Consider the following 288,358-nt stretch of genomic DNA (forward strand, 5'->3'; position numbering starts at 1 on the left):
CTCCCATTTACTGGTGTAATATGGATATGCCAGAGAACCAGTTCATGGTACACAGTAGCCTCCCATTTACTGGTGTAATATGGATATGCCAGAGAACCAGTTCATGGTACACAGTAGCCTCCCATTTACTGGTGTAATATGGATGTGCCAGAGAACCAGTTCATGGTACACAGTAGCCTCCCATTTACTGGTGTAATATGGATATGCCAGAGAACCAGTTCATGGTACACAGTAGCCTGCCAGAGAACCAGTTCATGGTACACAGTAGCCTCCCATTTACTGGTGTAATATGGATATGCCAGAGAACCAGTTCATGGTACACAGTAGCCTCCCATTTACTGGTGTAATATGGATATGCCAGAGAACCAGTTCATGGTACACAGTAGCCTCCCATTTACTGGTGTAATATGGATATGCCAGAGAACCAGTTCATGGTACACAGTAGCCTCCCATTTACTGGTGTAATATGGATATGCCAGAGAACCAGTTCATGGTACACAGTAGCCTCCCATTTACTGGTGTAATATGGATATGCCAGAGAACAAGTTCATGGTACACAGTAGCCTCCCATTTACTGGTGTAATATGGATATGCCAGAGAACCAGTTCATGGTACACAGTAGCCTCCCATTTACTGGTGTAATATGGATATGCCAGAGAACCAGTTCATGGTACACAGTAGCCTCCCATTTACTGGTGTAATATGGATATGCCAGAGAACCAGTTCATGGTACAAAGTAGCCTCCCATTTACTGGTGTAATATGGATGTGCCAGAGAACCAGTTCATGGTACACAGTAGCCTCCCATTTACTGGTGTAATATGGATATGCCAGAGAACCAGTTCATGGTACACAGTAGCCTCCCATTTACTGGTGTAATATGGATATGCCAGAGAACCAGTTCATGGTACACAGTAGCCTCCCATTTACTGGTGTAATATGGATATGCCAGAGAACCAGTTCATGGTACACAGTAGCCTCCCATTTACTGGTGTAATATGGATATGCCAGAGAACCAGTTCATGGTACAAAGTAGCCTCCCATTTACTGGTGTAATATGGATATGCCAGAGAACCAGTTCATGGTACACAGTAGCCTCCCATTTACTGGTGTAATATGGATATGCCAGAGAACCAGTTCATGGTACACAGTAGCCTCCCATTTACTGGTGTAATATGGATATGCCAGAGAACCAGTTCATGGTACACAGTAGCCTCCCATTTACTGGTGTAATATGGATGTGCCAGAGAACCAGTTCATGGTACACAGTAGCCTCCCATTTACTGGTGTAATATGGATGTGCCAGAGAACCAGTTCATGGTACACAGTAGCCTCCCATTTACTGGTGTAATATGGATATGCCAGAGAACCAGTTCATGGTACACAGTAGCCTGCCAGAGAACCAGTTCATGGTACACAGTAGCCTCCCATTTACTGGTGTAATTAGGATATGCCAGAGAACCAGTTCATGGTACACAGTAGCCTCCCATTTACTGGTGTAATATGGATATGCCAGAGAACCAGTTCATGGTACACAGTAGCCTCCCATTTACTGGTGTAATATGGATGTGCCAGAGAACCAGTTCATGGTACACAGTAGCCTCCCATTTACTGGTGTAATATGGATATGCCAGAGAACCAGTTCATGGTACACAGTAGCCTCCCATTTACAGGTGTAATATGGATATGCCAGAGAACCAGTTCATGGTACACAGTAGCCTCATTCTAGTATTTAGAAATGTGAACCAAAATCAATGAAAGTTCCTTCACTGTAATTGCAAAATACAACAAGTGTTAGTTTAAGCAACAAAAAAATCATTCATAGTCTTTTTTAAGGATTTAACATATTCCAAGAGAAAGTCTCTTGTTTTCATGATATAATGCATGATACAAACTGTATTTCAGAACTCGAGAACAACTGGACTGTTTTTCTTAATCAGACGAAGTAGTGGCCCAAGGCAAGGACTGAACTCTAAAAGATGCTGTGGCAGTCACAGCACACAGAGCCAGAGAGACCCACACTCATAGACTTTTTATTCAACTGTTTCCCTCATATGAAATGACTTTACAATCTGCCATGTACAGCTTTCACTGCTCCACCGGGGTGATTCGAAAATAATTGTGGTCGCAGGTTCAATATCTAGGACTTGGACTTGGTGATTTTTGATGTTTTGGTAATTATAATTTCCGATGTGGGTAAGAATAAAAATATATATATTTATGGTCCATGTGATTTTTCTGGTACATAACTAAGCAATTGTTTATGAGACACATGCCAGAATGTTATTATGTCTACTCCATCAAAAGCTTGATTTCTTATCATGTTTTAGATTGCTTAAACAAACAATAAAACCTCATTAAAGCCATAATGAAGGCAATAAATTTGAGACATAGAAAGGCATTTCTGGTTTCACTTTAACAGTATGTATGTAACCATATCAAGTAACTTACTTTTACATACAACATGTCATGACTGTATAGATGATACATGGTGTAAACTGAATATGAAATGTCAAGATTTGTCAAGAGACAAAAACGGCAACATTACTTTATCTCTTTATCAAAAGCTTGTAAAAAAAAATTGCTCGTAAAAATCTGCGTTGGTAACAGGCACATACAATCAGAATTCCCTTGGCACTATACAGCATATACGAACTTATCACACCGTCCTTTTGGCACCAAAACAGAAATGCTCTGATCAAGGCTTTGGGACCAATCACAGACAGTCATGTGATGAGGGAGCTTTGAGTGGAGGGCAAAAGAGAAAAGGAGGGCCATCAAGCCTTTTGAAGCCCAGCGCTAGCCTCTCTCCCCTGGACTCCATATCCCGTCCACGTCCCCTCCATTTGTCATGCTCTCTGGCTTGTGCCCCTTCCTAGGAATCCTCGGACAGGCTGCCATGAAGGGCCGCAAAGTCTCCTCATGGCCGGAACTCAACCTCGCACCCACCCACCAGCCATGCAAAATAATGTGTGGCCCTTGTCTTGTGATGCACTGTGGCTTTGATTCATCAAGAGGATCTGCTATTACTGATTGTGATCTTATCGATGCCGCGGCTTGAAAGAGGAGAGAAGGAGAGAAGCACATGCTGGGTTAGAGGGCAAATAAAAAATGTTATGCCTGTTTGTGTCCATCTGAAAGTCTGTCTGAAAGTCTCTGTCTGAAAGTCAGAAATCTTCCCCTCCTTCTCTCTTTCTCTGTATGATTCTCTATCTGACTGTCTGTCCAGCTGTTTCAGGAGGTTTCAACACAACATATTCCACACAAATCCCTGGGATGTTAGCTGAGATGCACTCCAAGAATCTGCTGAATAACCTAGTCCACTTCTACTTGTTTGATCATCTTGTTTCTTTCCTCACACTCAGTCTCCCAAAGCTCAAACCACAGATAAAATACTCTCTCATAATGATTCATCATGTCTTAGAACAAAACATAATTTCCCCTCCTCAATAATGTGGCTATTTCAGCTTGGCAATCCAAATTATTTCGAGATGATTCCACTCTGCTAACATTCTCCTCAGTGCTCCCTTCAAACGATCCAGTTCTGTCTTTGAGTGACAAATATATAAACATACCAAAGTGATATGAGCTGACAAACCCGTTATGCAGTAGTTCATAATCACATGTCACAGCCCATCTTGTTGTGATCACAACATGACAAAGTCCGGTCTGGTCGGGAGCAAGACGGAGGTTGAAGAACATACCCCAATCTGTCTCTTGGCAGTAGACGCTCAGGCAGTCAAGTGAAGCGATTTCTAGATGAGGCGCTCATGACTTAGTCCTAATTGCTTGAATTGGTGGCTTACGTTCCCTTTATTAAGCTCGAGAGACGGTCCCTGTTCATTGAAAATGATAATTTTATACCTGACGAGAGCGAGAGAGAGAGAGAGAGAGAGAGAGAGAGAGAGAGGCGAGGAAAGACAGAGAGAGAGATTGTGTCGACAGAGAAAGTCTGCTAAATGAGTGACGTTGCTTGATTTAAAATCAAATATGCTGATTTGCTTTGTTAGCGTTTCATTTGAATTTTTATCACATTGCTTCGGTTGTGAGCTCACACAGATGGATTTTCCAAAGCTCTCGGAATGATGATGTGGATGTCGAAATGCAACGGACAGAGACATGAGGATTACAAGGTAGGCCCTGAAAGGAAACATTAAATAATGTCTGAAAGTATTCATAAGAATACGAATACAGTGAGAGGTTAGAGGTCAACTTGTTAAACAAAAGTGAACATGTCAACAAGCATCGATAGCAATAGCTTGATTCCATCGCTTTTTTCTCTCTCTCACTCTCTTTTTTTCTCTCCCTCGTAACGTACTTGCACTTGTGTATTATTTTTTACTTTGTTCAGCTGTAAAGCATTCTGGGAAACATTACGCTTCCTATATTCAATGCTGGACTAGCTGGAGGTCCTCGGCTGATCATTAAAATAAAGAACGGAAAAACTGATGGGGGGGCTGGTCCTCGTCTCTGTGTCTTCATAGTGTGGGCGTTGAGCCAGTCACACTCTCATGCTAAATCTCAGCTGCCTCAATTCTCTCTCTTTATCTCTCTCTCTATTTTCCTCACACTCTCACACTCTCACACTCTGACTCCCTTGTCTTTCTTGCTCTCTCTTTCTCGTTTCCTCTCTCTCCCTATCTCTCTGACACCCCCCTCTTTCTCACTCTCTCTTGCCCCCCTTCACTGACTCCCCTTTCGTTCTATCTTCCTCTCTCACTATCTCTCTCTCCTCCCCCACTCTCTCTCTAGCAGACCTGCAAAGGGCCAATAAAAATGATTTATGCTGCTGAAGGATATGAACGTGTGGATTCATATGGTGTGCGCTAGGATAGATAGCATCTGGTGCACTATAGAGAAGAAGTAGGTATATGGATTAAGGTTGTGGGATCACGTCCCCACTGTGAGCCGGTTGAGATAAATCGTAGCCAGAGTTATTTAGTCAGTGTATCAAGGTGTCTGACACCAATGATGTTGTCACATAGAATTTTAGTTAAAAAAAACTAAAAAACACAGTATCTGTATACCAGTTGAGGCTACTGAGGGGAGGACGGCTCATGATAATGGCTAGAACGGAGTAAATGGAATGGCATCAAACACGTGGAAACCATGTGTTTGATGTATATGGTACCATTCTACTCATTCCGCTCCAGTCATTACCACGAGCCCCAATTAAGGTGCCACCAACCTCCTGTGCTGTATACAGATACAAAATGTTCACCTGAAACAAATTCCATGTGAAAACAATAAAAGCAACACACACAGGGGCAAGGCAGGCTGTTATCAGCCCCACCTATTAAGCATCCTTCCGTCTTTGAAGTTGAATTTAAGTACAAAAAGCCCTAACCTTGGAGAGGACAAAAAGCCCGAAGACATTCAAACAGCACAACTGGTGTAGAGACCTACATGAAGGTGTTTATGGCCTGCTGCCCCCTTAGATATGTAGGAATGTGCTGACATTTTTGGGAAACTCTGTAACAACCTCTTTTTAGTGCTTTAGAGATGCTCACAAACATGACAAAAACCCACTCCTACATGTCAGAGAGAGAGAGAGAGACAGAGAGAGAGGGAGAGAGAGAAAGAGAGACAGAGAGAGAGAGAGAGGGAGAGAGAGAGAGAGAGAGAGACAGAGAGAGAGAGAGAGAGAGAGAGAGAGAGAGAGAGAGAGGGAGAGAGAGAGAGAGAGAGAGAGAGAGAGAGAGAGAGAGAGACAGAGAGAGAGAGAGAGAGAGAGAGGGAGAGAGAGAGAGAGACAGAGAGAGAGAGAGAGAGAGAGAGAGAGAGAGAGAGACAGAGACAGAGAGAGAGAGAGCCCAGAGCACCAGGGCAGCAACACAATTAGAGCTAACCAAATAATGAGAAAACAAAATGAGGTGGAAACTGAGCTAAACTCCTGCCAAATGTATGACCATATTAGAGACACATAGTTCCCTCAGATTACACAGACCCACAAAGAATTGGAAAACAAATCCAATTTTGATAAACTCCCACATCTATTAGGTGAAATATCACAGTGTGCCATCTCTGTAAATACAACCCTTATTTATGTTTATTTATTTTCTCTTTGTACTTCAACTATTTGCACCTTGTTAAAACACTGTACATAGCCATAATATAACATTTGAAATGTCTATATTCTTTTGCAACTTTTGTGAGAAATGTTCACTGTTTATTTATGTTTGTTTATTTCACATTTGTTGCTTTAGGCAATATAGACATACATTATGCCTCCCATTCAGAGAGAGAGAGAGAGAGAGAGAGAGAGAGAGAGAGAGAGAGAGAGAGAGAGAGAGAGAGAGAGAGAGAGAGAATGCCCTCACAAGCTCATCTCATTTCAGAGTTTGATAGATAATAGCCTCCTCTCTTGTGCTTTTTAAGCCAGACCCAGATCTACTGTATTGGGGCAGCCTGGTCTCATAGGCTAAATGTAACATAGTAAATGTAAATTCGGGACAAATAAGTCTGATATGTTACGTTTGGTATGGTTATATAAGGAGGATGGTTACTTAAGGCAAAAAGTATAGTGGTTGGTACCCAAAATCACTAATTCCTACAAATTACTGTGTTAAATAACACTAATTTGTGAGAATCATATTTTTTGGTTGTTATAATAAGGTTGGTAGCAATATGGGAAAATCGTTGTGGAAAACTGTTGCAGCTCAAGTCACCAACAAAACCCACAACCGAATGCTCTTTTATGGGCTGGATGGCTAGCTAGCTAACTAGCAAACGTAGCTACACACAATAATAACAAAATCAATATCAGCATGTGAATTAGCCAGTTAGCTCTAAAATCACCTAAACCAACTGCAGTATCAATGTAGTAGTCTACAATCTCACCATGTTCAACCTGCAGATCTATGTGCCTCGCAGAGTGGATTCTGACATTCTCAACGGCACCATACAAGGCACCCTGGACTGAAAAGCCAGACAAATAGGAGAAATGTGCTAGACCCTCTGTTAAATTACACATTTCTCGAGGTAGGAACATTGCAAAAATATGATGAATGGCTAATTCGTGAGAAGGCAATCTTTGGCGTTATGGCATTGGCCAGTATTGAAATCTGACATGTGTGACAGACGTTTTCGCAACCTATTAACTTCCAGTGTAGTGAGAGCGGCTTTATGGCAATGCTACGTCATACCGGCCGAATCTCTGCCTGCTTGAATGGCAATAGCTCAGATACACATGGAAACATGAAACTACCAACATAATCAATAGAACATCGATCAGAGATGCACAAAAACAATAATGGGTGAATCTTTACCTTAACAACTGATTTATTACACTCAGGGGCAACCCGTCATTCAGGGCAAGTGGGCAGAGCATTTTTTAGCAAAAAATTATAATAATTTAAAAAAATATGTATATCATAATATTTTTTTTTTGGGGGGGGGATCTTGCCTGTTTTGCATGTTATTTTGGCATTAATACGTGTCACATATCAGTTTACAAACAGTGTAAAAAAATATATAATTTAGTTAATAAAGCTGCATACGCACATTGTTTTCTTGAGTAAGGCAGCTCCAAAATGCAGGTGTTTCAGCCTACGCAATGCTTTCTGTGGTGGTGGGGCGAGCCAGCAGAAAATAGGAGCATTGCACCGTGATTGGCTCAGTGTTCTGTCACTCATGGGGACAGTACGTCATCGCCAAGTTTAAGTCCTTAGTAATGGTAGACAGCCAAAATTCCAGCCCTAGGTGCTGCCGTAGAGTTATATTGCAAGTGCGCATCCAAGAAAGCTCAATGTCATTGGCCACAGCTAAAAAAACATCCAATTACATTAGATTTATTTATTTCACCTTTATTTCCCAGGTAGGCTAGTTGAGAACAAGTTCTCATTTACAACTGCGACCTGGCCAAGATAAAGCAAAGCAGTGCGACACAAACAACAAGACAGAGTTACACAATGAATAAACAAACATACCGTCAATAATACAATAGAAAAAAGTCTATATACAGTGTGTGCAAATTAAGTAAGATTAGGGAGGTAAGGCACTAAATAGGCCATAGTGGCGAAATAATTACAATGTAGCAATTAAACACTAGAGTGATAAGATGTGCCGAAGATGACTGTGCAAGTAGAGATAATGGGGTGCAAAGGAGCAAAATAAATAACAGTATGGGGATGAAGTAGTTAGATGGGCTGTTTACAGATGGGTTCTGTACAGGTGCAGTGATCTGTGAGCTGCTCTGACAGCTGGTGCTTGAAGCTAGTGAGGGAGATATGAGTTTCCAGCTTCAGCAATTTTTGAAGTTCGTTCCAGTCATTGACAGCAGAGAACTGGAAGGAAAGGTGGCCAAAACAGGAATTGGCTTTGGGTGTGACCAGTGAAATATACCTTCTGGAGCGCGTGCTACGGGTGGGTGCTGCTATGGTGACCAGTGAGCTGAGATAAGTCGGGGCTTTACCTAGTAAAGACTTATAGATGACCTGGAGCCAGTGGGTTTGGCGACGAATATGAAGCGAGGGCCAGCCAACGAGAGCATACAGGTCGCAGTGGTGGGTAGTATATGAGGCTTTGGTGACAAAACGGGTGGCACTGTGATAGACTGCATCCAATTTGCTGAGTAGAGTGTTGGAGGCTATTTTATAAATGACATCGCCGAAGTCAAGGATCGGTAGGATAGTCAGTTTTACGAGGGTATGTTTGGCAGCATGGGTGAAGGATGCATTGTTGCAAAATAGGAAGCCGATTCTAGATTTAATTTTGAATTGGAGATGCTTAACCTGAGTCTGGAAGGAGAGTTTACAGTCTAACCAGGCACCTAGGTATTTGTAGTTGTCCACATACTCTAAGTCAGAACCGTCCAGAGTAGTGATGCTGGACGGGCGGGCAGGTGTTTGCAGCAATCGGTTGAAGAGCATGCATTTAGTTTTACTTGTATTTAAGAGCAATTGGAGGCCACGGAAGGAGAGTTGTATGGCATTGAAGCTCATTTGGAGGTTAACACAGTGTCCAAAGAAGGGCCAGAAGTATACAGAATGGTGTCGTCTGCGTAGAGGTGGATCAGAGAGTCACCAGCAGCAAGAGCGACATCATTGATGTATACAGAGAAAAGAGTCGGCCCGAGAATTGAACCCTGTGACACCCCCATAGACTGCCAGAGGTCCGGACAACAGGCCCTCTGATTTGACACACTGATCTCTATCTGAGAAGTAGTTGGTGAACCAGGCGAGGCAGTCATTCGAGAAACCAAGTCTGTTGAGTCTGCCGATAAGAATGTGGTGATTGACAGAGTCGAAAGCCTTGGACAGATCGATGAATACTGCTACACAGTATTGTCTCTTATCGATGGCGGTTATGATATAATTCAGGGCATTGAGCGTGGCTGAGGTGCACCAATGACCAGCTCGGAAACCAGATTGCATAGCGGAGAAGGTACGGTGGTATTCGAAATGGTCGGTGATCTGTTTGTTAACTTGGCTTTCGAAGACCTAAGAAAGGTAGGGTAGGATAGATATAGGTCTGTAGCAGTTTGGGTCTAGAGTGTCTCCCCCTTTGAAGAGGGCGATGACCGCAGCAGCTTTCCAATCCTTGGGGATCTCAGACGACACGAAAGAGAAGTTGAACAGGCTAGTAATAGGGGTTGCAACAATTTTGGCTGATAATTTTAGGAAGAGAGGGTCCAGATTGTCGAGCCCGGCTGATTTGTAGGGGTCCAGATTTTGCAGCTCTTTCAGAACATCAGCTATCTGGATTTGGGTGAAGGAGAAATGGGGAGGCTTGTGCAAGTTGCTGTGGGGGGTGCAGGGCTGTTGACCGGGGTAGGGGTAGCCAGGTGGAAAGCATGGCCAGCAGTAGAAAAATGCTTATTCAAATTCTCATTATAGTGGATTTATCGGTGGTGACAGTGTTTCCTAGCCTCATTGCAGTGGGCAGCTGGGAGGAAGTGCTATTTTTCTCCATGGACTTTACAGTGTCCCAAGACATTTTGGAGTTTGTGCTACAGGATGCAAATTTCTGTTTGAAAAAGTTAGTCTATACACACTGCCTGTGTATATCAGTTCCTAACTTCCCTGAAAAGTTGCATATCGCGGGGGCTATTCGATGCTAATGCAGTACGCCACAGGATGTTTTTGTGCTGGTCAAGGGCAGTCAGGTCTGGAATGAACCAAGGGCTGTATCTGTTCCTGGCTCTACATTTTTTGAATGGGACCTGCTTATTTAAGATGGTGAGGAAAGCACTTTCAAAGAATAACCAGGCATACTCTACTGACGGAATGAGATCAATATCCTTCCAGGATACCCGTGCCAGGTTGATTAGAAAGGCTTGCTTGCTATAGTGTTTCAGGGAGCGTTTGACAGTGATGAGGGGTAGTCGTTTGACCGCAGACCCATTACGGACACAGGCAATGAGGAAGTGATTGCTGAGATCCTGGTTAAAGACAGCAGAGGTGTATTTGGAGGGCAAGTTGGTTAGGATGATATCTTTGAGGGTGCCCGTGTTGACGGATTTGGGGTTGTACCTGGTAGGTTCATTGATAAATTTGTGTGAGATTGAGGGCATCAAGCTTAGATTGTAGGATGGCCGGGGTGTTAAGCAAGTCCCAGTTTAGGTCATCTAACAGCACGAGCTTTGAAGATAGATGGGGGGCAATCAATTCACATATGGTGTCCATGGCACAGATGGGGGCAGAAGGTGGTTTATAGCAAGCGGCAACCTTGTGCCGTGGTGTCGCGGTGATCTTCGTGGGCTATACTCGGCCGTTTCTCAGGATGGTAAGTAGGTGGTTGAAAAAAATCCCTCTAGTGGTGTTGGGTCTGTGCTTAAGGCAAAGTTTGGCCCTGTCCGGGGATATCGTCGGACGAGGCCACAGTGTCTCCTGACCCCTCCTGTCTCAGCCTCCAGTATTTATGCTGCAGTAGTTTATGTGTCGGGGGGCTAGGGTCAGTCTGTTATATCTGGAGTATTTCTCCTGTCTTATCCGGTGTTCTGTGTGAATTTAAGTATGCTCTCTCTAATTCTCTCTTTCTTTCTTTCTCTCGGAGGACCTGAGCCCTAGGACCATACCTCAGGACCACCTGGCCTGATGACTCCTTGCTGTCCCCAGTCCACCTGGCCATGCTGCTGCTCCAGTTTCAACTGTTCTGCCTGCGGCTATGGAACTCTGACCTGTTCACCGGATGTGCTACCTGTCCCAGACCTGCTGTTTTCAACTCTCTAGAGACAGCAGGAGCGGTAGAGATACTCAATGATCGGCTATGAAAAGTCAACTAACATTTACTCCTGAGGTGCTGACTTGCTGCACCCTCGACAACTACTGTGATTGTTATTTGACCCTGCTGGTCATTTATGAACATTTGATCATCTTGGCCATGTTCCGTTATAATCTCCACCCGGCACAGCCAGAACAGGACTGGCCACCCCTCATAGCCTTGTTCCTCTCTAGATTTCTTCCTAAGTTCAGGCCTTTCTAGGGAGTTTTTCCTAGCCACTGTGCTTCTACACCTGCATTGCTTGCTGTTTGGGGTTTTAGGCTGGGTTTCTGTACAGCACTTTGTGACATCAGCTGATGTAAGAAGGGCTTTATAAATACATTTGATTGATTGTAATGAAGTGAAATAAGGAAGAGAAATTATAGATAAAACGTATCGGTGCTCATCGGCCATTGGACATAAAGATTACAACAAGTTGGAAATCGGAAATTCAACAATGAGTCGTTTGGAAGGAATCAGTGACTAACTGCAAGCATTGCAAAGTAACCACTAACATTAGCCTGCTATTCAATGGAGTGGATGAGTCTTTTTTTCTCTGAGTTCCCACCATAAATCCAGAGAATGCCAGACTTTGATGACAAAATTTGCCCACAAAGGACCGCCGCGCCACTTTCACAAAGAGAGTCCAAGAATACCCTAGCTAAAAAAGTAATACTAAGTGTATGTTGTGTAGTAAACTGTTAGTAGCCCATGTGCCTCACCCTAATAATTTGGTCTATTTTCACCAACAAGGTATTTGTACAGCTTTGACAGTGCTGCTGATAGTAGTGGTGGCGCTTGTCTTGCACGTGCAAATTCAGCACACACAACATTCTATAATAGAATTGTGTTATTTGACTTGTTAAATGAAAAGCTTTTTTAACGCATCAAATAGTGTTATATGAAGTGTATCTTTTTTGACACACAAAGACCCTAACGGCATTCAATGTGCCTCACCCTTTCACCTCATAATTTCGCCTACTGCTCTAACTTGGTGGTGCACATGTAGCCTATAACCTGTTTTAGAGAAATTCAATTATTGAAGATTGTAAGAGCTTTCAATGTCTGTTTATATTCCCCCTTTATTTATCCTATGGTTCTGACGTGGTGTATAGGGAGAACACTGTAAGAACGGCCCATGTTCTGAATTCTGTCACTGTACATTTCAAAAGTGCTGAACAAATAGTTATTTTCAGTTGAAGTCGGAAGTTTACATACACTTAGGTTGGAGTCATTAAAACTTGTTTTTCAACCACTCCATAAATGTCTTGTTAACAAACTATTATTTTGGCAAGTCGGTTAGGACATCTACTTTGTGCATGAAAGTAATTTTTCCAACAATTGTTTACAGACAGATTATTTAACTTATAATTCACTGTATCACAATTCCTGTGGGTCAGAAGTTTACATACACTAAGTTGACTGTGCCTTTAAACAGCTTGGAAAAGTCCAGAAAATTATGTCATGGCTTTAGAAGCTTCTGATAGGCTAATTGACATAATTTGAGTCAATTGAAGGTGTACTTGTGAATGTATTTCAAGGCCTAGCTTCAAACTCAGTGCCTCTTTGCTTGACATCATGGGAAAAAAATCTAAAGAAATCAAAAGTCTGATTCATCCTTGGGAGAAATTTACAAACGCCTGAAGGTGCCACGTTCATCTGTACAAACAATTGTACGCAAGTATAAACACCATGGGAACACGCAGCCGTCATACCGCTCAGGAAGGAGATGTGTTCTGTCTCTTCGAGATGAATGTAGTTTGTTGCAAAAAGTGCAAATCAATCCCAGAACAACAGCAAAGGACCTTGTGAAGATGCTGGAGGAAACCGGTACAAACGTATCTATATCGACAGTAAAACAAGTCCGATATCGACATAACCTGAAAGGCCGCTCAGCAAGGAAGAAGCCACTGCTCCAAAACCGCCATTAAAAAATGCCAGACTACGGATTGCAACTGCTGTCGTGGCAGAATCAGAATTATTTAGGTAACATTTATAAATAAATTGTTTTATTTATTTTATTTCATGCTTATGTGAGATGTCATTAGAATGTCTATTTTTGGATAATACTGTTGGCCGGTTGCAGTTCTGTTCTCTGTCAGGGTTCAGTTACTTGGGCCGCAGAGAGGGGAGAGGTCAAGCTTGTCTTCATATGTAAACATATCTTTTAAACCATGTGAATGGATCGATTGAGGGGGAACCAATTATCTCTTGGCTCCACAATGTCTGTGTGCCAATCACTGTGTCTCTGTGAGCTTGTCCAGAATGGGAGTGTCAAAAATGACAATTGATATATATCCTAATGTCTTGGTACTGTGTTGTACCAAGAACAAGTAGTAGAACCTCGTTTTAGGAGAGCAAACTGAACGATAATTTATAGCTAATGCTGTCTGGCTATGGAATGCTCCTCTCTCAAGTAAAGTCTTCCTTTGTAATGTTCCTAAGATCTGCTATTTGTCATGTGAGTTGAGATGGGTGTGTCTTGGCTATAAATTATACTAAGAACTGTTTTGTAAGGACTCTCAGAGAATTCATTTATAGACACTGAATTGATCTGAGAGTCACAGGGTTGTGATGGAGCTCATATAATTAAAGATGGACTTTATGATAACTCTGACTTGTGTGTGGTATGCTCTCATGATTTGGTAAATACAGGAATTTTCCACTACACTGCACATGGGGACAAAGATCATACTTTTTTCTGGTCTGATGAAACAAAAATCGACCTGTTTGGCCATAATGACCATCGTTATTTATTGTTGGTTAAAGGGGGAGGCTTGCAAGCCGAATAACACCATCCCAACCGTGAAGCACGGGCTGGCAGCATCATGTTGTGGGGGTGCTTTGCTGCAGGAGGGACTGGTGCACTTCACAAAATAGATGGCATCATGAGTAGGGACAATTATGCGGATATATTGAAGCAACATCTCAAGACATCATTCAGGAAGTTAAAGCTTGGTCGCAAATGGGTCTTCCAAATGGACAATGACCCCAAGCATACTTCCAAAGTTGTGGTAAAATGGCTTAAGGACAACAAAGTCAAGGTATTGGAGTGGCCATCACAAAGCCCTGACCTCAATCCCATAGAACATTTGTGGGCAGAAATGAAAAAGCGTGTTCGAGCAAGGAGGCCTACAAACCTGACTCAGTTACACCAGCTTTGTCAGGAGGAATGGGCTACCTGAAACGTTCGACGCAGGTTAAACAATTTAAAGGCAATGCTATCAAATACTAATTGACTGTATGTAAACTTCTGACCCACTGGGAATGTGATAAAAGAAATAAAAGCTGAACTAAATAATTATCTCTAATATTCTGACATTTCACATTCTTAAAATAAAGTGGTGAACCTAACTGACCTAAGACAGGGCATTTTTTTACAAGGATTAAATATCAGTAATTGTGAAACTGAGTTGAAATGTATTTGGCTACGGTGTATGTAAACTTCCGACTTCAACTGTAACGTTGCTCTCTCACTAATGTCTTAATCAAAATTATGGATTGCCTCTTACCTGCTTGTTGTCCCCTTATGCCATAGTTTTGTACATCTCAATTATCAGTAGAAACCACATTTGTTTAAGCAAGTCAGCAATATCAGCTGTGTTTTAAAAAAAAAGGTAAATGAGGCTGAATGTACTGTTTCAATGCCAGACAAGGCTCTGCTGAAAGCCAGGTGTAGCAGTGGTTGGGTGTTGGGATGACTGTTGGAACAGCTTTATGTAGGTCCTAACAGTTTGTGGGCACCGTTTGTCACCGTTATAGTATTGTTTAGTGTTGTGTAGTGGCTTTGCTGGCATGTATCCCATATTTTTGTTGTTGCCCCACCAAGATTTACATGCTAAAATCGCCACTGATTACACTGTCATTTGACCATGACATCTGATCTTTAGGACCTATTTTAGTGGCATATAGTACCTTACCTAACCTTGCTTTAAGAGAAAGGAATCTCTGCACAGCCAGACTATGCACAGCCAGTTTTGTCTGAAATCTTTCAGCTGGTTGAAATGAATGTTTCAGACATCCAAGAGACACAGAGACTCAATACATTCGAAATAATCTTGTGTGGGCCTGGGAAAATGCAGGCTTCCTCACAACATTGTGCAGAATTCCGTGCCAAACTATGTTCAGATCAGTGCTGTAATTTATCACCCGGTAAACACGTGGGAATACTATTTCAGCCCATAAAATAAGCAACTCTACTCCGCGCACATCTCGCGATAGGACGATGCTCCCTCCATGCTTGTCTATGGTGAGAGTTTTCCAGGTATCGCGTGATGTCTAAAGTTTCCCACGCCTGTTGTTGTGGCGTCTGCCCTTTTCTCTCACTCTCTCTAGCAACCTGCCGCCTCCCCCTCTTTTCTGTACTCCTCTCCCGCCCCGTTTCTCTCCGTCTCCCTGGTCCCTACATCGCCAGTCTGCTTCTGTTGTCTCGGCGGATTGTTGGTCTGGGGAGAAAGGATATCGCGAGTGTTGGAGTTTTGGTGAGAGTTTGTGGAAGATGGCGCCTGTTGTGACAGGGTAAGTCTGAGATTCAGGGCTGGTGGTTGTAGCTATTGGAGTTAAAGTGAATTTAAGTTTTTTTGAAAGATAATTGGTCGCTTCTGTTCGAGCATATATAGCCGAGCAAATGTGGATGTTTGTGGCCATTTGTTTTCAGTCTGGGATAGCATTTTCTTTGTCTGAATGTATTGTGTGTTTTCCTTTGACTACTTCACTGTACTGACTGTTGCTGCACTGCCGTGCAGTGTTCTGGGGGTCGAGCTAGCTCGCTACTGCTAGCTTTCAGAGGTCCTTTTTCAACACCAGACAACGATACGAGTACAATCAGTATGGGCTGGGAAAAAATTAAACTGTCGTTTTTTGTTGTTGTCTATGTTTAGGTCATATTATGCAACTATATATCCCACGATATGTATGTGTTCGCCTTATAACCATGTTGCAATGTAATCTACAGTTCCACAGTCTGAAACACGTTGTGGCTTCGCCTTTGTCAAGCAAGGCATCGTTCGATTACGTTCGACTCGTCTCTGTGGTGTTAGCTGGCTAACGTTAACTGACTGGATATTTCTCGATCGATTGTTGGTTAATACACTTGCAGACGTCTGAGAACTGTAAGCATATGTTTTGCCATGCGTAAATGTACTCATATAAAGTGGTGTTGACGAAACAGCCCCGAGCTTCTCCGTCCGTGTTGCAGACACATTATACTAAGGACATGTAATTTATCTAATTCTACCTGCTATAACCCTCTAAAAACGAACTCAAAGTTGTAAAAAAAAGCATGACGTTGTGATGATTTGTATACATGTCATTTTTGCTCTCTTTTATGTCTAAGCGTCAGATAAACGTCAGATAGCCAGCGCGAGCCACTGAAATCCAAAACGCTACAAAAATATACGTGAAATGATATGCCTCTGTCCATGGTTGATAAGCTACTTGATTAAATAGAGATGTTTAGCAAGTTACTATTGATAATTCACTAGGTTGAAGCTACTCACATTAATGAAAGGTAATCCTAAAAAAGGCAGCCAACTAATCTGTTTAAATACCCTTTATTTTGCTGCTGGAGGCAACGAGCTAAATTATCCCTCAGACTTTCTATCTTCCTAAATATTCGTCAGTTCCATGGGCTTAGCCCAATTTCTTTGATTGTAGCTAATTGTGCAATTGGGAGATAAGAGACTTGTGGTAATTATTTGAAGAAGAGAAATATAGGCTAAATGAAGCCCATTTCATTTATCTGTCACTAGACTTTAGAATTGCCTGGGAAGTAGTAACGTCATCAAAGCTTGCCTAATGTCTACTATTCTATAGCCACATTTTCCAAGTTTTCAATGCTCTTATGATGCAGTAAGTAGTATTGTTACTTGTATGTATTGTAAACTAGTAGCAGCATAGCATTTGCATTATCTATCCTGTCTATGGATATTTCTCCAATTCCCAAAACAGTCCTATAATTTCGATGGTGTGCGTGCACATTAGCCAAACACACGTTTTTTGGGGGGTAATCTGGAGTCAGTAGTCCCCACAGATAGCTCAGTGGGGGACAGACATTAGCTGGGCTTTTTGGAGGAGAAGTGCGTGTGGAGGGAGGGAGGGTGGGTGTCGAGGGTAGGTAATGTGTGTGCTCATTTGGGGCTTTCCAGCAGACCTGAGCTGATTTCTGTTTGGAGAGAGAGAGAGGGCAGGTGGGTCGGGTCTGGGTGGCTGGCCACCTGTCCAGATGATATCTACCCGAGCTGTGTGCTTTTTCTTCTGCCAGGATAGAGGGAGGAGGGGGAGTGAGACTAGCGGTTTAAACAGAATTAGAGTGCCATAAGGGATCTTTATTAGCATGTGGCCGGGCACGACCGAGTCAATGGCTGGAGGCTAGGGAGGGAGAAAGATAAAGAGAGGGAGAGAGGGAGCCCACATCCCAGCCGGCCTGTCCACAGCCCAGTGCCCCCACAACCCCACTCAGGGTCAGGTCTGACAGCCATGGCCCCCTCTGAGAGTTGGCTGGGAGTTGTGGTTGAGGCAGGGCGCACTGGTGCAGAGCTGAGAGGGCAGTACTCTGAACTCGGTAGTAGGGCACACCGTAGCATAACGTTTTGCAATGGGAAAGAAAAATCTGTGTTCCTATAGGAGAAATTCAAGCAATATCTGTTTGAGTTGGTGAGCAATTATAAATGTGTAAAACATGAGCACATTCTAGAGGTTTGCTGAAAATGCTTGATAAGATTGACCGTCTGTCTCTGGCTTAAGTATGTTAAGATGGTTTGTATGTCTGAGCTCTTTCTTGCCCTTTCAGCTTAGTTTAGCCTAAATAGTGTCATGTGGCATTTTACGCGATCTCTTGTTTTTGTAAGAGAAATAGTGGAGCATTTAGTCAATGGGTGTCTCTTCAGTGCAAAAAAAAAATCCCAAGGAAAAGGACCATAGTTTTGTCTAACATAATAAATATAAAAAACAACAGGAATACATATTTGAGCTGTGTCACAGAGCAGTGATAAGACTAGACAACCTGCAGCCTACCATATCTCCTCAACACAGCTCTCTGAATGTTAGAAAAACAGGAATGAGATAGTGTTGCTGTATAATCTTTCTTTCCCCCTCAGAAAGTGTGCCTGATACCAGTGAGCCTAGCAGCCCTAGCTGAAAGAAAACTACTGTTCACGGGTAGACAATCTGGGCATCACCTGGGATGATAAAAGCATGAATCACTTATTTCAACACAATGCTGCCTCTACATGGCCCCTGGGTAAAGCTATTGGATATAACAAAAAAAAGAAAAAGATGTTATGCCCTCCCACTTTTACCCAAAGGTGTACAGCGGGACGACTCAGTCGAGACAGAGCCGGGCCTCTTTTCGTCCGTGTAATTACACCATTAAGCCTGCTTGTGAGGGACAGAGGCGTGTGAGCCACTGTGTGTGTGTGTACCCTTGAGCACTTAACCATAATTGCGCCTGTAAGTTGCTCTGGATAAGAGTGTCTTCCAAATGCACGTACATTTACATTTGAGTCATTTGGTGTGTGTGAGTTCCCTGGAAACAGGAGTGTGTCAGGGCCAGGACGATACCAGTTTGGCGATACTCATTAGTATCGTGGCAAGGAAACAAAACATGAAGCGGATTTAACTTCTTTAGGACAATAGCCTTAATGTTGGAAACAAACATGTTTTTAGTGCTGCATGATTAACCGAAATGTTGGTTATTTTTTAACCGACATCGGTTCAATTATTTGAAGTGCATTTTGTTTGTTTTTCTTCTTCTGTGAATGCAGTTTCGGTAGAGATAAATCAGATCAAGCCTGAACTGTGTGATGTCGTAGGGAGTTGTAGTTTCCAACAGGTGCAGAAAATGTGTTAATTAACTACAATGACCATAATCCATTTTGCACCTGTTTAAACTTGTGTGGAGCAAACACGGAGACTGAGAGATGAGAGAATGCATGATCGAGAGGGATAGAAAGCAGTTGCTTCGCGAGCCTGAAAATACATGAGCTAAGTGATTTGATGGTTGATATTCAGCAGTTGTAAAAGTATGCCTTTTTTTTTTTTTTTTTTTTTTTTTTTTACTTTTGAAGAACTACTAAAATTGTGATTTTGTCAGACAACATAGGCAGCAGCTCTATAGAGATGAGCTGATGGCTTGGAATGAAATAATAGTCATCAAATAAAACATATTTTTTAAAGTAATGTGAATAAATGATAAGCTGTAATGGGCACACACTACCATCATTAGACTTGATTTTATTCTGTGTTACAGAGTTCAACCCCGCGTAGTGCATTTAATGTATAAAAAACGTATCTAAGAAAAAAAAACATTTTTTTATCTAACTGAAACCAAACCGACCTCAAATTTGTATTAGTCACATGCGCTGAATACAACAGGTGTAGTAGACCTTACAGTGAAATGCTTTTTTACAAGCCCCTAACTGACAGTGCAGTTTTGCTCAGCACTATTATGTTATCATTCAACCCAGAGTCACATGCATTTATTTTCCAAGCTATAGCACACAATATTTTACATACAGCAGGTTTTTAAAGGACCAAATAGTTTGGTCTGCTTTGAATTTTCATTTTTGCCATGATACCGATACCACAATATTTTTTTCCATCACAGCCCTAGAGTTTGTGTGTTTTCTGTGTGTAGAGGGGAAGCGGTCCCCAGGGTCCTCTTCTCCCTTCCCCCATTATGAGAGCGAGAGGAGCAGATGTGGAAGCAGTGACCTTTTTGGTGGCAGAGGGCTGGGGTAAAGTTAAAAGGGTCTGCCGATTTCATTCCCCCCGACACACACACACACACACACTCCCCGCCTCACCTCCTCCTTGTACCTGAGCCGGGGCATTGACAAATAGGTTAATGAGGGAGGAGATACAAGCTCGTAAAACCCAGATCTGTGTGTCACCTCAGGACCTGAGAGCTATTGTGTTACTGAAGAGACGTGCCCCACATTCAGACACAGTAAAACATCTTCAAAGTCGGGGTAAGATTATTGAATATGGAAGCCAATGTAGAACGTGCAGTTAGCTTCACTTGTAGGGTTCACACCGTCAAAGTTGATAGGTTGATTTGAAAAGGGGCTGTGACTTAATTTCAGTGCGATGTTCCCTGAAGCCACCATTCCATTTGCCACCATGGACCAGTCAGGTTGTACTCAACTTGTTGGATGGCGTTGTGACATGCTTCCCTACTACGCTACCTATTTAAAAAAATTCTTTATCTGACTGTCTCAACCGCTCTCCCGCTCTCAACCTCGCTCTCTGAACTACAGTGGATGAAAAGGCTTTTTTTTTTTGTAATTTGGCTTGGCACTCCCCAGACTTGGTCCTCCGCCACATGCTAGTGGAAGAGGAAAGCCACGGAATATCACAATTTTACATAAGGGGTTTTCTTTATTGGTCATGTATTTTAATAAACTTTTCTAGTTGGCGGTGCATTTCCTAATTCCCAAATGCCTGAGGGGGCCAGAGTTACAATGTTATTCCCTCACCGTCACCAGGCAATGATTGGATTCTTTATACGAAAGAGCCCCGTCTCTAAACCCAAGTGAGAACGCATTATTTGCTTCATGAGCTTGGAATGTATTCCAAATAACCTTTCACTTTATCTCTAGGGCTAAAACGTGTTATTATTGTTTCAAGAAGGATGAGACAGAAGAATTCTCGATGCCAGTGTGGTTTTGAAAACACCATCACATCGAAGCCCAAGTTCCCTGTGTTGTCGTTGGCCTTGGCATTCAACTTTTCTTCTGGATCAGAAAAAGGGCTTAGGTGGTGAGCGTGGCAAGGGACGTGGTAATTGGCACGGTCGGCCCGTCACCACGGCTGAATTTTTAGAGACATTTTAAGAGGCCCCCATCTGGGTGGTGTAGAGACATTAAAAAATATATTTAAGCAAAGTTTTAAATAAAAATTCCTGCAATTCTACACATTTTGACATTTCCTGCGATACTACATATTCTGCCATGGAGTTGAGAGAACATTTTGCCGTTTTAAAGTACATTTCCTGCAATTCTATGCTTTTTTTTTTTTGACATCGCTAATGCTGTGCTCTTTTGCTCAAACATAATAACAAAGTCAATACTGCTAAATTCATTGGGTCCATCTTGCGAACATAAGCAACCATTTATATTTAAACAGGTTCTCCGGCACAAAATGCATGTCAGCCAACTTCCACATGCCAGAACTCTAAATTGTAGTTTGTCCCATCAGATAACATGGCATACGTTAGCCCCATGCTAACCTCAACAGGTGGCACTGATTATATTCTGGCACATTCTTCCACAGCCTATCAAATATCTTAGACTATATATCCACCAACAATTGGCATTTCTAATGTTAGATAACATTTTCATGTTTTTGTCATATATGCAATCTATTTTTTTGTTGATCTGTTTTACACACATCCATATGCTTTTATAGAAAAAAAATAAGAACTTCTAGTTTATTGTACGTCATAAAAAAATAAAATAAATGGATTTGTCAAACAGCAGTCAGGTAGGCTATCATTGCTTCAAGGTGGCACACACTGCTGAAGCGGTTGACTCGAAATTGATGGTGCACTTTAACCGTGGGTTCGAGCCCCCCTCCGCATCAAGCTTTTTTGTTGAGAAAAAAACAGTTCATTGCCTGTCCTTGATACTTGATTCAAAACGCATGTCACGAAGTGGATGATTATAATAATGCATAGCCTATTAAACGTTGTAAGCCTGCATGTAAGTGTAGGCCTACATAAGAACATACTAATAGAGTACCACAGTATGAGTCATTCATATCCGTAAAACCTAGCGGTCAAAAAGGGAAATTAATTTTTAATGGTTAATCCAAACCTCATTCCAGGGTAAGCCTAAACGAAACACAGCCCTTATCTTAAAATCCCCTATGGGAGAAATTAATGGTGGAAAAACGATTGGAACCATTTCCCTGTTTGACCACTAGGTTTTATGGGTATTATGACACCCACCGTGGAGCTCTGTGACAGCCAAGTGTCTTCCTACAATACGACTGTCAATTCCAGTCCTCCATACTTGCAATTAAACTTCTTTAAAATAACTGCAATACTGTCATCTGTAGGGTGATAACGAGAGTGCAAACTATAATCCTACTCTACACTTTAATGCTCGTCCTCCTCAAGTAAAATAAAGGGAAAAGGGGATACCTTGTCAGTTGTACAACTGAATGCCTTCAACTGAAATGTGTCTTCCGCATTTAACCCAATCCCTCTGAATCAGAGAGGTGTGGGGGCTGCCTTAATCGGCATCCAAGTCATCGGTGAACAGTGGAAATAACACGCATGACTAAGCAGATGGTTATAAAAAAAATCTTAACTCTGTAGGCCTATGTTTATGTGTACACGTCTATGTAATATAGCCTATGCAATATGATCAATAGGCAATAGCAGTGAGTTTTGTTTGCAAGGCTGAAGAAAGTGGTAACTCCTTATTCATTTAATTCATAATCTTCCTTTTCAAGATGTCGGCTGAAGGCGTCCCTTTTCAACACACTAACACAATACATGTAATTTCACTTTTCAAAGGGGGGACTCTTGAGATTCGAACCCTTGCCACAATCTGCGACAATTATGTGCACAAGGCATTTGCACAGAGCGCAATTTGACCAGTCAGTGAAATACATGTAATTGGCTGATATGCATTTTGTGTAGGAGAACCTGTTTTTAAATTTAAATGGTTGCTTATGTTTGCAAGTATGGACCAACTGTCTAGCTTTTATTTTGGTGATATGTTAGTTCTCAAAGATGATATTATAAAAAGATAGGTACAGTTGAAGTCGGAAGTTTACATACACTTAGGTTGGAGTCATTAAACTCGTTTTTCAACCACTCCACAAATTTCTTGTTAACAAACTATAATTTTTGCAAGTCGATTACTACATATACTTTGTGCATGACACAAGTCATTTTCCAACAATTGTTTACAGACAGATTATTTATCTTATTATTCACTGTATCACAATTCCAGTAGGTCAAAAGTTTACATACATTAAGTTGACTTGCTTTAAACAGCTTGTAAAATTGCAGAAAAGTATGTCATGGCTTTAGAAGCTTCTGATAGGCTAATTGACATCATTTGAGTCAATTAAAGGTGTACCTGTGGATGTATTTCAAGGCCTACCTTCAAACTCAGTACCTCTTTGCTTGACATCATGGGAAAATCAAAAGAAATCAGCCAAGACCTCAGAAAAAAAATTATAGACCTCCACAAGTCTGGTTCATCCTTGGGAGCAATTTCCAAATGCCTGAAGGTACCACGTTCATCTGTACGCAAGTATAAACACCATGAGACCACGCAGCCGTCATACCGCTCAGGAAGGAGATGTTTTTTGTCTTCTAGAGATGAACGTACTTTGGTGCAAAAAGTGCAAAACAATCCCAGAATAACAGCAAAGGACCTTGTGAAGATGCTGGAGGAAACAGGTACAAACGTATGAGGAGGGAAATTTATGTGGATATATTGAAGCAACATCTCAAGACATCAGTCAGGAAGTTAAAGCTTGGTTGCGAATGGGTCTTCCAAATGGACAATGACCCCAAGCATGCTTCCAAAGTTGTGGCAAAATGGCTTGAGGACAACAAAGTCAAGGTATTGGAGTGGCCATCACAAAGCCCTGACCTCAATCCTATAGGAAATGTGTGGGCAGAACTGAAAAAGCGTGTGTGAGCAAGGAGGCCTACAAACCTGACTCAGTTACACCAGCTCTGTCAAGAGGGGAATTTTGGCAAATTCCTAACTTATTGTGGGAATCTTGTGGAAGGCTACCTGAAACGTTTGACCCAAGTTAATCAATTTAAAGGCAATGCTACTAAATACTAATTGAGTGTATGTAAACTTCTGCCACTGGGATTGTGATGAAAGAAATCAGTCTCTACTATTATTCTGACATTTCACATTCTTAAAATAGTGGTGATCCTAACTGACCTAAGACAGGGAATTTTTACTAGGATTAAATGTCCGGAATTGTGAAAAACAGAGTTTAAATGTACTTGGCTAAGGTGTATGTAAACTTCTGACTTCAACTGTAGGTCAATTCTTTTCTTCATACTTTTTTTGTCTGGTTTTAGTCGTTTTTAAGTTTACACTGAACGCATTTTTACAACCCCAAAAATGGCCTACCAAGGAGTTCAATGGCAGACAAATCCCTTGCATTGATAATCTACTCTCCAAGAGCGAGGGAAAGGGAGAGCACAGAAAGTACTGTTTTGCAGTGCCCTCTCTCTCTCCTCTTAGCCTAGTGAGTTTCCTCCACCCTCCCCTCCTGGTCCTGTTGCTGTTGGTAGCAATTACAGCATTGCCAAGGGAACCAGACGTGTTTCTACCGGCGTCAGCGTTTTCCGACCCACCGTCACGTTTCAGGATGTTTCATTCAGAAAACACGTAGTGATCCCCTGTCTGTCTGCATGCTTGGTTTAATTTAACCTCTTCTCCAACCATCCCAGAATCATGCCATGTTTTGCAATCTTTTACAGCACATACCGAGAGAAAAACCAGGTTGAATTCAACGTGAATGATATTGACTGTTTTTTAAGTTTAAAAAAAAATCTTTGCTCCAGTGTGTTTCTTGTGAAAAGAGTGGGGGCAGGAATCCCCAGGATGAGAAAAGTGGATTTGTTTTTTGGACAAATATTATTTTAATAGGGGGAAAATAGTTCTGCCATGTGCTGGTTTATGAGACATTGATAATTGCTTGAAGCTACCAAGAGACCCTAGCAGGAGAGTGTCTGTTTAGAAAGAAATGCTTCGTTCTCTGATGCTTTTGGCCCCAGATAAAAGGCTTCTTGTTTTTGTTTGTATGTGTTCTTTTTGGACCTCAATGGATTTTAGATTGTGATTGATAGTTTACTAACCACCAGTTTGTCAAAAGTCTGCGTCTTCTCGGACTGGTGTTTTTGAATCTGAAGAGAAGGCATCTTTTATCCTTTGGGAGTTGGTTTCCTTTCCTAGGTGTTAGAGTTCACATTAGGGTTGGTTGGGATAGGAGTGTTGTATGCCAGCAGCATACCAGCCTGCATCCCACTGCTGGCTTGCGTCTGAAGCTAAGCAGGGTTGGTCATGGTCGGTCCCTCGATGGGAGACCAGATGCTGCTAGAATTGGTTTTGGAGCGCCAGTAGGAGGCACTCTTTCCTCTGGTCTAATTATAATTTATTTTGAATGCCCCAGGGCAGTGAATGGGACAATTTCCCTGTGTAGGGTGACGTCTTTCGGATGGGAAGTTAAACGGGTTTCCTGACTCTGTGGTCACTAAAAAGGGGGAAAGCCCCATCACCGTCATCATCCCCAACTGCCATGCTCGCCCATCTGAAGAACAAGGAGTGGCAATTGGCAAGAAACCACCTCCTAGTGACAGATGAACCATATCAGAGACACATTGGTATAGGCTACACCATGACATCATTATACAAACCATGATATGATGCTAGTACTGCCACAAAATTAGCAAGACAATTTTGATGTCTGCAACACAACCGTGGCTAGGAGGAGATTGAGAACCTGCTACTACAGCCATCTAGTTAACGATTCTCTTTCACTAGTCCTGCTTTTCACATTCACTGCTCCCTCTGTCATCCTTTTCTGTCTGAGAAGCTAATATTAGACTGTGGCATCATGGCGAGTGGCAAGGGCCAGACGCACGCACAGACAGACTCACACACACATTGTGTTACCCCAAGGGCTCGTGTGTGTGTGTGTGAGAGAGAGAGAGTGTGTGAGAGAGAGGTGGAGAGCGGGTGAGAGAGAGAGGTGGAGAGCGGGTGAGAGAGAGAGGTGGAGAGCGGGTGAGAGAGAGAGGGTGGAGAGCGGGTGAGAGAGAGAGAGGTGGAGAGCGGGTGAGAGAGAGAGGTGGAGAGCGGGTGAGAGAGAGAGGGGAGAGCGGGTGAGAGGGGAGGTGGAGAGAGGGGGAGAGGGGGAGAGCGAGAGAGAGAGGGTGTGAGAGAGAGAGGGTGTGAGAGAGGGTGTGAGAGAGAGAGGGTGTGAGAGAGAGAGGGTGTGAGAGAGAGGGTGTGAGAGAGAGAGGGTGTGAGAGAGGGGTGGATTAGTTGAAGCCCCTTGGAGTCAGAGATGGCACCAGCAACATACAGAGTTGATCTTTAGAAAGCAGGGTCCCTCACCTTATTTTCCAGTTAACAACACCACATCAGTCCAGACTAAAGAGGAAAGACAGAGACTTGATAAAGGGGAACTGGGTAGCAAGAACGAAACCTTATTATTTTTCCTCCTACCATGACAATAACAACAATGAAACCAGACAGTGGGCCGGAGGTGACAAACTCAGTGCCAAGCGCCGCATCGCTAACATACACACAGCAGCCTGCAGATAAACACACATGTGGGCTAAAGGTTGCTAAGGTTTCTCATAATTTCTGACTTCTCTCTCTTGTACTTCTGTTTCTGTCACACAGACACACACACAGACTTGTACAGCTAACCTCGTGGGGGAACAGAATTCAGTGCCATTCAAAATCCTATTTTTCCTATCCCCTAACCTGTACTTTAACCCTAACCTTAACCCAAGAACCTAACCCTACCTCTTAATGTAATTCTAACCTTAACCCTAAACCCCCTAGAAATAGCATTTGACCTCGTGGGGACTAATAAAATGTCCCCAGTTGGTAAAATGTTTGTTTAATATTCTTGTGGGGACTTCTGGTCGTACTCATTCTAGGGGTTTTGATGATAGCTTTGTACACTCTTGGCATTCTCTCAACCAGCTAAATGAGGTAGTGCCCTGGAATTCATTTAAATTAACAGGTGTGTCTTTTTAAAAGTTCATTTGGAATTTCTTTCCTTCTTATTGTGTTTTAGCCAATCAGTTGTGTTGTGACAAGGTAGTGGTGCTACACAGAAGATGGCCCTATTTGGTAGAATACCAAGTCCATATTATGGCAAGAACAGCTCAAATAAGCAAAGAGACTTTGGCTTCTGGGTTAAGCGGGCAGTGTGGCATGGCTGTTTCGTGGGGACACACGGCTCTCGACCTTCTCCTCTCCCGAGTCCTTACGGGAGTTGCAGTGACGGGGCAAGACTGTAACTACCAATTGGATAGCATGAAATTGGGGAGAAAAAGGGGTAAAAAAATAAATCTATTTTGATTTATATATATATATGAGTTACCATCCTCAGAAATTGCAGCCCAAATAAAGGCTTCACAGAGTTCAAGTGACAGACACATCTCAACATCAACTGTTCAGAGGAGACTGCGTAAATCAGGCCTTCATGGTCAAATTGCTGCAAAGAAACCACTACCAAAGGACAACAATAATAAGAAGCGACTTGCTTGGGCCAAGAAACACGAGCAATCGGCATTAGACCGGTTGAACTCTGGTCTGATGAGTCAAAACTTGAGATGTCTTGTTCCATCCGGCGTGTCTTTGTGAGTCGCTGAGTAGGTGAACAGATGATCACCGCATATGTGGTTCCCACCGTGAAGTATGGAGGAGGAGGTGTGATGGTGTGGGGTTGTTTTGCTGGTGACACGGTCTGGGATTTATTTAGAATGGGAACTCTAAGACTGTTGGAAAAGCATTCCAGGTGACGCTGGTTGAGAGAATGCCAAGAGTGTGCAAAGCTGTCAATCAAGGCAAAGGGTGGCTACTTTGAGGAATCTACAATCTATTTTGACTTGTTTAACATTTTCTTTGGTTACTACATGACTCCATATGTGTTATTTCATAGTTTACAATGTAGAAAATAGTAAGAATAAAGACCTTTGAATGAGTAGGTGTGTCCAAACCTTTGACTTGTACTGTACACATATTTCACAGATGTTATTGCAGGTGTAGCGAAATGTTTGTGTTCCTTCTCCAACAGTGCAGTAATATTTAACAAGACACATACCTCTCAAAGTAAAATAATGGAATTAAGAAAAATATAAACATTAGGATGAGCAATGTCAGAGTGGTATTGACTAGAATACAGTATATACATATGAAATGAGTAAAACCGTATGGAAAACTAAATGTTTTCAACTGAAATGTGTCTTCCGCATTTAACCCAACCCCTCTGAATCAGAGAGGTGCTTGGGGGCTGCCTTAATCAACATCCACGTCTTTGGCGCCCGGTAACCTTCCGGTTACTGCCCAACGCTCTAACCACTAGGCACCTGCCGCCCACTGTAAACATTATTAAAGTGACCAGTGTTCCATTATTAAAGTGACTTGTGATTCCATGTCTATGTACATAGGGCAGCAGCCTCTAAGGTGCAGGGTTGTGTAACCGGATGGTAGCCTGCTAGTGACTAAGTTCAATGGTGCATCTGTACAAATTTGTGAGGGTCTCCTGAGGTTGAAGAGACGCTGTTGCGCATTCTTCACCACAATGTCTGAGTGGGTGGACTATTTCAGATTGGCAGTGATGTGTACGCCGATGTGGATTGGGGCGTGCTCCCTCTGCTGTCTCCTGAAGTCCACGATCAGCAGTGGTTAGTTGAGGTTATTAATGACCAGAGGGTTGCTCTTTGCTGGTCTGGTTCAGACCATAGCTTTCAATTGGTTCACTGAATACTTGACTATCTTTTACATAGGAACATAACTGATTTAATTATGATGATTCACATCAGTCCCACAATCTAAAACAGTCACAGCCAGGGTCCTAAAGGGGTTGGTTGGGATTGGAGTGTTGTTCTATACACTCTGACCCCTGTTTCCCTTTTATCCCCCCTTTTCTCTCCTTTTGTCATTGAGTCATCAGAGAAGGGGAGAGATGGAGAGCAAAAGAGAGGGGAATGGCGATAGAAAGAGAGAAGGTCATTGAGATTGCAGGGAAAAGCAGAACATCAACTATTTGTTCTATGGATGGCCCCACGCTCTCTTTCTCTCTTCCTGACAGCTACCACTGAGCAGAGCACTTCTGTCACACAACCCAAACTGTTAAAGAGGCCCATTTTAGTTGTGTGTATGTGTGTGCGCGGGTTGAGTTTGTCATTGCACGTACGTCCCAGAAAGGGAAGTGACTCAAGTGAAGGCGGTGGACAATGATGGTAGACAATGATGAGTGAGTGAGATGGCGAGAGAGAGAAATAGTCTCTCTTTGAGAAATGACATGCGTACTCTGTTTATTGTAGCCCTGTAACCTACATTTGTATACATTTCACAAGGACAACTTCCAAGTATTCTGTGGTTCTCATCCTACTAGCTGGTAGGCCCTAGTATTCTGTGGTTCTTATCATACTAGCTGGTAGGCCCTAGTATTCTGTGGTTCTTATCATACTAGCTGGTAGGCCCTAGTATTCTGTGGTTCTCATCATACTAGCTAGTTGGACCTATTATTGTTTAGGGTAGTGCACAGCTACTAGAGCTAGTTGAAGTGGTAGAATATAAACCCTGTGAGGAGTCCACTCATGAGGATGAGTCACACATGGCCTTAACACAAATGCACAGGCCGCAGCACTGATTCAGACCAGTGGCCGACATATGGGACAGAAAACATATGGGAAAAATCCTCTCTCCATTTTCCTAACCAAGAGTCCCCATAGTCCACCCATGGACACTGACTTGGCGGCAGAAAAAACTGCAGTGCAGGATAAAATATTATCAGTGAATCCTCCTCAGAGACCTTGCCACTTCACTCTGAATAGATTGTCTAAACTTTCCTACTTTATACTCTCAGACATCAGTCTCCAGCCCACTCTGTCTGGGAGGTTGTCTGCAAGGATGATGCATTTTATAAAAATAAAGAATATAAAAAGGGGAGAATCAAAGCGATGTGATTCAGAGATGGGACCCCAGTAGAGTAGGGAGCATCGCAGCGTGGTGAGGCTGTGCTTGCAGCTCAAGCGTGACTGAGAGTGTCTCCACTTCCAGAGAAACACACATGCAGAGATTCAGACATGTACACAACAGGGTTTCCGTTAAGAAAATGTGGCGTCGGACGGCAGCGTTTTAATAACAAATTTCCGGACCCATGTGCATTGGGTGCGTAACCTGATTAGGGCTTCCACCCAGGGTGCTCAGAATGACAGAAATCACATTTTAGATTATGGTAATTCATGTTAACAGAACAATGCAGTGGCGTGTGTCCTTCTTACCGAATTCTTATGCGCACTTTGAAGATGTTAAAATAACCGTCTACATATACTTTTCCTCAGCTGACAAGACGAGTAACAAACAGCAAAATCACTCGACCGTGTCAGTCAACTTTCCCCCATAGTAGAAAGGTTCTATTGGTTAGCTTGTCGTTCTGTGCGAGAAATAAATAGCCTATTCCGAACAGACTCTGTGACAGTTGTGGGAAGATGGATCTCTAATTCATATAACCAGTAGGGCTACATCAAAATATCCTTTAAAAAGCATTGAGATAAGAATGTTTGGCTTAAAATGTTGAAAAACGATTATTTCTTCATTTATAAGCGCAAAAATGCACACACGGCAATACTATGCGCAAATGTTCCATCCATAATTCAATTAGCGGGGAAAAACTGTTGTCAAAAGTGCACAGTGCATGGGAGTGGTTTCATGTGACAGAAATGAAAATATCCATTGGATATTTTGAAAGATCTGAGATTTAAACATGCATGGGTTACTAATATGATTAGGATTGTTCCTTTCACTACTGGACAACAACAGGTTTTCAAATAAACTTTTTGAACATGAAAGAAATGGGCTACATGTGTCAATGGCATATGGAAGTCTTTATAAAATATTTGCCTCCATGTTGATAGAAATGGATGTTTGTTTCACACAATTAAGTGTATGTTTTCAAAGTGCATACTGCCTCCAGCTCACATTGCAAAATGGTATGTGTGATGCACTGAAGCCTGCTTACCGTTACCGTGGCACATGAATGGCGAATGGGAAGCGCGCTTCAATTACCAGTTGAGAAATAAAAATATACTGAACTAAAATATAAACGCAACATGTAAAGTGTTGGTCCCATGTTTCATGAGCTGAAATAAAAGATACCAGAATTTATCCATATATACAAAAAGCTTATTCATCTCAATTTTTTTTGCACACATTTGTTTACTTCCCTGTTAGTGAACATTTTCTCTTTTGCTAAAATAATCCACCCACCTGACAGCTGTGGCATAGCAAGAAGCGGAATAAACAGAGTGATCCATACACACGTGCACCTTGTGCTTGGGACAATAAAAGACCACTCTAAAATGTGCAGTTTTGTCACACAACACAATGCCACAGATGTCTCAAGTTTTGAGGGAGCGTGCAATTGGCATGCTGACTGCAGGAATGTCCACCAGAGCTGTTGTTAGACAATGTAATGTTAATTTCTCTATCATAAGCTGCCCCCAACACCATTTTACAGAGTTTGGCAGTACGTCTAACCGGCCTCACAACCGCAGACCACGTGTAACCACGCCAGCCCAGGACCTCCACATCCAGCTTCTTCAGTTGTGGGATCATCTGAAAACAGCCATCCGGACAGCTGATAAAACTGAAGAGTATTTCTGTCTGTAATAAAGCCCTTCTGTGGGGAAAAAACTCATTCTGATTGGCTGGGCCTGGCTCTCCAGTGGGTGGACCTGACTCCCAAGTGGGTGGGCATATGCTCTCTCAGGCCCACCCATGGTTGCGCCCCTGCCCAGTCAAGTGAAGTCCATAGATTAGGGCCTCATTTATTTATTTTGATTGACTGATTTCCCTATATGAACTGTAAATCAGTAAAATTGTTGAAATTGCTGCATTCATATTTTTGTTCTGTATAGTAGGTCTTTTTAAACGTGGCCATCAAATGTTTTTAACACGTGATTGCGTTCATAATTGTTGCGCAATGATTGGGCTTATAAACGCAATACCCCATAATGTCAAAGTGAAACTGTGTTTTTCATTTTTTCTTCTTCGACTTAATTAAAAATGAAAAGCTGAAATTCGACCCCTTTTGTTATGGCAAGCCTAAATAAGTTCAGGAGTAAAAATGTCACAAAAGTGGCCTGATTTTTGAATGACTACCTCATCTCTGTGCCCGACACATGCAATTATCTGTAAAGATCGGGGGGGGCTTAGATCAGGATGTAGATGCGGCGAATTTTAGAGAGAATTTCTCAAATGTAGTCATGAATCTGCAAGAAAGTCTAGCAGTTTTTAACCTCCCTCTCTAGGGACGCTAACGTCCCACCTGACCAACATCCAGTGAAATTGCAGGGCGCCAAATTCAAAACAGAAATCTCATAATTAAAATTCCTCAAACATACATGTATTATACACCATTTTAAAGATAAACTTGTTTATCCCACCACAGTGTCCGATTTCAAAAAAGCTTTACGACGAAAGCACACCATGCGATTATGTTAGGTCAGTACAAAGTCACAAAAAAACAGCCATTTTCCAGCCAAAGAGAGGAGTCGCAGAAATAGAGAGAAAATGAATCACTAACCTTTTGATGATCTTCTTCAGATGGCACTCATAGGACTTCATGTTACACAATACATGTATGTTTTGTTCGATAAAGTTCAAAAACACGCCAATGTAAACAAAGATTATCTTTTGCCTCCAAAACATCTGGTGAAAGTGCAGAGCGCTATGTCAATTTACAGAAATACTCATCATAAATGTTGATGAAAAGACAATGGTTATGCATGGAATTAAAGATATACTTCTCCTTACCTTCTCTAGGGTAGGGGGCAGCATTTGGAATTTTGGATGAAAAGCATGCCCAAATTAAACGGCCTGCTACTCGGGCCCAGAAGATATGATATGCATAGAACTGGTAGATTTGGATAGAAAACACTCTAAAGTTTCCAAAACTGTTAAAATAGTGTCTGCAAATATAACAGAGGTGAAAACCTGAGGAAAATCCATTCAGGAAGTAGTTTTTTTGTTTTGTAATTATCCATTCAATGCCATTACAGTATCCATTGACTTAGGACTCAATTTGCAGTTCCTATGCCTTCCACTAGATGTCAACAGTCTTTAGAAATGGTTTCAGGCTTGTATTCTGATAAATGAGGGAGTAAGTGCAGTCTGAATGAGTGGACCCTGATGTGTCACAGAGCTTTTTCATGTGCAATCCCGAGAGTGCATTTCTTGTTTACCTTTTATATTGACGACGTTATTGTCCGGTTTAAATATTATAGATAATTTAGGCTAAAAACAACCTGAGGATTGATTATAATCATCGTTTGACATGTTTCTATGAACTTTACGGATACAATTAGGATTTTTTGTCTGCCTGATTTGACTGCGTTTGAGCCTGTGGATTCCTGAAGAAAACGTGTCAACAAAACTGAGGTTTTTGGATATAAAGAGACTTTATCGAACAACAGGAACATTTATTGAGTAAATGAATGTCTTCTGAGTGCACCCATATGAAGATCATCAAAGGTAAGGGATTAATTTTACCTCTATTTCTGAGTTTTGTAACTCTTCTGCTTGGCTGGTTACTGTTTGTAATGATTTGTCTGCTGGGCTATGTTCTCAAATAATCGTGAGGTATGCTTTCGCCTTAAAGCGTTAAAAAATCTGACACCGTGGTTGGATTCACAAGAAGTTCATCTTTAAGCCTATACAAATTATGTTTTGTTTTCAGAATTTTTACAATGAGTATTTCTTATAATGAGTATTTCTGTATTTCAATTTGGCGCTCTGCAATCTCACTGGATGTTGGCCAGCTAGTGTCCCACATACCCGAGAGAGGTTAATGCAACCGCTTTTGTCAGATTTCAAAAAAGCTTTACCGAAAAAGCACACCATGGAATAATCTGAGTACAGAATTCAGAGACCAAAACAAGGAATACAGATACCCTCCATGTTATGTTGTCAACAATAGTCAGAAATAGCATTATAAATATTCACTTACCTTTGATGATCTTCATCAGAATGCACTCCCAGGAATCCCAGTTCCACAATAAATGTTAGTTTTGTTCGATAAAGTCCATCATTTATGTCCAAATACCTCCTTTTTGTTCGCGCATTTAGTACAGTAATCCAAATTCGCAGGCACTAGGTCCAGACAGTCAAAGTTATATTGCAGTTCATAGAAACATGTCAAACAATGTATATAATCAATCTTTAGGATGTTTTTGTCATAAATCTTCAATGTTTCAACCGGAGAATTCATTTTGTCTTTAGAAATTAAAGGGAACGGAGCTAACTCTCACGGACGCGCGCCTGACTGAGGACATGGCCTTCTGGCAGACCCATGACTCAATCAGCTCTCATTCTCTTCTCCTCTGAAAATGCCGCCCCCTACCACAAAGAAGTTAAAGCCGCAATCAGCAGGTGAAACCATAACAAAGCATCTCTGGTTTGATAAAAGGCTGAGAGATGGGCCGGAGAAATGCAACCACTCTCAAATTCATAGACCGACCTATGGATGCAAGGACTGACCATCCATGATATAAACATTATAGTTTTAACCATGTTTTGATGTTATAGTATATGGTGTTTGTTTACATTTTCTTTGTTTACAAGTGTTGGAGTAAAACAAAGTTATATTTTGGTTTCTGATGGGTTTGAACAGTTGATCTAAGCTCATGAGGCATTTCTAAGTTATATTCTTAAAGAATCAACGGGTACATATCATTAATTTTTAAGTCCCCAAAATTATATAGAAACTGTTGATTGCCCGTCCCTGATTGTCTAGCTTTTGTTTTTGTGATTGTTAATTCTCAAAGATTATACAGTGCTCAAAAAAATAAAGGGAACACTGAAACAACACAATGTAACTCCAAGTCAATCACACTTCTGTGAAATCAAACTGTCCACTTAGGAAGCAACACTGACTGACAATAAATTTCACATGCTGTTGTGCAAATGGAATAGACAACAGGTGGAAATTATAGGCAATTAGCAAGACACCCCCAATAAAGGAGTGGTTCTGCAGGTGGTGACCACAGAAAACTTCTCAGTTCCTATGCTTCCTGGCTGATGTTTTGGTCACTTTTGAATGCTGGCGGTGCTTTCACTCTAGTGGTAGCATGAGACGGAGTCTACAACCCACACAAGTGGCTCAGGTAGTGCAGCTCATCCAGGATGGCACATCAATGCGGGCTGTGGCTTGAAGGTTTGCTGTCTCTGTCAGTGTAGTGTCCAGAGCATGGAGGCGCTACCAGGAGACAGGCCAGTACATCAGGAGACGTGGAGGAGGCCGTAGGAGGGCAACAACCCAGCAGCAGGACCGCTACCTCCGCCTTTGTGCAAGGAGGAGCAGGAAGAGCACTGCCAGAGCCCTGCAAAATTACCTCCAGCAGGCCACAAATGTGCATGTGTCTGCTCAAACGGTCAGAAACAGACTCCATGAGGGTGGTATGAGGGCCCGACGTCCACAGGTGGGGGTTGTACTTACAGCCCAACACCGTGCAGGACGTTTGGCATTTGCCAGAGAACACCAAATTTGGCAAATTCGCCACTGGCGCCCTGTGCTCTTCACAGATGAAAGCAGGTTCACACCGAGCACATGTGACAGACGTGACAGAGTCTGGAGACGCCGTGGAGAACGTTCTGCTGCCTGCAACATCCTCCGGCATGACCGGTTTGGCGGTGGGTCAGTCATGGTGTGGGGTGGCATTTCTTTGGGGGGCTGCACAGCCCTCCATGTGCTCGCCAGAGGTAGCCTGACTGCCATTAGGTATCGAGATGAGATCCTCAGACCCCTTGTGAGACCATATGCTGGTGCGGTTGGCCCTGGGTTCCTCCTAATGCAAGACCATGCTAGACCTCATGTGGCTGGATTGTGTCAGCAGTTCCTGCAAGAGGAAGGCATTGATGCTATGGACTGGCCCGCCCGTTCCCCAGACCTGAATCCAATTGAGCACATCTGGGACATCATGTCTCGCTCCATCCACCAACGCCACGTTGCACCACAGACTGTCCAGGACTTGGCGGATGCTTTAGTCCAGGTCTGGGAGGAGATCCCTCAGGAGACCATCCGCCACCTCATTAGGAGCATGTCCAGGCGTTGTAGGGAGGTCATACAGGCACGTGGAGGCCACACACACTACTGAGCCTCATTTTGACTTGTTTTAAGGACATTACATCAAAGTTGGATTAGCCTGTAGTGTGGTTTTCCACTTTTAATTATGAGTGTGACTCCAAATCCAGACCTCAATGGGTTGATAAATTTGATATCCATTGATAATTTTTGTGTGATTTTGTTGTCAGCACATTCAACTATGTAAAGAAAAAAGTATTTAATAAAAATATTTCATTCATTCAGATCTAGGATGTGTTATTTTTTTGTGTTCCCTTTATTTTTTTTGAGCGGTGTATTATTCAAAAATATGTCCATTATCTTTTCTGCATACTTTGTCTTGTCTTAGTCTTGTTTAATCTGGAAGCGTTTTTTCCATCCCGATTTTTATTATTTTCATTAAAAAATATATATATACAGTTTGGCCTTTCAGCGACCCCAAAAAACGCTTAGGTGACCCGCCCAAGGATTTCATTGGCTGAAAAATCCCTGAAGTCCCTCAGTCGAGCAGTGCATTTCAAACACAGATTCAACCACAAAGACCCTCAAGATTTTCCAATGCCTCACAGAGAAGGGAACCTATTGGTATATGAGTAAAAATTAAAAGCAGACATTGACTATCTCTTTGAACATGGTTAAGTTATTAAATACACTTTGGATGGTGTATCAATACACCAAGAAATTTACTTTTTGTTCTGAATACAAAGTGTTACTGAGTACTACGCTACATATTTTCAAGCATAGTGGTAGCTGCATCATGTAATGGGTATGCTTGTAATCGTTAAGGACTGGGGAGTTTTCAGGTTAACAATAATAAATGGAATGGAGTTTAAGCACAGACAAAATCCTAGAGGAAAACCTGGTTCAGTCTGCTTTCCAACAGACACTGGGAGATGAGTTGCTTTCCAAGAAGACAGTGAATGTTCCTGAGTGGACGAGTTACAGTTTTGACTTAAATCTGCTTGAAAATCTATTACAAGACTTGAAAATGGTTCTCTAGCAATGATCATCAACCAATTTGATAGAACTTGTTGTACAATTCATGTGTGCAAAGCTCTTAGAGACTTACCCAGAAAGACTGACAGCTGTAATCGCTGCTGAAGGTGATTCTAGCGTGTATTGAACATATTATATTTTCAATACGTTTGCAACAATGTCAAAAACATGTTAATCACTTTATTATGAGGTATTGTGTGTGGAATATGGCTGAGAGAGAACCTCCTATTTTAATCCATTTTGAATTCAGGATGTGACACAACAAAGTGTGGAAGAATTCGAGCGGTATAAATACTTTCTGAAGGCAGTTTACACACCACTTCACTGGTGGTGGAGGAATGCTCTTCTGTACTTTCTGTTTGGGGAGATGGTTCTTTTCAAAGCTGCTCTGTAGACTGTGCTGCTTTGAACTGCTGCTTTTTTTTTACCGCATGGATTTGAACTGGCTTCTTGGTTTTAGGCAGTGTGTGTGTGCGCTTGCCTGAGTGTGTGTCTCTGTGTGCTTGTGTGTACGTCAGTGTGCTTTCAGTGACCGTGTGTGTGCATGTCTGTGTGTGTTTTGGCTGATTATTCTGGCATGAGGCCAACAGTTAAAGGTCTCTCGAGAGCTCCACATGGAGCAGTGACGGCCCTGCTTGATGTTTGAAGCGGTCAGAGTGGAAGAGAGGGAACGAAATAAAGAGAGAGAAGTAAAGAGCAAGGGGGAGAGCGAGTGATGGAGCCTTTTTTTTTCTCATGTTTCCTCTCTCTGTCATTAAACTCTCCCATGTCAAAGACTGATCTGGTGCTGTCTGGACCCAGCCAGAGCCGACCGTGTGTGTGTGTGTGTGTGTGTGTGTGTGTGTGTTCGCAGTGCCTCTTCTCATGGTACCCAACTGAGCCCAACCAGAACCACACACACCTCTCTGCCTAACCCTGCTGCCTGTTATACCTAGAGGGGCAGCCACCAGCCATCTGGGCCCAGTCAGACAGTGGGGACCAAGTTCAACTCTCCTACCCTGCCTCTTTTAAGCAAAAGGCAAAAGTTCCCCCCTCTTTTGTTCTAACCTCATCCCCAGGTTAATGTGCATTTGGGCACAAGATTGATTTTCAGGCTTGTCTGCACAATAGTAATCTCCCTTTCTCTCTCTTTCTACCTCTTTCTACCAATCAACCAAGTAACATATTTGTATTTAACAAGAAATACAATTGTATTTTGTATAGTGCTTTAGGGGATTCCTCACAAAGCACACCAACATTTTTTATTTTTCGTTGCCTCCTTTGCCTCCTTCTCTTTATCCTCCTTTCCTCAGTCTCTCTCTCCCCTGTGGTAGTGTTTAATCCAGATTTCCTTAGGGATTGTGGCTAACAGGAAAGGTTTCGGGAATGTTTGTGTTGAGTCTGCCCTGAGCTTGCTCCTCGGGCTGTGAGGTGATGGTTGGCGTGCTGGGTGGCACATGCCCATGCTGATGCCAAGCACTGAGAGAAGGGCTGCCCTAGAGCTGTGTGCCCAGGGCAGCCTGAGGAAATGGGTTTCAGTTTAACTTCACACACAGTTTTCTCAATGATTAAATGTGTGTTAGAAAGATGAGTTCATATATTACCCTGAGCCCAGATGACACACTTGCATCAAGTTGTTGATTTTGTGATAGGGGTGTGTGTATATGCACGCACACTCATGTTTGAGTTCGGTGTGAAATCAGGATGCTGGTATTTCTCAATAGGCTGCAGGGGTATATGTAGCCATTGCGGTCAGCTTCTTCTAAATCTCTGCTCTCTCCCCCCCGCTGCCTTTGTGGGCAACACACGCACACAAGCTGCACACACATACTTGTGGTTACTCATGCTTACTCATACACTTGCTCAATTAGACAAATTACTAGCACTCAAAGATTTTCCATCTCTCCCTCTCTTATGCATGACATGACGAACCACTCACACAAGAAGCATTGTTATCCAGAGCGACTTTACAATTAAGTGCATTATACATCTTAAAATGATAAAATAACCTCGTTATACAACCATCCTTTAGGAAAACCTAGTTTCCTAGAAGTCCCTAAGCTGTCTCTCACAAGAGTCCATAATAGGTCTAGCTGTAGATTTCCCCTACCACCCTGGCCTACACAAAGGTTTGAGTGAGAGCTATGAGTGAGCGTTAGGGTAATTACAGGGTTGTATGTCGAGAGGGACAGAGCAAGAAAGATCTGTGATATCTCCTATCAGCCCTCAGGCATTGAAATCAGACACCTTCTCTAATCCCCCTCTGTGGTTCTCCCCTGTACCACCCCTCCAGGCCTCACCCACCCACACCCACACAAACACACAGAGGGGCCCCGGAGAGAGCAAGGTGTCCCACCCTGATGTGTAACACAGTGCCACAGTGAGTTCATGGAAAAATAAGAATTGGCCATCTCTGCTCTGCACTGGGGCCCAGGTTAACCCCTCTGCCCTACACTACATTCATCTCTCTGCTTTGTCAAATGTCATTGTGTGTGTGCATATTCAGTAGAGCAAGATGTCTTTCAGCCAGCTGTCAAAGTCATGCATATCATTGTATGATGATCAGTCATCTTCTAGCTTCAATTTCAGCTATACACAAGCTGTTCGCCCCTATCACGCACACTTAAGTTGACATCAGAGGTCACACTTTGACTCTTGACCCTGAGCATATGAATTACCATGTCAGACTCAGTCCTCTGTGGATTTGGTATTGTTCGTCTAAGCGGGAGAGGGCCTTTGGGGAACAGAGAACAGAGCGTGTAAGCAGACGTGTGTGTATTTAATGTGCGGATGGCGTGTGTATGAAGGGGTGGTTGGGGGGGGTTGCGTCGTCATCTTGGGGTGTGTATTAGGGACAGGACTGACCCCATTTAGTCGACTGGTCGATAGGCGGTTGGTTTCTTGTACAAATAGCCTACAGCTTTCTCTGTCCCAAGCTCGTAATCGTATCTGTAAATTGACAATTGATAGTCAGATCGGACGATACTCACGATCAGGAAAAAAGTTGTTTTAATATGCTTAGGTAGATGACAAAATACTTCCGTGCACGTTAGGAGCAGTGCACAGAGGGGTGTGTGTCTCTGTGTCAACTTGCAGCGGGCAGCCAAGTTTGCTTTCACTCAGTCAGATTGGCATCAGCGTTTTCATTTCAATTTTTCTACTCTACTCCCTTTTGTTAGATACATGTATTATCCACATTGATAGCTTGATAGCAAACGTCCTCTCCGTATGATTTATCATAGTATCAGGCAGCAGCAATCTAAATGTTTAGACTGAAAACATGCGACGGAAAACTGATGTGGTGAAATTATGAAGCGATTGGGCGGGGAAATGCAGCTTCACTCTATCCAATCAGAGCAGCAGGATCAACTTACAGCCTGCCATTCTCTTTACGGACAACCAGTTGAGTTATTTAGACCATGTAGAAGCTCTCATATGACTGACTGACATGAGAAAGATGCGTGCTGGCACCTGGAAATGTCATTTTTTTCCCCCGATCACGGATAATTACAAAAAATACTCTGATCATAATCGGATCCAGAAAATTGCTCATACCTGTTACCATACTTGTTTTGTCCGACTACTCGGCACACTCCTACTCTGAGGGCCCAGAGTATTTTACCAGGTTGCAAGTTTGCTAGCGTGAGCTTCGAGCCTGACATAGTTGGTTGATGCAATGTTTCAAGTTTGTTGTGGACAGGCCATGCATATCCAATGTGATTTATAGGATACTTATTTTTATCAGGATATTTTTTGCATGCAGGCTGCAATGTGTTTATTTGTTGGCTTTATGTAGGCAATTTTTTACTTGCATGGCAATATAAGTTACTTTAATATTTGTATAATTTTAATTTAGAATTAGATTAACCAGATGACAGTGTTTTTGAGATACAAAGACTATTATAAATTAAATTAAACTGGCAACTATAAATTAAATTAAACCGGCAACTTCAGGAGCATAATGGTAGAACCTGCAAAGGCCATCCGCAGTGGGAGGAGGAGGGTCGGAAACAGTTTTTTCCCTTCTGATTAGACTATCTTGATCTCTGGCTCCCTCTTGAGTCATTTGTATGTGTTAATTATTTAATCAAACAGTGTGCTTAAAGCATCGGCCGAGCAGTACATATAGTAGATTTGATTAAAACACAGTGTGTGACTATGTATGGGAAAATACAATCAATCGATTGGTCCAAGGTTTTTTTTTTTGTCGGGGATAGCCCTAGGGATGTTAATCGGTTAGCCGGCAAATATACTTTTAACCTGTCATACTCATTGGTCTATAGGTACATTTTTATAGTTTATTGGAATTAAATTCACATGTTAGTTGTCATGTATCTTCTTTATCACATGCGCACAATTTACAGAGCCTAGTTTGAGGAGCGGAATGGCCTATCACCTGTCAGGCAGCGTGAGAGCAGCTTCTCAAAAATCTGGTACTGGAGTGATATGTGCTTTTATTAAGCCCAGTCATTTCGCAAAAAAAATAACAATTCTAAATGCAATCGCGTGTTAAATTGTTTTGACAATTTAAAAATCTTATTTTTTTTCTTTCTCAATCTCAACTCGTAATTAAAGCACTCCTCCCGTTCGGTAGCATAGGCTGTAGTTTATGTTAGACAGGTTATTAGTGCGTCACCCACCACTTTCCAGTGTGAGCTTGAGGCACTATAATTGTTTGAAACCTGACAATTTTACTTCACTTCAGATAATGAGGAATGTCTAAAAGTAGCCTAGCCAAAATCCAACCATAGAACTGCGGAGGAATTGTATTTTTTTTATAACGATTTCCTCATGCCATTAACCAGCATTTCTCTCCTGTTCTATTTGTTTTTATATCAACTTTCTTTCGTTGTCCAGAAGCCAAAGGCACAATCCTAGTCATATTAGCAGCCCATCCCAGTTGTTGCTATTAGATTCCCCCTCTTTATAAGTTTCTAACAGTTATTTTCATCTCTGTCACATGTGGACCCGCTCGCGTTAGGTGCAATGAACAGTGTTTTCCCGCGAATTGCATTTTGGCAAATGTTTTTACACTTACGTTTTATTAGCTGCTTCATGACAGCAGTTACATGTTCAATATTAGACTATAGCCTTTTGACTGTACAATAGGCTTGCTGTTGTTGCATGTTTTCATTAAGCTCTTAATTGAAAAATGTTTGTCCCTTGTATGCACGCATATTATTTTTCTTTTGGTCTTGTCATTTTACTGTTTGGGAAAAATGTAACCGTTTGTTGACCGGTTAATGAGGGTAGGTTAGTCAGCACCAAAATGTATCTTAATTAGCATCTTGGTGTGTATTCTGGTCTCTCTTGAACCCCTAACTGTTTTTTTTTTCAGTTTGGCTGTTAGAGCCGTCTGTCAGAGCTGTCAAACACGCCCTGGTATGAATGGCAGGCTGGGTTCACACTAACTCATCTCCATCTGTCTGTCTGCCTTGCCAGCCTGTGTGGTTTTCAGTTACTGCTGCTCTATACATAAACGCTGGCTGTGTCGAAAAAGGTACCCTTATGCGCTACTTTTGAGCAGGGCCCTTTGAGTGAATAGGGTGCCATTTTGGACTCAGCCACTGTCACCTCTCTCATCGACCACCAATACATTATATGTCATATCACCTTTCAAACACCGTGCCTAAAGTTTCCCCTAGTTATTAGTGTGACAAGGCAGGCCTCTTAGTTGAGGCATTTGGCTTCAGTGGGTTTCAATTGAACACCTATGTGATCCTACCGCTGCCACCAAATGTAGCAAACAGTTGCTTTGGGAGGCTTTTCTGTGCAACATATGAAATTGGTAGACAGCGACCCTCCCCAGCCGTCACAACCCCTGGCTGGCTGACAGACTTCACCTCTGACCCTGGGGGGCCTGGCTGGTCTATATGAAGCCCTTGTCTATCACCAGAGGTACAGAGTCTACCACAACCTCACGCACCCTGGCGGTTTGGGGGTATGTCTGGGGGTGTGTGAGGGTTGAGGAGAAGGGGGTGCGGAGGAGAGGACGTCAGGGTCGCTGACGAGGTGAGAGGCCAGGGCTCGGCTGTTTTTAACGATGAGACGGCTACACAATTAGGACGACCTTTGATTGGGAGTTTTAGACCGAGTCCTTGGGATGTAGACTCTGTAAACTGGTATTTAATCTGATGTGTTATACAATACAATACCAGCAGTAGTAATCCATTTGGCGTGTACATGTGTTGGAAATAACTGAGGGAGTGTTTATTTTTTATTTTTTTCAACATTGATTATTTTCCTAAGAGATTGGCGGGTACTGTCATCAGAGCTGGTTAGGACTTGGATAGAGTAGAGGCTTCATTGTCACATATATAAAGCAATGTTGTCGAATGATATTTTTACTCTTATGGGCACCCCACCATTCTACCAGTCACAGAAAATAGCCTATTCCTGTCTCAGCTAGATACCTGCTGGAGATGGGACTTGATGTTCAATCATCTGGACAAAGTGTTGCTCTGAAGAGGCCTTAAGCAGGATTCCATACAGTGTGTGTGTACACTTCTCTCAACTTTCTTCTACTGTGTGTGTGTGTGTGTGTGTGTGTGTGTGTGTGTGTGTGTGTGTGTGTGTGTGTGTGTCTGTGGTGTCTGTTTTTAATGAGGACCTTAGCTTCTTTTCAGTGTCTGTCTGCTCCCTATTCAACCCCTAAAAGCATGAGGAAGTTCTCATACTAAACCCAGTGTTGACCTTGTGTGTGAGCATTTCATGTGCGTGCCTGCGGGTGGTTTTTCAGAAGAAATGTGTATTTATTTTGTGTGCATGTATGGTTTATCAGGTGCATGCCTGGCTGCCAGTGTTTATGCATACAGTCGTATGAAAAGGTTTGGGTACCCCTCTGAGGCTGCATAATAATTTAATCTGTCGTCAACAGAAAATGATCACAGTGGCATGCCATTCATTTTCTAATAAAAGCTGAGTACTGGGGTATTGTCCAGACAAAGATTTTTAGTGTAGCAATATTAAGTTGTATGAAATTAAATCAGATGTGAAAAATAGGCTATGCAAAAAATGTGGGCACCCTTGTCATTCTGTTGATTTGAATACCTGTAACTACTTAGCACTGATTAATTGGAACACACAATTGGTTTGGTGAGCTCATTAAGACTTGAACTTCATAGACAAGTGCATCCAATCATGAGAAGGTATTTAAGGTGGCCAATTGCAAGTTGTTGTTCTCTTTGACTCTGAAGATTGGCAACATGGGGGCCTCAAAACAACTCTCAAAGGACCTGAAAACAAAGATTGTTCAACGTTATGGTTTATAAGAAGGCTACAAAAAGCTATCGCAGAGATTTCGCAGAGATTTAAGCTGTCAGTGTCCACTGTGAGGAACATAGTGAGGAAATGGAAGACCACAGGCACAGTTCTTGTTGAGGCCAGAAGTGGCAGGCCAAGTAAAATATCGGAGAGGCAAAGGATGGTGAGAACGGTCAAAAACAGCCCACAGACCACCTCCAAAGACCTACAACATCATCTTGCTGCAGATGGTGTCACTGTGCATCCTTCAACAATTCAGCGCACTTTGCACAAGGGGAAGCTGTATGGGAGAGTGATGCGGAAGAAGCCTTTTCTGCACACACGCCACAAACAGAGTCGCGTGAGGCATGCAAACGCACATTTGGACAAGCCAGCTTAATTTTGGAATAAGGTGCTGTGTACTGATGAAACAAAGATTGAGTTATTTGGTCATAACAAGGGACGTTATGCATGGCGGCAAAAGAGCACAGCTTTCCAAGAAAAACACTTTCTACCCGCAGTAGAATTGGGTGGGGATTCCATCATGCTGTGTGGCCAGTGCTGGTACTGGGAATCTTGTTAAAGTTGAGGGTCGCATGGATTCCACTCAATATCAGCAGATTCTTGGGAATAATGTTGAAGAATCAGTCACAAAGTTGACGTTACGCCGGGGCTGTATATTTCAACAAGACGACAACCCAAAACCCTGCTCAAAATCTACCTGGGCATTTATGCAGAGGAACAAGTACAATGTTCTGGAATGGCCATCCCAGTCCCCAGACCTGAATATCATTGAGAATCTGTGGGATGATTTGAAGCGGGCTGTCCATGCTCGGCAACCATCAAACCTAACTGAACTGGAGATGTTTTTTGAATTGTCCAAAATACCCCCATCCAGAATCCAGGCACTCATTAGAGGCTATGGGAAGCATCTAGAGGCTGTTATTTTAGCAAAAGGAGGCTCTACTAAATATTGATGTGATTTTTCTATTGGGGTGCCCAAATTTATGCACCTGTCTAATTTTGTTTTGACGCATATTGAACATTTTCTGTTAATCCAATAAACCTCATTTCACTACTGAAATATTACTGTGTCCATCAGTTATTTGATAGATCAAAATGAAATTGCTGATCCAAACACCCAATTATTTATAAATGGAAATTATGGAAATTGTCAGGGGTGCCCAAACCTTTTCATACGACTGTATGTGTTTTTTCATTCAGCCTGTCATGCACTCTTAGAGGGGGGTGAAGTACAGCCAGACCAGTCATAACACAGTGACACTAGTGACTTATTGACCTTCTTTACATAAATAACTGTCATCTTCCTCATCCGGCAACCTTAGGGCTGCTTGGCGGACAGAAAAGATCATCCATACACTTCCTAGTACAGTAGAAAGCAATATTCATTAATATCCTTACTAGGTCCAGGTGGAGTTTTGGCCGGCAAAACGGTGGTGACTTCACTCTCACTTCCCGTAGGAGGAGAAAGTCAGGATTTCCTCTTATAGGCCTAAATATTTTTATATGGAACTACTGTTTGACTTGGGTAGTAGTTTTAAAATGGCAGCATATAGCCCTAGTGACCACAATGGGCTGAGTCTATTGGTGGTCCACTCACTCAATGCCATTACATTTACAGATATATAAAGCATGAAATACACAGAGAATCTCACTGTCGATAGACTGCCGAAAGGGACTTATCACAGTGGGAGGCCGTTCCTTCTTTTTAATTTTTGTTTTAACCTTTTACCTTTATTTAACTAGGCTAATCAGTAAAGCACAAATTCTTATTTTCAATGACAGCCTCAGCACATGTACAAGACAAATGTATTACATACTGCTGGTGGTATTGTATTGTATAACACATCAGATACCAGTTCACAGAGCAAACTGTAAACTGGTATCTCAAGGACTCGGTCTAACTAGGCTAACTGCCTTTTTCAGGGGCAGAATGACAGATTTTTACCTTGTCAGCTCTGGGATTTGAGCTAGCTAGCTAGCGAATATGCTAAAATTAGCTAGCAAACATTTGACTATGGGCTGGCACTGGCAGTATGGGATTATGGAGAGTGGATTCACTAGTTTTTTTTTCCATCTTGCTAGGTAGTTATCTAGCTGTGGCCACCTGGCTAGTGTAAACAATGTCTTTCAACAAAATAGCAACATTAGCGCAGCTAGCTAGCTAACATTGGAATCTAGACCATAAACTAATGCTAAGCAACACACACATTGACCTGCATTGCCAAGCAACGCTACTGCCACCTTCCGGTTTGGAGTATTTTAACAAGGCTGAGTGGCTGATGACATTAAGATCTTTGTTGTTTGAAAACAAAAGATATTGACTGCCGACAATCTGTTCAGAGGTGCTAGCTAATTTCCCCCCAACATTGGACACCCACTCGTTAGCTAACATTTTTACGACACCAATAATCATAAAGCATTGATGTCTTGATCAGACACTCTAGCGTTTGGAGGATTAAATCACCTCGAGCTCAACATTTAAATGTCCTGGAAAATAACAGTACGTTTTGCAACTAAAGACACCCTTCTAGCTAGCTGACCACCGATTTTCATTGCGGTTTATTTAAGCTAAGTTAGGTTTTGAGAGTTTTCAAAAAAGTTATACATATACACATTTTGTGGGACACGCTGTGTTTTGTAAAATTCGAATGAGCGACAAACCACGTCATGTAATATCACATTTTTACCTAAATTATTCAAACTAATTTATATGTTAGTATTAAACCATTATTCTTTTGTTTTTGAGAAAGTAGATAATCTTTAAATTAAATAATGAGACATTATTTGGTTACGACACTGAAGATGTTGGTGAAGAATCATTTCTAAGAGTCTACAGGAGGGTGCACTGGGCTACGCAATGAAAAGTTGACAGGCAATTCATTTTTTTACTGGAAGGCTAGCCAACTTTCTAGTAAACACTTTGGGTACAAGGTTGGTGTCTCTTTTTTGAACAAAATAGAAGTTTGCCAATAACTGGGGGCCGTATGCCGATAATATTGGCCGTATTTTTTTGCTAAACCGCTTATCAAAAAGCTGATAGCATGTTTGACATTTCAGTGGAAATACTACTAATTGCTAACCCTTTAGCTAACATTTTTACAACACCAATAATCATAAAACATTAATGGCTTGATCACAAGATAACACTGTTGAAGGTAATATATTTCTTAAACGCTGTTGAACATGCTGATTCAATACAGGGTGCTACGGTAAGTACTGTCGACCCAAGCAAATGCTTGACAATCATACCTGTAGGGCTGGGCGGCATGGACAAAATTAAATGTTTCACATTTTTGGCGGAATGACAGTATTTTATGTTTTTGAATAATAAAGGTTCTAAATATGCTTTCTGAGTATTCATGACCCTAGGGTGTCAACACGTACAGTTGAAGTTGGAAGTTTACATACACTTAGGTGAGTGTCATTAAATCCCGTTTTTCAACCACTCCACAAATTTCTTGTTAACAAACTACAATTTTGGCTAGTCGGTTAGGACATCTACTTTGTGCATGACAAGTAATATTTCCAACAATTGTTTACTGACACATTATTTCACTTATAATTCACTGTATCACAATTCCAGTGGGTCAGATGTTTACATACACTAAGTTGACTGTGCCTTTTTAAACAGCTTGGAAAATTCCAGAAAATTATGTCACGGCTTTAGAAGCTTCTGATTGACTTACATGATGTCAATTAGCCTATTGGAGGTGTACCTGTGGATGCATTTCAAGGCCTACCTTCAAACTCGGTGCCTGTTTGCTTGAAATCATGGGAAAATCAAAAGAAATCAGCCAAGACCTCAGAAAATAAATTGTAGACCTCCACAAGTCTGGTTCATCCTTGGGAGCAATTTCCAAATGCCTGAAGGTACAGTGTTAATCTGTACAAACAATAATACGCAAGTATAAACACCATGGGACCACGCAGCCATCATAACGCTCAGGAAGGAGATGCGTTCTGTCTCCTAGAGATGATCGTACTTTGGTGCGAAAAGTGCAATCAATCCCAGAACAACAGCAAAGGGCCTTGTGAAGATGCTGGAGGAAACAGGTATGAAGTATTTATATCCACAGTAAAACGTGTCCTATATCGACATAACCTGAAAGGCCGCTCAGCAAGGAAGAAGCCACTGCACCAAAACCTCCATTAAAAAAAGCCAGACTATGGTATGCAACTGCACATGGGGACAAAGATTGTACTTTTTGGAGAATTTCCTCTGGTCTGATGAAACAAAAATAGAACTGTTTGGCCATAATGACCATCGTTATGTTTGGAGGAAAAAGGGGGAGGCTTGCAAGCCGAAGAACACCACCCCAACCGTGAAGCACGGGTATGCATCATGATGTGGGGGTGCTTTGCTGCAGGAGGGACTGGTGCACTTCACAAAATAAATGGTATCATGAGAGAGGAAAATTATGTGGATATATTGAAGAAACATCTCAAGACATCAGTCAGGAAGTTAATGCTTGGTCGCAAATGGGTCTTCCAAATTGACAATGACCCCAAGCGTGCTTCCAAAGTTATGGCAAAATGGCTTAAAGACAACGAAGTCAAGGTATTGGAGTGGCCATCACAAATCCCTGCCCTCAATCCTATAGGAAATGTGTGGGTAGAACTGAAAAAGCGTGTGCGAGCAAGGAGGCCTACAAACCTGACTCCGTTACACCAGCTCTGTCAGGAGGAATGGGTCAAAATTCACCCAACTTATTGTGTGAAGCTTGTGGATGGCTACCCGGAATGTTTGACCCAAGTTAAACAATTTAAGGCAATGCTTCCAAATACTAATTGACTGTATGTAAACTTCTGACCCACTGGGAATGTGATGAATGAAATAAAAGCTGAAATATATAATTCTCTCTACTATTATTCTGATATTTCACATTGTTAAAATAAAGTGGTGATCCAAACTGACCTAAGACACAGTATTTTTACTAGGATTAAATTTCAGGAATTGTGAAAAACTGAGTTTAAATGTATTTGGTTAAGGTGTATGTAAACTTCAGACTTCAACTGTAAATTACAAGCGATTTCAATGGACCTTTTCCATTTATACGGTTCAATCCAACTCCAAACTCATTGTGTTCATCTATTCCTGCACTTTTATTTTAATTTCCACTAGGAATGCACAATATATCAGTAAGCATATGGGAATCGGCCGATATTGGCTAAAATTCCAACATCGTCATCGGCCAGATGTCTAGTTTAACGTCTGTGCAAAACTGATGTCAAAGCTGATGTGCATACCTATATAATGTGCAACACAGCATTCCTCATCTAGCCCACATTGTCTGCTGTGTGGAGTTTCATAGGAAGATAACAGAAAGGCCATATGCAATGTTTGTGCTGCTATTATTTCCCGAGGAGGGGAGAAAGTGAAATCTTTCAATACCACAAACCTAACGACTCATTTGAAAGTGCATCACCATTCACCATCATCATTCAGCGACTACTTAGAACAAAAGCAGAGAAAAAAACTAAGCTCACACTTCCAACAAGTTCAAGTAGAGCAGTCATTTGAAAGAGTAAGAACATTTCAGCGAGACAACTCAAAGGTGAAATCCATTAATTCCAACATAAAGGAATTCATTGCCTTTGACAATCAACCATTCTCTATCTTGGATGATGTTGGCTTTCGCCGACTGGTCGAGCACCTCGAGCCCTGGTACACACCAAGTAAGCGCTATTTTTCAGATCTGGCCCTACCGGAGTTGCACAGTATTGTTGAAACGCACATCCATGAGCTACTTGCTATGGGCATCACTGCTATTGGCGGCATTCTTTCTGAGCCTCTTTACTGTGCTGCCACCATGCTCGATGCTAGGTACAAGGACCGCAACTTCGATGCAGACAAGAAATGGGGTTTACGTGAAATGTTGACACAAGTGGATAAGATGGAAAAGGACACAGTGACAGTGTGCACTGATGAAGAGGACCCACGACAGAAGAGGCCACGGACAGACAGCTGAAACGTCACTGCTTGCTATGTATGATGAAATCCTGGTTGAGAATGAAATGATTGAACAAATTAACAGCGAAACAGCATAGTAAGTAAGTTAAAGAAATATGTTTTGATTATGGTTTACTGGTAATGGGGATATATGTAAATGCCAACAAAATACATTTTTGTTCTGTGTGTGTGTTTCAACTATTTACCTGTACTAGAATGCTTAAAAGGCCCGCAAAAATGTTTCATATAGTTATCGGCATCGGGTTTTTTGGCAAGGAAAATATTGGTGTCGTCCAAAAATGTCATATCGGTGCATCCCTAATATCCGCATGATTTGGACAAAAAAAATCTAGGCCTAGTTAATTAAACTGCTGGAATCATGGAAATAAAATGATTTTATAGTCAGAATATGGTGTATAGCACCTTGAGTACATTGTTTATCTTGTCAACAAATTCACAAGCCGGTGAAGAGTTATTGACAGGGTAGGAACCACAGTTTTACTCAGTGTTTCCAGACCCTAATTAGATATTGCATTATATTTTTTACTTCATGTAAAATACTTCATTTTTACTTCATGTAGCTAGCTAGCTATCCAACATATTCATGCTTTGCCAATTCCTCTTTAATAAGACACCATTGCACAAACATGCTTACCTAGGCCTACACCAGCACTGGTACATGCGGAATTAGCTAACTAGCTACATTTGCTCAGCCTCTTAGTACATTTAGCAAGCTAACTAACGATTAGCATTAGCGGCAAACACAAATAGTTTTAGTAATAACTTGCTAAGAAAAGACAAACTAGCAGACAGTAAGATACATAAATAAGTAAATAATAAATAAGTAATTATATAACACTTGTGGAAAGAAGTATGTTACCAGCATTGTTGCATCCATCTGACCATGCGGAGTGAAGGTCAAGAAAGTGCTCGTGACTCTGGACGAGCAACTGCTCTCTCCTTGAGTGACACGGAGATTGCTTGGAGTGGTTAGCAGCATTTAGGAAAAAGAGAAAGATGACTCAAGGAGCAAACTATAAAAACTGACATACGCGCCGGAGTTGAGTATCACATTTAATAAACCAAACATTGAAATACCGTTACAGCGGTTAAGTAAAAACTCAAACCGGTCCGTACATCAATACCAGTGTATATAGTAAAATACGGTATACTGCCCAGTCCTATATGCCAGTGTGTCCGAGCTTTAACACACTCACTAGGGCTTTGAATTGCCAGGGACCCCACAATACAATAGTATCGTGATACTTAAGTGCTGATACGCTATCACAATTCTATATATATTGCGATTCGATACTGCAAATTTATTGCGATTTGATGTTCCAAACATATTGCTCACTATGTCTGCTGCAGAGAGATGCAAGAGAAGATGCAAGAGAAAATGCAAGAGCATGAAAAATTTTGTTTTTATCAGTCATTAAAACATGTTGGCTCACTATTTAAAAAGATGACCGAACAATATATTATTTTGTAATAATTTTTTATCAATACTTGGAGTCAAAGTATTGATATAATATTGTCCTAAATAATATTGCCATATGTAACTATCTTAAAAAAATTATATTTTATTTTTATTTCTCCTTGCTGACACATACACGCACACAGTCAGAATCTTTTGGTTCTTCTATGAGAAGTTACATTGATTGCTGCATCCCCAGCGACGACCATATACTTTATACTGCTGGATATATGCATTGTCTCGAGCTGTATATATTGTAACACTTCAGTGTTGTATTTCTCTGTCTTAATTAACTCTAGCTGTTGTCTAGACTAAAGAACATCAACACTGTCTAGCTGTGCATTATCGGTGTAAATTAACTCTCAAAAGCAGAATGTACTGCAGACTGAACCAGTTGTAGTGATACTGCAGAGGAGGAGGAAGAGTAGGAGGGAGGAAGGAAGTGAGAGTTGGAGCGAGAAACAGATTAAACCCCAGTTCTGGCAGAGCTTCCTCTTTAGAGAGGAGGCCAATAGAGGAAGAGGGGGAAATGTCACCAACAGACCAAACATATTTTCTCCCTCGCTTCCTGTCTTCCCTCTCTTTTCCTCCCTCCATTCAGCATCCGGGATTAGCCCATTTTGCTGCCCTCATCCAGACAGAAAAAATAAATGACATTTTATGTCTGTCTGGACATGTAGTAGCTAGTGAATGGTTTCCACTAGTTATCAAAGCCACAAAGTAAAAATTGGCTATCGTAAAAATGAATGAGAACTTTTATTTGAGTCTTATTTTAAGGTTAGTGTTGGGCATAAGGTTAGCAGTGTGGTTAGGGTTAAAATCAGATTTTAAGAAAATAAATTGTAGAAATAGGTGGAGTTTATGACTTTGTAGATGTGGTAACAGCTGGCTGAAGGAAGGAAGGAAGAACAGACAGACGTTGCTCTCTTTGTGAATGAGAAATGAATTCGGCCTAAAGGCATCAGCATGCTTCAGTTTGGCTGGCGCCTAGCTTGGCGAACTGAACGAGTATGCTCGCATACTACCTACTACCTTAAAAGACCTTCGCTTGAAAAGCAAGAAAAAAGTGGCAGTAGTATTGTTTGTCCATTTTGAGACTGTAGCCAGTATAAACTTCCTCAAAATAGTCACAATTAATTTAAGTAACTCAAAAAATCTGTCATTAATTTTGACAAGGACGTTTTAGTCGCTCAATTTTACATCTAAAGTAAGATGTTTGGTTTAGTATTTCTCAATGGAAAAATGTCCATGATAACGAGTTGAATGACAGACTTTATTGAAGAAGCCCTACTCAAATAAAATAACATTTTATTGGTGCGTATACATATTTATCAGATGTTATTGCGGGTGTAGCGAAATGCTTGTGTTCCTAGATCCAACAGTAGTATCTAACAATTCACAACAATACATACATCTAAAGAATGGAATTAAGAAATATAGACCTATTAGGATGAGCAATGTCAGAGTGGCATTGCCTAGACTACAGTCTGAACATATGAAATTAGTAAAATGGTATGTAAACATTATGAAAGTGACCAGTGATAGCATGTCTACGTACATAGAGCAGCATCCTCTACTGTTGACCCTTCACCAACAAAGGGGCTACTGACTTCGGCTACCGACTTTGGCTTGCCTCCAGAAAAAAAGTTATGTGCCCGAACAGCTGAAAAACCCCTCAAACAAACAACAGAATGTCGTCATAATATATGCACACACTCTTCCGAACTGTTTCGGCTGGGAAGCATGTGGACCCCTTAATGCAGTGGTATTCAACGTCTAGTTCAGGACCCCCAATAGGGTCACGGGGAACTGCAGTGGGGTTATTGTATTATACAATATACAAACATTTTTTGAGACATTTTCTTGATTACATTTTCTTGATTAAATGTAGTTATCGGTTTCTTTTCATCTCTCTTCAAAATGATGATGCAATGAATTCAGTGTTATTTGTTGATGTAAAAAAAAATAAGGTTGTGCCATTAGATTTTGGGTGGGGGTTCACGAGAAATTCCCAGAAATTATAGTGGGAAAAATGGGGTACCCGCTGAAAGAGAATTAATACCACTGGTCCAAACGACTGTCAGAAGAGAGAGGGAATGATACCTCTGCTCCACTGGCCTAAATTGGGTTTGGACCCCTCATTTGCAGATGGTGTGGTCCCTTTCCTTGTTCTATCGCTTCCTTGGCTTGTGTTTGCTGAGATTCACTCGGCATATGTGAAGATTAAGACAAAAAATACAACAACAAGCGTTGTCGGACTATGTGTGTGCCAGACCTGGGATAACTATAGTTTTAACTATGTTTTGTGGAAAGCAACTCTTTTTTTCCCCCCCAGGGGAACAAATAGTTACTTTGGAGGTGACTTCAACTATTTGAATACAGATCCAAAAAATGGCTACTTTTCAAATCTATTTGAATACAGATCTCTGGAAGTGACTACTTTTCTGAAACTATTGGATTGGCTACCTTCAACTAATGGCAGGGCTGTATCTGGAACTAGATGTGGAAGATAGATATGAATAGAGCACATATCCAACCAAATATATTTTACCAACAAATTCCAAGAATCCTTAAATAATATAAAGTCAACTTGGAAAATGATCAATCAACTGTTGAATAAGAAAAATATATCTACAACTATTCCATTGCAATTTATTGTTGGAAATAAGACCTGTAGTGATCCTGATGTGAATTTAATAACTTTTTTGTGAATGTGGGTTCCCCTCTGTCAAAGAAAATGTAGAAAACTGATGGAAATCCCTTGGATTACATGAAGGGACATTTCCCTTCTCTGCTTCAGTTGCCTCTTTGGTGAAATCAGTGTAGTGTCTTCCTTGATTACTGAGCCTCTAATGTATATCTCAACCAAATCTAACTGGTAAATCTGTGGATCCAAGATATTTCACAAATTATTGCCCAATATCTCTACTACCATGTTTTTCTAAAATCCTAGAAAAAAAAAGTATATAAAAGAATGTTGGAACATTTTAAATCAACACAGTATTCTATATGATGACCAATATGGTTTTTGTAAAACCTACTTCTCAGATGGCTCTTTTGCATCTTGTAGATAAAATCTTTACAGCCCATAACAACAATGAATACGCTCTTGGCGTCTTTTTAGATTTACCCAAAGCGTTTGACACAGTTTATCATTAAATATTACTTTCTAAATTGCATTATCACAGTTTTCATAATCATACCTATAGTTGGTTATATAGTTATGTTGATGATAGAGAATAATTTCTTTATGCAAACGGCTGTGCATCTACCAGGGCCAAGATATCTTGTGGTGTGCCACAGGGTTTGATAATTGGACCTTTGTTATTCGTAAACTTTATCAATGACCTTGCGGCTGTGTATACTACAGTACTTCCCATTGTCTTTGCTGATGATACCAATTTGATTTTTATCACAGAAACGTTTTGATTCACTAATTAATGAAGCCAACTCGGGTATGGCCAAATTTTCTGAACGCTTCCAGATAAACAAATTAAATTTAAATGTTTAAAAAAATCCTATTTTATTGTATTCACTTGTAAGAATAAGAAATATACAGAACCAGTCAAAAGTTTGGACACACCTACTAATTTGAGGGGTTTTCTTTATTTTGACAATTTTCTTCATTGTAGAATAATAGTGAAGATATCAAAACTATGAAATAACACATATGGAATCATGTAGTAACCAAAAAAGTGTTAAACAAATCAAAATATATTTGAGATTCTTCAAAGTAGCCACCCTTTGCCTTGATGACATCTTTGCATGCTCTTGGCATTCTCTCAACCAGCTTCATTAGGAATGCACTCACACATCTGACCGATCTGTGTTACAGGTGCATGGTAACAATGAAATAACATTAAAGAAAATATAAACCCACATGCTGCATTTGCTAATTCACTGTTCTTTATTAAGCTTTACATAGCTACCTCTGATGAAGGCATTGAGGAAGATATGTAAAGAATAGTGATACTAGCAAGAGCAGTGTGCAGGTTTCTCTTTTTCTTTCATGTTATTTCATTGTTACCATGCCCCTGCAACAAAGATAACTCAGATGTGCGAGTGCCTTTTTTGAACATGTTAACACTTGGCAACAAGTTCTTATACATGTGTAGCAACATAGGACTTTGGAAATGGCTTTATAAGTGCGTAACAATGGAGTTATTAGATAAGTGGAATAAGGAACAGTTACTGTTCCTCGTGTACAGTAGTTACATAAACTCAGCTCAGTATTAAATAACAACGTGATAATAAAATGTTGCTCTAAAGGTAATTCGTTTAATTACAGTTACTGTATTACCTTGTCTCATTATGAAAATATATTTGTTAGTAATTTTGAAGCTATAAAAGTGCTCTACTCCAATGTTGAGGTGATTCCATTTCCCTCATGTATTTCATTATAGGCTATAGGCCCCTCAAAGTCAACTCGAGACCTCGAAGCCAGTTCCACTGCTTTTTTTTCTTCATTGTTCCCTCTAATCACCGACTGATTTTGACCTGAGACACCAGGTGGGTGCAATTAAGGATCATCTAGAACAGGAAACCAGTAGGCTCTGGACCTCGTAGGGTAAAAGTTGAATAACCCTGCTGTAGGCTATATTAAGATTAATATCTAAGAGACCTCTCAGACCATGTGCTTGTGATCATATACACTGCATGACCAAATGTATGTGGACACCTGCTCGTCAAACATCTCATTCCAAAATCATGACCGTCAATATGGAGTTGGTCCCCACTTTTCTGCAAAGGATTTCCACTAGATGTTGGAACATTGCAGCAGGGACTTGCTTCCATTTAGCCACAAGCATTAGTGAGGTCTGGCACTGATGTTTGGCAATTAGGCCTGGCTTGCAGTCGGCGTTCCAATTCATCCCAAAGGTGTTTGCTTGGGTTGAGGTCAGGGCTGTGTGCAGGCCAGTCAAGTTCTTCCACACCAATCTCGACAAACCATATCTGTATGGACCTCACCTCACTTTGTGAACGGGGGAATTGTCATGCTGAAACAGGAAAGGGCCTTCCCCAAACTGTTGCCACAAAGTTGGAAGCACAGAGTCGTCCAGAATGTCATTGTTTGCTGTAGCGTTACGATTTCCCTTCAGTGGAACTAAGGGGCCTCCCCCAAACCATGAAAAACAGCCCCAGACCATTATTCCTACTCCACAAAACTTTACAGTTGCCACTATGCATTCGGACAGGTAGGATTCTCCTTCCATCCGCCAAACTCAGCTTTGTCCATCGGCCTGCCATATGGTGAAGCGTGATTCATCACTCCAGAGAACGCATTTCCACTGCTCCAGAGTCCAGTGGCGGCGAGCTTTACACCACTCCAGCCTACGCTTGACATTGTGCATGGTGATTTTAGGCTTGTGTGCGTGCGGCTGCTCGGCCATGAAAACCCATTTCATAAAGCTCCCGACGAACAGTTCTCTTGCTGACGATGCTTACAGTGGCAGTTTGGAACTCAGTAGTGATTAGGATTGCAAAGGGTTGTAAACTTTCCAGTAAACTTTAATCATTTTTCTGGAAATTTTCCATGGGAAGTTAAGCCCCGGAATTTGGGAAATTTTGCTTAAATTCATCAAAAAAGTTATCTGATGACAGTGAACCTGTTTTGTGGGATACACAAGGCAATTCTAGGTCTTGTGGCATATTTTTGTTAAACGGTCCCCAATTCAATGGAATTGCAACCCTCTGCATGCACAGTGCACTCTTCCTTCACATGTACAGCTGATTCTCAAGATCTTGCCCACTAATGAGATCCTATTGAGTTCTCACTACTACACTGTCTGAGCCAAGGCCTACATGTTTCTGGTAAGTTTTGATTACAATACTGGGTGGGGTTAATATATTTTATGACACACATGCTTTTTTGTTAACTAATAAATAGTAGCCTACAGCAAAGTGTGTTTAAATAATTTCTAACTTGTTAACAATTTCTGCTAGTTAGTTTTTGCTACCATGTGGGTTTTAGCTTGCTTTAGCCTGCTAACTGAGTGTTAATTCACCTGTTTCCATACATGTTTCATTTTAAAACATTTATCTTACAAAGGAGTTGTTTAAGCTAACTGCTTAACTATTTATCTGTAATGGAATTGTATTTGCTTTTTTAATGTTTTTTTCTTCTAATCTTTACAGGAAATTGCCACGGGCACTATCTGATGTGTGGAGACATTTCACTTTAGCTAATGTAGAAGGAAAAGCTGTGTACATTTTCAAATTACTGTGCCAAATCATATGTAAAGAAAGCAACAAAGATACAGAATCATCTGGCCAAGTGCATAAAGTTCCCTCAGCGCTGACAACAAGCAACCTCTCACAAAAGTCCCTCTACTTCTATTTGAGGTGAAAATTATGAATCAGACGCCTTATCGAAAGCAACAGCTCATGGTCCTACTGGAATCAGAAGTTTTGTTGACTCAATGCTGATGAATGTCTTGCTCGAGCTGTGTTTGCAACTGGTTCACCTCTGATGCTCACAGGCAGTGTGTATCGGAAGAGATTTCTGAATGTTCTTTGCCCAGCATACACCCCTCCAACCAGACATGCTTTATCTACTCATTTGCTGGATACAGAGTTCAAATGTGGTCAAACAAATCATAAAGAAAGCAGACTGTATTGCTATCATCTCTGATGGGTGGTCGAATGTTCGTGGGCAAGGAATAATTAACTACATCTCCACCCCCAACCGGTCTTCTACAGACACAAGGGACAACAGACACACCGGTCTCTACATTGCAGATGAGCTGAAGGCAGTCATCAATGACCTTGGACCACAGAAGTTATTTGCACTGGCGACAGACAATGCTGCGAACATGAAGGCTGCTTGGTCTAAAGTGGAGGAGTCCTACCCTCACATCACACCCCTTGGCTGTGCTGCTCATGCATTAAATCTGCTCATCAAGGACATCATGGCACTGAAAACAATGGATACACTCTACAAGAGAGCCAAAGAAATGGTTAGGTATGCAAAGGATCATGAAGTTATAGCAGCAATCTAAGTGAGAAGAATAAGAGCACCACATTGAAGCTGCACAGCAACACACATTGGGGTGGTGTTGTCATCATCGAGTCTCTCCAAGAAATGGCCATATCACAGTATGCCGATATGGACAGCCAATCAAGAGGATCCTCCTGGATGATGTATTTTGGGAGAGAGTGGTAAGCAGCCTGAAACTGCTGAAACCTATAGCAGTAGCCATTGCACGGATTGAGGGAGACCATGCCATCCTGTCTGATGTTCAGACTCTGCTTGCAGATGTAAGAGAAGTACACTTCCAAGCAAGGGCTTTGGGATGAAGATGCAATATGGCAGTCATGCCAACATATCTCATCAGCCACCTGCTGGAAAGGACTTTATGGATCTGAGGCTCCTTCCCCTGTTGCCTCCATTGTCCTCCAAATCCCACCAACATCAGCCGCCTCAGAGCGCAACTAGTCCTTGTTTGGGAACACACACAACAGGCTGACCAATACAAGGGTTGAAAAATTGGTGCCATCCGGGAAAATGTTGGGCTTTTTGAGCCTCTCAACAAGGCTGGAAAGTGACATTGAAGATGAGGCCTCAGAGTTTGATGTTCAAGAGGTGTACATTGAGGAGGTCCAGGGAGATGACATGGAAGTCTGAGAGGAAGACAACCAAAGTTTTAGTTTCTAGTCTATCATTTTACAGATGTACTGTATGTTGAAAATGTTTTTGGGAGATGTGATGGATCATTGGGGATCATTCAATATTCCCTTTCTTTGGTTGTTCAGTGAAACCATCCCATGTGAAGAGTGAACTAATTTAATTAAAGTTCAATTTGTAACTAAATTATATGTTTTTTATTTCAATTGGAAGGATTTAATCATTTGCAATTATGTCTACTTATGGTAAGGTAAAAGGTTTATGTTTTTGTCTCCATTTGATATGGTAAATATATCCAAATACATTTAAATGGCATTTATATTAATTTGCATATATTCCCATTAATTCCCACGGAAAGTTTCTACCTCTGAGTATTCCCCAAAATGTACAACCCTAGTTAGTAGTGAGTGTTCTAATCAAGGACAAACGACCCCATTCTGTGAGATCGTCTGTCCTTCAACACTCAACGGTCCTGTTCTGTGAGCTTGTGTAGCCTACCACTTTGCAGCTGAGACGTTGTTACTCCTAAACATTTCCACTTCACAATAACAGCCCTTACAGTTGTCCGGGGCAGCTCAAACAGGGCAGACATTTGATAAACTGACTTGTTGGAAAGGTGGCATCCTATGACAGTGCCACATTGAAAGTCACAGCTCTTCAGTAAGGCCATTCTACTGTCATTGTTTGTCTTTGCAGATTGTATGGCTGTGTGCTTGATTTTATACACCTGTCAGCAGCAGGGGTGTCCACATACTTTTGTGTTTATATAGCTTATATAAACTAACTTTTTTGTAGTTTTTGGTTGTTCATCAAATATTTCGCAGCTATCAAATAAACATATTATATATATATATATATTTTTTTTTTTTTTTTTTTGTGCATATATTCAAATGCCTTAAAATATTCTTTGGTTTCTGAGAGGTATTCAAAATACTTTCTGAGACCTGTATTTGGATATAATAGAAAATAGTTGCCTTCTAGTTAACTCGATATAAACTATATCCGATTACCTCAAGGAATTAATAAGTTGGTCTTTTAATATCTTTTTTTTACAAAATGCAGCTATTTCTGCCCAGTTCTGGTGTGTGAATTTGTGCACCTGTATTCTTGTGTGTGTTTGCACTTTGGAGTCAGCACATAGATGTGTGACACGACGCCAGTGGAAGTCGGTTTTCACACTTAGCACTCAAGTGTGACGTCCAAAGACACCATCTCTAATAGTACCTTCTGCTACACTTATTCTGCAATGTTATCTTCAAATCAAATTTTATTGGTCATATACACATGGTTAGCAGATGTTAATGCCAGTGTAGCGAAATGCTTGTGCTTCTTGTTCCGACAGTGCAGTAATATCTAACAAGTAATCTAACAGTTCCACAAAAACTACCTTGTATACACAAATGTAAAGGGATGGAATAGGAATATGTACATATAAATATATGGATGAGCGATGACTGAGCGGCATAGGCAAGATGGAATAAAATACATTACTCATCTCATATACTGTAAGATATGTAAACATGATTAAAGTGCCATTATTTAAAGTGACTACTCACGTCGCCCACGGAGAGGGAAAGGGGGGGCCCGCAGTCCTTGGTAGCGGGCCGTGTCAGTGGCACTGTATTATCCTCAAAGGGTGCAAAGAAGGTGCTTAGTTTCTCTGGAAGCAAGACGTCGGTGTCCGTGACATGGCTGGTTTTCTTTTTGTAGTCCGTAATTGCCTGTAGACCTTGCCACATATGCCTCGTGTTTGAGCCATTGAATTACGACTCTACTTTCTCCCTATTCCGACATTTCACTTGTTTGATTGCCTTGCGGAGGGAATAACTACACTGTTTATATTCGGCCATATTTCCAGACATCTTTCCATAGTTGAATGCGGTGGTTCGCGCTTTCAATTTTGCGTGAATGCCGCCAACTATCCACGGTTTCTGGTTAGGTAGGTTTTAACATCATCTCCAATGCACTTCCTTATAAACTCACTCACCGTGTTATTCTTTGAGGCTTCCCGGAACATATCCCAGTCCGTGTGATCGAAACAATCTTGAAGTCGGCATTTGATAGTGAGGAATTCTAGGTCGGGTGAGTAGAAGGACTTGAGTTCCTGTATGTTGGTATGATTACACCATGAGTCGTTAATCATGAAGCATACACCCCCACCCATCTTCTTACAAGAGAGATGTACCAACTCCGACAACATATCCCAAGAGAGCCATATTTCCGTGAAACAGAGAATGTTACAATCTCTGATGTCTCGCTGGAATGCAACTCGTGGCCTAATTTTGCCCACCTTGTTGTCTGGAGACTGGACATTGGTGAGTAGTGTTCTCGGAAGAGGTGGGTGGTGTGCACGCCTACGAAGTCTGACCAGGAGACCGCTCCGTCTAACTCTCCTGGGTCTGCCTTTGGGATTAGATCCAATGTCCTGGGTGGTGGTCCGAACAAATGATCCGCTTCGGGAAAGTCATATTCCTCGTCGTTATGTTGGCAAGTTGACGTCGCTCTTATATCCAATAGTTCTTCACTTCAGATTTTCTGGGCTAACATTGTGAGAAATAATACATAAAAAAACTAATTACTGCATATTTCCTAAGGACTCTAAGCGAGACGACCATCTTTGCCGGCGCCAAAAGGGGACCTTTGTCACGTCTCGACCGCTACCTCCGGAGGTCGTACATGACACTCGCCTGACAGTTGCCCCCATCTAAGCAGGGCAGTGTAAACAGAATTGTCTCGTTGAGCCAACACTCTTACAGTAAATGTTTTAATAGCATAGCAATGTTTTTGTAATGTACAGATATTTTCCTTATTTTTTCCCACTTGTTTTTTAAAATAGTTTTTTAAAATTGTAGTAACAGCCTGTTACATTATGAAATTGTCACCGTAGCTTTAAAATCAAGAGTATATATATATTTTTTGCTTGACAGCACTGAACCATCGAGGTCCAGGCAAGAAGCAACTTTCCAGGGAATTATCAAAGTTTTCAGTCACAATTTGCTTTTACCTCGTATTATGACTTCCTTGATATTTATAAATATTAATCCTGGTTTATTAGAAGGTCACTTAAATATGGTAGCTAGTGTAAGCGTATGAGCTCCTATCTCGCTGTGGTTCAGCTAAGCGTCAGCATTCAGCTACAGCCAGCACGTTTATTTCGTTTAGTTAGCTCTGTAGCCTATTTTATAATATGAATGACACTGTATGGTAATGTTACTGTACTTTTATGGGAGGTGTAAACATTCATTATTGATCTGTTAAGTAACAATACTTGATCATGAAGCATGTTCTTAGCTAGCTAGCAAGTAGGAGTTAGCTGTGTATTGTCAGCTAATTTAATGTGTACAGAAGAGAGAATGAATCCTTTAATTGTCTACAATGCTGGTGGATTGTTGCATTATTCAAGAGTGTAACATGTTTCAGAAGAAAGGTTGCTTGGATTGTTAAATCGTTTGTACTTACTGCTTTGTGGCTACTGTAATATTTACAGTCAATTTTAGCTGCAGACCAATAATGTCGCGTTGCCAGCTACAACGGGCAGGGATGTAATGTGAATTGAAAAGTAGATATCTCTTTTGCCACTCCACTCCTTAGACACACCTTTTTATGTTTTATTTAACCTTTACTTAACTAGGCAAGTCAGTTAAGAACAAATTCTTATTTTACAATGACGACCAACTCCGGTCAAACCCTCCCCTAATCTGGACATTGCTGGGCCAATTGTGTGCCACCCTTTGGGACTCCCGATCATGGCCGGTTTGTGAAACAGCCCGTAATCGAACCAGGGTCTGTAATGATGCCTCTAAAACAAATCTGAAATCTCTTCCACGTTTGATATTCACTTTTTCTGTGCCTTTTTGACTAAGTGTTTCCCTTGTGTTTTTCAAATCAATTTTGTACTTCAGAAGTTGACAATAGATTCATACTCTCAAAACTATCCTAGCACTTTATTATGAAGTTATATAATCTCATTGCCTGATATTGACTTACCCTTGTTGGAAAGTGTGTGTGTGATATCTACAGTGCTAACACCAGTAGCTGGCCTGAGCATGATGGTATATGGTGATATGTAGTGTTTTTGTGTTGATGATTGTAGCACAGTCTGGCCTTAGTGTTTTGACCATGTTATTAACCAAGCCAGCAGCGGGTCTTTGCCAGGTTCTTTCTCCTTTTCTATCCCTCTCCTGCTTGTTTTCTGTCTATCTAACTCCTTTCTTCTCTCTCCTTTCAAATACCTCTCTTGCAAATATCTCCTCCCTTTTATACACTGAGTGTATAAAACATTGGGAACAACTTCCAAATATTGAGTTGCACCACCTTTTGCCCTCAGAACAGCCTTAATTCGTAGGGGCATGGACTCTACAAGGTGTTGAAAGTGTTCCACAGTGATGCTGGCACATGTTGACTCCAATCCTTCCCACAGTTGTGTCAAGTTGGCTGGATATTCTTTGTGTGGTGGGCCATTCTTGATGCACAAGGGAAACTGTTGCGTGTGAAAAACCCAGCAGCGTTGCAGTTCTTGACGCACTCAAACCGGTGCGCCTGGCACCTACTACCTTACACCGTTCAAAGGCACTTCATTCTTTTCTCTTGTCCATTCACTCTCTGAATGACACACAGGCACAATCAATGTCTCAGTTGTCTCAAGGTTTTAAAATCCTTCTTTAGCCTGTCTCCTTCCTTCTACAGTGAATGACGTGGATTTAACAGGTGACATCAATAAGGGATCATAGCTTTCACCTGGTCAGTCTGTCATGGAAAAAAGCATGTTTTGTACACTCAGTGTATATAGTCTGTATAGAATGTGTTCCCCCCTCCCTCTCTTACCTCCCTTCTCTTTCGGATGGTAAGACAGTGTGATCCCAGGACTGAGGGGAGGAGAAAGGAAAGAAGGAGAGGATTGAGGAGGGGAAGAGAGCTGCCTGCCTGGAATCCATTACCCAGTGAGGCCTCAGTGTTTCACTGTGGGAACCTTATTGATCTGCCTCCTCTATAATTATTCCACTTACACAATCCCCCCTCTCTCGCTCCATCTCTCTTTCTCGTGTCACTCCCTCCCTTTATCCGCCTCCTCCTTTAGCTACTTTCACTGGATCCCTTTCCCCCTCTACCTTCCTCCCTCCCTCCAGCTTTCTGTACTTTTTCTCTGTCAAGTTTTCACTCTTCTCCCTATTTCTCTCTCCTCTCTTAAAATGAAAAAGTTGTTTTACTCTTTCTGTATGCATGTAGCAGTCAGAAACTGGCGTTGGTGCACTGATGTGCTAAGGTTGTGCCTTGCATAACACAGAGCCTATGATATCAAACAACCAAGTACCAAAATTGACACCTCTCACTGTGTGTGTCTGAGAGAGCAAGTGAGCAAATATTGTGTTTGAGGTGAAAGCTGTGTATATGTCAAATCAAATACTCCACCCAAAGCATGACTGTGACATCCTCTCACACCTCAGGAAGCCCAAAACACACACTCACACAGCGTGAGTGTGTTTCTCAAGCAGCCAGTGTGTTAAGACCAGCCCCAGAGCAGGGTCTTACAGTATGCGGAGGAGAGAGAGATGGAAGGGGGAGCTCTGTAAGCATTGATTTTTCTATTTTAGCCTCCTCGCTGCTCCCATCCCAACTCCCCCTGGGCCTGCCACTGTGTGTGTGTGTGTACACGTTTGTGCACGCGCTTCTCCATGCTTCAAGGTTGCCTGTCTGTCTGTCTGTGGGGTGTGTTTAGCTCTGGGGAACAAGTTGTCCTTGGAGTGCAGGTTAGAGCATCACACCACTAACACTTCTTTTTACTGCAAGTTTCCCCCCTGTGACGCCCAGTAGCCTGACAAGAAAAAAGGGGTCTTGGTGGGAATTTGATGTTGTGTTTTCCGTGATGTCATTTGTTGTGAAGGAAATGGGTCTCTTTTGCCGGTATGACTATAGCTGTGCCGTCACTCATAAAAGGTGGTTTTCAGAGATGACTTACGTCAAATGTTTTGCGTCTTATGTTTTCAGATATGACTAGGCCCATGTGCTGGCACGAGGATACTGTTTTCATGACAAATAACAGGTTTTGTTTGTAGCTAGGCTACGTGGTGGATGGGGAGTTGTATGAATAGGCCTTGGTGTGAGCTGTGAATGAGTTGAAACGCCTGATTTAGCGACTCTGTCTTTCTCTCTCTGGTGATAAGGCGTCCCTCCTCGCCACCTGCCTGTGTTTGGACACTGTGTCACATGGTCTCACACTGCCAAGGCCACTAGGACAGCAGCTGCCTCAAACACTCAGCCTCTCTCTCTCTCTCTGTGTGTGTGTGTGTGTGTAACCAGGTGTTCTTTCTCATCTCCTACCTGAGACATGTGTCTCTTTGTTTATGTGTAGACTGTGTATTGTTGCACGGTATACCGGTTTCCCCGGTAATATCCCGGTACCAAAACTTGATACTTATGATACCAACATTTTAGAAAACCGTAGTACCGTTTCATATGATGCTACCAACATTTTCAGTCCTACTGATGTAAAGATCCTGCTGACTCGTACCAAATAAAGGCCAGTTTGGTTCACAATTTGAATTTAAGCAACAGCAATCCTGTATGTGCAGGTCCTTTAAAATCCACTTCACGTTCATGCGCATATGCATATCACGTGTGGCAGCTGTAATCAGCCAGCCGCATCCCTTACCAGGCCTCACTCACCTGCTTCTTTCCGTCCGCTCTTCATGCGAAACTATTCCTCCATCAGTTAAAAAAAATATAGAATTTAGCAATGATGGCGAGGGGGGGTGCAGACCCTGATGAGTCTTCTGTTAGATTTATACATTTGTTCCATTGGAGCCTGTTATAACCAAGAGCACAGGCCAGTTTGAGAATACTTTTTTTCAAGTTCACTGTCATACAGCCTCTGAGTGTCAGAAAGAGAAAATAGACATGCATGCTTTACAGCAAAGAAAGCATCTCGTCTCTAGCCTAAATAGTTAAGAAAATATGACCCATATTACCAGAGATTCCTTTTTATATCATTTCACAAACCATGTTGAGGGCCATTATAAAGTAATCCTGGATAATTATTAGTTTGATAACAGACAACGTCGTTCCAGGGGTGGGCCCTGGAACCCAATCAGATAAAAACAAAAATGACAACCAAAATACTCCTCTCTAGTGTTCTATGACAGTATACACTGAACAGTTTGAAGTAAAATTCAATGTGTTGTATTGAGTAGAAGTGTGTATTTCAGTGAGAGGGTTTTGCGTAGCACAGAAAACAGGAACAAGCGTCCGGGGAACCGGACGAATAGGACACCAGGCCACTGATTTTTTTCCCCCTCCCCGCCGTGGCATCGTGAAACTACTCGATATCATGAGACTGTACTTGGCCTGGTATTGTATCGTTAGTAACATTTTGGTATTGTGACAACACTAAAACTGTGTGTGTTTGTGTGCGAATGTTTTATGCTGTGTGTGTTTAGCGGTTGATAAGTGGCTTACTTAGTTCTCTCTTTTCTCTGCTTGCAGGAAGTTTGAGGAGCGCCCTCAACCACAGCGCTTAACAAGGTGAGTGAGCGCACCTACTCATACACACACTTCACACACACTCCCCACCTCCATTTCCCGTCTTCAGATAATTCATTACTATGAGCTTGGCCTATGAGCTATGGATCATTTCCATGTAAAAGGACCCTTGAGCACAAACATGAAGTTCATAGGAGCATATCGAATTGGGTGTCAAATGAAAGGTAATATGAAGTGTATATGAAGGCATATATACATTTTTCAACCATTTTCCCATCTTAGAAATTAGGCATGATTTCCGTTCAAACAGGTGGGAAAGGGATCTTAGAAAACATCTACCAGAAAAGTCTTAAGGTATTAGAAATGCATCAAAACACAATCATTTTGAAGTAAAGACCCGTGCCAATATCAACACTTATATTTAGTTTTCGAGAAAGGATTTGGCTTCTGTGAGTTAAAAAAACCCATTGCCTTGTAATTCTGTTACCAAAAACCAACATGTCTTGTAAGATATTTTCTAATTTCTCTCCCTCATGAAGAGACAGGATAATGAAAGTTCACAGAAGTAACAACTAAAGGTAGACCTACCAATTAGTTATAGTGTTTCTACTGATATACATTTATGTTTATGAATTATTAAGTGATTCAATCTCGTCATTCTGTTACCAAATCGGTAGTGGAATTACCAAAACATCAGTAACAGAATTACTGTAATTGAATTGGTTACAATGGGAAATCATAGTAGTCACACACCACAGTTAGGTCACCTGCTACTGTCCTCCCTTCTACTGGCATACTGTTTTATTATTTCATTTCTCATGTCTAGTGGTCAAAGTGAGAGTGTTTAAACAGTCTGAACATTCTCTCTCTCTCTCTCTCTCTCTCTCTCTCGTTAATATTACCTCTCTCTCTCGTTAATATTACCTCTCTCTCTCGTTAATATTACCTCTCTCGTTAATATTACCTCTCTCTCTCGTTAATATTACCTCTCTCTCGTTAATATTACCTCTCTCTCGTTAATATTACCTCTCTCTCTCTCGTTAATATTACCTCTCTCTCGTTAATATTACCTCTCCCGGCTCTTACTGACAGCTACCCATTTAGCCCCCTCTCTTTCCATTTACTGTAATCAGTATCTTCGCACCGACTGACACCAGACGTTGAAAAGTAGTTGAAATTTGGGGGCAGTCCGCCCTAGCCTAGATTTCAACGTCCATAGATGTAGATCTTTGGTCCGGACCGGCCTTGAATTGGTCAAAACATAGACGTTCACGATTGGTGACCGGACCAAATCTGAACCAATAATAGACGTCTATGTTTTACAAGTTTGGACAGAACAGAACAGTGAAGCACTGTAGGGATGTGTTATTCAAATATCCGAACGGACATTAGTATTCAAATAAAAATATAGGCCTATTTTAACACATGCTTTTTCTAAATTAATTTAAAATATCCATGTGAAGTTGTTACATATAAAAATATGCCATGACATTTCAAATTATTTTAATAAAACAACCAACTTTTTAATGTAATATTCATGACGTGCGCGGTGCGCCTAAAAAAAAAAGTAGCCATCACGTGTGTAGCTTGTTCTTTATGTTAGCCAATAAGAGGCAATGAGGCTCAATGTGTAGTAAGTCGAGTGAGAGTTCACTAATGCAACGCAAGATGGAATAAAATGTACAAAATTAAAAGTTAGCAAAATAAGAATGAGTAGGATACAACGAGCAACCAACAGGTAGGCGGTTGTTTTATCTGACTGGGGTTGGGTGAGAAACAGGAACATGTTGCATGCACACAATAATGCGATTATTCTGGATAGTGAAGTTAATATAATAGTTTGTTTCAAACGTTTACACTCTATGCAAGAAGAACAATATCCCTAATAATCCTGTTGACATGGACACATCCGAAATTATTTTTGCGAAGACTATTTGATTCTGAGTTGAGATGTATATTAAGTTTGTATGTGAAAACTATAAGATGGATACTTTTAGTTTTTCGGAACTCACTTCACTTGCACATGAGGGAAGCTTATGCTAACCGATTAAGCTGTTTACATGTTCTAATAATTTGAAAGATTATTCAGAAAAGCAGGTGTTTTAATTGGCATATGCATAATTCAATAATGGCCATAGACCAATTAAGATAGGCAGAGTAAGATATTTACATGACTAATGCTATACTCAGCCTTCTGCCATAATGTTATCTATCAAATCTAATTATTAGTGTGCATATAAACATAATCATTGTGGGCTACTACAAGTTAGCTACTTTTGGCTGTAGCCTAGTTGCCTTGGCATCTCTGTCTCTCACTCGGTCTGCTTGCTCCCAACACTGCCTCCTCTGCAGTGGCAGCAATAGAGCGCCAGACCCTCCCTCACGCAGCAATGCTCAGGTTAAAAACATAAGTACAAAAATAAATAAACATGTATTTAAATTATCTTGATAGCTGACACATGTATGATACTATTCAAATAGGGAAATTATTTCAAACCCCCTTCCCTAAAACACAGTAAAGTACAATAAAGTAAAAAATAATAATTGCATTGTAAAGTAAAGTAGACTTTACTGTATTATACTGTACTCTTGTACCGAACTCTATGATAATTGGGATATTTAAAAAAAAAAAATTATGAACAGAACAGATGCTCAATTAAGTTCTGTGTCCATACGTGTTAAGAGAAGAGAGAGAACGACATCAGTTGGCAACTCGCTTTGTGAATTGCAGTATGTCATAAAAATACATTTTAAAAAACATGTTTATCATGAAAGAGATCATTGACTTTCAACATGACATCGTCATAGCATGCCATTTTTCCAACAAGTCAGTTCATCAAATTTCTGTCCTGCTAGAACTGCCCTGGTCAACTGTAAGTGCTGTTATTGTGAAGTGGAAACGTCTAGGAACAACAACGACTCAGCTGCGAACAGCTGAGGACTGAACCACGTAGCGCGTAAAAATAATCTGTCCTTCGTTGTAAAACTCACTACCGAGTTCCAAATTGCCTCTGGAAGCAACGTCAGCACATTAACTGTTTGTCTGGAGCTTTGTGAAATAGGTTTTCATGGCCGAGCAGCCACACACAAGTCTAAGATAACCATGCGCAATGCCAAACGTCGGTTGAAGTGGTGTAAAGTTCGCAGCCATTGGACTCTGGAGCAGTGGATATGCGTTCTCTGGAGTGATGAATCATGCTTCACCATCTGGCAGTCCGACGGACAAAGTTGGGTTTGGCGGATTCCAGGAGAAAGCTACCTGCCCAAGTGCATTGTGCCAACTGTGAAGTTTGGTGGAGGAGGGATAATGGTGTGGGGCTGTTTTTCATGGTTCGGTCTAGGCCTCTTAGATCAAGTGAAGGGAGATCGTAACACTACAGCATCAATGAAATTCTAGACGATTCTGTGCATCCAACATTGTGGCTACAGTTTGGGGAAGGCCCTTTACAAAGCAAGATCCATACAGAAATGGTTTGTCGAGATCAGTGTGGAAGAACTTGTCTGTCCTGCACAGAGGCCTGACCTCAACCCCATCGAACCATTTTGGGATGAATTGGAACACCGACTGCGAGCCAGGCCTACTCGCCCAACATCAGAGCCCGACCTCACTAATGCTCTTGTGGCTGAATGGAAACAAGTCCCGGCAGCAATGTTCCATCATCTAGTGGAAAGCCTTCCCAGAAGAATGGAGCTTGTTGTTGCAGCAAATGATGGACCAACTCCTTTTTAATGCCCATGATTTTGGAATGAGATGTACCACTAGCATGTGTCCACATACTTGTGTTCATGTAGTGTAAATATCATTAGCTTCTATAACTTTTCAATCTGTTTTCTTTTGTCATATTTTGGACCAGAGAGAGGCTATCGCTCTACTAGCCAACATATTGTTCCTGCAGTGAGGAGGATTCACCATCTTCGTTGAATGTTTTTATATTTTATCTGCAGTAATTGCCAATAAGCCTACCAGTATGCACATTAGTTAGCCAAATGAATGATGAGTCACTCACTTTGCCAAGACCTGATGTACTTTTTATCGGAAATACAAACAAGATCTTTAGTTTACTTGTCCCGATGCGATACCATGGACATATAACTATGTTTTATGATTTGTGAATGGCAAGGATGTATGAGATCGACTTTATTCAGTCAGTTTGACACCATTTATAAACTAGTCCAGCTTGCTGTTCATCAATCAAATCACAGTAATCCAATGCGCCAGCACTTTGTGGCTTCATATGAAACATGCGAAAGAAAATATATATGGGATGTACAAATTGACTCATATAAACGATGAAGTAGCATCATGCTTTCTCCCTCCATGTAAACAATACACACACCCAGGTACCGGGAGGCGGGACAGACAGCAGTAGGTCAAACCAGCAGTGTTTCCCTGTCAGTTTTCACTTTGACTGACGTCAAAGTCCTATAAATAGATCACTAGAAGATGCATATCGTTCATTTTAACGGGACAGGGCTCGGCTGACTTTTTTCTGACTTGCGAATTATAAAAAAAGTAGCGTAGTTATTTTAAGTGAAAAAAATTACCTGAACATGAGTATGTAACCGGCTGTATAGCCGACAGCCGGCACTAGTGGAAAACACAGTTGGAGTGGATGGTGCAGCCATCGATTGTCATGTTGAGTTGACCCAGTTGATGAGGGAGTTCGGACCTATAAGCATTATCTCTGTTTTGTCGTCGTTTAGTTTTACAAAGTTATTGCTCATCCACGTTTCCACTTCACGGAGACAGTCAACAGAGGTGGAGTTGGGTTTTGTGTAGATTTGTGTGAAATCTGAGTCCAAATTAATGGGTGATCTGAACAAGAGGTAGCATGTAAATACTTAACAATAATGGTCCTAACACTGCACCTTGTGGGACAGCTTGTGATGCAGGGGCAGACCTGCATTTGCCAAGGGAGACAAACTGTAGTCTGTCAGATATGTAAGAGTGGAACCAGGCAAGGGGTGTTCTGGAAACTCCAAGAAGCCTCTCCATGAAGTCAGTTAAAATGTGTGTCAAATGCTGTAGACTCCACTCTAAATCAAATCACATTTTATTCGTCACGTGCTTCAGAAACAACATGTGTGACTAACAGTGGATAGTTTCCTTACGGGCTCTTCCCAACAATGCAGAGAGAAAGAAAGTAAAATGCATAAAAGTAATAACAGATGCACATTGAGTAACAACTTGGCTATATACAAAGGGCAACCAGTACTGAGTCGATGTGCAGGGGTACGAGGTAATTGAGGTTGGTACAGTGCCTTCAGAAAGTATTCATACCCTTTGACTTACAGTATTCCACATTTTGTTGTTACAGCATGAATTCAAAATGGATCAAAAAAAATATTTAAAAAAAACTCACCCATCTACACACAATGACAAAACGTGTTTTTGGACATTTTTGCACATTCATTGAAAATAAAATACAGAAATATCAAATTTACATAGGTATTCACACCCCTGAGTCAGTTCTTTGTAGAAGCACGTTTTACAGCTGTGAGTTTTTCTGGGTAAGTCTCTAAAAGCTTTCACACCTGGATTATACAACAATTGCCCAACAATTTGCCTTGTGTTTTGGGTTATTGTCCTGCTGAAAGGCGAGTTCATGTCCCAGTGTCTAGTGGGATGTTTTTGCCTATGCTTAGCTCCATTCTGTAAATTTTTTTATCCTGAAAACAGCCCTTAACAATTACAAGCATAACCATAACATGATGCAGCCACCACTATGCTTAAAAATATAGAGAGTAATAGGCCACAAACATAACGCTATGTAGTCAGGACAAAAATGTAATTGCTTTGCCACATGTTTTGCAGTATTACTTTACTGCCTTGTTGCAAACAGGATGCATGTTTTAGATTTTTTTTATTCCGTATAGGCTGCCTTCTTTTCACTCTGTCAATTAGGTTAGTATTGTGGATTAACTACAATGTGGTTGAGCCAACGTCAGTTTTCTCCTATCACAGCCAAACAACTTTATAACCGTTTTAAGGTAACCATTGACATCATGGTTAAATCCCTGAGCGGTTTCCTTCCACTCTGGCAACTGCGTTAGGAAGTACGCATGTATCTTTGTAGTAACTGGGTGTATTGATACACCATCCAAAGTGTACTTGATAACTTCACCATGCTCAAAGGGATAGTTAATGTCTGATTTTTAAATGTTTAACTATTGACGAATAGGTGCCCTTCTTTGCGAGGCATTAGAAAACATCTGTGGTCTTTGTGGTTGAATCTGTTTGAAATTCACTTCTCGACTGAAGGACCTTACAGAAAGTTGTATGTGTACAGTGCAGAGATGAGGTTGTCATTCAAAAATCAGGTTGAACACTATTATCGCACACAGTGATTCTGTGTGCAAATGTTTACTCCTGAACATATTTAAGCTTGCAATACATAATCAAGGAGTTGAATACTTATTGACTCAATACATTTCAGCTTTTGATTTTTAATTAATTTGTAAAGATTTAGAAAAAACGTAATTCCACTTTGACATTATGGGGTGTGAGTAAGTATTATCTAGGTAGCCACTTGTTGTTAACCTATTGAAGTTGAACTTCAGTTCATGAAAATAAATAGCTAGCCAGTTACTTAACTTCTTATGGTATAGGGGACGCTTGCGTCCCACTTGGCCAAAAGCCACGGAAAATGCAGCGCGGCAAATTCAAATAAAATTATATAAAAATCGAACTTTCATTAAATCACACATGTAAGATACTATATTAAAGCTACACTAGTTGTGAATCTAGCCAACATGTCAGATTTTAAAAAGGCTTTATGGCGAAAGCATAAGAAGCTATTATCTGATGATAGCACAACAGTAAACAGAGGGTAGCATATTTCAACCCTGCAGGCGCTACACAAAACGCAGAAATAAAATTTTAAAAATGCCTTCCCTTTGACGAGGTCCTTTTGTTGGCAGTCCAATATGTCCCATAAACATCACAATTGGTCCTTTTTTTCGATTAATTCCGTCCCTATATATCCAAAATGTCAATTTATTTGGCGCGTTTGATCCAGAAAAAAAACAGCTTCCAAATTGCGCAACGTCGCTACAAAATATTTAAAAAGTTGCCTGTAAACTTTGCCAAAACATTTCAAACTACTTTTGTAATTCAACTTGAGGTATTTTTAAACGTTAAAAATCGATCAAATTGAAGACTGGTCTATCTGTGTTCAATACAGGGAGACAACAAACCAAGCTACTTTTCAAGTCTTGCGCAACTCTCAACAGTGTTACGCAGGTCCTAGATCGCCTTACTTCTTCATTGCACAAAGGAATAACCTCAACCAAATTCCAAAGACTGGTGACATCCAGTGGAAGCGGTAGGAACTGAAAACAAGTTCCGAAGAAATATCCTTTCCCAATGAGAACTCACTGAACAGACAGAGACCCCCCCCGAAAAAAAAAAAAAATCTGAACGGTTCGTTCTCGGGGTTTTGCCTGCTACATAAGTTCTGTTATACTCACAAACATGATTCAATCAGTTTTAGAAACTTCAGAGTGTTTTCTATCCAAATGTACTAATAATATGCATATCTTATAATCTTGGCATGAGTAGCAGGAAGTTGAAATTGGGCACGCTATTTATCCAAAAGTGAAAATGCTGCCCCCTATACCTTACGAAGTTAACCCTGTTGCCCAAAGTTAACGTTATAAGCCGCCAGCTAGCTTCATCTGGCTAGTGAAGCTGGGTTATGGACCGGGTTATGTGTTGTGAAGCTAGCCACAAAAAGGATTCGTCACAATAGTGGAATTTGCAGTGTTCCTTCAAAATAAAGGACCTATTTGACAGTTATGCAGAATGTTACAATTGATGGAATCATGCCATATTTAGACTAGATAATGTTAAACAAGGTTGGAATGTGAAGCAATGAAATGGGGGTATCAGTCTACTCGGTGACACCCACAGAACACATTTGTGTAGCTCTTTATCGCGGGACTGTTGTGTATTGACATTCACATTGCAGTGTACAGCTTTACCAGGATTGGGGATCAATGAAATGGGGTTACAGTCTACTCAATCCGCCTTGATATTTTTTCGCAACGTCCTCCTCAGAGTTATCAGACTCAATCATCCACGCAGTATTGTTTTTCCTCTGGAATAGTGTTCAATACACTATACATCGTTTGACATTAAATGTGGCTCAATTCACAGTTGTTTCAGAGTCCCGCAATAAGAGCTACAATGCTAATGTTCTCTGGGTGTCACTGAGTAGACTGATACTCCATGTCATTGATCCACAATCCATAGGTAAGGCTGTACAGTGAAATAAGTATGCCCCCAATGCAATTCTAAAGTATAATACATCCAGTGTGATTTTAAAAAATGTGTCAAATTAACAAATTGTCTTTTGTTGATTTTTATATAACATTCCAACCTCGTTTAGCATGATTATGGCATAATTATACTATTTGCATAGGTTTGCATCACTGTCACTGACATACTTTTATTTTGAAGGCTAACCGCCAAGTCCACTATTGTGGCTAATCTTTATTTTGGCGAGCTTCACATAGATGGGTCCGACCACCATTAATCAAATAAGAACTGTCTTATAAATTAGGGTTATTTTATATGATGACACCTAGCTATATAGTTTTCTAGCTAACTATAGTTACTGAAACCGATTGTCGTTTTGCTATGTTTTTGGGGAAGAACATTGTTTGCATCCATGAGCTAGCTAACAATTTTTTATGACCAGCACTGTAGGGGCGCGAGACAACTTTACTGGCATTATAGCATACGTATCGATGAATCTTTGTGACATGAAATATGAGTGATTGTGTAATTAACTATGTAAAAAATGTATGAACGTGTTAAATTATTATGTGGCGTGCAGTCATATTCCGGTCCTGATTGTTCAACAAGCTTATTTGACTCTTCAAATAGTGTTATTGGTCTCTCAGGTGGCGCAGTAGGGTAAGGCACTGCAACGTAAAAAAATATTCTTAGTCTAATTGATAAATAACACACATGCTGTCAATAAATCTCCCCTGAAACTTGAATATTTTAGCCTTACAAGGTTATAGATAAACACGTTGTTAGTTACCTTCCTTTGAAGTAGCCTACTTTATCCGTTTGATCCCTGATTCATTGAATTAAGGAATTATTTTATAAAGACAAAGGTTTTGGTTGTAATTGTAGTGTTGCACTATTTTAAAGTCTACAAAGGGTGGCCAACCATCCCCCAAGAGAACTTGTGTTTCAAGACAGGCTTGAATATGCAATGAAGATAATAGGCAGAGTATAGCCATGTTGGTCTGATTCTCTATGGGGGGACGGGACAAGTGACTTGAGCTTTCGGTCCTACTTGCTCTGAGGATGCATCAACATGAAGACAATTACATATCAGGTACCCATGATGTAATTTTGTTGGTTCAATACAATAACCAAAATCGATGTTTTTTTTTCAAACTCAAGGTGTCGTGATAGCTGACACCGAATTTGACACCCAAAGTTTTTTGGAAAACGTGGTTGCATAATTTTTGAAAATATATTTGACTCTAATTCTGTTTCCAAAACTTTGGATCTTCACAGTTCTTCCAGTAGATGTGTTTTTGTGAAATTTTCAGTGTAAAGTTGACTTGTTAAACTTTGAAAAACAAATGGTATTTGTTTGGCATACATTTTAAAGTAAGCAATCTGAGTCTCAGCGTAATGCCGTTGCTGTGGAATTGCCACTATAATACTAACTATCATAATAGTAATGAGAACCATCTAAGCTTATCATTTCTTCACTGAGATAAAAGTAACAAGTCTTGAATGAAATCAAAGATTTGATGTTTAAAAGAACATATCAGACACATTTCGGTGTAATTGTTTTTATTGACTGCATAGACTGCTCACAGTTCAACAGGGGTTGTCATGCATGGTAATGATTAGGGATGGGATGTTGTTAAAGTGAGCTGTTTTCCATCCCTCTCTTGGATGTCTGTAGCGGTCAGGCTAGTTAGCGTGTATGAAAATAAAGGGTTGAGGACAGGATACTGAGGTCACAGCAGGGGTTCAGTCCAATGGTCCTTTTGCTCTGTTGGTCAGCCAGCCTGCAGAGAGAGTGGAGGATTGCCTGACCATGACCACCCTCTCCAGCTCATGGTTTTAGGGAGGGGGTGTGTGCGTGTGTGTGTGTGCACCTTCCCATTCCTGACTGTCTCTATTGCTGAGCCTTCGGAGCTCCCTGAAGAGCACGTGAGTTTAAAAAAAAAAAATGTTTGTTTACGCGTGCCAGATCAAGGGGGAAATGAGGGGTTGTGCATTCACTGGAACACACAAGCGTCATATTGGAGAGGGCCCCGGCCTCTACCTTTTTGATCTCTTTCCCTCTCCATTCATGTGCTGCCAGTCCCCTGGATTTCATTGGCCTCTCCATTTGTCCAGGCCTTATGAGTGCCCAGATAAAAATGACATGCACAAAACACATGTTACTGACGATCGGGAACACGCAGAAAGACGTTGGTTATTACAGAGTGTTTGTGTAGCCGAGGTTGTGTTGCAGTTAACCCCGAGTGTGGCCCTGTTGATTTTTAGTTTGGCAGTGACGGGGACAGCTAAAAGCCCGGGTCCTCCACGAGCTGCTAAGGACAGCTACGTTTTGGGTCCTTTAGGGCCCCACTGTCAGCCAGGCTGTCCAGCTGTTCAGATGGAAAATACAAGGCAGTACACAGCTGGAAAAGCTGCCTGGTTTAGTTGCTTTGGAGAAGAGACTCGGTCTCTTATGTTTCGGGGGAAATGCCTTCGACAGTTGGGCTCATTCTGAAAATCAGAAGCTGTGATATAAATGCTGTAAGATATGAATCCATCTTAGACTTACAAGTAGGCTATATGAATGTAGGGATCATTTATTATATTTTACATTTTAGTCATTTAGCAGACACTCTCATCCAGGGGCAATTAGGGTTTAGTGCCTTGATCAAGGGCAAATCGATAGCTTTTTCACCTAGCCTGTTCGGGGGATTTCTAAACATTTATTTGTTGTGATTTTAATTGACATCATCACAAATGAAGTTCACATCGGGGGGGGAATTAAAATTCTTTAACAGCCTATTCTCAGCACACAGTGTCTTAAAATCAATAGAAGGGGATATGCAGACTGAAGTGAGAAACTGTCAATGTTTTCATTTAACCCAAGCTCCTGGGTTGAGAACGCGCGTAATGTCCCCTTTGTGATCCAAAGGGGTGCGCACTAATGGGGGTCTAATACTCTAAATTGAGCTATGTGTGTGTGTGTGTGTGTAAGCGTGCCTCTCCCCTAGCTGCAGGTCCACAGGGGGTCTGGGTGAGACGCTGTGACAGATGTACTGGACAGATGCCTGTCTGCTCTACTTTGCCCTGCTGCAGCTGTAGCCCGGCTTAACCCAACACACACACACACACACACACACACACACACACACACACACACACACACACACACACACACACACACACACACACACACACACACACACACACACACACACACACACACACACAATTACTGACCCCCACTTTGCCCTTTGTGTTATCTGTATAGCTCCCCCTCTCTCTCCATCAGTGGTACACAAAGTAATATCCCTATTGCTTGTTGGTGTTCCTGTCATATAGCTCCTCACTGTTGCTTGATGAGTCTCTGACTGTTGGATTGTTTAAACACCATGCCTTGTTTTCATTGCGTGCCTAGTTTTGCCGTCCAGTATTCTCCTATTCAGTTCTCCTTTTGACGTGCTATCTAGTGTGGTTGCGTGCCTCACGTCTTGTTGCATGCCTCTTTTGTTTGTGTGTTGTTGTGGTGCGTGTCTTGGTCATCTCTCGTCGCGTGTGTGTTTTTGCGTTTGTTTTATAGAGTAGCCTGTAGCCTGTGTGAGTAGCCTGTGTGTACTGTGTCTCACTGGGGCACATATCTGTCACTTCCTCTCTCAAATCAGATGACTCAGGTCATGTAGTCCCCCCACCCCTCTCGTTCTTCCTCTGTGTGTGTCCATCACGCGTGTTTGTGTGTGTGACCTTGTGCGTGTGTATAGGAAGTTTAGTTGGAGCTGTACCCTGGCCAGTGTGGCCGCTCTGTATTCGGGATACTCTCATTTCTCCTTACAACTGTTAGCTCCTCTTCTCAGGAAACATGGCCCAGACAGACAGAGGCTGATGTGTAATTAACTACTCAACATTTCTCCAATAAAGGGGAGCAGGGAAATATACTGAAAGTGTGTGTGTGAGAGAAAGAGAGAGAGAGCGGGTGAACATTGTGTGTGTGTGTGTGAACGCTGGGTGAACTTGGCCCTGTGCCGTCTGGCCCCCTTCAGGAGTGTGAGAGATGAATGGTGCCTACCCCACACACAGAGTACTGAACGCCCTACGACGGCAACCACATCTCAACCATCACCCCTCATCCAGGACGGCTGCTGCGAACTTGGACCACTTCTGAACCAAGAACATTTTTAAACATGGGACAGCTTTCTATCTATAGGACCAGCCATTTGTAACCAGGATTGAAATGCATTCAAACAGTTAATTGGTTTTTGACCAATGCTACTCCCAAGCAAAGAGACTTCGAAATGAATAAGGATCTCTCTGTGAAGATCTGTTTTTGTAATAACCCAGGGCCCTTTCTTGCTTTAACTCTAACTCTCTCCCTGTCTCTCTGTTTCTGTGTGTGTTAGAAAATAGCCTGTTTTTTAACGTTTGGATGCAGGGATGTGTTAGTGGTTTTCTGTCAGCATACATGCAATCTCTCTATCTTCCCCCCCTCCTCTGTCTCTCTCTCGCTGTCTCTCTCTCGCTGTCTCTGTGTGTCACATGAGTTTCACAGGGCAGCAGCCATATTGGTGAGGTGGCAACAACATACTCCATGACCCACACACCTCATGAAAATTCCAATTTAACCCACACACTTCCTCAAAAGTGAAATCTGAAACATTAATTTCCTCCTTGCCCCGGCAAGTCAAGGTACTAGGTACAAACACATCCGACCAACAAGCAAATTGGCTTCACCGATATGGCCGCTCAAGTCTTTATACCTCTATTCTCCTAGAATTTGTCGCTTAGGCACAGATCCAGGATCAGCCTACCCTCCACATATCCTAACCGGGACCATTAAGTGGAGAAGTGTGAAACTGACCTCTACATTTAAAGTATGCTCATGAGCTGGCCCTCTCTGAGCTGGATTTGTCTGAGCTGACTTGAGTGGGTGGTGTATGTAGGCATCTGTCCTAAGCCATAAGGGAAAGTGGTATCTACCATCCCACTATCAGATAAGAGGGGCAATGTTTGCTTTTTGTCCCCCCCAACATTTGATTTGAAATCACCATCGCACACTAATGCGTTTGTACTTTTAGCAGATTCAATGTGTTTGAGCTAGTAACGAATCAATATTTATTTAAAAATAATTGCTATGACATAGCCAGTGAATATATATATATATATCGTGAATCGTTCCATCCCTACTGTAAGCATGACATCATCATGTGGGGCACTGAGCGAGCGTGTTCCTCTGTAATCAGTCAGGGCTGTGGGCTCCAGGGTGGGCCAGGGGTCAGGAAGTGTGTGTATGTGCGTGTGTGTGAGGGCACGCCCAATGCCCAGTCTAGAAATATCAGTGAAGGGGATCACCATAGCATCAGATGATTATAGGCGCTGCTGAGTAGTATCCATTTTGAACTCATTAAAAGAAAGGAAAATAATTTGAATCAAATGCTGCTGGATTTAGACTTGGCTTTGGTTTGGACTATGTTCTCTCTCTGAACCTCTTTCTCTCCTTTCTATCCCTCTCTCCCTCTGGCCTAGCCCTTTCCACTATGGGTTCGTGAAGTGCAGTAACCTGTGGTTCCACCCCTTGCTCTCGCTCTCTCGCTCCCTCCCTCCTTCGCTCCCTCCCTCTCTTGTGTCTCAATGGGGCCCTTTGCTTTCCATAACAAAGGCTTCATTCTGTAGCTAGAGGACTCCTGATATCTCCAGTAGTGATAAGTATATTATTTGTCCTAATCTGTTGTGGTCTAGTACTGTCTTTTTGTTAGCGAGGGTCATCTACTTTAAGTGCTGCCTGTTTTCCCAGTAGCCTACTTGGTGTGTGAACTGCTGACTGCTCATAACTTGCAGATGATTGTTGACACATCAACTGGGATTAAGGGGCAGGGCTAATACTCGCTATGGACTTTCTTCCCTCCTTACTAGCACTGACTTTATTGGGAAAGAATGTACTTACTGTGATATGTGGTTGTCCCAACTAGCTATCTTTAGATGAATGCACTAACTGTAAGTTGCTCTGGATAAGAGTCTTCTAAATGTCCAAAAAATGTAAATGTGAAGGCCTGTCCAACCCATGCGTGTGGCAGAGTGGAGCAGAATGTAGAAGTGTGTGTGTATGTGTGTGTGTGTGTGTGTCCCTCTCTGGGCCCACGGAGCACCCGGGCATGTCAGGTGTCACTGACATCTGTGCAAATGGGGCCGTTCTTTAGCTGTGTGCTTCTCAGCTAGTACACACACACCCACTCTTGTCACAAAATGTTGCCACTATGTTGAGCAAGCTCTCACACACAGGGGGTGGATTATTGCGATTGCGGGGTTAACGTAAGGACTTAACATTCCAAAAATATTGAACTTGTTTTTTTTTGTGTGTGTGTGGGGGGCCGGCATGAGAATGTTTTTGCTTAGTTGACAAAAGTAATTGGAGCACGGACCTTGCAACATTTTGACACAAGATGTGGATTCTTTGGTGGTGAGCTCAGGGCTTTAGTGTTTTTTCTTTTTCCCTCTCCTCTCTTTCTTTCCTCTCTCTCTCTCCTCTCCTTCCCCCTCATTAAGCACTATCCCTCTGTGCCTCACCCCTCCCGCCCCCAACTCAGCCCAGCTGGAGAGAACATAGCTTGTTGCCCAAAGTGTGTGTGTGTGTGTGTGTGTGTGTGTGTAAGCAACATATCCTTCAGCACACCAGAGAATTGGCTAGTCAAAGTGGAACTTGTACGCTTTTCTTCCTCATCTCATGTTCCTACCTCTCTATGTTTCAGGTGTTAGTTTTAGTGACCCCGAGTTTTCATTTGTTCCAGTTTTTTAGTCTCATCTATTTCATCTTTGTCGTGTCTGTCATCTAACTTTTTATGTGAATGGATGAATAACAAACCTCTTTCTCTCGCTCCTCTCTCCTTCTTTCCGTCCCTCTCTTTCTCTCTCCTCCCCTCTCTTTTTCTCACTTCTCCTCTCAGGGAAGCGATGCGGAATTACCTGAAGGAGCGAGGTGACCAAACTGTCCTGATCCTGCATGCAAAAGTTGCACAGAAATCTTATGGCAATGAAAAAAGGTAACCTACACACCGCTTTCCATACTCTCCCACATACCTCACACATTCCATACCTAGAAAGGCATGTTTAAGAGTTCCCGGTTTCAATTTAATTTGTGGGTTAATAGTATGGACTAAAAGGCAGTAGAGAAAAAAGCAAAGCCACATTCCAATGTGTCTGTGTGTGACGTTGGTGTTTTGGCCTCTCCGGCTTTCCATTTCCCACCGCGGGTCAGACGGGGAAGTGAACATTTAAGTTCTCTGCAGGGCACATTCAGGTGAAGGCCATAGAGACACAGGGTTAGGGGTTAGGGCATAGGGAATAAGAGGTTAAAGTGTAGATGGCAAGGGGATGGTAAGGTTAGGCAGGTAGGGCACATTCTTGCCCCCCAGACATGTAGGGTTAAAGGGTTGGGGAGCACACTGAGGTAAGTAAAGGGTAATGAATTGAGAGAAGTGGGTAAGATGTTGCCTAGTCGTTGTAGGTTGGGTTAGAATGGTGGAGTGTGTGTGTGTGTAGAGAGTAATTCAGCTGTACTTAATATGGTAATCCTGGGTGAAGTAAATAAATAGATATAGGGAGTTAGACAGACTGAAAGGGTTTGAGCTCTGGCTGCCATTACACCAGGACTATCTCTTAGTAAATCAGGAGCTCTCAGCCAACACTGTGACACCTCTGAGGTTTGGAGCACGAGAGAGGAGGAGCAGGTGTGTGTGTGTGTGTGTGTGTGTGTATTAAATAGAGGAATTCCTCCACTCTCCGTGCTCCTCTCTGGTTAAAGTTGCACTGACTGGGGCCCCGGGGTCGAGATGTGAGCGAGGCCCATTTTGGGGTCTGACCCGTTGTAGCAATGCACCCAGGGATACATCAGACCTCCAGTCATTCCAGTTTTCATAATCGGTCACAAAGCCTAATATACAGGACATTTTATACAGGCCCCATTCCCCTCATCTACCACTTATTCATGAACTATTGGAGTCATTTACTTAGTCTCTCTACAGTTTGACTCGACTGTAATGCATCTGTTTAGTCTGTGTTTAGTCCCTGTGGTTCACTCACTGGAACAGGTCCAGCTTCCAACATGAGAAGTGTATGCTGGTGTTGCGTGGATGATCACTGTTACACACAATCATATAGTCACACACACACACACTTGTGAGTTAGGGTTTGATTCTCAACAGACCAAACCCATTTTTGGGGTCAGCTCGCTGGGTGTGTGTCCCCCTCTGTATAAGGAAGACCTGTCCAATACATGGCATAGCTGTGTGTGTTCACAGTGTGTGTGTTGATACACAAAGAAGCTCTGAGCATGAAGGAGTTGCGTGTGTGTATTTTGCGTGCGTGCTTGTATTCACAGGGGTTTTCCTCCGAAAGCTCCATCTCCTTTTTTCTCTTCTCTGTTGTAGGAGGTGAAAGTAGACATCACTCTCACACAGACTCGTGTTATGTGTCACTCACCTCATCAGACGAGACACACAGTCTCATTTGACAAAGTCATATCGAGAGCAACATAGACTGCCGACTTTCCTCTTTTCCTCACAAGCTCCTTCAAATAAAGCACTTTGGTTTGGTTGAAGAGTCATCTAAACTAAGTGTGGGGGATTTCTTTAAAATAAAATAGGGGAATTTATTATAATTTGTTTCTGAAGTGACATGACTTTATAAGATGCCGTCGAGGACCACTTTGAAAACGAGCGCTGTAATTAATACTTTCAAGTGATATCCTCTGGGTCCATATTGTACATTTTGTTGTATATGTCTGTTACCCAAAATAAATTAAATTCAATAGCAAACTAGTAAAAGTGTTGTTTTTGGCATCTCAATTTTTCTCCTGACCTGTCTTGCTGATAGGCTGAGGTACTGGCTAAAATGCAAGTTCTTGTCAGATTACAGCTCGCCAAATGGGTTATTGTAAAAACATTTCACACCCCCCCCCCCCTTAAATTAAACAACGTTTTAAAGGATTTAAGTAGATATTTTGCCAAGTTGTCTGTCACGCAAAGAAATCGACTGACACTTTATTCCCAGTGCAATGACTGCCGCTGTATTTTGATACAACAGCGCCATCTAGTGGCAGAAAGTGAAACATGAATAAAATGTCTTGGCTGTTCTATTCCGTTATGTCTGCGTAAAAGTCATCATATTAATAATTTGGTGTGTGTGTGTGAAGCCTGGGCAGTGGTGTGTAGTTCAATTATACTGATGGTTTTGTGTGCGCGTGTGTGCCTGCAGGTTCTTCTGTCCTCCCCCGTGTGTGTACCTGATGGGTTCTGGCTGGAAGAAAAAGAAGGAGCAAATGGAGAGAGACGGCTGCTCGGAGCAGGAGTCTCAGCCCTGTGCCTTCATAGGGATAGGAAACTCTGACCAAGAGATGCAGCAACTCAACCTAGAGGGAAAGGTAGGGTGCAGCACACGCACTTCTTTCCTTCACTTTTACACTCTCACTTCCTTCCTCTCAACCTCTCACCCCCCCCCTCCTTCACATGCTCACACACACACGACACTATTACTCTTTGTTTATCACCTTCTGTCTATAATTATTTCATAATAATAACAAATAGTATCTATGTCACACACACACTCAAATAGACACACGCTCAAAACAGTGCCTAGCACTATCTGACAACCGTTGCTTAATCTCACACACACACACACACACACACACACACACCAAAGCAAATACTAACCGGTGCCTGCCATTCCTAAATAAGCCCATCTTTCTACTCCCTCTCCATCCCTCCCCCTCAGAACTATTGCACAGCCAAAACCTTGTACATATCAGACTCCGACAAGAGAAAGCACTTCATGCTGTCCGTCAAGATGTTTTACGGCAACAGCACAGACATTGGCGTCTTCCTCAGCAAGAGAATCAAAGTAATCTCCAAGCCCTCCAAAAAGAAGCAGTCCCTGAAGAATGCAGATCGTGAGTCACACACAACACACAGGCGGACGCACACACACACACTACACTTTACGAACCAGGGCTGGGTTCAAATACTATTTAGAGTATTTAAATGACTTTCAAAGACATTTCTTTGGAAACATGTATATTAGAACGTATTTGGAAATACACTTGGAAAGTATTGGCATTTATTTGAAAATAATCAAAAACACAGACAAGTGTATTATCAAATACACATATTGAAATACTCATGCATTTGAACCCAGGTCTGTTTGGAATTTTAAAGTTTTAGAAATAAGTATTTGAAAATATACTGAACAAAAATATAACTGCAACAATTTCAAAGATTTTACTGAGTTACAGTTCATATACGAAATTTAGTCAACTGAGATAAATAAATTAAGCCCTCATCTATGGATTTCACATGACTGGGCAGGGGTACAGCCATGGGTGGGCCCGGGAGGGAATAGGCCCACCCACTTGGCAGCCAGAACCACCCACTGGGGAGGCAGGCCCAGCCAATCAGAATTATTTTCTTCCCACAAAAGTGCTTTATTACAGACAGAAATACTCCTCAGCACCCCCCCAGCCCCCACCCCCCACCCCCACTCAGACGATCCCAAAGGTGAAGAAGCCAGATGTGGAGGTCCTGGGCTGGCGTGGTTACACGTGGTCTGCAGTTGTGAGTCCGGTTGGATGTACTGCCAAATTCTCGAAAACAATGTTGGAGACAGCTTATGGTAGAGAAATTAACATTAAATTATCTGGCATCAGCTCTGGTGGACATTCCTGCAGTTAGCTTGCCAATTGCACACTCCCTCAAAACTTGAGACATCTGTGGCATTGTGTTGTGTAATGATCATGCTGTTTAATCAGCTAATTGATATGCCATACCTGTCAGATGGATGGATTATCTTTGCAAAGGAGAAATGCTCACGAACAGGGACAAACAAATTTGAAATCTTCTTAAGCGTGTGAAACATTTCTTGGATTTAAAAAAATTTTAGCTCATAAAACATGGTACTAACACTTTACATTTTGCGTTTATATTTCTGTTCACTGTACAGTCGTGGCCAAAACTTTTGAAAATGACACAAATATAAATTTTCACAGTCTGCTGCCTCAGTTTGTATGATGGCAATTTGCATAGACTACAGAATGTTATGAAGAGGGATCAGATGAATTGCAATTAAGTCCCTCTTTGCCATGCAAATGAACTGAATCCCCCAAAAACATTTCCACTGCATTTCAGCCCTGCCACAAAAGGACCAGCTGACATCATGTCAGTGATTCTCTCGTTAACACAGATCACTCTGTCATGCTGATTGAGTTTGAATAACAGACTGGAAGCTTCAAAAGGAGGGTGGTGTACAGAGCTCGCTCAGGAATGGCAGCAGGCAGGTGTGAGTGCATCTGCACGCACAGTGAGGCAAAGACTTTTGTAGGATGGCCTGGTGTCATGAAGGGCATCAAAGAAGCCACTTCTCTCCAGGAAAAACATCAGGTACAGACTGATATTCTGCAAAAGGTACAGGGATTGGACTGCTGAGGACTGGGGTAAAGTCATTTTCTCTGATGAATCCCTTTCCGATTGTTTGGGGCATCCGGAAAAAAGCTTGTCTGGAGAAGACAAGGTGAGCACTACCATCAGTCCTGTGTCATGCCAACAGTAAAGCATCCTGAGACCATTCATGTGTAGGGTTGCTTCTCAGCCAAGGGAGTGGCCTCACTCACAATTTTACCTAAGAACACAGCCATGAATAAAGAATGGTACCAACACATCCTCCGAGAGCAACTTCTCCCAACCATCCAGGAACAGTTTGGTGATGATCAATGCCTTTTCCAGCGTGATGGAGCACCTTGTCATAAGGCAAAAGGGACAACTAAGTGGCTCTGGGAACAAAACATCGATATTTTGGTACATGGCCAGGAAACTCCCCAGACCTTAATCCCATTGAGAACTTGTGGTCAATCCTCAAGAGGTGGGTGGACAAACAAAAACCCACAAATTCTGACAAACTCCAAGCATTGATTATGCAAGAATGGGCTGCCATCAGTCAGGATGTGGCCCAGAAGTTAATTGACAGCATGCCAGGGCGGATTGCAGAGGTCTTGAAAAAGAAGGGTCAGCACTGCAACTATTGACTCTTTGCATCAACTTCATGTAATTGTCAATAAAAGCCTTTGATACTTATGAAATGCTTGTAATTATACGTCAGTATTCCATAGTAACATTTGACAAAAATATCTAAAGACACTGAAGCAGCAAACTTTGGAAATTAATATTTGTCATTCTCAAAACTTTTGGCCACAACTGTAGTTTTAAATAGCAGGCTATATATAGGAAATTATTAGAAATACTTTCATATAAAATTCGGGAAACATTATTTGAAAATATTCATATGCCGGTAATACTTATTTAAATAACAAATAATCAAATACGCAGGTCTGCTATACAAACACAATCTACATGTCAATATCACTCATAAGGCCCTGCTCAAATGCTTTGAAAAGGCTTCCTTCCCTCCTCCCCTCATTGAGGTTACCATTAATCTAACATGACTCTGTTAGGTGAAATTGAGGGTTCCAATATACATCGTTCACTGTCTTCTCATTGTACATTAGTGATTACATCAAGGGAGGAAGGAAGGGGGCATCTTTTGAAGTACTCTAACCAATGCTGATCTCTACCCTTCACAATGCCGTTATTGCTCTTCAGAGGGCGCAACAGAAAAAGGAGAAAAAAAACATGACAACCGAGGCATGAAAATGACCCAATGTTCAATATTGTCAAATGCCTGTAGTGTTTGTTTTGCGGCCGTTTTCTGCCCTCTAATCACACTTCTTATCGCCCAGTCATTTCATTTCGCGGTGATGGGGACATGTTTTGGGGTTGTTCCATTTTAGTGTGGTCTCTTTATCTCTCTCTCTGTGTGTCTCTCCTACTGCAGTGTGTATTGCATCGGGGACCAAGGTGGCCCTGTTCAACCGGTTGCGGTCCCAGACGGTCAGCACGCGCTACCTACATGTGGAGGGGGGAAACTTTCATGCCAGCTCCCAGCAATGGGGTGCCTTCTACATCCACCTGTGTGAGTCTCATACACACGCGCGCAAACACGCGCTCGTACCTGTATTCTCACATTTCTCTCACACACACACACACACACACACACACAGTCAATTCTTAATCAATCCTATACGCTCTCTCATATACACACTAACCACACATACATTTACTGTAGCCTGAATGAAATGTTGTGTGACCGTATCTCATGGGTTGTGTTTCCCAGTGGATGACGAGGAGTCTGAAGGAGAGGAGTTCACTGTGAGAGATGGCTATATCCACTACGGACAGACGGTCAAACTGGTCTGCTCTGTCACCGGGATGGCCCTGCCACGACTGGTACTACCCACCACTTTTACTTTGGTTTCTCACCCCCCCACCTCTTTCAATTCATGTCACATAACTCTTTTTTGTTGTTGTTGTATTTGATATATTTTGTCTTTATGCATGTCAAATTATCTCTCTTTCTGTCATTATTACTGACACACACAAACACACACACAACCCGCACATGAACTAAAGTTGCCAGTTAATGTCTTGATGTGATTTGTAAGCTTCTGCCTCGACAACTAAACACCATCCTCTCTGTGTGGGTCAGATCATCCGCAAAGTGGACAAGCAGACGGCCCTGCTGGATGCAGACGACCCCGTCTCCCAGCTCCACAAGTGTGCCTTCTACCTGAAGGACACAGAGCGCATGTACCTGTGCCTTTCCCAAGAGAGGATCATCCAGTTTCAAGTGAGTGAGAAACTTCCTCCCAATACAACTTCCAATTCAATTTAGTCGCAACATTCTACTCAAACTACATATCTACCATTCGCCATAATTTTGACCACATACTTGCTGTTAACCAATCAGAATGACCTTTTTAGTAAATGTCTTCCTGGATAGTGACCATTTAGTTAATTTCTATGATAATGACAGATTTGCAATCTTCAAATTGAACATTTGTTAGTCAGATCCTACCTGAAAATGGAGGACAAAGCTTGTCGGTGCTCTGTGCTGGTCCCCGTTGCTTGAATAGGTCACAGCCTTTGTTTTTCTACGATTTTTATTGCCTTGTGATTCCATCTCGGGGAGATGACCGATTTAGAGTGATCCTCATCCTCTAACTGAGTTAATATAATGTTAAGGTGACACGTAATAGGTCCCTCGCTTAGGTGTTCTCTCTCAATCTAACTCTACATCAGAGATCACCATAGAGACAACAACTTACCCAGGATACAGCGACGGTCATAACAAACACATCTATATTCATCTACTTATCTACATCTGATGATCAAGCGCTACTGGCTCCCTTTGACGTGTATGTGTGTGTCTGCCTCCCACCCAGGCCACTCCATGCCCAAAGGAACCAAACAAAGAGATGATCAACGACGGAGCGTCCTGGACAATCATCAGCACGGACAAGGCTGAGTACACCTTCTACGAGGGCATGGGCCCCGTCCACTCGCCTGTCACCCCCGTGCCTGTGGTCGAGAGTTTACAGGTTAGAAAGGGCCACACACACACACACATATGGACAGACAGACACACACACGGTTGCACACACACTCCATTCCTATCATAAACAACTATTCGTTCCTCTCGCAGTGCTCCAAAAATATTTGTACACACACGTCCTTTAGACCCTTTACGCCATTCCATCTCCATCTCTTCCTCCGCCAACAAGACATAAACATTTAGACTTGTTGTATTTGTGTGTTTGTGAAGCTAAACGGTGGTGGGGACGTGGCCATGCTGGAGCTGACGGGACAGAACTTCACTCCAAACCTGAGGGTCTGGTTTGGAGACGTCGAGGCAGAGACCATGTACAGGTACCGACACACCTCCCTGCTCCTTTCAAGTTTGGGCTATCTCAATACTAGGGTTGTAAAATTCCGGTAACTTTCTCCAAATGTCCAGCTTTTCCAGCAACACTTCAAATGAAGTCCAACTGAAGATGCTAAGGATGGCGCCGACAAAGATGGTCGCCTCGCTTCGAGTCCTTAGGAAACTATGCAGTATATAAATTTGAGAACAAGGCTACCTAAATTATATCAGCATATTGATTGCACTATGTGTGGGGGTAATACACTCGACCACTGCTACTCTAACTTCCGCGATGCATACAAAGCCCTCCCCCGCCCTCCCTTCGGCAAATCCGACCACGACACCATCTTGCACAAACCGTCTTCTAGGTAGAAACTCAAACAGGATGTACCAGTGACTAGAACCATTCAACGCTGGTCTGACCAATTGGACTCCACGCTTCAAGATTGTTTTGATCACATGGACTGGGAAATGTTCCAGGCAGCCTAAGAGAATAACATCGACCTATACGCTGACTTGGCGAGTAAATTTATAAGGAAGTGCATTGGAGATGTACCCACTGTGACTATTAAAACCTACCCTAACCAGAAACTATGGATGGAAGGTGGCATTCTGAACTGAAAGCGCAAACTAATGCATTTAACCATGGAAAGATGTCTGGGAACGCGGCTGAATATGAACAGTGTAGTTATTCCCTCCAAGGCAATCAAACAAGCAAAATGCTGGTAGAGGGACAAAGCGGAGTCGCAATTCAATGGCTCAGACACGAGATATATGTGGCAGGAAATCACAGACTACAAAAGGAAAACCAGCCACGTCACGGACACCGACGTCTTGCTTCCAGACAAACTAAACACCTTCTTGGCACCCTTTGAAGATAATAGAGTGCCACTGTAGCTGCCCGCTAACAAGAACTGCGCCTTCTCCGTGGCCGACGTGAGTAAAACATTTAAAAGTGTTAACCCTCGCAAGGCTGCTGGCCCAGACGGCATCCCTAGCCACGTCCTCAGAGCATGCGCATACCAGCTGGTTGGTGTGCATACGGACATATTCAATCGATCCCTATCCCAGTTTGCTGTCCCCACTGTTAAGTTCTTGTTTTATGTATCCCTATATTTCTGTTATTACGGGGCTATCGCTCAGTCAAGAGTGCGCATGCGCAGGAAGTCTAGTCGTTGATGGACCTGGCCTTGAGTGTAATGGCTACCTTTGTGGGTGTTCATACGGTATAGTAAACTTTGTTAAACCGGAACCTTGTCGTTGTCATTTCGAGTTAACATTGGTAGCAGAGGATGGATAATAACTACAATGTGCCACCTCGCTTCGTCGAGAAGAGGTCGTACGAAAGTTGGAAAAATGAACTTGGAATCTGGACACGCGTTACTAATCTGGACGCGAAAAAGCAAGCACTTGCGGTGGTATTATCGCTGGAGGGAAGAGCGAGAGATACAGCGCTGGATATAGCCGTTGAGGATTTGAACAAGGATGGTGGACTGGGAACTTTCATCAGAGCACTGGATTCTGTATTTCTTAAAGAAGAGAAAGGCCGTGCCTACGGGGCATATTCAAACTGACAGTGTTACGAGAAATATTTCGGTTGCAATGGTGGACTACATCATTGATTTCGAACAGAGGTACAATAGGATGCGCAAGTACGACATGGTTCTCCCGGATGCAGTGTTAGCTTTCAAGTTGCTAGATACTGTCTGTCTGGATGGTAGAGACATGGTTCTCCCGGATGCAGTGTTAGCTTTCAAGTTGCTAGATACTGTCTGTCTGGATGGTAGAGACATGGTTCTCCCGGATGCAGTGTTAGCCTTCAAGTTGCTAGATACTGTCTGTCTGGATGGTAGAGACATGGTTCTCCCGGATGCAGTGTTAGCCTTCAAGTTGCTAGATACTGCGTGTCTAGATGGTAGGGAGAAACAGTTGGCTTTGACTGCTTGTACTGTGCTGACTTTTGCATCTATGAAGTCGGCACTAAAAATAATATTTGGTGACAAGACGTCTGTCGCGCCAATAACAGATGGAATGCAAGTGAGTGACGCAGCATATTACACTGAGCAGCAGAGAAAAGGGGCCAACAAATCACGTTCTCAAGACAACCAGAAGAGTGCGCCATTTCCCGGCACAAATCCACTGGACAAATATGGAAGGAGATCAAAATGTGCTATTTGTCAAAGCACTTAACATTGGGTTAAAGACTGTCCTCAAAAAAATGAACAAGTTAAACTAACAGAGGAAAATGCAAACACAGAGATAAAGCAGTGTAACATTACACTGTTTTAAAATGAATCTGCTTCTGATACTGAGATTTTTATAGTTGAATCCTTAGGATCTGCTGTGATTGATACTGCATGTACACGGACAGTGTGTGGTGCAAAATGGCTTGATTGAGATGTCAGTGAACTAAATATGAAAGAAGTACAAAATATGATTGACACACCAAGCAACGGAGCTTTCAAATTTGGAGATGGGAGAATTGTCCATTCTACCAAGAGTTAAGATACCAGCAAACATTGGTCACTATCACATTGAAACAGAGGTGGTCCCTACAGATATCCCCTTACTATTAAGCAAAGCTTCCCTCAAGAAGGCAGGGGCTGTACTAGACATAAAAAATGACAAGGCAGTGATGTTTAAACAACCAGTGACTCTTGAACTTACTACCTCAGGCCACTATTGTGTAAACATTTTGGACAAAGACATCAGAGTCCATACAAAAATGAGATTCTGACGGATACAGAGCACATGGAGATTCTGACAGTCACAGAGAACATGAAAACAAAAGAAAAACACAAAGTATTGTTCAAGCTTCACAAACAGTTTGGACACGCTACAGTTGACAGACTTCAGAAGTTACTCAGCAGTTCAGGGAATAATGATGATGAGAAGTACGAAACTGGAAGCGATGTGTACTACAAACGGGTTGACTATCAAGAGTGGAAAGGACCGGGAGTAGTCATTGGTCAAGATGGTGTGGTGATATTTGTGAGGCACGGAGGCATCGTTGTCAGGGTGCATCACTCAAGATTGCGGAAAGTAAATGATCAACAAGATAGAGGGGCTGTTGCTGAGAATCAGTCTCCTAAATGAAAATGACAAAAAGGACACAGTAATAGACACAAACCTACCAGATGTCGCATCCAATGATATGGACACTGAAACTGACACAGGAAATGGAGCAGAGACCTTCAACCATGCCACAGATAATACTGTTGAGCGTTAAAATGAGGAAAACATTCATCAACAGCCACATGTTAAGACAACATGGTTGTTCCAATCTGAAAACTTGACAAACTGTTAAATACGTGGACAGAGAAAGTGGTATTCCACATACAGCAACAGTCATGTGACAAGCAGGAAAAGCCAAAGGAAAACACCAGAACTGGTCCAACTTGCAGTACTCTGAACCAGCTACACTTTCTGGTACAACCGGGTCAGCTGACCTGTCACTTGTAGATAATCTCAGAATTGAACTAATGGAAAATCGAGAAAAACAGAATGCCATTCAAAATGATGATGTACTTGTAGCCTAGTGGTTATAGCGTTGGACTAGTAACCGGGAGGTTGCAAGTTCAAATCCCCGAGCTGACAAGGTACAAATCTGTCGTTCTGCTCCTGAACAGGCAGTTAACCCACTGTTCCTAGGCCGTCATTGAAAATAAGAATTTGTTCTTAACTGACTTGCCTAGTTAAATAAAGGTAAAATAAATCAAATAAATTTGACTCCGCTCAACTAGATGAGCTCAGTAATTGGAGGAAAAATGGAGTGTTTGAGGAAGTCAAAGACATTGGTCAAAAATGTGTCTCAACAAGGTGGGTGTACCCTTAAAGAATCCTTAACTGGAATAGTGCCTAAAGCACGTCTAGTGCCTAGAGGTTTTGAGGAGCTGGCTGGTAAACAACTCCCAAACGACTCACCGACATGCGCCTTTGAGTCACTCAGATTGCTGATGTCAGTGATCTGCCAGAAAAAATGGAAACTTAATTCCATAGACATCAAATCTGCATTTTTGCAGGGAACAGAGTTGTCAAGGGACATTCACATCTGACCTCCGCCTGAAGCTAAGAGTGAAGGAACACTGGAAACTAAAAAAGTGTGTGTATGGACTGGCAGATGCATCACTCTACTGGTACGACAAAGTCAAGGTTACAATGCTGAATACAGGTAGAAAAATGTCACAAGTGGATCCTGCAGTCTTCTATTGGTTTGATCAAGACTGCAATGTGACTGGAGTACTTGCCTGTCATGTTACTGACTATCTGGGGTGGCTCACAGACATTTGCTACAACTGTGATTCCACACCACAAAACTGTTTTCTAGGTCGGCCGTGAGGAGCATGATCATTTTTGTTATGTTGGCATAGAGTTAATTACAGTTGCTGGAACAGTACTGATGCAACAGGAGAGCTATATCAAGACTCTTCAACCCATCCACATGGATTCTTCAAGAGCCGTACAAAGGAATTCCCCTCTGTGGAATTGAAGCTGATCAATTGAGGTCAAAGATAGGACACATTTTATGGGTTGATAGACAAGAGTAGACCTGATGTAATGTTTGATGGTTGCAACTTGAAAATAAAAGAGAGCCGCACACTCTAGGAGCTCAGATGCCAAAAAAATGTAATACCAACGTTTCGACAGCCAAGCTGTCTTCATCAGATTGATGGTTGCAACTTGGCATCTAACACAAAACACGCCACTGTAAAAAACATCTATGAGGCGAACAAAGTTGTTCGTAAACTGAAATGACAACAAGTGACTTTAAAGTTTCAGCATGTTGGATAAGATGACTCTTTGAAACTAGTTGTCTTCAGTGATGCTTCGCTAGGGAACCTTATGGATGGAGGCACACAAGGTGGACATCTAATCGCGTTAATGGGTGAAGGAGGAAGATTCTCACCTATCTGTTGGCGGTCAAAAAAGGATCAGAAGGGTTGTCCGAAGCGGACTTGCAGGAGAAACCCTTCTTGGGGATGAAATTGACAATGCCATCTTTCTTGCAACTCTGTTCTCAGAGCTTACCACTGGTGAGACAAAACGGCACTTTCTACCTGTAGTTTGTGTCACTTACAACTACTTATTAGTTGATGCTGTGAAGTCAACCAAGTCTGTCACAGAGAAAAGACTCAGCATCAAGGTGCTTATTCAAGCACAGAGAATCCAGCGGATTCTGTGGTCAACCACAAAGGAACAGCTTGATGACTGTCTGACTAAAAAGGAGCATCCAGTCTTGTGCTCCTACAGGCTCTCGGTAATGGAAAGTGGCAGCTTGAGTAATAAAAACACAACCCATTTGTAGTAAGGAAGTTGATTAATACTTGGACATTTAATTATGTTGTTGATGTTTTATTTGTCTTTAAAGAAAAGGGGGAGACTTAAGTTCTTGTTTTATGTATCCCTATATTTCTGTTATTAAGGGGCTATCGCTCAGTCAAGTAAGCAGGAAGTCTAGTCTTTGATGGACCTGGCCTTGAGTGTAATGGCTACCTTTGTGGGTGTTCATACGGTGTAGTAAACTTTGTTAAACTGGAACCTTGTCTTTGTGTCATTTCGAGTTAACACCCACATGCTTCAAGATGGATACCATGGTTCCTGTACACAAAAAGGCAAAGAGAACTGAACTGAATGACTATCACTCCATTCTGTCATCATGAAGTGCTTTGAGAGACTAATCAAGGATCATATCACCTCCACCTTACCTGTCACCCTAGACCCACTTCAGTTTGCATTCCGCCCTAACAGGTCCACAGACGATGCAATCGCCATCACACTGCACACTGCCCTATCCCATCTGGACAAGAGGAATACCTATGTAAGAATGCTGTTCATTGAGTACAGGTCAGCATTCAACACCATTGTGCCCTCCAAGCTCATCATCAAAGTGGAGGCCTCAACCCTCAACCCTGCCTGTGCAATTTTGTTCTGGACTTTGACGGGCTGAAGGTAGGAAACAACATCTCCACCTCTGACCCCCAACACTGGGGCCCCACAAGGGTGCGCGCTCAGCCCCCTCCTGTACTCCCTTTTCACCCATGACTGAGTGGCCATGCCCGCCTCCAACTCAAATCATCAAGTTTTCAGATGACAACAGTCGTTGGCTTGATTACCAACAACGACGAGACAGGCTGCAAGGAGGAGGTGAGGGCACTCGGAGTGTGGTTTCAGGAAAACAGCCTCTCACTCAACTTCAACAAAACAAAGGAGATGATCTTGGACTATCGCACCTCCCTATTCACATCGAAGGGACAGCAGTGGAGAAATTGGAAATAGGCTGTATCACCGCCTGGTACGGCAACTGCTCCGCCCTCAACCGCAAGGCTCTCCAGAGGGTGGTGCGGTCTGCACAGCGCATCACCGGGGGCAAACTACCTGCCCTCCATGACACCTATAGCACTCGATGTCACAGGAAGGAAAAAAAGGTAACCAAAGACAACAACCACCCGAGCCACTGCCTGTTCACACCGCTACCATCCTGAAGGCGAGGTCAGAACAGGTGCATCAAAGCTGGGACTGAAAGACTGAAGAACAGCTTCTCTCTCAAGGCCATCAGACTGTTAAACAGCCATCACTAAGTCAGAGAGGGCTGCTGCCTACATGGAGATACAATCACTGGCAACTTTAACAAATGGATCACGAGTCACTAAACAATGCCACTTTATATAATGCCACTTGAATAATGTTTACATGTCTGACAATCATATCATATGTATATACTGTATTTTATACCATCTTATATGCACCTTGCCTATGCCACTCTGCAATCGCTCATCCATATATTTATATCTTCATATTCTCATTCACCCTTTTAGATTTGTGTGCATTAGGTAGTTGTTGGGGAATTGTTAGATCACTTGTTAGATATTACTGCACTGTCGGAACCAGAAGCACAAGCATTTCGCTAGTCTTGCATTAACATCTGCTAACCATGTGACTAATACAATTTGAACTGAAACTGCTACAAACATTTAATTAAACATATCCATGAGATATATGTTTCTGAAAAGGGAACGAGGATGTCCCGATTCAGTCTGACCTCATTAGCCATTATAAACTGTAAAAGACTACCACTTTGACAAACCAGGGGACAGCTTACATAGTAATTGGCTAGTTTATACAATAATGCCATCTTACATTGGTGTGCTTTGATCCAAGTCAAAGCAATGTTCTGAGCCAATTTGTACTAACTGAACAAAATGGAATTTAATGTAGGCTCAGATATTGGCAGTTTCAAAGTACAACCTTCCCGCGATGCCAAACATCCCCGAAGGTACTTTTTCCTTTTCGTGTAGAATTTTATAGATTAATTGGCGACCCAGTGTTTATGGCTGCTCCCATGAAGGAAGAGTCTTTAGAACAGATGAAAGAGCTCTATGGTTACCCTATGATAAACAATAGGGGTCCCGTATGACTATCAGTGTGCCATTCATCCTGGTTGTAAAACGCTACTGGGAGATGCTGTGAGTGAAACGTTGAGGTGGCTGTCGGCTGCAGGGCGGTGTGTAAGTGGTCCCAATGTACACTGAGAACGCCACGGTCCCCATTTGACCCATTTGTGTGTGATGTGTGTATCATGGGATGTTTTACAGGGCTGTTTTTGTACAGGATCTAAGGCACAGCACAGACACTGTGTAAGGTATGAGGGAATATATGGGCCTCCCATAGTGCTTGATGGAAGCATGTTAACCATCGGTATACTTAAGTCGTTTTGTTGTAATCCGTCCCGAAGGACCATGAAAGATAATACTCAACCGACATGTTAATTGTCAACTGACGTGTGGTCATTGCGTTACCTACCTTTTGCCTTTGGTCTACACTGAGGGTATCAGAGTGAGGGAGTCAACCCAAATATAATTAAATCTAGAGAGCTGAAATCCTCTCTGACTCTTTCTCTCTCTACCTCCGCCCGCAGGTGTGCGGAGAGCATGCTGTGCGTGGTGCCCGACATCTCTGCCTTCCGTGAGGGCTGGCGCTGGGTGCGGCAGCCGGTGCAGGTGCCCGTCACGCTGGTGCGAAACGACGGGATCATCTACTCCACCACACTCACCTTCACCTACACGCCGGAGCCCGGGCCGCGGCCGCACTGCAACGCCGCCGGAGCCATCCTGCGGGCGGGCAGCGACCGTCTGCTCACGGCTAGCAGCAACATCGCTAACAACAGCGACGCTAACAACACCTACGGCCCCAACGGCTCCAACGCAGGAGTCACGTCCTCTTCCACGGCCGCCACTGTGGTGTCCTAACACACACACACACACTTATACACACAATATGCCTTGAGAGCAAAACGTACCACATGGTAAGAAAAGACTACAAAGTAAACGGACTCTCTAAAAGTGCTGCATATTGATTTTGGATACAAGAAAAGAAGCTGAAATAGGAAATTGGTCGGACAAAAGGGAGGAAGAGGAGGAATTCGAAGGAAAGAACGATGTCAAAAGTTGTCAACCAACGGAAATAAGAGAAACTGTGCGGAACTCCTCACCGCTACCATCTTGTCTCTGGTGTTGGAGCTGTGGAATAAGTTCCTATTGGCTCAGAGTACCAGCGCCTTTGACGGCCGTAAGAAAATCGATACCACAACAGCGATGCATCTGCCACATGTATAAAATGTTAACATAAAAGGATAGTTTTTGTGCTCCCCCCCATCATTTTTTCCCTCCTTTTTTTTTTAATATGTTGCGTTAGTTTGTGTATGTTTCTGTAAAGGGGGCGAGATGTATCGTTGTTGGAGGGAGAGTGAGGATTGGGTATAGAGGGACACATATAAAAACGTGATGATGATAACATAGTTTTTATGGACCAAGGATCTCGTATAAGCTTTAGTAAAGGTACATTTTCTCCATACCTTTTTTTGTATGAAATATATAGTACACTTTTGTTACCAAATAGTTTCTATTCTCACCCTCCTAGCTTTGGCCTTTTTTGGGGGGCCAAATCCCGACCTGGCTTGTGTATTATAGCTACCCATATCTCCGTCAAACGCCTGCTCCCCCGGTCTTTTGGACAGAACGTTCAATTTTTTGATACTTTGCTCTTAAAAAAAAAAAAGACTAAAGTCTGGGGATTTCTCTTTGTTTTGTTTACCTAACCGAAGGTTTGGTTTGCGTTAGGAAGTGACCTCAGCAGGCCTAATTTGGGATTCTCGTTCATTTTTATGAAGTCTTTAAAAAGAAAAGCTTTAAGCAATGCCTCTGCCTTGTCTGAAATACTCTGTGTGCTACTAGCTACGTTTCCTTCGGAAATTACATGTCTGTACATCACACAAGGAGCCATAGCGAAGTCCGCAGAATTCTTCCATTGTATTTCAAACTTTAAAAAACTCGACTTCCACTACCGGTTACAAAATAGTTTCTCATTTCCACATACATTTTATGATTCTAGTCATCAAATTGAAAAGGTAGCCTTAGAACTGTATATTATTACTGTGCACACAGTCAGAAGAAATCGTGTCATATATCCCATGTTGAGATCATGCCGATGTATTGGTCGCCACAGAAGTATCTGACGACGTCTTGAAATCTGTCAGTCCGTATACTGTCTCACCAGGCCTTGGTGTCTTCCTGTGTATAGTTCTCGTGGAATTTAAAACTTCCATTGTTTTGAGAAAACAGAAAAGACAGACACTTCCAATTTGATGTGGCCTTACCGCTAACTTAAATGTCAAAGAGAACCGATACCCTTCCAACGACCTGCCCTTTCCATTTAGGTAACTTCCAAGAACCTGTGTGTTGCAAAAACAGTCTGTCTGTCTTATCACCACTTGTTAAGTTGTTTCATTGGACTATATTACCCATAATGCAATCCATCTGCCACTACTCCAAAACCACATTGTCATCCTTCTGGAAGATTTGTGGGCCTTTTTAAGGATAATATTAACTCTGTTCAGTGTACAAGTAGAACACTTATATAAATGATGTACTTTATTATCACAGTGCCCTGCTTTCTCCATTTTGGCATGGATACATTGTCTTGTGAGGGCTTTGAGCTCCTCTGTTTGGCCTCCTAAAAGCCTTTTAACTAACGTCCTGTGGTTTTTGACCTTACACAACAATTACATGTACATTGTAAAACTCGCTTTCTGAAAGTAGCCACACTCACCGGCTGTATTTATGGTGATCAAGTCTCCTGTTAGAATGAATAAGGCCTTCTAGATGTGTGTCTGTGTTATTGAATATGTGTATTTGGAAAAACGTACAGCAATATTGTACAGGTCATGTCGTCGTGTCTCTTGGGGTTTGTCTGCCTGACCACTAGTTCACCAGCCTGTGCGTGTGTGTGTGTGTGGTGGTGGGGGGGTTGTGTGTGTGTGAGAGCGAGTGTGTGTTTGGCTCTTCTGTGTAGTCTAACAATGGATCAGTGAGTGAGACTCGCTCCATTTCAAAATGTGGTTGGGTGGGTGGGTGCGTGGATGCGTACACCGTTTTATGTTCCAAACAATCAATGCTCTTGTAAAGATGGACTTTGAAGATTGTTTGGGTCCCGCGCCGTCTTCCGACTTGATCCAAATATAAAACAAGTGATTGTTTCTCTCTCATTGTTGGAAATAATATGTGGATCAACAAAATTAAAAAAAGAAAAAGGCAATACTTTGATCATAGTATTACAGTGGAACTGTATATACTTCCGGGAAGAACTATGATGCTTTAACTTGAATGTCTGCTTATTAATTAAGAAGTATTTCTGGCCAATGTCATTCATGTACCCATTTAACAGTCATATCCCTTTAATAATAGGGAACAAAAAAGTGCTCTATTTACCTACCCCCCCCAAAAAATGCTAACTTAAGGGATGCTTTTTTCCCCCTCCCTATTTAGATTCTTCCCGCCCCTTCTATTTTTCCAGCCATTGATGTTAATGTAAACAGTGTAATAATATTGATATTATTTTAAATTATTGGTATAAAGTTTCCCCCCTTGTCTTATTTTATGTCAAAGAAATAAGTGCATTATTGCCCTTGCTGCCTAGTTTGGCCTGGGTTGTCAATTTACAAAAGGTCGGTCCAGCAACAGTTGTACTTTTTCTAATGAATTAAAGCATGGGTGTATCAACCTAAATTGAACATTTTGTAGCATCAAACCAACATGAGCTTTGTCACTAATCACCTTAATATGGACTTTTTTTTTACACAACAAAGAGAAATGCTACTGGTATTTCTTAACCCTTTACTCTATTGTGATATGTCAATAAGGTGGTCACCAAATATGTTTGGGTTTTGCGCAGTGTTTTCATTGTGCCCGTTTCAGCTGGTAGAGGCGAGCTTATCTCTTAGATATCAAAGTGAGTTTGGGAACGCCTCTCTAATGCCTAAGGCGTCCTCCAGTCAGTCGACCTGTCATTCTGCTTGTGTTATTTTATTTCTGTTTCGATACTTTCTGTTGTCTCTCTGGGCTCCACTCAGCCTGCTCCTTACGTTTCTCACTGATGCCCGAGTGAGTTTGGAAGGAAGTGGCATTGCGCTGCATCTCTTAAACAGTGGAAGGGTCGTGCGTATTCTCATATCACTCTTTGATCCTCTTTGCTGGGTCATGTTCAGTAGGCGGGAAATGGAATGAAACGTTTGCAACGGTGTGCCCTAATGAACATGACACTGGTTGAACGGTTTACATGTACTCTATAGAACAGTGGAGGCATGGCGGATTGGAGCAGGAGGAGAGGGTGGGTCCAGAGAACCAACTATTATGGTCAAGAAGCGCATCAGTGCTCCCCTTCCTCAGGTTTCACTCAACAAGGGGAAGGCAGCTCTCCCCCCCTAAAGGGGGTGGAATGTTGTTACGTGGCTTTGTATTATCTGAGCAAACTTTAGCAACATGGTAACTAAAGCTCACCCAGCAAAATACAAAATATTCTCCAACTTGTGTGATGCTTTTTGAAAATACTGTATACACACCGGTTTTCATTTTTCGGTCAGTCCATATTGTTTGTTTTGTTCTTCCAAAAGCAGCTGTTGTTTTTTTGTTGTTGTAACGAGCTCTGAACAATGTATGTATGTATGTATCCTCTAATATACCAAATGTCTTTTTATAACGTAGATTTCTCATGCACTGCTAAACGAAACAGGACAGAGCGAGGAGGCAGCTGTAAATAAATGAAAAGGCGTGTTGGAGCAGCCTTTCCTCTGTTGCACTCGGCCTGACATTCTCCCCAAGACTATTGGCTGGCTGCACTATGAAGTGCTTTACGCTTCTCTCTTTCTTTCCGTCTCTCCTCTGTCTGTGTACGTACATTTTTGACTTTCCCCCTCATCCCTTTACACTCTTAGCTCTGTACGCTTGGCTTTGCTGCAGTCTGTTTTCTTACCCTTCCTTCCTTTCCTTTCTTTTTCCCCCTCACACACACTCTCTCTCTCTCTCTCTCTCCTTTCTCTCACACTCTCTCTCTCTCTCTCTCTCTCTCTCTCTCTCTGTGTAATGTTGTAGTAATGTTAAGCAGAGTGTCAGTCTGTCAGTGTGGTAGTATACTCAGTGCTTAAAGGGTTGCCGATGGTAGAAACCTGTGCAGTTTGTAACATTTTAGCAATAACGTGAAAACAAGGGGACTGTTTGTTTCAGTTTTTTGTACATATTGCAGTTCCAGTTCATGCTCAAATCCATGTCATTAAAAAAAAAATTACTTGCAATATTGGCATAAAAAAAAATCAAGAAATAAAAACTGACAGAATTATGTGTGAAATTAAATGTGTCGTTAACTATATGTATTTTTATGTTTGAGGAACTCAAGTATGCAAAAAAAAAAAACATGGTAATATCCTCATAAAGGGCTGACTTAAACAGGCAGTTTGAACAGTAACAAAGCAGACACCCCGCCACTGATTTGGTAAACATCTCAGGGATGGGGAAATGTAACCATGCTTTTGAGGCCATAGTGTTTTTTTATTCTATTTTTTACAGTTGCATTGTTTACAAACAAAGGAGCAAAACAAGTTTATATTTTGGGTTCTGATGGCGTACGACAGTTGAACTCAGCACGTGAGGCATCTACAAGTTATATTCTTCAAGAATCAATGGGTGTATCATTCATTTAAATGTCTAAAACTGGATGGAGCAACTGCAAATAGTCCGTCTGTGAAGTAACACCACTCTGCATTTGTTTGTACAACCTGTGCCTCTGAACCAGCTCAGAGGTGAGTGTTTATGCTTCTCATGAGCTTCGTCTCCAAGAACCACTGGCCCTTGCAGTGTAAGCAAGTGCAATCCATCGGCACCTTCTTACTCAGGGATTTGAAAGGGCCCCACCAGACGCTATATACTTTTTAATATTCAATTTCCTTTTTCGGGTTATGTATTCCAGTGCAAGTCTGATAGCAATTTACCTTAGAGAGCAATGCTAAAACTATCAACAGAGACCAGGTGTGATTGACAGGTAGCGCCGGGAAACATCTCTTTGAAGTAGGGGGACATACAGGTGCACAGTCCCACACCTCGATAAGGCGGCGAGTCATGTCACCCACAGTACTACATGTGGCACAACGATGAAAAAGCACGCTGACTGGGTCAAGAAAGAGAAAACACGACTGTTTTGTACGCTAATGACTTGTTTTAGAGCGTGGCACTGTGCTACAAGGCTAGGACACAAAATAATGCGCAACTGCCGGGAATGGCAGTGATTTAAGTCAGGAAGTGTTTACACATTTGTTGCACTGCCTGTAAAAGGAGGTCAGAGGTATGGGAAGTTTTAAATGTCTTGGGGGAACGTGGTGTCATCATTGGGCTGTGGTTTGAAGCTTTCAAGTCCTTGACAAGAATGTATCCAAAGACAATTTTATGCAGAGTGGAGCAGAACACACACACGGGGTTATGAAGTACATCCATGGGCATTCTGCTTTGAATGCACACGGGGGAGATGGAGAGGTTCTGTAAAGGGGGACTGTGACGATTGTACTCATTGGGGGGGGACAGTACTGAATGTAAACCTCTTTGCCGTAGACATGACCTAGCCATGTTCTCTCACGGTCCCTGTGAATGCAGCATATAGGGTGGTACTGTATACGTCAGAGTTCTAATCAGGTGCCACCGTTCCTCAGTCTTTTATAGTTTGTTTACTGTTAGTTCTTTTAAAGTCCTATCATCATCTCCTTGTTAAAAAACTCTGGCTGATTTTTCTCAGTTTCATGAAGTCGACATGCTTATGGTTAGATTATCCTGTCTTCGCAATGGCGCCAATATTATCATCGACTCTTTCACTGGGATCCTCTCAATACATACACGGGGTGTAAAAAAAACATGAGGATAACCTTCCTAATATTGGGTTGCACCCACATCTCCACTCAGGACAGCCTCAATTCGTCTGGGCATGGACTCTACAAGGTGTCGAAAGCGTTCCCAAGGGATGCTTCCCACAGTTGTGTGAAGTTGGCTGGATGTCCTTTTGGTGGTGGACCAGTCTTGATACACAAGGGAAACTGTTGAGCATGAAACTACCATACTACCATGCCCCATTCAAAGGACTGTAACCTTTTATTTAATTAGGCAAGTCAGTTAAGAACAAATTCTTATTTACAATGACGGCCTAACCCTTCCAAACCCGGAGGACGCTCGGCCAATTATGCACCGCCCTATGGACTCCGAATCACGGCCGGATGTGATACAGCCACAATCCATGTCTCAAGGCTTAAAAATGATTCTTTAACCTGCCTTGTCCACTTCATCTACACTGATTGGAGTAGATTTAACAGGTGACATTGAATAAGTGATCATAATAGCTTTCACCTGGGTCATGGAAAAGGCAGGTGTTCCTAATGGTTTGTATACTCAGTGTACATGTCCACTCTCACAGGCACGGGGACTTTGAAGTGGAAAGAAGGCATGACCTTAACAGAGACCAAACTCTCATGGTACAGTGGGTGGGGGTACGGTGGGTACTTCTGACTGGTCGATGATGGCAAAGGAAGCTAAGCCTGAGCGGAGCCACGGATACTACTGTATGTGAAGCGCGTGCTATTACCACTGGATGGCGTGTGCCCGTTCTCTCTGCTCCTCATCCCTCCTCTTCCTCGCCCTCTCCCCGTCCCTGTCCCGATCCTACTCCCAGCCCCCCTCCTGACCCCACCGCCCTTAGGGCAGCTACAGCAGGTGAAGGTGGACAGAATCCCTTGGCGGAAACGGTTATTCATGAAGCAGTATATAATGGGGTTGACACAAGCCGAGGTGTACGACAACAGGTGGATGAAGGATATCGGCGCCCCCGAGAGGAGCTTGTCGGCAGAGCGGCGGTCGAAGGCCCTCCAGGCATTAGCGGCAAACACGGGTGTCCAGCAGAGCAAGAAGAGACAGACGATGACCAGGAGCATGCGGATCACGCGCTTCTTAGCCATCAGGTTAGAGGTGGAGCTGTTGCTGCACACACGGCTCAGCGTGGACTTAGCGCTGCCCGTGCTGTCTCTGATTTTGATGGTCACGTTAGGGCTGTGGGTCGACAGAGGGCTCTGGAGGTGGGCAAGCTCGCCCTTCTTGGCAGGCTGGAGGTAGCAGCCGTCGTTGTCCCCGGGTTTGATGCTGCCCGTGCTGCACTGTCTGTCTGTGATGGATCATAACAGCAGATATGAATACAAATGAACATGAACGAAAATGGTATTACCCTAAATAACAATTACAAATGATAAAGCTGGATATAATAATGATGAGGAAATCATCTCTGCGAGAGATATTAAACATAGACATGAATAATGTCCCTGTACAAATTGGATTTACCAAAGATTAGCCAATTGTACATGATTGCCAATAAGGTTGCCACAAAATGTAGATGACATGATGGCCAGAGCTGCATGTTTTCAAGAGGCCAGTTGAGGTAAATGTACCTCTGCTGGACTTCCTGTTGGTCATCTCAAACTTAATGCCCCTGTAGAGCTCAAGGGAGATGAGCCCGTAGGCTGTCATCATCACGACCCCAGGGACCAGGAAGAGGAGCAGCAGCAGGGACACGTACCTGGGAGGAACAACAGGTCCATGGGGTCACCAGATTGGTCAAAAGCAGGTAAGTGTGCATTCAGTATATCAAAGTGTTCCGACCTGACAGAGAACCGCTTTCTGAGCTCAACAATGACCTACCTCCTCATTGCTAAGTATATATCTAACAGCTCAACAACATCACTGAATTAGATACTTTAACCCCCAAAAAGTAGTAGACATGAATTTAATTTAATCTTTTGAGCAGACTTCTCCATTATTTACAGAGAAAATCACCTAACGGCTGAAACCTCTCTTTGTGATGGTGGGCAGACGAAAAAAGTATCTCATCTCTAAAGTATCTCTCCTCTCACCAGGACTGCTGGATGACATCACTGGGCCAGACCAGGCGGCACATGTTGCCTGTGCTGTTGTTGACCCGGGTGAAGGGTACCAGGGTGCTGGAGATGGGGTAGGGCAGCATGAGCAGGAAGCTCACCACCCAGGTGGCAGAGATGACCTTGGCAGCGTGGGACTTGGTTTGCCAGGTACGGGAGGTCAAGGGGTTGCAGATTGCACTGTAGCGCTCCAGAGAAATGGCCACCAGGTTGAAGGTAGAGACACTCACCGAGATACCTGGAGGGATGACAACGAATAACGGTCCTTGATACCACGCGAATATAGATTCTGATTAATAGATCGATTATAAACAAGCATGTAGCCTACATTAGCATGTTGTACTGCAATGATTTTGAACGGCTAAATATTTTACAGTGTACAGTGTAGTAAATATGTATGTAAAATATTAGTTATTAATATAGAAATATGTAACAGTGACGTAGATATGTAGAATCTCAATGTAGCCTCGTGTGATTGTGATTTGGAGGCTTGCCAGACCAGGTTAAGGTGACAATTCAAGGGATAATCTGTAGTTCAAACAAGAGCAAGGCAGTCACCCTGCCGCTGTTTCAGTAAACAGCTGAGGAATAGGGCTGGAGAAATGTAACCAATCTCAAATTCATAGACAGAGTTATGGATGACCATCCATGATAGCCACATAATAATGTAAACTGTGTTTTAAGGCTATACAGTGTTTGTTTACAATCACATTGTTTACAAACAATGGAATTAAAGAAGTTTATATTTTGGGTTATGTTGGAATCCGACAGAACTAAGCTAATGAGGAATTTATAAATTATATTCTTCAAGTATCAGGGTAGAAACAGTACCCTCCATAATTATTTCTTATTTTGTCTCTATACTACAAAAGTTTGGATTTTAAATCAAATAATGACCATGAGGTTAAGTGCAAACTGCCAGCTTTAATTTGAGGGTATTTTCATCCATATCGGATGAACCATTTAGAAATGACAGCACTTTTTGTACATAGTCCCCCTATTTTAGGGGAGGAAAGGTATTGGGACAAATTCACTTATGTGTATTAAAGTAGTAAAAAGTTAAGTATTTGGTCCCATATTCATAGCATGCAATGACTACATCAAGCTTGTGACTACAAATGTGTTCGATGCATTAGCTCTTTGTTTTGGTTGTGTTTCAGACTATTTTGTGCCCAATAGAAATGAATGGTAAACAATGTACTGTGTCATTTTGGAGTCACTTTTATTGTAAATAAGATTAGAATATGTTTCTAAGCATTTCTACATTAATGTGGATACTGCCTAGATTATAGATAATCCTGAATGAATTGTGAATAATGACTTTATGAGCGGTGTAGAGACAGAGCACTAGGCTAACATATGGAATTGTTTTAAGATGGTCATGCCATGGATAATTTAGTAATTTGATTTAGAATATTAGGACCCCTTTAGGTAAAAATAATATATACAAAACAAATATTTGATAAATATTGAATTTGGCCTTCACTACTATAGCCCATAGAAACACATTGGATAACACACAAATGGCAAAAAAATAGTCAAAAAATGTATCGTAAGGAATAAGGTTTTGAAGTGTCTGTCCAATATCTAGAATATATAAGAAAGCTCAGGAAATATTTGATGGCACATATTTAACCCCTTAGTTTTGTTGCAACAAAAATAACTCCATACTTCAATTAGTTTGTATGGGTTACCTTCAGACGAGTCCTGTGGCACTTGCAAAATCGAGAACACCATCATGTCCGTGAGTCTCCCCTTTCCATAGAGTGGTCAAAATAGTTTTTTAGGCGAAACCGTTCAGACGTTTTCATGAGAAACGATTTTTGGGATGTCTAATGGTCAGACAAATACCGGTGTAGCTCGGCCACCTTCCACCGCAGACGTGGAAGGCCGACATAGGCGGATTTGATGGTTTGAGACGCAGCCCATGCAAAAAAAAATCGCACATTTATGGATTTTCATGGGGATTTTTAAAATGTATTGTTACTTAGATTGACGCACGAGTGCATCAATAGACTCTTCAGGATTAACCAGTGGAAGTTAACACACTTACAGAGTAATAGTAACAACGGCACATCTAAATAAATGCACATTACCGTGGATATACCGGTGTATTTCACGTTAAACTCTGTGACAGATGAGTTATTCATCTCTACTGACATGGCCGTGATCTCACCGCACACGGATCCCGAACAAACAGTGTGAACTATCTAACTACTAACAAATACCACGATAGAAAATGTTCCCGAAGGCAATAACGAAAAAATTAATCCAGCTAATACAAATGCATATATCTAGGATTTATCCATACAATATCTAGGCAGGAAATATTGTTGAAAAACATTGGAACTACAAGAGCACTTGAAGATACAGCTATGCATCGAGCTACTGTATCTGGAACCTATATATCCATACAACATCCAGACATAAAGTTCAATGGAATGTTTTCAACAAGATATGAACCATGAGAACAGTACAGCCTTGACTTCAAATGCCTCTAGAGAATGGATCCTCAACTATATAGCTTTATTGATATTTCTATGCCTGAGAGTCTAAAGTTATTGTTTTTTGACAAGTGTCTCAAACATCACTCTTCTACCATGGTATTTTTCTTCCTCTTATTGCCTTGTGGCCTGGACCTTTTCTGCTCAGAATAAATGGCTCCTTAAATCAGGAGGCAGGGCCAGTACGCTCACAGCCCGGGCGGCGGGAAGGCAACAAGGGAACGCAGCCACGGCTATAGCCATCAAATTACTTTATTTGGTGTCTCTTCACACCAGGCACCAGGTCAGAGCCTAAATGGAGGTGGTATTGGCTCAATGGATTCTGGCATTTGCTTCGTTGTTGATTCTCCATGATTAGCCTACAGCCCACTCCAATGTGTTCATTGTAGGTCGGTGAGTGAGTGGCTGAAGCTGAAAGGAATCTTCTGTATGTGGCTATGTGGACAGAACCTACTGTACTCACTCCCCTTACTTGACCCTTTGAAATGAGTGACAGCAGTGTAGTAGACAATAACAAGATAAGACCACGATTAACTATGCAGCACAGAAGATGACAAGAGTATGTAAACACATCCAATTGCAATAACACAGAAATCCCTAACAGACAAACACACTACATGGTCATGGAGACCTGGGCCCGTATCCACAAAGCATCTCAGAGTAGGAGTGCTGATCTAGGATCTATCCATATAATCTTATTCTTCATGATCTATTAGGTAAAACTGTTCCTAGGTCAGCACTCCTACTCTAAGACGCTTTGTGAATACAGGCCCAGGTCAGGACTGGGTACAGTACACCGACAGGACTCACCCATGAAGTACATGGCCACCTTGCAGATGCCCGAGCCGAACACAAAATCCCTCATGAGGTTGGGGATGAGGGTGAAGGGCATGCAGAAGAGGCACAGCATCAGGTCGCTGGCGGCCAGGGAGAGCAGGAACAGGTTGGTGACTGTGCGCATGTGGCGGTTCCTCACCAGCACAGCGATGATCAGGCTGTTACCCAGCACGCTGACCAGGAAGATGAGGCAGTAGAGGAAGATGCGCACCGTCTGGTTCAAATCTATAGGGAGGAGAGAAAGACAGTCAGCATCATTGTTCTTATAATTGCCATTATCATCAGACGTCATCATCACCAAGACCATCAGCTTCATCATTGTTTTCATTGTCATCGTCAATGTTATCGTTATTATCAACATCATCTTCTTAATCATTATCATCAATATTATCAGACAATTATTATCATAAACATCATCATCATTATTATTAAGATCATCATCACCATCATTATCCATATTATCATTACCTTCAAATAATCAATTTGTTAGGTCTATCTGTTTTCAATGACATGGCCCTAGTTGTGTAAAGAGGGTGAAATTAATTTATCCTAATTCGATTGTAAAATATTCTATTATACAGTTGAAGTCAGAAGTTTACATACACCTTAGCCAAATACATTTAAACTCAGTTTTTCACAATTCCTGACATTTAATCCTAGTAAAAATTCCATGTCTCAGGTCAGTTAGGATCACCACTTTATTTAAAGAATGTGAAATATCAGAATAGTAGTAGAGATTATGATTTATTTCAGCTTCTATTTCTTTCATCACATTCCCAGTGGGTCAGAAGTTCACATACACTCAATTAGTATTTGGTAGCATTGCCTTTAAATTGTTTAACTTGGGTCAAACATTTTGGGTAGCCTTCCACAAGCTTCCCACAATAAGTTGGGTGAATTTTGACCCATTCCTCCTGACAGAGCTGGTGTAACTGAGTCAGGTTTGTAAGGCCTCCTTGCTTGCACATGGTTTTTAGTTCTCTCCACAAATGTCCTATATGATTGAGGTCAGGGCTTTGCGATGGCCACTCCAATACCTTGACTTTGTTGTCCTTAAGCCAATTTGCCACAACTTTGGAAGCATGCTTGGGATCATTGTCCATTTGGAAGACCCATTTGCAACCAAGCTTTAACTTCCTGACTGATGTCTTGAGATGTTGCTTCAATATATCCACATCATTTTCCTTCCTCATGATGCCATCTATTTTGTGAAGGGCACCAGTTCCTCCCGCAGCAAAGCACCCCCAAAACATGATGCTGCCACCCCCGTGCTTCACGGTTGGGATAGTGTTCTTCAGCTTGCAGTCCTCCCCCTTTTTCCTACAAACATAACGATGGTCATTATGGCCAAACAGTTCTATTTTTGTTTCATCCGACCAGATGACATTTCTCCAAAAAGTACAATCTTTGTCCCCATGTGCAGTTGCAAACCGTAGTATGGCTTTTTTTATGGCGATTTTGGAGCAGTGGCTTCTTCCTTGCTGAACGGCGTTTCAGGCTATGTCGATATAAGACTTGTTTTACTGTGGATATAGATACTTTTGTACCTGCTTCCTCCGGCATCTTCACAAGGTCGTTTGCTGTTGTTCTGGGATTGATTTGCACTTTGACACAAAGTACGTTAATCTCTAGGAGACAGAACGCGTTTCCTTCCTGAGCGGCATGATGGCTGCGTGGTCCCATGGTGTTTATACTTGCGTACTATTGCTTGTACAGATGAACGTGGTGCCTTCAGGAGTTTGGAAATTGCTCCCAAGGATGAACCAGACTTGTGGAGGTCTACAATTGGTTTCTGAGGTCTTAGCTGATTTCTTTTGATTTTCCCATGATGTCAAGCAAAGAGGCACTGAGTTTGAAGGTAGGCCTTGAAATACATCCACATTGACTCAAATTGACTCAAATTATGTCAATTAGCCTATCAGAAGCTTCTAAACCCATTACATAATTTTCTGGAATTGTCCAAGCTGTTTAAAGGCACAGTCAACTTAGTGTATGTAAACCTCTGACCCACTGGAATTGTGATACAGTGAATTCTAAGTGAAATAATCCGTCTGTAAACAGTTGTTGGAAAAATGACTTGTGTCATGCACACAGTAGATGTCCTAACCGACTTGCCAAAACTATAGTTTGTTAACAAGAAATTTGTGGAGTGGTTGAAAAACGAGTTTTACTGACTACAACTTCCGACTTCAACTATACATTTTTTCTCAATCATGTACAATCCTTTTTTGGAATAATGTTGCTGATTTTCAAAACAGAGTCCACAAGACACAGAACTCTGTGGCCTTTTGCAACAAAGTAAATGGCTTCTCAAAACATAAATACAATCATCAAAACTATAGTTTACTGTCAAAATTGCAAATACATTCATCAAAAGTTGAAAAAATACATTTTCGAGTTTTACTGACTACAACTTCCGACTTCAACTATACATTTTTTCTCAATCATGTACAATCCTTTTTTGGAATAATGTTGCTGATTTTCAAAACAGAGTCCACAAGACACAGAACTCTGTGGCCTTTTGCAACAAAGTAAATGGCTTCTCAAAACATAAATACAATCATCAAAACTATAGTTTACTGTCAAAATTGCAAATACATTCATCAAAAGAACACAAGTGCCTGCAAATAGATTAATGCAATCATACATATCTCTTGCATCCAAGCAGACAAAACAAAAAGTTAGTCTGTCTTTCAAAAATCCCGGTAGATCAATACATTTTCTTTGCTGTCAATAAATCATGATGATCAAAATTGGAAGTACAACTATCCAAAGGTACAGAGTTATGGGCAATTTCTCTCCTTTAATGCACATTTCACCAAACAATTTCATACACATCAAATCAAATGTTACTGATAAAAGAAATGACATGAAAAATAAGCACATTGTGTGCATGATTAATTAATCGGTCCAATCACAATTGCATGTATTCAACACGTAGGCTCGTTTGCTCATAGTTTTAGTTGACTTTCCATTGGCACACAAAAACACAATACGCAGTAGAAATAAGGCAAGGCGAATACAATGGAGGAAAAACACAACTGATATGAATATATAGGCCTCAATACACACTAAAGCAAAGCTCTACGATGGAAGGGCACAATGTCGGAGATGATGACTTCGGAGTATAGCAAAGTTTCTTAGAAGTAACCCAACTTCATTCTCTGCATATCTGCAATATTGTGAAATAAAATGATTAGACAGCCCCACTGCCTAGATCTTTCCCTATATCGTACATGGTATGACACTGATGAGGTGATTTTAAGCATGTTGTGCAGTAGTATTTACTGATGAACACAATTGAACACATTCTCTTGTGATGAAAACAATTTGTTAATATTCTGTGAACTAAACACAGGCTTAAATGTGAGTTTAAAAAAAAAAATCCACTGATGACATTTGTATTTAAAGTTCTGCAGAATGTGGTCTAAGATATGCAAGTCAGGTACAAAGGAAAGAAAATGACCAGAAGTTCTGTATATGTAGGCTATTAGCATTTGGTCATTGCTGTACTACAGGCCAATATACAGATATGTTACGTTTCAACACAGATCCCAAAATAGCTTTTACACAATTGAGAAAAACTTTAAATATAAATGCTTGTTCCTTACTCATCCAGGATTATTTTAGAACTACCGTTAGTAGGCTAAAGGCAATTCATCTGTAATTCAGTTGGAGTCCGTTTTGGTTGGCTGCATTACTCAGGGGAAGAATGTGTGCAAATGTGGGGTTTGAATTAGCAAAATATTGGATTCATAGTATAGCCGATCAGCTCCGCCTAATTTCAATGAGAATTCAGAGATCATTTCAGTCAATGTAACACTAAGACCTACTGTAGCCTATCAGACAACTACGTGTTGACCTGATACTAAGTTGTAATCGTGTGTTAATTAATTAATGCCAAAAATTAAATAATGATATTCACTCCATCCAAGCAGAGGAGCCGAAAGAACGCATCCTATTTCAACCGCGAGTAAATGCATCGTTTGGGGTGTCCAAAGGGTCGCTCTCAATGCGCAGGTTCGCATAATAATAACAATAAAAAGATTACTAACATTTTGAAGTATGGATGATTTGGGACAAAATGCATTTTGGCAGGTTTGTGTAACAGACCGGGGGGTTTATGACTTTAAAATAAAACGGTTTCATGATTTAAAAAATAAAACATGCTACATTTTTAACACTTTGCATCAATATCTCCACGAAAAACATGTTTATTTTGATTTAAAATATATATACAATTAGACAATGACTTTTTGTAAATTTAACTTCCCCCACATGTATGATTATCATTTGGATTGGTTACCTTTCGGTTCCGGCCGCGTCTGGCTTTCATCGTCGCACTCCGACACATTCTTGATTCCAAAGTCACATAATATCTTATAAAGATTAGTGGAGTTTTTGAGCATTTCATGCAATGTAAATGTCTCCATTTTAGCCTTTCTATGTTATTTTGTCTGATGCATAAACTGAAATGAGGTTATGCAAAGGAACCCATTCCGTACAAACTTGATATTATGTCTGCAAATCACTTCCCAAATGTCATGTTCATATTCTCCAGAAGTTTGCATGACCCCATTTGTTTGATGCAAAAGTATTATCCAGCTTTCAACGAAATTGACGGGTATCAGTCAGTGAGCAAAAATGATTGACTTCAAGCGTCTGCTGCATGCACATTTTGTTGTGCTCCAGCACTTCAATGTTGGATATGAGAAATATAACAGTATGGATGGGTGGATAGAGAACTCCGGTCTAAGAGAGCCCGCCTCTCGAGCCCATGGTCATGCAAGTGAAACAGCAGCCGCAACAATTTTAAAGGATTTTTGTAGGCTTACAGTGATTTTGTTTTAGTCTGTTGAATAGACTATTTAAGTGACATATTTCAAGAATACCACGTCTAGGTTTTCACCAAAAATAAAATAGTTTTAGATTTGTTATGAAAAAAAACAAATCTGTGAGATGTGATTTATTGCTCACATGTGAGAGATAATAGGCTGTCATTATGGTACTGGACAGAGGCTCACCTGATGATGGTGATCCATCACAACATGACATAACTCCACATGCATGTTTTGCTTAAAAACCTATGTTCTGCTCTCAGTAATTGTATCACTTTGACTAGATCGACCTAAGATGCTAGCCTGGTCCCAGATCTGTTTGTGCTTTTGCCTACTCCATTGTCATTGTCAAGCCAAACATAGGCCTATCATATTCCAAAAATGCCCCTCCCAAATTTAACCCTCAGCCATGGTAGCCTATATAGGCACCAACAAACGTTTAAACTGTTTTCTTTACCTTTTGAATGCAGGTGACAGAGTCATAGCAAAGTCATAGCAAGCAAGTATTATTACAGGCCTGGCTTACTCAAATGACCTTTCTGACTTTTATAGGCTATGTATTGCGATTGATGATCAGATGTTGTTGGATACAGCACTACAAATACATAGATAATCTAGACAATCTGACTCCAAACAATATCTTATCTTTGTTTATGCAAAGAGCATAGCCTATATTAGGGATTTTTCTTCAAGGAAGGGAGATAGAGCTTGCAGGCTATTCACAATGAGCACACTGATAATGCAATAAATAACTATCAAGCTAGGAACTAATCTTGCGTATTTTTTGTTTCCTCTACATCCATAGTCCGTAGTTGCTAAGTAACCACTGCAGAGGCCAAAGGCTGCATCACCGGATACCAAATGGATTCTAAAAGTCTAATTGCCTTATCGTAGTGTAGATAAACCAAAACGAGCATTGAAAATGATGGATGAGGGAACGGAGTTATCACTGACAATTGCGCAAATTGTCCAGCGACTGAAAGCAACCCATTTACACTCTCAAATAGAGAGACAAGCCAAAGTAAGTACCTAGCTAGCTGCTCTGCAGAACCGAAGGCATTGACCGAAAGGCTTGTACAACAACGAATGTTGTCCTCCCTGTCTGCTGCTGTGAGATTTTACAGCTGCCAAGGCTATACAAACAGTTGCCTTATCTAGCAATACTATTGATTTTACGACCAGTAACTAACTGCTTGACATACCAAAATATCTAGCTACTTAGAGAATATGCTTAACTATTTTCTCATTCTATTTAGGAGTGTTTGCATAGACCCGAGATACAATTAGAATCTCTAAAAGAGGACGTTCGTAATTTTCTCAAAGCATCAGGTAAGCGCCTGATGCAGAACAAATATTTGTGTGGGTAATAGCTCGCTTGATGTCATGGACTGGACCTACATTGAATATCATGCATGTCATGTTGCAAATTAATACCTTTTATTTTGTGTTGCAGGTTGGGAGAGAAAGCTACAGAATGCAGTATACAGAGAGTTGCACGTGTAAGTGTTTTTTTCAATAAACAAAATGTATTTTGTATGAGCATATCAAATGCATAACATGTACATGGGCACAGAGAGAGAGAGAGAGAGAGAGAGAGGAGGGGGGGGGGTTCCCTTACTGAAGTTTGGTTCTAACTGTTTTTATATAACATTTATGAGAGTGAATCACCTGAAATGGTCAGCCAATGCTCGTTTTAAACAGACTCCAGTAAAAGTGATGTGGGGCTTTAGTCTTGGCCAAGAACCACACTCCAGAACAGATCCCAAAACTGGCACCAACGCTCCAACCATCATCCAATGCCAGGAGGTCTCATGCTTTTATTCTTCTGTTTTGTTTGTCTGTCTAGACCTACTGTTTGTATCAGATATGGACAGACAGAAACATGTTCCTTGCATTGCTAACACTTTATTTTTAAACAGACAGCACTTTTTCAGCTTCTCTGTTTGTATGATCAAATCGTGAGTTGTTATTCAGTTTGAGCAAATGTAAGCCCAAGTCACCTTAAGTCACTTAAGAGTACCATGGTGTCTTACTGCTGTGAGATGAAAACAAAACTCACGATCCAGCTGCCTGAACTTGAGGCTGTCCAGTTTCGCACTACAACGTAAAGAGTTGAATTATGCCTTCCTCTCTTGAACATGAATCATCTGTGTATGTCCTCGTTTAGGTGACGTGTTTAGATAAAGATGAGTGTTTTACAGTGCCTTGCAAAAGTATTCATCCCCCATGGCGTTTTTTACTATTTTGTTGCATTACAACTTATCATTTAAATAGATTTTTATTTGGATTTAATGTAATGGACTTACACAAAAGAGTCCAAATTGGTGAAGTGAGATTAAAAAAAATGACTTGTTAAATTGTTTTTATTGTTTTAAACAGAAAAGTGGTGCGTGCATATGTATTCACCCCCTTTGCTATGAAGCACCTAAATAAGATCTGGTGTATCCAATTACCTCCAGAAGTCACATAATTAGTTAGATTGCACCCAGGTGGACTTCATTTAAGTGTCACATGATCTGTCACATGATCTCAGTATATATACACACCTGTTCTGGAAGGCCCCAGGGTTTGCAACACCACTAAGCAAGTGGCACCATGAAGAACAAGGAGCTCTCCAAACAGGTCAGGGACAAAGTTATGGAGAAGTACAGATCAGGTTTGGGTTAAAAAACATATACAAAACTTTGAACATCCCACAGAGCACCATTAAATCCATTATTAAAAAATGGAAAGAATATGGCACCACAACAAACCTGCCAAGAGAGGACCACCCACCAAAACTCACAGACCAGGCAAGGAGGGCATTAATCAGAGGCAACAAAGAGACCAAAGATAACCCTGAAGGAGCTGCAAAGCTCCACAGCGGATATTGGAGTATCTGTCCGTAGGACTTTTTTAAGCCGTACAGTCCACAGAGCTGGGCTTTACAGAAGAGTGGCCACAAAAAAATCCATTGCTTAAAGAAAAAAATAAGTAAACACGTTTGGTGTTTGCCAAAAGGCATGTGGGAGACTCTCCAAACATATGGAAGAAGGTACTCTGGTTAGATGAGACTAAAATGTTGCTTTTTTGTTTTTCATCGGCAGGGACTGGGACACTGGTCAGAATTGAAGGAATGATGGATGGTGCTAAATACAGGGAAATTCTTGAGTGAAACCTGTTTCAGTCTTCCAGAGATTTGAGACTGGGACAGAGGTTCACCTTCCAGCAGGACAATGACCCTAAGCATACTTCTAAAGAAACACTTGAGTGGTTAAGGGGAAACATTTAAATGTTTTGGAATGGCCTTGTCAAAGCCCAGACCTCAATCTAATTGAGAATCTGTGGTATGACTTAAATATTTCTGTACACCAGCAGAACCCATCCAACTTGAAGGTGCTGGAGCAGTTTTGCCTTGAAGATTGGGAAAAAATCTCAGTGGCTAGATGAGCCAAATTTATAGAGACATACCCCAAAAGACTTGCAGCTGTAATTGTTGCAAAAGTTTGCTCTACAATGTATTGACTTTGTGTGTGTGGGGGGAGGGGGGAATAGTTATGCATACTGAAGTTTTATTGTCTTGTTTGTTTTCGCAATAAAAACTATTTTACATTTTCAAAGTGGTAGGCATGTTGTGTAAATCAAATGATACAACCCCCCCAAAAATCACTTTTAATTCCAGGTTGTAAGGCAACCAAATCAAAATAATGCCAAGGGGGGTGAATACTTTCACAAGCCACTGTATAACACAAGGGCCGTCTGAAATGGGCTCGATCCTGTTTTTCTCCTCCAGACGGCCAGAGTCATTTATTTAGGTTGAATGATGGACAAAGGCAGGTGGATCTGGTGGAGGAACCCAGACCTTCTCCTTCAACTGGAGAGATAGCCTTCAGTTGGTCTTAGTCGATTGTTCTTTTCCCCCAGTTTGATTGCATAAATAAAAATATAATCTTCAATATGTTGCTTATAGTAGAGGATCCTACTGCCTTTGCGGGTTGTTTGTCATACATTTATTTGAAGAAATTAGTCTTATTCATGCTCACTTTCTTTCCTTTTTCCCTCTCTCTTTTCCCTTCCCTCTCTCTCTCTTTCTCTCTTTCACTCTCTCTCTCTTGCCCTTTCTATCTCTTCTACTCACCCTTTCTCTCTCTAGTCAGCCGCTCCCCAGCCACCCTGCAGCTCCCCCAGAGCACGCCAAGGAGCCTCTGGCGTACATGCGCAAGGCCCAGGTGGGTCTGTTGCTTCCTCTCTCCATCCATCTCTCCTTCTCTTCCTTTCTTCATCACTCCATTTCATCATCTCTTTTGTGGTTCTGTCTCTCAGATTTGTCTGGTGACTTACTGTAGAAGATATGCTTTAGTTAAGCAGATATGTTTTAGTGAAGAAGCGATTCTTACAATTCTTGGGCGGGCTGCCTAACAGTGTAAAAGTGCATAAAATTGCAGGAAATTTGCCTTTAAAACTGCAAAAATGTCCTCTCAGCTGCATGGCAAAAATGTGTAGAATTGCAGGAAATTAGCTTTAATATTCCAAAGAATTCTCTCAGCTCCATGGAAACATTCGTAAATTTGCAGGAAATTGGCTTTGAAATGCACAAATATATCTACATCGCCAAGATGGGGACCTATAAAATGTTCTCAAAAATTCTGATGGGCCCACCACGCCCACCACCGAAGCTTCAGGAAAAACTCTGCTCAGAGTTGTCTTTGTAATGTCGTTAAGTTAACTGTTTGTCTGTGTGTGCGCGCACCAATGTGTGTGTGCGTGTGTCTAAGCTTGTGTGTGTCTTCCCCTACAGGTAAACTGGGAGAAGCGTATCCTCAAAAGCCTGAACAGCATGTGCACAGAGCTGGGTGTACCCTTGGCTCGTAAGGTAAACCGTGTAAAGTAGTTTATGACAGCATGTAAAAGGGTACTCAACCTAAGATGAGGTCTTCAAGAATATTCGCAGAGGGCCCTGTGTGTCAGTATATATTTGTGTTAATGTCTTCAGTCTATTAACAAACTACTTTATTGACGATTCTTAATTTTCCGTTTTTGTAGAGGCCAGCTGTGGAACAGAAGGAGTTGACCAACAAGTGGAACGAGATGGGGACAGACGAACCAGGTCTTTACCTTCAAACTCCATGTTGATGATACTGTTTATAAGTGTGGATTAACTGGGGTTATTTTAACATTGCAGGAGGATGTAACCCTTGCCATTGTGTGTGTGTGTGTGTGTGTGTGTGTGTGTGTGTGTGTGTGTGTGTGTGTGTGTGTGTGTGTGTGTGTGTGTGTGTGTGTGTGTGTGTGTGTGTGTGTGTGTGTGTGTGTGTGTGTGTGTGTGTGTGTGTGTGCATTTATACTTATATACCTCTTGCGTAGGTGCATTACCTTAAGTTAACTCTGCTTGTGCACAGTACTCCGTGTAACAGAACAGTCTCCTAACAATGCTATCTGAGAATGGGGTATGGTAACATTTACAAGTGTGTGCCGGGCCTTGGCATAAACAGCAGGCCTTGTGAATCCAGAGGATAACCAGACTCCTGGGCCTTGCCTCGCTCCGATAGCGAGTGGAACTCCCCTTCCAACCTTAACATGCTCTCTTTATTGACTGACCATGCATTTGACTTCTAAATGCCTGACTTTGCTGGGAATTCTCTATCCAGCGAAGACGCTATACCATTTTTCTCCATTGGAGATGACCAAAAATGAATGTCTAATTTGCCAACACATACAATGGATGGTTGCATCATCAGGTTAACTTTAATGACCATTGAATGGATATTATCCATTCAATGGTCACCAAAGTTAGCTTGATGATGCAACTATCCACCCAGCATATGTGCTATGTTGTAATTACATTGTTATATCTATGTTATAACTACTATATTTTTATTAGCAACTTAAACTTTAATGCTCCTTTGTCTTTGTCCTTTTGTACAGATCTAAGTCGTTTCAGGCCTGTCTATGCTCCCAAAGACTTTCTGGAGGTAAATGGACTTCATCTCAATCAATATATATATATATTTTTTTTTCACCTTTATTCAATCAGGTAGGCTAGTTGAGAACAAGTTCTCATTTGCAACTGTGACCTGGCCAAGATAAAGCATAGCAGTGTGAACAGACAACACAGAGTTACACATGGAGTAAACAATTAACAAGTCAATAACACAGTAGAAAAAAAAGGGGAGTCTATATACATTGTGTGCAAAAGGCATGAGGAAGTAGGCGAATAATTACAATTTTGCAGATTAACACTGGAGTGATAAATGATCAGATGGTCATGTACAGGTAGAGATATTGGTGTGCAAAAGAGCAGAAAAGTAAATAAATAAAAACAGTATGGGGATGAGGTAGGTAAAAATGGGTGGGCTATTTACCGATAGACTATGTACAGCTGCAGCGATCGGTTAGCTGCTCAGATAGCAGATGTTTGAAGTTGGTGAGGGAGATGAAAGTCTCGTTCCAGTCACAGGCAGCAGAGAACTGGAACGAAAGGCGGCCAAATGAGGTGATGGCTTTAGGGATGATCAGTGAGATACACCTGCTGGAGCGCGTGCTACGGATGGGTGTTGCCATCGTGACCAGTGAACTGAGATAAGGCGGAGCTTTACCTAGCATGGACTTGTAGATGACCTGGAGCCAGTGGGTCTGGCGACGAATATGTAGCGAGGGCCAGCCGACTAGAGCATACAAGTCGCAGTGGTGGGTGGTATAAGGTGCTTTAGTGACAAAGCGGATGGCACTGTGATAAACTGCATCCAGTTTGCTGAGTAGAGTGTTGGAAGCAATTTTGTAGATGACATCGCCGAAGTCGAGGATCGGTAGGATAGTCAGTTTTACTAGGGTAAGTTTGGCGGCGTGAGTAAAGGAGGCTTTGTTGCGGAATAGAAAGCCGACTCTTGATTTGATTTTCGATTGGAGATGTTTGATATGGGTCTGGATGGAGAGTTTACAGTCTAGCCAGACACCTAGGTACTTATAGATGTCCACATATTCAAGGTCGGAACCATCCAGGGTGGTGATGCTGGTCAGGCGTGCGGGTGCAGGCAGAGAACGGTTGAAAAGCATGCATTTGGTTTTACTAGCGTTTAAGAGCAGTTGGGGGCCACGGAAGGAGTGTTGTATGGCATTGAAGCTCGTTTGGAGGTTAGATAGCACAGTGTCCAAGGACGGGCCGGAAGTATATAGAATGGTGTCGTCTGCGTAGAGGTAGATCAGGGAATCGCCCGCAGCAAGAGCAACATCATTGATATATACAGAGAAAAGAGTCGGCCCGAGGATTGAACCCTGTGGCACCCCCATAGAGACTGCCAGAGGACCAGACAGCATGCCCTCCGATTTGACACACTGAACTCTGTCTGCAAAGTAATTGGTGAACCAGGCTAGGCAGTCATCCGAAAAACCGAGGCTACTGAGTCTGCCGATAAGAATATGGTGATTGACAGAGTCGAAAGCCTTGGCAAGGTCGATGAAGACGGTTGCACAGTACTGTCTTTTATCGATGGCGGTTATGATATCGTTTAGTACCTTGAGCGTGGCTGAGGTACGTAAATATGTTCTGATCGACGACTTAATACTCCAAGTTACTCCATTTCCCAGGTGCTGATCAGCCTACGGAACCCAAACCATGACAGCAGTGAGGAGGCCAGCGCAAAGAGTCACTGGGGTCTCATCCAGGTGCCCCTCCACGACAGAGACATACCTCAGATGGTAGGAGAAATACTCTGTGTTTGTCTGTGGTGTGCGTGCGTGTCTGTCTGTGTCTGTGTGTCGTTCCACAGGTGGTAGGAGAAACACTTGACCTGACCCATCTGTGTGTGTGTCGAAACACTGGGTGTGTGTTTACACATTTATACTTTAGGGCACGTGTCAAACACATTCCATGGAGGGCAGTGTGTCTGCGGGTTTTCGCTCCTCCCTTGTACTTGATGGATGACATTAGTTCACTAATTAGTAAGGAACTCCCCTCCCCTGGTTGTCTATTTCTTAATTCACAGGTAAACCCAAAACCCGTTCAGATACTTGGCCCTCCATGGAGTGAGTTTGACAGCTCTTTAGAAGAACAGGAACTGTTTGTCTGCGTGTGTGTAACCTACTCAAAGTAAATCCCAGATGATTTGTGTTTATTGACGATTCAACGGTGTTTACTGCGATTTGTATGTTTTGTCCCCTCAGAGAGAGGCCTATTCAGAGTTGAGCCTGACCACGGGGCAGCTGGGTATTGACGACCATACACACGTACCCCCAGGTAAAACTCGATTAATATGTACTGAGCTTGCGTTCTGTGTCCTGATAAAAATACTCATACTTTCCGGCCTATAAACAAAGCTTTGAAATGGAGAATAATGGATCATTTAGCGGTAATTCCTCTTCCACATCAAGTTGGAAGAACTTCTAGGTCTACAGTAAAATCATTCAGAATCATCAGAGAAAAACATGTTTACCTAGCAAATACAGAAATAAATCGGGATGAATAAAGAACATTTCAGTTGATATCTTATCAGTTTGTGTAAATGTTTCTCATGCCATTTGGCCGTCTGGCATCTCTCAGTATCTGTGTGTCTAAGAAGGATTTAAATATCATTGTATTCATAGCCTTTTGTTTGTAAATCCAACTGATACAGTAGTCCGTTCTGGAAACGGGTCCACTTCAGGCTGACAACTGATATATTTTTGTTGTCCCTCCTTTTCATATCTCTGGGCAGATTTGTTTGAAAGCGAGCATACTGGCATCGGGAAGAAAGGTAAGGTAATAGATAGATGGCTGGTTCATTTGAGATCCTATTTATTTAATAGCGTGTATCTCTCTTTTTGTATCGTAGCCAGTTGGTCCTCTCTGGAATATGTCTTTCTGACATTAAAGTGGGACATTTGGTACTGCATGCACTCATGCGCATACACACACACACTAGGGCTGGGCGATATGGCCCATATATATCACAAAATGTTTCAATTTTATGTTTTGGAATAATATAAAAGTTCTAAATTGGCTTTATGAGTTGTGCATGACCGTAGGGCGGCAAAACATACTGTACATTTTAAGTGATTTCAGTGCGTCCAACCAGCCTCACAACCGCAGACCACGTATACGGCATCATGTGGGCAATCGGTTTGCTGATGTCAACGTTGTGAACAGAGTGCCCCATGGTGACGGTGGGGTTATTGTATGGGCAGGCATAAGCTACGGACAATGAACACTATTGCATTTTATCAATGGCAATTTTAATGCATAAGATATACTGTGACGAGAGCCAGAGGCCCGTTGTGAGGCCCATTTCTTTTAAGGTATCTGTGACCAACAGATGCATATCTGTATTCCCAGTCAGGTGAAATAGATTAGGGCCTAATTAATTAATTTCAATTGACTGATTTCCTCATATGAACTGTAACTCAGTAAAATATTAGAAATTGTTGCAAGCTGCGTTTATATTTTTCTTCAGTATAGATAGAATCATGGGAAAATAATACTAATAGTATTATTGTATAGTTAGAATGTAATCGTGGACACTTTGAATACAGTGTTTGACATGACAACGAATGAAAAAGCCAGGAAGGCGTTCAAAGAATTAGGAATTAGAATCTCTATGGAGGCGTTATTGTGACAGGGTAGAAACCAAAGTTTTGGTCAGTGTTTCTCAGGGGAGTGGGACCCTATACTCTTTGGCTACATTAAATGTTTTCTCTAAATAAAGGTTACATATATTTCATTTTTTTAATTAGCTGGTCAGCTAACTAGCAATTAGCATTAGCGGCAAACACAATTTAGTTTAGCCACATCTTGGTAAGAAAAGACAAACTTGCTGTTTGCAGACAGTAAGATACACAGACTAACATTGCAATTATCAAATGCTTTCGGCTTTATATTAAAAAGCAAAGTGGCAATCGTAATCGTTGTCATCAACATATTGTATCTGCTGCATTGTCCATGAAGATTGAAGTCAAGAGTGAACGGTTGGCAAATGATAGTGGTCGAGCAACAACAACTGCGCTCCTTGAGTGACAAGAAGGGGTGGGGAGAGAGATGACTCAAGTAGCGGAGTAAACTATAAAAACAGAGTGGTGTACCACATTTAAAAAGCCAAACGTTGTAATAGCGTTATACTGCCAATACCAGTATATAGTCACATACGGTTTACCGCCCAGCCCTAACACACACACACACTTGTTGTTCTATGGATTTCCATTCAAAATCTTACTTTCCCTAACTCTTACCTTAACCCTAACCTTCACTCAAGATTTAAATATCATTTTCCTTGTTATACTATCCTTTGGGGACTTTGGGAGATTTCAGGTCTCCACGAGGATAGAAGAACAAGACCACACACACACCTCTCACCCCCTCCCATAGGAAACCCCTATAGGTAGCTCCTGCCATAACTAATCCTCTCCTTCACCCTCTCAAGTGGCCTAGTCTCCCTTACACTTTTGCACTCTACCTTGTCCCTGTATGCTGAGCCTAATGTAAACATCAGCGGGGACGCCTCTTATAGGGCTGAATCAGGCCTGGCCCGGGGGACACATACAATAATACAAGGACTCATTTTGTGTACGTCTCCTTAGTGCCCTCACAATGTGTTCTACATGGGTAGGAATGTGTTTTAACACCCCGATGGCCAAGGGGACAGTGGATCAAGTGAGGATAGCACTCTAAATGCCGATTTAAAGAGGAACAAGAGGGCAGAATGTTTATGTTGGAGTGTGTTATTGGCTCTCCGACACCTGGAGTAAGTGGAGTCAAGGGCCATGTGTGTTTGGGACCTGTCGTAGTGGAAGGAGCAAGATGGAAGGTTCAGATTCAGATAGGGTCTGGTCTGATCGTTTGCAGTCTGTCTGTTTTATATGTGTGTTCAACAGAAGGGGAAAGTCGTGTTGCTATAATGACAGTGAGACATTTCGCTATGGTCCTGGTATGTTTACTGTGGTGTGAGTCAGTGGCGTGTGATATATTTATTTTCATTGTAAATTCAAGTATTTAAATGTACACAAAGGAGATCTCTCTCGGTTGTGCTATAATGTAACCACTGCTATAGTATTGTTGTGTTATGAGTGTGTCCTCTGTGTGTCGTTCCAGTGGTAAATGAGCAGGACAGTGCAGCAGCCCAGCAGTACAGTAGACAGGGCTGTCCCACTGGCCTACGAGCTGACCTCTGGGCCCTCATCCTCAACTCCACCAATGAGCCTGAGGTAATGCACACACAGACACACACTACGCTGCCTGGTTAAGTGGTTACCGATCTTTTGTCAATTAATGTATCATTAGGTTAATGTTAAATACCATGGTGTTGAACCTGCTACTCTGGGTTTTCTGCCTGTGTTTGTTATGAAACTGCCAGGCACACACAGCCGTTGCGGTTCCCAAGACCCATTTTTTTTTTTTCTAGGGCCTGAAGTTGCTCACCTCTTCCTGAACCTTCTCCAGTGTTAATGGTTGACATGACCTATCTCCATCATTCACACTGGAAGAGAGGAACTGTTAAGGAGTATTTTTGTTAGAAAGGAAACTCGGGTCATATTTACCTGTGTTGGTTCTTCTCCATATGTTGGCTGTATGTTAGTGTGGGGGCACGTATGTTTATCCTAATTTATATTTACGAGTATCTATGGGTGTTACCACCTGCGTAGCTTCAAATAAGTTTTCCAATAAAGAGAGGTTGCATGCGATTAGATTTAGCAAGCATTACAGTTGATTGAACTGTCAAATCTAGCAAAAAATATCATCTTTCCATAGGCATTAGACATTGTCTTCAAGGAATTCACTTATTTTACCTGTAGATACGTATACGTATTTTATAGACTGAATGCCTAGTTCTTAGTACAGGTTCATGCAGCTGGAGACGATCCTCGGGCTATAAATTAGTGGCGCTCGTGTTTACGCCATCCTGCCGTAACTCGTCCCAGGGCACTGTGACCGCCAACGTAATCAAACTGGTTGCGATTTAGCAAAGTTAGCTCAAACAAGAGGGCCTGCTCCCTGTGTGGTAAATTGCCGTGCCCCTCCGCATTTGTATAACCCAGGGAACGGACCCCCGCCTCGTCGCGGGCCGATTAAACAATGCCCCTGCCGTGGGAAGATTGATCCCCCTAGGAGAGTTACAGGGATCCAGCGGAGGTCTGTAGAGCATTACCTTCACCAGGTTCGACAGTAGGACAAACAGAGTTGTGTTCAGGACAGGAGAGAGGACTGTCCACTATCCGTAATCTGTGTGCCACTAGCTCTAGCGTGTATGACATGGTGGTATTGTATGACATATCAGGACACTCAGGATATTGTGTAAATGCACAGAGATTTATGTTATTGCAGTATAACCTAAACATCTTCAAGCATGACCTCCAGGTTGTATTAACCAATCACCACCATCCTTTTAAACAGAACATGCCCACTATGTCCCAGATAACCACCGTCACCCACCACCCATCAACTCTCCTATGACGTAGCCCGCATCCCACAATCCCTCATGTTAATAAGGGTAAGGGCTCTCCAGCGCAGACAGGCTAATAGATGGGCGGAGGCCCTTAAGGGCCTCACCCAGGAGACAGGGCTTCCCCCGGGGCGATGGACAGAGGTGGTGGGCGGCCATTCCTCACCCACTATGTATGGCATAGACTCCTTATGTACAGCTGCCCTGTGGCACAGAAGCAGTTGTGTACACAATGCCCTCAAGGTACTGTAAGTCAAAGCATGGCAAAGCAGTTAAGTTGAAATCTCAAGGGTTGAAACATCAATCCGAAAGTATTGTTGTGGAGATACAGTACTCGCCTTCTCATCCAAAGGACAGGGAGGAAAGTTCATGTGAATGACAAGTTTAAGTTCGATATTAATTCGAATCTTATTTTCGTTTGTGATTGAGAGCTGTCCGACTCCATGAGATAAATATCAATGTGCAAGAGACTATAGTTAAACCAAGTGCAATCAAGTATTATGCATTTAGCTGACTGAGATCAAGGAATGGTCACGCGGAGCGAATATCAAAGCAAGTATTATTTAATAACTTATTAATGGAGTCATGAAGCATTAACAAGCACTACAAGGCACTGCTCAAGGCATGGCCCATAGCTAATGAGAGAGAGAGAGAGAGAGAGAGAGAGAGATCTACTTCACTTGCTTTGGCAATGTGAACACATGTTTCCCATGCCAATAAAGCCCATTGAATTGAGAGAGTTTATCATCTATTTCACTTGCTTTTTATATATATATATATATATATATATATATATATATATAGAGAGAGAGAGAGAGAGAGAGAGAGAGAGAGAGAGAGAGAGAGAGAGAGAGAGAGAGAGAGAGAGAGAGAGAGAGAGAGAGAGAGAGAGAGAGAGAGAGAGAGAGAGAGAGAGAGAGAGAGAGAGAGAGAGAGAGAGAGAGAGAGAGAGAGAGAGAGAGAGAGAGAGAGAGAGAGAGAGAGAGAGAGAGAGAGAGAGAGAGAGAGAGAGAGAGAGAGAGAGAGAGAGAGAGAGAGAGAGAGAGAGAGAGAGAGAGAGAGAATCTGAGTTTGACTAATCGCATTACTGCAAAATTAACAAATCAGTTATCAGACCTACATGATCACAACAGAACCTCTGCTTCTCAGATGTGGGACAATGGGGGGTTGGCAAGAGCAACACAGATAGTGCATACATACAGTTCATAAGAAGAGCTGTTGATGCAAGTACTGACCATCCATGATATCAAAATTATAGTTTTATCAATGTCTTGAGGCTATACAGTTGTTGTTTACAATTACATTGTTTACAAACATTGTAATAAAACTAGCTTATATTTTAGGTTCTGGTGGGTTACGACAGTTGAACTAAGGTAATGAGGCTTTTATAAGTTATATATATATGTCATTAAGTTAAAAGTCAAAACATTTGAAGTGTCTTCGGAAAGTATTTAGACCCCTTGACTTTTCCCACATTTTGTTTACGTTACAGCCTTATTCTAAAATGTGTGTAGTGTATTTTTTTCCTCATCCATCTACACACAATACCCCATAATGACAAAGCACAAACAGGTTTTTAGAAATGTTTGCTAATTTATCAAATACAAAAAAACTTAAATATCACATTTACATAAGTATTCAGACCCTTTACTCAGTACTTTGTTAAAGCACCTTTGGCAGTGATTACAGCATTGAGTCTTCTTGGGTCTGGCGCTACAAGCTTGGCACACCTGTATTTGGGGAGTTTCTCCCATTCTTCTCTGCAGAACCACTCAAGCTCTGTCAGCTTGGATGGGGAGCGTTGCTGCACAGCTATTTTCAGGTCTCTCCAGAGATGTTCGATCGGGTTCAAGTCCGGGCTCTGGCTGGGTCACTCAAGGACATTCAGAGACTTGTCCCAAAGCGTTGTCTTGGCTGTGTGCTTAGGGTTGTTGTCCTGTTGAAAGGTGAACCTTCGCCCCAGTCTGAGGTCTTGAGCGCTCTGTAGCAGGTTTTCATCAAGGATCTCTATGTGCTTTGCTCCGTTCATCTTTCCCTCGATCCTGACTAGTCTCTTAGTACCTGCTCCTGAAAAACATCCCCACAGCATGATGCTGCCACCACCATGCTTCACCAAAGAGATGGTGCCAGGTTTCTTCTAGACGTGACGCTTGGCATTCAGGCCAAAGATATTGGTTACATCAGACTAGAGAATCTTGTTTCTCATGTGCTTTTTATGTGCTGTCATGTGCTTTTTACTGAGGAGTGGCCTCCGTCTGGCCCCTCTACCATAATGACCTGATTGGTGAAGTGCTGCAGAGATGGTTGTCCTTCTGGAAGGTTCTCCCATCTCCACAGAGGAACTCTAGAGCTCTGTCAGAGTGGTACCCTTCCCCAGATCTGTGCCTCGACAAAATCCTGCCTCGGAGCTCAACGGACAATTCCTTCGACCTCGGCTTGATTTTTGATCTGACGTGCACTGTCAACCTTATAAAGAAAAGATTGTGTGTGCTTTTCCAAATAATGTCCAATCAATTGAATTTACAACAGGTGGACTCCAATCAAGTTGTAGAAACTTCTCAAGGATGATCAATGGAAACGGAATGCACCGGAGCTCAATTTCGAGTCTCGTAGCAAAAGATCTGAATGCTTATGTAAATAAGGTATTTCTGTTTTTTTATTTTTAAAACATTTGAAAAAATGTGTAAACTGTTTTCGCTTTGTCATTATGGGGTATTGTGTGTAGATTGCTGAGGGAAAAATATTTGTATACATTTTAGAATAAGGCTGTAACGTAACAAAATGTGGAAAACGTCCAGGGGTCTGAATACTTTCCGAAGGCACTGTATGGAGCAATCGTAGATTGCCCCTTTAACGTTTTAAAGGGAATTTTAAAGTCTCAAATTGACGATATCCATTTTGGGTGTTTTGAATATGTCTGGGAAGCCCTACCTCTTGACATGGACAAGCAGCTTGAACTTTATCTCTGTTTTTCTCCCCACCAGTCTGATTGCCAAAGTGCTTGAAGTCTGTCAGAGTTTTGGTTTTATTCCTCTTTTCCTCCCTGTCCTCTGTAACTTCGTTCTTTTATGATAGCTTTTATCAGACCGGAGACATTCTGATGTTAACTATGTGGTGTGAAGTGTTGAAGTACTTCCCATAACATTAACCTTGCCTCTTCGTCTGACTAAATCATGGTCATGTCAATGTCAACGAGCACATAAATTTGACAAAATACACAAGGTGGTTTAAGGACATCAGATAGTAGTAGTACTTCAATTCAAATAGATTATTGTTGTAGAAGGAGGGCAAACCGGAATGAATGCTGCGGTCTTTAGTTTCTTTAGTTTAGGCCCACTTTCTGTATTGGATTGAATGGTCAATCATTTGAATAAATGATTGTCCCATATTATTTGTGGAGGTTGTATCTTTTAGCTTGATGTTATTTGTAATTGACTGACTGATGTTTTGTTGGACAGGATGTGATGCATTATGAGCAGCTGAAGGCTGGAGTCATACACCATGACCTGCTGGTGGATAACCTCATCTACAAGGTAGGCTTTGGCGTGCCAATACAAGCAGGAAAACACTAACACCACAGCACATGCAAACACGTGTGGTTGTTGAGAACCTTGGTGTTGATTTATTTTCCCGCCTGCTATGTTCTTTACAAACTAGTAGTGATGTGTCAGATATTTATTTCTTATATCTTTCTTTTGCTGTCAATTATCCCTACTTTGTTTTCTCCAGGATGTGAAACTGACTGCGAGTAATGATGACTACTACTTTGTGTTTGAAGATTTCCTGTATCAGGTGAGTGTGACTCATTTTCCCTCATCCATTTCTCTCTTTCCATCTCCCTTTCACTCTCTCTTTTCTTTCTCTCTGCCTCTCTCTCTCTCTCTCTCTCTCTCTCTCTCTCTCTCTCTCTCTCTCTCTCTCTCTCTCTCTCTCTCTCAAGCATCTACTCAGCAGTCTCCTTCCGTTCTATTAGCATGTCCTTTTAACACTAGACATTAATGCATACATATATACAGAAGACTGAGTGTTATCTATGTAGGTTGTGTTAGGTTAGAGCGTGTACACAGAGGGGAGATAATGGTGGTCAAAATAACACGGACACCAGACTGTATAGAATACCACTAGACTAAACTACTCTCACTCCTACATACACAATATTCCATTGTAACAGATATAGTTACACACGCAATTATACGCTCTTTAAAAAAAAGGGTTCCACAACGGTTATTTGCAGAGGGATAGGGTTCTACCAAGAACTGTTTTGATCAGAAGAACCCTTTTTGGAAGACAAGGGTTCTTTGTAAGTCAAAGTGTTCTACCTAGAACCTTTAACAACCTAAGAACCATTTTTGGAAGGAAGGGTTCTTTACTGATTCTTTGGGAGGCAAGAAGGATTCTTTGGAAGGCAAGAACGGTTCTACATAGAACCATATATGATATTTCTCAGCATGCTCTATTGCAGGGAGATTTTCAGAATTGTTTGTTTTACTTTAACATCTGATTTTGCATGTACATTGATTGGTTGAGAAATGTTATGCTACACAAAGATAAATAGCATACAGTTTTCTAAACTAATCCAATCTGTTAGTAATTGGATTTATTGCACCCGTTACTGAGATGGTTGTTGCAGTTTAGATGATTGAGGTAGTCTCAGTATTCAATCTTTTCTACCCTGGCAGTCGTTCTGAATGCAGGTTGTGGGTGATTAACAGTTCCACTTGTTGGATATTCTAACTCTGGCTGGACTCCAATAAGAATTACATATCACTTTGTAAGCAAGCATATTGTGACTTGTAGGCCTGATATGAGATTCCTAACTCCTCTGTTAGGGTATAACTAGGTCCTCAAAGAAAGGCATAATATATGTAATGTATTGTCATAAATAAATCAATTTTAAAGGCTAATAAGGCTGGTGGGTTCTACCCGTTCATAGAGGGTTCTTGGTAGAAGAACCTTTAGATGATAAAATGGTTATTGGTAGAACCCTTCATAGAGGGTTCTAGGCATACACCTTCATAGAGGGTCCTAGGTAGAACCATATACAGGGAGTTCTTTGAAGAACCCAACGTAGAGGGTTCTATATAGAACCCTCTGCTAATGGTTCCACCCAGCACTAAAAAGGGTTCTCCTATGGGTACAAACTGAAGAACCCTGTATGGTTCTACTTAGCACCTTTTTTTCTAAGAGTGTATATAATATAGAGGCTCCCCTATCATGGTTTTGAATAACCCTTTTAACCAAAATACTTGGCGCAAGTGCTCATTCAAGTGCTCATTCATATGTCCACCAATACTTGCATCAGACAACACTATAGTGACAGATGAGTCTCCAGTCTGGCTTTGCCGGTTTATTTGTTTACTTACGTGTTTAAGTGAAACTATTTCGCTGAATGCTGGGAGCGGTTTAGTGAATGGTGGTGGCACGACAGGTTATCATCTCTATGGTGGCTTACCCGCTCGGCACTGACAAATCATCAACATGGACTGTTCCTGAACTCGCTATGCAGTCGTAGAATTCTCTCAATATACAGCTCAGGTTTAGGTCGAGAGAGACTAATCTATAATCGCAAATATAAAAAAGAGAGAGTGCATCAGAGACTGGGCTCAATTCCATTGTAAAGAGATTCTCTGGTAATTCTGAATACTTTTTAGCCACGAGTTCTGAATATTGTGCTCACAAGTCAAAAGGGGTCCCCAAAAATTGCCTAGTACGTTACATATTGTATGTGCAGACACAGTCGCTGGTGAAAGGCAACACACCCCTTGCACATTCAGTCATTCTGAAAACAGCCATTCTGAAAATACTTTTTCTCTCGTGGCTAACTACCATGAAGTTTGAAAAGACAGGCTGATTGGGCGGGGAAATTATATCCATGAGCTCGCCTTGACTGACAGCTCTTTGAAACATCTTTGTCAAGCAACTTGGATGCAGTGTTGCAGTAAAATCCTCTCAAGCAAAGTTGGTGGTACACAAGGAAACTCAAACGACATTGAAATTGCATGAATGATATACAGTATATAGGGTACCAGTCAAAAGTTTGGACACACCAACTCATTCCAGGGTTTTTCTTTATTTTGACTATTTTCTACATTGTAGAATAATATCAAAGACATCAAAACTATGAAATAACACATATGGAATCATGTAGTAACTAAAAAAGTGTTAAACAAATCAAAATATATTTTAAATTTGAGATTCTTCAAAGGAGCCACCCTTTTACCTTGATGATTCCAGATTCCAGCTTCTCCTGGAATACTTTTCCAACAGTCTTGATGGAGTTCCCACATATGCTGAGCACTTGTTGGCTGCTTTTCTTTCACTCTGCGGTCCAACTCAACCCAAACCATCTCAAGTTGGTTGAGGTCGGGTGATTTGTGGAGGCCAGGTCATCTGAAGCAGCACTCCATCACTCTCATTCTTGGTCAAATAGCCCTTAAACAGCCTGGAGGTGTGTTGAGTCATTGTCCTGTTGAAAAACAAATGATAGTGGGACTAAGTGCAAACCATATGGGATGACGTAATCGCTGCAAAATGCTGTGGTAGCCATGCTGGTTAAGTGTGCCTTGAATTCAAAATAAATCACATCCATGATTCACGGTGGTAACCACACATGTGGAGATCATCCGTTCACCAACTCTGCATCTTACAAAGACACGGCAGTTGGAACCAAAAATCTCACATTTTGATTCATCAGACCAAAGAACCAATTTCCACCGGTCTAACCCATTACTGAGGTGGTTGTTCCAGTTTAGATGGTTTAGGTAGTCTTATTTGTCAAGTCCTTCACCATAGCAGTCATTCTGAATGTAGGTTTTGGGTGATAAAATATTACAATTGTTGGATTTCCTCCCTCTAGCTCTGATTGGAATCACTAATCACTTCACAAACCAGCTTATTGTGAATTGCAGGTCTGATGTGGCCCACCAGACAAGATTTTCAGACCACAATGTGGAGGATAACTAAAGTCCTTATTAAATGTATAATATAAGGTCTTAAAGGGTTTACTTTGAATTGAAACATATGCACTTGGCAGTCACTTGGTAAAGGCTTCAAGACCTGGAGTTTATTGCATGCAACACACATGTCTATCACTAACAAACACAGTCATGGGTGGGTATCTCTCGCATTCACTTGAAAGGCATGGTGGGATATATGCAAATAAGGCTTTACAACCTACAATGTTAAAACCCCTAAAATACTGTTACACTACATGTGTTATTCCTAACACACAAAAAGGATAACAGCATCAACTCTAATAAAGTGTTAATTTAAGTCGGAATTTGCCACACACATGGTGTTAGGGACCAACACTCTAGGGGCAGCATAATGTTATGGGTCTGCTTGTCATTGACAGGGACTTGGGAGTTTGTCAGGATCAAAATAAATATGAAAGGAGCAAAGCCCAGGTAAAAAGTTAAAGGAAAACCTAAATCTGGGATAGTGTTTTGTTTTTCAGCTAGACAATTAAAACAATTTTATGCCAAAGACACACCAGAATTGATTTCCAAGAAGTGTTTAGTGTTCCTGAGTGGTGTAGTCTCAGTCCTGACTTAAATTTGCTTGATAATCAGAGACAAGGTTTGAATATTGCTGTCGATCAATGATTCCCAACTAAATATACTGAGCTTGAGCCATTTTGACAAAAACAATGGACATTTGTGGCCCTAAGTATTGTGCAAAGTTGGTAGAATATAATTCAAAATCATTCACAGATGTAATGGCTGCCAAAGCTGCTTCTACCAACTATTATCTTCGGGGGGAAAAATCATATTTGGAAAATGTTCTGTAACTTTCATTCACTTTGAACATTTAGAGTAGGTTTGTGTAGATCTGTAGGGGGAAAAAAATTGAATTGAATTCCTCTTTAGATTTGAGGCAACAAAATATGAAGACTGTGCAAGGGTGTGTAGACTTCCACTAGGCACTTTGTTCCCCACGTCATTGCTCTCTCGCTCTGCTGTGTGTGCATGTTGGTACCTGTCATTCAAGTGGCGAGGGGCTGAAGCTCATTGGCTGGAACTCAAATTACTAGGGGGCTGGCCCATGTGGGGGAAAATGTAGGGCAAATGGCACAGCACAACTTCCAGAAAAAGTTGTTTTCAAACTAGGGATTTTGTGGCTAATTGAGGTAAACCAGTAATTCTGCTTATAGATTATGCATGTATGAACTACACATTGACACATCCAGCCCAAAGCGAGAGGTTTAAAAAGTACTTAGTAGTCACCAAAGTTCTGGAGCATGTCTTTAAGTCCAATCTGTTCAAGAGTTAAACTGCACTCCTATGGGGAAAATCCCATGCCCGATTTACCCCACTGGGCAAAAACGGGTCAAATCAGCATTGTTTGCACGTCATTTCAACCAAACAAATCAATGTGATGACGTTGCACCAACGTGGAAAACTGATTGGATTTGTACAAAGTAATCAGTGTAAAGGCATTGTTTTTTCACCCAACTTCTAACCTAAATCCAATCACATGGTGATATTTTTAGTTGATTTCACCTTGAATGTAAATCAAAACTAGACATTGAACTGACGTTTGTGCCCAGTGGGAGTAGACTGGAATTGAAATGGAATTGACCCCAGCTCTGCACTTCAATACACAGTCCCCATCTGCTGTGACGCAATGACCTTAACCAATGAAATCAGTTGATTAAAACGTAATTCAGTTGATTGAGCGACCATATCATTTCCTGAAGATAATGCCACACAAGTGGGGCAGAGTCATTGAAATGTATTCCCAATCAGAAGAGAAGATGAGATTACCATCACATTTTGGGGGTCTTTGTCTGACACCACCTGGTATATTTTTATTTCACCTTTATTTAACCAGGTAGGCAAGTTGAGAACAAGTTCTAATTTACAATTGCGACTTGGCCAAGATAAAGCAAAGCACATGCAACAACACAGAGTTACACATGGAGTAAAACAAACATAGTCAAAAATACAGTAGAAAAATAAGTCTATATACAATGTGAGCAAATGAGGTGAGATAAGGGAGGTAAAGGCAAAAAAAAGGCCCTGGTGGCGAAGTAAATACAATATAGCAAGTAAAATACTGGAATGGTAGATTTGCAGTGGAAGAATGTGCAAAGTAGAGAGAGAAATAATGGGGTGCAAAGGAGCAAAATAAATAAATAAATAAATACAGTAGGTGGAGAGGTAGTTGTTTGGGCTAAATTATAGATGGGCTATGTACAGGTGCAGTAATCTGTGAGCTGCTCTGACAGCTGGTGCTTAAAGCTAGTGAGGTCCTGGATGTCAGGAAGCTTGGCCCCAGTGATGTACTGGGCCGTACGCACTACCCTCTGTAGCGCCTTGCGGTCAGATGTCGAGCAGTTGCAATACCAACCGGTGATGCAACTGGTCATGATGCTCTCGATGGTGGAGTTGTAGAACTTTTTGAGGATCTGGGGACCCATGACAAATCTATTCAGTCTCCGAAGGGGGAAAAGGTGTTGCCCTCTTCATAACTGTCTTGGTGTGGTTGGACCATGATAGTTCATTGGTGATGTGGACACCAAGGAACTTGAAACTCTCGACCGCTCCACTTCAGCCCCGTCGATGTTAATGGGGGCCTGTTCGGCCCTCCTTTTCCTATAGTCCACGATCAGCTCCTTTATCTTGCTCACATTGATGGAGAGGTTGTTGTCCTGGCGTCTCTGACCTCGCTATAGGCTGTCTCATCGTTGTTGGTGATCACTGTTGTCTCGTCAGCAAACTCAATGATGGTGTTGGAGTCGTGCTTGGTCATGCAGTCGTGGGTGAACAGGGAGTACAGGAGGGGACTAAGTACTCACCCCTGAGGGGCTCCTGTCTTGAGGATCAGTGTGGCAGATGTGTTGTTGCCTACCCTTAACACCTGGGGGCGGCCCTCAGGAAGTCTAGGATCCAGTTGCAGAGGGAGTTGTTTAGTCCCTGGGTCCTTAGTTTAGTGATGAGCTTTGGGGGAACTATGCTGTTGAACGCTGAGTTGCATTCTCACATTAGTATTCCTTTTGTCCAGGTGGGTAAGGGCAGTGTGGAGTGAGATTGAGCGTAATTGAAGCACAGATTAATTTGCCCCTACCAAATCCTATATTAATGTGTATTAATAGATGGTCTATTGTCAGCGAAGTATAAGTAAAATTGTGTGTGTGTGTCTGTTGTCATAGGTCCTGCTATGTTTCTCTCGAGACACTGCGGTCTTGGAGCACTTCAGCTACAACAGTGCCACTCCTCCCAAATCCTACATTCAAGGTGAGCCATTCTACCCTTATCTAATCTAATTGACAATCATCACAAGTGTTCTTTAAGGGGAATCTCATACAAGGTGTTGATGTCATGGTTGGTTACCTGCAGGCAAGGTGGGAGTTGAGGAGTTTGCTGTGGTGTATCCTCCAAATGGTGAGAATAGTCCTTAACCCCAAATTCACTTACTAACACACATATAAGTAGCCCTTTATGCTGGTGCGCAATCATTGATGGACTATTCTCAATTTCTCTTCCGTATAGGTGTCATCCCATTCCATGGTTTTTCAATGTATGGTAAGTACGGTTTCTACCTTCTGTATCATAGTACCAGCTAAAATTGTGATCATGAAATAGATCCTTTAAAAAAAAATCTGGACACCCATTGTATGGGCTCCTGAGTGGCGCAACGGTCTAAAGTACTGCATCTCAGTGCTAGAGGCGTCACTACAGAACCTGGTTCGATTCCAGGCTGTATCTCAACCGGCTGTAATTGGGAGTCCCATAGGGCGGCGCAATTGGCCTAGTGTCGTCCGGATTAGGGTTTGGCTGGGGTAGGCCATCATTGTAAGTAAGAATTTGATCTTAACTGACTTGCCTCATTAAATATAGGTTAAATATATATTTTTGAAATAAAATATTGAATTCTGAGGTGTTACTGTGCGTCTGTGTCCTCCAGTGGCCCCTCTGTGCTTCCTGTACAACGAGCCCTCCAAGCTGTACAGTGTGTTTAGGGAGATGTACGTACGCTACTTCTTCAGGCTGCACTCTGTCTCTTCTTCCACCTCTGTAAGTTTAACACAGAGGGAGAATACAGAGAGGGAGCGAGAGAGGGGAGAGAGTGTGTTTCCTGTCTGTTCTCTGCTCATATTTGTGTTTCTATGTATAGCTATGTATTTTCATGTGTGTTTGTGTTCATAAAAGTATGTTGCATTGATATGAGTGTGTGTGTGTGTGTGTGTGTGTGTGTGTGTGTGTTCAATATGTGTGTGTACTGTATGTGTGTGTATTCACATTACGTATGTTATTCCATAGGGTATAGTGTCTCTGTGCCTACAGTTTGAGAGGCTGCTACAGACCCATCTCCCCCAGCTATTCTACCATCTACGGGAGATAGGCGCTCAGCCGTGAGTATACACACACACACACAGTCTTGTACAGCTAACCTTGTGGCGGGGGGGGGCAATTGAGTCCCATTCAAGTCCTATTTTCCCTTAACCCCTAAGCCTAAACCTAACCCTAACCCATGCTCTTGCCCTTACCCAAAAACCTAACCCTAGCTACTAACACTAACCCTTAATGTAATTCTAACACTAATTCTAACCTTAACACTAAACCCCCTAGAAATAGACTTCTGGTCCCCACAAGAATAGTTAAACACGTCTATACACACACACACCATATGTTTTCCTATCGTTGTGGGGACCTAAAATTGATTTCCATTCAAAATCCTATTTTCCCTAACTCCTAATTCTAACCATAACCCTAATTCTAACCATAACCTTAAACCTAACCGCTAAGCTTAAAATATTCTTTATCCTCCTGGGTATGTGGGAAATGTCCCCATGAGGGAGAATTTTCCTTGTTTTATCCTTGAGGGGACTTTTGGGAATTTACAATACCCAAAAGGATAGTAATACAAGCACACACGTTTGTTTTACTATCCTTGTGGGGACCAAACTATTGATTCCCATTCAAAATCCTGTTTTCCTTAACCCATAACCCTAATTATAACCCCTGAGCCTAAAATAGGCTTTCTCCCCTTGTGGAGTACGTCAAAATGTTCCCACTTGTCCAAATTTTACCGTCCTTGTGAGGACTTCTGGTCACCTAAAAAAAAAAAAAAATTTTTTTTTAAAAAACACACACACACACACACACACACACACACACACACACACATGGCATTAGTTCAAGCATATACCACCATCTAGTGGAAAAATATTGCAAATACATTACTTTTGAAATTGATATGGTGTTGGATATGTATGAATAGAATATGTATGATTATCTTTCATACAGGTATAAAAAGGGAAATGTATGTTGTACATTTGGGCTCCAATGATGATACATGAAAGAATGATGTGACACTATTCAACTGTTGAACATACCCTCAGCTTGCGTATTGCCTTTAAGTGGATGGTGAGAGCGTTTTCTGGGTACCTTTCTACTGACCAGCTCCTCCTCCTGTGGGACCGAATCCTGGGTTACGACTCACTGGAGATTGTAGCAGGTATAGCAGCACTCACGTGAAACTACTTTTCAATGTAAAAAATAAATAAAATAATTAACAATACAATCAACTTTGTGACCGTGCATTCTAGTATTAACTAGTTCACTAGTATTTAGAGGTGTGTTATGGTGTTACGGCTGCATTGATGCTAAACTGTATAGTGGGTATTGACCCCACTTTCCCTTCTCTCTCCCCCTAGTCCTAGCAGCGGCCGTCTTTGCCTTCCGGGCTGAGAACCTGATGGAGGTGACATCACTGACCTCAGCTGAAGTGAGTGTGCCTTTCACCGAGGCCACAGGCAGGTCGTCTTTCTCCCACACACACACACACTGGCTTCCACTCTGGCCCTTGGTTACTGAAATAGCCCCTTACTCTCATTTCAAGCCCTCTGCCCCTCCTACTCTCCACTAGCCCCCACTTCCCCCGAAATGCTCACACCCGAAATGTGCAAGGGTCATTATTGTGGTGTACACAGGGTGTCTGTGTGTGTTGTTAAATGTCAAACAATCTGGAAAAGTACAGATTACACGAAAACATACAAAGGACACCTAGGTAGAGCATTGCACCATGAACTTTGGCATTGTATGCCATTCATTTTCCCTCTTAATGCAATTATTCCAAATGCCTTTGACATGAGTCCCAGCCTCGTGTCCATGTACCCACTTAAGAAAGCCTTTATACTGTCTCCCCGAGAGCATTTGACTGACAGCCATAGTAAACCTCCCCTAGCCGTCTCTGGCCTCCCCTCCCCTCCTAGAGAGTTAATCCAGTGTGACGCACGGGCGTCAGGTTGACCTGATGCTAAGATGCTGGGCCACAGTATTTGCTTGCTCATTCACCACCTGGTCCACTGGAGAAGGTATCATAACATGGCTCCTTATTTTTAGAGCCTGTGCCGAGGGCCTGAAATATTAGACCCTTTCTGTAAACATGATAGGGCCCCTAAATGTAATCCCAAAAGGCCAGGCTGGGGGAATGGCATATACCCTATATGAAGCCTACAAGGGGAATCTGCAGCTCAATAATGTTTCAAAAAAATTGTCACTAAAAAGAGTTTCTGTAAAAACGTCATCATGTGGAACTTTATTACATCTGTTGGTAATGAACGTGTGTTCTCTTTGACGATCTCCCTTACTGCAGGCCGTCCTCGCCGACCTTTCAACTCTGAAGGTCATGCCCCTCATTCAGATCTTCCTGTTCGCCACTGTCATCTGAGGACCTGAGTGTTGTGTGTGTGTGAGACACGTGTGTGCGCGCGCACCGGAGGAGACGTGAGCAATTGCCTGTGCTGTCAAGCTGTTCCCATGCCAACGCCAGTGATCGTCTGTCAGAGTCAGAGATGCCAACCACACCTTATATGGAACATGAAAAGGCAAAAAAAAGACCCCTGAAACCTTGTATATCCATCCCACCATATTCCTTTCACTGTGTCAAAGCTGCATGTCCCTCTGCATGCACGCTACAGAAATAGTTATCACCATGTATCATATTATTAGACATATTATACAGTATGTAAGTATAGCCCTCAGATAAGCTAAGCAAATCTTACCTCCTTAAGCTATGCCCTCTAAGTAAGATGATATATATGCCAATGCTTGGGACCAGCTTGATGAGTCTATTGGAAGCTGGATTGCATGGAACAGTATTGTATTGGGTTGTAATTGACAGTGTGAGAGAGGGAACCCACTGGGCAAAAACTGGTTGAATCAATGTTTCCACGTCATTTTAACAAAAACAATTCAATGTGATGACATTGAATCAAAGTGGTAAATTGATTGGATTAGCAAAAAGTCATCAACCTAAGGGAGTCTTTTTTTTTTCACCCATTTTGTAACCTAAATCCAATGACATTTTTGTTGATTTGATTTCACATTATTTGAGAACTCAACCAAATGTAAATCAAAAGTAGGCATTGAGATTACGTCTGTGCCCAGTGGGAAGTAGTTGTAGCTGTCTACAGTGTGACCATTGATGTGTTAAGGAAACGCTGATAAGTGTTCAGTGGGGTCTTAACATTTTATATTTTCATGAAGCGCTCCTTGCAATAATAATCCTGTATTAGACGCTAATCAGAAGCTGCTCTGTGTCGGGTTCCTCAAGAAAATGATCTCAGTTAATTCATTATCTAAGTCATAATTAATAAGGCTTGAACTAATATTCTAATGTTCATTTTTAATATGCAAGATATTATCATAAGATATGACTTGTGTATAAGATATGCCATTACAACACTGTTTTTGTCTCAGTATTGTTTTTGTTGTTTTTGTTTTTAATTGTGAAAATGATCATTGAAGAACCTTTGTTTGAATTGTTCTTTTTATGTAATTAGTGTACATTTTTTATGGATTTCATTCATTATTGCGTTCACATGCTATATTTGTATTTGTCTCGCCCTGTTATTTGATCCCTGACCCAATTTTGTTCCATTTTGTGCCCATTGTCAAATGTATGTGCCCAGATTACATATTTTTTATTTTACAGTTTAATTTCAGGATTTTCTTACATTTTACCCTACCCAATGCGGTCAATGTCTCTGAGATCAGGGGACATTAATCAATCATAGCATCATAGCATAGTTTTGTTTTTCAATGCTCATTAAATTAAAATAAAGTAATGAAACCTATATCCACTAGTTTGTATTTTCAATTTTGACTTCACCTCTGTAGTATTGTATTCAGACTCATTAACAGACTCATTATTCCTTAGACCTTCACTAAGAAGTAACATATGTAGGTAACATATGGCCCCTAGATCTCTGTTTGACAGCCTACATCCATTCCGCAACAGCAGTAGAAATGTGGTCATGCATTCTGCATCGTCCAACATAATTAAATGACACTTCTTTTTGGATAGGGTAAATATTTGGATGTGGCGTACTGTACTTTGGCAGCTCATCAGAGCAATGAGCCTGAGGAGTCAGTAGGCAGAATCAGTAATTGACAGGTAGCAACTAAACATTATCTGCCCCAGCCCACCCTAGCATCTGCTCTGCCTTTGCTTTGGCTGCCTTCCCCCTATCCATTCTGTGTGCTCGTATCAAATTATGCTGTTCCTCGTTTTGCTGCCCTCCTTCTTTCCCTCTCATGCTAGTCCCCGCGGCTTAGTCATGCCTGGTACAACTGCCACCTGTTTACCCGGACTCCCAGAGCCTTTCCTGCTCATTGCTCCCCCGGGGGGCCAGTGACTTCTTATCTTCTCCCTGGCCTGAACTAGCCACCACTGTTGGCTCCCTTGATGTTGAAACGATGCTCTACAGGAGCAATGTGGCGTCATCAGCCCATGACTGCCATCCCATCGGTCATCACTCTTGCGCTGGCCGTTGTTGAAAGATTTCATGTAGATGGCACTATCAGGTTGCCCGTCTCACTGGGTGGCACTCTTAGGTATTAATATAACATTTGTAAACGTGGTCCAGCTGATAGTAATGATACAGTTACTGGAATAGTGGACAAAATGTATTAATTTCAAAGAAGCATCAATTTAAGTGTTTGAGGCTATAACATGAACATCTAGTCTGTCATTTGCCATTACTTCAATTTAGAGAAGCATATGCATGAGTCTATTAAAATGTATAGCCTAAATGGGGACACATTGAGATACCATAATAGCATACTGTAGCCTGGTTACCGATGTTCTTAAAACCATGAATGCAGATGTTTTGGAAATAACCCAGAAAGTGAAGGTCAGAGCCATATGAGGCTCTGGTTAGCAGAGGCGGCCAATATGCTGTTTGAAATATGCTGTCATCTGACTAAATCTAAATATTCTGCTGCATATAGACTAGCCTGCAAATGCATGCCACTTGCCTTATCAATAAAGGCTTGGGACACTTTTCCTCACGACACACGCACGTTCAAAAGTGACAAAGGGGTGCCTCGAGCAACCAATCACACTCTGCCATGTTGGGACAATCTGGCCAATGGCAGAGCTCAGCAAAGAGGAAACGTTGGATGATTCGGTAGTTGTCAAGCCATGGGGACTCTGGGGAGCAATACAAAAAGGGAAGTGGAAAACAATCAACCGATCTGAGCATCCGCGTCAACGTGACGTGCAAACTCCCCCGAAATGTTTGAGGAGAATTCCTCTGCTTTTTGGATGCAGTTCAGCAAAGCGACAGGCCCCTGGGGAAACCGAAATGTTTAAATCTAAATGCCAGTTTCTGCGGCGTGGACATCTTCACAGTGTTCAACTACAACAAAACACATTGTATCCGCTACAGACCCACTCCCGAGAAACAGAAGATAAATTGTTAAAATGTATCAACCCAGCGTACGTGTCCCCAACACATCAGGGAGATAATAATGTGCAGTGGCTGATATGTCAAGTGATTTGCATACCGACTTCCGCTCCATAGTTTTAGTATCTGCATCAGCCGGTATGTAATTGAGACGCCAGGGGAAGCAGACAAAGGAAGACATGAATACCTGACATTAACTTTTAATCTAAGTTAAAAAGTCGGTGAACGTTGTACGCGGTGGAGGAACTGAAGGGCGATAGAGAGAAGCTGTTGATTTCCTTCTTTTTTTTTTTTTTGCAGAGTGGATTTGCTACATTCATATGAGGAGGCGGACCTCTGACTGCGTGCTCAATATGCTGAAAGCAAGCCCGATGTGTGCATACTGTATGTGGGAGTACAGAGACTATTTTGTCTTAATTCAATCATCAGGATCGGGATACATTGCACTTTAAACCGCGGTGGATACACAGTTTATTTTTCTTGGCAGCAAGCTATAGCCTATTTATTTGGTCGTGTTGTTGTTTTTGTTTTTTTTACCAGACAAAAGATTTTATACTATCCATTTGCACTTTTTTTTTCTTTTGAAGTTGACTTTAACAAAGTAGACTACCGGTTTGCCTCAGAGCTAGCTACCTTTTTTTAAATCGTAAAAAAAAAATATATAATCTGATATTGATCCTTATGGAACACATGAGGGGAATCTATTGACGTCTAACGTTACTTCGTGGCATGTCACACAATGGTGTCATTTTCGGATGGAGTTTTGAGGTTCCTAATATCTTCATTTTGAAGTTCTTGAACACTTGAATTAGGCTAGATCATTCTTTCTGTAGACAGGCCTAGAATTCATTATAGATGCCAATAGTGGAGCATTTCTTTGTTACACCAACAGATCCTATAGACTATTTTTGCTGTTATAGACCACACCATATGAGTATATCTAAACACTGCTGTTTTTTAATTTTTTAAGTTGGGTGCATTTTATCTAACAACTGTTGTGTCTGACGTTCCATTCTTGTGACTCGACACATTCGAATATTTCTGCCCAAAACGTAATTCTCTACGTAGTCTTGGCACCCGGCTGAATCGTTGGAGAAAGCTTTCCATTTTGGCATAGCCATCGTTTGATTGATCGTCCCTTCACACCGAGAACAATTAGTGGCTTCCCTCACGATGAGTTACTTCTTCTACCAAGCAGTGATTGTATTGCTACGTGGACTCGTCATCTCTGCGGTACTGGGATTGGAAAGTAGCTACTCAAACGATATGTTGAACCGTGCGTCTGATGCCGCAATTGTAGCCACTACAGGTAAGCGTGCTATTCCAACACACACCGTTGCCTAAAATTCACGCATGTTTACCGCTTCGCTTTCTCAGAGGAATGCCACGCACAGTCCTGCTGGAAAACTGACTGCGCCTGGAGTCGCCAGTCACCTTTTTTAAAATTCTTGTGCATTGCCAAGGAATGCCGGAACGGCAGGAATGCACGATTTCTTCATAGGGAACGACCGACCGACCAACCGATGGAGCGCATCCTTTACTGTAATTTTGCTTGTGTGTAACCTTAAACTTCACACCTCCAGGGTCCGATGATCTTAGAGTATGCGGCCTGAAGCAACTATTTTTGACTGACTAAGATGGGAGTAGGCTACCTAGCCACTGTAGGCTATATGTCCATGTGTTTGTTCACACGGGCTGGCCTGTGTGAGGCACAGTACAGTACAGCTCAATCTCTTATGCATCACCTTAATTCTGAAACAACTGAGCATGGCTGAATTAAAGCATTGGCAATGGTGCTGTCCAGCATATAGTGCTGAGATCAGGTCACCCCTATACAAAACATTAGGAACACTGACCAGGTGAAAGCTATGAACCCTTATTTAACTAGGCAAGTCAGTTAAGAACAAATTCTTATTTTCAATGACAGCCTAGGAACAGTGGGCCAACTGCCTGTTCAGTTGCAGAACGACAGATTTGTACCTTGTCTGCTTGGGGATTTGAATTTGCAACCTTCTGGTTACTAATCCAAACGCCCTAACCACTAGGCTACCCTGCCGCCTTATTGAGGTCACTTGTCAAATCCACTTCAATCAGTGTAAATGAAGGGGAGGAGAAAGGTTAAATATGAATTTAAGCCTTGAGACAATTGAGACATGCACTGTGTATGTGTGCAATTCAGAGGGTGAATGGGCAACACAAAAGATTTAAGTTCCTTTTGAACAGGGTATGGTAGTAGCTGCCAGGTGCACTGTTTTGTGTCAAGAACTGCAACGCTGCTGTTTTAAAAAAAACGCTCAACAGTTTCCCTTGTGTATCAAGAATGGTCCACCACCCAAAGGACATCCAGCCAACTTGGCACAACTGTGGAAAGCATTGGAGTCAACATGGGCCAGCATTAAGGAATGATTTCGACACCTTGTAGAGTCCATGCCCTGAAGAATTGAGGCTGTTCTGAGGGCAAAAGAGGGTGCAACTAAATATTAGGACGGTGTATATTAGATCACCTTCATTATGATCTAACTGGCAAAACTGATCCTAGTTCAGCAATCCTAATACGCTTTGGGAACAGGCTACTGGCACAGGTCTCAGTCAAGGTTACCCATCACCCGAGCTGAGTGTAGTTTGGCGAACCACCACTTCCTCCTCGCGGCTCCAAATTCAACAGCTGTTAATCTAATATCAGGTCAGGATGGTGTTTTACAGTATTGTGTCGCTGTCATCTCTGATTATGTTGGTCTGGTTCATGCCCTCACGGGACAGGAGCCTGTAGGATCAGTGAGGAACAAGCAGCCTGCTGAACAAAAGGCCTTGTTACTGGGGTGGACCCCGTAATCCCCATGCCAGGGTTAATATAACGACTCCTAAACAGTCACTTTCACAGAAATCCTGATATGAGTGGCAAGGCAGTCACTTTCACACACATGCTGATATGAGTGGCAAGTCAGATTAAGTAGTAACGGCTTTATATGAAAGAAGAACATGATTATTGGGTAACCAAGAGCACAGATAAGTGGGGTCGTCATAAGTGAGGTCTGGAATGAGGCAAGCTACAGTAGCTGCATGGCTTTTCACACATTTGGAGCCATGTCAGAATAAAGACATCAAGTGCTCTTCTCCACTGAATGGTATGAAGGCGGTCAAGTGCATATGCTCCCAAATATGTTACGGCCCCTGTGAAATATCTGAGGTTGGTATAAGCAGGGGAATCATCCATAATGGTTGACAACCTACAACACAGAAATCGACCAGTGGAGCTTGTTGACGTTTAAAACTTCTAAACGATTGGTGGGTCCCCTGCGGGATGGTTGAGCTAACGTAGGCTAATGCGATTAGCATGAGGTCGTAAGTAACAAGACAATTTCCCAGGACATAGACATATCTGATGTTGTCAGAAAGCTTAAATTCTTGTTAATCTAACTGCACTGTCCTATTTACAGTAGCTATTACAATGAAAGAATGCCATGCTATAGTTTGAGGAGAGTGCACAGTTTTGAACATGAAAAGTTATGAATAAACAAGTTAGGTGCATTTAGGCAGTCTTGATAACATTTTGAACAGAAATACAGTGTTTCATTGGACTTTGCACATACACTGATGCCATCTAGTGGCCAAAATCTAAATTGCACCTGGGCTGGAATAATACATTATGGCCTTTCTCTTGCATTTCAAAGATTATGGTACAAAAAAAAAACGTGTGTGTTATATTCTCCTACATTCCTTTCACATTTCCACAAACTTCAAAGTGTTTCCTTTCAGTGGTACAAAGAATATGTGTATCCTTGCTTCAGGGCCTAAGCTACAGGCAGTTAGATTTGGGTATATCATTTTAGGTGAAAATTTGAGAAAAAAAGGGGCCGATCCTTAAGAGATTTTAAGATAATGGAGGATGATTATTTGTTATGAGCATGGCCTTATTTCTATTACAGCATATTGGATGACTGTCATTCATTTTCCATTCACCCAGCTCAATGTAACATTGATAGGTTTAAGCTAATCCATGAGACTCTAGTTTTCCCTATACCCATCATGAGGTTGCTACAACCTAGTCTAGGAATGACATTTTACACTGTAGGTGCACAGGTTGAGAGAGAAATTAAGAGTTATCAAGGTGACAGACAGTGAAACATTCAATACCGTTTTGCACACTCTTCACTTTCATAGAAGTCACATATAAACATTTTGTTTGTTGTATAATTCCTTCTCTCATCTATGCGCTCTCCTCCTCTCACCTTTTCCCTTCGTTTGTGGACTTCAGTGCACAACACATCTGCTGTCTGTGACTAGGCAAAATAACTTTTCCTTGCCAAACCATATCAAAACCGCTAAATGCAGCACACAGCCTACATCGTTGTCACCATATTAGCTAACATCATAGTCAACATAGCTACTAGAACTAATGCATTAGTAAACCCTCTACAGTTTAGCAGTTACACTGGCGGGCCTTGGTGGCAATACATTAATAACACCAAACCCTTACTTTGACTTGGAAGAGTTTCAGTGTTGGATAGCCATAGCCAGCTAGCTAACATAGCATCTCTCTCTGTTTGAGCCAAGTGTTTCAGTAGGCTAATCTAGCTGCATTCACTAGCAAAGTGAGAAAAAAATAAATAAAACTAGCTCTCTCTCTTGCTTCTCCATTTTTAAAGAAATGAATTTGTTCAACATTTTTCAACTATTGTCTTTCTCTCTCTTTGAGACAACTACTGACCACATTTTATGCACTGCAGTGCTAGCTAGCTGTAGCTTTCAGTACTAGATTCATTCTCTGATCCAATGATTGGGTGGACAACGTGTCACTTCATGCTGCAAGAGCTGATACTGTGGGTTGGAAGATGTCCTCCGGAAGTCGTCATCATTACTGTGTAAGTCTATGGAGGGCGAGGTAGAACCATGAGTCTCATAGGTTCTGTTATGAAGTCCGTGTACCCATAGGAGAAAGGAAATGAGCTGTCCTCCGGCTATACCATGGTGCTACTCTACTGAGTGCTGTTGAGGCTACTGTAGACCTTTATTGCAAAGCAGTGTGTTTTGGTGACGTGAATATATTTGGTATAGTTTTATCTAAAAAGGATAACTGTAAAAAAAATATATATATATTTACTATTTATATTTTTCTGACATTCACTGAGGAGTATTGTCCTCCCCTTCCTCTGATGAGCCTCCACTGAAATGGACCCAGTTAAATGAATTATGGTTATCAGTTCAACAGTTGTCATTGGAAGCCTGCTTCTTCTCAGGAGTCAGCCACCCTCATCCAGAGCAAATAGTTAAGGCCTCCATAGACATTACTTTAGGTGAATGCCATTAGATCCTGTTAGTTGATAAGGATCAGTGATGACATGTGAGATGAAAGAGGCTCGTTTCTGCAGAACGTACACTTGTCGCAGTTGAAATATTACTGGATAAGAATGGTCAAAACATTAAACTAGGCCATGAAATGCATGTTAAATCTGTTAGTTTTTTTCCCGCACATGCAAGATAAGCCTTGAAACCCAGTCAGATGTATTGAAAACTTTCAATCTCTTTGACATCTGAAGCTATTTGTGAAAGCAATAAAAACTTCATTTAGACAGCGCTTATACATTTACAGCATGCCTGTCCATTTTAAAATGACAAAACCGGGGCCTTAAAAATAAAGTGAGATGTCAATTGACCAATAACGTGAAAGCATCCCTGACTTTTCCACAACATCAACTGTGGAGCCTGATGACTGATCGCATGGGAGTTGGAACTCTGTTGGGGTTTCCTCCCAGTGGACCTTGTACCTTTGTAGGGCTAGTGTGTGTGTGAGTGTGTAAAAGGGAGCTGGTTTGTAGCTTTGAGATAATAGCCTCAGTGAAAGTGATGGAATATTCAATTTTTCTATCTGGCCCATTTGAGAAGATCACCTGGCCTTTTGCACTGCGGTCCTCTGAAAAATTGTGTATGTGTGTGTGTGTGTGTGTGACTGGTTGTATTTATGTCAAGTTATTTTGTGTGAGTACGCATAACTGGGGTACTGTATTTGTACTGTGTGTTTGTTAGTCATTGTGAGTGTATGTGTACATGAGTGAAAATGTGGTTGTGTGTACATCTTCAGTAGTGTGTGTGTGTGTGTGTCTGTAAGTATGTACACGTTTACTTAGGTATGGACTTTCCCTTAAGGCATTGGCATGTGTGTGGGCCACTTTATAACAGCATGCCCTTGGCCTGAAATGGCCTCTGGCTGTAAACAAAAAAAAAAAAGGAATTTCCTGTGGTCCAGCAGATGGGTATCGTGTCCCTGCTGTAAGGGAAAGGTTGCTGTTTCGAGCCGCCCCCTTCTGGGTTGTTAGGGGTCATATGGTGAGGGTGCAGGGTTTACGATTTGGCGCCTAAACCTTCTGCAGACCTTACCCAAGGTTGTGTGACTGGTTTGATGTAGCCTCTTTTCAGAGGAAAGGGGGAAGTGGAGAGAGGATTTCGAGGGGAACTGGTCACATAGGGCCTACATACAGTTGAAGTGGGATGTTTACATACATCGTTTTTCACAATTCCTGACATTTAATCCTAGTAAAAATTCCCTGTCTTAGGTCAGTTAGGATCACCACTTTATTTTAAGAATGTGAAATGTCACAATAATAGTAGAGAATGATTTATTTCAGCTTTTATTTATTTCATCACATTCCCAGTGGGTCAGAAGTTTACATACAGTCAATTAGTATTTGGTAGCATTGTCTTTAAATTGTTTAACTTGGGTCAAATGTTTCGGGTAGCCTTCCACAAGCTTCCCACGGTAAGTTGGGTGAATTTTGTCCCATTCCTCCTGACAGAGCTGGTGTAACTGAGTCAGGTTTGTAGGCCTCCTAGCTCGCACACGCTTTTTCAGTTCTGCCCGCACATTTTCTATGGGATTGAGGTCAGAAGTATGCTTGGCTTCATTGTCCATTTGGAAGACCCATTTGCGACCAAACTTTAACTGACTGACTGATGTCTTCAGATGTTGCTTCAATATATCCACCAAATGTAGCTTCCTCATGATGCCATCTATTTTGTGAAGTACACCAGTCCCTCCGGCAGCAAAGCACCCCCACAACATGATGCTTCCACCCCTGTGCTTCACGGTTGGGATGGTGTTCTTCAGCTTGCAAGCCTCCCCCTTTTTCCTCCAAACATAACGTTGGTCATTATGGCCAAACAGTTGTATTTTTGTTTCATCAGACCAGATGAAATTTCTCCAAAAAGTACTCTCTTGGTCCCCATGTGTAGTTGCAAACCGTAGTCTGGCTTTTTTTATGGCGGTTTTGGAGCAGTGGCTTCTTCATTGCTGTGCGGCCTTTCAGGTTATGTCGATGTGGAAATAGATCATTTATACCTGTTTCCTCCCAGCATCTTCACAAGGTCATTTGCTGTTGTTCTGGGATTGATTTGCACTTTTCGCCCCAAAGTATGTTCATCTCTAGGAGACAGAACGTGTCTCCTTCCTGAGCGGTATGACGGCTGCATTGTCCCATGGTGCTTATACTTGCGTTCTATTGTTTGTACAGATGAACATGGTACCTTCAGGCATTTGGAAATTGCTCCCAAAGATGGACCAGACCTGTGGAGGTCTACAATTTCTTTTCTGGGGTCTTGGCTGATTTCTTTTGATTTTCCCATGATGTCAAGCAAATAGGCACTGAGTGTCATGCCCAAAGTAGATGTCCTGACCGACTTGCCAGAAGTATAGTTTGTTAACAAGACATGTGTGGAGTGGTTGAAACACTTAGGTTGGAGTCATTAAAACTAGTTTATGTCAACTTCAGAATTCAACTGTAACTGTATCCTCAAAGTCATGTTTGGCCCAGTCACCTTGGTTGCATTAGTAGGGATCATTACCTCTGACCTCACAGACATGGGCCTTCATCACTGTGTCAATGGCGGAAACAAATGATGTTTCGCAGTTCAAGGAAACTAAGATGAGAATTGAAGAATGGTATGTTTTTTGGTTGACCAGAGTGGTTATGGTTGTTTGTGGTTAGTGATTTAAAAAAGCCTTTCTGGGATGAGAAGTGCTTCATTTCGGACAGTTGGTGGATTGCTCACATCTGCTGAACTTCTATAACTGAACTATTTATTATGCAGTACATTCGGAAAGTATTCAGACCCCTTCACTATTTCCACATTTTGTTACGTTACAGCCTTATTCTAAAATGGATTGTGTTCTTGGGGACCTTCAATGCTGCAGAAATGTTTTGGTAATCTTCCCTATATCTGCTCCTCTACACAATCCTGTCTCGGAGTTCTACAGACAATTCTTTGTACCTTTTTTTTTTTTTTTTTCTGACCTGCACTGTTAACTGTGGGACCTTATATAGAGAGGTGTGTGGCTTTCCAAATCATGTCCAATCAATTGAATTTACCACAGGTGGACTCCATCAAGTTGAGGAAACCTCTCAAAGATGATCAATGGAAACGGGATGCCCATGAGCTCAATTTCAAGCCTCATAGCAAAGGGTCTGTGTACTTATGTAAATGTGATATTTCAGTATTTATTTTTTATGTTATACATTTGCAAAATATTCTAAAAAACCATTTTTGCTTTGTCATTATGGGGTATTGTGTGTAGATTGATGAGAATACTTTTTTTTTCAAATGAGGCTGTAACCAAACTCAATTTCTAAAAAGGGAAGCGGTCTGAATACTTTTCGAATGCATTGTATGTGAAAGCTTGAATCTCAGTACAAGTCTGCAAATGTTTGACATTTATGCTGGTGAAACTATGGGACTTACCAAAGATGCAGAACAACCTATCAATGTTTGTCCTTTTTAAAACCTGCTAATGAACAGAGTACAATACATCCCCTCATGTTTGGGGAGAGGGAAGGGGGGTGTAAGTGAGTTTCTCTGGTTGGTTGATGGCTGGGGCTTGCTTGAGTGACAATGTGTACGTGGACTTCCTTACTTTTAAATGCCAGTGTGTATTTAGCTTGTTTAGCGTTTCAACAAACAAAGCCCTTCCTTCTGTCTCCCAGAAAGGAACACAGAGTTCTGAAATGATGCGTTGGGAATATGACAGTCCTCAAGAGAGAGAGAAACTGTACCATCATCATCTTCTTTTACATAAGCTTTCATTGGACTCTTTGAAACCCTTGTCTTTACTGGAGCAGGTTTTGTGAGTGGGTTCCTCAAAGATGGAAATTTGCAACATTTTGAAGAGGCTGAAATATTTTCAAGGCTATTTTTAGTGTTTGTCCCTCAAAATTGTTAGTAAAAGCCCACTAAAAGCCTGTGAGTTTGGAGAAAACCCACTTAGTGCACGGTGGCCACCTCAGCATTGATATGGTTATCTTTCTGAACAGAGTGGCCGCATTAATAAGGTGATTTGTTTGAAAAGGAAGGTAAACATTTGCCTATCCCCTAGGGCTTGTTGACTCTCACTCTGAAGTGCGCCAAAAAGGAGTTGGGACTCAGCATTTGCATTTTCAGGATGCTCATTTTCTTTGACGTTTCTTCAGCTTCCCTTTTTCCTTTTCTACCAAAATAGAGACACTACACTATCTGCTGCAGCAACGACTGGGCTACAGAGTGAGTTCCCAGGTTCAGTTTAGGGTTCCAAGTGACGGCATGACGGTGCGAACATGGACTGCCTCACAATTCCGTGGCTTTCTGTGTATTTAGCTCCTTTTTAGTGTTAAAATAAACAAACCCAATCCGTCTCTAAAGAGAGGAATATGCTATTTTTTTTAAAAGTGACCCATCCGGGAAGAAACTAACACTTGAAACTGAATTAAAACATTCTGTTCCACCACACAATGGTATCAAATCGAACTCTGCTTCAGTCTACTGCCATCAACGCCATACCTTTTGAGACGTTAACTCAGAGACACCCTCTCAAACTAGTGTCTAGGAACAACCCCTTGTCTCAATTTCCATACTGAACTTAATTATTGAAAGTCACTCAGGATTAGGGCATCTGCTAAATGACAAAATGACATATACTGTAAGTTACCCTCTCCCTGACTCGAGAGTCCGTTCATTGAGACGGCCTGGAGTTTCACGTCCCTCCATCAGACTGTCTGCTCTGCTTACCATAGACAGCTGCTTCCGATCTTGATCAGGGGCTGCGTGGTTGTGAGCTACCCCTATTAGGGCCAGAGTCCAGGCCCGAATGGGAACCAGGGTGTATTTATAAAGACCACAGTCGTTTTTTTTCCAACGAGAGAGCCGCCTGGCGTTTTCCATTCCGTGGTCCCGTTAATAAGCGTGTCGGAACCCAGTGATGTCGGTCGGAATACGGGTCGGGGCGCATGGCTGACCCGATGGTGACACGGACACAGGCTCCGAGTGTTCCTCATAGCTGGGCTCTGGCGTCACGGCGCCGACTCGGCTTTCAACCGTGCTCGCTGGCTGGAGAGATAATTGGACTTTAATGGCTTACTTTGGCCCCGTCTGTATCTAATCACTCAACACGCTGCCATCAGGACAGCTTTAGATGAGACATAAGTATGTGCATAAACATTTAATTAACATGTACTTAAACATGTAAATACTAACCATTGATTATATTCATATGACCTGATTTAAGGATGTTGACTTTCAGATAAAGTATGTAATTGATCACTGCAATGAATAACAGTGAACCCATGAATAGAGGACATCCTCTATACTTCAAGCCAGCACCCATAATAGAAGTCTGTGTTCATCTCTCACTTCCCAGCAGTCACCCAGTGTAAGTCAGCACCCATAATAGAAGTCACATGTAAATTCACGGTGATCATCTCTCACGTCCCAACAGTCACCTGGCTCTGTGTGTCTTGGTTTCCTTGACCATGAAGTCTCTATCGGCAAGTTTACTCAAAAAAAAAGAAAAAAGAAATATCTTTTACATAAGTATTCAAACCCTTTGCTATGAGACTCGAAATTGAGCTCTGGTGCATCCGGTTTCCAGTGATCATCCTTGAGAGGTTTCTACAACTTGGAGTCCAATTCAATTGTTTGGACATGATTTGGAAGGTCACACACCTGTCTATATAAGGTCCCATAGTTGACAGTGCATTTCAGAGCAAAAACCAAGCCATGAGGTTGAAGAGCGCCGAGACAGGATTGTGTCAAGGCACAGATCTGGGGAAGGGTACCAAACATGTCTGCATCATTGAAGGTCCCCAAGAACACATTCTTAAATGGAAGAAGTTTGGAACTACCAAGATTCTTCCAAGAGCTAGCTGCCCGGCCAAACTGCGAAATCGGGGACAAGGGCCTTGGTCAGGGAGGTGACCAAGAACCCGATGGTCACTCTGACAGAGCTCCAGAGTTCCTCTGTGGACCTTCCAGAAGAACAACCATCTCTGCAGCACTCCACCAATCAGGCTCTAGGGTCAAGCATGGTGGTGGCAGCATCATGTTGTGAGGATGTTTTTCAGTGACAGGGACTGGGAGACTAGTCAGGATTGAGGGAAAGATTAAGAGAGCAAAGTACAGAGATATCCTTAACGAAAACCTGCTCTAGAGCGCACAGGATGTCTTACTGGGGTGAAGGTTCACCTTCCAACTGGACAACAACCCTGAGAATACCACCAAGACAACGCAGGAGTGGCTTCGGGACAAGTCTCTGAATATCCTTGAGTGGTCCAGCCCGAGCTCGGACTTGAATCTGATTTGAATATCTCTGGAGAGATGCTCCCCATCCAACCTGACAGAGCGTGAGAGCATTTGCAGAGAAGAATGGGAGAAACTCCCCAAATACAGGTGTGCCAAGCTTGTAGCGTCATACCCAAGAAGATTGGAGACTGTAATCACTGCCAAAAGGTGTATCAACAAAGACCTACGTTTTTGCTTTGTCATTATGGGGTATTTGTGTGTAGATTGAGAAACAAATATGTAATCAATTTTAGAATAAGGTTGTAACATAACAAAATGTAGAAAAAGTCAAGGGGTCTAAATAGTTTCCGAATGCACTGTAGGTCACCAGCTGTGCTCTACTGTACTTAACCTCCTGCTGTGAGTGGCCTATACGCACCAGTCAAAGCAGAGGAAACTGCCCTCAGCTGGCCGGCAGACAGGTCGACCCACAGGGCTTTTGCTGTTCCTTTCCGGCACTCCACAAGGTGTTGATCCCTGAGCTGGTGTCTGCTCAACTCCTGTCTGTCTGTCGGTCTTTCTTTCTGCCTTTTGTGATGCGGGTACGCTCCCTGAAGGACACACACTATTGACAAACATGTAAACACACTAACACACACACACATTCCTTATACTTCTTATACACACACTCGCTGGCATTTTGACATTTTTTTTAAAGATGGTGTGGCACAGGTCATGCATATGTTAAGACATATCTTTGAAAATATATATATATCATTGTTAATCAACCCTACAAGCAATACAATACTCTATTATTATGGTGGGAGATTATAATGCGGTTTTAAATACCTCTATGGACCGTAAAGGAAATCACACTACAAAACTATCACCCTCATGCACTTAAGGAAATCACAAATGTCATGGATATATTAGAACTAGTGGATATATTCAGGCTTAAATATCCTGACCTAGTGAGATATACATGGCGGAGGCTCAATCAAGCTAGTCGTCTTGTTTAATTTCTTATGTCATTCTCTCTGGCACCAAAAATGTAAAATGTGTTGATAGGGGACAGAAGGCTGTCAGATCATCACATAATTTGCATATATATTACTCTTACAGAATTGACATGTTGCTGAGGATATTGGAAATGTAATCAAACCTATTGGATGATAACTTGTTTTTAACTAGGACAGAATCATTTCTAACTGACTTTTTCTGACATAACAGAGTTGAAGTCGGAAGTTTACATACACCTTAGCCAAATACATTTAAGCTCAGTTTTTCACAATTCCTGACATTTAATCCTAGTAAAAATGTCTTAGGCCAGTTAGGATCACCACTTTATTTTAAGAATGTGAAATGTCAGAATAATAGTGGAGAGAATGATTTATTTCAGCTTTTATTTCTTTCATCACATTACCAGTGGGTCAGACGTTTACATACACTCAATTAGTATTTGGTAGCATTGCCTTTAAATTGTTTAACTTGGGTCAAACGTTTCAGGTAGCCCATTCCTCCTGACAGAACTGGTGTAACTGAGTCGGGTTCGTAGGCCTCCTTGCTCGCACACGCTTTTTCAGTTCTGCCCACACATTTTCTATGGGATTGAGGTCAGGGCTTTGTGATGGCCACTCCAATACCATGACTTTGCTGTCCTTAAGCCATTTTGCCACAACTTTGGAAGTATGCTTGGCTTCATTGTCCATTTAGAAGACCCATTTGCGACCAAACTTTAACTGACTGATGTCTTGATGTTGCTTCAATATATCCACATCATTTTCCTGCCTCATGATGCCATCTATTTTGTGAAGTGCACCAGTTCCTCCTGCAGCAAAGCACCCCCACAACATGATGCTGCCACCCCTGTGCTTCATGGTTGGGATGGTGTTCTTCGGCTTGCAAGCCTCCCTCTTTTTCCTCCAAACATAACGATGGTCATCATGGCCAAACAGTTCTATTTTTGTTTCATCAGACCAGAGGACATTTCTCCAAAAAGTACGATCTTGGTCCCCATGTGCAGTTGCAAACCATATTCTGTGGATAACCATATTATACCTTTGTACCTATTTCCTCCAGCATCTTCACAAGGTCCTTTGCTGTTGTGGGATTGATATGCGCTTTTCGCACCAAAGTACGTTAATCTCTAGGAGACAGAACTCGTCTCCTTCCTGAGCAGTATGACGGCTGCGTGGTCCCATGGTGTTTATACTTGCGTACTATTGTTTGTACAGATGAATGTGGTACCTTCAGGCATTTGGAAATTGCTCCAAAGGATGAATCAGACTTGTGGAGGTCTACAATTTGTTTTCTGAGGTCTTGGCTGATTTCTTTAGATTTCCCCATGATGTCAAGCAAAAAGGCGCTGAGTTTGAAGGTAGGCCTTGAAATACATCCACAGGTACACCTCCAATTGACTCAAATGATGTCAATTAGCCTATCAGAAGCTTCTAAAGCCATATTTTTCTGGAATTTTCCAAGCTGTTTAAAAGGCACAGTCAACTTAGTGTATGTAAACTTCTAACCCACTGGAAATGTGTTTTAGTGAATAAATGAAATAATCTGTCTGTAAACAATTGTTGGAAAAGTTACTTGTGTCATGCACAAAGTAGATGTCCTAACCGACTTGCCAAACTTTAGTTTGTTAAGAAGAAATTTGTGAAGTGGTTGAAAAACAAGGTTTAATGACTCCGACCTAAGTGTATGTAAACTTCCGACTTCAACTGTAGGTACAGCAGATGCCCTTATTGTATGGGACACTTTTTAAATGTGTCTTTTGAGACCATGCAATTCAGTACTCATCTTTAAAGCAAAGCAATTTAGGTCAAAAGAGTCCATATTAACAAAGGAAATTGAAGGACTAACAGTACAGATAGCTCTAAAAACGGTACCATGGAGGCTCAGAATAAGTTAGAGGAAAAACAAAGTGAATTGGAGGAACTTATACAAGAAATATCAAGTGTAATGTATTTTGTTTTTAAATAAAAGGAACTGGATGGAATATGGGGAACAATGCATCAAATTATTTTTTCATCTTCAACATATAAATGCTACCATGAAGAATTTCCTGAATCTTGTTACGAATGACGGAGTAACCCACGATTCACCAAATGATATTTTGGAAAAGGTAGTAAAGGACTTTGAGCATATGTTTTCATTTGTCTCCATCTCCACTAATTGTATGGATTTTTTGTTGTTGTCTAGTAATAATGTGAAATGAACAGCTCTACAGAATGATTTATGTGAAAGCCAATTTACAGAGGAGGAACTTCTTGATGCAATTAAAGCCTTTAACTCTGGGAAAACTCCAGGGCTTGATGGCATGTGGTATACCAAACTTTTTTTGATATACTCAGAGGACCGTTATTAGCATGTTTTAACCACTCCTATATAAATGGTAGATTATCAGACATTCAACAAGAAGTTCTGATTTCATTATTACTGAAACATGAGCCAAGTGGTAAATTTAAAGATCCAGTCGGTTTAAAAAATTGAGGCCCCTTACAAAATGCTTTAGTGCATAGAATTTAAAAGGCATTGTCGGATATTATTAATCAGACAGTTTTTTTTTTTTACATGGACGATACGTTGGAGATAATATAAGACAAGTACTGGAAATAATAGAATACTATGAAATATCGGGGACACCAGGCCTGGTTTTCATAGCTGATTTTGAAAAGGCCGTTGATAAAGTATGACTGGAGTTTATATATAAATGCCTGGAATTTTTCAATTTTGGAGAATTTTGGTTCAAGTTATGTATAGTAACCCTATGTGTAAAATAGTACAGAAAGTTTTAAACTGTCAAGAGGAGTAAAACAAGTTTCTCCACTATCGGCACATCTATTTATTCAAAATGTTAGCTGTTAAAATCAGATCTGACAAATACAATTAAGTGGTTAGAAATTCAGGGCTTAAAAGCAAAGGTGTCATTGTATGCTGATAATTCATGTTTTCTTTTAAATCCACAATTTGGATCCCTCCACAGCCTCGTAGAGGATCTAGATAGCTTACTAAAAAACTAAACCTGTAAAAAAATGAAATTAAATAACACATATGGAATCATAAAGTGTTAAACAAATCAAAATATATTTTAGATATTTCAAACTAGCCACCTTTTGCCTTCATGGCAGTTTTGGACACTTTTGGCATTCTCTCAACCAGCTTCATGAAGTAGTCACCTGGAATGGATTCCAATTAACAGGTGTGCCTTGTTAAAAGTTAATTTGTGGAATTTCTTTCCTTCTTAATGCATTTGATAAGTTTTGTGACACGGTAGGGTAGGTGTGGAATACAGAAGTTAGCCCTATTTGGTAAAAGACCAAGTCCATATTATGGCAAGAACAGCTTAATTAAGCAAAGAGAAATGACAGTCCATCTTTACTTTAAGAAATGAAGGTCAGTCAATCCAGAGAAAGTCAAGAACTTTGAAAGTTCAGTCGCAAAACCCATCAAGTGCTATGATAAAACTGGCTCTCATGAGGACCGCCACAGGAAAGGAAGACCCAGAGTTACCTCTGCTGCAGAGGACAAGTTCATTAGAGTTACCAGCCTCAGAAATTGCAGCCCAAATAAATGCTTCACAGAGTAGAAGTAACAGACACATCTCAACATCAACTGTTCAGAGGAGACTGTGTGAATCAGGCCTTCATGGTCAAATTGCTGCAAAGAAACCACTACTAAAGGACACCAATGAGAAGAAGAGACTTGCTTGGGCCAAGAAACACGAGCAATGGACATTAGACCGATGGAAATCTGGCCTTTGGTCTGATGAGTCCAAATGTGAGATTTTTTTTGTTCCAACTGCTGTGTCTTTGTGAGATGCAGAGTAGGTGAACGTATTCGTTTTTGCTCTGTCATTGTGGGGTATTGTGTGTAGATTTGTTTTGTTTTCTTCTCATCAATGTGATCTATTTTAGATTAAGGCTGTAACACAAAGTGTGGAAAAAGTCAAGAGGTCTGAATACTTAATTGAATGCACTGTATAGCGGGTCTGAAAAGAGACACAACACTCTATAACCCTACAATGGCCGTCAATGATATTGCACAAAGTGAACTCACTTCAACCCAACAAGGGCAAAAATGTTTTGACTTCCACCAGATCCCTATGCAAATTAGTCAAATGACGACGGCTGTGGATGTCTGGATGGAGCGTCGGAATGGAAGAAGAGGGGTGCTGGGTATCTGGGCTAGGTCATGCCTGTTAAGGGTGTTAGGTGGATTTTTGGATGGGGATAGTGGTGCCCTCTAATATCAGGGACTTTCCCTTGGCAGGGGGGGGGCACATGATGTGGTGTAGTCAGCAGCGAGGGGAGGTGGGGGATGGGGACAGTGTGGATTTCTTAGGCATGCTCTCTGCCCCGTCTCCACTGTTGCTTGTACAGCGCAGCTATGCACATACACACTCACTCACTTTTCGCGACTGAGCATACTCTCTCACGGGGAGAAAGAGAGGTTGAGTGGAGGGATGTTTTCTTCTGTTTGTCACTGTCATACAGTTGCATGTGCTACACGTTAAGGTTTATATATGTTTTCTCAGGACTGCTGTCTCACTTACTCGATGATGAGAGGAGTGTGGAAAAAAAGAGGTTGTTCACTCAAGGCCCACATTTACATCCAGACTATAGTGGCTTGGAAACCATGCTTTAAAACTGCTGTGTGCACTGATTCCTTTGTGTCACTGGTTCACCACATAAGAAATCCACTTTACAATGCAGCAATAGCAATTATCTGTTGGAAGTAGTACAGTAGCTGTCTATCAAGTACACATAACCTACTTAGGGCTGTAACGTTGAGTCATTGCCACAATCAAATGCCATGTGACCGTTCTGTCACTGTCACTAGGCACCAGTGGTGGAAAAAGTACCCAAATGTCATACTTGAGTAAAAGTAAAGATACCTTAATAGAACACGACTCAAGTGAAAGTCACCCAGTAAAATACTACTTGAGGAGAAGTCTAAAGGTATTTGGTTTTAAATATACTTAAGTATCAAAAGTACATTTAATTGCTACTATATACTTAAGTATTAAAAATAAAAGTACAAGACATTTCAAATTCCTTATATTTAGCAAACCAGACAGCATAATTATCTTTTATTTTTTTTAAATTATGGATAGCCAGGGGCACACTCCAACAGTCAGAGATAATTTGCAAACGTAACATTTGTGTTGAGTGAGTCCGCCAGATCAGAGGCAATAGGGATGACCACGGATGTTCTCTTGATAAGTGCACGAATTTGACAATTTTCCTGTCCTGCTAAGCATTCAACATGTAATGGGTAAAATGTATGGAGTAAAAATTACATTATTTGCTTTAGGAATGTAGTGAGAAGTTAAAGTTGACAAAAATATAAATAGTAATGTACAGATACCCCAAAAAACTACTTACGTAGTACTTTAAAGTATTTTTACTTAAGTACTTTACACCACTGCTAGGCATTCCAAAACAGCACTCTGTTAACGAATGGTGCTCGTGGTCTACCAAACTTGCTAATGGCCTGGTACTCAGCGCTCTATTGTCCCTTTTAATCACACTTCAATGAAAATTAAATAAAAAATAAAATCAAACACTTAATGATTTGTATTTGAATAATCTGAATGATGAGGATAAATGACGATGGGAGTTAAAGGTCCCGTTCTGAAATGGATCCAGTGCTTTCCCAGCCGGACCTGATATGCATAATATATATTTTTTAACATTCCATGATTGTCGTGGATCTTGTTTCAAACTCAAAGTCAAAAACAGCGGCAGCCATTTGGATGCATTTTGGATATGAAGCTGGTTGATAAACTGAATCAGGTTAGTAATATCTGAGGTTGCAGCGATAACCTTTTAGGAGGGTATCTCTCCAGGAATAGGGTTGGAGAGCCTTGGCATTGAGTTTGAGAGCAATAGGCTGTCGCGCAGCGAGAGACAGCTCCTCAAACAGCTGGTTGATGTGTGGAATGAAATAAGGGTTCTTATAAACCCAGTCATTGCGCAGCATTTCTTTTTAAAAGAGAAGGATCCCAGCTTTCTATTGCTAGGCCATATTTGTTTCTCCACTTTCCAAATATTAAGTACATTGCTTTGCTTCACAACTGGAGTAGCCTACGTGGCTGGCATAAAAATGAACTCTGCGTTTGCTATTCAAGTGCATACAGATATGTCTTTTTTTTTTTGCCTCTGCCTCTGTTCCGACAGGTGCATGATAATGGCACATTCGAAATCAAAACTAATTTGACACATTATTTAGTTGAAGCAAAGACGAGATTTAAATTGAGAATAGTCTGATGGGTGAGAATAGTATCACTTTTAAATGAAGGGAGAGGGGATACCTAATCAGTTGCACAACTGAATGCATTCAACTGAAATGAGAGACTGATGCCCAGTATGTGATGTCTACTAAGGCAAGAAACATTAAACATTTTTAGTGACTTTTACAAATCATTAATAATCAGGCCCCCTGGAACAGGGTTGGAGAGTCCTGGTATAGCCTATGAGCCTAGTGAAATGGGTGTTCTTATAAACCCAGTCATTGTGAAATCACGGGGGCGAAAACATAATTTTGACTGGCCACTTTAAAAAGGGGATCCCAGCTTTCTAGTGCTAATATACTTATTTTTCAACTCCTACAATTAAGCACATTAATCTGCTTTACATACAACTGGAGTAGCCTACCTGCCATATTAAAACGTAACCGTGGAAAGTGCTTCCTCAATTTGCTTTTCAAGTGCATATATATTTATTTTACTAGGCAAGTCAGTTAAGAACAAATTCTTATTTTCAATGACAGCCTAGGAACGGTGTCAGCTCAGGGGTTTGACCTATATAGACTGCTCAAAAAAATAAAGGGAACACTTAAACAACACAAGTCAATCACACTTCTGTGAATACAAACTGTCCACTTAGGAAGCAACACTGATTGACAATACATTTCACATGCTGTTGTGCAAATGGCATAGACAACAGGTGGAAATTATAGGCAATTAGCAAGACACCCCCAATAAAGGAGTGGTTCTGTGGGTGGGGACCACAGACCACTTCTCAGTTCCTATGCTTCCTGGCTGATGTTTTGGTCACTTTTGAATGCTGGCGGTGCTTTCACTCTAGTGGTAGCATGAGACGGAGTCTACAACCCACACAAGTGGCTCAGGTAGTGCAGCTCATCCATGATGGCACATCAATGCGAGCTGTGGCAAGAAGGTTTGCTGTGTCTGTCAGCGTAGTGTCCAGAGCATGGAGGCGCTACCAGGAGACAGGCCAGTACATCAGGAGACGTGGAGGAGGCCGTAGGAGGGCAACAACTCAGCAGCAGGACCGCTACCTCCGCCTTTGTGCAAGGAGGAGCAGGAGGAGCACTGCCAGAGCCCTGCAAAATGACCTCCAGCAGGCCACAAATGTGCATGTGTCTGCTCAAACGGTCAGAAACAGACTCCATGAGGGTGGTATGAGGGCCCGACGTCCACAGGTGGGGGTTGTGCTTACAGCCCAACACCGTGCAGGACGTTTTGCATTTGCCAGAGAACACCAAGATTGGCAAATTCGCCATGGGCGCCCTGTGCTCTTCACAGATGAAAGCAGGTTCACACTGAGCACGTGACAGAGTCTGTAGATGCCGTGGAGAACGTTCTGCTACCTGCAACATCCTCCAGCATGACCGGTTTGGCGGTGGGTCAGTCATGTTGTGGGGTGGCATTTCTTTGGGGGGCCGCACAGCCCTTCATGTGCTCGCCAGAGGTAGCCTGACTGCCATTAGGTACCGAGATGAGATACTCAGACCCCTTGTGAGACCATATGCTGGTGCGGTTGGCCCTGGGTTCCTCCTAATACAAGACAATGTTAGACCTCATGTGGCTGGAGTGTGTCAGCAGTTCCTGCAAGAGGAAGGCATTGATGCTATGGACTGGCCCGTCCGTTCCCCAGACCTGAATCCAATTGAGCACATCTGGGACATCATGTCTCCCTCAATCCACCAACGCCACGTTGCAACACAGACTGTCCAGGAGTTGGCGGATGCTTTAGTCCAGGTCTGGGAGGAGATCCCTCAGGAGACCATCCAACACCTCATCAGGAGCATGCCCAGGCGTTGTAGGGAGGTCATACAGGCACATGGAGGCCACACACACTACTGAGCCTCATTTTGACTTGTTTTAAGGACATTACATCAAAGTTGGATCAGCCTGTAGTGTGGTTTTCCACTTTAATTTTGAGTGTGACTCCAAATCCAGACCTCCATGGGTTGATAAATTTGATTTCCATTGATAATTTTTGTGTGATTTTGTTGTCAGCACATTCAACTATGTAAAGAAAAAAGTATTTAATAAGAATATTTCATTCATTCAGATCTAGGATGTGTTATTTTAGTGCTCCCTTTATTTTTTTGAGCAGTGTATATATATCGCTGCAACCTCAGATATTACTAACCTGATTCAGTTTATCAACCAGCTTCGCTTCATATCCAAAATGCATCCAAATGACTGCTGCTGTTTTTGGCTTTGAGTTTGAAACAAGATCCACAATAATCATGGAATGTTAAAAAATATATATTATGCATATCAGGTCCGGCTGGGAAAGCACTGGATCCATTGCAGAACGGGACCTTTAACTCCCATCGTCATTTATCCTCATCATTCAGATTATTCAAATACAAATCATTAAGTGTTTGATATTATTTTTTATTTAATATAGGAGGGGCAGGGTAGCCTAGTGGTTAGAGCGTTGGACTAGTAACCGGAAGGTTGATTTAGAATGGGCCACAAAAAAATACATCTGTTGTGTAATATATATACAGTGCCTTGCGAAAGTATTCGGCCCCCTTGAACTTTGCGACCTTTTGCCACATTTCAGGCTTCAAACATAAAGATATAAAACTGTATTTTTTTGTGAAGAATCATCAACAAGTGGGACACAATCATGAAGTGGAACGACATTTATTGGATATTTCAAACTTTTTTAACAAATCAAAAACTGAAAAATTGGGCGTGCAAAATTATTCAGCCCCTTTACTTTCAGTGCAGCAAACTCTCTCCAGAAGTTCAGTGAGGATCTCTGAATGATCCAATGTTGACCTAAATGACTAATGATGATAAATACAATCCACCTGTGTGTAATCAAGTCTCCGTATAAATGCACCTGCACTGTGATAGTCTCAGAGGTCCGTTATATTATAATATAATATAAAATAATGCCACGCAATTATAAGCAAATCACAGCCTAGGCTATGGGCATGGCATAGCCAGATCAGTAACATAAGGCCATTGGAATATTCAGTTCTTCTGAAATACATTTTCTTCATAATATATCAATTGTGATGGTGTAGATTAAATAGACGTATTACTTTTTCAAATATAGATGTTCCAAAGGCGGCTTGTATGCGTGGAAGCACAGATATGCTAAACGTGTTTATGTTAATAACAGTTACCGGCTGACAAAATGTCATGACCGCCACAGCCCTAGTCATATACTCTTAGTGGGAAAAAAGTTATATCTAGAACCTAAACGGATTCTTTGGCTGTCCCCATAGGAGAACCATTTGAAGAACCCTTTTGGTACAAGGTGGAACCCTTTTGGGTTCCATGTAGAACCCTTTCCACAGAGGGTTCGACATGGAACCCAAAATGGTTCTACCTGGAACCAAAAAGGGTTCTTCAAATGGTTTTCCTATGGGGACAGCCAAAGAACCCTTTTGGAACCCTTTTTTCTAATTGTACTGGCTACTTACTGTAGATGCTACTTGTCTTTTGACAACTTCTTCTTAGCTGCAGTTGTATTGTCACCTAGGAAGGGGGAGGAGCAGAGTGACCAGTTTCAAGGCAATTGAAAGGTCACTCAATCCCGTTTCAGAACTGAGCATTGTGGGTGAAAGGGGCAGCTGTGGAGCCGAGAGTGGTAATCCATTTCAGCACTGCTAACAGTGGTGTGTGTCCGGGGCAAACAGGTGTTCTCAAGAGCTACTTAGCCATCCCCTTGATCACGGTACACAACGGACCATGGCTTGTATTACACAGCGAAGGCGAACCTGTACCACCCAAAAAAAATGATGACCTTTCTTTTGCTTTCTCTTCCCCTCTCGACTCGTTCAAAAGGCAATAGGGTCGCGCAGGCCTATGTACGTTACGGCTTTAGTGTTTTCCGTCGGTGCCTCATTTGTGAGGTCTACGTTTTGACTTGTGGTAGCTGCTGCCCTTCACTCGGCGCCCTCACCACTGTCTGTTCCAGTTATTTAGAGATAGGCCTGGTAACCTTCAGAAGTGTGGGGACGCTAATAACCAGTGTTTCGTGTCTCTCAGATTTCGTCTGTGGCGATGGAGGCGTCTCTTTCATGTTTGTCCTTGGTCTGGGTATCGAATGGATGAGCGAGATGCTCACATGCTTAAAGACGAGTCCTCAAATTTTGTCTGTGAAGCTTTTCAAATGATACAGAAGCAATTATAGAATGGTGTACAGTAGAAAAAGCCTACAGTACTTGGACCAAAACCATGTGCTAGTTGTAGTGGTTTAGTTTTTAGTTGCAAATGGACATTCTTTGACACTCTTGGGAGTTTGCAACCCACTGAATTCATTGTCAGAAAGATCTTGGCTTTGGGTATGGTGATATCTGTTTCGATCTGTCACATCACCATGATATACAATACCAAGCTATCACATTTGGTTCCTTGGAAGTTGTGGCAACGTATGGTGTTGGTTTCACATTGGTTGTGAGAACAAAGCCATATGTTTCCTGACTGGTAAAAACGTAACATTTTTTAAAGTTCTGTGAACAGAAGTAAACATTATTTTTTTAGGTTGCAGGGGAGGTTCTGAGAAGGTTTTACTCTGGTTCATTTAAGATTTTCCTGGGAGTTTTTATTAACGCTGTGAGAAAGGAAATTATAGATTATTTTGATGTATTAAAAAAAGTCCTTAAAATTGCCATTGAATGTTTCAATAAGACTATTTAATAACACTGCTAGCTTATTTTGGGTTAACGTTTTGGAACTCTAAGCACAGATGGGACACATGGAAATTCATTTCCTTAGGCACTAATCAAGCATTTATTTCTTATGCATACAAAGCTGTTCATTTTTGTCTATTTAAACAAAACCCATTTCAAAGGAAATAAGCACTCATTTAGATCAGGTGTGGCCAGTTAGTGGACGTGGCCAACACACCTGAACACACTTAAACAGATAGAAGTTTGAGTTTTGTTGATGCTGAGAACAAAATGTACATGTTTTAAATAGCATTCTTAGAACGTTCTCTTGAACTTTACTAAAGTTTTCTTGTGGTTTTTATAGAAAGTGTTCATAAAGTAAACAATTTGAGAACAAGACTTTAAATAGAACCATGAAGAAACCCATAGGAGACATTATGCTGAAGTAATGAAATTCCCACAGAAGAACATTGTTTCTTAATGTTCTTGGAACAATTTGAGATCATGTCTTTAAATAGCACCATGAGGAAACCTGTAGGGAACGTTATGCTGAAGAATTGAAATTCCCACAGAAGACAGTTGTTCCTTAACATTCTCTGAACAATTTGAGAACATGACTTTAAATAGAACCATGAGGAAACCTGTAGGAAACGTTATGCTGAAGTATCCTGAAATTTCGTCAGAAGAATGTTGTTTCATAATGTTCTTTGAACTATTTGACAACATTCCCAATATCAAACCAGTTGGAGAATGTTCGTAGAACGTTACCAACATTGAAATGAAATGTAACCATGTTTAAACTTTTAGGAAGCATTCTGTTAAAGTAATGAAATAGAGAGATTTGTTTCATTAAAGTTCATTAAAAGTGCTGAGAATGTTCCAAAGCCAAGAAACTATCCTGCACCAATCTTGTGGGAAGGCTGGATGCAAAATAAGCGTAAGACAACCACGCTCTCAGCAAGCTCTAAGAAACATATGGTTCTCCGAATGTTATGTGCTGTCTGAGTAGGTACTGTACATCAGATTTTTCACTTTGGTGTGGTTGTCTTGATAAAACGTCACTAACAGAGCAATGAGGATATCATATGGACCATTGTTGGGGAACACGTCCCAGCTAGCACATAATGTTCTGAGAACTATATGTTTCTTAGAGCTAGGTGCAGGATAGTTACTTGGTTTTGGAACATTCTCAGCACATTTAAGGAACTTGACAGAAAAATACAATTTCTTGCTAAATCATTACTTTAACAGAATGTTTCCTAAAAGTTCAAACATGGTTACATTTAATTTAAATGTTGATAATGTTCTAGGAACATTCTCCAACTGGTTTGACATCAATGTTGTCAAATATACTGAACAAAAATATAAAAGCAACATGCAACAATTTCAAAGATTTTACAGAGTTACAGTTCATATAAAGAAATCAGTCAATTGAAATAAATAAATTAGGCCCTAATCTATGGATTTCACATGACTGGGCTAGACCCATCCACTTGGGGAGCCTGGCCCAGCCAATCGGAATGAGTTTTTCCCCACAAAAGGGCTTTATTACAGACAGAAATACTCCTCAGTTTCATCAGCTGTCCGGGTGGCTTGTTTCAAATGATCCCACAGGTAAAGAAGCCGGATGTGGAGGTCCTGAGCTGGTGTGGTTATACATGGTCTGAGGTTGTGAGTCCGGTTGGATGTACTGCCAAATTCTCTAAAAAAGACATTGGAGGTGGCTTATGGTAGAGAAATGAACATTACATTTTCTGGCAACAGTTATGGTGGACATTCCTGCAGTCAGCATGCCAATTGCACGCTCCCTCAACTTGAGACATCTTTGGCATTGTGTTCTGTGACAAAACGGCACACTTTTATTGTTCCCAGCACAAGGTGCACCTGTGTAATGATCATCCGGTTTAATCTGTTTATTGATATGCCACACCTGCAGTTGGATGGATTAATAACAGGGATGTAAACCAAATTGAGCACAACATTTGAGAGAAACAAGCTTTTTGTGCATATTCAACATTTCTGGGATCTTTTATTTCAGCTCATGAAACATGGGACCAACCCTTTACATGTTGCGTTTATATTTTTGTTCAGTATAGTTCAGAGAACGTTAAGAAACAACATTCTTCTGTGAGAATTTCAGTACTTCAGCATAACTTTTCCTACAGGTTTCCTCGTGGTTCTATTTAAAGTCATGTTCTCACAATTGTTTCTTAATGTTCTCTGAACAATATTCTTCTGTGGGAATTTCAGTACTTCAGCATAATGTTTCCCCGTGGTTCTATTTAGTCATGTTCTCAAATTGTTCCGAAAACGTTCCATGTAAACCACAAGGAAACCTTGAGTAACATTCAGAGAACTTTCTAAGAATGCTATTTAAAAACATACACATAACATTCTCAGCATCAACAAAACTTTCTCTATCCTCTATCTTTTGTTAAGTGTGTTCAGGTGTGTTCATTGCTTGTTTCCTTTGAAATGAGATCTGTTTGAATAGAGTAAAATGAACTGCTTAATGAGTAAAACAAACATGACATGCATGCTCCTTGTGGCGCAGTGGACTAATTCCATGGATAGAGAACAGAAGAGCGTAAGTTTTAATCTCACTGACGCTGTGCCACAATAAATAAATAAAATGTTTGCATGATTAATGCCATGTTTAAGCAAATTAATTTCCATGTGTCCTATTTGTGCTTGGAGTTCAAAACAGTTAACCCAAACTAATCTAGCAGTGTTATTAAGTCTTAAACATGTTCTCAGAACATTTAATTACCTTTTAAATAATCTCATTTTCATTCTCAGAACGTTAATTAAACCTCCCAGAAGAAATGTCAGGGAACCATAGTAAAACATTCACAGAACCTCCCTGCAACCTAAAAAATGTATGTTCCCAATGTTCACTTCATGTAAAACTGTTTTAATGGACCAGAAACGTATGACGTCATTCCGAGAATCAATGGGAAACCAAAAACTAACGTTCCCACAACTTCCAAGGAACCAAATGTAGTAGCTGGGATGCCATTGCTGTGGGCTCATGGTTACCATTGTGTGAGGGGCTACAGAAGAGGAGCATTACAGTGGCCTGGTTCCATGTCTGATGTGCTGTCTTGCTAATGCCTATATGACAATGGCTTGACAGTGATCATAGAAGTTAGCAAGGCAACACAAACGGATATCATGACCCCCTATGCTGCTTCACAAAGCTCCTACTCCCTCAGGCCATGACACGCATGAGGAAATTGTTAAGCCCAGTGCTTAGAGTACTCTCTCTGTGTGTACTCTGTGTACCATAATTGGACATGCGAGACAAGAGACCCTGTTTGTCTCTCTGCGTACCTGTTCAATGTAACATAATTTGAGGCACCACTAGAAACTATTTCAATGTGATTGTGGTGTTTGTACTTATGTTTGGGTTTTTCGACTACATATATGCTAGTACATTATTATGTACTCATGGTCATTTTTGGTCATTTTTCCAGTGTTTCATTTCCTTTGAAGGGAAAGGCACTCTCTTTTGTATATCTTTTAATCCTCTCTTCACTCACCCTCTCTATCTCTCTCTCTCTCTTTCTTCCTTACTAATCTCTAGGGTCACAGGTTCACCTGTAACTCCAGTCATAGAGATGACCTCTAATTAGGTGTTGCTAATTAGAAGAGTCCCTCTTCTCTTTTCCTCTTTCCCCCCTCTTTCTCTCATTCTTTCTGCCTTCTGACCGACTGGCTGCACACATCACATCTCCTGTTCCGGCATTGATCTAAGCATTCCTGGGACTTCAGGCCGTGATGAGTCTCCTTTTCTGGAAGTTTTTGGATCAGTAGGCTTTGTGTGCTGCCTTGTTGCGATTTGCTTAATTCCCCCTCTCTCTCTTCTTTGTTTTTGCCCATCTAAGCAGAGGATTAGGGGCGCCCTTTATGATGGTTCTGTGATGGACTGGGGTTGTGTTTGGTGGTGTGCGGTTGATAGGCGGTCTGGGTGGGATTGGCGTAAATAGACTACTATATTACATTGTGTTCTGTATTACATAAGTAACGCACTGGAATCCAAATAAGAGGGATTACCCCAGCTCCCGCTCTTGTACCTAAACTTGAAGACACACTCGCAGTCTAGTAAACTTGTAGGTTAACCTCAGGACAGGATATCCCAGTTTATTTCTGAGGCCTGAGGTCACCTAAAAGTTATTTAAATGCCGAAGTCAACAGAGCGTGTGTGCGTGAGCCAGGCAGGTCTTGTGTTTTACAGGACAAACGCGTGTATTTCGAAGAAATGTTGAACCCTGTCTGGGAAAGCAATGGGGGTTGTGTATCATGGCTCAGGCTAAGACCCAGATGCAGACACAGGAGGCTGATAGTATGAGTCTCAGAGTTGATTAAAGTAGGGGCAGGCAATTGGTAGGTTAAGGCAGGCAAAGAGTCGTAATCCAAATCAGAGTCAGGCAGGTACAGGACGGCAGGCAGGGTCAGGACAGGCTGGAAACAGGATACAAAGAGCTGTAAGACAGGGGTTTAATTCTAGATACATGGAAAGTGGGATGTAGGCGGAGGGTGCGGGGCAACAAAAGGCTAATAAAACAGAGGGAAAGTTTGCGGGACTCCCGAGTGGAAAGTCATACCCTCTGCCCAAGACTGTAGCGGGGAGCAGGGGTTCGGTGGCGGTCCGCCTGTCGCCGATACCTTGAGAAGAGTGACCCAGGCTCTCTTCCAGGTAGCGGGACAGCGACGTACTAACATCTGGGCAGAAGGTATGCTGACCTCTTGCTCTGGGAAGAGTGGGGGCTGATATCCCAGGGAACACTCAAAAGGGGCGAGACCAGTAGCAGAAAAGGGAAGAGTGTTGCGGGCATATTCCACCCACACTAGTTGCTGGCTCCAGGTTGTGGGATTGGTGGAGATGAGTCAAGACTTGTCTCCAAGTCGTGATTGGCTCGTTCCAACCGGCCATTAGACTGGGGATGAAAACCAGAGGACAGGCTAGCCGACGACCCAATGAGGGTGCAGAACGCCTTCCAGAACCGGGATGAGAACTGAGGACCGCGATCGGAGACCATGTCGACTGGAAGTCCATGGATCCAGAAGACGTCTCCTTCTCTGAGGAAGGGGGATATAATGGGCGGATTTGGAAAACCTATCCACCACCGTAAAGATGGTGGTGTTGCCATCTGACGGAAGGAGGTCCGTGACAAAGTCCAGTATATTGGACCAGGGGCGATGAGGAACAGGGAGTGGTTGGAGGCCAGCTGGAGCTTGCCGCGGAGTCTTGTTCTGCGCACACAGTGCAGGCTGCAACAAATGCAGAGATGTCAGGAACCATTGGGTGTAAGACGAAAGCCAAGGTCCGACAGGTGCCAGGATGACAGGTGAGTCTCTGGGAATGTGCCCATACCAGACCACGGGCAGAGTCCAGGACTAACATCCGGTTAGCTGGGCCCCCTCCCCGGGATGGATGTTCTGCCCCTTCTAACCAGTGCCTGCACACCTCCAACACCATCTTAACTGTGAGTAATTCTCGGTTTTCCACATCATAGTGCCTCTCAATGGGGTTAATACGATGGGAAAGGAAGGCACAGGGATGCAGCTTCTGGTCCTGGGCAGAACATTGGGACAGAAAAGCCCCCACTCTGACATCCAAGGCGTCGACCTCCTCCACAAACTGACGGGATGGGTCCGGATGGATTAAGATGGGAGCTGTAGTGAATCGCTGCTTGAGGTCTGAACGCCCGGTCAGCTGCTGGAGACCGTATGAACGAAACCTTGGGCGAGGTGAGTGCAGAGAGTTGGGAAGCAAGGGTGCTGTAACCCTGGACAAAATGACGGTAGAAATTAGCAAACCCCAGGAAACATTGCAGCTGCACTCTGGATGTGGGTTGAGGCCAATCCGCCACTGCTGTCACCTTGTCAGGGTCCATCTGAATATTTCCTGCAGGGATGATGTATCCTAGGAAGGAGATGGTGGAGCGATGGAATTCTCATTTCTCCCCCTCCTCGAAAAGCTGGTTCTACAGGAGACGCTGGAGGACCTGTCGGACATGGAGGACATGGTCTTGAGCTGACCGGGAATAAATGAGGATGTCTTCGAAGTAGACAAACACAAATCAGTTCAACATGTCACAGAGCACATCATTGACCAGGGCCTGGAACACTGCAGGAGCGTCGGCATCACCAGGTACTCGTAGTGCCCGCTAGCCGTGTTAAAGTCTGTCTTCCACTCATCTCCTTCCCGTACCCGAACCAGATGGTGGGCATTCCGAAGGTCCAACTTGGATAAGATGACCTCCCCCGGAGAGGCTCGAAAGCCGAGGAGATGAGTGGTTGCGGGTAATGGTTTTTAACCGTAATGTCATTAAGACCCCGGTAGTCATTACATGGACGTAAGGTCTTGCCTTCTTCTCCGCAAAGAAGAACCCTGTGCCAGTGCGGGAATCAGATGGACACGTAATACCTGCAGCAAGAGAGTCCTCAATGTACCCTTCCATCGCTTTGGTGACCGGACAAGGAATAAAATCAACCCGAGGCGGTGCAGTGCCCGGGAGAAGGTCGATAGCACAGTCGTAGGACCGATGCAGAGGAAGAGGCAGAGTTGAAAACCTCCCGTAAGTCCTGGTACTCAGCGGGAACGGCAGAGAGATCTTAGGCTTTACACAAGCCCACAAGGAGACGTCCTGGGGCAGGCTAGGCTGACTTCAGACAATGTGCATGGCAAAACAGACTCCAACCCATGATGGAACCCATAGCCCAGTCAATTAGGGGGTTGTGCCTCTGGAGCCATTAAAACCCCAAAACCATGGGTACATGAGGAAACTCCAGGAGCAGAAACTGCATCGACTCACTGTGGTTGCCTGACACTCGGTTGATAGGAACCGTATTGTGGATGACTCTGCCAATAGAACGCCCATCCAGGGCTCTGACATCCATTGGGATGGAAAGGGGTTGAGTGGAGATACCCAGCTCTGACACCATGGTTGTGTCCATAAAGCTTTCGTCAGCCCCAGTCAAAGAGCACCCGGGTGGATTTGGACTGGTATCCCCACAACAGGGTAGCATAGAGGGGGTTACGAGAATTGAGAGATTGGTAAACTCCCCGTTCGGCTCACCAGTGGACTCGCACCTACTGATGAGCCTGGTATTTTAATGGGCAGGTAGATAAGAAATGTCTTTTAGCTCCACAATACAGAGCTCTTGGTGTTCAGTCTGCATAAACACTCAGCAGGAGACTATCCCTGCCCAGTTGCATGGGCTCCGGAGGAGAAGAGTAGACAGCCCTCTGTGATTTCTGAGGGAAATCGGGTGACACCGTATTCTCTCGGAAATGTAGACTTTGGGGATTTTCCGGATTCCTCGGAGGCGAGGGAGTCGAGGTCCATGGGCAGCTCCTGAACTGTGAGCGCGTATTTAATCACCTCTGATAATCCGGGTTCCAGGCACTCTCAGCCGCCAATGTGCAAAAATCTACTGCTTCGTCTGCCACACTACCGGAGTCTTGACGTTGCTGGAGCAGCTTACGAGCAGCCTCTCTCCAGGACAACGAAGAATCAAACACTTTTCGTACCTCCGCCACAAACTCCTCTAGACTGAGGCAAATGGTGGCCTGTTGTTCCCACAACGCCGTAGCCCAGGCGAGTGCCCTCCCGGACATCAGCGTTATCAGGTACGCTATCTTTGAGCAGTCCGAGGGGAATGAAGAAGGCTGCAGCTCGAAGATGAGGGAGCACTGGGAGAGAAACGGCTGGCAGGTTCCATAATCTCCAATGTAGCGCTCCCGAGGAGATGAGCAAGGTTTTCAGGACACCGGTGTATGTTGGGAAGAAGCGCCGCTGGTGGCGGGTTCCTAAGAATCTGGGGGATTACTATTGTGACTTGTTGCGTAGTTGGGAATCTGTGAAATTGCTCCAGTAATGTATTGAACGCATGGTCATAGCCAGGGTATGAAGTACTTAATGGGACGAGACGAACAGACAAACAGAAAATGCAGGTATAAATACACTTGAGGTAATGGGAGACACCTGGTGGGGGTTGGAGACAATCCCAAGACAGGGGAAACAGATGTGTGTGTGTGTGTGTGTGTCACCACAACTCCAGCTGCTTTTGTATCAGCTCATTGTTGATTCTGCTGTAACACCAAGTCTGACACATGCTTTCGCCTTGCCCCACGGCACCGTGCGTAGTAGAGTGTCCAGTTGTCGCCGTAGCCACGCCGGCTCACTAACTCAAATTTAGGCTCCCGTCAAACAGGAAAATAAATGTTGACGGCAGTTCAATCATAACAGAAACTGTAAGCCAGGCGAATAAACTGCAGCTGTATTTAGACAGGGTAGATCAAGATAGATTTTCTACACTGTCATTTGATTTGTTAACACAAAGGAACATTGACATCTTGAACGTGTTTTTCTCAATAGGATATTCAACAATGTGTTTTTTGTTTTATCTTTCAACTTCTCAAATATCGAGAAGTCCAACTTCAGTTTATAGTCTCTGGATGTATCTGAATTTCTTTGGAAAATATTTCAGTTCCTTCTAATATGAATCATTGAAACTGTACCTCAGAGGTGTTGAGAGGAAGACGAGGGTCAATTTGACACATGCACCTCAGGATTTTAAGAGCTTGTGCAAGTTCAGAGTGACTGGCATACGTTTGTGTAATTTTATTTTCTCTCCCCCTCACTCTCATTATTTCTCTCTCTTCCTCTCGCTCTCTCCCTCACCTCTCGGGTCCCAGCTAGCCAGTGGCTAGCGACTAGCTGGCTAATGATATTTGAATCTCAATAGCTGTGATGATGAACTGAAATAGTAGACCTCTTGAGAATCTTTATTTACTCGTCTTTAAGAGTGGCTGTCCTGTTCAGTTGAGTTATGACACCGCCATATGGTTACGGTTGACAGGGAACTAGTTTGTCGCACGTTGACCCTTGTATCCATACGCACACATGCTATCGTTGCCTTGACATCTGTTGTTAACCTGATCATCTATTTGGTTTAGACCCAGGGCTCCAACTCTCCAGGGATTGCTAACAGATGATCCAGGGTTGAGTTAAGGGATTAGGATATGATAACATAAGGCAGGCATGTATACGAATGTGTTTACCCAATAAAGTAAGCTAATGGAGTTTCTTTGGGGAATAGTGAAATGTCTGGTCATGGTACATTGGGGGAAGATTTGGTGTGAGAGGTTAACTTTCTTTTGGTATCAAATACAGTCGGCCTATGTGTCTGTTGTATTGGAGCAATGACTCGTGTCATTTTAGAACATCGTGGCATGTGTTTTCTAGACGGTAAATGAGACGCGTGTGTGTGTCTCTCTCCTGGAGAGTAGAAGGTCTGTCTTATATTGAATGGGAGGTAATATTTGTCTGTTTCAACCATATGCTGTTTAACAGCATTTCTCTCTTATCCCCTCTCGCCCCCCGCATATCCCCACCACTTAATCCACACCAGCCACCGAAACCCATAACCACACGCAGATCCAGTTACCCTGCCCATAGGCACCCAATGTAGTCCCTCCGGTGTCTGTGTGTGCATGCATGCCTGTGTTAATACGTGAGTGCATGTGTGAGATCGTGTGTGTGTGTGCATGTGTGAGATCGTGTGTGTGTGTGTGTGTGTGTGTGAGATTGTGTGTGTGTGCATGTCCGTGTGTGCGTGCGTGCGTGCGTGCGTGGGTATCACCACACTCTCACCACAGTTTCAAATCATCAGAGGCTAGCTCCCGTCAGTCTCAGTCTCAGTCTCTCTTAGTCTGACCAGGTAGTATAGCCTTACACTGGGTCTGCTCATATATTGTGAGACAACTCCGGAGGTTTCGCAGGGGAGCTCTCTCCCTGGGCTTTGTTGTGCTGCCACTTGGCTTCACTCTGGAGCTGACTGGGCGGTCAGTGGGGACCCATGGGAAAACAGCTCATCACTCACAAGATTCTCTGACCGGTCACTTTCTCTCCCACTAGGCTATAGGCTCCATCTGTACAGCTGATAATTACAGTAGGATCAATATGCCCTCTAGCCACTGTTCTATAGTCATATGCCCTCTAGCCACTGTTCTACAGTTTTACATTTTATCCAACAATGGTTAAATGAGGACTGGAGGAGTGGAAGCTGATCCAAGATCTTTTCCTAATGGCAACTTCTACACTGAGATAGAATTACAGGGTCTTCTCTATTTATTAGCTCGCCAGTCAATTACAAAATAAAATTAAATGTTATTTGTCACATGCTTTGTAAACATGACTAAAATTGAATGCTTATTTACTTGTCCTTTTCTAACAATACAAAGTTAAAGATAAATAGAAATGGTGACATGTGGAATAAATACACAGTGAATAACGAGTACAAATAACATGGCTATATACAGGGAGTACCAGTACTGAGTTTATGTGCAGGGCTATGAGGTAATTGAGGTAGCTATGTACGTATAGGTAAGGGTAAAGTGACTCGGCAACAGGGCAGATAATAGACTGAGCAGTAGCAGCGATGTATGTGGAGCAGTAGCAGCAGTGTATGTGGTTAGTGTGAAAGTGTGTGTGGCGTCAGTATGCATGTGTGCGCATGGTATGTGTGTGTGTGTGTGTGGGCGTCTAGTGTGTGTTGGGGTGTCAGTGTAAGTACTGTATATGTGAGTGTGTGGGTAGAGTCAGCGCAAGAGAATTTGTTAAAACAATTGTCAATGCAGGTATGCCGGGTAGCCATTTGATTAGGTATTTAGCAGCCTTGTTTAGCAGTCTCATGGCTTGGGGTAAAGCTGTTCAGGGTCCTGTTGGTTCCAGACTTGCTGTATGGTGGTAGAGTGAACAGTCTGTGGCTTGGGTGGTTGGAGTTTTTGAAAACATTTTGGGCCTCTGACATGGCCTGGTTTAGAGGTCATTGATGGCAGGGAGATCAGCCCCAGTGATGTACTGGGCCGTACTCAACACCCTCTGTAGCGTCTTGTCGTCGGGTGCCTTGCAGTTGCCATACCAGGCGGTGATGCAGCCAGTCAAGATGCTCTCAATGGGGCAGCGGTAGAAATATTTGCGGATCTGAGGGCCCATGCCAAATCTTTTCAAGTCTCCTGAAGGGGAAGAGGTGCTGTCGTGCCCTCTTCACAATTGTGTGGGTGTGTGTGGACCATGTTAATTCCTTAGTGATGTGGACACAGAGGACCTTGAAGCTCTCGACCCGTTCCACTCCAGCCCCAACGATGAGGATGGGGGCGTGCTTTTCCTTTAGTCCACAATCAGCTCCTTTGTCTTGCTGACATTGAGGGAGAGGTTGTTGTCTTGGCACCACACTGCCAGGTCTCTGACCTCCTCCCTATAGGCTGCTTCATCATCATCGGTGATCAGTTCTACAATGTTGTGTTGTCAGCAAACTTGATGATGGGGTTGGAGTCGTGCGGGGCCATGCAGTCGTGGGTTAACAGGGAGTACAGGAGAGGACTAAGCATACACATCTATGGGGCCTCGTGTTGATGGTCAGCGTGGTGGATGTGTTGTAGCCTACCCTCACCACCTGGAGGCAGCCCGTCAGTACTTACAGTTGACTGGGGCAGCACTAGCAGGGCACAAATTTGATGAACTGACTTGTTGGAAAGGTGGCATCCTATGACAGTCCCACGTTGAAAGTCACTGAGCTCATCAGTAAAGGCCATTCTACTGCCAATGTTTGTCTATGGAGATTGCGTGCGTGTGTGCGTTATTTTATAAACCTGTCAGCAACGGGTATGGCTGAAATAGCCTAATCCACAAATTTGAAGGTGTGGCCACTTACTTTTGGCCATGTAGTGTATAAACAAATGAACCTTTACCAGTTGAATGTAGATATGAGTACAAGATGTTTTTGTATTACAATATTTCTGAAATATTGTAACAAAATATGCAAACGAGACAGTATACATGTGCAAATACTGCCAATCCACTTTTCTAGAGACTGAATGAAGTTGGTATATTTTGGGGGGGCTTTCATTTGGAGAAAAAAAACCCCATGACTATTCACAGATTGTTTGTCACACCCTGACCATAGTTTGCTTTGTATGTTTCTATGTTTTGGTTGGTCAGAGTGTGAGCTGAGTAGTGTGAGCTGAGTGGGCATTCTATGTTACATGTCTAGTTTGTCTAGTTCTATGTTTGGCCTGATATGGTTCTCAATCAGAGGCAGGTGTTCGTCATTGTCTCTGATTGGGAACCATATTTAGGTAGCCTGTTTGGTGTTGGGTTTTGTGGGTGATTGTCCTTGTTCTGTCTCTGTGTTACTTTGCACCAGTATTAGGCTGTTTTGGTTTTTGTGTTACGTTTTTGTATTTGATTCATGTTTACTTTGTTTCATTAAACATGGATCGCAATAGCCACGCCGCATTTTGGTCTGACTCTCCTTTGCCTACAGAAAACCGTTACATTGTTGATAAACACCCTTCTCATCTTCATATCTAAACATCTGTACTGCCGTGTATGAGAGATGCATTTCAGCATATATCTTCGAAGAGAATCTTAGAAACACATCATTTTCAAGATATCGACAATTGCTTCAGAAAATTCCGATGAATACTTCTCAGAACAAGCGCACAAACAAATGGTGAATGCGCAAGATTTTGATGCTAAGATGTGATCAATCAAGATCCAAGACATCCTCAACCGTTATGGATTTTACAGATATCGATGTAGTTGTCACGGCGCTCCAGTAGCAGTCTAAGCAGAGTGCTCCTTTAAACACGTAAATGTTTTGTTATTTTTAAGTGTTTTTAATTGTGTTATCAGGTGTTTTTTTAGTTTTTTTGTTAGCAGGTCAACTCTTTTTGTCTTGGCTAGCTACTGTATCTTGGCTTGGCTAGCTACTGTATCTTGGCTTGGCTAGCTACTGTATCTTGGCTTGGCTAGCTACTGTATCTTGGCTTGGCTAGCTACTGTATCTTGGCTTGGCTAGCTACTGTATCTTGGCTTGGCTAGCTGTTCGAATGATGCTTCTGGACACTGTACCAGATTGTTTTTGTTTCGCCTGACTGTTGGTCCCTGATCTTTTGAAAACACAAATTGAAGAATCACCTGAAGCTTGAGAGGAATGGGAGATGCGGGAGAGGAATGCGGTGCTTAGGCAGAGAGCTCGTAGTGAGGACGACTGGCTACTATTCTGAACTGTGTGCGGTGAGCTTTCTGGCACCCAGAGCAGGGTGCAATACATGGTAAAGGAGGAGAAGTCCAGTAGCTACATGACTCAGGCTGGAAAACAGAGTAGCCCTCTACAAGATTGTCACCGGACTCTTCATCAATCAATCTCCCTGACCAGCTTCCTCTGATCAAGCCATGGTTAACTGTCCTCCTCCATCTTTGGAGGATGCATACACTCAGACTTGGCCTGTACTGGTTGACCTAGCCAACTATAGCTAGGCTACTCATGATAATGGATGGCTTATTTGTTTTGTTTTATTGTTGCTTTTAAGCACTTGGAGATTTGTTATGAAAACCGCTTTCGAAATTGAATACATTATTATACTGCCGAAAAAGGGTACCGATTATGGAAATAGAGAAACCAGTTGTGGACCATCTACCATCTTGTTGAAAGTTGTGGCTTTACGGAGAATGTTTCAAAATGATCCGATGTAAGGTTCATGTCTTGCGGAAACGTTTCCTCAAAAACGTTACGGATGTTACATAGTCTGTCCCAGTCAACCCCCTTATCTTTACAAGATCATGTAGAACATGCAAACAACACTCAAGACACTTCAATTTGCAAGCCACCAACACACACATCGTGAGTTTCCATTCACTCTCTAAATAGACCTCTTTCGTCCCATTCACCCTGTCGCCCCATCGCCCAGAATGATTTCGGTGTCTGCGAGAACGTATTGATTTTCCTGTGAAGTCAGAGACTGCGTGCCAACAGGCGACCTCTACACACAGGAAGTTTTCCTCGTAAACAAAATGTCCTCATAAACCCACTAACAGACCATCTTATTTTACTCCGCGTTTAACACCTTTCCCAACCAGCACCCCAGAACGGGACTTATCCGGTTTTTGTCTGCTTTGTCTGAAAGACTTTAATACATTCAAATGTTTTCACATGCAGAAGATTCTTGTCAGAAGTGCAGGTGTTTTGCATAGTTTCATATTCCAAGCAAATCTGCTTTTGTATTAACAAAGTGACAGGACTTCAGAGGAATAGAAATGAACGTGGGACACGTTTTGTTGATGGTTGACTTTGAAACAAGCTGGTGCCTTCATGGTTGTGCGTGTGTGCGTGCATGCATGCATATGTGTGCGTGAGAGCGTGTGTGTGTGTGTGAGAGAGTGAGCGGGAGACCTCTGCCATTGTTGAGGTTTTACAATGTAAGCCACATCCTGACAACTGGTTTCCAGGGTCTATTTTTAGCTCACAGTGCTCTAATTTTACCCCCTTTTGGGTCGTATTCTGACGGGTGTTCTTATTTAGTGTGTGTTCCCCGGAACGCAGTGTCACCATGGGTCACTTCATTTCCTGTCACATGTCCCCATTGTAGCATTAAAACAGTCACACACACACACACACATTGAGAATGATGCAAGAAACACAAGCTGAGAATATGACAACTGAGAGGAAGGGAATGGGATTTTGTGTTTTTGTTTTTCTGAAATCACAGCAGGTGGCCAACCCAGAGAGATGTCAGAGTGTGAAAGTTCCATTGTTCTATTCAGAACACTTTTCAAAAATGTTGCTCAACTAAAACAAAATAGTAGTGTAAAACAAATTATACGGAGGGCTTTGTAATACTTTCTACAGTGATAACTTCCCTCTGGTTGACAACAGGGCATGTCTTTGTAGAAATGGAAGTGCTGTGAGGAGAAGTAGTGATGGGGGGGAAAGAAATCAATACAGTTAAATATCGCAAAATTTGTTTTGCTACTGTTGGTAGCATTAGCTAGCGCTAGTCAGATGTCGTGACCCAACATTTTTTCAGCACTTTCATTTCCCTGACTGATCAAAACTTGTTTTGTCATGCTCTCTCGTCTCTCTACAGTAGGCATATAGTGAGCAATATGTTTGGTAGGGGTGGGACGATACCAGTATTGCGATATTCGACAGTATCATGGCAAGTAAAGAAAACACAAAGTGGATTTAATGGGATACTTCGGGATTTTACAATGAGGCCCTTTATCTACTTCCCCAGAGTCAGATGAACTCATAGATACCATTTATATGTCTCTGTGTTCAGTATGGAGGAAGTTATACATAGTTTCACGAGCCAATGCTATGCTAGCAAATACCCATAGACTCACAGTCATTACCAAGTTGTTTGTGTCGCCAAGTCATGTGTGTTACTTGGTCATTTTTCAAGTCATCACAAGTCATTTATGTTTTTTATTACATTTTTATTTAACCTTTATTTGACTTGGCAAGTAAATAAGGTATTTCTGTTTTTCCCGCGTCGTAGTGGGAAGAATACACATCATATCATCGCGTGACTCCTTACCTTGGATATGATGGTTATTATATCAATATTTGACCATTAATAAGGCGTTTCCACTGGATTTCTCGCATAATACATTTTGTGACACAAAAAGATCTCAACATGTCGAAAAACAATAATCTGTCGGCATTTATAAAATTGTACAGTACACTGTCGTGATTTTTGTTGTATTGAATGACTTTACTCACATAGCTGTGGGTGGAAACTTAGTTGCTCTAATCGTTTTCCATTAAAATGGGCAAAAATAGCTTTTTAGCAAAAAAAAAATATATTTCTCAAGCAATAATTTTGCTAGGACTGGGAGTGGTCTGATTGAGGATGGGAAAACTGAAAATTACAGGTTTTTGGCAGAGAGGTTTGGAACTCTATGTTATTGGGGTATTAACCAATTTACCGCCTGGTGATGTCACCAGGCAAGCTGAAACCATGCAAACCTGTTGATTAGAAAGTCCTGTGTAAATTGTATTTTCAACCAGCAACAATCAGGAAATAACACTGATCAAAGGTTTTCACACTTTTACATAGTGGTGAGGGAGTTGGATTTGAGACCAGAGCAATGGTTGTTGTCACACTGGCACATAGATGGTATGTAAATGTGGAAATATGCAAATTGCTGTGAGGGAGGACGTCTGCTAAGCAAATAGATTGTATAACCTTTGTAAACACACAATTTAGTTAGGCTTAGCCTTAAATGTTTTTGTCTGCATGACAAGTTGCATGGAAAGTTGCATTTGGTTAATTCTGTGATTTTGGATACATTATTTTGATGATAATGTCAATGATTTACTGAAAGTATTACTTATATATCCTAGGTGTATTCATGACATACAGTGTTTACGGTATGGAACACTCAACAGAAGTTTTGTCCAATCAAGTCTCTTTTCCAGTTAAAAAGTTTGTCCAATCACACACACTTGCCAATAATAGTTTTGCCAAGTAATGTGGGCTTTCTCCCCAGTGGACTCAGCCTGGGCTGTGGTCCAATTAAAAGTCTCCATTAGCTGCCACATTGCCAAGCAGCAACACTATAGCTAATTAAGGTGGCAAGTCTAGTTTCAGTAACAAGATCCTACAACAAAAACAGAAAACCCCTTTCCCTACACAAGCCAGTCTGTTACTCATGATTTGACTGAGAGTGACTGGTAGATATTGTTTGATGTCTTGACTGGATAGATGGATGAACCTTAATTGTTTTGTTGATTCAGTGTTTTATTAACATAATCCATCATGATTGTTTTATGCTTACCATAGTGGTTTGGTCAATTGGGCACTGTTTCAAACCCTGATCAGTCTCTGTGTGTGTATGTGTTGTTTATTGTTCAAAAGCTTATGCCTTACTCATTGTATAGAGTCGAATGCGGTTCTAAGAAAGATTGTCTTATTCTCTCCATCCCAGCTGGTTTGTCACTCTCTCCTGAGTGTAGGGGCTGTGAACATAGAGTCGAGTCCATGTGTACACTACATTGTCAGCTGTATGTATGTTTTCAGCCGTGCATGTCTACAATCGTGGCAAAAAGTCTGCTGCCTCAGTTTGTATGATGGCAATTTGCATATACTCCAGAATGTTATGAATAGTGATCAGATGAATTGCAATTAATTGCAAAGTCCCTCTTTGCCATGCAAATGAACTGAATCCCCCCAAAACATTTCCACTGTATTTCAGCCCTGCCACAAAAGGACCAGCTGACACCATGTCAGTGATTCTCTCGTTAACACAGGTGTGAGTGTTGACGAGGACAAAGCTGGAGATCACTCTGTCATGCTGTTGGAGTTTGAATAACAGATTGGAAGCTTCAAAAGGAGGGTGGTGCTTGGAGTCATTGTAAGGGTTTTCTTTAGGGGAAGTAGAAGAGGACCAAAACGCAGCGTGGTGGTTATTCATGTTTTTTAATAAAGACACTAGACATGAATAAACTAACAAAACAATAAACGTGGAAAACCAAAAACAGCCCTGTCTGGTGCAAAACACAGAGACAGGAACAATCACCCACAAAACCCAACACAAAACAGGCTACCTAAATATGGTTCCCAATCAGAGACAATGACTAACACCTGCCTCTGATTGAGAACCATATCAGGCCAAACATAGAAATAGACAAACCAGACACACAACAGAATGCCCACCCAGCTCACGTCCTGACCAACACTAAAACAAGGAAAACACATACGAACGATGGTCAGAACGTGACAGTCATTGTTCTTCCTCTGTCAACCATTGTTAGTTTTGTCCAATCAAGTCTCAGTTTTGTCCAATCAAGTCTCTTTTCCAGTTAAAAAGTTTCTGTCCAATCACACACACTTGCCAATAATAGTTTTGCCAAGTAATGTGGGCTTTGTCCCCAGTGGACTCAGCCTGGGCTGTGGTCAAATTAAAAGTCTCCATTAGCTGCCACATTGCCAAGCAATAACACTATAGCTAACTAAGGTGGCAAGTCTAGTCTCCACTACCTGCAAGGAAACACGTGCCGTCATCATTGCTTTGCACAAGAAGTGCTTTACAGGCAAGGATATTTCTGCCAGTATGATTGCACTTCAATCAACCATTTATCGGATCATCAAGAACTTCAAGGAGAGCAGTTCAATTGTTGTGAAGAAGGCTTCAGGGCGCCCAAGAAAGTCCAGCAAGCGCCAGGGCCGTCTCCTAAAGTTGATTCAGCTGCGGGATCGGGGCACCATCAGTACAGAGCTTGCTCAGGAAAGGCAGCAGGCAGGTGTGAGTGCATTTGCACGCACAGTGAGGCAAAGACTTTTGTAGGATGGCCTGGTGTCTTGAAGGGCAGCAAAGAAGCCACTTGTCTCCAGGAAAAACATCAGGGACAGACTGATATTCTGCAAAAGGTACAGGGATTGGACTGCTGAGGACAAGGGTAATGTCATTTTCTCTGATGAATCCCCTTTCCGATTGTTTGGGGCATCCGGAAAAAAGCTTGTCCGGAGAAGACGAGGTGAGCGCTACCATCAGTCCTGTGTCATGCCAACAGTAAAGCATCCTGAGACCATTCATGTGTGGGGTTGCTTCTCAGCCAAGGGAGTGGCCTCACTCACAATTTTACCTAAGAACACAGCCATGAATAAAGAATGGTACCAACACATCCTCCGAGAGCAACTTATCCCAACCATCCAGGAACAGTTTGGTGATGAACAATGCCTTCTCCAGCATGATGGAGCACCTTGCCATAAGGCAAAAGTGATAACTAAGTGGCTCGGGGAACAAAGCATCGATATTTTGGGTCCATGGCCAGGAAACTCCCCAGACCTTAATCCCATTGAGAACTTGTGGTCAATCCTCAAGAGGCGGGTGGACAAACAAAAACCCACAAATTCTGACGAACTCCAAGCATTGACTATGCAAGAATGGGCTGCCATCAGTCAAGATGTGGCCCAGAAATTAATTGACAGCATGCCAGGGCGGATTGCAGAGGTCTTGAAAAAAAGGGTCAACTCTGCAAATATTGAGTCTTTGCATCAACTTCATGTAATTGTCAATAAAAGCCTTTGACACTTATGAAATGCTTGTAATTATACTTCAGTATTCCATAGTAACATCTGACAAAAATATCTAAAGACACTGAAGCAGCAAACCTTGTGGAAATTAATATTTGTCATTCTCAAAACTTTTGGCCATGACTGTACTCACAGTCTTGTATAGTGTGTGTGTGCACGTTTTTGTGTGTTTATAGCCTAAGCGTAGGCATGCTTTCTTGAGTATGTGTGTTCCATTAGAGTGTATGCAGAGTGTGTCGCTCGCACAGACAGATTGGCACGGACCTAGCCTCACACTGTCCTTTTGAAAGGGAAACACGATTCTGATAGACTCATTTGCTGGGGGATTCTCTGGCGCAGAAATGAAAACAGTGTGGCATCTTGGCACGTGAGTGGAATAGCAATGGCATACCAGACAGTAAAATGGTGACACCATTCAGGGATTATAGATTTCACCTGGATTCACCTGATCAGTCTGTCATGGAAAGAGCATGTCATGTTTTGTTCACATCATTCACAGTGTACACCTGTCAATGTCTTGCCAAATGGATGTTCATAAATGTGATTAATACACACGGCTCCACGCCAGCGACCTTTTAACTTGAGTTTGACCTTTTTAACATTTGAACTTTGAACTCTCTCTCTTCCTTCAGACCCCTGTCTGACGGTGATGCCGCCATGCATGGGCGACGCAGACCGTTTCAGCCTGGAGGCCCTCCGGGTCATCCACAAACAGCTGGACGACGACAATGACGGGGGGATTGAGGTCAACGAGAGTGTAGAGGTGCGTGATACAAATACAGCATTAGTCTATGTATGTGTAATGATCTGGTCATGTCTGTTACCTGGTCATTTCTGTCACCAAGTTGTTTGTGTCACCAAATCATGTGTGTTACTTGGTCATTTTTCAAGTCATCACTGTTAGCTGGTCATCACTGTAAGCTGGTCATCACTGTTAGCTGTTCATTTCTGTTACCTGGTCATTTCCGTTACAAAGTTATTTCTGTTTCTGATAGTTTTCTTTCGAGTGGGCATTGTTAAGGTGGAATGCTTTGTGGCTTTTGGGTTGAATTGCACTGGGCCTTAGCCTCATAAACAACCCCATAAATTCATGGTAAAATGTTTGCAAGCCAATAATCAGCTTAGGAAGCTAGTGGGGAGATAGTGGAGAGAAGGGAGGGAAAGAGAATAAATAAGTAAGAGAGAGAATGAGAATATGGTAGGCCTTTCTCAGTGTGTTTGACAGTAATACCTGACCTGCTCTGACCTGTGCCCTCTCATAATCAATTTAGTTTAAACGCCGAATGTAACCATTTTAAATCAGTAAAAAATAATTTATTGGTTACAATTAAGTACCTCACAAGCTAGGTTTCCATCCAATTGGCGACAGATTGTCATGTGAATATTCTGACTTTTATGGTGTTAGTTTCATCAAATGGGCCTTTAATAAAAAACACTAAGGGCTTTGGTCAGATTCTCTCTCTCTGTATATATATGTGTGTGTGTGTGTGTGTGTGTCAAATCAAATTTATTTGTCACATACACATGGTTAGCAGATGTTAATGCAAGTGTGGCGAAATGCGTGTGTGTGTGTGTGTGTCAGGAGTAATTTTGAACTCGCAGAGCTGCAGTGGTGTGAGAAACTGTTATACCGTCGCCCTTGGCCTGGGGGGCATCTCAGAAGAGCAGGGGGGCGGCCATTTATGGAACCTTTTAAGGCCCCTAAGAGCAGAGATGTTGGAGCTGGCCCCCGTCCGAGGAGGTGTGTGTGTGTGAGTGAAAGAGAATCAGAGTATGCGTGTACATTTGTGTGTGCTTGCGTGTATATGTACACATACATTTATTGTGTGTGTGTACACATTTGTGTTTGTGTGTCCATGCATGTGTGTGACGGGGGATGACGGAGCAAGGTTTTGACCTTCGACTTTATAAGGGCAAAGAGGAGTCCCCCTTGTTTTTGGCGGCGGGGGTCACCAGAATGATTTAGGAGCTCCTCTCTTCTGGAGTGCAAGAAGGCAAAGCGTTGCTCATTTTTCCAAGCCTTGAGCTGTCCTTAGATCAGATTTGAAGCCCGTAAGAGGACTGTTGTAGCTGATCCTAGATCAGAACCCAGGAGAAACTGGACCCTGGAGTATGTGACTATTCCCTGGGACATGTATGTGACTGTATGTATGACTGTATGTATGTGACTGTCCCTGCTCTTTTCTCTTCTATCATGCTGTATCAAGAGCATAAGTCTTTGAAAGTTCATGGATTTATATAGACCCTTTCCCAGAACTTGTTTAGCAAAATTAGTTTGCTTCTTTCGTTATTGAAGAAATTAAATGATTAAATGCCTTAATCATTATTTAATGCCTTTTGGGGATTTTGTCAGGAAAGTGTTCAATTTACTTACATTTTTTTAATGGAACAAGTTTGTTTTTGATTAAATTGAGTCTGTTTTTAATTAAGTGTGACGAGAATAGTACATGTGTGACCTCAGAGTTAAACCTCTTTATGACTCATTGGTTACTGTCATGACTGTAACCTCCATCCCTCTTCCTGGCAGTGGTGAGGTAACAGGGGTGACAGTGACGGGGGTGAGGATGGTGGCAGGTGAGATGATGATGGTTGGGAAAAGGAGGTCAATTTGGGGATGTCCTCACCCCCTAAAACCCACATCTGGCCCAGGAAACCTTACAACCCCCAAACCCCCTTGTTGGGCTACTGTCTACAAATGCCTGTTTGTCTGAGGAAGAGTTGGGCCTCAGTCAGCAAAGTTATATTCAGGTATTTTATTGACTCTTGATTATATTTGTAATTTTGCACGCACTCTCAGATACAAACACACACATGCGCAAGCACACAAGTGCACACACAGGGGGGCACAATTTATTGAAGGAAGGACAGCTTGGCGAGAAGCTGACTTGTAGCATTGATCACAACTAGAGGATCCCTGGCTAGACATTCAGACCTCCTAAAAAAACACACACACACCGCTAACACACTGCTCCCACCCCACCCTCTCCCCCCCTGCCTCACCCAGTTCTTCAACACACACTCAGGGTCTAAAAAGCCCCCCCCTCTTCTTTGCCTTCAAGGTTTTTTGGAAAGTAACTCACTCATTTCACCTTGGTACTATACAATAAGAACAGAGTTGCTAAGCTGTGGTGTCTCTGTGTGTAAAACCTTAATAAACAGACGAGGTCTTAAGAATAGAGTATAACATAACAATATAAAGCAGAAAATACAGTTTTAATGATCATCATATACACGGGCTTTGATTACCACAGCATGTCTTCAGTGGGGTTTACACCTTCTCACCCACAACTCCCTTTGCATATGGTGGATTAGAATATGGAGAGAAGGAGGGGAGGCGGAGGTGTTTAGTAGTATGCTGAGGCCTGTTGCAGAGGTGAGGTCGGTCGGTCGCCAGGGACGGCAGCTGCAAAAACAGAATTCACGTCACACTGTAAGGGGGGTTGCGTGTGCGAGTGTGTGCATGCGTGCCTTGAAAGGTTCTAGGAGATAGTATCTAGGAGATAGTATTTAAGACAGTATTTAAGTGTCCCAGTAGATTGGCTACTTGTGAAGTGAGGGAAGCGCTCCCCGATCCGAAGACAGCCCAAGCATTTTACCCCCGTCAGTTGGAATCGGATCCGAAGGTCCAGGCGATGTCTTCTTTGAGACCACTGCAGATCTCTGTGTATGTGCGCTCGCATGTGTATGTAATGCGTGCTAGTGTGTGTGTAAGCCCATATCCCTTTGAAGAAATGTCTCTCATTATCTGGAGATGTCTGAACACAAGTAGTTGAACACAAGATACAGATAGTCAGTGACCCTATATATAGTATAGTAGTACCAATCAAAAGTCTGGACACACCTACTCATTCAAGGGTTTTTCTTTATTTTGACTATTTTCTACATTGCAGAATAACATTGAAGACATCAAAACTATAACACATATGGAAACATGTAGTAATCAAAAAAGTGTTAAACAAATCAATATATTTTAAATTATTCAAAGTAGCCACCCTTTGCCTTGCTGACAGCTTTGCACACTCTTGGCATTCTCTTAACCAGCTTCATGAGGTAGTCACCTGGAACGCTTTTCTTTCACTCTGCGCGGTCCAACTCATCCCAAACCATCTCAATTGGGTTGAGGTCAGGTGATTGTGGAGGCCAGGTCATCTGATGCAGCACCCCATCACTCTCCTTCTTGGTCAAATAGCCCTTACACAGCCTGGAGGTGTGATTTGGTTAATCGTCCTGTTGAAAAACAAATGATAGTCCCACTAAGCGCAAACCAGATGGGATGGCGTATTGCTGCAGAATGCTGTGGTAGCCATGCTGGTTAAGTGTGCCTTGAATTCTAAATGAATAACTGTCAGTGTCACCAGGAAAGCACCATCACACCTCCTCCTCCATGCTTCACGGTGGAAACCACACATGCGAATATCATCCGTTCACCTACTCTGCGTCTCACAAAGACATAGCATTTGGAACCAAAAATCTCAAATTTGGACTCATCAGACCAAAGGACTGATCTCCACTGTTCTAATATCCATTGCTCGTGTTTCTTGGCCCAAGCAAGTCTCTTCTTCTTATTGGTGTCCTTTAGTAGTGGTTTCTTTGCAGCAATTTGACCATGAAGGCTGGATTCCCAGAGTCTCCTCTGAACATTTGATGCTGAGATGTGTCTGTTACTTGAACTCTGTGAAGCATTTATTTTGGCTGCAATTTCTGAGTCTGGTAACTCTAATGAATTTATCATCTGCAGCAGAGGTAACTCTGGGTCTTTCTTTCCTGTGGCGGTCCTCATGTGAGCCAGTTTCATCATAGAGCTTGATGGTTTTTGCGACTGCACTTGAAGGGACTTTCAAAGTTCCCGAATGACTGACCTTCATGTCTTAAAGTAATGAAGAACTGTCATTTCTCTTTGCTTATTTGATATTTTCTTGCCATAATATGGACTTGGTATTTCACAAAATAGGGCTATCTTCTGTATACCACCACTACCTTGTCATAACCCAACTGATTGACTCAAACGCATTAATTTGTGGAATTTCTTTCCTTCTTAACTTTTAACAAGGCACATCTATTTATTGAAATGCATTCCAGGTGACTACCTCATGAAGCTGATTGAGAGAATGCCAGAGTGTGCAAAGCTTGTCATCAAGGCAAAGGGTGGCTCCTTTGAAGAATCTCACATTTAAAATATATTTTGATTTGTTTTTCGGGGGGTTATTACATGATTCCATGTGTTATTTCATAGTTTTGATGTCTTCACTATCATTATACAATGTAGAAAATAGTCAAAATAAAGAAAAACCCTTGAATGAGAAGGTGTGTTCAAACTTTTGAATTGTGCGGATTTTTTTTTTCTTCAAAATTTTTAAATATCAGATCCTAATGAATGAATCTATTATTTCAAAACCCATTTAGTACTCTAAGGTTGTTATAGTGTAAAAAGGGGGTTTCAGTTATAATTCTGAATGACTTGGTGAAGAGAAATATTACGATATTGGCAAACTTTTCAATTTCAAGACATGATTGAGTTTATAATAATTGGTTGTCTTCTGTCATGGTGACTGACAGACTGAACGACATGGACTGAGTCAAAAACAGAGCGAGACAGAGAGGGGGGGGATCTGCGATCGTAAAACAGATGGAGTATGATGGAGCGAGGGAAAGAGATGAGGAGAGATGGATGGATAGAGTGAAGAAGAGTGTGTGATGGATGGAGCGAGAAATGGATAGAGACAGACAGTTGTATAACAAGATTCTGTAGATACTGTATCAGTAGTGAGTTACAGTAAGTTGTTAGAAAGGGCAGGAGAGGCTCATGGGAAGACTCAATCGACCAATCTGGAATCTACCTCTGAAAACAAGCTCTTTGTGTGTGTGTGTGTGTGTGTGTGTGTGTGTGTATTTACCTTTCTGTCCATGTGAGATGATCATTTCCTGGTCATATGTCCGGTGACTTAGCTACCAAATTACCTATTTAAAAAAAAAGACAATTGTATAACATCAATAGCAAACAAATGGAAGTTGTGCAATTGATCAATGTGTTCGTTAACAAATAAGCGTCCACTTATGACATTTATCAATGTGTTTGCGAGGAAAAACACTTCAACTGAACTGGGTCAACAGTATTGTTTGTTGTAGCTCAGACACACCGATAGGATTGTCAAACGTTTGCCTGCCGACAGTACTTATCACTTCTGAACACAGTTGTTGAGTCATTCTATGTGGTGTTCACACAGCAAAGACCTTGAAGTCGTCAGCCAGTCAGCCTTGTTAAAATACTCCAAACCAGGAGTTGTCAGTAGCTTTGTTTGGCAATGCATGTCTGTGTATCTGTTGTAATCTTGTAGTACAAATGTTTCCCCAGTTTTATTGAATTATCATGTTGATTTGTTAATTGTTTGTTCTCATCCCAACATTTGCTAGCTAGCTAACTAATAAGCTAGTGCACATTTTCAAAACGACTGGAGAAAAAAAATCCTTCAAGCACAAAACTCCTTAGCTGGACGTAAAAGACTCTAGAATTTAAATTTTATTGTGGAGCTTTATTGTTTTAGTTACAACAATTATAATGTCAATGGTGTATTAGACTGGAAAGATGTGCTCTATTTTTTTTTCCTTTTTCTTGTCACTCCCACATGTGGAGGTTCGTGATCTCTGATTGGGTCAAAGTCATGTTGTTGGCCACTGCCAAACATTGTGATTCTACTAGTAGAAACAGCAGGTTTTTCGGTACCAGTTCGGTACACAGCATCTATGTATTTTGTTCTAGCAAGAGAAGGAACGACTTCCTACTGTGATAACTACCTATAGGCAGTCAGATTCTCTGTGTGTTTCATGATTTAGCAAACACACGTTCAATTATGAACTTTGTCAATGTGTTTGTTTGCAAACAAACTCCCAACATTGTTAATATGTTTGTATATGAATAGTCTCATGCATGCAAGCAGGCACTTCTTAACCAACAGCCTGTGGTTAACAAGGTTAGAAAATGAGACACTGCATCACAGTGCTAAAGGCGTCACCACAGACCTAGGTTCGATCCCAGGCTGTATCACAACCGCTCATATTCGGGAGTCCCATAGGACGGCACACAATTGGCCCAGCGTCATCCGGGTTAGGGGAGGGTTTGGCCTGGGGGGCTTTACTTGGCTCATTACGCTCTAGCGAGTCCTTGTGGTGGGCTGGGCACCTGCAAGCTGACCTCGATTGTCAGTTGAATGGTGTTTCCTCCTAAACATTGTGGCTGGCTTCCGGGTTTGGCGGGTAATGTTTCGGAGGATACATGACTCGACCTTTGCCTCCCGAGCCCGTTGGGGAGTTTCATTGATGAGACAAGATTGAAATTGGGATTGAAATGTATAATGGGCAAAAAAATCCTATTGCGATTTTTATATCTATATATATATATATTTTTTTTTTTTTTGTACCAAACATTGTGATTTTACTTACGATTATATATCAAAACTGTTGGAATCATAAAATTAGAATGATCATTATATTTCTATGGTTGGAATACAGTGGGCATTTGGAATGGAGTTTTGTTTGGCATGACAACGAATGAAAAAGTAATGGAGGAGATGGTTGTGACAGAGTAGGAACCAAAGTTTGTAGAACCCTTTTGGATTCCATGTAGAACCCTCTGTGGAAACATGAATGTGTTCTTTCTTCCTAGCACATTAAATATTGCTAGTATATTCCAGTAACTTATCTCAACACACAGCAAGACCACAAGATATAACAGAAATGAATTACATAGACAGTCCAACCCACACAACCCACACAGAGAACCACATTGAGCTATTCCTCCAAGATAACATTTATGGTTAACAACCACATTATGTGGCCTATATCTAGCCTTTTTGTTATGGTTGATTGGCCTATAACTGGCCAATGCAAAAGCGTATGTCCACATTTCTGTTTATTTTGTATGTGTGTGTCATGTGTTCTGTTGGTGGTGATTATCACTATATGCAATTCCCCACTGCCTTACTGCATTCAATTAGTTTCATAGTTGCTACTAATACTCAGTATTGCTTTGATCACTTGTAGCAGACCTGTCTCTAATCATTCATATCAGACCGGTCTCTCTGCGAACTGATTCTAGATCAGCTGTCTCTTGCAGCAATAGACCTGTCTTAAGTCATTCAAACCATATCTCTCTGCCTCTGCTCCATCTCTCTCTCTCTCTCTCTCTGACTCTCCCCCTCTGCCTCCCCCTCTCTCAGTGTGTGTGTGTGTGTGTGTGTGTATGTACAAAACCCCTAAAAAAGAAGAAAAGAGTGAATGAATGTGTGTTGTGGAGCTTGCCCTGTGGGGCTCCGTACTGTATTGGGGGAGTTAGGACGATTCTAAGGGCCTGTGACTAAGAAAGTATTATTTTTATTTTTTATTTTTTTTAAACATCCAGAGAGCCCCCCCCCCTCTATTTCCATTAAATGGTTTGGTCCTGCCCCCTAACCAGGCGGGAACAGTACTAGCTAACAGTGAAATGCGAGTGAGGAGTGCCGGTGGAGCAGCATGTCTCAGCTTCCTAAAGAAAAATCTGGCTTCCAAAAACGGAAAGAAAGAAAAGAATGACAGGAGAGGGAAAAGAATACTGTCACCCAATTTTTCACAAAGGAAGGTGGGCGTAGTTCGTGAGAGGTGGAAATGAACCTGTTAGCCTACAGTGAAATAGGCTACTTTTGCTCGCCTAACATTAGTTACTTAATATCTTCACAGAAAATTGAGTGTTTACATTTCGCTTATCTTTTAGCAAACATTTAATCAATGCAGGCAAACTTTTAGCAAGCTATTCATACTAAATCAGTTGTTCCTGCCCCTGCCTGGTGCCAGGCCCAACAGATACAGCTTCAGCCTCAGCAGCCCGGTCTCCCCATAACCCTAAACCAGCCCTACTCCCAACTGAAGGACATGAGAAGCATTGTCCTGAATGACATGTCAGTTGGCATAATTGCAGTTACTGCAATGCATTGAGGACAGGAATGTGATTCTCCAGTCAGGAAAAATCTCACTCGACACAGAAGGCAGCCAATATCAGAGCCTTGAAGGAAGAGATGCAGGCTCTTAGAGATGGATGGGAGTCTCTCCTGTCTGAGGCAACACTGATTGCTATGCAAATGGATGTTGCACCTCAATTTAGCAAGGAACACAGCCGCCAGAGGAAAAGGAAGAGATCCCATGATGAGATCTCTCAAGACGAGATGGCTCAGGACAGTGCAGCAACGGTGTTTTGGAACACAGTGTTTTTTTTTTTTTTTTACTTCTATGGACATCATCATAAGTGACTTGGCCACTAGGTTCCACACCACTGCAAAAAATTGTAGAATCATTTCCTGCTGTTCTGAAAGTTGGGCAGATTAGTGAGGATGAAGTCCCTTCTGTGTGCCAATCACTGATCATGAAGTATTCCAGAGATCTGACACCTGAGTTTCAAAATGAAGTAGGACACCTGAACACCCATCCCCTCTTGGTATTCTGAATACAACTTGTAAGATGCAGCTGCAAAGCATTTTTGGAGAAGTGTTACGTATATTTACGTATATTTTGCACACTGCCTGTGACTGTTGCTGGTGGCGAGAGAGCTTCCAGTAAGCTAAAACTGATTTTTAAAAATGTTTATTAAAAAAAAAATATTGAGGTCCTCTATGTCCCAGGACAGGCTTTGCAGTCTTGCCATGCTGTCCATTGAAAGTCAGTTAGATGGAAAGCTGGACAAAGACTTGAACAGTGACTTTGCTAGCAAGAAGGCTCGGCGCTGGGCTCTTGGTGAGTAAGGCTGAGCAAGGGCCAGTGATGACTGTTAAATGGCATGGCTATGGATATTGGATCACTACACACATGATGGAACAAGATATATCTGGCTGGATTGTGCACAACAAATGTTATGGCAATCAAGACACAGAGTGGAAGAAACCTGTTGATTTGGTGACCACTTGACCTTTCCTCTAGCACCACCATCAGGCCTTTTCATTTCCATTTTGTTTTCAATTTTCCATTTCCACTTTTTTACAGCTGCTTATTTTCTAGTTGGTATGTATACTTAGTTAAAAAAAATCTGCTGCTGTTTTTACTATTTTGTTTGTTATATCATTCTACCGATGATAATGTTACTTTATTTTAATTGAAGATGTTAATGTACATTTCAGTTTTATTTATTTTAAGTTAACATTTAATGAATAAGAGAATTTTCCATTCAAGAATTATACCATTAAAATGACATTTAGACTGTAAAAGATGGCCTTTAGCACATTTCTTATAGAGGGTATCGAACAGTCTGGCATCAAATAGTGAATTCCACTGTTTGCATGCATGTCTGCGCAGTGTTATATTATCATAGCTCTCACACACACACAGCTCACTATCGTACAGTAAATATTGGACTACAAGAGAGTTGCAAACCTGCAAAGGTATTAAAGCTTTGAATGGGTCGATTGGGTTCTAGAGGTGTGTGGTTACAGCATTGCGCAGGGTTGGTGTGGCCTGTGGTAGTGGGGCCCAATGTGATATCTTTTCATGGGGCCCAAAACCCCCTGGCGGCTCCCCTGGGGCCGAGACTGGATCTCTGGGTCCAGACTTCTCAAACATCATTGTCACAACAACAACACCCGTAGCCTGACCATAGAAAGACAACGACTAGATCTCACATCACACTGAAAGTCATGTCTGGTGTTGTTCAGGGTTCTCTGCAATGTCATAACTTCCATCCTGTATTTAGTTCATGTTAACTGCTTCAATTTGATTGAAGTCTATAACGACACAATGCTATATATATACTGCATGGGATAACCAGGAATAATACTGAAATGTGTTTTTCTTCTTGCAGTTTATTAGAGAAGACATGAAGCAACAGCAAACCAACAAACACAGTAACCTGCACAGGGAAGACCAACACATCACCGTAGAGGAGCTGTGGAAGGGCTGGAAAACCTCTGAAGGTAGGAGATAGATGGAACGGAGAGAAGGATGGAGGGTGGGTGAGAAAGAGGAAGGGAGAGAGCAAGAATTGGAGGGAAGTACTGGAGGGATTGGGAATACTGGAGGGAGGTAGGGAAGAGACATTTGTAAATGATAGGACATTGTGTAACTGACATTTTCTCTCAATTCCATTTGCTTTATTGGCTTGACTTAACAATGTACACATTGCCAAAGCGTACTTGAGATTTACAATATCAACATACAGTGCCAGTCCAAAAAGTTTGGACACACCTACTCATTCAACGTCTTTCATTCAACGTTTTCTACATTGCAGATTTAAAATATATCTTCAGTATTACTCTATAATGTAGAAAATAGGTAAAAAATAAAGAAAAACCCTGGATGAGTACGTGTCCAAACTTTTGACTGGTACTGTAATTAAAATAATAATAATTAATATTGTCAAAGGGACAACAGTAACAACAATAACCCAAGGGCCAAAATAACCATACATTGAACAACAACAATGGCATAGAGCACGTGTGCAGGTTTGTTGGTCTGTAAGACACTGTCCCTCGTTTTATGGAAGGCAGAAATATAGTGCCTTGCCAACCGACAGCTCTCTGCGTCCTCCCCAAACAGGATGGGTAGCCTACTCTCACCAGAGAGTTCTTTGAAACTTTGAATAAGGGTTTCAAATTTGGGGAAATGACACTCTCTTTGTTTTTTAAAAACATTTTGCTCTCGCTCTTTCTGTAGTTCACAACTGGACGACGGATGACACAGTCCAGTGGCTTAAGGAGTCGGTGGAGCTGCCTCAGTATGAGAGGAACTTCAGAGACTTCCGGTTCAACGGAAACACTCTGCCTCGGTGAGTACATTATCACACCACATCTCAGTATACCCGCCCGAAAAATGAGTTGTGGTTCGAGGACAACACTAACATTTTACCAAGGCAGAGACAAGTGGCCCAGATCGAGACGCATGGGTACAGCAGTGGACGCATCAATTCAGGCTACACATTCTACTGAGCCATTTACTTTATGTTCATATTCTTATATTTTATTATTTCTTATTGTTGTTGCATTGTCGAGAAGGAACCCGCAAGTAAGCGTTTAGTTGGCCGATGTATACCATGTGTATGTCTCCCTTACATATGACTAATAAAATGAGAAACGTGTACAGTAGTGGTCCTAATGACAATCGCAGAATGTCATAACCCTTTTATAGTCTTTAACAGATGTCTCTCTACGTTAATCAAATTGTGGGTGCACTGTTATTTTGTGAGTGTACAAATGTGAGTGGGTAGCCAACAGGATCGCCTTTTCAAAGTGATTTTTTTTTGACACTCCGTTGAAAACATCGACTGGTTGTGTTTGTCATGTGAAAAGGTAATACATGAGAAAAGTTATATGACAAATATTTACTATGTTTACTAGGCCCATGGAGATCATACAAAATTAATAGGAATTCTATGGTTAGAACCACCCCCAAAAATTGTGTGCACAATGCTACTCAGACCAATGCTGCCCACTGCTGGATATGTGAGGTAGTGCAGGTGGAATGGGAAAGAAACTACCCAAACGTGACACAGAGACACACACATATGCACAAAGGCACGCACACACACCATGTACCCACTTCGACCGACACAAAACCTCCCTACCCATGTAGTTACATTAGTGCAATTTAGTGAACTTACACCCCAGTTTTTATCATGACCCCGATATCAGCAGGCAATTATGTTAGTCTATATGTGACACCTTGATATAACTTGAAACCGCCTCTTTAGATGTCATCAATAAGAGTTAGAGCAGTTATATTAGAAGCTCGTTAGGTTTGTGATTCACTGAATACCGGACGTACACTACCTTTCAAATGTTTGAGGTCACTTAGAAATGTCCTTGTTTTCCATGAGAACATACATAAAATGAAAAGGAAATATAGTCAAGACGTTGACAAGGTTATAAATAATTGTGTTCTTCAAACTTTTGCTTTCGTCAAAGAACCCTCCATTTGCAGCAATTACAGCCTTGCAGACCTTTGGTATTCTAGTTGTCAATTTGTTGAGGTAATCTGAAGAGATTTCACTCCATGCTTCCTGAAGCACCTCCCACCAGTTGGATTGGCTTGATGGGCACTTTGTACGTACCATACGGTCAAGCTGCTCCCACAACAGCTCAATAGGGTTGAGATCCGGTGACTGTTCTGGCCACTCCATTATAGACAGAATACCAGCTGACTGCTTCTTCCCTAAATAGTTATTGCATAGTTTGGAGCTATGCTTTGGGTCATTGTCCTGTTGTAGGAGGAATTAGCTCCAATTAAGCACCGTCCACAGGGTATGGCCTTCCTTCTTCAAGATCCCTTTTACCCTGTACACATCTCCCACTTTACCACCAAAGCACCCCCGGACCATCACATTGCCTCCACCATGCTTGACAGATGGCGTCAAGCACTCCTCCAGCATTTTTTCATTTCATTTTTTCTGTCTCTCACAAATGTTCTTCTTTGTAATCCGAACACCTCAAACTTAGATTCGTCTGTCCATAACCCTTTTTTCATCCTCTAGCCAGTGTCTGTGATCATTTGTCCATATTAATCTTTTAGTTTTATTAGCCAGTCTGAGATATGGCTTTTTCTTTGTAACTCTGCCTAGAAGGCCAGCATCCCGGAGTCGCCTCTTCACTGTTGACGTTGAGACTGGTGTTTTGCAGGTACTATTTAATGCAGCTGCCAGTTGAGGATTTGTGAGGCATCTGTTTCTCAAACGAGACACTAATGTACTTGTCCTCTTGCTCAATTGTGCACTGGGGCCTCCCACTCCTCTTTCTATTCTGGTTAGAGACAGTTTGTGCTGTTCTGTGAAGGGAGTAGTACAGTGTTGTGCGAGATCTTCAGTTTCTTGGCAATTTCTCGCATGGAATAGCCTTCATTTCTCAGAACAAGAATAGACTGACGAGTTTCAGAAGATAGTTCTTTGTTTCTGGCCATTTTGAGCCTGTAATCAAACCCACAAATGCTGATGCTCCAGATACTCAACTGGTCTAAAGTAGGCCAGTTTTTTGTTTCTTTAATCAGAACAACAGTTTTCAGCTGTGCTAACATAATTGCAAAAGGGTTTTCTAATGATCAATTAGCCTTTTTAAAATGATAAACTTGGATTAGCTAACGCAACGCGTGCCATTGGAACACAGGGGTTGCTGATAATGGGTCTCTGTACGCCTATGTAGTTATTCCATAAGAAAATCTGCCATTTCCAGCTACAATAGTCATTTACAACATTAACAATGTCTACACTTTATTTCTGATCAATTTGATGTTATTTTAATGGACAAAAACAAGGACATTTCTAAGTGACCCCAAACTTTTGAACGGTAGTGTATGTGTGGAGTACATGGAAGGAATAGAGTGGGAAGGGGGATAGAGGAGGGTGGAAGGGAGTTGAGGGGGATGGAGGGATCTCTAGGGTGTCAGGGGTGTTGTTTCCCCCCCTTACCCACGGGCGCTGACTCATGAAACGATGTCACAGCAGTGGATCAGGTGTCTCTGGCTGCCATGTTGTCTGATCCAGTTTAAGATGGTGGTGGTGGCACGAGTACACAGGCACATTCAGACACACACACACACACACACACACCGTATACCCACTTCAACTGACACAAAATCTCCCTACCCATGTAGTCACATTAGTGCAATTTAGTGTACTTACACCCCAGTTTTTATCATGACCCTGAAGTCAGCAGGAGATTTTGTTATATAAGGTGTCATCTATTGACTTTAACTTGAAACCACCTGTTTAGTTGTCATCAATAAGAGTTAGAGCGGTTATATTAGAAGCTCTTTAGGATTGAGATTTACTGCCAGTGGGACGTATGTATAGAATGAGTACATGGAAAGAATAGAGTGGGAGGGGGATAGATGAGGTTGGAAGGGAGTTGAGGGGGATGGTGGGGGTGTATAGGGGGTCAGGGGTGTTGTGTTTCTCCCCCCCCACCCCCCACCCCCATCCGTACCCGTGGGCACGGACTCATGAAACGATGTCACAGCAGTGGATCAGGTGTCGCTGACTGCCATGTTGTCTGATCCAGTTTAAGATGGTGGTGGTGGCACAAGTACACAGGCACGTTCAGACACACACACTCACACGCAGACACACCAACGCCCATTTAACACATGAGACGAGATACAGAAACACACACACGTTTTCTTACTTGGCCATGTATGCATGGTTGAACAAGTTCTTAAACAAAGAGTATAGTTATTGTGAAAATATTTCCAACCCTTTACCAATCCATTCTTTTTCTCTCTATTTCAGATTAGCGGCAAACGAACCGTCGTTTATGTCTGGTCAGCTAAAGATATTAGACCAGCGGCACAAACAGAAACTAAATCTAAAAGCACTAGATGCTGTGCTCTTCGGCCCTCCCTTACGTAAGTATTTGTATTTGTATTTATTCTGGATCCCCATTTAGCTGCTGCCAAAGCAGCAGCTACTCTCCCTGGGGTCCGGCAAAATTAAGGCCGTTTATACCATTTGAAAACGTTACAACACATTCACAGATTTCACAACACACTGTGTGCCCTCAGGCCCCTACTCCACCACTACCACATATCTACAGTACTAAGTGTGTGTGTGTGTGTGTGTGCCAATGTTGTTGTTGCTTCACAGTCCCTGCTGTTCTATAAGGTGTTTTTGAAACGTTTTTTTTTTTTTAAATCAAATTTTACTGCTTGAGATGTTATAACCATGTATTGCTACCACTGTATCATCAAAGGTATTATCTAAGTGAGTTTCAGAGATAGTCAGAATAATGTTGTCATCTGTTACAAGCAAGTTATTGACTTCATGGACCTTGTTGCTTAGGCTACATATGTTAATATGGGCTATTTTTAGGACTTTTCTGGGTTGCTTGATTGATAAGCTTCCCAGTAAAGCATTAAAAACAGAGGTAGACTTACTCATGTTATTTACATTGGAGCTGATAGTGCAGGGGAACTGCATAAAGTGGTCTTCCTACTATTGAACACCGCCTCAGTGCTAACAGTGTAACTCTGGTTTTTAGGCTCATGATAACTGCTTACAATAGTTGTAGGATAAACCGACGTATTCGGTGCAATTAGGGGTCAATTAAATCAATTAAATGACTTGCATTGTATTTGCCACGGCTCCTAAGATCATGCACATCTGATGCAGCATTATGACGACACATTGTCACAATGGTAGGGATTAACTGAGCTGGTCTTGGATAATTTGCCAGTCATTGTTTCAACGCAGCCTTGAAATGCCTGGACAAGAGTCCTGGGGCCATGATGATTTGGATGGACTCCGTCATTCCTGTGGAGTATCTTCTGTTTCTAGAAGTTGTCAATAAAAGTGACTCCAGCAGAGCTACAGTAGTCTTTTAGCCAGATGTACACTGCTCAAAAAAATAAAGGGAACACTAAAATAACACATCCTAGATCTGAATGAATTAAATATTCTTATTAAATACTTTTTTCTTTACATAGTTGAATGTGCTGACAACAAAATCACACAAAAATTATCAATGGAAATCAAATTTATCAACCCATGGAGGTCTGGATTTGGAGTCACACTCAAAATGAAAGTGGAAAACCACACTACAGGCTGATCCAATTTTGATGTAATGTCCTTAAACAAGTCAAAATGAGGCTCAGTAGTGTGTGTGGCCTCCACATGCCTGAATGACCTCCCTACAATGCCTGGGCATGCTCCTGATGAGGTGGTGGATGGTCTCCTGAGGGATCTCCTCCCAGACCTGGACTAAAGCATCTGCCAACTCCTGGACAGTCTGGTGCAACGTGGCGTTGGTGGATGGAGCGAGACATGATGTTCCAGATGTGCTCAATTGGATTCAGGTCTGGGGAACGGGCGGGCCAGTCCATAGCATCAATGCCTTCCTCTTGCAGGAACTGCTGACACACTCCAGCCACATGAGGTCTAGCATTGTCTTGCATTAGGAGGAACCCAGGGCCAACCGCACCAGCATATGGTCTCACAAGGGGTCTGAGTATCTCATCTCGGTACCTAATGGCAGTCAGGCTACCTCTGGCGAGCACATGGAGGGCTGTGTGGCTCCCCAAAGAAATGCCACCCACACCATGACTGACCCACCGCCAAACCGGTCATGCTGGAGGTTGTTGCAGGCAGCAGAACGTTCTCCACGGCGTCTCCAGACTGTCACATCTGTCACATGTGCTCAGTGTGAACCTGCTTTCATCTGTGAAGAGCACAGGGCGCCAGTGGCGAATTTGCCAATCTTGGTGTTCTCTGGCAAATGCCAAACGTCCTGCATGGTGTTTGGCTGTAAGCACAACCCCCACCTGTGGACGCTGGGCCCTCATACCACCCATGGAGTCTGTTTCTGACCGTTTGAGCAGACACATGCACATTTGTGGCCTGCTGGAGGTCATTTTGCAGGGCTCTGGCAGTGCTCCTCCTGCTCCTCCTTGCACAAAAGGTGGAGGTAGCGGTCCTGCTGCTGGGTTGTTGCCCTCCTACGGCCTCCTCCGCGTCTCCTGATGTACTGGCCTGTCTCCTGGTAGCGCCTCCATGCTCTGAACACTACGCTGACAGACACAGCAAACCTTCTTGCCACAGCTCGCATTGATGTGCCATCATGTATGAGCTGCACTACCTGAGCCACTTGTGTGGGTTGTAGACTCCGTCTCATGCTACCACTAGAGTGAAAGCACCGCCAGCATTCCAAAGTGACCAAAATATCACCCAGGAAGCATCGGAACTGAGAAGTGGTCTGTGGTTATCACCTGCAGAACCACTCCTTTATTGGGGGTGTCTTGCTAATTGCCTATAATTTCCAACTGTTGTCTATTCCATTTGCACAACAGCATGTGAAATGTAGGGTAAGGGGGGGAAACAACACCCCTGACACCCTAGAGATCCCTCCATCCCCCTCAACTCCCTTCCACCCTCCTCTATCCCCCTTCCCACTCTATTCCTTCCATGTACTCCACACATACACTACCGTTCAAAAGTTTGGGGTCACTTAGAAATGTCCTTGTTTTTGTCCATTAAAATAACATCAAATTGATCAGAAATAAAGTGTAGACATTGTTAATGCCGACAGAGATGGCCGCCTCGCTTCGCGTTCCTAGGAAACTATGCAGGTTTTTGTTTTTTTACGTGTTATTTATTACATTAGTACCCCAGGTCATCTTAGGTTTCATTACATACAGTCGAGAAGAACTACTGAATATAAGATCAGCGTCAACTCACCATCAGTACGACCAAGAATATGTTTTTCGCGACGCGGATCCTGTGTTCTGCCTTACAAACAGGACAACGGAGTGGATTCCATGCAGCGACCCAAAAAGACGACTCCGAAAAAGAGGGAAACGAGGCGGTCTTCTGGTCAGACTCCGGAGACGGGCACACCGTGCACCACTCCCTAGCATTCTTCTTGCCAATGTCCAGTCTCTTGACAACAAGGTTGATGAAATCCGAGCAAGGGTAGCATTCCAGAGGGACATCAGAGACTGTAACGTTCTTTGTTTCACGGAAACATGGCTCACTGGAACGACGCTATCCGAAGCGGTGCAGCCAGCGGGTTTCTCCACGCATCGCGCCGACAGAAACAAACATCTTTCTGGTAAGAAGAGGGGCGGGGGCGTATGCCTGATGGCCAACGTGACATGGTGTGATGAAAGAAACATACAGGAACTCAAATCCTTCTGTTCACCTGATTTAGAATTCCTCACAATCAAATGTAGACCGCATTATCTACCAAGAGAATTCTCTTCGATTATAATCACAGCCGTATATATCCCCCCCCCCAAGCAGACACATCGATGGCTCTGAACGAACTTTATTTAACTCTCTGCAAACTGGAAACGATTTATCCGGAGGCTGCATTCATTGTAGCTGGGGATTTTAACAAGGCTAATCTGAAAACAAGACTCCCTAAATTTTATCAGCATATCGATTGCGCAACCAGGGGTGGAAAGACCTTGGATCATTGTTACTCTAACTTCCGCGACGCATATAAGGCCCTGCCCCGTTCCCCTTTCGGAAAAGCTGACCACGACTCCATTTTGTTGATCCCTGCCTACAGACAGAAACTAAAACAAGAAGCTCCCACGCTGAGGTCTGTCCAACGCTGGTCCGACCAAGCTGACTCCACACTCCAAGACTGCTTCCATCACATGGACTGGGAGATGTTTCGTATTGCGTCAGACAACAACATTGATGAATACGCTGATTCGGTGTGCGAGTTCATTAGAACGTGCGTTGAAGATGTCGTTCCCATAGCAACGATTAAAACATTCCCTAACCAGAAACCGTGGATTGATGGCAGCATTCGTGTGAAAATGAAAGCGCGAACCACTGCTTTTAATCAGGGCAAGGTGTCTGGTGACATGACTGAATACAAACAGTGCAGCTATTCCCTCCGCAAGGCTATTAAACAAGCTAAGCGCCAGTACAGAGACAAAGTAGAATCTCAATTCAACGGCTCAGACACAAGAGGCATGTGGCAGGGTCTACAGTCAATCACGGACTACAGGAAGAAATTCAGCCCAGTCACAGACCAGGATGTCTTGCTCCCAGGCAGACTAAATAACTTTTTGCCCGCTTTGAGGACAATACAGTGCCACTGACACGGCCTGCAATGAAAACATGCGGTCTCTCCTTCACTGCAGCCGAGGTGAGTAAGACATTTAAACGTGTTAACCCTCGCAAGGCTGCAGGCCCAGACGGCATCCCCAGCCGCGCCCTCAGAGCATGCACAGACCAGCTGGCCGGTGTGTTTACGGACATATTCAATCAATCCCTATACCAGTCTGCTGTTCCCACATGCTTCAAGAGGGCCACCATTGTTCCTGTTCCCAAGAAAGCTAAGGTAACTGAGCTAAACGACTACCGCCCCGTAGCACTCACATCCGTCATCATGAAGTGCTTTGAGAGACTAGTCAAGGACCATATCACCTCCACCCTACCTGACACCCTAGACCCACTCCAATTTGCTTACCGCCCAAATAGGTCCACAGACGATGCAATCTCAACCACACTGCACACTGCCCTAACCCATCTGGACAAGAGGAATACCTATGTGAGAATGCTGTTCATCGACTACAGCTCGGCATTCAACACCATAGTACCCTCCAAGCTCGTCATCAAGCTCGAGACCCTGGGTCTCGACCCCGCCCTGTGCAACTGGGTACTGGACTTCCTGACGGGCCGCCCCCAGGTGGTGAGGGTAGGCAACAACATCTCCTCCCCGCTGATCCTCAACACTGGGGCCCCACAAGGGTGCGTTCTGAGCCCTCTCCTGTACTCCCTGTTCACCCACGACTGCGTGGCCACGCACGCCTCCAACTCAATCATCAAGTTTGCGGACGACACAACAGTGGTAGGCTTGATTACCAACAACAACGAGACGGCCTACAGGGAGGAGGTGAGGGCCCTCGGAGTGTGGTGTCAGGAAAATAACCTCACACTCAACGTCAACAAAACTAAGGAGATGATTGTGGACTTCAGGAAACAGCAGAGGGAACACCCCCTATCCACATCGATGGAACAGTAGTGGAGAGGGTAGCAAGTTTTAAGTTCCTCGGCATACACATCACAGACAAACTGAATTGGTCCACTCACACAGACAGCATCGTGAAGAAGGCGCAGCAGCGCCTCTTCAACCTCAGGAGGCTGAAGAAATTCGGCTTGTCACCAAAAGCACTCACAAACTTCTACAGATGCACAATCGAGAGCATCCTGGCGGGCTGTATCACTGCCTGGTACGGCAACTGCTCCGCCCTCAACCGTAAGGCTCTCCAGAGGGTAGTGAGGTCTGCACAACGCATCACCGGGGGCAAACTACCTGCCCTCCAGGACACCTACACCACCCGATGTTACAGGAAGGCCATAAAGATCATCAAGGACATCAACCACCCGAGCCACTGCCTGTTCACCCCGCTATCATCCAGAAGGCGAGGTCAGTACAGGTGCATCAAAGCTGGGACCGAGAGACTGAAAAACAGCTTCTATCTCAAGGCCATCAGACTGTTAAACAGCCACCACTAACATTGAGTGGCTGCTGCCAACACACTGACACTGACACTGACTCAACTCCAGCCACTTTAATAATGGGAATTGATGGGAAATGATGTAAATATATCACTAGCCACTTTAAACAATGCTACCTTATATAATGTTTACATACCCTACATTATTCATCTCATATGCATACGTATATACTGTACTCTATATCATCGACTGCATCCTTATGTAATACATGTATCACTAGCCACTTTAACTATGCCACTTTGTTTACATACTCATCTCATATGTATATACTGTACTCGATATCAGCTACTGTATCTTGCCTATGCTGCTCTGTACCATCACTCATTCATATATCCTTATGTACATATTCTTTATCCCCTTACACTGTGTACAAGACAGTAGTTTTGGAATTGTTAGTTAGATTACTTGTTGGTTATTTCTGCATTGTCGGAACTAGAAGCACAAGCATTTCGCTACACTCGCATTAACATCTGCTAACCATGTGTATGTGACAAATAAAATTTGATTTGAATTGTATTGTCAATCAGTGTTGCTTCCTAAGTGGACAGTTTGATTTCACAGAAGTGTGATTGACTTGGAGTTACATTGTGTTGCCTTTATTTTTTTGAGCAATGTATAATGCCAGCAGTCTGCTTAATCTTTCACACCCACATGGACTACGACAGTGTCAGCTCCCGGCATCTGTGGTAGAACAGTCGGAAGCAGCCTTGTTATGTCCCGTACTCGTGCTCCTGGGTGGAACAGGGTTTTTGTCTTGGAGACTGAGATGTTTCTCACGATAGAGCTGCCTATGATGACAGCTGGTGATGTTGAATGTGCCGGTCTTTCAGGCAGCCTCGCGGTCTGGTGAGCTCCGATGAGCTGAACCCGAGGTAGAAGCCACCCGAGAGAGCGAGACAGAGCCAAGGACGAAGACGCAGGTTCCTCCGGATCCGATCTGGATTGGGAAGCCACCACGGACGAAGACGCCGGAACCTCTGGATCCAGGGCGTCAAAGCTGTTTCTGGTCTGTCAGTCCCGGCTCAACATCTCCATGGAGACCCCCATTGCCAGAGGAGACCGCCTGGTTGGTTGGGTCGAGACCAGCTCCATTCTCCAGGGAAGGGGGAAACCCCTTCGGGGATGGAACCCTGCCTAGCGCCTGCCAGTCAGCTGTGGAGTGCCGACACAGCGGCAAAACTTCCACCACACCAGAGCGGCGTCCGGCTACTGGGGTGGAAGAAAAATAAAAAGTAGGTGGGCGTGGGTTCCCCAGTAGGTTAGCTACTTGCTTGCTAAGAGTAGCTACTTCGCTACTGTAGTCCTCCACAAGCAAGCAGTTGCTACATTGAAAGTCAACGCGGTCCACATTGTCGCGGAACAAAGCAAAGTAAACGCTGCAACAATGGAAACATTCAATAGCGGCCTCCATTTGAGAACTCCAGGCCAGCTAGGCTAGCTGGGCTTTCTCTCCCCCTATACGGGGGGAGAGATGCCGGGACAGATAGCAGCGCTCACAGCAATTTAGCCCAACAGAGCCGCAGGATTCAAAATAAAAGTATATAAAAACAATGTCAGCTTTTAAACCGAGATCTTTAGTTGAGGTTTCAGCGTTCACCAACAACAAACGCACGTCGCGCTCTGAGGTATGTGTGACTGTTTGGTGCCAGTATTTATCAAACATCAAGGAAATGATGAAAAAGCGAATCGTTTATTTCCAAAGCGCTATATCCACCAATTTTCACGTTTCTTTTTTCATCGGAAATGATTGCTTATGGTTACCTTCGTGTGTGTAAAATATTACTATTCTCAGATTTTTTTATTCATAGATTTTAGATGAGTATGAAAATAAATATTTTTTGCTAAACCGATTTGGTTCGATTGCAATGAACAGGCAGAACAGAACACAGTGGGCTCCATCATTCTTGAATGGAAGACGTTTGGAACCACCAAGTCAATTCTTAGAGCTGGCCGCCCGGCCAAACTGAGCAATCGGGGAGAAGGGCCTTGGTCAGGGAGGTGACCAAGACCCCAATGGTCACTCTGACAGAGTGAAGGTCCCCAAGAACACTGCTCCAGAGATTATCTGTGGATATGGGAGAACCTTCCAGAAGGACAACCATCTCTGAAGCACTCCACCAATCAGGCCTTTATGGTAGAGTGGCCAGATGGAAGCCACTCTTCAGTAAAAGGCACATGACAGCCCGCTTGGAGTTTGACAAAAGGTACCTGAAGATTCTCTGGTCTGATGAAACCAAGATTGAACTCTTTGGCATGAATGCCAAGCGCCACTTCTGGAGGTGACCTGGCACCTTACCTACAGTGAAGCATGGTCGTTGCAGCATCATGCTGTGGGGATGTTTTTCAGAGGCAGGGACTGGGAGCCTAGTCAGGATCGGAGCAAAGTACAGAGAGATCCTTGATGAAAACCTGCTCAGGATGTCCGACTAGGGCGAAGGTTCACCTTCCAACAGGACAACAACCCTAAGCACACAGCCAAGACACCGCAGGAGTGGCTTCGGGACTGGTCTCTGAATGTCCTTGAGTGGCCCAACCAGAGCCCGGACTTGAACCCGTTCGAACATCTCTGGAGAGACCTGAAAATAGCTGTGCAGCGATGCTCCCCATCCAACCTTGAGAGGATCTGCAGAGAAGAATGGTAGAAACGCTCTAAATACAGGCGTGCCAAGCTAGTAGTGTTGCTGTCATTATGGGGTATTGTGTGTAGATTGATGAGGAGAAAAAACAATTCAATCAATGTTAGAATAAGGCTGTAACGTAACAAAATGTGCAACAGTCGAGGGGTCTGAATACTTTCTGAATGCGTCTTAAAGCAAAAATCCTTAATTGAAACTATAACAAAGCGGGAACCCAACCTGTTTTTTATTTATCGTATGAGCAAAAAATATTTCATTTTATTTGGACCGCTAAGCCAGGCAAAATGAAATGTGCATATTTATAAAATGAATATGAGTTTGGGGGCTGTAATGATGAAATATTAAAGCATTAAACCTCTCACTAAAAGCTTCACTCATACATACATTGGACTTAAATCTGAACTGGTTCTCTAGTGGGTTATTAAGAAAGACCCATCCTTTGTTCAAAAATTTCCTTCGTACAGATTACAACTTCTCATTTCCGATTAATTGAAAATTAAACTTTTTTGTTCAAAGTATTGCCCTTTCTTGTACAAGCCATACAAAGCTGGTTACCCTAGAAAATAGTAAATATAAGGAAACGCCAGGAATGAGTGTGTGTCCAAATTGTTGACTGGTACTGTACACACACAAATACCCAGTGAATGTATGTGTGTATATACACAGTTGAAGTCGTAAGTTAACATGCACTTAGGTTGGGGTCATTACATTTTAGAACCACTCCACAAATTTCTTGTTAACAAACTATAGTTTTGGCACGTTGGTTAGGACATCTACTTTGTGTATGACACAAGTAATTTTTCCAGCAATTGTTTACAGACAGATTATTTCACTTATAATTCACTGTGTCACAATTCCAGTGGGTCAGAAGTTTACATACACTAAGTTAACTGTGCCTTTTTAAACAGCTTCCAGATAATGTCATGGCTTTAGAAGCTTCTGATATGCTTATTGACATCATTTGAGTCAATTGGAGGTGTACCTGTGGATGTAATTCAAGGCCTACCTTCAAACTCAGTGCCTCTTTGCTTGACATCATGGGAAAATCAAAAGAAATCAGCCAAGACCTCAGAAAACAAATTGTAGACCACAAGTCTGGTTCATCCTTGGGAGCAATTTCCAAACGCCTGAAGGTACCACAGTCATCTGTACAAACAATAGTACGCAAGTATAAACACCATGGGACCACGCAGCCGTCATACCGCTCAGGAAGGAGACGCGTTCTGTCTCCTAGAGATGAATGTACTTTGGTGCGAAAAGTGCCACTCAATCCCAGAACAACAGCAAAGGACCTTGTGAAGATGCTGAAGGAAACATGTACAAAAGTATCTATATCCACAGTAAAACGAGTCCTATATTGACCTGAAAGGCCGCTCAGCATGGAAGAAGTCACTGCTAAAACAACGCTATAAAAAAAGCCAGACTACTGTTTGCTACTGCACATGGGGACAAAGATGGTACTTTTTGGAGAAATGTCCTCTGGTCTGATGAAACAAAAATAGAACTGTTTGGCCATAATGACTATAGTTATGTTAGGAGGAGAAAGGGGGAGACTGGCAAGCCGAAGAACACCATCCCAACTGTGAAGCACAGGGGACGCAGCATCATGTTGTGGGGGTGCTTTGCTGCAGGAGGGACTGGTGCACATCACAAAATAGATGGCATCATGAGGAGGGACAATTATGTGGATATATTGAAGCAACATCTCAAGACATTAGTCAGGAAGTTAAAGCATGGTCGCAAATGGGTCTTCCATATGGACAATGACCCCAAGCATACTTCCAAAGTTGTGGCAAAATGGCATAAGGACAACAAAGTCAAGGTATTGGAGTGGCCATCACAAAGCCCTGACCTCAATCCTATAGAAAATGTGTGGGCAGAACTGAAAAAGCGTGTGCGAGCAAGGAGGCCTACAAACCTGACTCAGTTACACCAGCTCTGTCAGGAGGAATGGGCCAAAATTCACCCAACTTATTGTGGGAAGCTTGTGGAAGGCTACCCAAAACGTTTGACCCAAGTTGAACAATTTAAAGGTAATGCTACCAAATACTAATCGAGTGTATGTAAACTTCTGACCTACTGGGAATGTCTTGAAAAAATGTGTGTGTGTGTAATAAATATATATATATATATGGGAAACGGTGTTAAAACCCTTTACAATGTAGATCTGTGAAGTTATTTGGATTTTTACGAAATATCCCGAATTGGCCCTTTTTCTGGACCCTGTCTTTCAAAGACAACTCGTAAAAATCCCCAAATAACTTCACAGATCTACACTGTAAAGGGTTTTAACACTGTTTCCCAAGCTTGTTCAATGAACCATAAACAATTAATGAACATGCACCTGTGGAACGGTCGTTAAGAGAGTAACAGCTTATAGACGGTAAGCAATTAAGGTCACACTTTTGAAAACTTAGGACACTAAAGTGGCCTTTCTACTGACTCTGAAAAACACCAAAAGACAGATGCCCAGGGTCCCTGCTCATCTTCTTGAACATGCCTTAGGCTTGCTGCAAGGAGGCATGAGGACTGCAGATGTGGCCAGGGCAATAAATTGCAATGCCCATACTGTGAGACGCCTAAGACAGCGCTACAGGGAGACAGGATGGACAGCTGATCGTCCTCGCTGTGGCAGACCATGTGTAACAAAACTTGCACGGAATCGGTACATCCGAACATCACTCCTGCGGGACAGTTACAGAATGGCAACAACAACTGCCCGAGTTACACCAGGAACTTACAATCCCTCCATCAGTGCACAGACTACCGCCCACCACTGCGACCTGTATGTTCTAGTCGGCTACTCACTACATATTTGTCGCCAGACCCACTGGCTCCAGGTTATCGATAAGTCTATGCTAGGTAAAGCTCCGCCTTATCGCAGCTCACTAGCCATGGTAACAACACCCGCCCGTAGCACGCGCTCCAGCAGGTATATCTCGCTGGTCATCCTCATAGCCAATACCTCCTTTGGCCGCCTTTCCATCCAGTTCTCTGCTGCCAGTGACTGGAACAAATTGCAAAAATCGCTGAAGCTGGAGACTCACATTTCCCTCACTAACTTTAAACATCAGCTATCTGAGCAGCTAACCGATTTCTGCAGCTGTACATAGTCCATCTGGTAATAACCCACCCAATCTACCAACCTCATCCCCATATTGCTTTTATTTGCTTTGCTGCTCTTTTGCACACCCGTATTTCAACTTGCACATCATCATCTGCTCATCTATCACTCCAGTGTTAATCTGCTAAATTGTAATTACTTTGCTACTATGGCCTATTTATTGCCTTACTTCCTCATGCCATTTGCACACACTGTATATAGAGGTTCTTTTTTTCTATTGTATTATTGACTGTACGCTTGTTTATTCCATGTGTAACTCTGTGTTGTTGTTTCTGTCGCACTGCTTTTCATTATCTTGGCTAAGTCACAGTTGTAAATGAGAACTTGTTCTCAACTAGCTTACCTGGTTAAATAAAGGTGAGGGAAAAAAACAACAACAAAAAACTGTCCACAATAGGCTGAGAGAGGCTGGACTGAGGGCTTGTAGGCCTGTTGTAAGGCAGGTCCTCACCAGACATCACCGGCAACAACGTCACCTATGGACACAAACCCACCATCGCTGGACCAGAGAGGACTGGCAAAAAGTGCTCTTCACTGACGAGTCACAGTTTTGTCTCACCAGGGGTGATGGTCGGATTTGCGTTTATTCTCGAAGGAATGAGCTTTACACCGAGGCCCGTACTCTGGAGCGGGATCGATTTGGAGGTGGAGGGTGCGGTGTGTCACAGCATCATCGGACTGAGTTTGTTGTCATTGCAGGCAATCTCAATGCTGTGTGTTACAGGGAAGACATCCTCCTCCCTCATGTGGTATCCTTCCTGCAAGCTCATCCTTGACCGTCCAGCATGACAATGCCACCAGCCATACTGCTCATTCTGTGCGTGATTTCCTGCAAGACAGGAATGTCAGTGTGAGGGCTAGGGCCATTCCCCCCCAGAAATGTCCGGGAACTTGCAGGTGTCTTGGTGGAAGAGTGGGGTAACATCTCACAGCAACAACTGGCAAATCTGGTGCAGTCCACAAGGAGGCGATGCACTGCAGTACTTAATGCAGCTAGTGCCCACACCAGATACTGACAGTTACTTTTTATTTTGACCCCCCCCTTTGTTCATGGACACATTCCATTTCTGTTAGTCACATGTCTGTGGAACTTGTTCAGTTCATGTCTTAGTTGTTGAATCTTGTTATGTTAATGCAAATATTTACACATGTTAAGTTTGCTGAAAATAAACGCAGTTGACAGTGAGAGGACGTTTTCTTTTTTTGCTGAGTTTGATATACTTTACAATTTTCTACATTGTAGAATAATAGTGAAGACATCACAACTATGAAATAACACATATGGAAACATGTAGTAACCAAAAAAGTATTTAATTTTTTTTTAAATATACGTTATTTGTGATTCTTTACAGTAGCCACCCTTTTCCATTATGATACTGATCACATCATTACTAAAAAAAAAAAAAGATTTTTCAATTTACACAAATTTGATGATAATCTTGAAGTTAATTCAGAAGACCCAGGACATGACCCTGGAAGTATGACGTAACTTGCCCCGGTTGTTTCCTCACTCACGTACTCTTCACCCTCCCTCTCAGGTCCACAACACAACTGGATGAAGGACTTTGTGTTGATGGTATCTATAGTGATCGGGATGGGGGGCTGTTGGTTCGCCTACATCCAGAACAAGTCTTCCAAGGTGCACATGAGTCAGATGATGAAGGACTTGGAGAGCCTGCAGAGCGCTGAGCAGAGCCTCATGGACCTTCAGGGACGGTATGTAGCCTGATGCTGTTTATGAATGGTTTGTAAAAGGTGGTTAAAGGTGGTTTATGGTTGATTTACAAATGGCATACACAGGTTTAGTTGTCTATTGGCTCGAATGGCTCTGACGTTGTATGTTTGGTGTATGGCATGCAGTCTGAAGAATTATTAAGTTAAATTAATTTAGCTTAAAGTGATCACATTTTTTAAAAGGTTCTAACCCTGTCTCACTCACTCACTCACTCACTCACTCACTCACTCACTCACTCACTCACTCACTCACTCACTCACTCACTCACTCACTCACTCACTCACTCACTCACTCACTCACTCTCACTGCCCTCCAGCCTCGAAAAGGCCCAGGAGGAGAACCGCACGGTGGCGGTGGAGAAGCAGAACCTGGAGCAGAAGATGAGGGATGAGATCAGCGGGGCCAAGAAGGAGTCGTACCGCCTCCGCGAGCTCCGCCAGGGGGCAGAGTGTGAGCTCAGCCGCCTCAAATATGCTGAGGAGGAGCTGGTGCAGGTAGGAACCGTGGAGAGTGTGTTGCACATAATTAAGGTAGCAAAACTACCAGTAATTCACCAAAGTTACTGGAATTGTCAGCAATTATGGTAAGTAACATTTGGTAATTTATACTTTAATTATTTTAAGTTGATTTTATTTTCATCATATAAAATGTTTTTTTTCTTTATCATTACATTGGAGTCCATATTTTCCATGAGTTTCTAGTGGATAGACCATATGGTTTAAGAGAAAATAGAATAATTAATGAAAAAAGACCTTGAATCAACAATGACATAATTTGCAATTAACTCTGCAACGCCTCCAACTATTGACTTCTTCACAACTGCCACCAGTTTGGCCACGAAACATTTACAACAAAGACATATTGACATAGTAAATTAAATAAATGCGTGTACGAATATAAAGTATATCCCATGCTGAAACCCTCATATTAACCGCCAACTGTATTCACCAAGTTGATGGGTTATATTTAGGCTAATGTTCTATTTTTCAAATTTATAACATCTTATTTTATTATTTGATATTTTACATGTTATGAAAATGACCAAAAATCCTTGAAAGTTAAAAAAAAAATTGTTTACTGGTACATTTCCTCCCATTGCAGCCCTACAAAGAATACTGTCCAGTTGTTTAGCATCAAATCCTATCTTCCTGTGTCACGTGAAATACTGCCCCCTTGTGTAGCATACAGTACAATGCAGTCTCCATTCACAATAAGATGAATGCAGTATAGTATTCAGGTCAAATGCATACCACATAGAATACTATTCCTCTGTGTATAACATAATATTCCACAGTGAAGCATTTGTCACTGTTCCCCTGCGCATTGCATAATAACGTCTCCTTATGTACGAGTCTCAGAAACCCAGACACTAGGCAACAGCAGTGACTAGGGCCTGGGATTAATGACGGAACCTCTTGGTAACTTTGGGAAAAATACAAAAAAAAATACTTTCCCCGGGGAGCGTCGTCTTCAAACATATAGCTGTACCAACAAAATCACGAGGCGGACATGCCAGAACGTCATGATTCGAAACAGAGCTTTTAACAAAGGCAGTTGATGCAAACGAGCCACTTGCAAAATGCACTCATTAAAAAAATAACATCTGTGATCTCCATCTTGCTAGCTGCGCGGGCAACAAGCAGATCAGGCAGTGACATATAGTGCCTCTATGCCAAACTAACATTGTTTCTGAACAAACGTGTAAGCTGGAACATTGCTACGTTGTGGGAGGCAACCCCATCTGTCTAGAGAGACTACTTATGTACAGTACAATACACTTTTATACCAAGATTTCATATTATCCCATGTGTGTGCGACGACCTAAATGTCCCCCCTCCGTCCCCAGGTGCGTATGGCCCTGAAGCGAGCAGAGAAGGAGATGCAGACGGAGTGGTCGGTCCCAGAGGCCCTACAGATGTGGCTACAACTCACCCATGAGGTGGAGGTCCAATACTACAACATCAAGAAACATAGCGCGGAGCTACAGCTCACTGTCGCTAAGGAAGAGGTAACTTCCTGGGAGACCAAATGACATCACTATGACATCACTTCCTAGGAGACAGTGTCAAGTTTAAGTAGGAGCAGGTTTTAGGGTGATTTTGGGGATGTAAATGGGTTGGTTCATTGGGTTGTGAATTTGTAAGTGAGTTGAGTTACATTTTGAAATGCAGTATGGAAAATAAGCATTTTCCACTTGTGTAATTGAAAATGTCTGAAAACATGCACAGACACATACACACAGATGCATAGAGGCAGACACAGACACACAGATGCATAGAGGCAGACACAGACACACACACACACACACACACACACAAAAACACACACACACACACACACACACACAAAAACACAGCTAAATTACTTTAATTGCATTGTTTGTTTTTGCCATTTATAACTTGCAGTGAGAATGACTCATAAGGCAATTAACTGTGTAGCACAAACACTGAGACACAGCAATATGTTGCTGTCATTAAAGTCGATGTGGTCACATTTGACATCTTGGCCCAATTTGAGGACTTATTGATAAAACTAGTCTCTGTAGGATACAGTATTGTACAATACATGGCAGAAGGTATGTGGACACCTGCTCGTCGAACGTCTCATTCCAAAATCATGGGCATTAATATGGAGTTGGTCCCCCTTTGCTGCTTTGACAGCCTCCACTCTTCTGGGAAGGCTTTCCACTAGCCATTGGATCACTGCTACGGGAACATGCTTCCATTCAGCCACAAGAGCAATAGTGTGGTCGGGCACTGATGTTGGGCGATTAGGTCTGGCTCGCAGTCGACGTTCCAATTCATTCCAAAGGTGTTCAGTGGTGTTGAGGACAGGGCTATGTACATGCTAGTCAAGTTCTTCCACACAGATCTCCACAAATCATTTTCTTTTTAATTAATTTTTTTTAAACCTTTTTTTCTCCCCAATTTCGTGGTATCCAACTGGTAGTAGTTACAGTCTTGTCTCATCGCTACAACTCCCATACGGACTCGGGAGTTGTAGCGCTGCTTCTTGACACAACGCACATCCAACCCAGAAGCCAGCCACACCAATGTGTCGGAGGAGACACCGTACACCTGGCATTGTGCACTGCGCCCGGCCCGCCACAGGAGTCTCTAGTGCGTGATGAGACAAGGATATCCCTGCCGGCCAAACCCTCCCTAACCTGGACGACGCTGAGCCAATTGTGCATCGCCCCATGGACCTCCTGGTCGCGGCTGGCTGCGACAGAGACTGGGCTCGAACCCAGAATCTCTGGTGGCACAGCTAGCACTGCGATGCAGTGCCTTGGACCACTGCGCCACCCGGGAGGCCCGACAAATCATTTCTGTATGGACCTTGCATTGTGCACAGGGACATTGTCATCCTGAAACAGGAAAGGGCCTTCCCCAAACTGTTGCCACAAAGTCGGAAGCACAGAATTGTCTAGAATATCATTGAATACTGTAACATTAAGATTTCCCTTCACTGGAACTAAGGAGCCTGAACCATGAAAAACAGCCCCAGACCATTATTTCTCTTCCACTAAACTTTACAGTTGGCACTATGCATTCGGGCTGGTAGTATTCTCCTGGCATCCGCCAAACCCAGATTCGTGCGTCAGACTGCCAGATGGTGAAGCATGATTCATCACTCCAGAGAACGTGTTTTCACTGCTCCAGAATCCAATAACCACAAGCTTTACACAATTCCAACCGATGCTTGGCATTGCGCATGGTAATCTTAAGCTTGTGTGCGACTGCTTGGCCATGGAAAGCCATTTCATGAACTTCCCGACAAACTGTGCTGTCATTGCTTACAGAGGCAGTTTGGAACTCGGTAGTGAGTGTTGCAACCGTGGATAGATGGTTTTTACGCGCTATGGTCCCATTCTGAGAGCTTGTGTGGCCTACAACTTCGCGGCTGAGCCATTGTTGCTCCTAGACATTTCCACTTCACAATAACAGCGTTTACAGTTTACTGTGGAAGCTCAAGCAGGGCCAAAACTTTACAAACTTGTTGGAAAGGCGGCATCCTATGACGGTGCCACATTGAAAGTCACTGAGCTCTTCAGAAGGGTCATTCTACTGACAATGGTTTTCTATGGATATTACATGGCTGCATGCTTAATGTTATACAACTCTCAGTAACGGGTGTGGCTGAAATAGCCAAATCCACTCATTTGAAGCGGTGTCCACATACCTTTGGCCATGTAGTGTATATCAGTGCATGTAGGATTGCCTGCATATCAGTCTGTTATTGCTCCAGCCAACAGATTGTGGTCTTGACGAAATGTTTCACTGTCTAATTCATTCATGAACAGCTAAACTGGGCAGATATTTGAAAAGATAAGGCACTGATGTTTTATTGTAGTATAGACAGCAAATATTGGATGCTATGCATTCATTGATGATTGTGTTCCAATATAGTCAAATGTCTGCTAAAGCACTGTTTTTTTAACTATCGTCATACTACATTATTTAATTTGAATATGCTCCACCCATTCTCATCCCCAATATCCCAATTTGTGGCACCCATGAGTGAGAAACCTATATGCCAAGTATAGACCACATATTGTATTCCCTACAGGTTATAGAAAAGAGCAGAAGCTCTGAACTATCCATTCAGTCGCCGGTCTTACAGGTTATGGAACATTTTCTCTTAGTATTTGCCCGGTAGGTTTCATCAAGGAGAAATCCCCCATTTCTATGTCAAATAAAACAAAAAACACTATATAATAAATACTACAGTAATAAAAACACTGCAATATTTACTATAGTATACACTATCGTTTTTACTATAGTAATACTACAGTATTTATACTGTAATAAACTTTACTACAGACATGCCCACAAAAACACTACAGTGAATACTAGAGTAATGTCCACAAAATACAGAATACAGTGAATACTATAGTATACTACAGTCATATCCAAAACACTACAGTAAATACTACAGTATGCTTATGCAACAACACTACAGTAAATACTACAGTATGCTTATGATAAAACAATACAGTAAATACTACAACAACACTGCAGTGAATACTATAGTATACTTCCACAAGAACACTGCAATGAATACTATAGTATATAAATCTAGTCATACAAACAGTATTTAGAGCATAGTATATTATAGTAATTTTTCAAATGGGTTACAGGCAGAGAAAATCAAAAAGAAGAGGAGTTCTGTGTTTGGAACACTTCACGTCGCCCACAGTTCATCACTGGATGAAGTGGACCACAAGATCCTAGAGGCCAAGTAGGATATAACACACACGCATTCACACAACAGACAAACACGCATAGACAAATACGCACACTCACCGGCATTGGATTTTGTCACCCTCGTCCATATGTCTTTGTCCATGAGCTGAATCGATGTGAAAGACTTGGGGATTTACTAGCTATTGATTACTGATCGAGACAAGTAAATACAATTTTATTGGTCGCAGATGTTATTGCGGGTGTAGCAAAATGCATGTAAATCTGGATCCCCACATATGTCAGTCTACCTAGGGTGTCAATACCTATTGCAATAAATTGTTGTCCTTGCATTAGTGGTATAGGCACATAAACCAAAGTGTAATATCTGGAAAAAAACAGTTTCCCTGGTACAGCGAGAAGAGGATGGGCCTCCCATCTGAGCTGGGGCCCTCTTTAGGTTTCTTCCTTCTAGGGAGTTTTTCCTTACCAATGTGCTTCTTCTTTTGCTTGCTCTTTTGGGTCTAGGTTGTTGGCTGTAAAAGCTCTTTGTGATAACTACTGATATAAAGCGGGCTTTATAAACACATTTGATTTGATTGATTGTTCCAGGAAGTCCCTGTCGGAAGTGACCGCCTGCCTGAGGGAGCGTCTCCACCGCTGGCAGCAGATTGAGAAACTGTGTGGCTTCCCCCTGGTGCACAACTCTGGCCTGCCCAGCCTGACTGCCACCCTGTACTCTGACCACAGCTGGGTGGTCATGCCCCGCGTCTCCGTGCCCCCCTACCCCATCGCCGGTGGAGTGGACGACCTCGATGAGGACACGCCTCCAATCATTCCACAATTCACCTGTACGTATGGAGGTTGTCACAGAAATGCAAATACTCCAGTTAGAGTTGTAAAGTGACTGAGTGTGTGTGTGTGTATGATCACTTGTTACTCCTTACATTGAACGAAAGTAACACGCTACTTTGCAATATTACTTTATGTAGAAAGTAACATGTTATATTAGTAGTTGTATTACTTTACATTACTTTCATGAAAAAAATCTCAATCTCACCGTTTGTTTGATTGTCAGAGGGAGCAATACCATCACTAGTTTCTCTTCATCTGTGGTGCTGCTTTCCTGTGCTAGTCTTCAAAAGATGTGCTATATATTGGGCTGCTTCATTAGCCATATATACTGTAAACCAAACATCTGTCGAGATTTCCTATCGTTTCATTAAAACTCTTTTCTCGAGCCACCAGTTTTGGTTATCGACCGCAGGCACACGAACCCATAGAGATGTATTGAGGGCACACTTGCAACCCGATGGGAAAGGCCTCAATGGGCTTTGTTATCACAGAAGTGATCAATAGCAAAGATCGGAGGTGTGCTCTCTATACATTTCTATGGACAGCAGCTATCATGACATTTCTCCAGATCAAATTGTATTTGTCACATACACATATTTAGCAGATGTAATTGCGGGTGTAGCGAAATGCTTGTGTTCCTAGTTCCAACAGTGCAGTAATATCTAACAATACACACATACATCTAAAGTAAAAGAATGGACTTAAGAAATAGATCAATATTAGAATGAGCAATGTCAGTGACACTGACTGAAATGTAGTAGAATAGAATACAGTATATACATATGAAATGAGTAACGCAGTATGAAAACATTAAAGTGACAAGTGTTCCATTATTAAAGTAGCCTGTGATTCCATGTCTATGTACAGTTGAAGTCGGAAGTTTACATACACCTTAGCCAAATACATTTAAACTCAGTTTTCCACAATTCCTGACATTAAATCCAAGTAAAGATTCCCGGTTTTAGGTGAATTAGGATCACCACTTTATTTTAAGAATGTGAAATGTCAGAATAATAGTAGAGAATTATTTAATTCAGCTTTTATTTCTTTCATCACATTCCAAGTTGGTCAGAAGTTTACATACACTCAATTAGTATTTTGTAGCATTGCATTTAAATTGGTTAACTTGGGTCAAACGTTTTGGGTAGCCTTCCACAAGCTTCCCACAATAAGATGGGTGAATTTTGACCCATTCCTCCTGACAGAGCTGGTGTAACTGAGTCAGGTTTGTAGGCCTCGTTGCTCGCACACACTTTTTAAGTTCTGCCCAGAAATGTTCTATAGGATTGAGGTCAGGGCTTTGTGATGGCCACTCTAATATCTTGACTTTGTTGTCCTTATGCCATTTTGCTACAACTTTGGAAGTATGCTTGGGGTCATTGTCCATTTGGAAGATTCATTTGCGACCAAGCTTTAACTTCCTGAATGATGTCTTGAGATGTTGCTTCAATATATCCACATAATTGTACCCCTCATGATGCCATCTGTTTTGTGAAGTGCACCAGTCCCTCCTGCAGCAAAGCACCCCCACAATATGATACTGCCTCCCCCGTGCTTCACGGTTGGGATGGCGTTCTTCGGCTTGCAAGCCTCCCCCTTTTTCCTCCAAACATAACGATGGTCTGCACATGGGGACAATCTTTGTCCCCATTGCAGTAGCAAACCCTAGCTTTTTTATGGCGGTTTTGGAGCAGTGGCTTCTTCCTTGCTGAGTGGCCTTTCAGGTTATGTCGATTTCGTACTTGTTTTACTGTGGATACTTTTGTACCTGTTTCCTCCAGCATCTTCACAAGGTCCTTTGCTGTTTTGGGATTGATTTGCACTTTTCACACCAAAGTATGTTCATCTTTAGGAGACAGAATGCCTCTCCTTCCTGAGCAGTATGACGGCTGCGTGGTCCCATGGTGTTTATACTTGCGTACTATTGTTTGTACAGAGGAACGTGGTACCTTCAGGCATTTGGCAATTGCTCCCAAGGATGAACCAGACTTGTGGAGGTCTACAATTTTCTTTCTGAGTGCTTGGCTAATTTCTTTTGATTTTCTTTTGATTTTCCCATGATGTCAAGCAAAGAGGCGCTGAGTTTGAAGGTAGGCCTTGTAATACATCCACAGGTACACCTCCAATTGACTCAAATGATGTCAATTAGCCTATCAGAAGCTTCTAAAGCCATGACATCATTTTCTGGAATTTTCCAATCTGTTTAAAGGCACAGTCAACTTAGTTTATGTAAACTTCTGTAAACTTCTGACCCACTGGAATTGTGATACAGTGAATTATAAGTGAAATAATCTGTCTGTAAACAGTTGTTAGAAAAAAGACTTGTCATGCACAAATTAGATGTCCTAACCGACTTGCCAAAACTGTAGTTTGCTAGCATCCCACATGGCCAACATCCAGTGAAATTGCAGAGTGCCAAATTCAAAAATAGAAATACTTTTATAAAAATTCATAAAACATACAAGTGTTATACATCGGTTTAAAGATGAACTTCTTGTTAATCCAACCAGGTGTCAGATTTCAAAAATACTTTACGGCGAAAGCATACCATGCGATTATCTGAGGACAGCGCACAGCAGACAAATCATTACAATCAGTTACCAGCCAAGTAGAGGAGTTACACAAGTCAGAAATAGAGAGAAAATTAATCACTTACCTTTGATGATCTTCATATGGTTGCACTCACAAGACTCCCATTTACTCAATAAATGTTTGTTTTGTTCGATAAAGTCCCTTTTTATATTCAAAAACCGTTTTGTTTGCGCGTTTTGTTCAGTAATCCACAGGCTCAAACGCAGTCTCAACAGGCAGACGAAAAATCCATATAGTATCCGTAAAGTTCGTAGAAACATTTCAAACGATGTTTATAATCAATCCTCAGGTTGTTTTTAGCCTAAATAATCGATAATATTTAAACCGGACAATAACGTTTTCAATATAAAAGGTAAACAAGAAAGGCGCGCTCTCGCTCGTACGCATGAAAAATCTCTGGGACACTGTAGGGTCCACTCATTCAGAGTCCTAAGTTAATGGATACTGTAATGGCATTCAATAGAAAAATACAAATATAAAAAAATCCCACTTCCTGGATGGGTTTTCTCCTGCCAGATCAGTTCTGTTATACTCACAGACATTAGTGTAACAGTTTTGGAAACTTTAGAGTGTTTTCTATCCAAATCTACCAATTATATGCATATCCTAGCTTCTGGGCCTGAGTAGCAGGCAGTTTACTTTGGGCACGCTTTTCATCTGGAAGTGAAAATAGTGCCCCCTACCCTACTGAAGTTAACAAAAAATGTGTGGAGTGGTTGAAAAATGAGTTTTAATGACTCCAACCTAAGTGTATGTAAATGTCTGACTTCAACTCTATATAGAGCAGAAGCCTCTAAGTTGCAGGGTTGTGTAACTGGTTGGTAGCCGGCTAGTGATGACTATTTCACACTCTGATGGCCTTAAGATAGAAGCTGTTTTTCTGTCTCTCGGTCCCAGCTTTGATGCACCTAGACTGATCTTGCCTTCTGGATGGTAAGCGGGATGAACAGGCCGTGGCTCGGGTGGTTGATGTCCTTGATGATCTTTTTGGCCTTCCTGTGACATCGGGTGCTGTAGGTGTCCTGGAGGGCTGGCAGTGTGTACCCGGTGATGCGTTGGGAAGACCGCACCACCTTGCCGTTGCGGGCAGTGCAGTTGCCGTACCAGGAGGTAATACAGGATGCTCTCAATGGTGCATCTATAAAAGTTTATAGGTCTTAGGGGCCAAGCCAAATTTCTCCAGCCTTCTGAGGTTGAAAAGACGCTGTTGCGCCTTCTTCACCACACTATCCATGTAGATGGACCATTTCAAATCGTCTACACTGAGGAACTTGAAGCTTTTCACCTTCTCCACTGTGGTCCCGTCAATGTGGATAGGAGTGTGCTCTCTCTGCTGTTTCCTGAAGTCCACAATCAGCTCCTTCGTTTTGTTTAGGGAGAGGTTATTTTCCTGGCACCACTCCACTATGGCCCTCACCTCCTCCCTGTAGGCTGTCTCGTCATTGTTGGTAATCAGGCCTACAACTGTTGTGTCGTCTGAAAACTTGATGATTGAGTTGGAGGCATGCGTGGCCACGCAGTCATGGGTAAATGGGGAGTACAGGAGGGGGCTGAGCACGCACCCTTGTGGGGCTCCTGTGTTGTGGATCAGCGAAGTGGAGGTGTTTCCTACCTTCACCACCTGGGGGCGGCCCAGGATGTCCAGGACCCAGTTGCACAGGGCAGTCTTGGAGGGTACTATGGTGTTGAAGGCTGAGCTATAGTCAATGAACAGCATTCTTACATAGGTATTCCTCTTGTCTGATGGCGATTGCATCATCTGTGGATCTATTGGGGCGGTATGCAAATTGAAGTTGGTCTAGAGTGTCAGGTAAGGTAGAGGTGATATGTTCCTCAACTGGCCTCTCAAAGCACTTCATGATGACAGAAGTGAGTGCTATGGGGCGATAGTAATTTAGTTCAGTTACCTTTGCTTTCTTGGGTACAGGAACAATGGTGGACATCTTGAGCCGCCCGGCAGCCTTGCGAGGGTTAATGCGTTTAAATGTCTTACTCACATCGGCCACAGAGAACTAGAGCCCACAGTCCTTGGAAGCGGGCCTCAAAGTGGGGGAAGAAGGTGTTTAGCTTGTCCGGGAGCAAGACGTCCGCGACTTCAATTTGTCCGCGATATCGCTCGTTTTCCCTTTGTAATCCGTGATAGTCTGTAGACCCTGCCACATACATCTCGTGTCTGAGCCTTTGAATTGCGACTCCACTTTCTATGTACTGATGTTTTGCCTGTTTGATTGCCTTAACAGGGGGAATAACTACACTGTTTGAATTCAACCATATTCCCAGTCACCTTGCATGGTTAAATGCGGTGATTCACACTTTCAGTTTTGCTCGAATGCATCCATCTATCCACGGTTTCTGATTTGGGTATTGGTCAATGTTATTTTCAGAGGATACCCAGGACATATCCCAGTCCGCGTGACAAAACAATCTTGAAGCATGGATTCCGATTTGGTCAGACCAGTTCTGGTTATAGACACGTCCCTCAAACAGCCTTCTTCCGCTCGCTCGAGAACTAAATTAAGAAACAAGTTGAGATCGGATCATGGAAACACGCGACCGGTAGAGAGATGATTCTGAAAGTATTGCTCATTGTTTGACAAAGTAACTGTATTAAAAAAAGTTGACAAAGTTATGTGTTACTTTACTCTGTTACTCATATACAGTAAGTAATCTGATTACGTAACGCGTTACAAAAGTGATGATGGCCAGTACAGCATGTGAGTTTACTGATTTTTACATCAACAACGCTAAAATAGATTTAAAATGTGTGTTTTAAGTTGTGTGTGTGTTCAGTCCGAGTACTGTAGTCCGGGTTCAGTCCGACCATCGTTATGACCACATCTGGCTGTGTAACCTACATCCCTACTCTCTCTGGTATTTTCCCAGCAGCCTCTATAATGCGGCCCCCTCTGACGCGCAGCAGCAGCCTGTGTCGGTCCCGCCGGAGTCTCTACAGCACCCCGCAGCCTTCAATGATGTCTGCCGACCCTGACCTGCTCTCTATGTCCAGCCCACCCCTCTCCTACCACCCAGAGGGTGAAGAAGAACACATCCTCTTCATCGAGAGAAAGGGGTATGTTACCTTTCACCACCTCTGCCCTCTTTTATACCGGATCAGTTTAGGGTAATTTATTTAGAATATAAGACATTGAATGTGTGCTGATATTAGTTGCATTGTAATTATTTTTATTTCTCTTACACTCGGTCTCTGTCTGCTCTGTCTCTGTCTGCTTTGTGTGTGTCCCTGCTCTGTGTCTGTCTGCCTCTCATCTCTGCCTGCTTCTCTGTCTCTCTCTGTCACAGGGACACTCAGGATACATCCTCAGACACAGACTCTCTCAACTCCTCCATGGGACGGAAACAGTCCTATGCCAACCCCTGCACGCCAGGCCCAGAGCCCCCCTACCGCAAGATCTCCCGCGAGGAGTTGATGATGCTGAGCCAGCAGGAGCCTCAGACTTACATCCGGGACTCACCCCCTCCTCAAGGGGGAGTTGCGTCCCTCTCGACTTCCTCCTCGGCCAACCCCTCCCCTGCCCTGGAGCACCACTCACACTCCCACACCCACACGCACTCGCACAAACACAAGGGCTCACCCGACCTCACCCGTGGCTCCATCCCAGAGTCCCACAGCATGTCCTTCACCACCCCGACGGCGGGCAACAAGGCCGTATTCAACGGCATCCTGGAGAAGTCCTATAGCATGGGCCAGCTGCCCGCGGGCATGACGGGGGCAGGGGGGGTGGTGGTGGTGGTGGGGCGCAACCCATCCCTCACCTCACTGGATAATGAGGGCAGGGGGGCGGGGGGCAAGGAGAAGAAACTACAGAGGACCTCTTCTCAGGACTCCTGTGACAACGGAGACAAGACCAAGAAGTCCTCGTCCAAGATCAAGAGCTTGTTCAAGAAGAAAAAGTAGTAGTACTCAGAGAGCGAGAGAGAGGGGATGGGACAAAAAAGGATCAAGATGAAGTCATTTTAGCCTTAATAAAAAAATGTACGTTGTCAACGGAAGCTAAAACATTTTTTGTTTGTTCCATTGTTCCTTTTTTTTCTTCAAAGATGGAATGTAAAGCTCTGTCTGGGCACCTCAATAATGCCTTTTAATGAATTGTTTTTGCTCACTCATAGCCTCAAAGTTAAGCCTTCAAAGGTCACAGAAAGGTCAAAAGGTAAAGGGTCATACCAGCTGCCATCGCCCAGGCAACCGTGAAAAGCATGAGCCTGCTCACTCAACGTCTTCTGGTTCTTTTTCAGTTAAAGAAACAAAAAATACATTTCACTTGTGTTCTGTATACAGGGCTTGTACTTGACACAGAAAAAAAAAATGCTACTTAAGTTTGTTGCACTACTGCTTTCCTGTATTCTGGGAAAGGACCGCCGCTGCTCGCCAAGTAAACATTAATGTATACAGTACAGATGAGAATGATGTATGGGGAGAGGCATTGGAGATGCAACACATGGTAGGCTATTGAAGCCAAAATCGCTTGGTGTTTCCAATGTTTTTTTGCAATGGATTTTATTTATACACACACACACACACACACACTGAGTATACCAAACATTAGAAACACCTTCCTAATTTTGAGTAGCACCCACCCTTTTTGCCCTCAGAACAGCCTCAATCGTCGGGGCATGGACTCGACAAGGTGTGAAAAGTGTTCCACAGGGATGTTGCCCCATTTTGCCTCCAATGCTTCCCATAGTTGTGTCAAGTTGTCTGGATGGACTTTGGGTGGTGGACCATTCTTGATACACATGGGAAACTGTTCTGTTGAGCGAGAAAAACCTTGTAGTGTTGCAGTCCTTGACACAAACCGGTGTGCCTGGCACCTACTACCGTACCCCGTTCGAAGGCACTTAAATCTTTTGTCTTACCTATTCACCCTCTGAATGGGACACATACACAATGCATGACTCGGTTGTCTCAAGGCTTAGAAATCCTTATTTAACCTGTCTCCTCCCCTTCATCAACACTGATTGAAGTGGATTTTAGAAATGACATCAATAAGCGATCATAGCTTTCATCTGGATTGACCTGGTCAATCATGGAGCAGGTGTTCTTATTGTTTTGTAACACACTACATATAGAAAAGTATGTGGACACCCCTTCAAATCAGTGGATTCGGGTATTTCAGCCATATCCGTTGCTGACAGGTGTATAAAATCGAGCACACAGCAATGCAATATCCATAGACAAAACATTGTCAGTAGAATGGCCTTGAAGAGCTTTCAACGTGGCACCGTCATAGGATGCCACCTTTCCAACAAGTCAGTTCGTCAAATTTCTTTCCTGTTAGAGCTGCCCCAGGTCAACTGTAAGTGCTGTTATTGTGAAGTGGCAACGTCTAGGAGCGACAACGGCTCAGTCATGAAGTACTAGGCGACACAAGCTCACAACGTGACCGCCGAGTGCTGAAGCACAAAACACGTAAAAATTGTCTGTCTGCACTTGCAACACTGACTACAGAGTTCCAAACTGGGAGCAATGCCAAGTGTAGGCTGGAGAGGTGTAAAGCTTGTTGCCATTGTACTCTGGAGCAGTGGATATGCAAGTTTGGTGAAGGAGGAATAATGGTCTGGGGCTGTTTCATGGTTGGGGAAGGCCCTTTCCTGTTTCAACATGACAATGCCCCCATGCACAAAGCGAGGTCCATACAGAAATGGTTTGTCGATGTGGAAGAACTGGACTGGCCTCTACTGAGCCCTGACCTCAACCCCATCGAACAACTTTGGGATGTATTGGAACGCCGACTGCAAGCCAGGCCTAATCGCCCAACATCATTGCTCGACCTCACTAATGCTCTCCCCGCAGCAATGTTCCAACATCTAGTGGAAAGCCTTCCTAGAAGAGTGGAGGCTGTTATTGCTGCAAAAGGAGGACCGACTCCATATTAATGCCCATGATTTGGGAATGAGATGTTCGATGAGCAGTGGTTTCACATCCTTTTGGTCATGTAGTGTGTATGTATATATACAGTACCAGTCAAAGGTTTTGACACACACCTACTCATTCAAGGGTTTTTCTTTATTTTGACTATTTTCTACATTGTAGAATAATAGTGAAGACATCAAAAAAATGAAATAACACATGCAATCATGTAGTAACCAAAAAAGTGTTAAACAAATCAAAATATATTTGAGATTCTTCAAAGTAGCCACCCTTTGCCTTGATGACAGCTTTGCACACTCTTGGCATTCTATCAACCAGCGTCACCTAGGACGCTTTTCCAACAGTCTTGAAGGAGTTTCCACATATGCTGAGCAATTGTTTGCTGCTTTTCCTTCACTCTGTGCGGTCCAACTCATCCCAAACCATCTCAATGGGTTGAGGTCAGGTGATTGTGGAGGCCAGGTCATCTGATACAGCACTCCATCACTATTCTTATTTGTCAATTAGCCCTTACACAGCCAGGAGGTGTGTTGGGTCATTGTCCCTTGAAAAACAAATGATAGTCCCACTAAGCGCAAACCAGATGGGATGGCGCATTGCTGCAGAATGCTGTGGTAGCCATGCTGGTTGTGTGCCTTAATTTCTTTTAAAAAATCAGTTTCACCAGCAAAGCACCCCCACACCATCACACCTCCTCCTCCATGCTTCACGGTGGGAACCACACATGCGGAGATCATCCGTTCACCTACTCTGCGTCTCACAAAGACATGGCGGTTGGAACCAAAAATCTCCAATTTGGACTCATCAGACCAAAGGACAGATTTCCACCTGTCTAATGTCCATTGCTCGTGTTTCTTGGCCCAAGCAAGTCTCTTCTTCTTATTGGTGTCCTTTAGTAGTGGTTTCTTTGCAGCAAATTGACCATGAAGGCCTGACTCAAGCAGTCTCGTCTGAACAGTTGTGGTTGAGATGTGTCTGTTACTTGAACTCTGTGAAACATTTATTTGGGCTGAGGCTGGTAACTATTGAACTTATCCTCTGCAGCAGAGGTAACTCTGTGTCTTTCTTTCCTGTGGCAGTCCTCATGAGAGCCAGTTTCATCGTATAGCTTGATGGTTTTTACAACTGCAACTTTAAAAGTTCTTGACATGTTTCGTATTGACTGACCTTCATGTCTTGAAGTAATGATGGACTTTCATTTCTCTTTGCTTATTTGAGCTGTTCTTGCCATGATATGGGATTGGTCTTTTACCAAATAGGGCTATCTTCTGTAAACCACCCCTACCTTGTCACAACTGATTGGCTCAAATGCATTAAGAAGGAAAGAAATTCCACAAATTAAGTTTGTGGAATGGCTCACCTGTTAATTGAAATGCATTCCAGGTGACTACCTCATGAAGCTGGTTGATAGAATGCCAAGAGTGTGCAAAGCTGTCATCAAGGCAAAGGGTGGCTACTTTGAAGAACCTCAAATAACGTATAGTTAGATTTTTGTAACACTTTTTTGGGCTGCATGATTCCATACGTGTTATTTCATAGTTTTGATGTCTTCACTATTATTCTACAGTGTAGAATAGTAAAAATAAAGAAAAAACATGGAATGAGAATGTCCAAACTGTTAACTGGTACACACACACACACACACACACACACAAGTAGGAGGTTTACGTACACCTTGGCCAAATACATTTAAACTCAGTTTTTCACAATTCCTGACATTTAATCCTAGTAAAAAAGCAATGTCTTAGGTCAGTTAGGAATCACCACTTTTAGTTCAGAATAATAGTAGAGGGAATTATATATTTCAGCTTTTCTTTCTTTCATCACATTCCCAGTGGGTCAGAAGTTTACATACACTCAATTAGTATTTTGTAGCGTTGCCGTTAAATTGTTTAACTTGGGTCAAACGTTTCAGGTAGTCTTCCACAAGCTTCCCACAATAAGTTGGGTGAATTTGGGACCATTCCTCCTGACAGAGCCGGTGTAACTGAGTCAGGTTTGTAGGCCTCCTTGCTCGCACACGCTTTTTCAATTCTACAAACACATTTTCTATAGGATTGAGGTCAGGGCTTTGTGATGGCCACTCCAATACCTTGACTTTGTTGTCCTTAAGCCATTTTGCAACAACTTTGGAAGTATGCTTTGGGTCATTGTCCATTTGGAAGACCCATTGGCAACCAAGCTTTAACTTCCTGACGGATGTCTTGAGATGTTGCTTCAATATATCCACATAATTGTCCTCCCCCATGATGCCATCTATTTTGTAAAGTGCACCAGTCCCTCCTGCAGCAAAGCACCCTCACAACATAATGCTGCCGCCCTGTGCTTCACGGTTGGGATGGTGTTCTTCAGCTTGCAAGCCTCCCCCTTTTTCCTCCAAACATGACGATGGTCATTATGGCCAAACAGTTATAGTTTTGTTTCATCAGACCAGAGGACATTTCTCCAAAAAGTACTATCTTTGTCCCCATGTGCAGTTGCAAACCGTAATCTGGCTCTTTTATGGCAGTTTCGGAGCAGTGGCTTCTTCCTTGCTGAGCGGCCTTTCAGGTTATGTCGATATAGGACTCGTTTTACTGTGGATATAGATACTTTTGTACCTGTTTCCTCCAGCATCTTCACAAGGTCCTTTGCTGTTATTCTGGGATTGTTTTGCACTTTTCGCACCAAAGTACGTTCATCTCTAGGAGACAGAACGCGTCTCCTTCCTGAGCGGTATGACGGCTGCGTGGTCCCAAGGTGTTTATACTTGCGTACTATTGTTTGTACAGATGAACGTGGTACATTCAGGCATTTGGAAATTGCTCCCAAGGATGAACCAGACTTGTGGAGGTCTACAATTTGTTTTCTGAGGTCTTGGCTGATTTAAAAAAAAAATTAAATCCCATGATGTCAAGCAAAGAGGCACTGAGTTTGAAGTTCGGCGTTGAAATACATCCACAGGTATACCTCCAATTGACTCAAATGATGTCATTTAGCCTATCAGAAGCTTCTAACACCCTGACATATTTTTTTCTGGAATTTTCCAAGCTGTTTAAAGGCACAGTCAACTTAGTGTATGTAAACTTCTGACCAACTGGAATTGTGATAGATTATTTCACTGTTGGAAAAATGATGTGTGTCATGCACAAAGTAGATGTCCTAACCGACTTGCCAAAACTAGTTTGTTAACAAGAAATTTGTGGAGTGGTTGAAAAACGAGTTTAAATGACTCCACACTAAGTGTATGTAAACTTCCAACTTCAACTGTATATAATATCTGGACGTTGTTTTTACATTATTTTGTTCTTGTAGACATTTTTTAAATAGAAATGTGATTTCTAGTGGTGGGGGTTCACAAGGACTGACTACGTTTTTTACTGAAGAGTGATAAAGAATATGCAGATTTTACCCAAACCCTTAACGTACCTTGTCGTTGTAAACATCCCTGAGCTTTTCCTGGACATTTTACCCTTACTCTAACCTGTTACCTCTTTCAACTTCTTTCTCCACTGTTTACTTATACGCTATGAAAGGGAATGGTCACTAGCAATGTACATCGTAGGAGACGAGCTAAGCTGAAGAGTAAAGTTAATGGGTTCTGTTTTATCATATGCATTTGTAATATCAGAATTCTACGGATATGACATATTTGTGACATATTTGCTATCGTAGTGTATTCCTACATCCTACATCCACCAAAAAAAATAGCTATAGATGAGCAGGACATAGGAATGTTTATGAGATGTTAGCAGATTTCTTTGAACATTTGGTGTGTGAATATTTGTATACCATAGACAAACGAATAAAGCATAACAATGCTGTCTTCAGTGAGTGACTTTTGCTTCCCCCCACTATTTGTAACCCGAAGACACAAACGAAAGCGTTTGTGATATTTGCGTTGTTGAGGATATGTATGGTGGGGACTCGTCTTTGACTCATTCGGTGTTCAGAACTAAGGCTTACCCAGCACTGACGACTCACTCCCCACAGGGAAGAAACATTTATGAATCTCTATTTGAATTCCCTTTTTTTCTTTGAAGGAGTGTAGAAACGGATGGGGGGAAAAACCCATCATTTTGACACACCCATTTGTCTTGAGAGAGTGGAGGAACAGTGATACACAGAAAAATGCATGCATGATTGCTTTGTCAATATGAAGTGTATGTGATAAATTCCACTGATGGTTGATCAATTCCACACATAGCAGCAATGGGGCCGGTGACATCTGGCTTGGTGATGAATGTGTTGTTTGGCTGCCACTGTGCAACAACAACAGATCCCAGCCTTCTACACACACACACACACCCTATTGATTCATCCCTCTCGGGGCGCAGTTCCAAAGATGGCCACTAAGTTGCAGTATTGTATAGGGGAAATGATGTATGGTAATAAACATTCCCTAACCTGGTTCATCATGTTCATGCTGGTCAAGTTATATGTTTGAGACAGATCCTCAGAACGAACAAAGGTAGGCTACAAAATACACTTTGACATACAAGCTTATTCACCCCTCTTCTATGCATAGTAGTGAAAATGTTCAATACAAGACAATAACTTCATCTAAAATGATTAGCTTTTTATCACTGAACAAACATTACAGCATCTCATCCTCTTCTGTGTGTCACCCCTTTACCCCTATAAACCCTTATAAACCCAGGGTCTTACAATATGTTCAATTCCGGACCTCGGGCTAAAAGGTCGAGGGTTCGAGACCTGCTCCCTGCCTGTTTCATTACAGTATGTAGTAGTTACCACTATAAAATGCTCCCTTAAATGAAACACCCTGTAAACAACGGACTGTAAGCTACACATCGGTTCTCAAGCCAACATTAGCTAAAGCTGAACCATTACATCCTAGCTGGTGTGTAAAAGCACCACATGACTTTCAAAAATCCTAATATCACTGAGCCTCTCACATTAAACAACCGTCTTTCCTGCAGTTTTTTTTGTTGTCTTGCCAACGTACTGTAGTAGTGCACACACTAAATGATGTGGCAGACAGAGGGTCACACACTACAAAAATTCTTCACTTGGTTGTGAGGTTGTCGATACCACTTTGAAAACAATGATGTGATTCGATTTTGTAGCTACAACAAGCTGTGGCTCAAAACCAACCTACACATTTTCAGTCAGACATTCACGCATGCCATACATAGTTGAAATGTCTAGCTAAATGTTGAATTAAATAACATTGCTTGTGCACTTCAGAGCTGTAACGATTTGACGCGTTGGAAACGAATCCAGGCTGTATCACAACCGACCGTGATTGGGAGTCTCGTAGTGCTGCGCACATTGGCCCTCACACTACGAGAGCGTTGCAGATTTGTTGCCGATAAAATCAAACATGTTTGTGCAGTCACAGACGTCGCGGTATTTTCAAAGACGAGATCTGTAGCCCTCAGACTGCGTATCTGAATCGCTCACATTAACGACATGGGGATTTTGTGTCCGATCTCAAAAACTTGTTTGGGACAGCTAATTCGGGGCCAAAATTTTGTAATTTACACCTGTTTTAAGGGGAGGGAGGGGGGGTGCTCACATAGCACTACTATCACTCTCCCCTCTCTTCTTGTGGTGGCAATAGGTTAAGAACCTGTTTAGGATATTTATAGCTGTGAGATGCACCCGGTACACTAATTGGGAGCGTTATGGTGCCAAAATGACCCAAATGGGACCTTAGCTATGAACAGAGGAGAAACAGGATCGCTATGCTCTGAGGATGGCTTATTCATTCTTTAATGAATTAGGTGAAGGTAATGAATAGATGCCCTAAATGCATGTTGTATAGCTGAGACTTTGCTGCTACTGGGGTGTGTGTGTAGCCTCTTTACACCTTGCGCTAACATGTGGGTTTCGTGATCTGATCAATATGGTCCAATCACTATATGCTCAACGTTTGTTGTGTCTACACATGGTGTTTAAATGTGTTTCATCTGTCAACTGTTTCCGCCTTGTGACCAGATTTCCTGGTGCCTCGCTCTATGCAAATGATTTGGCAGACATTCTTTCAATGTAGTATGAATGTTCTCACACTACATGGCCGAAAGTATGTGGACACCTGCTCGTCGAACATATCATTCCAAAATCATGACCATTAATATGGAGTTGGTTCCCCCTTTTGCTGCTATAACAGCCTCCAATTATTTCTGGAAAGGCTTTCCACTAGATGTTGGAACATTGGTTGGAGACTTGCTTCCATTCAACGACGAGCATTAGTGAGGTCAGGCACTGATGTTGGGCAATTAGTCCTGGCTCACAGTCAGATTTTCAATTCATCCCAAGGGTGTTCGATGGGGTTGAGGTCAGGGCTCTGTGCAGGCCAGTTAAGTTCTTCCACAGAATCATCTAGAACAGGCCTGATCAATTCCAGTACTCGGAGGCCTGATTGGTGTCACACTTTTCCCCCATCCCTAGCAAACACACATGATTTAAACTAATTGAATTAACTGAACATCATGATTAGTTGATTATTGGCGTCAGGTGGTTTAGCTGGGGCTGGGGCAAAAGTGTGACACCAATCAGGCCCCAGAGGACTGGAGTTGACCAGGCCTGGTCTAGAAGGTCATTGTATGCTCTAGAGTTAAGATTTCCCTTCACTGGAACTAAGAGACTTAGCCCGAACCATGAAAAACAGCCCCAGACCATTAATTCTCCTCCACCAAACTTTACAGTGGGTATTATGCATTCGGCCAGGTAGTGTTCTCCTGGCATCCACCAAACCCATATTCATCTGTCGGACTGCCAGATGGTGAAACGTGATTCATCACTCCAGAGAGTGCGTTTACACTGCTCCAGAGTCCAATGGCGGCGAGCTTTGCACCACTCCAGCCAACGCTTGGCATCACACATGGTGATCTTAGGCTTGCTCGGCCATGGAAACCCATTTCATAAAGCTCCCAACGAACAGCTCTTGTGCTGACGTTGCTTCTAGAGGCAGTTTGGAACTCGGTCGTGAGTGTTGCAAGCGAGGACAGATGATTTTTACGCGCTAAAGCACTCGACGGTCCCGTTCTGTGAGCTTGTGTGGCCTACCACTTTGCGGCTGAGCCGTTGTTGTTCTTAGACATTTCCACTTCACGAAACAGCACTTACAGCTGACTGGGACAGCTCTAACAGGGCAGAAGTTTGATGAACTGACTTGTTGGAAAGGTGGCATGCTGTGATGGTGCCACGTTGAAAGTCACTGAGCTCTTTAGTATGTGCCATTCTACTTGCTATGTTTGTCTATGGAGGTTGCATGGCTGTGTGCTCGATTTTATACATGTGGCTGAAATAGCAGAATCCACTAATTTGAAGGGGTGTCCACATACTTTGGTATTTTAATCGTCCATGGGTACAATCAGAATGTGGACGAGATCAGGACAAAGAACACATGTTAGCACCAGGTGTATATGTGTTTGTATGTGTGTAGATGGAGAGAGTGGGTGTTCTGGTCTCTAGCTCTCTGCCATTGGGATCCAATTCTACCATGCCTGCTGCTACCATATATCTCAGTGTAATGGGCTTATTAGTGTGTTTCATGCACTGTGACCCTGATGCACTGCGACCTTTCTCTGCTCCTCACATGCAGGCGAGGGAGGGAAGGAAGTTTATTTTATTTTTTTGAAAGGGTAAAAATACTGGAGGAGGGCTAAACACATACACACACAGAGCGAGATAGTTGAAAAACCCTGATTACACAGATTTACTCAGTTACTAAGCACATGTTGGGATGAGAGGGCTGAGATATTTTATCCAAGTGGCTTTCCCTCCTTGACAATAGACACACTCCTTAAAATGTTGGAGGCAGGCTCAGTCCCAACCCCATTGTAAATGGTCTGGAACAGCCAAGGCGATGTCTACCCACGCAAGACAAAGTCAGCTTTGGCAGAGGCAGACCTGGTGCAAACAGAGCGACACTACTGTATTGTAGTATGTCTCATGACTGGTCTGACTCTATGCCCGAGAGGCACAGTAGGAGACTGAATACTGTAGGTGGCCAGTTTTTATGACTTAACGACAGGTCGTAAATTCCTTGCAGAAACTTTCTCTACACTGCCATGGAGTATTGAGGGAGAGAACCTCTTGGGAATAAAGACATTCTTCCCGCCAAAACTCTATCATCCATAAGTGGAGAATGAAACAATATTTACAATATAAAGAATTTCAGAAATGGTGGGGGGGGGGGTGGATTTAAAGAATAATCATGTTGAATAATCTGTAATGTAAGTAAGGACCGTTGAACAACAACTGTATCTCTCAATGTGTAAATCTGATTACTGGGAAATATACATCTAAATGTTGTGGAACTTATATGATTAACTACGAAACTATTTGTGAGAAGATGAAATGTGGCTCTTAGCCCACGTGATTACAGACATTATACCAAATGTAATGGAACCACCCCTTTTGCCGGAGTATATGAAAGGACTCCTAACGAAATATACATTAGACCAGAGTATGTGAGGACCATCCACACGTTGAAATGGTTGACCTCTCTACAGATCAGTATACGGATACTAAGCCGGGCGTGTAAAATGGTTAGACATTAGACCAGCGTGACCGACAGCGTGAGCTGGAAGGTACAAAATGGTTAGAAACTCTCTCTAAGAAGACTACACAAGGAACATTCATTCTGCAGCTTTAGTCTAGTAAGCTCGACCGAGGACCACTGTGTGGTATTTTGAAGGATCCATTTTTTACAAACTCTTCCAGAATGAAGTTCCGTTCTAACAGACACTCTGAAACCAAGAAGCTACGACTGCAAAGGACATGGTGACCTCTGGTGGACAACCAGAGACTTTCTGATGAACTACTCTCCACAGACTGATCGAGTGATTTCAACACAGCGATACGACAAAGACGTGCAATCGTAAATATGTACATTGCATCTCTAAATCCGAATAAAATGGTTGTTGGGGTGATGAACGTATTATTCAACTGTATGTACGATAGGTGAATTCCTTTGTCTCTTCTTCGCCCGCTATTTTTTACATGCCCCCCCCTTTTCATTGTGTAACAAGCCATCATATCGGTTTTCATTGTATTGTGTTAGTAACCAATATCTATACCGTGTATGTGTTTATGTATTTCTGTGTGATTTTATTTAGTTAGTAAATAAATATTTAAGCAAATTTGTATATCGCTGATTCATCCTTTATGCTTTGGTTCTTGCAGATATCCAAGGATTTTGCGACATTCAGAATGAGACTGATAAGGTAACAATTAGCAAATGATTGGATGACTGCTATGATATTTAGATATTCTGATTGATATTTGAGTTAATTCGGGAAACGGTGACTCATTAAATAAACTTTTCCTGTGGTGCCCCAGATTACTACTTCATTAAGTGTTACATGATTACTTTAATCGCGTAATAATTTAACGTGGTATGTAATTATTCTATGAATAGCTGTCATCGCATTAATAATAGTCACTCTTCAAGACAGTGTGCACAAATATTGGCCCTCACGTAGGCTGCCCACATTGGTCCAATGCGCCTTTGCTCATCGGCTCCACGTTGGCCCCCAAGGCATTGACATAGTGAGGGCAGCCCCATATCTGGTGAAGGCAGCCCTAACCTTACATGAAATAAGCCCATTTATTTCCAGCAAACATGCCCACATTGGCACGATGTGGGCCCAATGCGGGTTAAAAAACTCCTTAAAGTTGGTTGCCAGCCGCCATTTAAAATCCACAGAAGAAGAATGAATGAGGAGAGATTAATCAAAGAAAACTACCAAAAAAAGTTAAAAGGGGAAACCTATTTTTTATTTTATTTTTTTATCTGTGAATTAATTGTTGGAGTAGAGAACACATGATTTTGTGTGACTCAAAATTGGTCAAAATTCTACAAAGATCCAGGAAGAATAGGACCATATGCATTTCAGGTGAAATAAAAACACGTTTATCTGTCAGGACAAATTAGCTAGCTAAATTAATGTCCATGAATGTTTCATATGTGTATCAACTTGTTCCCAAATTAATATAGTTGGTTCACAGTTTGTTTTGATTTTATAACCTGCGTGTCATGAACGCGTCTGGTAGGGAGAGACTAAATCAACATGCACAGGATGGCGCATGCCAACGCACGTGCGGAGCCAATTTGGTCATCGTGTTACAGTGTATCAGAAAAACAAAGTTGTTAGTATCATATAAATATCTTTTTACCAGAGAAACTTAAGTTTATCATATGTCACATGCACTTATGTGGTGTAGTGGTGCATGAAGGAGTGGGTATAATTTTGCCCCAAAAATACTAAATGGCTGCCCGGCGAAGGAAAGGCCCTTGTGTGGAAAATTCTATGAGAAACATTGACCTAAAATCATGACTCCCATATTGGTCTTTCACATTCAGGCCAAGCAAAGCTACACTGTGCAAGTAGTCTAACAATAGGCCTAATATAGAGCCCGTCAGTGGAGGTGTCATAATACCCCAAAAATCTAGCTGTCAAACAGGGAAATGATTCCAATAGTTTTTCTACCATTCATTTTTTTCCCATCGTGGATTTTAGAAAACACTTCTAATAAGGGCTGTGTTTTCTGTAGGCTTACTCTGGTGGGACGTTTTGATAACCGTGTCAATCTCTCTCGGACAAAGTGACTTTAACAATATATTTGGTTCTAATTAACTCTTTGCTGACAGGTGTCGTGTTCATTTAGAACTTACACAAGACAGTTCATGGAATTGTCTGTAAAGAAATGTAACCTATTCGTACATTTAGCCAACATTAGATAGTTAATCAAGAGATTCTTACCTTTTTTGGAAGAATAAATGGTGGGGAAATTATTGGAACCATTTCCCTGTTTGACCTCTAGGTTTTATGGGTATTATGAGTCCTACTGTGGTACTCTATTGAAACATAAATGAGGCTGTCAATATAGTCAGAAATTCACAGGTTTCAGATTTTCCTTTAAAGTCACACTTTTACAGAAAGCAACACATTTTTGTGTTCTAAGTCCATAACAATGCATGGGCCACACAAGGAGACCACTTTTGAGGTCTGGGAAAAATCTAAGATATTTAGATATTTGAGTGTAGTTTCCCTTTAATTCAAGTGTGCAGGCACCTAGCACTGTTGTTTGGTTAGCAGTATTTCTGTTGCACTTGAGATGGAGTTAGCCAAATAAATGGCCCCTGGATTGATGCAAATAATCATGATATCTGACAGGTAGGCATAGGCTACTTTGTAGCTAATTAACATTTATAAGGAAAGCTGTTCTTTTTATGAAGACTTATTCGTATGTGATCTCCTGTTCTATTCTTTCAACTTTCATTCATTGTCTAGGGCTAGCCCATGTCAGGCTGGTGTGGGCTAGCCCATGCTTGGCAAGCCCGTGCTAGGCTGATGTGGGATTGCTGTGGGCTAGCCTGTGTTGGGTTGGTGTGGGTTTGGTGCGGACTAGTCTGTGCCCACCTTGCCCACCGAATACCCACATGGGGCCAATGGGGTCATGTTTGCAGGGATTTGAATTGCGTCTGCAGGCCTATACCAAACGAGGAGGCAACACAGTTCCTACACAAGTCTTTTGCCTGCAAAATCAATAACATCAGTGAGAGGAAACATGGGTATTTTCATACACTGAAAGTTCATTACATGCGCAATTACCTTGATGTTATCATCATTAACCTTCAGTTTGAGAGGCAGTAGGGGTATATGGTGCTATATGAGGGAACCAGCCGCGAATAGGGAGCTAGCACTCTCGCCTCCCCTGCTCAGGGTGAGGAGCGGTGGGGTTAAATGAACCTGACACCCCCCTGACTGACTGGAGCTCCGATGAGATTAATGAGTAGGGCTTCCGCTTCCAGCGAAGCTCGACTTATCCCCCGACACGGTTTTTTCAACGGGTCTGGGGTAAAGTGATATGAAAGGTAAACTGGCAGCGTCGGTTGTTGTTGTAATGTTACGGTGATGACACATGACACAGTTACGGTATTGAGGCCTAATGCTGTGGAGGGAGCGAGGAGTGGTGAACTTGTGTAGTAGGAAGAGGGACGTAGACCAGCTGGCTGGTGTGTTTACGGGCATATTCAATCAATCCTTATCCCAGTCTGCTGTTCCCACATGCTTCAAGAGGGCCACCATTGTTCCTGTTGCCAAGAAAGCTAAGGTAACTGAGCTAAACGACTACTCACTTCCGTCATCATAGCACTCACTTCCGTCATCATGAAGTGCTTTGAGAGACTAGTCAAGGACCATATCACCTCCACCCTACCTGACATCCTAGACCCACTCCAATTTGCTTACCGCCCTCAATAGGTCCACAGACGATGCAATCTCAACCACACTGCACACTGCCCTAACCCATCTGGACAAGAGGAATACCTATGTGAGAATGCTGTTCATCGACTACAGCTCAGCATTTAACACCATACTACCCTCCACCCTGGGTCTCCGCCCTGTGCAACTGGGTACTGGACTTCCTGACGGGCCGCCCCCAGGTGGTGAGGGTAGGTAACAACATCTCCACCCCACTGATCCTCAACACTGGTGCCCCACAAGGGTGCGTTCTGAGCCCTCTCCTGTACTCCCTGTTCACCCATGACTGCGTGGCCATGTACGCCTCCAACACAATCATCAAGTTTGCGGACGACACTACAGTGGTAGGCTTGATTACCAACAACGATGAGACGGCCTACAGGTCGGAGGTGAGGGCCCTCGGAGTGTGGTGTCAGGAAAATAACCTCACATTCAACGTTAACAAAACTAAGGAGATGATTGTGGACTTCAGGAAACAGCAGAGGGAGCACCCCCCTATCCACATCGATGGGACAGTAGTGGAGAGGGTAGTAAGTTTTAAGTTCCTCGGCATACACATCACAGACAAACTTAATTGGTCCACCCACACAGACAGCATCGTGAAGAAGGCGCAGCAGCGCCTCTTCAACCTCAGGAGGCTGAAGAAATTTGGCTTGTCACCAAAAGCACTCACAAACTTCTACAGATGCACAATCGAGAGCATCCTGTCGGGCTGTATCACCGCCTGGTAAGGCAACTGCTCCGCCCACAACCGTAAGGCTCTCCAGAGGGTAGTGAGGTCTGCACAATGCATCATCGGGGGCAAACTACCTGCCCTCCACAGGACACCTACACCACCCGATGTCACAGGAAGGCCATAAAGATCATCAAGGACAACAACCACACGAGCCACTTCCTGTTCACCCCACTATCATCCAGAAGGCGAGGTCAGTACAGGTGCATCAAAGCAGGGACCGAGACACTGAAAAACAGCTTCTATCTCAAGGCCATCAGACTGCTAATATTGAGTGGCTGCTGCCAACACACTGACTCAACTGCAGCCACTTTAATAATGGGAATTGATGGAAATTGATGTAAAATATATCACTAGCCACTTTAAACAATGCTACTTAATATAATGTTTACATACCCTACATTATTCATCTCATATGTATATGTATATACTGTATTCTATATCATCTACTGCATCTTTATGTAATACATGTATCACTAGCCACTTTAAACTATGCCACTTTGTTTACATACCCTACATTACTCATCTCATATGTATATACTGTACTTGATACCATCTACTGCATCTTGCCTATGCCGTTCTGTACCATCACTCATTCATATCTTTATGTACAAATTCTTTATCCCTTTATACTTGTGTGTATAAGGTAGTAGTTTTGGAATTGTTAGGTTAGATTACTCGTTGGTTATTACTGCATTGTCGGAACTAGAAGCACAAGCATTTCGCAACACTCGCATTAACATCTGCTAACCATGTGTATGTGACATAAATTTGATTTGATTAGATTTGTAATCAGAGCTGCCTCAGTCTGCATTCAAGGCCAGGTGGACTTGTGGTTATTGACTGGGAATAGATATCTATGTTGGTGTCAAAGAATAGTGATTCTCCAACTCTTTGTCAATAGCTAGGTTTCCAACCAATTGGCGACAGATTTTCAGGCAAATATTCTAAAATCCGCATGAAGAAAATATGCACATTTTCCCACCAGTGGTGTGTTTCCACCAAACTGACTTGTTGCCGATAAAATGTAGTAAGTGATGACTTAAATTGTCAAGTACTGAATAAATATCTGAAGTTCAATGTGTTTCTATTGCTTTTTCAACTCTACCGATAGTTTTGTCACAAAAACTGTTGCATTAAATAGCAGAGGTGCCCACTCTGGTCTTGGCACCTGCGCTCCAGGCAACAGCTCACAGATACACTGTGGGTAGGCTGTGCGGGTAGGCTAGCCTATATGACAAGATTATTATAGATAAGAGCGAGATTTGTGTTTGTCAAACGGCAGCCATGGATCAATCATCATGTCACCAGAATATTGATATTTATTGGAAAGGAGAATCAAATATCACAGTGCACTTTCACCACCCTGTGGTGATCATCATAACATATTTAATCTGTAGCCCAATAAACTGCATGCTTTCTGGAGTTGTAGTGCCAGGACTATACAAATATCCTCGTGTGACTCTGTTTACTTCGATATGATGGTAATTCTATAAATATTTGCATGTGAAGGCGTTTCCACCGTCATTTCCCGCATTATTCATATTACAGACACAGAAAGATCCCACCTTGTCCAGCAAAATGCTTGGTTGTTGACATTTGTAAAGTTTACCAACAAATTTGCTGTTTCCATCAGGCCTTTCATTAAATATTTTTAATCGGACATGTACTTTACTAAAGGTTGGATGGAAACCAAAAGTATTGGGACAGTGTGGTTTTGTACTCCAGCACTTTAGATTTGAAATGATACAATGACTATGAGGTTAAAGTCCATATTGGGTGAACTGTTTAGAAAAGACAGAACTTTTTGTAGATAGTCCCCCCCGTTTTAGGGGACCAAAATTATTGGGACAAATTCAGTTGTGTAAAGTAGTCAAAAGTTTAGTATTTGGTCCCATATTCCCAGTGGTGTAAAGTACTTAAGTAAAAATACTTTAAAGTACTACCTACTGTAAGTAGTTTTTTTGGGCATCTGTATATACTATACTATTCATATTTTTGACTACTTTTACTTCACTACATTCCTAAAGACAATTATGTACTTTTTACTCTATACATTTCCCCTGGCACCCAAAAGTACTCATTACATTTTGAATGCTTAGCAGGACAGGAAAATGGTCTAATTCACACACTTATCCCAGGTCATCCCTACTGACTCTGATCTGGCGGAACACATGCTTCGTTTGTAAATGATGTCTGAGAGTTGGAGCATGCCCCTGGCCATGCATAAATAAAAACTAGAAAATGTGGCTGTCTGCTTTGCCTAATATGAGGAATTTTAAATGTACTTTTACTTTTGATACTTTAAGTACATTTGAGCAATTACATGTACTTTTGATACGTAAGTACATTTAAAACCAAATACTTTTAGACTTTCACTCAAGTTGTTTTTTACTGGGTGACTAACTTTTACTTGAGTCATTTTCTATTAAATTATCTTTACTTTTACCAAGTATGACAATTGAGTACTTTTTCCACCAATTGCATATTCCAAGCAAACAATGACTACATCAAGCTTGTGATTCTACAAATTTGTTGGATGCCTTTTCTTTTTGTTTTGGTTGTTTCCGAATATTTTGTGCCCAATAGAAATAAATGGGAAATAATGGATTGTGTCATTTTGAAGTCACTTTTATTATACACTGAACAAAAATATAAACGATACAGACAACGAACACAATTGCATTTTATGTATGGCAATTTGAATGCACAGAAATACCGCGATGAGATCCTGAGGCCCATTGTTGTGCTTTTTATCCACTGTTATCCTCTCATGTTTCAGCATGGCCCCATGTCGCTGAAAATGTTCCAGTTCTTCCATGGCCTGCATACTGTGGTTTCTTTACTATCAAATGAGGAGGGACAAACTTATCGCACAAGTCAGAGTTATACTTAAACTAAATATTGAATCACTTATTAATAAGGGAGCAGGCCAATACAACACACACATATGAAGTGAATCGTTCGAGTGCTCTACGATAATGATGGCTGGTCGACGATTCACGCTCAGATGATTCGCTGAGAGCCCCGAGACAAAAGTATAAAGGTATTTTTATAGCCAAGATATACCCCTTTCAACCTACATGACGAACAACAGATAAATAGAATGGGTCACAAGGTTAAGATCTGTATGAAAGATACCTATAATACATAGCAGACAGTATCTGCTGTGTCAACAGTTTTCATTGTATAGTCCATTGTCTGGTCCTCTGACTCCAAACTGGAACCATCTCTCCCTGGTATGGTATAGAACAGAAACATTAACTCATGCTCTGGAATGCACTTTAGGTTTTATCACCCAAAAGACATGGTAAATCTCCCGTCAGTGTTATCTCCCAGAGTCCCATCCTCAGTAGAACACACACACAATAGTTAACAGAATACTCTATTATGTTGCATAAAACAACCATTTGATGCAATAAAAATATTATAACATAGTCTTGCAATTTTTCCACCATAATACTCACCAGACATGTCACCCATTGAGCATGTTTGGCATGCTCTGGATCGATGTGTACGACAGCGTGTTCACATTCCTGCCAATATCATGCAACATCGCACAGCCATTAGAAAAGGGTAGGACAACATTCCACTGGCCACAATCAACAGCTTGATCAACTCTATGCGAAGGAGATGTCAAGCTGCATGAGGCAAATGGTGGTCACACCAGATACGGACTGGTTTTCTGATCCACGCCTTTACTTTTTTAAATTTAAGGTATCTGTGATCTATAAATATGCATATCTGTGTTCCCAGTCATGTGAAATCCATAGATTAGGGCCTAATGAATGTATTTAAATTGACTGATTTCCTTATATTAACTAACTCAGTAAAATCTTTGAAATTGTTGCATTTATATTTTTGTTCTGTACAAGTAAGAATAGAATATGTTTCTCAACACTTATTGTGGGTGCTACCATGATTTCAGATAATCCTGAATGAATCCTGAATAATTATGAAGTTAGAGGCATAAATATGATAACACACAAATGCTAACCTCCCCTGTTTTTGTAATGGTAAGAGGTTAGCATGTCTTGGGGGTATGATATTTGTGGGTGTGAGGGAAGGACCTCATCTATACATGGCAGCATTGTTCCTCAGACATACTGTACAGTATACTTCTGACTGTGCTTTTCACATGGATTCATAGAATAGTGGGGTTCCCTCGAAGAAGAGAGAGAGAGAGAGAGAGAGAGAGAGAGAGAGAGAGAGAGAGAGAGAGAGAGTATGAAAAAGAGATCCACAAATATACTGTAATAGAAAAAGAGAGCAAGGTCATACGAAACTGAGAGCGGCTGAAAAACCGAGAAGGAGAGAAATAGGGAAGGAGAGGCTAGAGAGAAGTGTGACTGGTATGCAGGCAGACTTTTCAATCCAGATCATAAATTCTCCCTCGGCTCACCGGCTTCTCCACTGCTGCCTACCTTGCATTGCATCTTCTCCCTCCGTAAATTCACACAACACACAACTTTGTCTTTCCTCCCCTCCTTTGATCAAATAAATTCAATCAATTCTATATGTGTCAAACCATGGGCTTGATCTCTCAAAGGCAGGCACATTTGATTTGAGTGAATTCAAGAGATGTGTGCCAATGAATAATACATGGTTTTCTCCTTGAAGTTACTCTGACTTATTAAGTCCCAGGTTCCCCCTGACCTGAGCCGGCTGGCGTTGGGTGGAGTGTATACGTGCTGCAAGCTGTCGCAGAGGTGGAGCAGCATTGGGCAATAAAGAGGAAGACGTCTCTACTCCCTGCTGGCCCGATGCGCAGTCGCTCCCACATGCACGGACGCGTGTAGGCGGACATACATGTACATGTCACATATGAATTCACTTACATGCCCCTCTCTCTGTGTATGAAAGTAGTAAAAAGTTAAGTATTTCATCCCATATTCCTAGCATGCAATGACTACAAGCTTGCGACTCTACAAATTTGTTGGATGCATTTGCTGTTTGTTCTGGTTGGGTTTCAGATTATTTTGTGCCCAATAGAAATGAATGGTAAATAATGTGTTGTGTCATTTTGGAGTCACTTTTATTGTAAATAATATAGTTTCTTTCTAAATACTTCTGCATTAATGTTGACTAGCTGCTGGACCCTTGGGGCAAACTCTGTCATATCCAGGATGGAATGTCATGCACTCCACCCCTCCTTCCCACTGACTGCACCTGTCCATAACCTGTATGTAATACGTTACATAGATGGACGGGACTTCATCACCCATTGGAGACTTAATGACAGAACCTCTATACACAACTAATTTGTATTTGCTAGGTAAGTGTAGGCATACTGTCTTTAAAAGCACATCAATATGATATTGACAACAGAAAATGTTTTGTCTTTTTAATACAAACGATTTTGCAGTTGATAAATGTATCTACACTCAAGCTGGGCGATGTTTGTGCAATGTCCACCTGTAGGGATATTAGTAGTTCTGGGATTTGCCCCCCCGGGAAAGATCTAACAGCGAACATAAGTAGAGACCAGACAAACTAGCCAGTTATAGAATATTGTGTTGTACCTGAGCTGACTCAAGTCCAGCCATTCAAATTGCAGCTGATACTGTTTCCACGGTAACATGTCTTTACATAACATGATGAAACTTTGAAACTCAGCTGCAAGCTACTTTCATAGCAAGGTGTTGTAGAACGAGTGTCCAATGCAACGCATTCCAGACACTGGCTCTTGCTCTCTTGCCATAACTGATTTGACAGATAAATATAATCTAGAGAGACACACACATGCCAGCTGCAGCTATCCCCAAGCTATGACTGGCTAAACACAAGGTCAGCGCAGGCTTTAGCCTACGCATAGAACTGAATTAGCTGACCGTCTTGAGATGGCGAGTCAGACAGGAGGACGAAGTCCTCAACTTCAAAATGTAGTTCTCTCCATCGCAAAGCTAGCTTAACTTACCTTGCCTAGTGACAAGATGGTGCCGACGACACGGTCGCCCTGCGCCAACTCTGCAGTATTTTGCGCAAGCATTTCGCTGCGCCTGCTTTGACATCTGTGTACTCCACAAATAACTTTTATTAGAGCCCTTGTTTGTTGTGATTGAAAGGCAAAGATACATCCAAGCAACACCCACATCAAATCACCCCCCAGACAACTCTTGTTTGTCTTCAGTCATGGCCGCTAGCATTTTTTAACAACCAAGCTTTGAGGCCAAATCACACTCTGGGGTGTGAAGACATACACAATGAATACAGTACATCTTTGTTAACATTTTTAAAAATGATTATTCATTTGGAAAACGTTCTATAATTTTCTTTCACTTTCGAAAATGTGGAGTAGGTTGTGTAAATCTGTAGGAAAACAATCCTTGTAATTTTAAGGCAGCAAAATTGTGGTGTATAGACTTTCACTAGGCACTGTAAGTGTGTTTCATTGTGCGTATTTCTGTGTGTGAATGATTGTGTGTTTGCGATTACGTGTGTTAGAATGTGTGTGTGTGTGTTGGAATGTGCATGTAAATTAATGTGTTCAAATGTGTGTGTACGCAATTGTTTGTTCATGTCATCCCCATTCAGCACTCCACCCCTCCTGTCTCTCAGTAGATGGCAGCCTTGCTCCGTGGAGGCCCGCAGCATGCCCAGCTGTGCTGCCATAGTGTGTGATAACACTAGGCCCAGAGAGAGAGAGCGAGACAGCGAGAGATTACAAGACCAAAAACAGGAGAAATGTGCTAAAACATAGTTATATTTTAGAGGAGAGAGGAAGTATTCTGAAGAGGAGGCGAGTGTGCGTGCGTGTGTGTGTGTGTGTTGTCACTCTGGTTATGTCTAAGAGACAGGGGACCATGCTTGTACCATACCCAGCCTTTTCCCCTCGAGGACAGAGTGTCTAGGAGTGGAAGAGCAGGGCTACATTGGCATGACATAAAACCGTTCTCATTGGCATGGCATAACCTTGTAGACACGGGGGGACGGCGGAATAGCAGATGCCAGACACAGACACGGCGAGAGACTTTCTGTCTGAACATGATACACAGGGGAACCAAGCGGGTGAGGGGGATGAACGTTTGTCTACACACACCATGCTACAGACATATGTTACACTACTAGAACCTGGGAAAGGGATACACAATTCAACTGACACTGACAAAGGTCATTTCCACTGGTCCCAGATTGAAAGTAGTGTATTTTACAGTAAATGTGGTAGTTTAGTCTTTTATGGAGAATCACTGTTCCAGTTTACACTCTTATTCACACCTGTAGCTGCTTACTTCTACTGTTATCTTAGCGATACTACCAGACGACAGTATGCTGTAGATGCTAGTACACCACAAACCCAACTGGTCCACAACACCACACCATAAAATCAAAAATAGCAACGGCATAAACAAAGCTCAACAAAGCACAGAAAGGTAATGCTAAGGTACAGTACGTGCGTCACTAAAGCCACAGGTTGGCCGGCCTCCACCCAGTACCCTGCCCTGAACCTTAGTCACTGTTCTAACCGGCTATGACCAGGTACTCTATCCTGCACCTTAGAGACTGCTGCCATATGTACATAGAGTAACACTGAACACGGGTCACTGTAATAATATAAACACTGCTCAAAAAAATAAAGGGAACACTAAAATAACACATCCTAGATCTGAATGAATGAAATATTCTTCTTAAATACTTTTTTCTTTACATAGTTGAATGTGCTGACAACATAATCACACACAAATTATCAATGGAAATCAAATATATCAACCCATGGAGGTCTGGATTTGGAGTCACACTCAAAATTAAAGTGGAAAACCACACTACAGGCTGATCCAACTTTGATGTAATGTCCTTAAAACAAGTCAAAATGAGGCTCAGTAGTGTGTGTGGCCTCCACGTGCCTGTATGACCTCCCTACAACGCCTGGGCATGCTCCTGATGAGGTGGCGGATGGTCTCCTGAGGGATCGCCTCCCAGACCTGGACTAAAGCATCCGCCAACTCCTGGACAGTCTGTGGTGCAACGTAGCACGTTGGTGGATGGAGCGAGACATGATGTCCCAGATGTGCTCAATTGGATTCAGGTCTGGGGAACGGGCAGGCCAGTCCATAGCATCAATGCCTTCCTCTTGCAGGAACTGCTGACACACTCCAGCCACATGAGGTCTAGCATTGTCTTGCATTAGGAGGAACCCAGGGCCAACCGCACCAGCATATGGCCTCACAAGGGGTCTGAGGATTTCATCTCGGTACCTAATGGCAGTCAGACTACCTCTGGTGAGCACATGGAGGGCTGTGCGGCCCCCCAAAGAAATGCCACCCCACACCATGACTGACCCACCGCCAAACCGGTCATGCTGGAGGTTGTTGCAGGCAGCAGAATGTTCTCCACGGCGTCTCCAGACTGTCACATCTGTCACATGTGCTCAGTGTGAACCTGCTTTCATCTGTGAAGAGCACAGGGCGCCAGTGGCGAATTTGCCAATCTTGGTGTTCTCTGGCAAATGTCAAACGTCCTGCACGGTGTTGGGCTGTGGACGTCGGGCCCTCATACCACCCTCATGGAGTCTTTTTCTGACCGTTTGAGCAGACACATGCACATTTGTGGCCTGCTGGGGGTTATTTTGCAGGGCTCTGGCAGTGCTCCTCCTGCTCCTCCTTGCACAAAGGCGGAGGTAGCGGTCATGCTGCTGGGTTGTTGCCCTCCTACGGCCTCCTCCACGTCTCCTGATGTACTGGCCTTTCTCCTGGTTGCTTCTCCATGCTCTGGACACTACGCTGACAGACACAGCAAACCTTCTTGCCACAGCTCGCATTGATGCGTCATCCTGAATGAGCTGCACTACCTGAGCCATTTGTGTGGGTTGTAGACTCCGTCTCATGCTACCACTAGAGTGAAAGCACCGCCAGCATTCAAAAGTGACCAAAACATCAGCCAGGAAGCATAGGAACTGAGAAGTGGTCTTAGGTCACCACCTGCAGAACCACTCCTTTATTGTGGGTGTCTTGCTAATTGCCTATAATTTCCACCTGTTGTCTATTCCATTTGCACAACAGCATGTGCAATTTATTGTCAATCAGTGTTGCTTCCTAAGTGGACAGTTTGATTTCACAGAAGTGTGATTGACTTGGAGTTACATTGTGTTGTTTAAGTGTTCGCTTAATTTTTTTGAGCAGTGTATATACTGTTTTTACATTGGTAACTAGTTTATAATAGCAATAAGGCACGTCGGGGGTTTGTTGTATATGGCCAATATACCACGGCCAATATACCACGGCTAAGGGCTGTATCCAGGCACTCCGCGTTGCGTTGTGCTTAAAATAACTTTATTTGTCACATGCGCCGAATACAACAAGTGTAGACCTTACTGTGAAATGCTTACTCACAAGCCCTTAACCAACAGTGCAGTTCAAGAAGAGTTAAGAAAATATTTACCAAATAAACAAAGGTAAAAAAATTATATAAAGTAACACAATAAGATAACGATAACGAGGCTATATACAGGGGGTACCGGTACCGAGTCAGTGTGCGGGGGTACAGGTTAGAGGTAATTTAGGTAGGGGTGAAGTGACTATACATAGATAATAAACAGGGGGGTTAATGTAATAGTCCGGTGGCCATTTGATTAATTGTTCAGCAGTCTTATGGCCTGGGGGTAGAAGCTGTTTAAGGAGCCTTTTGGTCCTAGACTTGGTGATCCAGTACCGCTTGCCGTGCGGTAGCAGAGAAAACTGTCTATGAATTGGGTGACTGGAGGCTCTGACAATTTTATGGGCTTTCCTCTGACACCACCTATTATATAGGTCCTTGATTGCAGGAAGCTTGGCCCCAGTGATGTACTGGGCCATACGCACTACCCTCTTTAGCGCCTTACAGTCAGATGCCGAGCAGTTGCCGTTTTCAGCTTCCAGGAATTGTGTACAGATCCTTGCGACATGGGGCCGTGCATTATCATGCTGAAACATGAGGTGATGGCGGCAGATGAAAGGCACGACAATGGGCCTCAGAATCTCATCACTATGTCTGTGCATTCAAATTGCAGTAGTGTTCATGGTCTGTAGCTTATGCCTGCCCATACCATAACCCCACCGCTACCATGGGGCACACTGTTCACACACTGTTAGCAAACTGCTCGCTCACACAATTCCATGTGCCCGGTACAGTTGAAACTAGGATTCTTCCGTGAAGAGCACATTTCTCCAGTGTGCCAGTGGGCATCGAAGGTGAGCATTTACCCACTGAAGTCAGTTACGACGCCGAACTGCTGTCAGGTCAAAACCTTGATGAGGACGACGAGCATGCAGCTGAGCTTCCCAGAGATGGTTTCTGACAGTTTGAAAATAAATGATTTGATTGAGCAAATCTACAATTTCATCAGCTGTCTGGGTGGCTGGTCACAGACGATCCTGCAGGTGAAGAAGCCAGATGTGGAGTCCCTGGGCTGGCACAGTTACATGTGGTCTGTGGTTGTGAGGCCGGTTGGACATACAGTACTGCCAAATTCTCTAAAACAACATTATGGTAGAGACATAAACATTAAATTCTCTGGCAACAGCTCTGATGTAAATTCCTGCAGTCAATATGCCAATTGCATGTTCCCTCAAAACTTGAGACATCTGTGGTTTTGTGTTGTGTGACAAAACATTTTAGAGTGGCCTTTTATTGTCCCCAGCACAAGGTGCACCTGTGCAATTATCTAACTGTTTAATCAGCTTCTTTATATGCCACACCTGTCAGGTGGATGGATTGTCTTGGCAAATGAGAAATGCTCATTTACAGGGATATAAACACATTTGTGCACAAAATTGGAGAGAAATAAGCTTTTTGTGCTCATGAAACATGGGTCCATTATGTACACATGTTGTGTTTATATATTTTTTCAGTACAGTACCATTCAAATGTTTGGACACGCCTTCTGGCAGGTCTTGGTAGTGAGGGCGGAGGTGTAGCTCTTCCCCTTGATGCAGAATGCGGTGTCCTTCCTCTTCCTAAAACTCCTCTCCTGACCCATGATGCACTTCTCTCCCTGATGCGGGCCAAAAGTATACATTAGCTGATTGTAAAAGTGTAGGATAAACGCAAGATATTTACAAAGACATGGGAATGTGTATGTGTGTGTTTGGGTACCTTCAGGTCAGTGAGTTTCCAGGAGTCGTAGTCGGCCTCAGTACACTGTCTGGGGAATGACTGTCTGAAGTCCACCTTGACAAGCTCCCAGTCTGACTGGTAACTGATGTGACCAAACACCCTGCAGAGAGATATAAGAGGGAGAGAGATACATTTATATTGTCACATGCACAGTGAAGTGCAGTAATCAATATCAAAATAGTATAACAAATAAATATAAATAATAATGATATATATACAGTACCAGTCACAAGTTTGGACACAACTACTCATTCAAGGGTTATTCTTTATTTTACTATTTTCTACATTGTAGAATAATAGTAAAGACATCAAACTATGAAATAACACAAATGGAATCATGTAGTCACCAGAAAAGTGTTAAATAAATCAAAATATATTTTATATTTGAGATCATTCAAAGTAGCCACCCTTTGCCTTGATGACAGCTTTGCATACTCTTGGCATTCTCTCAACCAGCTTCATGAGGTAGTCACCTGGAATGCATTTCACTTAACAGGTGTGCCTTGTTAAAAGTTCATTTGCGGAATTTCTTTCCTTCTTAATGCTTTTGAGCCAATCAGTTGTGTTGTGACAAGGTAGGGTTGGTATACAGAAGATAGCCCTAATACCAAAATACCAACAATTCCATATTATGACAAGAACAGCTCAAATAAGAAAGAGAAACAACAGTTTGTCAATAACTTTTAAAGTTTCTTCAAGTGCAGTCGCAAAAACCATGAAGCGCTATGATGAAACTGGCTCTCATGAGGACCGCCACAGAAAAGGAAGACCCAGAGTTACCTCTGTTTTAGAGTACAAGTTCATTAGAGTTACCAGCATCAGAAATTGCAGCCCAAATAAATGCCTCACAGAGTTCAAGTAACAGACACATCTCAACATCAACTGTTCAGAGGAGACTGCGTGAATCAAGCCGGTCGAATTGCTGCAAAGAAACCCCAACTAAAGGACACCAATAAGACGAAGAGATTTCCTTGGGCCAAGAAACACAAGCAATGGACATTAGACCAGTGGAAATCTGTCCATTGGTCTGATGAGTCCAAATTTAAGATATTTGGTTCTGACCGCTGTGTCTTTGTGAGATGCAGAGTAGGTGAATAGATTATCTCCGCATGTGTGGTTCCCACCATGAAGCATGGAAGAGGAGGTGTGATGGTGTGGGGGTGCTTTGCTGGTGACATTGTCAGTGATTTATTTAGAATTCAAGGCAAATCATTCTGCAGCAATCAAGACCATCTGGTTTGCGCTTAGTGGGACTATCATTTGTTTTTCAACAGGACACTGACCCAACACACCTCCAGGCTGTGTAAGGGCTATTTGACCAAGCAGAGAGTGATGGAGTGCTGCATCAGATGACCTGGCCTCCACATTCACCTGTCCTGAACCCAATTGAGATGGTTTGGGATGAGTTGGACCACGCAGACTGAAGGAAAAGCAGCCAACAAGTGCTCAGCATATGTGACTTGTTTCAGGAAACTAGGCTCACGAGAGCCCTTTGAACATCAACTTTAAAAAAAATCAAAATGCCTTTTTTGGAAGAACATGTGAACCTTCATGTGCCTGAATAACAAACTTGTTTGCCATTTGTAAATATGAATAAAATTGTTAAATTATGAGGCTAGTTTGTTTAGCCATAGAAAGAGTAAGCAACCTTCCTGCTAGTCATGATTGGCTAAGATAATGAGTGGGCTGGACTTGCCGAGAGATGAGTTTGGATTGGTCTGCCATATAGCACACTTCTGTCTATTTGAGCTTGTCAGTATGTCTAGGTAGTAAAGCTGCATAGTAAAACTGCATAAGCCTAATGTCAAGTTAAAGCGTACTGTTAGCTAGCTAACGTTAGCTGGCTGGCTTGCTAGCTAACGTTACATGTATGCTCTCCACTTCACATCAGTGAAATTCGAGTAAGATAGATAAGGAGATGGAAAAAACACCTGTCTCCGGACTCCATCTTCAAACTAAGGACAATAATGGCATCCAACAGGAGAATAGCTAAAGTTAAGTGTATGATCTTATTATTTCTATCTCAGACCCATTTGCTTGACTAATTATAACCTAATGTAAGCTAGCTAACATTGAAACTTGTTGGTTAGCTACCTCCAGATTCGTGCAGGGGAGTAAGGTCATGAAATGGGATAATGGTTCATTGTTTAGCCTGCTGAAGAAAATACTCCACTATGCAAGTAAATATTTCAATATAATGTTTATGATGTTACTGCGACAACTGACGATAGATGTGGCTGGTAAATTCACTCTGGTTATCTACTCCGATTTGAGACCACGTATAAGATAGTCTAGCTAGCTGCATTTTCAGATATTACACGTTTCTAATTTTGACATAAAGTCTTCTCATTTCAAGTTAAAGTGTACTTTTAGCTAACTAGCTGACGTTAGCTGGCTGGCTCGCTAGCTAACGTTACGTGTATGATCTTATTATTTGTATCTCAGACCCATTTGCTTGACTAGCTATAGCCTAATATTAGCTAGCTAACATTGAACCTGGTTGGTTAGCTACCTGCAGATTCATGCAGGGAGTAACGTCATGAGTTGGAGTTATGGTTCATTGTTTACCTAGCTACATGTCTTAACAAAAGACTCTCATCTGAGTGTGCCAGAGCGCAGAACAACTAATGAATATGGCCGGTGTCTGTAAACGTCAACAAAAAAGCATAATTAAATTGTTGCCAGCAGCACAGTTACAGTCACCATCGCTATGGATAACATGAAAATAGTCTAACCAGCTCTGCTAGGGCAAGTAAAATGGTCAGAGTGGGGTGTTCTCTCATTATGTGTCTGGAAGTAGCTAGCAAGCTAGCCAATGTTAGCCGGTTAGCTTGGGTGCTTGACTGCCGTTGTGAGGTCAGAACACTCTGATCAACCCCACTCCGCCAGAACGTCCAGTGTGCGCTCTGAACGCTCTGGGAGCGGAAGACTCTGAATTTAGGAATGCGCAATCTGACAGCACAGTTGCAGTCACCAACGCTCTGAATAACATAACAGTGTAACCAGCTCTGCTAGGGCGAATAATGTTCAGTGAACTGTTCTCTCATTTGTGTATGGAAGTAGTTAGCAAGTTAGCTTGCATGCCTGACAGCTTTTTAATTAAAAAATAATAATATTATGAACAAAACAAATACAAAAACAGAAATATACAAACAAGAGTACATAAACCTAAGAGACAGGGGTATTACATATCGAGAGAAATTTTCAATTTGTCAAAAAGTTTTTTTGTACATATTGCTTTTTTGTTTTTACACTTCCTGATCATTTCTAAATAATTAACAATGCAGAGAGGGGTTTGATCTCCGACCAATTCATTTTATGGATAAATAATCTGCAATGAAAAATAAACAAATTAACAATGAAAGTTAAATCAGGGTCCATATAATTTCGATGAAAATAAAACATAAAATCAGAGTCTTTCAAAGTAACATTAATAGTAGTTTCTTTTAAAATAAAATCTCACTCCAAAGTCTTCAGACATAGGAACAGACCCAAAATAAATGGTCAAGAGTCTCTGGGTCACAACCACAAAATACACATTTGTTAACAATAGCTATTTTGAATCTGTGTATAATCTGTGTATAATAATGCTGTTGTTAGTACAGAACGCTTGTATCAACCCTTAAAGAGATGGGTGGGGCTAAAGGGCGGCAGGGTAGCCTAGTGGTTAGAGCGTTGGACTAGCAACCGGAATGTTGCGAGTTCAAACCCCCGAGCTGACAAGGTACAAATCTGTCGTTCTGCCCCTGAACAGGCAGTTAACCCACTGTTCCCAGGCTGTCATTGAAAATAAGAATTTGTTCTTAACTGACTTGCCTGGTTAAATAAAGGTAAAATAAAATAAAAAAAATAAAAAAGCTTAGGAGGGTGTGAACGATGCTGAATGGGTGTAGACAAAGAAGGGCTCTCCAGTAGTAATACCCAAATATTCAAAGGCCATTTTCTCAAAAGTGAGTATGCAAGTTTATATTTCGAGGCAGAATTACTTTCCCATTGTTCCTCATCTGTAGTGTATGATATACCATTTTGTAGCTCTGAGTCTCTACTTTTATCCAATGTAACATTTTGTTACATAAGACTGATTTGAGCCGGTCGGTCACATATGTGGGAGCTCCTTCAAAACTGTTGGAAAAGCATTCCAGGTGAAGCTTGTTGAGAGAATGCCAAGAGTGTGCAAAGCTATCATCAAGGCAAAGGGTAGCTACTTTTTTGGTTACAACGTGATTCTATATTTGTTATTTCATAGTTTTTATGTCTACAATGTAGAAAATAAAGAAAAACTCTTGAATGAGTAGGTGTGTGCAAACTTTTGACTGGTACTGTATATTAATATTGTTTTATTATAAGGAGTGATCTTTAGTCACAAAAGGGGCGATCTGCAGTTAAAAAATAAACCCCCACCCTGCCACTGTTTCGGTATAAAAAAAGAGCTATTTATGCAAGGGCTGACCATCCATGATATCAAAAGTATAGTTTTAACCATGTAGAGGCTATAAAGTGTTTGTTTACTATTAGCATTGTTTAAAAACAATAGAGCAAAACAATCTTATATTTTGGATTTTGATGGGGTACAACAAACTAAGCTTGAATCAAATCAAAATCAAATCAAATGAGGTGTTTATAAGTTATATTCTTCAAGAATCAATGAGTAGGCATAAATATCATTCATGCAAGTCCAAAAATGGATGTAGCAATCGCAGATGACCCCTTTAACATTATACATTGTTTGAATCTCCTTATTAGATATATTCTACACTGTAGGTGTACTATATGTTCATGTTTATATATTTTATCAACTTAATTGAAAGAGGTCTTTATTTGAAATGCAGTAAACAGTTGTTATAGATTTTATATATATATATAAACTCAACAAAAAAGAAACGTCCCTTTTTCTGGACCCTGGTTTTCAAAGATAATTTGTAAAAAATAAAAACTTCACAGATCTTCATTGTAAAGTGTTTAAACATCGTTTCCCATGCTTGTTCAATGAACAATAAACAATTAATGAACATGCACCTGTGGAACGGTCATTAAGACACTAACAGCTTACAGACGGTAGGCAATTAAGGTCACAGTTATGAAAACTTGAAACCTGAAAAACACCAAAAGAAAGATGCCCAGGGTCCCTGCTCATCTGCGTGAATGTGCCTTAGGCATGCTGCAAGTAAGCATGAGGACTGCAGATGTGGCCAGGGCAATAAATTGCTATGTCTGTACTGTGAGACGCCTAAGACAGCGCTACAGGGAGACAGGACGGACAGCTGATTGTCCTCGCATTGGCACACCACATGTAACAACAACTGCACGGGATCGGTACATCCGAACATCACACCTGCGGGACAGGTACAGGATGGCAACAACAACTGCCTGAGTTACACAAGGAACGCACAATCCCCCCATCAGTGCTCAGACTGTCCGCAATAGGCTGAGAGAGGCTGGACTGAGGGCTTGTAGGCCTGTTGTAAGGCAGGTCCTCACCAGACATCACCTATGGGTTCAACCCACCGTCGCTGGACCAGACAGGACTGGCAAAAAGTGCTCTTCACTGACAAGTCACGGTTTTGTCTCACCAGGGGTGATGGTCGGATTTGTGTTTATCGTCGAAGGAATGAGCCTTACACTGAGGCCTGTACTCTGGAGTGGGATTGATTTGGAGGTGGAGGGTCCGTCATGGCCTGGGGCGGTGTGTCACAGCATCATCGGACTAAGCTTGTTGTCATTGCAGGCAATCTCAACGCTGTGTGTTACAGGGAAGACATCCTCCTCCCTCATGTGGTACCCTTCCTGCAGGCTCATCCTGACATAACCCTCCAGTATGACAATGCCACCAGCCAAAATTCTCGCTCTTTTCCGTAATAATCTCATCATGTAGACCATACCCGCACAGCCTACCCACACTGTATTTGCGAAATGCTGACTAGAGCGCAGGTGCCAAGACCAGAGTGGGCACAATAGCTATTTAACGCTACAGTTTTTGTGACAAAGTTATCTGTAGAGTTAAAAATGCTGGGCCTCCTGAGTAGAGCAGCGGTTTAAGGCACTGCATCACAGTGCTTGAGACGTCACTATAAATCCCGATTCGATCCCAGTCTGTGTGACAGCCGGCCGTGACCGGGAGACCCATGAGGTGCACAATTGGCCCAGCATCGTCCGGGTGAGGGGAGGGTTTGGCTGGCTGGTTGGGATTTCCTTGTTCCATCGTGCTCTTGCGACTCCTTGTGGCAGGCCGGGTATCCTCAAGCCGACTTCGGTCGCCAGATGGACGGTGTTTCCTCCGATATATTGGTGTGGCTGGCTTCTGGGTTAAGCGAGAAGTGCGGTTTGGCATGGTTGTGTTTTTGAGGACGTATGGCTCTTGGCCTTTGTCTCTCTAGAATCAGTAGACTTGCAGCAATGGGACAAGACTGAAACTACCAATTGGGGAGAAAAAGGGGTAAAAAAGCTCAATAGAAAGAGTAGAAGAGTTGCAAAGAAAAAGTCATATCTCGGACTGACCAATTAAACTGGACAGGACAGAAGTACACTGCCTAGAAGGCCACCATACTGGAGTCGCCTCTTCACTGTTGTCGTTGATACTGGTGTTTTGCAGGTACTATTTAATGAAGCTACCAGTTAAGGACTTGTGAGGCGTCTATTTCTCAAACTAGACACTCTAATGTACTTGTCCTCTTGCTCAGTTGTGCACCAGTTGTGCCTCCCACTCCCCTTTCTATTCTGGTTAGAGCCAGTCTACGCTGTTCTGTGAAGGGGAGTGGTACACAGCGTTGTACGAGATCTTCAGTTTCATGGCAATTTCTCATATGGAATAACCTTAATTTCTCAGAACAAGAATAGACTGACGAGTTTCAGAAGAAAGTTCTTTGTTTCTAGACATTTTTAGCCTGTAATCGAACCCACAAATGCTGATGCTCCAGATATTCAACTAGTCTAAAGAAAGCCAGTTTGTTGCTTCTTTAATCAGAACAGTTTTCAGCTGTGCTAACATAATTATAAAATGGGTTTCTAATGATCAATTAGCCTTTTAAAATTTTAAACTTGGATTAATTTACAACGTGTCATTGGAACACAGGAGTGATGGTTGCTAATGGGCCTATGTAGATATTCTGTAAAAAATCTGCCGTTTCCAGCTACAATGCTCATTTACAACATTAACAATGTCTACACTGTATTTGTGATCAATTTGATGCAATTTTTTGTCCATTAAAATAACTTTTCTTCCAAAATCAAGGACATTCCTAAATGACCCCAAACTTTTGAAAGGTAGTGTAACGTCTCTCGTCGAAAGGAGTGGACCAAAGCACAGCGTGGAAAGTGTTCATGATTTTAATTTTCAAAAAACACTCAAACAAAAATAACCAAAGGGAAAACGAAAGCGCACAGTTCTGTCAGGTACAGACACTAAACAGAAAACAGGATCCCACAAAACCCAAAAGGAAAATGACAACTTATATATGATCCACAATCAGAGACAACGATAGACAGCTGTCTCTGATTGGGAAACACACACAAACAAACACACACACACGGCCAAAAACAAAGAAATAGAAAACATAGACTTTCCCACCCGAGTCACACCCTGACCTAACCAAACATAGAGAATAATGAGGGTCTCTAAGGTCAGGGCGTGACAGGTAGTGTATATACTTCAATACGTCTTTTTAACTGGTACGCGGCTACCTTCAGACTAGTCGGAGTAATAGAGCAAAACAACCGACATGTACAGTACATATGAGATGGCTGATGCAATATTTACAAACCATCAAAGTGACTAAGATACCATAGAATAGTATAGAGTACAGTTTACACATATGAGATGAGTAATGTGGCAGGTAGCCTAGTGGTTAGAGTGTTGAGACAGTAACCAAGAGGTTGCTGGATTGAATCCAACAAGGTAAAAATCTGTCGTTCTGCCCCTGAACAAATACAAATTTGTAGATAAGAATTTGTTCTCAACTGATTTGCCTAGTTAAATAAAGATTACATATATATGTTAAATATGCAAGATACAGAGACATTATTACAGTGGTTAGGGATTCCTAATTTATGTCTATAGGTAGCAGCCTCTGATGTGCTGGAGATGGCTGTTTAACGTCAGTGGTGTAGTATAGAATACAATACAGTATATACATACGAAATGGGTGTTGCAATATGTAAACACAATTGAAAAGAGACTAAGATGTCGTGGAGTACTGTGGCGCGCAGTTTGTACATATGAGATGAGTAGTGACTTAATAAGGAACATTATTAAAGTGGCTAGTGATCTATTTCTAAAAGTGGCCAGTGATTACCAATCTTTGTCTATAGGCAGCCACCTCTGATGTGCTAGTTGCACCTTCAACACACTGTCTGTGTGGGTGGACCATTTCAGTTTGTCAGTGATGTGTATGCCGAGGAACTTGAAGCTTTCCATCTGCTCCACTGTGGTCCCATCGATGTGGATAGGGGGGGTGCTCCCTCTGCTGTTTCCTGATGTCCACAATCATCTCCTTAGTTTTGTTGACGTTGAGTGAGGTTATCTACCTGTCACCGCACTCCCAGAGCTGGTAACCAAGCCTACTACTGTTGTGTCATCTGCAAACCTGATGATTGAGTTGGAGGCTTGCTTGGCCACACAGTTATCGGTGAACAGGGAGTACAGCAGGGGGGTGAGCACGCTCCCTTGTGGGGCCCCAGTGTTGAGGATCAGCGAAGAGGTGTTGTTTCCTACCTTCACCACCTGGGGGCCTGTCAGGAAGTTCAGGACCCAGATGCCAGGGCGGGGTTCAGACCCAGGGCCTCGAGCTTGATGATGAGCTTGGATTGTACTATGGTGTTGAATGCTGAGCTATAGTCAATGAACAGCATTCTTACATAGGTATGCCTCTTGTCCAGATGGGACAGGGCAGTATGCGGTGTGGTGGCGATGGCATCGTCTGTGGATCTATTGAGGCAGTAAGCAAATTGAAGTGGGTCTAGGGTGGCAGGTAAGGTGGCGGTGATATGATCCTTGACTAGTCGTTCAAAGCACTTCATGGTGTGCTACAGGGCGATAGTAATTTACTTCAATTACCTTTTGCTTTCTTAGGTACAGGGACAATGGTGGCCATCTTGAAGCAACAGACTGGGATAGGGAGAGATTGAATGTATCTGTGAACACACCAGCCAGCTGGTCTGCGCATGCTCTACGGACGTGGCTAGGGATACCATCCGGGCCTTGCGAGGGTTAACACGTTTAATTTTCTTACTCACGTCGGCCACAGAGAAGGAGAGCCCACAGTCCTTGATAGCGGGCTGCATCTGTGGCACTGTATTATCCTCAAAGCGAGCGAAGAAGGTGTTCAACCTGTCTGGAAGCAAGCTGTCGGTGTCTGCAATGTGGCTGGTTTTCCTTTTATAGTCCGTGATTGTCAGTAGACCCTGCCACATACGTCTCGTGTCTGAGCCATTGAACTGGACCTCAACTTTGTCCCTATACCAATGTTTAGCCTACTTGATTGCTTTGCGGAGGGAATAACTACAACTAACTGTTTGTATTCTTCCATTTCTCCAGTCTTCTGGCCCTGGTTAAATGCGGTGGTTCGGGCTTTCAGTTTTTGCGCGAATAATGCCATCTATCCACGGTTTCTGGTTGCGGTAGGTTTTAATAGTCACAGTTGGTATAACATCTCCTATGCACTTGCTGATAAATTTATTCACCATATTGGTATATGTGTTGATATTATTTTCTGAAGCTACTCTGAACATATCCCAGTTTGAGTTTCTGCCATAGGGGGGAGGAGCAAGATGGAATCGAGGTCTGATTTGCCGAATGGAGGGTGGGGTAGGACCATATATGCATTCTGGAAGGTAGTATAGCAATGGTCAAGGGTTTTAGCAGCGCGATTACAACAATCAATATGTTGATGAAATTTCAGGAGCCTTTTCCTCAAATTTGCTTTGTTAAAATCTCCAGCCTCAATAAATGCAGCCTCAGGATATGTGGTTTCCAGTTTGCATAAAGTCCAGTGAAGCTCTTTGAGGGCCGTCGTGGTATCCTCTTAGGGGGGGATATAGACCGCTGTGGCTGTTATTGAAGAAAATTCTCTCGGGACATAGTACGGTCGGCATTTGATTGTGAGATATTCTAGGTCGGGTGAACAGAAGGACTTGAGTTGCCGTATGTTATCACAGTTACACCATAAGTCGTTAATCATAAAACATATACCTCCACCCTTCTGCTTCCCGGAGAGATGTTTGTTCCTGTCGGCGCGATGTACTGAGAACCCAACTGGCTTTACAGAGTCAGACAATATATCTCGAGAGAGCCATGTTTCCGTGAAGCAGAGTATGTTACAATCTCTGGTGTCTCTCTGAAAAGCAACTCTCGCCTTGAGCTCATCAATTTTATTTTCCAGAGATTGGACATTAGCGAGTAAAATACTCGGGAGCGGTGGGTGGTGTGCACTCTTCCTAAGTCAGACCAGAACACTGCCTCGACTACCTCTTCTCCGCCGGCATTGTTTTGGGTCAGCCTCTGGAATAAGTTAAATTGCACTGGGGAGAGCAAACAAAGGATCCGCTCCAGGGAAGTCGTAATCCTGGTCATAATGCTGGTAGTTCTGGTGAGTTACAGCCACTCTAATATCCAATAGTTCTTCCCGGCTGTATGTAAATGACACAAAACAATTCCTGAGCTAATAATGTAAAAAATAGTACATAAACAAACAAAATACTGCAGAGTTGCTGAAGAGCTAGTCGCGATGCTGCCATCTCCGTCGGCACCATCAATCTCTGTATCTGTGATCCATGCATATTGTGTATGAGAGGACCGAAGCTCAGGCCTGTCTAATTCCTATCATATTTAGTCATGTGCAGGCTGTTATTCTACCCAAGGGTTTGTGATGCATATCAATATTCACTGACCTTTATTTAATGTCAAAGGCCAGTGGGCACCTGATTGATTTTGACCCCTTTTCAAGAATGTCATAATGTGATTTGTTGCCATATAAAAGCTATTTTCCCAGCCTCTGGAAATACTAACTATTACTTGGAGGGGAAAGGAGATGCGGATAACTCCGGAAATTAAGATTAATGAGCTTTTTAGGAAGTCTGCCATACCCTTTGAAGATATTCTGTGGATATATTTTAAAATGGGGAAATTGGAATGTCACAGAAAGCCATAATTAATCGATTTTAGACCAAACTATGGGGAAAGGGCAAAGCACCATATTCTGTCGGGTGTGTGTGCTCAAGCACATAATTAAATAGAGCTTGTTGCACTAAACAATTAACCCTTTAAATGAATACATCTGTGTTTGAATCCGTTCTACCTTATGTTTATGGTTAATATGAGGTATTTTTGTGGAAAAGTGTATGTTCGAGACATTAATAACTTAATGTGTTTCTGACAACATTGTTAGTAGATATCTTTGTAGGTATTTGGAGTTGTTTAGTAGCAGTGGCTTTAATTTCTTTTTAAATGAGCATGGCCTTATTTCTATTACAGTATATTGGATGACTGTCATTCATAATCCATTCACCCAATTCAATGTAACTTTGATAGGTTTGGGATATCTACATGATACTCAATTTTTCCCTATACCTATTATGAGTTTGCTACAATCTAGCCTATGAATAAAAGTTTACAACACGTTGAGAGAAGAATTAGAGTCATCAAGGTGACAGATAGTGACACATTCAATACCGCTTGCACACTCTTGCCTGCATCTAGCTGATTTAGGGTGTAATCATTAGTCCAACAATTCAGGTATGTTTATCCCTGTTTCATTCTGTTTGTTTTTGAAACATTTTTGAAACATGATTGGCGGAGTGAATACACCCCTGATCACACGCAAAACGTTTTTTCATAGCAGCCACATACAAACAGCAATATCATTTTGCCCATTGTAGAATTCCTTCTCGCATCTTTCGAGCTCTCCTCCTCTCACCTTTTTCCTTAACTTGTGGACTTCAGTGCACAACACATTAGCTGTATGTGACCAGGTGAAAAAACCTTTCCAAGCCAGACCTTCATATTATAACCGCTAACCGCTAAACACAGCCTATATCGTTGTCACCATATTAGCTAATGTCATAGCTAGTCAACATCGCTACTAGAATGAACACGTTAGTAAACCTGCTACAATATTTCATTCATTTGTGCATCAGACTGCCAGATGGTGAAGTGTGATTCATCACTCCAGAGAACGTGTTTCCACTGCTCCAGAGTCCAATAATGGTGAGCTTTACACCATTCCTTCTGATGCTTGGCATTGAGCATGGTGATCTTAGGCTTGTGTGCGACTGCTTGGCCATGGAAAGCCATTTCATGAAGCTCCCGATGAACAGTTCTTGTGCTGATGTTGCTTACAGAGGCAGTTTGGAACTCGGTAGTGAGTGTTGCAACCAAGGACAGGAAACCAAGGACAGCTTGAGTGTGGCTGAGCCGTTGTCGCTCCTAGATGTTTCCACTTCACAATAACATTACAGTTGACTGGGGCAACTCTAGCAGGGCAGACATTTTAGGAACTGACTTGACAGACAAGTTGCATCCAATGATGGTGCCACGTTAAAAGTCTCAGCTCTTCATCAAGGACATTCTACTGCCAATGTTTGTCTATGGAGTTTAAATGGCTCTGTGCACGATTGTATACACCTGTCAGCAATGGGTATGGCTAAAATAGCCAAATCCACTAATTTGAAGGGTTGTCCACATACTTTTGGATATATAGTGTATCTGTAGCTTATGCTTTCAGTACGAGATTCATTGTCTGATCCTTTGATAGGGTGGATCACATGTCAGTTCATGCTTCAAGAGCTCTGATAGGTTGGAGGGTTGTCATAATTTTTGTGTAAGTCTATGGAAGGACCTACATTGCAAAACAGTGTGTTTTAATCAATTATTTGGTGATGTGAATATATTTAGTATAGTTTATTGAAAAATATATATTTAAAAAAAATATTGCACTACTTTTATTTCATGAAATTCCATGAGGAGGATTGCCCTCCCTTCCTCTGAGGAGCCTCCACTGTTATGTAGCTGTATCAGAAACTGAAAAGTTAATCATGGACCCTGTGGTCCATCTATGTTAGACTGGTAAGGCCTCCTGAACATAGACATCTGCTAACCAAGATGGGTATTACCACCAGCCATTAGACCAGACCATCCAGACAGGCCCCATACTCCCTCTCTTATTATTCCAGGCAGGGGAGGCTTTTCTGGGGGAGGGTAAGTGTAGATGTGGGTAGGTCGAATAGGCTGGAAGCCTGCTCGTCCTGTGTAATGAAACAAACCCTTATACTCTGAAGAGGAGGATGAAAATAGACTTGCAGTAGACAGGAAATCCTTAATCTCTCTTTCTCTCCCTCTCTGGCATGTGGTGGAGTAACGTCTAGGGAGGCTGGTATCGGATTAGAAAACATATAGGTGCGCTCTCTCTCTCTCTCTCTGCCTATGTGAGACATAACTGGTTTCTGGTGTTCGCTAAAGTCATACATTTTGCAAATACTCACTCAATGGTGAGTATTTTGGGTGCTTCTTTTAAAACAAATTTGAACAAACCTGCAGTTAATTTCAGGCTGGGACTGCTAGCGAGTCATTTGTCCATGCTGAGTGGATTCATTGCAACAGCCACTGTGTGGCGAGTCCCACCACATGCAATCTGCCTGCCACTGAAACTGTTGAGGTATTCACAAGAGTGTGTTTTATTCATTGATCCATGACAGGAACAGGCAAAGTAGACACGTATACGCGTGACTGCAAATTGACACACATGCAGAAGACGACAATGATGACAAAAACAATAGGATGAAAACATAAGCACATACAGTACATACAAACGTACTGTGTGTATATCCGAGTAAGCAAGTACTTTAAGTATAGCCACACATACACACACAAGATAATCACTCAGGTCTCCATCTTTTTAAAAGAGAGGGAGAGGGAGGGAGAAAGAAAGGTGATATTATTCTGTCTGAACCCTCTTCATGTCTTCACACACTTCCCCTTCCTCCATCTTTCCCAAAGGACCATGGTAAATAAATGGTGGGCCTTTGCTTGGTCATAGTTTACACATGATCGAAGGTGATGTCAACACTTCCGGGCTGTGAAAAATAGTTTTGGGTGGATTAGTGTGCCAAGCCTGCCCCTCTTACTTTATGACCAGCCAGAATTTTTTTAACCTTGTGGCTCCCCTCTTCTCCCACCCACATAAGCCTAGCTTGGATTTATGTCCCAGAGCAAGCACCTGACATTGTAAATTTAGTGGGAAGCTTCAGACTCTCACTCCACAAGGAGAGAGAGAGAAGGAGATACAGAGAAAGAGTAAAAGAGAGAGAATGGACCAGTCAGAGAGGATGAAATATGGAGAATGAAGAATAGTTCCTGGGGTAGAATGCATCAGAACACACACAGGCTGTGTGTCAATGTACACACTACTGAACTTTAGCATTTAAATTAACCACTGTATCAGTGCATGCAGGCTATGTAGAATGCTAGCATGGATTTGGAAACAGTACTGTACTACTGCTGCTGCATATGAAGCACAGTATGGTCCAGTATGTTGTTGAAGAAAGCATGGTACTCCAGAAATGTGGGTGTTTCAGTGTATGACGTAACATCACTCTTGATGATGGGTGGAATCATCTTAAGTATTATTATTTTCCTGTTTGAAGAAGGTTCTGTAATGCTTGCATATACACAACCCAGCAATTACATGAGTGTGTGGGCTAATGAGTGCTTAGCTGGGTGAGAACATTTGCTCTAGCTGCAGAGCTATTTCCTATGACCAGAATACGATGTTGTGCATTACAATAGCAATCAGAGCGCACATTCTCTCTCTTGCTATTTCGCTCTCTCTCGCACACATGCATGCACACATACACACTAGGCTACACACTATACAGGTGCTGTTCTCCTGGGTGCCTACAGTGCCGCCCTCTCAGTTTGGAGCAGACACGCTGTGCTCCATTGGTTCTTGTCACGCATAGCGCTCTTCTCTGTCTCAGAGTAAGCCCCACACAGAGTCCCACTCCTCTGGACACGCTAACAGGCTACTGCCCACTCCCTCCATCCATTCCTGACTCTCTCTACTCTTATCACCTCTCTTTTTCTCTGTCCTCCTCTTTATACCTATCTTTCTCTCTCCTGTTTCTTTCTTCACTCTAACAAGCAGTCATCTCCAGACATCCTTCCTTCCTTCCTTCCACCTCCCTCTTCCTGTTTGCTCTTATCTACAATGACATGTGACTTTGTTGTCAAACATCCGCCCCCACAAATCCAGCACTCTGACTCGTATCTCTGGGACAGAACCTGTCACTAACACACACCCAGGGGCCAGGGGACACTGGATGATGAATAGGGGCCCCAGGCATTCTAATTCCTCATCACACATTCACCAACCCCATAGGATTATGGTCTTCCCCTCACATGTGCTGGCATGGTGATAGGCTCTGTGTGCCAGAAATGTGATATGCAGCTAGCCTTTACTGGCTGAGTTCACCGCTGTAATATTCATGTAGTGTGACTGTAAAAGTCCTCAGAACCTTTCACATCACTACATTAGTCTTAACACCACAGACAAACATGAGCCCCCTTCCCCCCGTGTGATTCATAAAGTGGATTTATCAAACGTATGCAAAACTGTATGCATAGACGGCGTTACGCCTCGATCACAACGACAGTGACTTTGCACAAAGTGGTACGCAGCATCATCTGGATGCATGTGCAACAAAAGTTCAACATTCACCTTCTGCTACCATTTCTGTCAAGCTGTCTATACATACAGTTTGACACATGTTTGATAAATCCAATGTATGCACCACACCGAACACACTGCGAACTGCACACAATGCTGCAAGGCAAATGCAGTGCTCTATTGGAAATGAATGTACTTCTGATGTAACAAAATACAATGAAGCTATTGGTGTGATCGAGTGGTTAGTGATTTCAACGCATGCCTCGGAGCTCCGATATAAAACCTAACATCACTATCTAAACAAAATACTCTCCAATGTCAAAGTGGAAGGAAAATTAGTTTTTTTTTAATGACAAACGAAACACTGATACAGTTGAAGTCGAAAGTTTACATACACCTTAGCCAAATACATTTAAACTCAGTTGTTCACAATTCTTGACATTTAATAATTTAATCCTAAAAATTCCCTGTCAAACGATGGTTTGGGTCAGAAGTTTACATACACTCAATTAGTATTTGGTAGCATTGCCTTTAAATTGTATAACTTGGGTCAAACGTTTCGGGTAGCCTTCCGCAAGCTTCCAACAATAAGTTGGGTGAATTTTGGCTCATTCCTCTTTACAGAGCTGGTGTAACTGAGTCAGGTTTGTAGGCCTCCTTGCTCGCACACACTTTTTCAGTTCTGCCTACAAATTATCTATGGGATTGAGGTCAGGGCTTTGTGATGGCCACTCCAATACCTTGACTTTTTTTGCCGCGACTTTGGAAGTATGCTTGGGGTCATTGTCCATTTGGAAGACCCATTTGCGACCAAGTTTAACTTCCTCACTGATGTCTTGAGATATTGTTTCAATATATCCACATAATCGTCCTCCCTCATGATGGCATCTATTTTGTGAAGTGCACCAGTTCCTCCTGCAGCAAAGCACCCACACAACATGATGCTGCCACCACCGTGCTTCACGGTTGGGATGGCGTTCTTCGTCTTGCAAGCCACCCCCTATTTCCTCCAAACATGACGATGGTCATTATGGCCAAGCAGTTCTATTTTTGTTTCATCAGGCCAGAGGACATTTCTCCAAAAAGTACAATCTTTGTCCCCATGTGCAGTTGCAAACCGTAGTCTGGAGTTTTTTATGGCAGTTTCGGAGCAGTGGCTTCTTCCTTGCTGAGCGGCCTTTCAGGTTATGTCGATAGGACTCGTTTTACTGTGGATATAGATACTTTTGTACCTGTTTCCTCCAGCATCTTCGCAAGGTCCTTTGCTGTTCTTCTGTGATTGATTTGCACTTATCGCACCAATGTACGTTCAACTCTAAGAGACAGAACCCATCTCCTTCCTGAGCGGTATGACGGCTGCGTGGTCCCATGGTGTTTATACTTGCGTACTATTGTTTGTACAGATGAATGTGGTACCTTCAGGCGTTTGGAAATTGCTGCCAAGGATAAACCAGAGGTGTGGAGGTCTACAATTTGTTATCTGAGGTCTTAGCTGATTTATTTAGATTTTCCCATGATGTCAAGCAAAGAGACACTGAGTTTGAAGGTAGGCCTTGAAATACATTCACAGGTACACCTCCAATTGACTCAAATGATGTCAATTAGCCTATCAGAAGCTACTAAAGCCATTACATCATTTTCTGGAATTTTCCAAGCTGGTTAAAGGCACAGTCAATTTAGTGTGTGTAAACTTCTGGCCCACTGTAATTGTGATACAATGTGTTATAAGTGAAATAATTTGTCTTTAAACAATTGATAGAAAAATTACTTGTGTCATGCAAAAAGTAGATGTCCTAACCAACTTGCCAAAACTATAGTTTGTCAACAAGAAATTTGTGGAGTGGTTGAAAAATAAGTTTTAATAACTCCAACCTAAGTGTATGTAAACTTCTGACTTCAACTGTATTTCGAGCTTACATAATTATTAAATCGCCTGAGTCAATACATGTTAGAATTACATTGGCAGTGATTACAGCTTTGAGTATTTCTGAGTCAGGGGTCAACCTAACGCAGATGTATGTGTTTTTCAAGCAGAATAAAATATCAAAAGTATAAGAAACGTGTTAATGTGCTATGTAAATGCAGATCTAAAAATATTTTTATTGTAATTTCTGTTTAGCATCAAATTAATATTGTGCTTCAGTTGTACTTCTCCACTCAGAAAATAATTCAGGAAAGGACAGTCTATCAGCAGACAGCTCTTTGACTGAGTTACTACTTTTTTAGCCACTTTTCTACAAAACTTTTCTTGTTGTAGCCTCCTTGGTACTCTGGTAAAATGCAAGATTAACTTCAAGCAAAACATTAGGAAATGTAGCTGGCTATAAAAATAAAATAAAAAAGCTTTTTAATTGCAAGTTAATGTACTTGTGTGGCTGCTAGCCAAATAGGGTTGCACTTCTGTGTTGTCATCTGATGAAGCTATTTTCTGCCAAATTTGTTACACTAATATATTTTCTGTGAAGGAAAACTACATTTGCATTTTAATGTATTATTTCTTACATTGTTAACCCAGAAAATGTTAAGTGTTACTACATACAGCCGGGAAGAACTATTGAATATCAGAGCGACGTCAACTTACCAACATTACGACCAGGAATACGACTTTCCCGAAGCAGATCCTTTGTTCGCACCACCACCCAGGGCATTTGATCTGATCCCAGAGGCCGACCCGAAACAACTTTGCCGCAGAAGAGGTAGACGGAGCGGCCTCCTGGTCAGACTTCAGAGGCGTGTACACCACCCACTGCTTCCGAGTATATAACACGCCAATGTCCAGTCTCTAGATAACAAGGTAGACAAAATTAGGGCACGGGTTGCTTTCCAGAGAGACATCAGGTATTGAAAAATACTCTGTTTCACGGAAACATGGTTCTCTCGGGATATGTTGTCAGAGTCGGTACAGCCACCGGGATTCTTTATGCGTTGCGCCGACAGAAATAAACATCTCTCTGAAAGAAGAAGGACGGGGGTGTATGCTTCATGATTAACTACTCATGGTGTAATCGTAACAACATACAGGAACTCAAGTCCTATTGTTCACCGGACCTAGAATTTCTCACAGTCAAATTCCGACCATATTATCTCCCAAGAGAAGTCTTGTCCGTTATTGTCACAGCCGTGTATATCCCACCTCAAGCCGATTGTCACGTTCGTCAGAATAATTATCGGACGAAGCTGCAGTGCGATATAGTTTCCACATATTTTTTAATAGAAACTCACAAAGCAACAAAGAATAAATGAAACAAACAACAAACCGTGACTACAGAGGTGCTACGTGCACTTACTCAAAACAATATCCCATAAAACACAGATGGAAAAAGGCTACATAAATATGATCCCCAATTAGAGACAACGATTACCAGCTGCCTCTAATTGGGAATCATACCAGTCACAAACATAGAAAACAAAACTAGAACCCCACAGAGAAAATATAAACTAGACTAACCCCCCAGTCACGCCCTGACCTACTACACCATAGAAAATAAAGGCTCTCTATGGTCAGGACGTGACACCGATAATACAACGGCCCTCAAGGAACTTCACTGCACTCTATGCAAACTGGAAACCATATATCCTGAGGCTGCATTTATTGTCTATGGGGATTTTAACTTCTTGTAACTAGGGGGCAGTATATCCATTTTTTTAAAAATAACGTTCCCAAAGTAAACAGGCTATTTTGTCAGGATAAGATGCGAGAATATGCATATAATTGACAGCTTAGGATAGAAAACACTCTAAAGTTTCCAAAACTGTAAAAATATTGTCAGTGAGTATAACAGAACTGATATTGCAGGCGAAAGCCTGAGAGAAATCCAATCCGGAAGTGACTCATGTTTTGAAAGCTCTGCGTTCCGATGCGTCCCTATTGAGCAGTGAATGGGCTATCAACCAGATTCCTTTTTCTACGTATCCCCCAAGGTGTCTACAGCATTTTGACGTAGTTTCACGCATTTATGTTGAAGAATGAGCGTAAGCGACTATATTGCGTAAGTGGTCACCTGAGTGATTCTTGCATAAAATACAGAGGTAGCCATTTTTCCTCTCCGTCCTACTGAAAAGCCAATTGTCCCGGTGGATATATTATTAAATAGATATTTGAAAAACACCTTGAGGATTGATTATAAACAACGTTTTCCATGTTTCTGTCGATATTATGGAGCCAATTTGGAATATTTTTCAGCGTTTTCGTGACTGCAATTTCCGGTCGATTTCTCAGCCAAACGTGAAGAACAAACGGAGCTATTTCGCCTACAAAAATAATATTTTTGGAAAAAAGGAACATTTGCTATCTAACTGGGAGTCTCCTGAGTGAAAACATCCGAAGCTCATCAAAGGTAAACGATTTAATTTGATTGCTTTTCTGATTTTTGTTGCCAAGTTGCCTACTGCTAGCTGGACATAATGCTATGCTATCGATAAACTTACACAAATGCTTGTCTTGCTCTGGCTGTAAAGCATATTTTCAAAATCTGAGATGACAGGGTGATTATCAAAAGGCTAAGCTGTGTTTCAATATATTTCACATGTGATTTTATGAATAGGAATATTTTCTAGTAATATTTATGTCCATTGCGTTATGCTAATTAGTGTCAGATGATGACAACGATCCCGGACCCGGGATGGGTAGTTACAAAGCAAATTTGAGAACAAGGTTACCTAAATTCTATCAGCATATTGATTGTAGCACTCATGCGGGCAATACACTGGATCACTGCTACTCTAACTTTCACAATGCACACAAGGCCCTCCCTCGCCCTCTCTTCAGCAAATCTGAACATAACTCCATTTTGCTCCTCCCATCCTACAGGCAGAAACTGGATGTACCCGTGACGAGAACTTTTCAATGCTGGTCTGACCAATCGGAAACCACGCTTCAAGAATGTTTTGATCACGCGGACTGGGAAATGTTCCGGGCAGCCTAAGATAATAATATAGATTTATACCCTGATTCGGTGAGTGAATTTATAAGGAAGTGCATTGGAGATGTTATACCCACTGTGATTATTAACACCTAACCTAACCAGAAACCTTGGATAGTTGGCAGCATTCGCGCAAAACTGAAAGTGCGATATACGGCATTTAACCATGGAAAGATGACTGACAATATGGCTGAATACAAACAGTTTGGTTATTCCCTCCGCAAGGCAATCAAACAAGCAAAATGTTGGTATAGGGACAAAGTGAAGTTGCAATTCAACGGCTCAGACATGAGACTTATGCGGAAAGGTCTACAGGCAATCACGGACTACAAAAAGAAAACCAGCCACGTCACGGACACCGACATCTTGCTTCCAGACAAACTAAACACCTTCTTTGCACCCTTTGATGATAATACTGTGCCACCAATGCGGCCCTCTAGCAAGGACTGCGGGCCCTCCCTCTCCCTCTCCTTCTCCATGGCTGACGTGAGTAAGCCATTTAAATATGTTAACCCTCGCAAGGCTGCCGGCCCAGACGGCATCCCTAGCCACGTCCTCAGAGCATGCGCAGACCAGCTGGCTGGTGTGTTTACAGACATATTCAATCTCTCCCTATCCCAGTCTGCTGTCCCCACATGCTTCAAGATGGCTACCATTGTTCCTGTACCCAAGAAGGCAAAGGTAACTGAACTAAATTATTATTGCCCGTAGCACTCATTTCTGGCATAATGAAATGCTTTGAGAGAACAGTCAATGATCATATCACCTCCACCTTACCTGCCACCCTAGACCCACTTCAATTTGTATACCGCCCCAATAGGTCCACAGACATTGCAATCGCCATCACAATGCACACTGCCCTATCCCATCTGGACAAGACAAATACCCATGTAAGAATGCTGTTCACTGACTACAGCTCAGCATTCAACATCATAGTACCCTCCAAGCTCATCATTAAGCTTGAGGCCGTGGGTCTGGACTTCCTGAGGGGCCACCTCCTAGTGGTGAAGGTAGGAAACAACATCTCCACTTTGCTGATCCTCAACACTGGGGCCCCACAAGGGTGCGTGCTCAACCCCTTCCTGTACTCCCTGTTCCCCCATGACTGTGTGGCCCTGCACGCCTCCAACTCAATCATCAAGTTTGCAGACGACACAACAGTAGTGGGCTCGATTACCAGCAACAATGAAACAGCCTACAGGGAGAAGCTGAGGGCACTCGGAGTCTCATTGGTCATCTCATATGTATATACTGCATTTTATACCATCTATTGCATCTTGCCTATGCCGCTCGGTCATCGCTCATCCATATATTTCTATGTATATATTTTTATTCCATCCATTTATTTTGGATTTTGTGTGTATTGGGTAGTTGTTGTGTAGTTGTTAGATTACTGTTAGATATTACTGCACTGTTGGAACTAGAAGCACAAGCATTTCGCTACAGTCGCGTTAACATCTGCTAACCGTGTGTATGTGACCAATAACAGTTGATTGGATTTGGGATGGCCATCAATGTGTATGTGTGTGAAGTGCAGATCCCGATTGGAGAGGCATGCCCTCTGCCTGAGACGATAGCGTGGAGCCAGGGACCGGTGGCGGTCCACCTGTTGCCGATACCTGAAGAGCGGACCATGCTCGCTTCCAGGTACGCCAACAGCGACGGACGGACATCTGGGCTGAGGGTATGCTGACCTCTTGCTCTGGGAAGAGCAGAGGCCGGTAACCCAGGGAACACTCGAAAGACGAGAGCCCAGTGGCTGAGCAGGGCAGGGTGTTCCAGGCGTACTCCGCCCACAGGAGTTGCTTGCTTCAGGTTGTGGGATTGGCTGTGACGAGGCACAGAAGTGCCGTCTCCAGGTCCTGATTGGCACACTTCAACTGACCACTGGACTGAGAATGAAACCTGGAGGGAAAGTTGGCCAAAGACACAGTGAGTGTGCAGAATGCCTTCCAGAATCGGGACAAGAACTGAGGACCATGATCGGAGACCGAGTCGACAGAAAGTCCATGGATTCTGAAGACGTGCTGCACCATGAGCTGGGCCCCTCCTTAGCTGAAGGTAACTTGGGGAGGGGAATGAAATGGGCGGCTTTAGAAAACTGATGGGACCGTCCGGATGGATGAGGATGGGGGTAAAACGATGCTTGAGATCCAAAAATTCCCTGCCCACAGCTGGGGACCATGTGAACTGCACCTTAGGAGAAGTGAGTGCAGAGAGGGGAGAAGCCAGGGTGCTGTAGTCCCGAATGAGGAGGTGGGAGAAATGTGCAAATCCCAGAAAACATTGCAACTGCACTCTAGAGGTGGGTTGGGGCATATCCACCACAACACTCACCTTGTCAGGATCCATTTGAACGTTCCCTCCAGCGATGACATATCCAAGAAAAGAGAGTGGATCAATGCAATTCACACTCCTCTGCTTTCACAAACAACTGGTTCTCCAACAGGAGCTGGAGGACTTGTCGGACATGGAGGACATGCTCTTGAGCAGAATGGGAGAAAACAAGGATGTCGTCAAAGTATACAAACACAAACCGATTCAACATGTCACGGAGCACATCGTTCACTCATCTCCTTCCCATATCCGAACTAGGTGGTAGGCGTTTCGAAGGTCCAACTTAGAAAAGATGGTTGCCCCCCTGAGAGGTTAGAAAGCCAAGGACAGGAGTGGTAGAGGGTAACCGTTCTTTACAGTGATGTCATTGAGGCCCCGGTAGTCGATACATGGACGCAGGGTCTTGTCCTTCTTTTCCGCATAGAAGAAACCTTATCCGACAGGGGAGGCAGAATGATTCATTCTCCCCACAGCCAGAGAGTCCTCAATGTACTCCTCCATGGCCTTGTTCTTAGGGCCAGACAGGGAATATAGTCACCCACGAGGCGGTGTGGTGCCCAGGAGGAGGTCAATGGCACAATCGTATAGACGATGTGGAGGAAGGGAGGTCTGCCATACGAGTAGAAGTAGCTTTTGGGCCACCTCTCTCCTGGACACCGGAGAATTGAACACCTTCCTCACCTCCACCACAAAATCCTCCAGACGAAGGCAAATGGCGGATCGTTGCTCACAAACCGGCATAGCCCAGGTGAGCGCCCTTCCAGACATCAGTGTTATGAGATACGCTATCTTCGAACAATCTGAAGGAAACAAAGTGGGCTACAGCTCAAAGATGAGGGAACAGTGGGAAAGAAACACACGGCAGGTTCCAGGATCCCCAGCATAGCTCTCCGGAGGAGGTAAGCGGGGTTATCGGGAAGCCGGGGGAGGTAAGTGGGGTTCTCGGGAAGCCGGGGTAGGCTGAACAAAATCACCACTGGTAGTGGGATTACTGAGCATCCGGGAGGTCTCCGTTGTGGCATACTACCTGATAGATAGTCCACGGAATTGCTCCAGTAATGGTTCGAAGCCCTGGTCATGGCGTTCTGCAAAAGTATGGAGCCCTCCTATAAAGGTTATGGAGTAGCTCCTCATGTCTTCCAATGGTGGCTCCATGCAGGGAGACAGTGATGCGGAGCTGTTCCAAGTTTACTGGGTCAGTCATGGCCAATTCGTACTATAACAATATAGGATGAGACCCAAATGCAGACACAGGAGGCAGATGGTTCGAATCTCTGATATTTATTAATAGACAAGGGGCAGGCAAGAGGCAGGTCAAGGACAGGAAGAAGTTCGTAAACCAGGTCTTAGTCACATGGGTACATGACGACAGGCAGGCTCGAGGTCAGGGCTGGCAGAATGGTATGGCAGACGGGCTCAGTGTCAGGGTCAGGGAAGGCAGAAAAAGTCGGAACCGGGAGGACTAGAAAAACGGGAGTTTGGAAAAACACGCTGGTAGGCTTGAGGAGACAAGATGAACTGGCAACAGAAAACAGAAACCACCAGTATACAGTAAATACACAGGGGATAATTGAACAAATGTGAGACACCTGGTAGAGGGTGAAGACAAGCACAAGAGAGATTAAACAGATCGGGGTGTGACACATTCACCACAAACTAAGATATGATTTCTGTCATGTACATGTTTTGTTAATCATCTGTATAATTACATTTTTTTTGATTCACAGTCTTCACTCTCCCTACACCTCTGATGAATATAACAGGAAACCTGTTCGATCACCTTGCAGTGCAAAATCATTCTGGCTATGGATACAGAGAACAGGCCCAGAGGATATACCCATTGGACTTGGTGCTCAGCTGGGAGTTTCCCTCTTACTTAGATTTTGCTATTGGCTTTGCCACTAAAATCATAATAAACACTGACAAGTAAATATTGTGTTATTGTTAAAAACAAACCTTTTAAAGGATTCTTCGAAGAACTTACAGTGCCTTCGGAAAGTATTCAGAGTCCTTGACTTTGTCCACATTTTTTTTAGGTTACAGTGTTATTCTAAAATGGATTAAATTGTTTTCCCCCCTCATCAAACTACATACAATAATGACAAAGAAAAACATGTTTTTAAAGATACTTTTGCTAATTTATATATATAAAAAACACGTAAATATCACATTTACATACGTAGGTATTCAGACCCTTTACTCAGTACTTTCTTAAAGGACATTTGGCAGTGATTACAGCCTCGATTCTTCATGGGTATGACACTACAAGCTTGGCACACCTGTATTTGGGGAGTTTCTCCCATTCTTCTCTGCAGATCCGCTCAAGCTTGAATGGGGTGCGTCGCTGCACAGCTATTTTCAGGTCTCTCCAGAGATGCTCGATTGAGTTCAAGTCCGGGCTCTGACTGGGCCACTCAAGGACATTCAGAGACTTGTGTTGAAGCCAAACCTGTGTTGAAGCCACTCATTGTCCTGTTGGAAGGTGAACCTTTGCTCCAGTTTGTGGTCCTGAGCGCTCTGGAGCAGGATTTCATCAAGAATCTCTCTGTACTTTTCTCCGTTCATCTTTGCATCAATCCTGACTAGTCTTCCAGTTCCTGCACCTGAAAAACATCCCCACAGCATGATGCTACCACCAACATGCTTCACCATAGGGATGGTGCAAGGTTTCCTCCAGACATGACGCTTGGAATTCAGACCAAAGATTTGACTTTGATTTAATCAGACCAGAGAATTTTGTTTCTCATGGTCTGAGGTGTTTTTTTAGCAAACTCCAAGCGAGCTGTCATGTGCCTTTTACTGAGGAGTGGCTTCCGTCTGGCCACTCTACCATAAAGGCCTGATTGGTGGAATGCTGCAGAGATGGTTGTCCTTCTGGAAGGTTCTCCCATCTCTACAGAGGAACTCTAGACCTCTGTCAGAATGACCATCAGGTTCTTGGTCACCTCCCTGACCAAGGCCATTCTCCTCCGATTGCTCAGTTTGGCCGGCGGCCAGCTCTAGGAGGAGTTTTGGTGGTTCCAAACTTTTTCCATTAAGAGTGATGGAGGCCACTGTGTTCTTGGACCTTCAATGTTGCAGATTTTGTTTTGGTAACCTTCCCCAGATCTGTGCCTCGACACAATCCTGTCTAGGAGCTCTACGGACAATTCCTTTGACCCCATGGCTTGGTTTTTACTCTGACATGCACTGACAATTGTGGGACCTTATATAGACAGGTGTGTGCCTTTCCAAATCATGTCCAATCAATTGAATTTACCACAGGTGGACTCCAATCAAGTTGCAGAAACATCTCCAGGATGATCAATGGAAACAGCATGCACCTGAGCTCAATTTCGAGTATCATAGCAAAGGGTCTGAATACTTGTAAATAAGATATTTCTGTTTTTTATTGAGAAAAAATTTGCCTGTTTTTAATTTGTCATTACGGGGTATTCTGCCCCTGAGTTGCGTTCCCATGTAAAACTAGACAGATAGCTAACAACTAAGTCTTCAATAAAACTCCCAAGGCGTGACTTTTCTTGAATGAATATATTGAAAACATTTATGTTGTGAAACTGCAAAATACAGAAAAGAATATACTTTAGTATTCAATTCACACCGACATACTGTAGCTGTACATTAAACATTTGAAGTTGCATAAATACAAAGCACGTGCTAATGCAGTACCATGCATCTGGCATGATGCCAAACCATATAGCTAATTGTTACTCATATGGTAATTGGCTCCTTTCATTACTCTAATAATGTACAACCATCTATGTAGAATAACAAAGCATATTACACTAGAAACAGTAACAAACTACAGTATTGTATATTTTACAATTCGTTTGCATGACGCACGAGCAAAGTAATACAGCTAACGACATACATTAAAGGCATTGCAATTTGTGAGTAAATGCAACCAACATTGATATGTAAGCAACTCTATCAATAACAAGATTATCATCATTAGCTAAATGCTTGAATCGAACTTACAAACAAATATGTTTCCAAGGCTGAAGAAATAACTACATTGAAAGACCTGCACCGTAGCGTTGTTTGTAGCTGCTTCTATGCGTGCAGAACAAATTCTCTACTTCCTGTTTGCGTAGTCTTTCTAAGTACCAGAAAGCTCCACTAGGGGGCAAATAACACCATTGAACACAATGAAAATCCAATTTAACCATTGTAATAAAATAATCTGTTACCTTCTAACAGGATGGCAGCACACTCCCCGCCTGGTATAATGAAATTGTGCCACTATGAAATAAAACATGTCAAGAAACAAATAATGTCCTTTCTATTTTTATCTGTTGTCTCTAGGATACTTCAGAAAGAAGAACAACAATCTCTGAGATTGGTCTCAGAAACACCTTAGCAGCTCCTTGCTTGACAATTTTTAGTTCTACTTTCCTAACCTTTTTGTCAGTACGGGGAAAGGTTTTTACCACAAGCCCGACTGGCCAGTCATTTCTGTGTGCCTGACTGTCTTTCAATAAGACAACATCTCCCACTTTTACATTGGGCTTTTCTGCTGTCCATTTTCTGCGTCTCTGCAGCGTTGTCAGGTACTGCTGTCTCCACCTTTTCCAAAAGGTGTCAGCGAGACACTGGACTTGCTTCCACTTTTTCCATCTCTCTTCTTTTTCTGTGGGAAGAGGGGCATCCCACTCACTCTGATCAGAAGAGAGTTCTCTGATTAAGGCTTTCCCTTGCATTGTTATTGGAGCCACGAACCCAAGGGGGTCATAAAGACTATTCACTGTGGACAGGATGCCTCTCCGCGTAAAAGGCTTCTCATTGTGTGACACCTGGAATGAGAAGCTGTCTGTTTCCAGGTTCCAGGAAAGTCCCAGACTCTGTTGAAAGGGGAGAGGATCCACTCCTAGGTCCAGATCTTTTAAGTCTTTTGCACGGTCCTCCATAGGGAAGGCTTCCATAACTGTTTTGCTATTGGATGCAATCTTGTGTAGTTTCATGTTGGACTCCGCCAACATTGCTTGTGTTTTTCTTAGAATGTTGATAGCTTCTTCTGTAGTAGCTACTGATGTCAGACCATCATCGACGTAGAAGTTCCTCACTACATATTGCTTGGGTTCTGACCCGTGTTCCTTCTCACCCTGTAGCGCTGCTCGTCTCATGCAGTAGATGGCTACGGCTGGTGAAGGGCTGTTCCCAAATACATGCACTTTCATCCTGTACTCAGTTATGTTTCTATCTGGGTTGTTATCTTCATACCAGAGAAACCTTAAGTAATCTCTGTGATCCTCACGTACACCAAAACAGTAAAACATTTGTTGCACATCTGCTGTTAATGCAATGCAATCCTTGCAGAGACTCATTAGGACACCCAAGAGTGTGTTGTTTAAGTCTGGACCACTGAGCAGAACATCGTTAAGTGACACACCTTGACACTTAGTACTGGAGTCAAATACTACTCTTATTTGTTCAGGCTTTTGTGGATGGTAAACACCAAATATGGGCAGATACCAACGTTCTTCATCTCCCTCTAGTGGCTGTGAAGGTTTGTCTTGGTCGTTATCCAGCATCTTTTGCATGAAGTCAATAAAATGATGCTTCATGTCAGGCTTTTTGTCTAAAGTCCTGCGAAGTGATGTGAGACGGTTCATGGCCTACTCCCTGTTATTAGGAAGGCGATGTCTAGCGGGGCAAAAGGGTAGTGGAGCCACCCAGTTGTTTCCATCATCCTGGAAAACCTGTTTGTCCATAACGTCCAAGAAGGCTTTGTCCTCCACTGATGGTGCTGGTTTATCATCGTCATGTGTTTTGTTGAACACGGAACATCCCAGGCTGTCTGTGTTCACAGTTGTGCTTGGATCTCTCGAGTGCACTGTAGAGGGAGAGATGTGTTTCTGAGCTACGCTGTTGTAGTTCTCTTTTACCTGGATGATGTCAGGGCAAGGGCTCAGATAGGATGTGCAACCATTTTGAAGTATGTTTGTCCTGAACACGTTAACATTGGCTGGTCGGTGAGCCGTTCCCAGACAGACCTCACCCACGATGACCCACCCGAGGTCGAGTCGCTGAGCATAAGGAGTGTCGTGGGGCCCATTGATTTGCTCTCGCACCTTGTGTACCCTTAAGATGTCTCGTCCTAAGAGCAGGAGGATGGGAGCGTCTGGGTCCACAGCTGGAATTCTGTCCATAACTGGTTGCATATGGGGATGATGATACGCAATGTCGGGGGAGGGAATCTCCATCCTATCGTCTGGCATCATATCACACTCTATCAGAGTAGGGAGAGTGAGCTGCATGTGTCCATCTATAGATTCCACCATGAAGTTGACGGCTCTCCTGCCTGAAGTCTCTGTTACCCCAGAACAGGTCTTCATGGTGTATGGAGCAGAGTTGTCATTGATGTTGAAGAGATTGAAAAACTCTGTCTTGGCCAGAGATTTCTTACTCTGTTCATCAAGTACTACATACATTTTGACAGCTTTCTCTCTTTTCCCAGCCAGATAAGCTTTGACGATGCATATTTTTGAACATGATCTTGGATTGACTGCCTCACCACAGATCTCTGTACACTTTGAGGTGACAGATAGAAGAGCATCGTCACCTTGCTCCCCGCCATGCTCTGTCTCCGCTGTAGCGGTGTCTGTATTTGAAGGGGCTGGGCCTGGATGCAGAGCAGCAAGATGTCTGTCACTGTCGCACTCAGAGCACTTGATTGAAACCTTACAGTCTTTAGCTCTGTGCTGAGTTGACCCACAACATCGGAAACAAATGCCATTGTTTTTGAGATATGATTTGCGCTCATCTAGAGTTTTGTATCTAAACCCACAACACTTTTTAAGAGGATGAGGCTTGTTATGTATTGGGCAGTTATGGTCAGGGTTTTCAACCTTTGTCTTACTGGGTTTGGTTTGTTGGTCTGAGGCCTCAGATGACACATCTGTTTTGTATACAGTCACAGGTGTCTTGCTGCTGTACCTGGCAGGTTTCTCACGTTTCATGGACACCTGGTTAGTTGAGGTGTAGAGGGTGAAGCTGGGGTCATTTCTAATTTTCGCCTGGTTCCTGATGAATCTCGAGAAGAACGAGAATGGTGGGAATGCTACCCGATAGTTCTCCTTATATATGGATCCCTGTGCTATCCATTTTTCTTGTAAACTGAATGGAAGTTTCTCTACAATAGGGTTTACCCCCCGAGATGTGTCCAGATAAGCGAGGCCTGGAAGGTACCCTTCTACTTTAGCACACTCCAGTTCGAGAAGAATGTCACCTAGTTCTCTTAGTTTGTGATTGTCTTTGTTAGCCAGTTTTGGAAAATCATCAATTTTCTTCAACAGTGCATTCTCGATCACTTCGGGTGTACCATAGCACTCTTCTAGTCGTTGCCAGACCATGTTAAGTCCTGCTGTTGCGTTGAAAATATGGACAGATCTAATTCTGTTTGCTTGCTCAGACGACTCTGCCCCTAGCCACTTGGTAATTAGGTCTAACTCTTCCCTGGCTGATAAATTCAAGTCTCTGGTCGCATTGAGAAAGGATGCTTTCCATGCCCAATCATTTTCAGGGCGATCATCAAACTTCAGGAGTCCGGAACTCACCATCTCACGGCGTAGGAGGTACTTGATGAGGTCTGGTGACTTCAGAGAATGTACGTAGTTATAATGTCATAACGAGTCAAGCAAAACATGTACAATTGAGAGGAATATGTTAGTTAATGTAGAGTCAAACGATTGTGCATGTTTTTTTGTCAAAAGTTAATTTACGAAAATCGCTATTTAGCAAGTTCTTTTCAGCCTTATCCAATAACAGGTGTATCAAACTCATTCATTATAGCAAGCAGGGAGTAGGTTTCGAACCCTCAACATTCTAGCCCAAAGTCCAGCTGTATTGACTGTAACCAAATGTACTAATTGGGGCCGATTGTGGCTAAAAACACTTTATCAATTGGAATCTTTAACATGTGGAAAGGGAAAAAAGTATTATTATTAGTTTTTTTTACAAGCATAGCAGGATGCGCTATTAGCTGAACAATAGACTATTCAACATTTACAAAATGAATTGTATAATAGCTGAGCTAGGTGTGAACCTCCCCCCTTCCCAACTTGAACTAGGTGTGAACCCCCCCCAACTTGCAACGAATCATTTTCTGGACTATCTAGAAAAAGCAGCGGAGATGCGCAATAGGTTTCTAAGAGGCTATTCTCCACAATGTGTGGATGAAGCTCTTAATTTGGCATTTGGGAAACACGAGATGAACTGCTACAAAAAAGACCTGCTAAAGCTAAAGAACACTCTATAATGTTCACAACTACATATACTTTAACCTCATGAAAGGTGGGAGATGCGGTCAAGAAACACTGGCATTTTTTATTTACGCAATAAATTGGTCCATTCCAACTGACAGCCACAAAAGAAAATCATCTGGAATGTTTTTGGATTTTCACCCTCCAGACATTATTTCCTAAAGGTCTTAATGATGAAATGCCTATGTATGTTATGTTGTAAATTTGAACATTAATTATGTCCCTATTTCAGATTACTCTGATGTTTTGCTTACACTGTACACAAGGATTCATGAAAACTTGCTTGGTAGGTCGATGTTCTCATTGTGGTTTTACAGACGTTTTTAATACGTTTTATGTACACACTTTATTTGAATATTTATGAAATGCATATTGTTATATTTGGTATCAATTATTTGTTTTTCCTTCGCCTACAACCCCTTTCCATGCGTGGAATGGTTGTGGTGTGGCTAGGTCTACATAAGGGTGCTAATTTAAAAAACTCACAAAAGCTCTGACGAAGGCCGTGAGGCAGATACAAAAAGCTTATTAAAGATCAGTGATACGATCAAGAGCAGTGTGCGGGTTCCTTCTCCTTTTTCCTCATCTTATCCGGCTGTTGCCATGCACCTGCAAAAAAGATAGCTTGGATGTGCGAGTACATTTTGAATTGGACTTTACAAACAACAAGAGGGCTTAATTGGAGTCTTCAGAGCTTAGACCTATATAAAATAACTTAACTGGCTGAGGTAGGTTATGAGGCTTAACAGCCTAATAGAAGTAGGATTTTTTTTATAAGGCCTACTTACAATTGCAACTGGTCGACAATGCACCCTACATAAAAACAATAATTTAAAGAAAAAAAGTCTGCACGTTCGAACTAAAATAATGTAACTAACAAGAAAGTGCACATTTGTAATTCCCAAACTCTAAAAGTAATTGGAAAGGTGGATACAAATTATGCATGACTTTGTGGTTACAATAAAGAATGTAGCCCATCATGCAAATGATTCCTATTAGCAGGACAATAGACTTTTTATAGCCCGGGTGTAACAGTATAGCTTCCGTCCCTCTCTTCGCCCCTACCTGGGCTCGAACCAGGGAACCTCTGCATACATTGATAACAGCCACTCTCTAAGCATCATTATCAAAAGCTGCTGCCCATCGCGGGGCAAGGGTAACAACTACTTCAAGATCTCAGAGTAAGTGACGTCACCGATTGAACCGCTATTAGCGCGCACCCCGCTAACTAGCTAGCCATTTCACATCGGTTACACCGCCTCTGTTGTGAAAATCCCTCAACTTGCAATGTATTCGATGCTTAAGTACTCTAAAGTGTTACATTTGTAACTCAAAATCTTCTTGATTTTCTGTAGCAATTTTGAGCAAATTGCTCAAGGGCCATGGTTGATTCATCTGTGAAGAGGACGTTATTGAATGTCCCGCCATGTCCCGCCATGTCCCGCCAATGTCCCGGGCCTGTAGGACTCAAAGTTCTTTGTTTGTCAGACGAATCATTGGGTTGAATAGTCATTGACTCACTTATGCATTGAAAATGAAAGAGATGGCGTCACAATCTATGCCAGGCACGCCTGTGAGCTCTGGAACTCCACCTCTGACAGGCAGAGTCAACATACAGTACAGTACATGGTGGGTTCGTCAGGTTTTCGGATCACCCTGACATTTCTATTCCTCTACTGACAATAGAAATTGACCAACTGCTCACCAGGCACAGCAAGGGCCGTCCAAACCGTTATGCTGTTCTGCTATTCCAAGGATGTGTAACCAAAGAGAGATACTAGAGTGGGCACAGAATACATAGCTTTCCCGCTGTGGCCGTCTATTTCAGCACTGATTCGCGCTGCTCTAAGACAAGCATGGCGAAACCAAAATGTTCAAATATTCCATGATATTCTTAAAATATGTGTTGACCGAATATAAGCAAGTGATGTCTGCTAAATAATCAAGTTGTGTTTTTCCAGAATTTTTTTTCTCTAAATAACTGGATTTATTTACAAATGAGTGAGAAATGTCTCACCCCATGTTCAACAATTGCCCTTTTCTCACACACTCTAGGTTAAATGAAAACTAATGTCACATTCTGACCTTAGTTCCTTTGTTTTGTCTTTTGTTTTAGTATGGTCAGGGCGTGAGTTGGGTGGGTTGTCTATGTTAGTTTGTCTATTTCTATTTTCTATTTCTGTGTTTGGCCTGGTATGGTTCTCAATCAGAGGCAGCTGTCAATCGTTGTCCCTGATTGAGAACCATATTTAGGTAGCCTGTTTTCCATTGTGTTTTGTGGGTGGTTATTTTCAGTCTTTGTGTGTCTGCACCAGACAGAACTGTTTCTGTTGTTTCTTTGTTGTTTGTTATTCAGTGTTCAGTTTTTTCATTAAATAATATGAACACTTACCACGCTGCGCTTTGGTCCTCACCTTCATACCAAGACAGCCTTTACAACTAAGCAATAGCACGATGTTGCACCAAGAAAGACTTACCTTGATGAAAGCCCCAACCAAAAGAAATTGAAAGTTACTTTCTTCTGGAACCAAGTTACATTTCCCTCAGTACACAAACATGCACACAACAAAAACAAGCCATACCATGCGGTGCTGGGCCCAGTCAGGTATTTGACACATTCACCCACTTCCCCACTGAAAGATAAGCCCCAGAATGTTGGCATCACATTGTAACAGGTTATAATCAAGCCCTGGTCTCCGGCATGGGAACAGAAGAGGAAAACCTGGTGTGGTAGTTTCAGGTTGGACTACTCCAAATCATCTTTGGCTCTGACACACAAATGCAAGCTTTGCAGGTCCATCAATCCATTTCATACCCTACAGTAACCTGTGGCTCATGAGAGAACCTTCATAAATCAGCAAAACATTAATAACCTATTTATTGACGCTTTATGTAGTGTCCTGTAATACTTAGTTTGAAGTGAGACACCTTCGGTCAATTATAAGACATCCATAAAGACTCTATTGCATCACGCTGTACTTAATTTAAAGTCAGTCTCCTTTGGTCATTTATAACACATACATAAATGCCTTGTAACATATGACACTGTACTTACTATAAGGCCAGACACCTTTGGTCATTCAAAACACATACATAAAGGCTTAACGATGTAAACACATACATAAAGGCTTAACGATGTAAACACATACATAAAGGCTTAACGATGTAAACACATACATAAAGGCTTAACGATGTAAACACATACATAAAGGCTTAACGATGTAAACACATACATAAAGGCTTAACGATGTAAACACATACATAAAGGCTTAACGATGTAAACACATACATAAAGGCTTAACGATGTAAACACATACATAAAGGCTTAACGATGTAAACACATACATAAAGGCTTAACGATGTAAACACAAATGTACTGAGTAAGGCACTTAAGCCTAATTATCGTGTAAGTTGCTCTGGATAAGAGTGTCTGCTAAATGATTAAAATGTAAAAATGTAAACACAAATACATGACATTTCAAAAAGGCCAGCAATGCAATTACATTGACACTGACACAGGGCTGTGAATAATGTACTGTAGCTTGTCCCTGAGCTGAGGGACAAATGGTTCTTGCCTCTTTTCCTGCATGTTGGTTCCAATCTTAAAAGTTATACCAAAGAAAGTTAGCAGGTCTATTAGGAAATTCCTTTGTCACACCATCTGGATAAGGGCATTTCTGTGCTGCTCCAGAAACTCTAAATGGGCACATGGAAAACTCCATTCAATTAATTAGATTATTTTCCTCTTTCATTTACATTCATATGACAAGACTATGAGAAGTGACTGTATCTGGGAGATTAAATTTAGCTGAGCCTGCAAGCTAGCTACATATGGGATAGCTAGGAATTGCTCTGAAGTCACCTAAGTTATTTGAAATAACAATTTAGGTTGCTACAGTATGTAATTTAACTCAACACTTAACTACTACAAACTAATTTTAATTACAAGAAATAAATGTTAAAAACCTCTCTAGGGTACGTGGGACTGTAGCGTCCCACCTGTCAACAGCCAGTGAAACTGCAGGGTGCCAAATTCAAAACAACAGATATCCCATAATTAAAATTCCTCAAACGTACATGTATTTTACACCCTTTTAAAGATACACTTGTTGTAAATCCAGCCACAGTGTCCGATTTCAAAAAGGCTTTACGATGAAAGCAAACCAAACGATTATGTTAGGTCAGAGCCAAGTCACAGAAAAACACAGCTATTTTCCAGCCAAAGAGAGGAGTCACAAAAATCAGAAATATACATAAAATTAATCACTAACCTTTGATGATCTTCATCAGATGACACTCATAGGACTTCATGTTACACAATACATGTATGTTTTGTTTGGTAAAGTTCATATTTATATCCAAAAATCTGAGTTTACATTGGCGCGTTATGTTCAGTAGTTCCAAAACATCCGGTGATTTTGCAGAGAGCCACATCAATTCACAGAAATACT

The 288,358-nt window shown here is 42.4% G+C and overlaps 4 protein-coding genes across 5 annotated transcripts; 3 read left to right on the forward strand and 1 right to left on the reverse strand.

Annotated features, from left to right (window-relative positions):
• Positions 1-15,486: 15,486 nt before the first annotated feature.
• Positions 15,487-98,849, forward strand: rbpjb (recombination signal binding protein for immunoglobulin kappa J region b). The gene is made up of 11 exons (XM_024434952.2): positions 15,487-15,719; positions 66,831-66,869; positions 82,002-82,097; positions 84,310-84,475; positions 84,826-85,000; positions 87,931-88,068; positions 88,270-88,382; positions 88,642-88,782; positions 89,378-89,533; positions 89,758-89,861; positions 97,772-98,849. The coding sequence occupies exons 1-11, from the start codon at positions 15,700-15,702 to the stop codon at positions 98,100-98,102; spliced, it is 1,479 nt and encodes a 492-aa protein (XP_024290720.2). The 5' UTR covers positions 15,487-15,699; the 3' UTR covers positions 98,103-98,849.
• A 5,672-nt stretch (positions 98,850-104,521) lies between these two features.
• LOC112260104 (cholecystokinin receptor type A-like) lies at positions 104,522-114,268 on the reverse strand. The gene is made up of 5 exons (XM_024434953.2): positions 113,789-114,268; positions 109,456-109,707; positions 106,118-106,379; positions 105,656-105,783; positions 104,522-105,375 (listed from the first exon to the last, which is right to left on the reverse strand). Exons 1-5 carry the CDS (start codon positions 113,913-113,915, stop codon positions 104,750-104,752), a joined length of 1,395 nt encoding a protein of 464 aa, XP_024290721.1. The 5' UTR covers positions 113,916-114,268; the 3' UTR covers positions 104,522-104,749.
• Positions 114,269-114,960: 692 nt separating this feature from the next.
• On the forward strand, positions 114,961-141,788 carry tbc1d19 (TBC1 domain family, member 19). Its single transcript, XM_042328503.1, has 21 exons — positions 114,961-115,341; positions 115,577-115,649; positions 115,774-115,819; positions 118,453-118,528; positions 119,098-119,172; positions 119,343-119,406; positions 120,225-120,271; positions 121,884-121,994; positions 122,460-122,532; positions 122,990-123,028; positions 125,356-125,468; positions 130,162-130,236; positions 130,433-130,495; positions 136,857-136,941; positions 137,044-137,088; positions 137,197-137,229; positions 137,612-137,721; positions 137,968-138,059; positions 139,050-139,165; positions 139,365-139,435; positions 140,306-141,788. Exons 1-21 carry the CDS (start codon positions 115,243-115,245, stop codon positions 140,378-140,380), a joined length of 1,581 nt encoding a protein of 526 aa, XP_042184437.1. The 5' UTR covers positions 114,961-115,242; the 3' UTR covers positions 140,381-141,788.
• A 1,490-nt stretch (positions 141,789-143,278) lies between these two features.
• LOC112260106 (stromal interaction molecule 2-like) lies at positions 143,279-227,285 on the forward strand. Of its 2 annotated transcripts, none has more exons than XM_042328504.1 (12): positions 143,279-144,711; positions 186,345-186,475; positions 196,526-196,637; positions 197,377-197,488; positions 200,936-201,051; positions 213,976-214,153; positions 214,489-214,666; positions 216,019-216,180; positions 219,313-219,413; positions 219,968-220,206; positions 225,686-225,872; positions 226,103-227,285. In XM_042328504.1, the coding sequence occupies exons 1-12, from the start codon at positions 144,576-144,578 to the stop codon at positions 226,716-226,718; spliced, it is 2,268 nt and encodes a 755-aa protein (XP_042184438.1). In that variant the 5' UTR covers positions 143,279-144,575; the 3' UTR covers positions 226,719-227,285. The 2 variants fall into 2 exon arrangements, with proteins under 2 accessions (XP_042184438.1, XP_042184439.1); XM_042328505.1 differs by having other exon boundaries at positions 143,281-144,711; positions 225,689-225,872.
• The last annotated feature ends 61,073 nt before the right edge of the window (positions 227,286-288,358 follow it).

Source organism: Oncorhynchus tshawytscha, linkage group LG10, assembly GCF_018296145.1.
Source record: "Oncorhynchus tshawytscha isolate Ot180627B linkage group LG10, Otsh_v2.0, whole genome shotgun sequence".
Lineage (NCBI taxonomy): Eukaryota > Metazoa > Chordata > Actinopteri > Salmoniformes > Salmonidae > Oncorhynchus > Oncorhynchus tshawytscha.

Coding starts and splice junctions, on each gene's coding strand:
- LOC112260106 (XM_042328504.1), top strand. CDS start 144,576: ATGAGTTACTTCTTCTACCAAGCAGTGATTGTATTGCTACGTGGACTC. Junction 197,489..200,935: donor AACGGAAACACTCTGCCTCG/GTGAGTACATTA, acceptor TCTCTATTTCAG/ATTAGCGGCAAACGAACCGT. Junction 214,667..216,018: donor CTGAGGAGGAGCTGGTGCAG/GTAGGAACCGTG, acceptor CTCCGTCCCCAG/GTGCGTATGGCCCTGAAGCG.
- LOC112260104 (XM_024434953.2), bottom strand. CDS start 113,915: ATGGAGACATTTACATTGCATGAAATGCTCAAAAACTCCACTAATCTT. Junction 106,380..109,455: donor GGTGGCCATGTACTTCATGG/GTGAGTCCTGTC, acceptor TCATCCCTCCAG/GTATCTCGGTGAGTGTCTCT. Junction 105,784..106,117: donor GATGTCATCCAGCAGTCCTG/GTGAGAGGAGAG, acceptor TGTTCCTCCCAG/GTACGTGTCCCTGCTGCTGC.
- tbc1d19 (XM_042328503.1), top strand. CDS start 115,243: ATGATGGATGAGGGAACGGAGTTATCACTGACAATTGCGCAAATTGTC. Junction 130,496..136,856: donor TTGAAGATTTCCTGTATCAG/GTGAGTGTGACT, acceptor CTGTTGTCATAG/GTCCTGCTATGTTTCTCTCG. Junction 137,089..137,196: donor TGTGGTGTATCCTCCAAATG/GTGAGAATAGTC, acceptor TCTTCCGTATAG/GTGTCATCCCATTCCATGGT.
- rbpjb (XM_024434952.2), top strand. CDS start 15,700: ATGGCGCCTGTTGTGACAGG. Junction 85,001..87,930: donor GTCCCTGAAGAATGCAGATC/GTGAGTCACACA, acceptor CTCCTACTGCAG/TGTGTATTGCATCGGGGACC. Junction 88,783..89,377: donor AGAGGATCATCCAGTTTCAA/GTGAGTGAGAAA, acceptor CCTCCCACCCAG/GCCACTCCATGCCCAAAGGA.